Consider the following 284101-nt stretch of genomic DNA (forward strand, 5'->3'; position numbering starts at 1 on the left):
AGTTGTCAGCAATGGCTGTCACTATATGGAAAACAGTCAAAATGCTGGATAGCAGGAAGGGTCAAGCCTGTATCCCTCCTTCCACCCATTACCTATTAAAGCAGTAAAGTTAGTGAGTTTCTAAATTATTGAAAATAAAAAAAAAAAATCATTCGTGCTCCTCTAAATTAAACCTAATTTGCTGTGCAGATGTATTTGATATTGAATCCCAAAGTAAAGTAAGGACTGTCAAAGGCCTATTTTTTTCTAGACTAAATGAATAAGGAAAATGAATTATCCACTGACAAGATGTGTTTTGGGCAAGCACAAGGGGAACATCTTACCAACACTCTCCAGATATAGTAACTGAGACTGCTCACAACAGGCTTTAATTAGTTACAAAAATTCAGAGCAGCAATTGTAACTTCTCTTCCCCCACCCCAGTTTAGTAGGTCTAGGTGAAGCGCTTACCAACTGTCTTACAAATATTGGTTCCCAGTTGCTCCCGGCTCCTCATTTACACCCCTTTTCTTCTAGTTCCTTACCTACTTCCCCAGTTATTTTGACTACTACTGTAGGCTTTTTCCCTCCTTATTCTTTCACTTGATGCTTCATTTTTAGATTTCCTATCCCACTGTCATACACATGGAGAAGTTTCCTTCAATTTCTGCAGGAGTCAGGCATTCCTGCTAAACACCACAAATTTGTGGAAAAGCCTCCAGGTTAGGATGTCAGATTGCAGTACGAGACATGGGCGTTGCTTTCACGGGTGCTTAGGGAAATTACCACAGAATCAGTTAGATTGGGAAAGATGCCTATAAAATCATAGAGTCCAGTCTATGACCAAACACCACGATCTCAGCTAGACCAAGACACTAAGAGCCCTGTTCATTCTTTCCTTAAACACCTCCAGCGACGGTAACTCCTAAACCTCCCCGGGCAGCCCATTCTAGTATCTAATCACCCCTACTGTGAAGAAATTCTTCCAGTGTCTAACCCGACCCCCCCGGCGATGCTTAAGACCGTGTCCTCTGGTCCTGTTACTGGTTGCCCGGCTAGAAGAGACCGACCCCCCCGGCCGCCTACAGTTTCCTTTCAGGCGGCTGTAGAGAACGAACCCCGGGCTTCCTTCTCCCTGGGTTAAACAGCCCCAGCTCGCCCAGGCACTTCTCCCAGGACGTGGGCTGCAGTCCGTTCCTCAGCTCCTCTCCGGAACGCGTCGGGCCGCGGCAGGACAGAGCACGGGCGGCCGCGGCCGCCGGCGCTCCTGCGCCTTTAAGGGCGGCCGGGCCGCGCCCCCACGTGTGCGATCAGCTGACGGCGCGTCCCGCCCCTGCCCGCCCCTGCCCCGCTCCCTCCGCCGCGAGGTGCGGGCGGCAGCGCGGCTCTGACAGCGCCGCCGGGGCAGCACCCGCGCCCCCCGCCCGCCCCCGGCGCGCCCGCCCGGCCCCGCCGCGCCGAGAGCCCCGCGCCGCCGGCCCCGCCGCTGCTCCGCGCCGGCGCTGCCCCCTCTGGCCCAGCGCCGCTGTCAGCCGGGCGGGCGCCCGCGGCCCCTCCGGAGAGCTCGGCGGCGCGGCGCCCGGCGCCACTCCGGTACATGGATTACTTGGTAGGTTCCCGGCGGCAGCGGACCGTCGGACATCTTACTGAGCTGCTGGGGCGGCGTCCGAGGCGCGGCGGGGTGCGGGGGACGGCTCGGGGCCGGGGGCAGCCGGGTCCGCCCGCGCTGCCGAGCCCGGCCCGCCGGGCTGTTAACGGGAGATAAAGCGGCCGGGCCCCGCTCATTTGGCCGCTATTAGGTTGCTAAAGCCGTGACCTGAGTCGCTGTTTTTTTCCTAAATGCTGGAGCTTAGGGCACGCTTCAGTGAACTAAATTGCTACCGCGGGCGGGATCAGCCGAGCGCCCGGGCAGCTGGTATTCGAGGGTAGTGTTTATGGCTCTTTAATGAATATTGGCTCCATTCGTCTGTGAAAGATCGTATCGCGGGCGTGCACCTCAGCTGGGGTCGTGGCTGGTGTTTGCACTCACCCACGCACCCTCGGCAAGCAAAAACCCCGTGGCACCGCTGGCTAATGACCAGGTGGCTTTGTTTTAGTATTGTACCTGCTTACCTGGTCTTTTCAGCCTGGCAGTGGGGGGGGGGCGTAACGAGCACATCCCATCGCTCCAGTCCTGTTGGCATCCCATTGATCCAGTCATGTTGCTTCGAGCCCTCTGCTGTGAGCTGGTGCCCAGTCCTTCACCGTGAAGTGCTGCGAAGACCAGCTGGGGCAATGAAGAGCTGGCATCCTCTGGCCATCCCTGTTCGTTGTTGGTGTCAAGTGCAACCAGGAAGTATTTGGAGTCAGAATCTTGACTCTGTCATTCATACTTTTTCACACGGGATGCTCGTGGGTTTAGGTTTTCGAGACAGGCTCGTCAAATGCAACAGAATCTCTGGAGATGCTTTTTTTAATGAGCAGAATATTTGCCATGCTGAGATGAGAGCTGCACTCAGTGTCTGGCTTTTCCTTTTCTGGCAGTTCTCTAAAGCAGACATGCATTAAATTCATACTTCACTATTCTTGAGTCCAGGTAGCTAAAATTTATTTTGGCTTATTGAGCCTGACACCCCCCCAAAAAATGTTTTAGGCTTGCCTCTCTGAATTTGAGTACTACAGAGAGATGCTAGGAAATGAGTTCTGTGTGGCTGAAATGGTAGGCAGACTTCCCTTTAAGAACCTAGTTAATGAAATACTGATAATAAACTTGCTGGGTATCAAGTGCAGCCTCTTAGCTCCTTGAGAGCCTGGAGCTGTTTCTTAGATTTTTCTTTTCCTTAATAAACTAATGTCTAGATGAAACTGGCCATTCGGTATACTTTTTGAAATGCTTGCATTAACCTTTGTGACTGCTACAGGCTGTTGTGTGGAAGGCCAACCAGTCTGAGAACAATAAATTTAATAAGCCTTGTAAACAGAGCATATTTTTGTATTAACTAAAGGGGGAGGGGATTAAATAGCTCTGCCTTTTTTTTTCTTTTTTCCCCTGACTCTTGTTCTCCAGCTGGTCCTTTCCCTCTCTTTTGTTGTGTGGCCTTCTTTGGTGTCAGTTCATGAGATTCAGGCACCTCAGAAAGTCTGCTCTACCAGAAAAAAAAAAAGTGATGGTGAGTTAGGCAACTAGTTGTGTACACCTGTTTTCAGCTTGTTGTCACAGTCTGCCCTGGTGGAAAGATAGACCTACTCTTTATCTGTGCAAGACTTGAAGTTACAGTGTGAATGTTACCCTATGGCTGAAGAACAATTGTCTCATTATTTCCATAGCGAAAAGAGCTGTACATGTTTGCACATGTACAAATTTTGTGTTTTGTGCATTTATGTTGGGTTCTTGCACATACATGGGCATGAAAACACAAACAGAAGGTCCCTTTGCTAGTTCCTTATATTGGGCACCTGTGTTGAAGCCTGCAGGCAGTGAGGTTTTCTCCTGTGCTTGAAGTGTGAGGCAAGAGAGCAAAGGATGAGTTGTTTCTGCTTGCAGTAGTGCTGAGGCACAGAGTATTTGGCAGAATTTTGGTTATCAGTGGGCTGAGTGAGGGAGCTTAGTGGAAAGAGGTGAGGTCAGGTTTGCTGCAGCATGAACTCAGGGGTCAGTCCATCTCCACAAGGAGTCTATCCTCAGCCAGCTCTTCCCAAACTGGCATAGGAAGGTTCTTCCCCTGATTTTAGCTAGATGGGGCCTACACTGATGGAGATGTCTTTTCTCCATTAAGAAACAGATCCCAAGAAATACTGAAGATCTCATGCCCCTTCCAATATCATCAAGTTATTGAAAGCATTCAAAACTTCTCGGAGTGCAATCAGTTGGAACTGGCTTGGACTATGGCCTGAAACTTTTTTGGGCAGATACCCAGAACTTGAGTAGGGCCTCCCTGACTTAAGAGTGTGATCCTTGATTTATGACTAATGACATTTGGTAATAAATTGATACTAAAAGAGTATCTTTTGCAATGCTCTGGTTTGTTTTTGCAGTTTTACATTGTAACAAAAAAAAATATTACTGCCCTCTGTAGCTTTGATAGCTGGAAGATGCTTTTCAGCTGGTGCCTCTTTCATTTTTGTGTTGATATAATTATGATGTCAGGAGTGGTGTGGTTTTTTTGTTTTGTTTAGGTTTTTTTTTTTTTTAAAATCAACATGGCTAAATCAAGTTCAACCTCTAAAAAAGAATGCATCTTCAGTCAGAGGCACCTTTTACTTATACATGTTGCCCTCCTTGTTAACTGTCCTTTAGTTGACTCTGTTAAAACATACTATGTGAACACAACCTCGTTAGTGTTCATTTGTAGGTTTTTGTGACTCCCTAATCCAGGGTACTGTCTGCAACCTTCTTCGGCTTCATTCTTGCTACATTGTGTCTGGAAGGATTTCAGTGTATTCAGACTTGTGTTGGTTGGCCTCTGTTCAGCGGACTATGCTTAATTTAAGAAGTTATGCCATGATGCATCTTCTGAAAAGCATGGCACATGACCAGTCTTACAGTTTTTGCTTGGAGAACTTGTGGGTAAACAATAAAAATGCTATGCTTTGGTTTCTCTTTTATACTACAATTACAGTGCAGATTTTAAGCTCCTGAGTAGACTTTCACAATATACTTCTGCAGTGGCATCCTCTGCACTAGATGAAGTTCTTGCATGCTTCTGTTCAATGTATCAACCTCATCTAAGAATTTTTTAAAACTGCTTGAGAGAGTGATGTAGAAATTTGAATCTGCTTCTTCACAAAAGAAAGGTGTTGTATGGGTCTAAGAGGTTTATAAGAAAAAATTGATAACCTGTTTAATTTAGTATTTTAGCATATTTGTTATGATACCTTATCCCTAAATTATATCCCAAGATACTATGTACTGTCTTAGTTGTATATAAAAATATTTCTTGGGCAGGTACTGAAGAGAATATTCTGACCTGAAATGGAAGATAACTCTTCTTGAATGATCAACTGCTTCAGCTTTAGTATTTTTTTTTTCTTTGTTCATTTTTTTGGTCCCTTTTCTGAGAAGTTGAAGAGGAACCCGGGTTGTGCAACGTCAAGAGAGTTCACACTCTTAGTGATTCTAGTGTTCTAGAATCCTTGTTGCTTTGTTGGAGATTGACTTCTTTTAACTATAACAAGTTTTGGTGGATTTATTTTGTTCTTTGTACATGTGTTAGTGGACTATACAAACTCTTTTTGTCCTGTATGTGTGCATATGAAACCTAAAATTTGGTAAGTTTTTGAGTAAATTGAACTAAATTTTCAAATTTTAGATGTGAAGGCCTATGTGAACAGACCTAAAATGACTTAAGAGTTTCTGCTTGGTTTCTGAACAAGGTTTGACCTCACATCAGGATAGACAGTTCAGACAAAGTCTTGGTTGTGGAAAGATGCATATACCAAACTGGTGTTCTTAAAGTGTTAGGTAATATTTTAAAAAATTAAATGTTTCTGAGCAACTTTTCTTTCTTGGGCTGCTTACTTTTAAGACTTTTGTTTTAAATAGACTCTTTAATTTAATTGGACACGTTAGGTTCAGAAAGTGACAACATGGGATAGATGAAGATCACTTAGTGATTCTGGTATACTTCAGATCCTGTCTTTCCGTTGTTGTTGCCAGTTCCATGGTTTGGTACCTGCAGGTCATAGAAAGCATTTTTTCTTATACCACAAATGCTTTATGGAGACATATGCTTGAAAATAAGAGTTTTACTTCACTGAAACTTTGTAAACCTGTAGACCCTGTCCTTTGAATAAGGAAAAATGGGTAAAGGTCTATACTAGCAACTCTGTATTTTTCTTTTGAGATGCATATGTGATTCTGATATGTTGCCTGCAACATGTAGCCACTGTTCCAGTACATAGGGCCAGGTGCTCTTACTGTTTGCTTGACAACCCTCTCGAATGACTTCTGTCTTTCGTCATGTAGCAGTAAGTATTATTTGGATTCTGTGTTGAGTCATCTATCAGCTCTAATAGCCTTGAAAATTTATACCTTCTGTAGAGCACAAGGGCTTTTATTTTATTATCCTCTCTTCAGTTTGGGAAGTTGATTAGACACAAGGATGATTAGACACAAGATCTGGCATTTGTTTCAAAATAAAGATATAGCTGAATGCAGGAAAGAAAACAACAGCTGTAAGGATGCGTGCAACTGTATTAGTGTTTGGATCAGATGTGAATCTTCTGATTAAAGAAGGTAATGCTAACGGTCGTAGGTTTGCATTGCACAGTGATCACAGATGGCATGAACTTAATATTTTTCAAATGAAACCAGATGGAAAGATTTACTTCACTGATGAGTTTTACACCACAGGCCTACATGAAAAGGACTAGTGTCTGAAGCATGTAGTAAGAATACTAGGTCTTTAATGCCAGCTCTTGCTATGTACTGCCACACCATGTTGCTCTGAAATGTGGTGCTCCTGAATTCTTCAGTCAGACCTCCAAGCTTGAGGCAGCATGATAATGAATTTCACAAAAGGTTAGAAAGGCAAGCTTTTAATAAGTGAGAATATCTGCATTTAGTAAGGACAAAATATTCTTTCTAATACCATATACTGATTAACATTTTTGGCTTGTTGTCAGTATCATCAGCTCATGGTTTTTAATTTTACCAGCTTGTGATGTTTATTCTCTTAAACTGAGTTCTAAAGTTTTGTGACTGTGTGAGGATATTAGCCCTCCATTAATGAAAGAAGCATTTTTAGTTTAGTTTAAAACCACAAATGTTGGACCAAAGAGCTGTAAAGCCCTAGGAAGAAACCACAGCAGTATTTAAAATCTTGTGTTTCTTTGTATTTTGGCTCATGCTGCTCTGCAGTACGTTGGTTTTGCTGTTTTTCACTGTATGTGCAGCATAACTTTCTGAAGTGCAAACTGTTTGACTGTGACTATATAAAAGTCCTTGTGGACATGAGTAGGGTATTTGCAATCTAATAAAAGATGGCTCATCTCATGCCAGAGCTCTTCAGCATACAGAATTTATTTTTTCTCTCTGGCAACCTGGTAAGGTAGCTAAATTAATTGCCAACAAGTGTGTAAGTTCATTCCTTCTATCTGAGGAAGAGACACAAAGCAGGAAACGTAGCTGACAAGTACTCTTACGCTAGATGCAGTCCTGCCCTAGAGCTTTGTTGCTTGTAAGAACAAACAGTAGGAAGAACATGAATCTTTGATGCTCTGCTCTATGTTTTGGTGGAGCAACAGAAGAAAAATTTGTTCACAGGACCCACATTAGCTTTTGGCACTGGAGAGTCTGAGTAAGCAAGATGGCATCCAAGATCCACTAGGAGCTGTTGATATGGGAGAAGTAAGTTTGCAGATTTCTTCTTTTGTTATGACTTGGAGCTTTTGTATGGAAGAAACATCTGTTTTCCACATTTTATTAGCTTTTAAAACAACTGTTGCCTAGTCGTTCTTTATGATTTTGTCTCTAATAGAAGTGAAAAAAACAATTAAAAATGAAGTAATAATTTTGTAATCTGTAATAAAAATTTCATGAGAAATACAGATGAGCATTGAGAGCACAGCTGGGGCAGTGAGTAAGTGGGAGAAGCGAATGCAGAAATTAGAAGGAAATTTCATGTTTATGTTTAGTTGTATAAACTGCATATGCTTTTGATGGGCTGATGCAGAGACAAATATTAAGAATGCATTTTAAAAAATTGAGGAAGCTGAGGAAAAAACTGCAATACCTCTTTTGATATTCATAATAAAATGGCAGATGAAATTCAGTGTTGATACATGCAAAGTTGCATATATTTATAGAAGTCACATGGCAGTACAGATGCATGGATAGGCCCTAAAATACTGTCAGTGCTCAGGAAAGGGAAGGAGGATCCTTCTTCAAAATGTCATTTCAACCCAGATACCTGTCAACAAATTTAGCGTATTAAGAAGGAAAAAGAGGGAAAGATCTCATTTTTCCACTGCTTAAATGTAAGGTTTACTCTTGTCTTAGATTCTGCATTTCTGGTTGAATCATCTCAGGAAGGGTATTGAAAAACCAAAGAGAACACAAAGAATGTTGTGGTAATTGAACAAAAGCAATTGCTTCAGTACAAGCAGGGGTAAGTAGTTATACCCCTCCAGTCTGAAGAAGATACAGCTGACTGGTATGAAGAGGTAATATTCTAGATGTCTTTGAAATCAGAAAGAGGGGTAGCTAGGCAATAAGCATTTTTTTTTTCCTATAGAAGACCTCACTGACCATTAAAATTCAGGAGCTATGTTTTCATGTGAGTGTAGTTGAATTCTCACTTGTGCAGTAATGTTAGGGAGGTCAAAATGAATAGACCAGGAAATTGTACAGTGTCTTCAAAGACAGGTTCATTGTAGGTGGGTGTTAAACATGATGTTCAGATGTGATAGTAGGAAATCCTGAAGTTGTGATGACTGGAATATAAGGATAGGTCCATGAGGTATAATTCCCTGTATGACCTGATGCTTTGCTGTTTATCCATTATTCCTTGTCATTGAGAGAACAACTAGAATTAGTTCTGGAACAGGAAATTGCAGTTAGAAAATTGAGGTATTCTGAGTGTCCATGAGTGCCCTCCAGTGTAATCAGAATTGCATTGACTGCACAGCAGGTGAGACTTTTTAATTCAGAGGTATTTATGGAGATGCTTAATCTGCTCCAGGGGCATGTAACTAATGGTTTTCTTCTGCTTGGAGGTGCTGCCTTGATGTATGACGAAAGGCTATTGGCTTTCCAACATATGTGTTTTAACAAATTTATGACTTTTTATGTAAGGCCCACAACACTGAGTGAACCCAAAACTGTAAGCCAATGTAGAGAGATGATGCATTCTACAATGAGTGATCTCTTTTCTCGGTGCTTTCTTCTTGCCTAGAAACTTGCATAATTTCAGATTTCAGCAAGACTGGAGAAAAGGTCCAGAATTCTTGAGAAACATCCATGCTGTTCTTGCAGCTATTAATTTTCTGCTCGCTAATCTGCATCTTTTACTGCCTGAGCCACTGCAGTCCTGGAAACAGTCATGGAAAACTGTTCTACTGACAATATTGCCTAAAAGAGAGGAGAGCATTGTTCTCTGGTGCATCCACTTGATTACTTTTTATGATGACAAGAGAGTTCTTGGATCTAGTCCTATTTCCTGTTCACATATCATTGCTTTTCCATCATCATCAGGTTTCTTTTAGTCCCTAACCTAAGATGTATTTTTTTAATTATTATGTATACAAGAAGATTGGTATTTTAGAAATCTATTTATTCAGCATTAAAGGAGAACATGAAAATATTTTCTGTTTCTTTTATCTCTGAGAACAGTAGTAAAAAGATTTCAGGGAGTTTCAATTAGAAATGTCATTAATGGAATCTGATAAAGGGCTGTGATATCTTGTGCAGAAAGGGAAGCCTTGGAGTTACTAGTTGGAGTTGAGTACAGAAGGTTCGCAAAAAGTAGTTCAGGTCAAAGTTCCTGCTACCTTTACTGTAGTGTTGTTGTATGTGCTTTTGGGTACCCACATGTTCCTTAAAACACATAAACACTGAGAATTTGTTTCAGGCTCCATACATAATTACAAGTGTATTACACTTACAATTACGTACATAATACACAAGTGTATATTTTATACACTTGTACTGCTAATTTTTTCAATTTTATACTCTGAAAAAGATGCAGATAAGAATAGAGATGGAAAAACTTTTGCGTGGAGGATCCAGCAATTCCAAGCGATCACTTCATTATAAATGAGCAGAAGTGGGCCTTGATCTTAGGTGTATTAAAGAAACACATCATCAGAAAAAAAAGTCTGACATCTTCCTTTTCTCGTGTTGCTTTCCATTGCTATGTTCTCAGAGCTATATTCAGTGCTGTGGTTTATTTAGGATAGTCATAGTGAGTTGAGGTCGAGGTGTGTATCTCTGCTGGGTGGCAGAATTGACTGGCTCCTGCAGTCAGGTGTTGTTGAGCCTTTTGGTTCTTTTCTGAGGACTTGATTAGGATTGCCCTCCCCTTTTTGCCCACCAGGGTTCTTGATGCTAGTGCTTTCAATTTGGTGCTGGCTTTGAAGTCATCAGTTGCAGAACATGCTCTGATTAATACTTTCAAAATCTGGTCTCTTGTAAATATTATGAGTAGGGAATTAATCTTGTATTTGCTGACAAAACAGATATTATTTAAAATAATGTCTTTGTGAATTGCAGCCTGTGTACCTGTGTCAGAGCTGAATGAGATTTTGTTTTAAACACCAAATACTGAAATTTTTTTTTACTGGTATTTCTACTGATAGAGGAATACTTGAAAAAATGAACAGAATAGATGCTTGTTTTGAACTGAGTGCTGCACAGCTGCAGGGCAGATATCTAAGTTATTATAAACAGCCACAGTTTTACAAGGTATTGTTAAAATAACAAAGTCTTGGGTCAATAGGAAAATTAGCTATGAGTTTGATTTCCAGTGGGAGAAATTATTTCATGTTTGGGAGATAACCCTTTTCCTAGGCAGAAGGGTGCTTTTTGGGAAAGATGCATGCATATATTGTTTGACATATTTGATCTGATGACTCTGTTTTTTGCTTTAGACATGTGAAGCTGCTTCTGTGAAGAATTAGTCTTTGTAGAATTGTGTCAAACAAGGTATCATTTTCTTTTCATAGTATTTGTAGGTATATTTTTAAATTTTTTTCTTTTATTTTCATGCTTACCGTGTAAAATCCTTTCAGAAAGCAACAATAAACTGTAAGTAAATTACATGCAAATTTTCCAACAATTGTTTTGTTGCCCAATTGTATGGTCCCAAATGAGTTGCACAACCAGAGTAATGAAAGATTACAATTATCAAGAGTAAACTCCCCATTCCAGCAACAGATTATCATCTATATCTTAATTCATTGGTCAGAGTGATAGTCTGAAGGATAGTATCACTAAACTTCTAATTATTTAAATCAATTCCTCTCACTTTTTCAAGGATTAAACTGAAATACTACAGAGAAGGGAATCTAATTTTTCAGAAGGAAGGATAGGTGAATATAATAGATATTGTTATTAGTTTAGATTAATTAGATTAATAGTAGCATTTGGTTTAATGAACCTTTTACCATAATAGAATGTCACAATAGAATTTTGCTTTCAGCAAAGGGGAGGCTTGAAAGAGGAATTGATTATCTTAATATTTCACTGGGAAATGTTTAAGAGAAACATTCACTGGTACTGTATGTGACAGAATTCATGCCTTATAATAATGGCCTGTGGTTTCAGAACGTTGACAGTAGCAAACCCAACGACAGATGAGTAAGGTAACATGGGATATAGGTTATTTTATTCTACTGAAGCAAGGACCTACAGGGGCTTGCTGGAGAATTTGAACTGCAGCTTAGTTCTCCCACTAATGTATAGCCTGGAAGTACTGAACAAAACTTTAAAAAAGAAAACAATTTATAATGCTGGGCTTGTCTAGGGTAAAAGCAAACTATGTACATGGAGAAGCTGCAATGGATTCCTGCTGCTGCACACTTACTTCTCTTGGAAGCTGAAATAATCTTTTACTTTGTGTATAAAGTTGTGTCTACCAGCAACATAGATTCTGCCAGGATACTGAAAATGCAAATCAATCAATGTATCACCCAGTGTTTAAGTATGGGCTTAAATTGCCACAGACCAAGGTTAAGCATTAGGAAACTTTCTAGTAGAGAGGGTAATGAAGTACTAGACTAAATTGCTTGGGGAAGTCATCCATCCCTGGAACCTTTGGAACAAGGTCTGCAAATACTGTCAGGAGGGGTATGGCTTATGACCTTGCCCCACCACTTTGTGTAACTGTAGGATTTCTTGAAGGCAGTTCCTATTTCTCTGTCACTTTTTTCTGTCTGGGAGGAGCTCAGAGCACAAGAGCTTGACTTGGATGTTTTGTCTTAAAGCTGAAAAAAAAATTTCCTTAAATTGAAACAGTGTTTTGAATCAGCATTTTCTTGTCATTAATAGCATGCTAGATTACTTCCAGTAAGAAAAGAAAATCAGCTGCACTGCTGAAGTTTGCTTTCAGGTTTTTGTGCTGTGCTTTTTGACTTTCAGATAGTTCAGTGAAATACTGTTTGTTAAAAATTTAGACGTAACAGTTCACAGCAAAAGAAAAATGTTGCTACAGATTTTTTTTTTTATTACTTATAATTAATAAGGTTGTTATTTTTAGTTTTTATACATCCCAATTCTAATTAAATCGGTATTTTAATTAAAGGGTTTTCTTTTTTTTTTTTCTTGGAGGGAGGACAAAATTAGAAAGCAGATGCTGAAACGGTATTTTGACTGGTATGTTTGAAGTCTGTATCATCCAGCACTTTATCTTAGATAATGTGTGAACTTGTTAAACATGTGATAAAAATGTTCCACTTGAAGGCTTTATGTTTTGTCTTTCAAATACCTTATGTAAATTAATTCCTCAATTACTCCTCTGAATAAATCATTGTAAGCTTAGTTTATTTTACCTAGCTGTATAGGAAATATGGCAAACATACACTAGTTCTTATTTTGATGTTGGAGAGCTGCATTTATTTCCTGGCTTTGTTGTGCTAATTAAAGAAGGTGTTTTTCATCTGTTTCATCAGAAATTCGTAGTCCATCCTCAGCCACTCTGGGTGCCTGCAGAAGACATAGAATTGTGGCATCACAGCAGATTGGAAGTTGAGGGTAAAAACTTTCAATATGATTATTCCTGGCTGTAAGAACAGATTAAATAAAATGTTTTATTTTCATGTTCTAGTTTGAAGATGAAAATATCAAAAAACTAAAGCAAAAAGGCTCCAGAAATGTGCAAGCATTAAATTATATGCATTCTTCTGGTATATAGAGGAAGACAGTTTCAGTGGTGGTAAAGGGAGAGAAGAACTGTAACATATAAACACAAAAGCTCATTACACTCCACTAAGAGGCTGAAAAACCCTCCATTAAAATGATTCTTGCAGATTGTTTTTAAATCAGAGTAGATAAAAATAAATAAGACTGAAAGCTTACATGCAAATCATTAACGTTGTTTACAGGCATTTTGGGGATCATTAGGTAATTTGAGACCTATAATGAAATACTGAACTAGTAAGTGTGCAGGTGTTGACACCTTTACACTTACCCACTTCTGTATGAAGGGTAGTATGTATCTGTATAACCTGAATTTATGTGGCATTTTTTCTCAGGTTGTTTAATACAGCCTTGAAGAGGGTGTTTCTCTCAGGGGAGAGGGGAGAGATGGGAAGAAAAGTAGTTCTTAATAAATAGCATTCTTGATAATGTCTTTATTTTAATTCCTTTAGACTATGTCTGAATGTATCCAGCTCTCATTTGCTGTTTGTAGAATTGGCATTTACACGGTAAGGCAATGTTCTAACTAACTATTTTTTGTTAGTGTTAATGCCATTTGAGTGAAAAGAAGTTACTTAAGTTTTTTAGGATTGGATTTAAGTAATGCAGCTATCAAAAGGGATTTGTCATGCTAGTTTGCATAAACAGACTACAGTAGATTTTTGTCGTGTCAAAGATTTGCTAAAACCAGAAGAGAAGAAGTATCCTCCACTTAAGTTAAAAAAAGGTAAAGAAAAATCAACCTCTTGATGTGTAAGAAAATTTAGAATTGATTTGCATCAATTGCTGAGAATTCTTGTGTTATGTAATTGATGGAGGGTTTATGTATATTTGCCATTAACTACCTATGATGTTTGAGTAATGTCACATATTAAAACATGTTAGCTAAATATTTTCAGTTTTGTGTGGAGAGCCTTATCATTTTGGAAATGCTGTTAAGTTAAATTTACCAAACTTTATATAAAAGAAATAAGAAGTTTACTTCAAGTATGTGTCCCAAATATGCTAGCATTTTTTTCTGCTCCCAGTTGTTCTAATTAATGATGAGAACAGTTAGATGAATGGAATTTTGTAGAAATTAATTTTAATGAATACATTACAGTAATGTAGTGTAAATAGAGCTTACACACTGTATAAGACTCGGTTGCCCAAATGATGCTTCATATCTTGAAGCTTTTGGAGTGGGAATGCTGCTCCTTCTGTTAACGTTTTTCAGGAGGAAGCCTGGAACATACCACTTCATAGAGTCAAAAGTATAGGTGAGTTTTGAACAACAGTGATGAGGGTTATGTGCCATCAGTAAGTATTACTTGAGGACAGATTCTCAAAACTTAACATTTGCTTTTGTTCATAGAGTTTGGTTCCAGGTAGCATTTAATACATGCTTAACGTTTTTTCCTATGACATTTGCCTGCTTTCTGTTTTCAACATGTAAAAGTCTTTTAAATGGTAGAAAAGAAGAGACAAAGGCATATTTCCTTATGGTGTTTCTTAGGAGAACTTTGTCTAAAATTTCCTGTGTGATAAGAGTATGCTGTCTTAAGGATCATAGAAGGTTACAGTCTGAGGCTTCAACGGCTGCAAGGTACTTAAATGGTCTGCAAGTTCTTTAGAAGGCTAAAGTAAGCTGTTCAAATTAATTTGAGGCGATGCCCAAGTATAAATGTGTGTGCATTGCAGACCTGGATATAAGCAGGTAAAATGTACAGCAAAGTACATCTTCTGACAGCAATTGGTTCTGTTTTAGTTTAAAATAGGTCAAGTGTTACCTGTATACTAGAGTGCCCTGCTAAGTTGTGGTAGCTGCAGTTATAGTGATAGTCGTATAACTGGTATCTCACCCTGACCTTTTGGGCAGCAAAATACTTAATTTTATCAAATATTCTAAATTGCAAAATAAACAGACCTAGCTTCATTTATTAAAATGATGAAAGTAATTGATTTCATTGAGTGCTGGTACTTAAGGAAGGATAGTGAGGAGGATGATGACTAGGCATCATAGCATCTGGAGATGCAGTGTTGATGCAGTGGAGATGCAGTACAGGGCATGGGTCCCATGTAAAGTGCATTTGAAGACTAAAATAGTTGCTTTAGGAAAATACTAAGTGCAGATAGTACTTGCTTACATAACAATTCCTGTTATTGGAAAGGCGAGTTTCAGATCATCTGAGTGGAGGGTAGGTTTGCACAGCTTTGGTATCATAGTAAACACAGAGGCCTGCTGAAATGAGAGCTGTGCAGAAACACAGTGTGATAGTTTCTGCCTTGGCACCATACCCTGCTTATGCTTGTAACTCTGTCACTGGATTTGTTGCTCAAGTGTGTCAGCAGTCTGGCAGCTATCAGGTATTGTGTGGTCCATACTGATGTCAAGAAGCAAACCACAGAACTCCAGTTCATATTTGCCTTCTAATTAATTCCTGGGGTCTTGTGCTTTAGCTGCATGCTGTTTTGCTGATTCAGTTGATTTTCTGTTTGCTAGTTAATTGATTTTTATCCAAAATCTAAGCAGTGTCTCAGACGTCAGTCCTTAGCTGTACCATGTGTTCAGCTTGTACTGAGTTACTTGGACACTTCCTGTTCTACATGTCCTCATGGTACAATGCTGCAAGAAAGGCTCATCAAGCTGCTTATCAGTAACACTCTAAAGCATTCATTACATCAACTGTACTACGCCATTAAATAGGCTTCCTGTTTCTATGGCATGTACAGATTTATGAGATGGAGGAAGAGTTTATATAGTGATCTATGGCAAAACAGTATGTGCTGCCTTCAGCTAGGTGAAAACCTACATCTTTTCAAGAATACAGGAGGAGATGTAATGCCTATTTTTGGTAAATTAACTAGATGACTTTAAAGTGTATACCCTTGAAGGGAGGAGGAGCAAAGCAGAGATGGTTAATATAAAAACTGTATAAATATATGTAGGGTTCTGAAACTGATAGATGCATCCTTCTAAAAGGAAAACATTATCATAAACTCAAATGAAAACTTTTGGGATTAAGGAATCAACCAACCAGTGAAAACAAAACTCAACATGTTTCACATAGCTTGTAGCTTCTTTCAGAAGTACAAGTTTTTCAGGTGCATGTTTCTACTTCTTCCGCCATGCTAGTGTTTGCATCAGATGTGTAAATTGGATATAAGGGAACAGGTGGATAAATTTGTGAATCTACATGACTGTGGAGACTGTAAGCATATGGCAGCTTGCAAAAAAGGTTATAATTTATTTTCTTTCTGTTTCTGATTTAATTTTCTTAACCAGGCAAATGGTTAAGAAAACCATCATTAGAATAATGATGGAGAATTCTACCTATATGAACCTCAGTGGGAAAATAGTCCAAAATTTTTTTGTCTTGCAAAACATTTTTTATGATAGCATACTTGCCACATATATACGTATTTAGGGCTCCATCTTGATTGTATGCCTACACATGTACTCTGGAAGGATCTCTGATACTCTGTACTAGCCCTTGAGACTGTTTTCTTTTCATCCATTTGCATATAATTTTAAGCTTTTTTCAGTAGGGGTAATAAAGCATTCTTTCTGTATCTAACCTTAAATATGACTGCAGGAACATGTAAAATGTAATTTTCACATCACTTGTTGTTTTGGATAGAAAAACAAGGACAGAAGCCTCGACAGGAGTGAGAACCATGCAAAAATACCTAAGGTGGCCTAGTGGAAGCATGGTCTTTTACTGGTGTATATTAGAAGGAAAAATACGGGAAAATGCATTTTCCTGTTTCAGGAAATTGGAAAGTAAGTTTTTCTTGGTTTCAAAATATGGCATCAGTAGACAAATAATTTTGTTTCAAAGCAACACAAGGATAACAGTAAGTTCCCTGCAGCTCTTTTTGCTTTAAAATTCTGGTTGTGGCAAAAGTGATGAACCATGACAACATTGCAGCAATATTGGCATCTTCTTCCTGAAAAGCAGGAGCAACTGATATTTTAGTTTTAGTAGCCTCTTGGCTTGAATTTGCATAATGAGAAGTGGAAATAAATGCTGCGTTTTTACAGCTTTGCTTGCTATAGTTTGTATGTGGTAAGTAGAGTACACAATGCAAATTTGCTTTTAGTTTTCTGGTTTACTTTGGACTTACTTACATTTGTCTTTGTTTATAATGATAAATTTATGTCTTGAAATAGTTTGACTAGAATCAGCTGTTGTGCTAAGAAATTTGTCTGTGTTAGAACAGAACAGAAATAACATTACTCATTAAGTGGTGGAGAGGGCACTCTTAGAAGAGAAACCAATTGAACCAATAACTAAAGGCAGCCATGAAATAGAAGGTAATCATGGGAACATGCCTGGGATGTTCCTGGAGCCAGCCTGTGAGTGTGGAGAGCTTCCTATGAGACTCTTCCCCTCCCTGACATAGTTTCCCATTGGAAAATACTAAGTTAAAGTAATAACAGTGTTCATTTAGCATATCCTGTCTACTCCTCCCTTTCCCATGTCGTGTCCTTGACATGAGCAGCAAAACAAAAGCACAAAAGTGCAGCAGGAAAAAGTCCTTTTATGTGCTACCCTTGGGGAAATGTGGATAATTCCATTCACAGTCACTGCTGATATTCTGTGGATAGACTGTTGGAAAGGAAAGGTCTAAATGTTTTTAATTTCCAGCCTTAAATAAAAGGTTCTTGCTATCACCCCAATCTTGGCAGTGACTTGCATTGGGTGGGACTGTGCCTGCTTTGTGGTTTCAAAGCTGTACAAAACTGCTTGGACCATGCTAGTTGTCATTTGTGTGGCTACCAGCCTAAATAGGAGAAAGAGGGACAGACTGTCCTGATGCATATGTCACTCTGTGCATGTGAATGTTAGATACATCTTGGGTTTTGTGCTATGAGCCGAGACTTTCCTTCCTACTTTTCCCTGAAATGAAGGAACAGTTGTAACATTTTTTCAAATGAGGAAAAGCAAAGACAGGTGAAGGGGGAAAACATCAATGTTAGTCCAGGAGTGTGGCTCAGAATACAATTCTCTTCCCTGTCTCTCTGCAGAGTTTGCTGGTTAAAGTGATCTGTGCTGACATTGCTGAGAGTCTCTCCTTGTGCCAGAGCTCATGTTACCTGCTCAAGGAGCTCAGCAGCTTGGTGCAGCCAATGCTACTGTGACAGCACTGCATCCCTGGGCTGCTCGCTGATATACACTGGTTTTCCAGCTCTTTGAGAACCTCTGACAATTAGTAATTGATTTCACTGGGAAAAGTATAGTTTGCCAAATTTGCCTGTTAATTTTTGTCAGAATCTCTGTTGGACAAAGTTGCAAGTTAGAATAGAGCCTTGTCCTAGACTAGGGACTTTTTGAATACGGGTTTTGTTCCACCTGATTTGTCTCTGCTGTCTATGGCTCCTTCCTGCTGTTAAAAGGTTATAATTTATATCCTTTCTGTTTCTGATTTAATTTTCTTAACCAGGTAAATGGTTAAGAAATTCTCTGTAGAGAACAGCAGTGTTGTTCCACAGGCCATTTAGGGAGGACAAGAGGAAAAGCCCAGATCATCATTACAAAAGTCTCCAGTTTTTTCTGTTCAGAAAAGGAACTATTCAGTTTGCATTTATCAAAGCTCTTAGTTAGCCTGTATGTAAGTGCTGTTTTGCTTCTTCCCTTTGGAAGTCAGGATTCCTAATCCTCACTCTTGCTGCCTGTCCAGAAAACAGTTGTGTAATCTGTTATCAAAATGTTGTATTTTGCCTTCATGGTGCTCCACATGAAAAATAAACTACTCTTGTTAGGCTCAAGTGATGCAGGGGGTGATGGTATGAGCATGGAATTTTTCTGATGGCCTCTGCTTAGTATTTGTTTTTGGAGGCAGCCTCTTTAATTATATAAATTTAAAAAATATTTTAATTGACTATAATAAGTTTAAAATGTAATATGTAAGTACATTGCAAAGTAAAAATATTCAGAATTCTGATAGTCTCCTATAAAAAACTGAAATGACCTGTTTGAAATCCAAGGTGCCCTGAGATTATGGACTTTGAAAGATAGAATGGGAGCATGTTGAATTAGTGGGAAATTGCAAATCTGTTAGTTCATTGTATCATTTGAATTATTGAGAGGGTGAGAAAACTAGAAGTGGCTCTTCAGTGAAAGTGAATTTTTTTCTTTCACATTCTGTAATTCAGAAGTTGGGACCATGCATAGCAATGAGATGTGCAAAAAAAGCAAATTGATTTGCAAGGATTCCTGACTGGGCAATTCTGAGTTGTGATGAAAAGCAAGCTCACTGTGATTATAGTCAAAGTTGCTTGCCGTGATGTCTGTGTGCATGCAATCGCATCCTCTACCTTGTATAGTTGAATAAGAATCTAATAGGTGTTCTGCAAGGAGAAATAGGGAGCAACAGTAATATATATCACTCACAATATATTGCTTGTCGCTGCAGGGTTTTTTTATTGTTCTGGGTTTTCTTAGTCATAATCTTGCCAAAGACTGTGTTGCTTTTGAGTATGAGTTGTAAAGTATTCGCTGTTATTCTTTATTTGCCTTTGACAGCAATTGGACAACCACAGAGCACTAGAAATTATGCTTGCAGAATAATTGCATCTTTCACAATAGAAGTGGGAAAAGTTTGTTCTGCAGGTCCTAAACTTATGTTCTGTGAGCTCAAAAGTTTTCTGTTTGTCTTAAGAGTGAGAGAAGATTGCTTTTTCATGAGAACATGCCTGCACTGTGTCCTGAGGGCATCAGTGATAAGTTACTCTTATGATTGCTACTGTAAGTAGTTCAACTCTGTTTTCTGAAGACATCCTGTGTTTGTTCAAGAATACATATCTGATAAGGGAAGAAGTCATACAAGTGGATAGAAGATTTAAAAAAAGAAGGAAAAAAGGAAGTGCATCAAATGCCACAAAATTTAATCTGTTCATGACTTAGCTTTTTTTAAAATTTTTTAATTTTTTTTTTTGGGGGGGAAGACACTGGACACTTCTAATTCTTACCATCACTGTATGTATATCTAAGATATTTTTATTTGTTTCTTCTCATGTTAAAACTGTAAATGTTCTCCTAGGCATTGAAATTAGTTTTCAAAGTAGTTTGCTGAAAATCTGTTGGTACAGCTTCTTTATAATTATAGTCTGCTGTCTTCAAAGTAGTTTAAATTTGTTTCTATGTGCAATTAAATCCATAAATGCTTTTGGAAAGGCTGTTCTACAGCATCCTTTAGAGCCTTTTAAAGTAAATAGTGCTTTTAGATCTGCTTTCTATTATACTGTTTGTATTTTCATCAGTTTGATTGTACTGCACATAAATCATAAAGCTAGTTATATTTTGTAATATGAAAACCTTTGTGTGCCATTTCGTTTTTATGGCAAAGATTTATATAGAGCAAAACTATATTGAATTTTTACTGGGTTTATATTGCTGGGTTTATTGTTTATTGTTATTGTTGTTTCAGAGTAGAAAACAACAGTGTTTAATAGATGCCATAAATTCATGCTATTGTTCCACTGCTATGACTATACTTGAATTTCAAAAGGAAGCTTTTAAGTAAGTGTTACTAGGATCTTGAATGCCATTTTGGGCAATAGACTTCTAGGAAATAGTAAAAATGTGAGAAGTGGTGTAAGAATATCTTTTGTCAGGGAAAGCAAAGGCTACATAAAACTATGACACGGTGTGTTGTAACCAAGATTTTAAAATTTTGTTTCTGCTATTGTCACAATTGCCTGTATCAACAAAAATCTGGTACCTCTGCTGCAATGTTTTTCCCAAGACTTCCCAAACTTACAACTTGCTGGTTTTTTAGTTTTATTTAGTGCTACCAGTGAACGTTCTAGACCTACCTTGTTTCACTTAATCCTTTTGGTGTCCTGAGGACCTCACAAACACAAATTATTTGTCATACAATTATTTTATCATGGAATGTCTTGTGTTGAAAGGGACTCATAAAGATCATTGAGTCAAACTTCTGGCACTGCACAGGACAACCCAAAAAATCCCAGCATGCACATTGTCAAATTACTTCTTGATTCATATACTGGGACCTTTACACATTAAAGAAAAGCAAGGTTGGTGGATCTCCAATCCTGTAGAGCTTCTCATCTGAAAGAGGGCTATTTTTAAATTAGAGTAAGGAAAGCAGCAACAGCTAAGGGATGAAATGTCCCACTTTCTCCTCCTTTGCTCCAAATCAAAATGTCATTTAAGACAGGGACACACAAATCTGCTGTATGTTTCCTGGGCTTCCAACAGGATGCAGATTACAGAACAGAGTACCTGCTCAGCAGCATTTTCTAAACTTCGTTTTAGCCTTGGGCACATGCTGGCACCATGTTTAACAGATCCATAATCATTCAGTGGGTTTTTTTTGTTTGTTTGTTTGTTTGTTTGTTTGGGGTTTTTTTTGGTTTTTTTTTTTTCAAAACAGGGCAACGTGTTTCCATGCTGTAACTGGGACTTTTACAAGGGCATGCAGTAACAGGAGAAGGGGGAATGGCTTTAAACTGTAAGAGGACAAACTGAGGATAGATATTAGGGAGAAATTATTTGCTGTGAACATGGTGAGGCACCTGGTACAGGTTGCCCTGAGAAGCTGTGGATGCTTCATCCCTGGAAGTATTCAGGGTTGGATGGGGCTTTGAGCAACCTGGTCTAGTGAAAGATGTCCTCAATATTAATAAATGTTGCAACTCAGGCAAAAACCATGACCCACCTTTTTTTGCTTATCTTTGCCTCAAGTTCCATTAATCATCTTCACACTGTAATGTAGTCAGACAACACTGAACCAAATGGAAGATAATTATTTGTACCCCAATTCAAAAAGTGCACACATTTCCAAAATGTGAGGGTTTATTCCTTAACCAGGCCCATGTTGTGTCAGTGTTGTCTTGGAGATCTGCTTACTTCATTTTGTTGTCATCTTGGGTTGGGTGGAAGACATTCCAGTGCAATTCTCTGGAATACATATGTGTAAGTAATAGCCCTTCTGTACAGGGTCATACCTAGAGGCCTGACAGAGGTTGATACTCTGTTCCATGCTGGCTCAAGTCTCTGCTGTGACAAGCAAGCTACAACCAGACAGGGATTACCTCCAATACATCAGTGTATTTGGAAATCGTGCAAGATCTTGACAAGTGCACTTGTCTGTGTGTGGAAAAAGAGGTGGGGTTTGTTGTGAAGTTGAATCCTTATAGGCAAAAGATCTGGAGCCATAAGGGGAAAGGGAAGCAAACTTGTTGACTAAGACTTGACAAAGGCTTCTGGTTATTGATATCAAGATTTGTGTTTCAGATGCTTTTGCCTTTCTTTTCATAAGAGTTGTGTGCTGTTTATTTTTTTCTGCTTGGATTTATTTGCCATGGAAGAGAATGAATCTAGAGAGGCTCATGAGTAGATTGTGTTATATTGTGGGATTTTAGAACGAAGTAGATCTTAGTTTCAGTGGTTCTAAAATGCTTTTCACTGTGCTGTCTCACTTGACTTTGAGCAAGAGGATGACTCTGAAAGGGATCAAGTGCACAAATACGCACCTTGTCGTATCAGATTAAAAAGCAGTGGCCATAGTAGGCAAGAGCTCCAAATACTGGACCTCAGCTGTGCAGGAAAGAATAATATAGGGATCATAAAAGAGAGCTTTAAATCCAAATAACCCATAAATAAGAAGGTCAAAATGTATCTTGAAGAAGAAAAAAAGACCAATCAACCAACCAAAAACCCAACCCCAAACAACTAGAAAACCCAAAAAACAACTACTGTGGAGTAAACTATGCTGAACTGAGGGTCTAGGACTACTAGATAACATGCAAGAAAACCACAATAAAAGAAACTGTTGTTTTAGGTGTGTTTTGTGCTGATCCTGTAATGCAACATTAATCTTTTATAAGCTATCACTCTCCAATAATAGCTTAGTAGTTGATATTTCAGCTCTAGATGGAGAATATGAATAAAGCTCTTAGTAAGTACAAAGTCTGAATGTATTTGGAAATACCTGTGGAACTCTTACTCATGATGTATTTATTATTTGATATGTTTGTATTCCCAAATCACACAGATAGTGGCTCAACTTTGGCTTCCCAATGAGACACAAGCTATTTTGTTTTTCAGCAGGCTGAAGTGAGGTGTAAATTGTAAAGAATTCACTGATACTCCACAGCAAGTTCTAGGCAAGATGTTGTGGTTCTGAATGACAGTGCATGACTTAGGTGATTGATGTCTTGCTATTTGAATACTTATATAAGCCTTCTGCTCTTTTTATCATTGAAATTAGAACATAACTAGAAAGAATCTGTTGTGATTGAAAATTTGTTTTTGAATCCTAGCATGGGATTCAGAAAAGAGGGGGTTTGTGGCTTCTTTTGTGGGAGTTAAGGATTTTCTCTTTTAAAATTCTGTAGTGTGGGAAGCTCTTTCCTGAGGAAGGAAGATGTTAGTATTCTGCTCAAGTTCTTGAATAATATGGCAAAGAATGCCTCTTAATTTAATGTTGTTACTTCTCTGTCCTCCTCTGATTTCTTTCAAGCTTTCTTTACAAGGCTGCTTTATATGAGATACATGCATCAGGTAAGCTGGCTTATTTTTTTTCTCTTAGCATCTGATTCCAATGAAGAAACCATTTTTTCCCCATAGATGTTAACTATAATTAATATTGTTAATACTGTGTGTGACCAGGGTTCAAGATTTTCTGGTTTTGATTCCCTGTTCCCCTCATTGCTAGAATATTTTTAAGAAAAGCTGCTTATGTTATATTTCAGCATGTGTATTACCCACTCACTGTAACAACTGCCACAAGGAAAGACTTCTTTTTCTAAGGGAAAGGTATTCAGTGGAGGACTGAAAAGAAATTGTAAAAGTTGTATATAAATTTTTACTATTATATGCTCATTATGTTGAGCTATTCCAGGTGTCTGTGTTGCTGTTTAGGCACTGAGCACTGCTGCATTCCTTAGCTCTTAAACTGACTTAAGTAACTTTCTGCTAGCTTTGTCTGTGTTTGGTACTGAAAACAGACTCCTTATTTGAAGAATAGGTTTTGAATCTTGGTGGGACTTTGCAAGATTATTTTGGGATATCAAAAAAAGTCTTCCTTTAAAGGTCTTTTTAATAGGTGTTTTGGGTTTGACAAGGTTGAAAGGTACTTTAGAAAAAGGGTTTAATAGAGAGAAGTGTTTATTTATAGAGAGGTGACTTAATGGATTTATGTGTTGCTGATGCAAGACTTCATGGCACAGATTGGTGAAATATAAGAAGCCTCACAAACAGGGAGTCTCCCTTAATGCATAAATGTTTCTGTTTTTTCATGTTCACATGATAATATCATAACAAATAGAGTTGAAAAGAGTGAGACTCATCTAATTAATTCCTGGCTCAGAAGCAGGATGAACTATGACCAAACCAGTTCTGACCAGATTGCTTCTCTAAAAAAAAACACATCATGTTCCATAATCTCTTCTGACAAACTCTTCCTGAGCTCAACTAGCTGTGCTTTCTACACATTGTTTTTCTAAGATCTGGACTAAATTTCCTGTTAATCTTTCTTGCTTCAGTTTAAACCTTTTAGCAGAAGGTTGTATGGGGCTTTGAGCAACCTGGTCTACTGGAAGGTAGCCCTTCCCTTAAGAGGGAGGTTGGAACTAGATGATCTTAATGGTACCGTCCAACCCAAACCATTCTATCATTCTTTCTTACAGACAACAGAAAGGTGCACTCTTTGCTGGATTAAAAACTGCCTGGAAGGCCAGGCCCAGGGAGTGGTGTGAGTGCAGTTACATTCAGCTGGTGGCTGGTCATGGGTGGGGTTCCCCACAGCCCAGTACTGGGGGCACCTCCATTTAATATCTTTATCAGTCATCTGGGTGAGGGGATTGAGTGCACCCTCAGGCATGTTGCAGATCACTCTGAGTGTGAATGTTGATCTTCTGGAGGGCAGGAAGGCTCTGCAGAGGGATGTGGACAGGCTGGATCATGGCTGAGGCCAATGGTGTGAGGTTCAACAAGGCCCAGTGCCGGGTCCTGCCCTTGGGTCACAACAACCCCAGGCAGCGCCACAGGCTGGGACAGAGTGGCTGGAAAGGACCTGGGGGTGCTGGTGACAGCAGCTGAAGAGGAGCCAGGCTGTGCCCAGGTGGCCAAGAAGGACAATGGCATCCTGGGCTGGATCAGCAATAGTGTGGGCAGCAGGAGCAGGGCAGGGATTGTCCCCCTGTGCTGGGCACTGCTGAGGCCACAGCTCGAGTGCTGTGTCCAGTTCTGGGCCCTCAGTGCAAGAAAGACACTGAGGGGCTGGAGTGAGTCCAGAGAAGGGCAATGGAGCTGGGGCAGGCTCTGGAGCACCAGTGCTGTGAGGAGCAGCTGAGGGAGCTGGGGGTGTTTGTCCTGGGGAAAAGGAGGATCAGGGGTGACCTTATCACTCTACAGCTGCCTGGAAGGAGGGTGTGGCTGTGGGGGGGTCAGCCTCTTCTTTGCTAGCAACCAATGTGATAAGAAGAAATTACTTCAATCTGTGCCAAGGGTAAGTTTAGTCTGGCTACTAGGAAAATCTGTTCCTAATATCCACTATTTGTCCTTAATATCCACTAATACTCACTATCAAAATTCCATAATGGACAGGGAGGTCAAGCTTTGGAACAGGCTTCCCATGCAAGTGGCTGATTTGCTAACCCTTGTGGTATTTCAAAGTTGTAGATGTGACACTAAGGCACATGTTCTAGTGGTGGACTTGGCTGTATTGGGTTAATGCTTGGACTTAAAGATCATAAAACCTTCTCTAACCTAAATGGTTCTAAGATTCTTTCCTGTGCTTAATAGTAAACCTTGAACTAAAAAACACATTTCAAAATGCATCCATCATTGGATGGTATTTGGTTTACAGGTAATATGACTTGCTATGTAATCAGATTTCAGTCCTTAATTACTTACATTTCATAGAATCATAAAAAGGCTTGTGTTGGTGTCACTGAAACTGTAGGAGAAACAAAAACTTGCCAACATTTTTAATGTTAGAGAATTGAAGCATTACTTTATTCTGGCCAGGATGGCAACAGAAACAATTTCATCCCCACATTGCCTGGGTTGTGCAGAGAAAATCATTCAATCACAATATAATTTTTACTGGATTTTTCACATACTTACACAGTCAAAACCCAAAGAAGTTAATTGGCTCAATGTTCATTGGTCCCAAGTTAGAGAGTTCTTAGTATTTGGTTTTCTACTGGTTATTGATCCCTTTGCCTTCAGTGTGAATGAGGTTCTCATTCTTTGTTTTCTTACCCATCTTTTCTCAGACCAGGGGTCTCCAGCCATGCCAGGGGTGATGTTTGGAGCTCATGTTTGTTAACGGTCCTTTAGTGTAACTTCTGTGTTACTCCCAGTCTGCTGAGATGTTAAAGTCATCAGGCCTCAGCAGTGAAACGGTCCTTTGAAAAGAAACTTAAACTCCTTTACCCCAGGCAGAGGTGAACAAAACCTCTGACTGAAAAGTTATATAAAATAATTTAAGCTTGGTATAATTTCCAAGAGGATGTGGAAGGAGCATTAAAGATTATCCAGTTCCAACAGCCCTTCCATAGGCAGGGACACCTTCCAGTAGACCAGGTTGCTTGGAACCTCATCCAGCCTGGCCTTGAGCATTTCCAGGAATGGGGCATCCACAGATTCTCTGGCCAACCTGTGCCAGTGCCTCACCACCCTCACACTAAAGAATTTCTTCCTAACATCTAAACCCCTTCTCTTTTAGTTTAAAGCCATTGCCCCTCATCACTCTCTTATTTATGTATTTTTTAGTTAGTTTTTTTGGTTTAGTATTCGGTTTAATTATTTTTTTATTATTATTAGAGACCAAAGAACTCCAGTGAAGCTGTTTTCTATAATCTTTTGCAAAGACAACTCATTCGTTTTGTGATTTAACACTCAGGAAACTGCTAAAACTTGGAAATGTGTCTATAGGGCTGAGCCAATATATGTGATTTTTATGAAATGTAATATTATTTTTTCTTTATTTCTTTTTTACCGCTAAATATTTTAACAAATTGTAAGTTTGTTTCACATTCTGGTTGCATGTCACTGAAGGCCAATGATTGGCCGTCAGTATCAGGACTCTCTTCAACTTTATTTCAGACAGTTCTTGCTGTATTTTTTTACTTAATGTTTTGGTAACGTAGCATTAGGTTGCAAAATTATCAGTTTTCTAGGTTTCCTCCTAATTCGTACTTTAATTATATAGTCCTACTTACCTGAATTAGAAGTTAAAAATCAGTTAGAAGGGTTGTAATTTTTTATGGAGGACAGTTTCTTGATTTCTTCCCAGTTTTGGATTGCTTGTGTGAGCTGAAGGGTCAAATAACAGTCCTTACCAAATAATGTGGTTTTATTTTTCAGTGCTGTCTATCAAAATGGCAAAGCTGAGCTATGTCAAATTGAGCTGGTTCAGTATGTTTACAAGACAAAATACTATATAGCTGGTTTTAGACTGTCATATCTTTGAAATACCCATATACAGTTTCTGACCAGCAGGTCCTAACTGTCTTATGAGGTGAAATTAATGTTTAACTTCTCAATTTTGTAGGAAATTTAATGTTAATTCCCCTGTTGAAAACTGAAGTGGAATGAAGTTCACAAGCAAGGAGAAGAAGCTGTTTAGGGAGAAGTGAAAAAAATAAAACATATTTTTAATTACGTGGTGGAAATGAGGAATAAGTCCTCAAATGGAGTAAAAGCAATCCCAGAAAAATGAAAACCACAGGAATGAGATTAATTTTCAAACAATACATTTCTACTGGCATATTTTTGAGCAACATTTTAAAAAAAAATTGGTTTTGGGGTACTTCTTATTCTGTAAAATTTAAACAGAAGTAGATTATATTGCTAGATATTATAATACTGAATTTTGAACAGCATATTTAAAATAATGCCCAAGTATACAAGTCAGCCTGTTTTCAAAGAAGTTGCATGACACAAGTGTCTAATAATTTGAGCAGGAGGCTATATACAATTTCTGTCTAAGAAGTACCTTTCTAATGGTGAAAGAAGAATTTATATTTGTTGAACTCAGCATCATACATGCTTTTTTTTTTTCCAAAAAACCTGAAAGCAGAATGCTTTCATAATGGTGGTTAATTGTAAGTTATATATTTTACAGTGACTGTGACATTAAGATCATTTAAAGAAACAATCTCTGTATGTTGAGAACTTCAGCTATGATTCAATATTTTTGAGGGTTGATTTGTCTTGGTATGTTTTTTTGGAACTTGTTGGGGTTTTCTCCTCCTCCATGCCTCAGCAGATAAGGCTTCTCTTGGTCTTCTTTTATATAGCTTGAACTTCAAATTGGTTTTTTTTGTTTCATTTTTTTTTTGTTTGTCTGTTTGTTTTTGTGCTGAAATATAGTATTATTATAGTATATGACATTCTACTTGATGCCAACAATAGTATTAGGAGAAATTAAAAGCAGTTATGTGTGTGTCAAGAGGTGTTCTGTTCTAGCTTGTATCATCTGAGTGTCTGTGTCTGGAGCGCCTTGGGTCTTGTAGAAAAAGCTGAAGATGAGGAGTGCCTCAATGTAAGCTGTAACTTTTTGAGGTAATCTGTCACTTTAAGTAGGCAAGTGTCCAAAGTGCAGGCAGGCCTCAATTAAGTTTCAGTGCAGTGCTGCTATAATTAAGCCGGGAAAGGGTCCTTAAGAAGTGCCCAGTTCTGCCTTTTTCAAGGGCTGTGTGTCTTGGGAACATGCAGAAAGGTGCAGAAAAACAGCTATAGCTTGGCAAACAATAGCCTTCTCTGGCAAAACTTGGGTTTGTCTCAATCAAGTATTTTGATCAAGCCACATAGACCTATAAACAATAGCATGACTATTTTGTTCTATAGTTCAATATCCCCTTTATTTGTTTAAAGCTTAAAACGAACTGCTTCATGAGGAAACGATAAGCATGACTTTATTTTTGTTGGGGAATTCCAGGTTGAAAGTTCTGAGTTGCCACAGAGTGTGAATTGGAGGATATAAGTATGGGGGCCCTCCCTATTTTAGCAGAAGCCTTTTTAAAGCTTTACACAAAGGGATCTATGGAACATAAACTAAACTTTTTTTTTTCTAAATGGCTAAACAGGATGTAGATATAAATAATAATTCAATACAAACTTATTTTGGTGGAGCTTTCTCACACACAGCTTCTTGTATATTGAGAAATGCAATTTCCTTTCAGAAACAGTTCCTTCACTAGTTTCCGGATGGTGTTTAAGAAGAATTCATACCATTTAAAAAGTATTTAAAACCTCTTTTTCCAAGGTGTTGCAATTTCTTTTTGCTAACAGTATTTTTTTTTAAATCTATAATAATTCTGACTCTTCTCAACTGTGTGAAATATTCATGGTTGAGCAAGAAGGTGATTAGGTACTGGAGTAGACACTTCTTATACATACCCTGTTACCCCTTATACCCCCTGTATACATACCTTTCCTATTCTTGAATACAAGGTGAATACAAGTTCAATGAAACTTTCCTCAAAAAATTGCATGCCAATTTATTGTGACAATAATCACTGAATCACTTTAAGTCCCCTTATTGTTTTGTTTAAATGTGCCTGCTCAGTAGCTTATCTGTGGTTTGTTCCATATAGTCAAATCACTGTTGCTGACATGCACTTTCTACATAGCAACAGGGAAATCCTTTGTGAAGCTACCACAGACAGAGATTTAACAGACAGGCACTAGCAGGATGTGAAACCTCTTCTAATTCTGGCAGTATGCTTGACTGTTTAATCTTCATCTGGAGATACTGTCCTACCTTGAGGGCAGATATCATGGTTGATGTAACCTGAAGAGAATAGGAAAACCTTTGATTGGCTGTGATAGGAGAATTGGGCAATACCTTTGTATGAAGGCAGGAAAGAAATGCTTGTCAATCTTGTTGACATTTTATAACATCTTGTTCAGACAGGTTAGTTTTGAATCACGGAAGTGTCTTCAGATTTAAAACACAGTGGGAGTGAATTTAGGCACAGTTGGTGTTGGTTGGTTGGTTTCTTTGGCAGCACAGTTTGTATTAAGTTGCTTCTTACTTTGAGTGGTTTTGCCACTCAAAGGCTTTATATATTATATTCTTTTCTATTCTCCTATATTATTATAAAGTTAACTAGCGAAAATGGTTCTTTTTCCTCCCATTTGTCTTTGCTAGTTAAATTTGAGATAATTCTCACAGTAATACTACTCCAGGCTAACCTTATAGCTTTACTAATTTCTTGTATAATTCCTTTCAAGATGGGGCATCTTCTCTCAGCAGAGGTAGTTTCTCCTTCTAGTCAGGACTAATTTATAATGCTTAGTTCTTTCTTACGAGTATCTGAATTGTTGAGGGGAGCCAGGATCACGCTCTGTCAGTGCTGGTAAGAGCTTTGTGCTTTGCCTGCTACATTTGCCTTATGCTAGGCATTTATGTGCTTATTTTTGCATTTCTGTGGCTCAACTTCTGCTTCACTCAGTCACCTGCTTGGATGAAATAATGTACTTCTACTTCTTGAACTATGTTTAAATGGAAGGTCACTTGTGACACTTAAGCTAACCTGCTTTGTTTGTGGATCAAAATAATTTTGTATTACTGCTCCTGTTTGTATAGAAAGGAGATTTTGGGGAGATTCTGAGACCCAAGAGGTGTATGCATGCAATGTGCACTTATCCTTTCTCTGCCTTTTACATGGTGTTTTTTTCTAACTGTTACAAATTTAATGCTTACTGTCTCAAATGCTTGATCTGCAAGATGTTAGTAGGAATGTCTATAAAGTTTCTTTCTGTTCTCTTTCCATTCCTACCTTCCTTCTTTTTTTCTTTTTTTTCTTTTTAAAATTCTCTTCTTTTTTTTAGTGGTCCTTCTTTTAAGCCAGTTCCTTGTCTAAGCCCTGACTTGTTACTGTCTTATGTAAGCTGCTATTCTGTGTCTTCTATAAGCCGCTGACTGCTAAAAGTTCTCTGTGACTCTTTAGTTATTATCTGTTGGTTTGACTTTTTTTTTTCCTAAAACATTTTCTGACTGAGAAATTATTCCTCAAAGACTTTTTTGGTGTTGGCAAGCTCAACAAATTGGCAATTTATTATTTTTTTTCTGGAGAAATGCTAGTTTTCTCACTTTGGAATTTTTTTGGCAATCTTTAATCTGCTATGAGGAACTGAGAGATTACTTGAAGCTCACAATATGTCCAGGGGTTAGGAGAACAGAACAGATCTTCAAGATTGAGGTTGTCCATATCTTCTTTAAATGAATAAGTCTTTATTTGGATACCTGCACTTGTGGAAGATGGAAATTAGTGACTCAACAATGCTCCTATCTAGTACTCCTTTCTAGTGTTCCCACTGAAAATAGGAAGAGTCAACACAATGCTGAATGTTGAGTTTACCAAAAGTGGGTTTACAGTCCCTATAGTTGAGGGAATTTTTCTGCTTTAGCTAGCCAAAAACTAAGAGCAAAGGAGAGCTCTCTCCTGCTGTCCACTGCAGACAGCACAGTCTGTGTGTAGGATGTGGGGGAGCAAGTGCATTCTTTGATAATAAATTTTGCACCTTTTCTTTCCCCATTTACTCCTAGAACCAGTCTTAAAGCTGCAGAACTTAATATCCAACACAAACAGAACAGATGATTGGGGATACAAGCATTATAAAGTCACTCCAGGACAACCTTCTATGTAGTTTGTACCGAGTACCTCTTATGCCTCTCTGAAGCTGCTGTGAGTTCTTACTCCCAGCTCTTTGAATAAACACTGATGATTGGTTTTCTTCAGTCTGTGGTTAAAATGTCTCTAAATTAAGGGCTGTGGTTTTCAGAATCTGGTAATAGGTATTCTCAGAGAAATGTTTTTATGAAATCTGAAAATTATTCTAGCTCAAAACAAAAACTATCCTACCTACCTTACCCAAATGAAAACAAAAAAAAAAGGAGGGAGATGAGAAGCAGGAGGAAGAAAATTTGTGTTTCAGTGTTTTTTCTGGTCATCTCTGGGATTTGGGGAAGATGAATATTCTTGTGCCAAGCAATTTGTTAGTTTTATGAAAGCCTTTTCTAAGGCATCAGAAGGATTGTGGAGAATGGAGGACATGGATATCAGGGTTTTTAGTTGTTTGCCTGGTCTCTGGTTTGTGTGACTGAATTCAATTTGATTGGTGGATCTGCAATCAAGAATGTTTTTTTTTTTTTTTCTGAGATCAGACTCTCTGGCCTGTGTTGCTTCCTTCATTTCTACTGTGTTGGGAGGTGGTTTGCCTATGACCTGATAATTTTACCAGCTCTGCACCCTAAGTGTGGAGCTTAGGTGTTGATTGTCAATTTGTCAATTGATTGTTGATTTTCCTATTGTCAATTCTTTGGGGCATTTTACTGGGGCACTTGGTGGCTAAAGTAATTTAGCATAACTGATGTCTCAGGGTCTGTTTTATAGTAATATTTGAATAAAATTAATGACATACACGTTAATGATTTGATAACTCTGGTGATCATTTCCATCTTTAAACTATGCATAATTGCACTTTTTTAGAAAATTATTACCAGAAGCAGTGAGGATACTTGTTGTAAGCAAATAGCTCATGTAGACAGGGTCTTTTTTTCTTCCTGAGTCCCAGTCATTATTTTGGCTTATGCCTGTGCATTGTTAATTTGACTGTTTCATACCACATTCTGTAAAATGTGTCTGCTTCAGTTGTCTTGCTGCATGACTGGTCATAAGAAACATCCTACAGAACTATTTTGTAAAGACTGCATGCTTCTATACCATGTAGGTATTGCCTGAGGGCTTAGCACACTCTTGTTGCAAAGCAATATTTTTGCTTACTAAAACTCAGAAGAGTTTAACACTCACAGCGGGTATGGTTTCATGTAAAGTTACTGACAAAAATCCTGCTATGCTTTAAAGAGTGGTTATAAACCACTCAATTCCTATCAGAAGTCCTTGTGATTGCCCCCTCTTTTCCAGGACTGTGGGTTTAGATACTGCGAGACTGTATGGTTCTTCTCTGCCCTTATTTTTGAAGTGGACATTCAGCTATTAAACATGATGTTAGTTTATTTTTCCTAATGTCTCCAAGCCTTCTGCAGAAAATCATGGACTATTTAAAAGAAGCAAATATTACCAGGTTTCCTTAAATTTTACTGGTATTTCTCAAAAATATCTTACAAACTAGTCTCCATTCCCCAGAACTGTCTAGCAAGAGCCTACATTACCAATGGTTATTTATCTTAACTTCAGCTGCTAGCAGTAGCCTGTTTCTTCCAGGTCAGGAGAATGAGAAACAGCTGCAGTTCCTGGATGTAGGTGTCAAAGTTTACACCTTACCCTGAAGTAGCTGAGCTGTTGCCAGCTAAAGGTATATGATTGTTCCCTGGATAATGTAAGTGCTTCAGTAGCTACTGTGAGTTGTGTGGTTCAAATCTTAATTGATGTTATTGAATCTGTGGACTGGCAGACTCTGGGCATAAAAATAATATTAAAATATGATTTTGACTCTTGTCAGATGTCAAATAAGTTAGTGCACAGATGGTATCGTAAGTTTGTGATACTGATGCATTATTTGAAAGCTGTAATTCAGACAGCAAGTGGACTCTTGGGAATTGACTTTGAATTGAATGTTAAAGAAATATAGTCTGGCACAACCTTGGTGTGTAAGCCAATTTAATTGTAAACCAGTGTAGTTACCTAAATTGCACATGAAGAGATCTCCTAGATATCAGTTGAAAGGAGGAAGTTAATGAAACTAGAAACTGGGTACAGTGCAATTAAAAAGAGAACAGATTAGCTGGTTTGCAAAGGGCTGGTTTGTACCCACGTAACAATTAAGTGCTTCATATTTTAGTGAATTTGAAATAAATAACCAGTACAACATGAATGCATATTGAACAAAATAGCTACATGTGATGACTAGAGCAGAGAGATTGTATGAAACTCAGCAAAGTATTTTGTGTGTATTAGCTTGACATGCAAACTGAGAAGTGACAAAGCTATGACAATTAGTGAAGTGGACTACCATGACTGGATAAAGCTTACTGGTCCTTTCTTTGGAAAAGAAGCAAATGTGGGTGGTAGCAGGATAGTAATGCAGTTTGATAAACAGCTGTTTTTCCTTCACCTAAACCATGAGAGAGGTCTTTTTCCATCTCTCTGCTAAAAATGTGTGAAAATAAAATATCTGGAGCTCTGTTTAAAAACAAAAAATCTGACAGTTTTTAAATCTTTTCCATTCAGATTCCAGAGGCTACTGCAGAATTTGGGACTCTTTTCTTAGAATAATTACATGAAAGAGGAAAAATAATTTTTGTAGAGAATTGTACATTTTTTGTAATATGTAGGGGGGCTTGATGCTGTAAGATCATGTTGGAGTTTAATAGCATTTTAAGGGCTAAATGTTTATATGGGTAATTATATTTGCCTTGAACAGCAGACATTTTTATAGAAGACATTAAACCTCAGGTTTTCATGAGGTAGTCTACAAACAGTATTTCAAAGTATTACACATGAATACTTCAGTTCTCTTTTGCACATTTTGTGTCAGCAGCCACTGGCAGACAGAGAATCGCAGAATCAATTAGGCTGGAAAAGACCTTTGTCATCTAGACCATGGCACTAAGTGCCACATCCAGTCTTTCTTTAAACGCTTCCAGGGATGGTGACTCTGCACCTCCTTGGGCAGTCTGTTTCAATGCTTGACAACCCTTTTGTGAAGTAATTCCTCCTGATGTCCAACCTGAACTTTCCCTGGTGCAGCTTGAGACTATGTCCTCTTTTTCTGGAAATTAGTATGGAAATCTGTGTTTTACATTTCCTACTAAAACACAATCTGTAAATGTCTGTTCCTAAAAACAATCAGATTTTGTGAAGATGCAATCTCTTTATACTTAGCCCTGTTAGCATTTTCTACTCACTGCTGAAGGTTCTGTCCTAGGATTAAAAAAAAAAAAAAATCACCTTGCCTCCCCTTTGACAGATCTATCTCTTAGTAAAACTCAGCCCAATTTTTACACATAATCAGCCATAACCTTCTGGTTATGATCCAGTGCTGAAGATACAGAAGGACTTTTACAGCAGTATTTTTAGAACTGGCAGATACGTGTAGAATGTTCTGGTACTGATGACAAAAACCACTTCCCTGTCAGTGTGCTGGCATCTGATTTCTTCTTCATTATCATCTAAAGCTATGGTCAAATGCACCTTTGATCTGCCTGGAATGGATGGAGAGAAGTGTAGCTGCCTGTCTTAGCTACTAGAATGTAGTTAGAGTGCTCCTGTATCTGCTCAAGTCCAAGAAACCCAGTTTAGCATAAAGCACTGTCTTTAACAATTTATGCTTTCTTTCTTTCTTTCTTTCCATAAAAGCAAGTGGGGATTCTTCAGGTATTTCTTTAAATCTGACATATGAGTGACATTCTCCCTTAGAAGACCCATACATGAAACTCTTCCAGACCATTCAAAATTTAGGAGACTTTAGAATTGTCTGGTTGCAAGACCAGGCTATCACAGATTGGGAAATACGCAAGCAAGATAATCCTGCCTAATTTGCCTTCTGTATGTCGTGTGTATTTTGGTATAGGCTTTAATTACCTTTGTTTTCTTTCTTCCTTTCCCCACTGAACCTCTGAGTCATTCATTGCACAGGATGGGTGGTGGTAATTTAATTCGCTGCTGCTAACAATTGTGGAGAAAAACCGAGTTAGATGTTGTTGCCTCATTTTTTTTTCCCTGTCTGTTCTGAAGGTAGAATTGGAACACAAAGATGGCCATGTTAGATCAGTCCAAATACATTACTTGACCAGCAATGTGTCTTAGACTAGCCATAAGCAAATTCCTATGAAGTTGTCAGAACAGGAAGTGTGTATGCACTCATGTTACCTACACAAGTCTGCAACTCTTTTAAACTGAGGATATTTTGGAATTTCTTGTGGCTTGTGTTCTTTTATCATCAGTACCTTTGCATCTCTGAGTATGTCCAGCTTCTTGAAGAAGTCAGGAAGAATACATGGCCTCTTCTGCATATGAGTAGGTGGTTCTTTGAGTGAGCTACCAGTTCCACAATGAACCGCTCATGGCCCTCTGAAGTTGTGTCTAATGACCTGAACTCAATGGCTCTTAATCCATGTATGGGAAGACATGTTGGCATGTTACCTTTACCACCAACTTCAAGAACCTACCTAAACCTTCATATATGAGTGCCAGACCTCTCTAAAATTCTATTTTTCTTGAATAAAGAAATTAAGATTGCTTAGGTTGAAGATTGGGATAATTTTTCCTTCAAGCACATTTTGATCATCCTTTTTTTTCCTTTTAGAAGATTTTTTTCACATCTGTTAATATTTTTGATATAAATAGAATAAAAATACAGTCTTAGGTATAAATATGGTTACATTGAAACAGATTTACACAATGTCTTGATAATGTTCCTGTTGTTAATTCTAATGTTTTTTTAATGAGGGACTAAATGTTTTTAAAGGGATTGTCATAACCCCAGATCTCTTTTATGAGTGATAGACCATATCGATTTATTAGGACTGCTGTTTTATCCCCTACATGTAGATAACTTTATTTGTTGAACATCACCTTTCATTCTGTCTGTTTGGTTTTACGTTGTCCCTCCATGAAGCTTTACCCTGTACTGTTTTGAGTAACTGGATGTTTCTTGCTGCTTACTTTTGCTACAGCAGATCTATCACAGGTCCTTGAAGTTTTTCAAGTGGCCTCCCTGCACTGCAGAATTGTCCCTCTGTTTCCTGGCACTTGACCAATTATTTGTCCATACAGGGCTTTTATTTTTCTGTCATGATGACTTGGGTTTTTTCAGCTTTTGAAGAATTTTGCAAAAAGCTTACTGGAAATACATCTTGACTATGATTTTGTGGGTCTTTCTGTGACAGTCATGGCTACTGTCAGGGTACCTCACAAATGCTGAATTTTATTTATTTGTGTTGAAAAATGTCTTCAATTACAGAACAGAGCATAAAGTAGCCGAAGTCTAAACTGTGTAATAACTTACTGCCGAGTTTTGGACTCACTCATTTTCTTCTCTCAGTTTTTCCTCCAGAATTCTAATCCACCTGGAACATACCATCACTTCTGCTACATATCCATAATACTGACTGTAGCAATAACTAGTTCTTCTCTAAGTCATGCTCCAGCTAAATCATACTCCTGTTGGGTATCTAAAATAGCATCTATCTTTGAAATGCGTAAGTGTTCTAACAGAGCCATTCTGTGGCAGAAGTGATAGAATTTCATTTACCAAGCTGGCAGTCTTTTGCTTGTGATGAGAATCTTTTGCCTTGTTCAAATTTCTGCAACAATGTAGTATATTCTATAGATTTGTAAAACAGACTGAATATTCTCTAATGTGTCCTGTGCAGGTACAGGATTGTTGCAGTGCCTTTGTCTTCACTATCAAAAGACTTAAAAAGGACAAATGAAAATCATTACCAGAGACTTTGTCACCTCAAATCTGAGATTGGTTATGACACCACCTGATCCTCTGGCAGCATCCACCATTGTATGGTGTAAAGAGAGTACAAAGCAAAGGCCAGCTGTATCATATAATGATTGATTCACATAATGATATGTAGTAGCAAAGTGATAGCAAATTACTTTTCAATTTTAAACACTGTACTTGAATACTTTTTCCAGGATTTGTGTGCAAATGCTGTGTAAATGATTTGTTATCTTCCATTTTGAATGGCACATCTCCATTTTCTGAGAGAATTTTTAAAAACTCAAAAACCAAACAGGTTTCTGTGGAACAAAAAAGAAATGTGTAACAGGAAACAGCATGGAAAATTCCCATTACTGCACTGTTTTACTGGAGTGGAAAAGTTGAGCTTGGAAAGAGGTGGTTTATGCAAATAGATTTTTATTCCTCTCCAGCACAGAATTGGATTTGGTCACCATGTCCTGACATTGTGAAAAGAGGTCTTCTGTTCCCCAATGTTTTTTGGTAGACAACACATGCTGGGGTGTGCCCTAAAGGTACATGGGAGCCCAACCAGTCAAGAGGTTTATGTCTGCTGCAATTTTGCAGCTGCAGGGAAGTGATAAATTAAAACTGAATGTGAGAGTATATATTTGTTGGTAGATAATAACATTTGTTAATAGATAGTTGTCTGATCTACTGCTGTTGTCATGCAGGACATAGGAGGCATAGGGTAGGGGAACAACTAGGAGAAATGAAGTAGGAAAATGGGATTTCCTTCAGTCAATAGCTATCCCCTCATGCTTCTGCATTGCCCCAGGTTAAATCTAAAAGTGTTTTGAGGATTTTTAACACTGTATAGTGTTAAGATTTCTACTGTTCCAGTATTGCCATCTGTAAAGCTGTTTTTCTACATACACATGTAGTTCTTCACTAGTGTATATAGAGCACCTGAAATACTTACTGAAGTTAGCAAAGAAAACAGGAAAGGAAGAAAATCAGTGTGACAGGGGAAAAATAGATCAGTAGCTACAGAGAGTATATGTGATAGACTGATTTGTAGGAGTGATGTATGTATTTGTACACCTTTTTTTTTTTCTTTTTTTTCCTCCCCTGCAGTTGTTTGCATATCTCGGACATTTTTTCCATTGGCAAAACAGAACATTCAACAAAAGGTAGCTTTTAGGATCTTTTAGTATAGGCCACATGGCTACAGCACAAAAACCAGGTAATTGCCTAGACTTTGTGCAACTATGGAAGACAGCCTTTCTGCTGGGTCTGAACATGTTGACTTCTTGCAATGCTTTTTATGTAATTACTAATTGTAATTTGAATTGTATATTCATGTGTCAGTAGAGTCTAAGTGAAGAACAGGAAGATCAAATGCAGAATTTTATTTTTGATTTCATTCCCTAGTAGATCTCATTTTCCAGTGGCGCCTTTTTTCGCCCAGACCGTGATGGTTGTAGGTTATGTAGTGTACCTTAGTGTGGATGGAGCTCAAGATGATGATGCACAAGGGGGGCTATTACTATAGCTGTCCTTCTGGATGTTGGACCTGCAGAGTCTTGAGGTTAGTAACCAGATGAGATGGTGATTCTTCCAAGCTTTAGCAATCTGTGTAACCATTTCTAATGTGGGTTGATAATATAATGCCCAATAGCTGGAAAACCTGAGTTATCAGTAACTCAACTGGTTATGTGGTAGCCATTCCTCTTTGTGAGCCTTCCTTGAACTGTTGAGGATTTGTCTGTTGTGGAAATGATAGGTTGGGATTTTCAAACCTATTCTTAATAATGGTTGGTATTTATGCAGTCTTGTTTTTTCAAAATATGAGAGTCCTGTAATTTACAGCCATTTCAGAAACTCTTGACTGTTTTGCACAACCCCTTGTCTGACTGCTCTACAGCATGCTTGTTAGCTAAATTGTTCCCTCTTGAAGCCTTCCCACCTTTCTGTGGAGACTGGAGGAGTAATATATTTCATATGTCACTTCTCATGTGAAGAACTTAGTAGCATGTACAAAGTTTTAATCAGTTTAGTTTTATAAAAATCAGCTCCTCCATTCCGTAATCTCTGTCAGGAGGAGTACACACAGCAGACCTTTTGAAAAGCAAACATCAGAGTTTTGCTAATGACTGGTGGGTTTCGGGAAACTCATGTTCTGTGTTGTTTTTTTAAGAATTATGATGTACCTCTTGCTGCAGGATTGGAAATTTTGTTTGCTAACACACAGACTCTGTCATCACTCAGCATATGCCAGCAGCACATCTGCTTCCTGTTTCCTCTTGTACAGGTGAATGCACGTCTTCTTGTTTTTACTCTGCCTGTGAAAAGTTCTGGAACTGATTTTTTTCTCCCCATTTTAAAGAGGGAATTTAGTTTTGCTTCCAAAAAACCTGTATGCTTTGAGTCCAGTATTGATTTTCTTGAATGTGAGTTTAGCACTGGCTGCAGGTATACAGTAGCGCTGAGCTTTTTCACATGACTTAGTTTTGTTACTGTATTGTCTGCTTGAAGAGTCATGCTGTTCTTTTCATACTTCTGATGACAATATGTATTGGGCAGTGTAAGGTTTCTTATGAAAGCCCATCCTCCCTGATCTCCAAAAGCATGGAAGATGATACAATGAAGGCTTGGGGATACAAATTTTCTATGTCTTCCACGAAAGTAGGTTTGAAAAGGCGCTGCCAGCTTATAAATTGGGTTTGTAGGAATCTGGTCACCCACTAAATTAAAGATTAAATGAAAAGTTAAAGAGCTCACTAGACTTTGAGTTTTGTGTTGCAGCTGGTCAGCTCTGAAGAGGAGACAGTACAGCTACGGATGGAAAAGTCAGTCTCTAGTCTGACTTTCTGCTCAAAGTAAGGTCAGCAAAGATGCCCAACCACATTGCTCAGGGCTTTTTCCATTTTGTCTTTAAAACTTCCAAGAGCAGGGACCATACAGCACTTCTGTGCAACCTGCACCGTTGCTGTACTGTTCCTGTAGGAGAAAGGCTTCCCTTTGTCTCCAGTTTGAACTTGCTGTCTTTCAGCTTGTGCCTGATGAATGTCATTCAGCCACCATGACACAGCCTGACTCTTTATTGTCAGTAAACCTGTCTGTAGGCAGAAGAGGGCTGTTCTGAGGTGCTTTTGAAGCCTTCCCTTCTCCAAGCTGAGGCAGCCCTGTGCATCAGGGTCACCGCACTGTGCAGGTGCTTACTTGGGTCCCTGAGCATCCAGGTGGATCTGTGTTAGGCTCCCACCAGTTTGGCAAGTGAAAGTCCTGCAGTGGGGAGCCCAAACCAAGGACTCAGTATCTTATCTTGGTGTTGTCTAAGAAGTACTGAATCAAGGGAGAACCATCAGTTTCCTTCATCTGGTTGTGCCTGTACTACTGCAGTGACGGATACTGCTGCGCTTGGCTGCTTGGTTGCCCTGAGGCCTTTTTTGCAGAGCTGCTGTCCAGGCAGGCTGTGTCTAGGCTGCACTGCTACCAGAGGCTCTGACTTCCTGGGGGCACGGCTCTTCTCCATGCTGAGCTGCACAAGGCCTTCCCCACCTTCCTCCACCCTACCCAGGTCCCTCTGGATGGCAGCCCTTCCCTGCAGTGCATTGGCTTTTCCCCCCAGTTTGATGTCATCTGCAAACTTGACAAGTGTGACTTCTGCCATGCTGGTGAAGGATTGCTCCCTGATTTTTGCTTCTGTTGTTCTCCACTTAGTTACTGCAGTCCTGGTAGGGTACAAGACATTAACTGCTGCCTCTAAGCCAATCATCCAATTAGTTTTTACCCATCCTGAGTTGTCTGCTTAAGACTGTAATCCTTTTCCTTTTGTAGAGGTCTTGCTCTGTGACATTCCCAGGTACCAAATCTAGACTGATAACCCTGTAGGTCCCTGGACAGTTCTTCTGGGGTCTTTTGAAGATGGCATTGCTTGGGATCCTCCCCCCAATCTCAGTCACCACTGAGCACAGCCTTTATATGGCCCACAGTCTCTTACACAACCCCTTACTGTCCTCTCACACTGCTGGAAATTCTCCTTGTAACAGTTTATGGGTGATCTTTTCAGCACAGTAGTGAGGACAGCAGTTTTTCGGAAAGGCAAGGCAATGTAGCGTAGCAGAAGGAGCTAAAGCACAGCAAAGAGGCAAGCTTCAAGTAAGCTATTCTAAAACAAAGAGTTTTAGTTTATTTTCTAACCACTTCTTATACTCCCTCAGCATTGTTAAAATCTTTAAAGAATGCACCTGAACATGACGTAGGTGTGTAGCTAGTTCAGATTCACACAATACCTTGTTGTTAGTTTTAAGTGAAAGTCAAGGTAGTTATTTGAGTTTTCAGGTTTATTATGAGAAGAAATCCTTGCATCTTGACTTCTGTGGTTTTCTGATACTCACAGGTAAAACCCAGGAGACCGGGTAAGTATTTTGAGAAGATGTTAATAAAACTTGCCCACTTTCTTTCTCAGCTAATTGAATGAAAAGTGTTTTGTCTAGTATACAGTATACAGGTTTGCATGATTGTCTTGAATTTTCTGAACTTGGTTAAACTGTATTTCCGTAAGTTGGTTTTAGAATTCCTTGTGTGACAGATAGGGCTTTCAGTTACGTATCTGTTTTGTTAGTAAGAGCTAGGAGACAACAGCATCAGAAAATTACTTATGAACGGTACACTGACAAATGCACTCCAGTAAAGGAATAGAGGGAATGCAGCAAGTGTGTCTCCTACGCAGCCTTTGCCTCAGTACCAGCTGTGTCTTTCAGAAAAGTCGGCTGCAGTCTGGGAACAGACCACTGAAATTGCAGTTCACAAGTGTTATCAATTAAATGTATTTTATGGAGGTTTGTTTAAAAGTCTGTTATATGCCAACACACCCACCTCCCCCGTCAAAAAAAAAAAAACCAAAAAAACCCCAAACAACCCAAGCCCACAGAAAACAAATGAGGAAACCAAAGTATTTTTCCTTTCAACCTCAATTCCTGTGGCGTGTGTTGTCCGCGAGCCCTGCGCCCGGTTCCCTCCGATCTCTAGGGGATCCATCGCTTTCCTTATTAATAGTTAGGCTGCTGGGTTCTTTTGGAAGCTCGGCCCGGGTCTGGCAGGAGTGTGAAAGCCGCAGCAGCAGGAAAGAAGTGCCATGCGCGCCGGCGGTGGCCGTGTCCCGCCGTGTCCCGCCGTGTCCTCCTGGGAGGCGCGGGGCTGGCGGGGCGCGGCTCCCCCGGCGCCCACCGGGGGGCGCCCTGCGCGGAGGCGCGCGGCGGGCAGCGCCCTCTGGCGGGCGGCGCGGAGCGTCGCCGTCGCCGGCCGAGTCCCGTCCCCTCCCGTCACTCGGGGCTGTGTGTGAGTGCAGCCCAGGTGCGGCAGGACTGCTGCTGGAAAACCTAACGAGCTGCAGTTAAGAAGAGTTCTTTGCGTTCCAGCGAAGAGCTGGCCTGCCGCGTTCCTGTGAAAACACTGCTTGCAGTCTTAATTTTATTCTGTAGTTTAAGACATGGAGCCTTCATTCCTACTGGGGATGAGTAAATTTTAGGGTGAGACTGAGGGTTCTTTTATGAGGAGAAGGCTGAGAAGAGACTGGGACTAGTGCCGGAATTTTCCTGACGTCAAGCAGGTGGAGGAAAGTGAGTGCATAGGTGTGGTGCGAGGTGAGGTGAGAGAACTGATTTTGTTCAGGTTTTGTCTGCACCGTTTTCCCTACTATTATCATGCCTTCAGTGCAATACAGGACAGTCCTGGGACTTACAAGAATCTAAAGCAATTACTGGGGGACTGTGGTCTGAGGCATGGGATGGCTGGATGGAGCAATGAATAAAGCTTGGAGTAAGCATGCCTGTTTGTTGAGGGGAACAAGAATGGTCGGGCCCTGTGAGTCCAAGACTACAAGGCTGGCAATAGTAGCCAAGACTGCAGAAAAGGAGAGTAAAGAAGTATTTTGGAACAGTTTTCTTATGGTGTGTGAAATGGCACAGTGTAGCACCTCATGGAAAACAGACGCTTTCTGCACAGTGGAAGTTTTGGGTGAGTGAGTGCCTGAGCCTGGCACCTGAGAGACATAGTGATAGCAGGAAATTAGTAGTGTACAACTGTCAGGACAGAGGGATGTAAAATATAAGAACAGGCAACGTTTCTACCTTCAGTCCCCAACATTTCTAGAGTTTTGTCCTGTGGGAAGTCAAGCGACAACCACCTTCTGCACTACTGCTGCTCTACAGAAAGAGCGGCAATCCACAGCAATCTTCCCCCTTGGCTAAACTGGGGAGAAGAGAGAGGAAGGAGGATACTAGGGAGGATCCATAGTGGTCTGTTTTGTTTGCAGTCATCCTGCAAATCTGTAAATCTGTTAGGCTTTATGTGATTTACCTTAGGATTTTTGTGTTTGGGTTTTTAAAATTTAATTTTTGTAGAAACAAAGCACTTGTGGGCACATGAGTAATGCATAGTAGAACGGTTACTCCCTGTAGCATTTGCGTGGGAGATAAGAACATAAAAACTGTCATACTTTGTGTCTGTGATCTGTTTGGGGTCTCCAGCATTCAGTAAAAACAGAAAATTCCCCATGTGAACTTGTGGTAGTTTATGAGGATTTTTCACAGTGCCTAATTTGGTTAAATTTGGGCTTTAAACATTTTGTTTTCCCTACAATCTCTCTGTCGTTTATCTAGTATTGCAGCTCCCTAAATGGGTTTGCTGGTGGGTGAATGGGTAGAACCTATTCGGTTCATGTCAGTTACTGTACTCTGTAGTATCTTGTAACAGTGGGGTTTTGCTGTATTGTACATTTCTGGAGGGAGGAATTTTGTTTGTTTATTTTGAAGTCACTATTCATTTAGTATAGTTACTGTTTTTACAAGTACATCATCTCCAAATCATGCATTTTTCCCCAGAGAACGTTATCCCTCTTCTATTTCCAGTCATGGAGTATTTGCAGAAGAGAGAGAGCAAAACTGTCACTGTGACTATTCAAGGCAGGGTTATTTTTACATAGCTAATTATTGGAAATAGGTGCAAGATTTTTGAGGCAAACAGAAGTTTCCTGTGACTCCTTTACTCCTGTTTGCCATTCTGGCATTTCCATTATCTTGACTAAGCTATTAGGCACTCTGAAAACAGACGTTCCAGGAAGATAGATTTGTCTGGTTTGCAAGGAGAACCAGTGTAAATTCCTTCTGGTTAGGCAGTTATGTCATTGGCAAAGGCAGGTTCTGAATTGTCTCACTTTAGGTCTTGTATTGCAAAGCTCATGAAGAAAGCTGATGAATGCCAAGAACTAGAGGGGAGAGACTCCGGATATATTTGAGAACAAACAGAACCTAGAAGGAGACCTCAGGATGCAAACAAACAAGTCAGCACTTAAAAGTCAGCAGTGGCTCCAAATGTGAAAGAGCATGATGTTTATCTGGGGGAGGGGGATGGAGGAGGGGGATGGAGGATGAAAGGCAAATGAAGATCAAGAGTTCTTAACTCTTTTATTAAGATTCCACTGATCAACTAGGAGTAAGTTTTCAGACTCAAGGGAATGAGGGTGTTGAGGGTTAGTTCTCTCCCTTTTTCCCTCTGTGGAATTTTCCCCATTGTCATGCTAAGATACCTGTTGACTGGGCCCTGGTGACAAGGGGGAGGGGACGGGAGGGAAGAAGCAAGCCCCGCAAGATTCAAACAGCCAGAAGAGGAAGCGGAAGGCTGGGCCTCGCCCCATTTCCCCCACGGAGTTCAGACGAGAAGGACGATCGCCACCTCCTGCCTCTCTGTCCCATCCCAGCGTCGGGAAACCACTATCAGACCCTGCCCTGCTGTCTTCTCGCTGTGAACTACCACCATCCAGCACTCTGCTGAGCACCAGGACCCACACCGTGAGCAGAGGGCTCTCTCTCCATCTCTCTCTCCCCCTGGGACAGCTCTGCCATCACCCCCAGCCCTCCTGCGGCTCTGCAGGACCCGCCCGCCCCCAGCACCGGGAACTGCAGCTCAGGGAAAAGGTGCCTGCAGCCAAAAAACACTGGGACTGAGTTACTGTTCTGTTTGTGGGTAATTTCATAGCTGTTGTTGTTCTTGTTTGTCGTGTTAGATATACTAGTAAAGAACTGTTATTCCTACCCCCATATCTTTGCCTGAGAGCTCTCTTAATTCCAAAATTATAATAATAAGAAGAATCACGTTTTTATTTTCAGTCCAAAGGGAAGCTTCTGCTTTCCTTAGCAAACACCTGTCTTTCAAACCAGGACAGATTTTGGCCACCCAACGTGGGGCCTGAGGGCATTGAGAGAAAAGGGTGAAAAAGGAATAACAGTTCTTGTGTTCCCTCAGTTTTGTGTTAGGTGGCATCATGTTGTCCAGCTTACCGTGGTTTGGGCTCCATGTGGCCACAGCTTTATCTCTCCCATTTGCAATCCCTTACTTAACATGGGTCCTATAACTCAGGCTGCTGTAACTATTATCCAGTTCCTTTTGTGGGCTGATAACGTGAGAAATTCATGGATTTTTAACTTCCTCTGGAAGGTGGGCACATGGATTCGGAGCTATCACACTCTAACTGTATGTTTTTGGGGTTACTTTAATAATGGTACATACTGTGAGGATATGACACCAGGGAAAATTTTGTCCCAACCCCTTACACAGTTTTTTGGGTCTGCTCCACCAGCTTTTGAGGGGTTCAAATCTCTTCTAAGCAGTAATGATATCATACAGTGGCTGACATTGCTAATAGGCCTTGTAAACCTGTTCTATTTAACATTCCGAGATGAGGGGAGATTGACTTGGATGACAACCCTGATACGTCCCCCAAGGAATAGGGATCCTGCCCCAGAGCCTGGCTCTGCCCCAGAGACTAAGGACTCTGCCCCAGAGCCTGACCCTGCCCCTGCCCCAGAGACTAAGGATTCTCCCCCAGAGACTAAGGATTCTGTCCCAGAGCCTGACCCTGCCCCTGCCCCAGAGACTAAGGATTCTGCCCCAGAGACTAAGGATTCTGCCCCAGAGGTTAAGGATGTTGCCCCGAGCCTGATTCTGCCCCAGAGCTCACCTCAGAAAGGAACCATCCAGAGTGGGTGGGGTTTCTAGTGAAGGAGATGGGCCAAATTCTGTAGGAGTACCTTTCCCCAGCTCTTGAGAAACTCTCCCCCTGCCTTAAAGAGGGAGAACCTGATGGTGCAGCAGTGGAACCCACAAATGTTACATCTCTCCAGGCTCCAGCTGAACTGCAAGGGCACTCACAGCCAGCAGTAGTTGCCCCTGTGGAAACTAGAGAGTCTAAGGTGAAAACAAAGCACCTGGATAATAAGGATCAGAAAGCAGGGCCCTCACAACCAGCAGGGGAGCCAGAGGTTGAGATAGTCACGGAGTCCCTGTCATACGAGAGTCTCCGTAATCTGCGTAAAGATGTTGTATGAAGGGGCCGTGAGGCTTTTACAACGTGGTTACTGCGGGTCTGGGACCTTATGGGTACAGGTGTGCAACTGGATGGTACTGAGGCAAGGAATTTGGGACCCCTGACCCAGGACTCAGGTGTGGATCACATATTGGTAAGGGAACCAGGCCCCCTTTCCCTCTGGGAGCGGCTTTTAATGAGTGTAAGAGAGAGGTTTGTCCATAGAGAGAGAATGCAGGAGCACCACCATAGAATGCGCTGGAAGACCCTTGAGGAGGGGATCCAACAGCTGAGAGAAGTGGCAGTACTGGAGATACTCTTTGGGAGGGGTGGACAACATGACAATGACCCCAACAAGGTCAGGTGCACAGGGCAGATGTTGTGGAATCTGGCACACCTGGGGCCATCTCAATACACCACATTCATTGCAGCCATTAATGCTGACACCAACCACGAGACAGTGGGTTCTGTTGCCAATAAGCTCAGAAATGTTGAGAGTATAATGAATGGCCCAATGCAGGCTCAGGTCTCTGCTGTGATTAGGGAACTCAGAGAGGAGTTCAAGGAGGAGATAAGAGGGGTGAGGGAGGAGATGAGGAAGGTCAATGCAGCACCAGTGTGAGTCACAGATCCCAGAGTTAGAGCCCAACGTCCCCCAGCTAGGGATAGAGGGTACACCCCACGAGCTGACCTGTGGTTCTTTCTGCGTGACCATGGGGAAGACATGAAGAGGTGGGATGGGAAACCCACTTCTGCCCTGGCAGCGCGGGTGCGTCAACTCAGGGAGGGAAACACTAACCAAAGGAGCTCCACTAAAGTGAAGGTAGCCTCAACTTCCCATAACCAAGATGCAGGGTATTACAAAAGGGAAGATGATTTGTCAGATCCCCTTGAGGGAACCTCCAACATGTATGCCCAGGAAGGAAATAATAACCAGTGCTAGAGGGGCCCTGCCTCCAGCCAGGGAGAGGCACGGGAAAACCGGGTCTTTTGGACGGTGTGGATCCGATGGCCTGGCACATCAGAGCCACAAAAACATAGGGCATTAGTTGACACTGGTTCACAGTGCACCCTAATACCATCAGAACATGTGGGGGAAGAGCCTGTTCCTATTGCTGGGGTGACAGGGGGATCACAGGAATTGACTTTGCTGGAGGCTGAGGTGAGCCTGACTGGGAAGGAGTGGCAGAAACATCCAATTGTGACTGGCCCAGAGGCACCGTGTATTCTAGGCATTGACTTCCTCAGGAATGGCTATTTCAAAGACCCAAAAGGACTCAGGTGGGCTTTTGGAATAGCTGCTGTAGAGGCAGAAAACATTAAGCAATTGAACACCTTGCTTGGACTGTCAGAGAACCCATCTGTAGTGGGACTCCTGAAGGTGAAGGAGCAGCAAGTGCCAATTGCCACCTCGACAGTGCACCACAGGCAGTACAGGACAAATCGAGATGCCGTGATCCCCATCCACAAGATGATCCATGAGCTGGAGGGCCAAGGGGTGGTCAGCAAAACCCACTCACCCTTCAACAGCCCCATCTGGCCTGTGCGTAAGTCTGACGGAGAATGGAGATTGACTGTGGACTATCGTGCATTGAATGAAGTGACTCCACCGCTGAGCGCTGCCGTGCCGGACATGCTGGAACTCCAGTACGAGCTGGAGTCCAAGGCAGCAAAGTGGTACGCCACCATTGACATTGCCAATGCATTTTTCTCCATTCCTCTGGCAGCAGAGTGCAGGCCTCAGTTTGCTTTCACCTGGAGGGGCGTGCAGTACACCTGGAACCGACTGCCCCAGGGGTGGAAACACAGCCCCACCATCTGCCATGGACTGATCCAGGCTGCACTGGAAAAGGGTGAAGCTCCAGAACATCTGCAATACATTGATGACATCATTGTGTGGGGGAACACGGCAATGGAAGTATTTGAGAAAGGAGAAAAGATCATCCAGATTCTGCTGGGAGCTGGTTTTGCCATCAAGAGGAGCAAAGTCAAAGGTCCTGCCCGAGAGATCCAGTTCCTGGGAGTAAAGTGGCAAGACGGGCGGCGCCAAATCCCCACTGAGGTCATCAATAAGATCACCGCGATGTCTCCACCAACCAACAAGAAGGAAACACAAGCTTTCCTAGGTGCCATAGGCTTTTGGAGAATGCACATTCCTGAGTACAGCCAGATCGTGAGCCCTCTCTACCTGGTCACCCGGAAGAAGAACGAATTCCACTGGGGCCCTGAGCAGCAGCAAGCCTTTGCCCAGATCAAGCAGGAGATCGCTCATGCTGTAGCCCTCGGCCCAGTCAGGACAGAACCAGAGGTGAAGAATGTGCTCTACTCTGCAGCCGGGAACAAGGGCTTGTCCTGGAGCCTTTGGCAGAAGGTACCTGGTGAGACCCGAGGCCGACCTCTGGGATTCTGGAGCCGAAGTTACAGAGGGTCTGAAGCCAACTACACCCCAACAGAGAAGGAGATCTTGTCTGCTTATGAAGGAGTTCAAGCTGCCTCAGAGGTGATTGGCACAGAAGCACAGCTCCTCCTGGCACCCCGACTACCAGTGCTGGGGTGGATGTTTAAAGGGAAGGTCCCCTCTACCCACCACGCCACCGATGCCACATAGAGCAAGTGGATCGCCCTCATCACACAGTGCGCCTGTATCGGAAACCCAAATCGCCCTGGGATTTTGGAAATAATTACAAACTGGCCAAAAGGTGAAAATTTTGGTCTTGCCGATGAAGAGGAGCAAGAACAAGTGACCCGGGCTGATGAAGCCCCGCCATACAACCAACTGCCAGCAGATGAAACCCGCTACGCTCTTTTCACTGACGGTTCCTGTCGCATCGTGGGGATGAACCGGAAGTGGAAAGCAGCCGTATGGAGCCCCACACGACAGGTTGCACAAGCTACTGAAGGAGAAGGTGGATCAAGTCAACTGGCTGAACTCAAAGCCGTTCAGCTGGCCCTGGACATTGCTGAAAGAGAGAAGTGGCCAAAGCTTTACACTGATTCATGGATGGTAGCCAATGCTCTGTGGGGCTGGCTGGAAAGATGGAAAAAAGCTAACTGGCAACGTAGGGGAAAACCAATCTGGGCTGCTGATGAGTGGAAAGACATTGCCAGTCGGGTAGAGAAGCTACCCGTAAAGGTCCGTCATGTAGATGCCCATGTCCCCAAGAGTCGGGCTAATGAGGAGCACCAGCACAATGAGCAAGTAGATCAGGCTGCAAGGATAGAGGTGTCACAGATAGACTTAGACTGGCAACACAAGGGAGAGTTGTTCCTGGCTCGATGGGCCCACGATGCCTCAGGTCACCAAGGCAGAGATGCTACCTATAAGTGGGCACGAGACCGAGGGGTGGGTCTCACCATGGACAGTATTTCCCAGGTTATCCATGACTGTGAGATGTGTGCTGCCATCAAGCAAGCCAAGTGAGTGAAGCCACTCTGGTATGGGGGGCGGTGGTCCAAATATAAGTATGGGGAGGCCTGGCAGATTGACTACATCACACTGCCTCAGACACGCCAAGGCAAGCGCTACGTGCTGACCATGGTAGAAGCCACCACTGGATGGTTGGAGACCTACCCTGTGCCTCATGCCACTGCCCGCAACACCATCCTGGGCCTGGAAAAACAAGTCCTTTGGAGACATGGTACCCCTGAGAGAATTGAGTCAGACAATGGGACTAATTTCAAGAACAGCCTCATAAGCACCTGGGCCAGAGAACACGGCATCGAGTGGGTGTACCACATTCCTTATCACGCACCAGCGGCTGGGAAAGTGGAACGGTGCAATGGGCTGCTTAAAACCACCTTGAAGGCACTGGGTGGGGGGACTTTCAAAAACTGGGAGATTAATCTACCAAAGGCCACATGGTTAGTGAACACCCGAGGTTCCACTAATCGAGCAGGCCCTGCCCAGTCTGAGCCCTTGAGAACACCAGATGGGGACAAGGTTCCAGTGGTGCATATGAGAGGTATGCTAGGAAAAACTGTTTGGGTGAACCCTGCCTCCAGCAAAGACAATCCAATTCGTGGGGTGGTTTTTGCTCAAGGGCCAGGTTGTACCTGGTAGGTGATGCAAAGGGATGGAAAGACCCGATGCATACCCCAAGGAGACCTTGTTTTAGGGTGAACTACCTACAATACTGTGCCTGTATCTGTAACTGTATGGATGTCTGTAATTTGAGGATTTTAATTTAATTTGGCATGATGGTAGGGGAAAATTCGGGGTGGATAATGTTGAGGGTTAGTTCTCTCCCTTTTCCCTCTGTGGAATTTTCCCCATTGTCATGCTAAGATACCTGTTGACTGGGCCCTGGTGACAAGGGGGAGGGGAGGGGAGGGAAGAAGCAAGCCCCGTGAGATTCAAACAGCCAGAAGAGGAAGCGGAAGGCTGGGCCTCGGCCCATTTCCCCCGCGGAGTTCGGACGAGAAGGACGATCGCCACCTCCTGCCTCTCTGTCCCATCCCAGCGTCGGGAAACCACTATCAGACCCTGCCCTGCTGTCTTCTCGCTGTGAACTACCACCATCCAGCACTCTGCTGAGCACCAGGACCCACACCGTGAGCGGAGAGCTCTCTCTCCATCTCTCTCTCCCCCTGGGACAGCGCTGCCATCACCCCCAGCCCTCCTGCGGCTCTGCAGGACCCGCCCGCCCCCAGCACCGGGAACTGCAGCTCAGGGAAAAGGTGCCTGCAGCCAAAAAACACTGGGACTGAGTTACTGTTCTGTTTGTGGGTAATTTCATAGCTGTTGTTGTTCTTGTTTGTCGTGTTAGATATACTAGTAAAGAACTGTTATTCCTACCCCCATATCTTTGCCTGAGAGCTCTCTTAATTCCAAAATTATAATAATAAGAAGAATCATGTTTTTTTTTCAGTCCAAAGGGAAGCTTCTGCTTTCCTTAGCAAACACCTGTCTTTCAAACCACGACAGAGAGTTAGCATTAAGTGTCTAGGTAGTTGTGAGCTAGAGCCTGGACATCTTGTTTCATTGAAATACCAACTTAGTTCCTAATGTTATGGACTGCTGTCGTGATATTTTTGAAATTATTTTCTAGGTCAATATTCAAACCTATAAAATGAAGGCATCGTTAAAATGAGACTTTGGGGGACAGCTGAGCTCCCAGAACCTATGTGCTGCTGAAAAGGGCTCTGAGGTTTATGGTCCCCTCCAGCTTTCTACTTGGTTTGACATGGGAGATTAAGCATGTGCATGTGGTACTTGTATTATTGTTTACTTTTTCTGCCAGGTTTGCAAGCTGGTTTGTGGTTTTCATCCATATGGGGGGTTTCTGATAGTTCAGTGTATATGAATGGTCTATATGAGGGACCAAATTAGCACCAAGGGCTGATGACATGCGAGAGGCTGGAACATGCAGCGCAGAATGGACACAGAAAAGGGTGAGCCTACCCTTTTGATATGACTGAGAGCTAGATGTCTCATGGCATCTTTTGCTGCACCTCTCTGAGTTAATAGGGACTAAAAAGCATCCACTCCATGTGTGCTCTTGTTTCATACTATGGAGAAAAAGGCCATCAGCCTTTATGTTGACTGTATATGTTCTATATACCACCTCTTAGATAGTTTCACAGACCAATAACATGTTTGTAGCAGCACTGTAAGCATCTTATTTGCTGCAGGGTAATGAAATTTGTATTGGTGGTGTTCTCAAGATTTCAAGAAAGTTTTGCATTAAAAGTTTTAAAAGCTCTGTAGGAAATAGTGAAAGGACAGCTAATACAAGGGAAAATGATCAAGGGTGTTCTGTTCATATTATCCTGTTGCTAATGAATAGTGTGTCAAAAAACATGTTTCTGTCTTAATGCAAATATTTTAATTCCTTTGAAAGAGAATAGTGAAGTCTTGCTACTTATTTTGAGAGATTAGAACATTATCTATAGTAGAGACCTTAAAGAATTTGTTCAGCTGCTAAGTGAAAACTTAATTTGCCAACTTCAAGTTTCCACAAGCCTTATTCCTTTGTACTTTCTAGGCCTTCTGTGTTTTTCCCACCTGTTGCTTTATCATCTGTTTCTCTTAGCTCCTTTTAATGGCTGATGGCTGGAGAAACAAAGGAAGAGTACAACATTGGATACAGAATACTTTGAGATATCTTAATGCTAAACTGGACTGAAAATTTAAGCCCAGAAAATGGATCATTTTTTAAAATGGAGTTATTTTTTTCTGTGTTTTAGTTTAGTTTGTTGATTTCCTGGCCAATGCACCAAAAATGTTATAGTTTGGGTTTGCCAATTTTACATATATTTACCTTTTGTTGTGAAATAGGAGTAAAAGTAAAGCAGGTTCAAAATTTAAGAGGGGATAAAGAAAAACTTTATTAACAACACAAAGGAAAATAATAATAAATTCAGAATAGATTTTCAGACCACTTCCTCTTTCCCCTTTGTCACAGCTCAACAACATACAGAGAAACTTCAGTCAATTCTTTGCTTAAATAATCTTTTCAGTTCACTTTAGGGAGAATTTTTTTCTTTAGCTATAAGGATCTTTTATCAAGAGAGGAAATAAACAGCTCTCTCTTGACTCCACTTTTTCCATGAATAACAGCCGCCAGGTATGTTATCATAAATCTCCTCCCACTTCACAGCCTTTCTAAAGCTGAGTTGCAGGCCATGTTAAAAAGTCATGGGGTATTACTATTAAGGATGAGCTACTTAAAGGCAAAAGTTCTGTTCAGCTTACTTCTCTCTGTTCCTACTTTATTCCCAGGAACAGAGATCCCCTTTTTTCCCTCCTTTCCTCGGGCAAAGGATTCTTCAAACACTTCACACCTTACTCCACCCCCTCATGTGTCGGGTCTTTTTTCATGGTTTAAAGGAATTTTTTTTTTTTTTGTGTACTACAGTCCACCCCTATAACTTACAAAAAGATATTTCAGCCAGCCTTCATGAGGTCTCCTCATTCTCCTTCCATCTAGAAACTTAGCTTTCGCTTCATTGGCTTTGGTGCATCCTTTCTGTTCTTCTTCCTCTCACCCAAGGAAGGATGGAAAGTCTGTCAGTCTTATCTGAGCATTGGAAAAGTTAAAACCTCACTCACAGAAGTTGCATGGGCTGTGCCAGGCCATGCCGGAGCTGTGTGAGGATCTCAGGGTGCCCAGGCCGTGCTGGGGGGGCCGGATGGAAACTGCAAAGCGCACGCAGAGGAGAAATGGGTGCCAAGGCCGTGTGTCCATGGCTTTCCCCCGGCGCTGCCCGCCCCCAGCTCCAGCCGCAGCCCGGGGGTTCTCCCTCTGCCCTGCCCAGCACACAAAGCCCTGGGGGCTCTCCCGAACCGGGCCCGGCTGCCTCCCCCCAGCCCGTGAGGGTGGCCGGGCGGGCTCGGCCACCCCAGGGCTGCTCCGAGCCGGGGCAGGGCAGGGCAGGGCCCCCCGAGCCACGGACACACCGGGAAAAGGGCCAGGATCTCAGCAATGGGCTCGGCTTCTTTTGGTTATCGGGGCTCCTGGTTGGAAACGGGGCCCGGCAGCCTCCCGAGCCCAGCCCTGCCTGGCCCCACATGAGAGGGACCCGGGACAGGTCAGTGTTACCTTGTGAGAGGATGGAAATGAAAGACAGGTTTCTGGGGTTTACTTCAAATGTGATTCATGGAGTGAACCGACTTCTCCAATTGGTTTCTCAGGCTGTCAACAACTAAACCAACCTCCAACTGGTCCCATCAATTCACAGAGGAAGTTCTCATGGAAGAAAACTCCCTAGTGTGCCCTCCCCTCAGGGTAAAACCAGGGCGTTCTGCGTGCACAGTTCCTGTATTGATTATGTAAGCTGCAGTATTAGCAAGAAGAAAGTGTTGGTTCTTTGGCTGTTACAGATTTGTGATATTTCAGGTCTTGCAGTTCTTTCATACCGTGTTGGATGACTCAGTAATCTCTTCTGAATCCATCTTCGCCCTGTGTTTTTCTGATAACCTTTTTTTAGTTGCTCTAACTCCTGACAAAAGCCTTTTCTCATCAGATTACATTAAATATTGAGAAAGTACTATTGAAATTGCTTTCTTAGTCTTGAATGAGAGTGGGTTTTTCTTCATGAGGCTTCTGTGAATGCTCTTGCACTTCTGGCACTTACAAATAAGTCTTACCTGCACATTAAAAATCTTTTCCTTGTTCATGTGAAGCTGATGCTGTATTCATATTAGTCTTGTAAGTGTCTGGTCCAAATCAGGATGTTCACCAAAAGAGCATTCCAGTGCCATCTTTGCACTGCCTGTTCAGTATAAGTTGCTGGGAAATTCTCATAAGCTGTTCTTCCAGTTCTGCTTCATGCTCAAAGAAGGAGTATTGGCTTGAACTGTGTTGTTATGTCTAAGATACCTGTATCATCAGTCATCAAGACACAAATTTTATTAGAAATTTGTGCCAAATTTTGTTCACAGATGTCCTCTATCATACTTCTGGGCATTACTATTTGTGCTTTTCTAGATCATGAATTAGTCTTAGTCTTTTAATCTTTGACAAACGCCATGCTCTAGGTTTTGCTACGTGTGGGATGTGAAGGACATTCTGTGGCACTAATGTGTGCTAAATAATCTCTAAATAGTAATATAAAACTGTGCAAGGTAGGAGCATACTTCTTCGATCTGCAAAGTGTTAGCTGAAACAGAAACAATTTATTACTGGAAGTAATTTATCATATTTGAGGCTTACCATGGTAAAAGTGTGCCTCACATGATTTTTATATGCAAGTTACTAAATGTGAAATGATTTTCCAGGGAGAGCTTTCTTAGAATACTGTATTGTCTATTTAGCCATATCTGTTTCATTTTGCAGTTCTTTTGAGAAGGCTAATGTTTGTGTTGTGACTTACTGAGAGTTTCAGGTCAGGTAGAATTTGTTTGTTTTGTGTCTTTTTATCTATGTTGGCTCAATTTAAACTCAGATTTATCTCATATTTAAGGCTGTTTTTTGTTTATGCCTGTTTAGCTCATGAGAACATCTCCAAGACTCCTACAGACCGTATGTAGTTCAGAATCATTCCAGACTTTTCTAACTAATATGTTCTGAGTTTGACTTGAAAACATTGGAAGTTACTTTCTGCATTTTTTTGTCTCATTTTTTTTTAAGTTCCCACACTGTGCTTCGCACAAACTTGATATTAAATAACAAACTACAAAGCAGTTGACATCTTATGTTTTCATTGCTAGCAAGTATTGTTTGCCCAAGATTTATCTCCTGAGAGGAGAAGGGATTGCTTTAGAGATATATGCTTGCCTTCACTAGCCTAACAATTGGTAATCTGTTCTAGTGTGGGTGTGTATGCACACTCTTCTCTGAAATGTTTTCTCAGTTGTTAGGTTCCCTATACTATGTTCCCATATGGGAAAAGGAAATGTGGTTTCAGCAGAAACTGATCTTTTTCAGAATGACAATTTTGGTGTCTTTCTTTCAAGCTCACTGCACTTATGATGAATTTCCCCTACTGCATTGGTTCTAATAAAAGCTGTCTAAACTAAACCACGGTCATCTACAAGGAACCATTTCAATACTTGAGTCAGTGCAGACTTTACAAATCTGTTTGTATGGACACATTGAATAGTTTTGTATCTAAATAGAAAAAAAGACTGTTTTGCTACTTTTCACAATGGATTAAACAAAAGCTGTTTAAGTCAAACAGGTCTCTCTGTTATAAGCTGGTGTTGCTTGGTTTACTGACTAAATTGCTGCTGGTGTTCAGTTCACTGACCTCTAGTCAGATTAAAATTGTAGGGATTGCATACGTATGACCAGCAGCATAAGTTAGCCTGGAGAACCTTTTACCAGATGTGAGAAGTGAACAGCATATCTGAAGTTTTTTACCTGAAGTTCTCTGGAGTGATGCTTGCAAGAAAAACAGAATTTCTTCCATTGAAATCTGGATGCATTTTCTATAGAATATGGTGAAGTGCACAAAATGTGGAACAAGAATTTGAAGTTTACAAAAATCTGTCTGAAGCAACCAGCCAGATGAAATAACACTGAACTCAGTGTGTTCCATCTTTTGGTTCTGTCTTCCAGACTTACTCCATATGACACATGGGAGTGGATGAGTAAAATGCTTCCTCATTTGTGTCCAGTGGCAAAGGATCATGCTGTGGCCTCTCAGCTGTAGCAGGAGTAGTGACCATCTCACTTTCAACATCTGCAGGTCTCCTTCCTTTCCTCAACCAGTCTCTGTGGCTGGCTTCATATCTATAGCAGGGAGAGAAAGTAAGAATTACAAAAGGGTGGTGTTCCCCCTCTGCCTATGTTCTTTTTTTTTTTTTTTTTTTTTTTTTTTTTGTCTTGAAGAAGTGATTTCTGCTGCTGCATATTTCAAAGTCCCAGGCTAGGTAAGCAGGAAGCCTTTTCTGTTGCTCTGTCCCAGAGGACATCCTATGGAAAGGTTTGCTTTTCTTCTTGGGTTTGACATGCACCAGAGTCCTGAAAGAGGTATATTTCTCAGCATTGAAAAGAATGTACTGTTGTGTTTTAAATGGGGACTTATGCTGGTTTTGTACTTTATGCTGTTTGTTCTCTCTGAACTCCTTAAGATTAATAAGCTGAAATCAGCCTATAGCAGTTATAATTTAGTAAAGTCTGTTGTCTGTGTCAACTACTTCTCTGAATGGTAGCTATCTCCATGTCTGACATGCTTCAGCATAATATATGCTTCTGTCAGCTCTGTGAAATGTTGAACAGCCCATAGTGGCCCTGGTGGAACCAAGCATGGAACTACTTATCTCAAGGATGTGCACTGTCTTCTCTCTCTTTTAGTAAAGCTGTCGTTGCTGGTTGTCCAGAAAATATATGCTGGATGTCCAAATGAATAGATACAAACCCAGAAGAGTTTGTTCTGACCATGTTTATTCATAATAAATCTTCTGTTATCCTCTAAACTACGACACTATTTTGGGGTGAAGGTCAAAAGATATAATTCTGATTTTAGTATTTTCAGTAGTTAAAAATTCACTATACTCTGGGCAAGAAGTTCTAGTGTTTAACTGCCTCTCCTTTAATGAATGCCTATGGCATTTTTGATCCCCTTTTGTATCTTTTGAGGAAGATTGCTCTTACTCTTTATCTTGTAAATTGAATTTATGAGTTCCTCAATCCCTGCATTACCTGAGACTTTTTTTTCCTGCTCTTTCACCATTCCATTTTATTGACTCTTCCATGACCTGTTTGTCTCTGTTTTTCTCCATGTTGAACCTTGCTTTGCAGACATCACGACAAACAAGGGCGATGCTGTGGGATTGTTCTTGTCAACTGCAGACTTCATAGTTCCTTACTTTCCCAATTTAGTAATTTCTTAATCTCTAAAGCAGACATCAGTCCTTTGAGGCTATGACTGATCCTTATAGATGCGCTGTGCAAATTTAATTACCATGCCCCAAAACACTTTCAGAGGCTTTATTTCCCAGGGCAGAAAGCACTATCACCTTTTTAATGTTTAGATAGAAATGTGCACAACTTTGCTTGTTGTTTGGCCTGATGTTCATTGCCTGTGCTCAGAACCATCAGTGTGGCATGCCATTTACTTTCTGCAGTCTTCTCTCTAAGAAACCCAGTGCACATTCAGTCACTTTAAACAGAATTACCTTCCACAAATTCATTCAAGCAGTGTTTCTTTCAAGTTTTGCTGTGTTCCTGGATACCTAGTAATATATTGAAAAACTGTAGTTTTCATTTGTTTTTTTTCCAGTGTTCTTTCATTGTTTCTGATGATCTTGTGCTTCTTTGGGTTGGGTGCTCTTAAGTATCAGACAGTATGAGCTAGGTCCTGTGTGATCATGGTAGAAATGCATCACTCCATGAAGGTGCCTGGTTTAAAGCTACAGCCAGGAGCTCATAAATCAAAGCAATTTACATAGTTTTAAAAGTTTTTTGTTGATATTGGATTTTTCTAGTGGGTTAAGGAAAATACACTCAGGTTGGCACTGTAAGGTATTACAGAAGACTAAGAATATTACATAAAGGCATTCTTTTTTACACCCAGTTTAAGAACAGTAAGTCTATTGTCTGTAAACCTGTTGATTGGCATTCATTGTGTAATTTAATTTAATTGTTTATTATCAAAGCTTTCATCAGCTATTTCACTACATAAAAATTATGTTTCTTTACAAAATCTTCTCTAGGCTGACAGGCATAATTATTTAGTGCATCCAATTTGTCTTTTGTAAATACTGACATAGCAGTTCTGTTCATGCTGTTCTTGTGAACTTTTCCAATTCCAGTTTTTCAAACCTTAATGACAGCAAGCACCACCAGTCTAGCCAGTACCTATGCCGTCTCTCAGCATGCTTGAATCCAAGCTATCCGGCTTTGCTGATATAAAAGTGTCCAATTAATAGCCGCTGTTTAACATTGATTGGAATAGAAACTATCAAATCATCATCATAAATATGTTACTTGTTTTTTCTCAGACAGTTGTATGTATTAAGCTTATAGTTTTCTTTGTTATTTTCAGGAATGCTACAATTTCCATCAAATAATGCATTCCCCCCGAACTAGAGGACACCTTAAAGACTCTTTGTCTAACAATTCTAGCTATGCTCTTTCTGTTCTCTTTCAACTTACATAATTTTCTTTCAGTATTAGTTCCCAGAAATCATTTTGTGGGGAGGGAGAAGCTGATACCCTATTAATGAAGTGAGATGATTTTAGTCAGGCTGCCAAAGATAAATTAGTGTCTTTTGTGTAAGAAAAATAAAACAGCTGAAGTAATTTTCAGTGTAAGCATCCTGGACCCGTGACCTTAAATGTTCACTTTGGAAAGAGAAGATCTTTGCTTATGGAGAAACCTGTTTCCTTTTACTGGTGTAAAGAACAGAAAAGAATGTAAATCATTATTTGGCTTCAGATTTGTAAGTGACTTTTATGATAGATGTAAAGCTGATAATCTTTTTTCAGATATAAAAATGGGGAACTAGCAAAATAAATATCTAGATTTCAGTTAGAATTCTTTTCTATTATTAAGATTATAAGTGTCTCTACAGATAGTTTATCTTTATCCCTTTGTCATGGTTTAACCCCAGCCTGCATCTAAGCCCAGGCAGCTGCCTGCTCACTGCTACACCATCAGGATCTGGAAGAGAATAAACAGGGTAAAAGCTGGTGAACTCATGGATTGAGATAAAGACAGTTTAATAGGGAAAGCAAAAGACGCACACTCTGGCAGAACAAATCATTAATTCACTGTTTCCCATGGGCAGGCAGGTTTTCATCCATCTCTGGGAGAGCAGGACCCTGTCACACACAACAGTATCTTGGGAAGACAAGCACCGTCATTCCAAATGTCCCCCCATTCATTCTTCTTCCCCCCTTCTATATATGAGCATGATGTCTTTTCTGTTACCAAGGTATTAAGTGTCTCTTTACATGTAGTGTTTACCTTTATCCCTTTGTTGTGGTTTAACCCCAGCCATGGTCTGGAATGGTCAGCCGGGGTCACCTATCCTGTTTGTGTCTCCTCCCAATCTCCCAGGCACTCCCAGTCCCCTCACCTGTGTGGCAGTATGAGAAGCTCTGTGTGGCATCTGCTCAGCAATAGCAAAAATATATTATCAATCTTGTGTTCAGCACAAATCCAAAACACAGCCCCATGGCAGCCACTGGCAAGAAAATTAACTCTACCCCAGCAAAAGCCAGCTATACCCTTGCTCACCATTGACTTAAGTAAAAAAAAACAGCTTTTTTTTTTGTAACAAAAATGCAATAATTTGCATGTATAAAATCTGAAAGTTAATTTCTGTGTGTTCTAAATCAATTCTTCAGGTTGAATTTGACAGTCTACTAGCTTGTATCTTAAAATCTGTTTGCAGATCTGTTGGAGAGATAGAATGATTAATGTGGTCAACACTTCCTGATGGGAACTTTATGAAAATTAAGTCTCCTTAGCTTTCCGGTTCATATAGCCATAGGATGGTTTGGGTTAGAAGGGACCAATAAGATAATTTATTTCAATCCCCTTGGTATGGACAAGTATACCTTCCACTAAACAGATTGCTCATATCCCCACCTAGCCTTCTTTTGAAAGCTTCTAGGGATGGGTTGTCCCCAAGTTCTCTGGGCAGCCTGTTCCAGTACCTCACCAGCCTCACAGTAAAGAGTTTCCTACTAATATGTATTATAAATCTATTCTCTTTCAGTTTGAAGCCATTCCCCCTTGTCCTATCACTACATGCACTTGTCAGAAGTCCCTCTCCAGCTTTCCTGTAGGCCCCTTCAGGGTCTGGAAGGTGCTATAAGGCCTCCCTGAAGCCTTTTCTTCTCTGGACTGAACAAGCCCAGCTTTCTCAACCTATCTATTGGACAGGTGCTCCAGTCTTCTGAGCATTTTTGTGACCCTTCTAGGATCTGCTCTAATAGGTCTGTGTCCTTCTTATGTTGGGTGCCCCAGAGCTGCATGCAGTGCTCCAAGTGGGGTTTCATGAGGGCACAGCAGAGGACCAGAATCCTCTCCTGTGCCCTGCTGTCACTTCACTGGATGCAGTACAGGACATTACTGGCTTTTTGAGCTGTGAGTGTACATTGTTGGGTCATATTGAGCTTTTTGGCTACCAGATGTCCCAAGCTGCTCTCAGTCTATTCTGTGGTCAGCTTGTATTTGTGCTTGAGGTTGCCCCACCCCAAATCCAGCACTTTGTACTTTAACTTCATGTGGCTTGCACAGGTCCTCTTCTCAAGCCTGTCACGACCCTTCTGGATGGCATCCCTTCCCTCCTGCATATCACCTGCACCACACTGTTTGGTGGTGTTGGTAGACTTGCTGAAGGTGTACTCCATCTCACCATCCATGTTGCCAATAAAGATTTTCAGCCAAGCTGAAAATACTGCCTGTAAGGGATGGCACTTGTTACACTCCACTTGGACAATGGCGCCTGGTATGTGGCCATCCAGCCAATTCCTTGCTCACTGAATGGTCCACTTATCAAATCCATTCTCCCCAGTTTAGGGACAATGTTGTCATGTAGGACAGTGTCAAATGCTTTACACAAGTTCAGGTGGATGATGTAAGTTGCTCTTCCCTCATCCACCATCTATCTCTAACCCTGCAAGAGAAGGCCACCAGATTTGTCAGTCATGATTTATGCTTGAGGAAGCTGTGCTGGATATTACCAGTCACCTCCTTATTTTCCTTGTGCATTAGCATAGTTTTCAGGAGAATTTGCTCTGTGATCTTGCTGGGAACTGCGGTGGTACTCTCAGCTCTAGTTTCTGTGTCATCCTTATTTCCCTTTTAGAAATGGGGACTATTTCCCCTTTTCTAGGTAGTGGGAACTTTACTGAGCTGCCATGACATCTCCAATATGTTTCACACCAGTTTAGCTACTTCCTTGGCCAGCTCCCTCAGGATCTGTGGATGTACAATACCTGGTTCCATAAACTTGTGTATTTTCAGGTTCCTCAGATTGTGTTCAACCTGATCATCTTGTACTGTGGGTCAGTAATTCTATATTCCCCCAGTCTGTGACTTTTCCTTCTGCTACTTGGGCAGTATGGCTGGAACATTTTTCAGTGAAGATTGAAAGCAACAAAGTCATTGAATAATTTAGCCTTCTCCTTGTTCTTGTCCAGTTCTTTCCAGACAGATACTATATTTTCCCTAATCTTCCTTTTATCAGTCATCAGATGTCCCTGACCAGATTTAGTTATATGAGTTTTATAGCTTTCCTAATGTGATTCTTGGTTGCTTGGTATTCCTCCCAGGCTATCTGTCACTTGGAGAAGGAAGTTAACACCAACACATTCCAAGAACCTCCTGAATTGCTTATGCTCTACCATGTTGCTCCTCCAACAGATATTAGGGAGTTCCCCATGAGGACCAGAACATGTGGATGTTAAGCTGCTCCTGTATGTCTGTAGAGGACCTAATCAGCTTAGTCTTCCTGTTTGAATGGCCTGCTGCAAATCCCCAGTATAATGTCACCTGTGAAGAAATTAATCTGTGTATCTTTTTGTTTACTGTTACAAGAATGCTGAGACTCTTGTGGGTTGTGCAGAGCAACTATATTTGCACATTCTCTGAAGAATTGTTCTAAGAAGAAAGAGAGGAAGAGTGTCTGCAGAGGGTTTTGGGAGGATCTTTTAAGATCTTAAGATTCCTGAAATTTCTGAAAAGTCATTTACATTTTGATAGACTCTGCTATACAGAAACAAAGTCTCCGAATGCCACAAAGCAGCAGCAAATGAAAACTATCGGTGTAACTTCACAATATTCTAATTACAGATTTCACAATTATTCTCAGCTTTTTATTCTCACCTCAGTTGTTTTCCACCTCAGCAACTTGTCACTATCAAGTTCAAATTACCACATATAGTAACAGGTAACCTTTTGTTGTCATACAATCTGGGAGACTTGAGTAACTATGTACTGTAATTATATCACACTTGCCTTGTGATTGAAGTAATTACATGGCTATTTGTATTCTTCAAAACAGTCATAACTTCTTGGTTTTTTGGAATGAAGTGGTTCGATTTGTCTTCAATGTACTTGCAGATTATGTTTCAGTAATTTCATCATCACCATGTGAGATGTGCTCCATTAAGAAAATCCCTAGTCTCTTTTCTTCAAATTTGTGCCAAATTTGTTTTTACTGGGAATAGCGCTTCTGAGGACAGATTCTTCAAAACCTGTTAAGCCTACCAGGTCGACTTAATTTCTTTCAGTTAGAAAGGCAGTGGCACAAATATGTCCTTGTGTTTATATGCTACTAAATTCTTTGTTGTATCAAGATTGTGATTGAAATTATTTGAACATGTCAGTAATTTCCTAGGAACTCCTTTAAGCAGCTGAATGAAATACCTTTTTATTATTAGTTAGCCCATGGATTATCCACAAGCTTTATTTTAAAAAGAATTGGGTCTATAAGCATTTGGTAGAAATACATTTGTTGTGCTAAAATTGGAAAAATCAATTACTGTTTTACTTACAACACTGGATACGTAATTTGTGTAGCCTTGTAATGTTTGTGTGTGTGTGAAGAGGGATAGCTTCTCAGAATACAAACAAATTAATGTCTGTACTCTGAGAAGGACTGGAAAATGGGAAGAGGTCTCCGTGTTCAGGAAGCATACAGCTGCGTTGGTGGGAAAGCGGGAGAGGGCACTGCAAAGGTACCTGGTGACTCCCTCTGGGGAGCAGCTGCAGTTCTCTCTGTGCTCCAGTTCATTCTGTGCTCTGTAAGACATTTACATAAAGAAACACAGCCTTTTGTTTCACATAACGCAGAATTATAGAATCGCTAGAGGAGTTACTAGTGCGGTGTCTTCCCTGGGACTGGCTTCTCAAGGTTCTGTCTTTTGACTCTGCTTGTGAGAGATGGTTTGAAGCTGGTGGAGACTTTTTGGAGGTGGTGCTGCGGCAGTGAGCAGTAGATGGCAGTGCTGTCCCGTTGCACAGCATGAAGGGGAGTCCTCGGAAGTTTCAAGTCCTGTGAAACATGCCCTTCGCTATGTGTCTGCTGCTGAAACATTGGTAGTTAGGGCATATATTGTTCTGCCTAAACTTAGTTCTCTTAAGACGATGCTCAATGCAGAACTTTGGAGGAGACAGTAGATTCTGTGTATTTCTAAACAAATCCTAAGTGCATGTGTATTCTTCAGTTACCTGTTTTGTACGTGATTCAGATATAAAAGAGCCTAATCCTAATATGATGCCATTTAATCCCATTGCAAAGGTAATGAGAAGTTACTGTGATATATATGATATATATGCATTTTCAGCTTTTTTTTTTTTCCTCAAGGGGAGATACTTGCTTTCTGCAGAAACAAGTGTTGATTTGTGAAGCACACTTCATTCCTGTAGATCTCCCACTTCCCCATATTGAAATATCTCTATGGTCTGAAAACTTGGTGACTCATGGTGTATCAGTCTTTTGAGTCATAAATCAGGGCCAATCTCTTGGTTTTTCTAGTACCGGAAATATTTGTGGAGATTTTTTCTGTTTATCCATGAACACACTTTAAATGGAAAGACTACTTGATCACTTTTTTTTTTTGTCTTAAAGTGATCTGATTGCAACAATAATTTTTTTCTGTCCCCCACCCTATTTTTCTTTAAAAAAGAGAAATAGTTCTTGAAGAATTTTTTTTTTAATTCTAATATTTTAATCTGTGTCACTATAAAAGGTTATTATAATTTATTCTCTCATGGCATGGTAGCAGCAAGTTCCTCAGACTATTTAATCTCTGTAACAGTCTCAACTTGTTTCTCTTCTAAAGTTGTTCTTGAAAACTGTATATGTAGATATTTAAATGTTAGAGACAATTTTAATTTCCATGGAAATAATTAAAATATCTTGAGGACCGTAGTGTACTTTTTTTTTTTTAGTTTTATTTCAGCAATGGGCAACAATATAGCTGTTGTGACTTCACACCTACTCTTAAAATACATACTATTTCAAGTTAAAGCGAGAATTAAATTGTGTTTGGCAGTTTAGTTTGAGTGATTTTAGTGTGTGTGTGTGTGTGTGTGTGTGTGTGTGTGTGTGTGTGTGTGTGTGTGTGCAGATATACAGGATTTTTACAGGTTCTGTAAAGTAACTATGGAGTTTATTTTTCTGCAGTAATGTTATGAAACTTTTAGGGATGCAGTATTTTATGACAGGTCATTCATGCTAACATGCTAGTTCTGTATTTTGTCAACAAGGAAATTACCAATATCATCTTATGAAAGTTTAAAATGCAGATTTACTAGTTACTTAACTTCCATTGAGCTGCTTATGGTGGCAGAAGTAAATTTTGCTGCTTGTCCTTTTTTTTTTTAAATTTACAAAGAAAAGTATTTGAGGAGCTAGGATTGTAATCTTAAAATGTTTTCATTATGAAACACTGCCATAACAGTACAGAGTCACAGATTATGAGGTGAAAGTGACCCACAAGAATCATTGAAGTCCAACAGTATTCCGTTTGCTTTCAAAAGATTAGAGAAAAATACTTAAATGTTAGGATGTCAGCTTTTAAAGATAGGACTGGTATCAAAATGGTTGTTAAAACCTGCCTTTGCTTCCTGACTTGATACATCTTCAGGATGAGCAAACCAGCTTTATACATAGTTTTTCCAGAAAGACTAAGGACTTTTTGTTGTAAACTTATGCACCATTAAAAACCCCCCAGATTTAAATAAGAAATACAGTTTCAGTGGTCAAAAAGCTGGGAACAATATAATTGTTGGAAGCATAGTATTAGTGGATACTTAACAGAAAAAATAGGTGGATTTGATGACAAAGCCAAATGTTTTGTGTAGATTATGAAATTGGTTATATAATGCAGTATATTAAAAAAAGTTACAAGAAACATTTGAAGGGTGGTATTAAAAAAGTACCACAGAAAATATCAGTAGTGAGCTTTGCAGAAAAAACCCTTCCCCTAGTAATCGTTGGTTTTTATTTTCTTTTTGTAGTAGATGAAGCTTTGACAATTTAAAGTTTGTAGTGTGCTATGTCGTATGTTTACCTATTTAAGCTGTGTCATGGAAAGCAGTGATTTCTTTTTTAGGTAGCAGGAAAAAATGGGCTTTACTTCTAGTTTTTGCATAGCCAGACTTGCTCTTACGTTTGTAATATTTAGAGAAGTTCAATAGGGGGCCCTTGGTGCTTTGATCTAGTGCCATGGTGCAGTTTAATGAGAGAGGGGTTTTCAATATTGTCTGTGATATTGCAAATTCTGCCAGCTCTGTCTTAAATAAGAAAATGTAAGATTTACACCTCAGAAGCCTTCTCCTTTTTCTGGGCACTCTTTCTGTTTGAAACAGGTAATTACAAAAACCTCCGGATCAATTTTTGTAAAGGGGCACCCTGATGGGTGCCATGACTGAAGTGTGACATGAGCCTTTTCCAATACAATGGGTGGCCTAACATTCCTTGGGAAGGCCAAGCTCATTAAATATTCTCTTCTTTTTTTCCACCCTCTCCCCCTCTTCATGCACTTAGCTTGAGTTGTGCTAAGTCTGAGGTTTCTTCACTGAGGACTTAGGAAAATTGCATAGAGTTCTCAGATTGAATTTTTTATGTGTATGACTTCATGATGGCATTAGCATGTGCTTTGATCCATGTGTGAATGGCACTGGGTCGGCTCTTATTGCCATATCCAGATGGTGTTACAGGGAACAAACAGTTGTGTTTTAGGATTTCTCAATAGACTGTCTAGACTGGTCTTGCAGCAGACAGATACAGCCACCCATCAAATTAGCGTTTGTCAGATTTATGGTAATGGTTCACCAAAGCCTTCCTGTCATTGACATTAAGATTTACGCCTCCAAAGTTATTTTGTCTTCCGCAGTGTGTAAAGTCTGATCATATGTATGTGTGTGATTATCTATATGTAGATGTATATTTGCATATATATAAATTTTTAACTAAAGGGAAGGAAAGCAACTGAAGAGAAGTAATTGCTATGGTAAAAGGCAGAATTTTTGAAGTATTTTTTAAGAGACTGATTCCTACAGCTGGATTGATTAGGGAAGCTTTCCCTCGCCAATCCATCCCCTCCCTTCAAATGATAATACGGATGTTCTGTTCTAGCCAGTGTCTCCCATATGCCCTTTTTAGAAAGAAAAACATGTACGTGGATTACTACGGCTAGATTTTGCACTTTCATGTTACACTGCAGTAATATGAGCTGCTCCCTGTACGCAGTGGGAATAACCTTTTGACAGGCAGTATGTCCATTCTCAGTGGAAATGTTTTTCCAAGTCTGGCCAGCACTCCTTTGATCATGCCACCTCAAACGTAGGGGTCATAGCTACTATGCAATGTAAGAACCACTGATGGTTGACCAGGGGAGAGATGATTTTGAGGCATATTTAAAATAAGCCAAATGTTTTGAAGTACCTTTTTGTTTCTGTTTTTTTGGGGCATCAATAATTTATGTTGCAGTGGGAATGCTAAGCAGGAGAGTTGAGGAAATTTTAGGTTATCCTAAGACATGCTGGTACATTTGGTGGTGGAAACAGGAGGTGGTGTAAATTTAAAATATCTGAATTGCAGTGGCAAGCTTTGGGCTTTAACATGCCAGAGCATGTTTTGAAAGTGATTTCCTGTTACAAGGATATTTCAAGAATAGCAAAGGGAGTAATGGGATGATGAAAGGATCCAGATGTTATAATAAACTATATATTTGAGGAGCACTACCACTTAATGAAGAAACAATTTTACACAATACTTGAATTAATTTGCAAGTCTGTCTGTAGTATGTGCTTTGGAAAGTCTCTCCTCTCTCACAGATTATTACGTGTTTATAACTCTCTCTTATTCTCCCAGGAATAATTATTACTGGTCAGGAACAAGAATTCAGTTAAATATAAATCCATTTTACAGATAGCTTTATCCTCGTCTATTGCTATTTTTCTTGCTTTAATGAGCTTTGTGACATTAGAAAAAAAATGTGGTAAATATGCAAATAAAGTTAAGTATGTAAACACTAATTGACAAGAATCAGCTCCAGGAAAACAGTGTTCCCTGTGAACTGTTCTGGGGACTCATCACCTCTCTGCTACACAGCAGCAGTGTATTACTGAGTCTTGGAAAAACATACAGTTTATACTTTGCAAATTTGTGATCAGAGACTTTGATGGTATAATACTTGTTCATGTTTTTTGGTAGATTTCTGTGATGTATGTGTCCTGAGCATGTTTGACTGTTACACAACTTTCCTCCCTAAGTCCTTTAGTGAAAAGAATATTAAATATCAAAGAAACAAATCTATCAGGAGAATAGGAATACTTTTAATGCAGAGAAGACATAGGGCTGTTCTTTCTTTATTTTTTTTTCTCTTTCATATTTCTTAGGGATATTATCTATGGCTGTTGGGTCTAATAGTTTATCAAACTTTGTCTCTTGTTTTACCTTCTCTTGTCTCAGTGGCAGCATATTTTTCATTCTGCCTTTTAAGCAGAGTAAGATAAATATTCTTGGTTATGATTTTATTTCCTGTGCTCCAGTTTTTATCAAAGTAAGCATATGTTGCATTCAGATTTTTAATTAACCTGTTATTTTCCCATATTAACTTAAAATGTACTAGTATTAATACAGCATTTAAATAATTAAGTAAATGCTGCAACTTCACTATAGTTTTTTTCTGATTTTACCTGCATATTGTGAAAGATGTATCTACAAACAATAAATACAGTTTTTTGATGTTTAATTTTTTTTTTTTCCAAAGCCAGTAAATTATACTTGGTTACTTTTTTTATTTCTTGCTCATGGTGCACTGGAAAACTATATACAGCCTGGCAGGCTTTTGATGCAAAATTTTTCTTAGAAGTTGAAGGATAGAGATTTTTCTTCCAGCATACTTCTGGTTTTGTTTTGATGTATTGAAAATGTGGAATGAAAGATTACTTCATACTGCTTTAACTTGTATCAATCAGCTTAAAAATTTTACATAGTTTAAATTTTCAAGAATTTTTACTTCTACAGCTACTTCTACTTACTTATATACAAGATAATGAGACTAATTACATAAGCACTGCTTAATTAATATGGTTTAACATAACTTTGTTGTTCATTGCAAGTGAATTTGTCAGAGATAGGCTAAAATGTTCACGTCTTTGTGTATGTGTGTTTTGGTTTCTCTCAATCCCCTAAATTTCACTTTGAGGCAGTCTAAACTTAGAAAAAGTAAGAGGGACTGATAATCAATAGTGGGCTGGCCAGGTTCCTGGCAGGATTGTATTGTGCTGCCTGAGGTTGGTGCATTACAAACTCTTGTAAGTTCTGAGAGGCAAAGACCCCTGATACCACAGGGAAGGGTGGTTTGCTCTGTAAACATGTGGCTGGAGTGGAGAAGGAAAACTTAAGAGCTTCTGAATGGTGGAGCTGGGTACTGCCACCACAGCGGCCAGAGGTGCTTCCTCATTATATGCCTTTCTAGAAAGTGGTGGGCCACCCACATTGCCTAACTCAGATGTGCAAGCAACTAGATTTAGAACTTTTTGTTGGGTGAATCACTGTTTTCTTTTTTTGTTTGTTTTGTTTGTTTGTTTGTTTTTGTTTTTTTTTTAAGAGTTTTTTTTTGACAGGTGATGAACTTTGAAAGAAGGTGCTTCCATCTCCCCTCTCTTCTGACAATGTGAAGAGAGAAGTGGGAGTGGGGAGGAAACAAACTATGGCAACTGATGTGTGAGACATGAGGGCAGAGAAGTGGAGTAAGTGATGAAAAGCAAGTGAGCAGCTGAGAGGGGCATGATTTTTAAAATAAATGGAGACCAGCCTGTCTCTGCCAGCCCAAAGGCAGAAGCTTTCTGCAGCTTGCCTGCCTGAACAGAAGAACCAGGGCACTCTGCTGCTGGACTCTGCCTGGACTACCTCTCTGAATCCCAGGTCCATTACCTGCAGCTCAGAGGCAGTGTGGTCTCCAGTTCTTCCCCTCACTCCTCCATCTGTACAGATGTTGAGGAAGATTGGGTGAGGGGGAGTGCCGAGCTGCTTGTGCTAATCTTGCATCAGAAGAGAAATCCTGTAGAGCCATGGCCTAATTCCCTTGTCTACGCATCCCGCTCTCACACCCAAACTTCACGTGTTTTAAATCCTGGCTATCTGGCTTAGGTGGGAATATAAACTAGACCTCAGGTATTGTTTAACTGAGTCTGGCAACCTGCCTGTCATGCAAATGAGGATAATGAGTAAGTAGATCTGGCAGTCCTTCAGAGCTGTCGAGCAGCTCTCCCAGAAGCACAGGCAGATGCTTGATGATTCCTTTCCAGTTAATGTGTGATAGGATTCTCTTTTCCCCTGACTGTAAAAAAAAAAAAAAAATCAAAAAAACAACCTGGTCATTGTGATACACTTCTAGAGATGTTTTTCACTGGTAAAGAAACAATAAATTGGGTACTGACTAGTCACCCTCTGACTAAGCTGGTGTGGGTGCTTTGGTTTGAGCACCTGGGCAAAAGTGGTAGTGAATCAACATGCCTACATTGGATCAAGCAGTCTGTGGAAGTCTATTTAAATTAATAAACTGTTCAGGATTTTTGAGGGCCCTCCCCAGTAATGGTAGATTTTTAAGAGCACTGTTGACTTACAAACTGTGTTTTGTTGGAAAATGTTGTCACTTAAGATTTGTGTAGATGAAATATCAGAGAAGGGTGCTGTAGAATTTCTGTTGCTTTCACAGGACAATTGAGGTGGGAAGGGATCTTGCAAGGTCTGTAATCTAACTTTGTGGTCGAAGAAGGGTCAGCTTAAGGTCTGACTAGGTTGTTTGGCTTAGTTCTGGTCTTGAAACCAAGTGGAAGAAACCATCAAAGATAAGGGCTGTGGAGCCTGTCTGGGCAATGCTGGAGTGTTCCCGTGGGCAAAAAGTATTTTCTTCAATCCCGTCTGAAACTCTTCGGCTTCAATTTGTCCATTGTTTTTTGTCCTCACTCCATTTACAGCTGCATGCATCCCTTCAGAAAGTTCCCAGGACATTTGTCTGGATATCTCAATTGCTTTAGATTGTCTCAAAGATTATTATGTGTTTATAGTGCTGTGGCTTGCTTAGATTTTGAAATTTCCTTTAGAAGAGGGTGCAGCTCAAGACTGCACTGTGATTTTTGAGAGCTGGCACATTCAGTATGCCACATGTAGTATAAGTACAAAATAAATTTGAACAAATAGACATTTGTACTTTTGGCAATATTGTCATCTGAAACATAAGGAAAAATATGTGATGCCTTGATGCATTTGCATTAACAAATGCCTGTTTTGAAAGAGGGAAATTAATGTCTCTGCAAGTAACAAAGGGAAGTGGGTTTATTTATTTTTATACATGCCTTTACATTCAAGGCTCAGAGTTGAGAGACGGATTTTAATTTCATGTAGGAAACTTAGGGCATCCACAAAGACAGTAAAAAATAGAACCAAAAGGCATCAACATGTTAGTATGCTACTGTTTCTACATAGCAGGGTAGCCTGAAATTGATGTTAACATATCTAGCTCTATGAAAACAGATGTCTTCATTCTCTCTGCTCCACAGATAGATTTTTCTTTAATGGCTATCAAGTAGGTAAACAGTTCATATGTTTCTCTTTTGTTTCCTTATGACTTTTTGACAATCATAAGGAAATATGAGTTGAGCTACATGTTACATGACTACATGCTGAATGCCAGTCTAGCCTGTGCACAATTTTCAGTGCAATTAAAATGAATTTGAAAACAGTTGAGGTATGTAAGCACTAATGTATGCGTGAAAGTTCACTGAGTTAAGCTAACTTGCATGATGTATGTATGTTGGAAGTGCTACTATTATATGAAATATATTGGAAGTGCTAAGAATCCACTTCTTAATTCATGTTTGCTTTCTTTTTGTGCATTACCTGAAAGGGCTTAAGTATCATTTGTTTGTGTGTAGCTCCACACTGCCATTTGAGCTGTCTAGGGGCCTGTGTAGAGCACATTACTTGTTTTATTTTTAAATCAGTGAACCGCCACTTTTAAAAAGTGACTGTGCCATGTTCTCTTCCTCTGCCTGATCTTGAAGCACTGGAGCTTTTGTTGTCTTGCACAGTATCTACAATGATTGCTTTCTAAAGTGTATGCCTTAGGTAGTTAATTTTCTGGAGTTGTACAATAGCATTTTTGGTGTGCAGAGCTGCATGTGAATAGCCAGTATTAAAAATCTAGCCAAGGCCAGGAACTATTTTGTAATACAAGGTTTGACTTACAAAAAGTACTGTTTACTGAAGTGAGTAGCTTGTTTATTAGAGCACAAAACTTGGGAGTTGCTAGGACTGGGAAGACATGGGAAATCTGAACTTCAGAGTGGTCTCTGCCTTAATTGATATACTTATTAATGTTACCTCTGTTCCAGCTGAAAATAGAATTGAATAAAAGAAGGCTATTGAAAATGTTTTGTTCCACCCTACTGTTACTTCTATGTAAAGCAGCGTGGTTTTTTTTTTTTCATTTTTAAAAGCTTTCTGTGCAACTTCTTATATACTATTTTTTGTTAAGACAAAAATGTTGCTCAAATGTTCTGTTCAAAATGCATGGTAATGTGATACAAGTGCCTAGTGAAATTCAATGTGGTACTCTGAGATGGTTCTTTACTTTTCTATTTGTGGGCATTGAACCCATTCCTGTAATCACAATGCTATCGCAGAGGAAATTTTGCTGAACTAATAATTGTCTTGTGGTTGAGACACTACCACAAGTATTTCACTGCTGAAGTCAGCTGCAGTAGAAATGAGCCTCCCTCCCCTGATTTGGCCCATGGCAATGATCTCTCAACTGCCATCATCAGAGAAATTCATGGAGAAACGGATCCCCTCCCACACGTTAGCATGAAATCAAGCACCCAATCTTGGAAAGAATCTGGTAGCAGACCAGCGGGCCGCCTGGCGTGGGTGAGCAATCTCCACGTGCCGCTTCCCAGGGCAGGGTGCCTGTTGATTCAGTTGGAACGCCTCATCCCTGGGGTGTAGCACTCTGTGATATTCAGCCTGGGGGTGATGAATACATGGATAGCTATGCTTGAATTCACATTCCTAGAGAAGGGGTGCAGTCTCTTGGACAGCTAAAGATGGCTAGAGTTTTTAGCTACTGTTACTATGTAAGTATCTAGGACTACTACAAATAGTTCCCCCCAAAAAAAGCCTAATCAAATTCTTCCTACATTCTTTGGGATATATCAGTCCTTTCAGTAGTCAGGTTTCGAAGCCCTAGCCTCCTAGGGTTTAAAATTGGCAAATACAAAAGGAAAAAAATATTCCCCCCCTAAACAACAAATGAGCAAATATCCCTGAAGGAATGAGATCACACCGTTGGGAAGATTCTCTTGTTCTTCATATGTTCATTTTGATGGGCCCTACATATGCACAGTATATGTTGATACTAAAAATAAAAACTTGACTCTTACCATGCAGCACAGTTTAACGTGGGATGATTTGACTGTAGAATAACCACAACTAGGTAATAGCATCTCTTCAGTATTGAAATGTTTTCCTTTCATTGTTTGAATGGAAGCATGAACTGAAGTGAGTTAAGCACTGATATTATCAGGCTATAGAAAAGTACAGAAAAAGCAAATTGGAACTTGATGCCATATTCCAAAGTCCCTACCTACAGACCGATGAATATAAATGATATTTTAAAGAAATTACTTGAATATTGGGTCAGCTGGTGAAGAGAAAACTGTTTTTACTAGATGGGGTATAAAAATCCAGTGAAATAATTCAGGAGTCTTCCCTTCCATGATGTTGAATGCCTTTAGTACTTGTAGATCCTCAGATTTCTGAATGAAACTTTCCAGCCTGTTGCACGTGTTGGGAATGAACAAAGTTATGTGCCCATTCATTTACAACGTGAAGAATACCCAAGCTAATGAGCAGGAAATGCTGAAGGGTATGGCTAACATTTCTGCCACATGATCTGTAGTGTAAAGTGGTTGAAAACTGTGGGATCATTTTGTCAGTATTTTTTTTAACGGGAAAACATGTTTGTGAAACTGTAAACTGAGATTTTTTCCCTTTAACAGAATAGAAAAGCAAAGGTTTTGTTAGTTCTTTTTTTAGATAATGTTATGTCTGTATTGGAGGAGAAGTGTTTTGTAGTGTTGGAGCAATATTTTTCCCTATGGGTGGTTCAATGGAGAAATCCAGAAAGTATAGAATGTTTGCTTTCTTTGCCAATATTTGTTTTCAGTATCAATTTATAATGGCAAAAATGATGACATCAAAGTCTTTAAAAACAAATCCATGCAATCTGGTTTTTGTTTTCACTGTCCTAAGGTATCAGTGATGAAGTCTGTTTCTAATAACTAGCTAATGAGCCACTGAAATAGCTCTAGTTGCTGACATTCTTTCTGGGAAGATTGATTAAATTCTCCAATATGCTACAGTAAAAAAGTAGATCTAGAGTGCAACCAACACAGGAAGTGTTATGAGCAAATTGGTGTTCCACTTGTGATGGTTCTTACACTGAGACTAATGAATATTGCAGGAATTTGGAATGCAAAATAGAACCAGTATGACTTTTCACATATATTTGGAATTTGTGGAATGGCAGGCATGAGCAATCTTGCTTAATTTTTAACCCTAATGTGACTGGAAAAGTATTTATTTGAAATTTTATTCTAGAGTTTCTGACTCTGCTGGCCAGAGATACAAAGTACATGGTACAAGTATATGGAGATGATCTTACTCTACTTTCGAAGGATTAATAGTTTCAAATTAAGATTAAAAGAATGTCCAATGTATGTAGCATGTCATGCATCTTAATCTACCATAAGCACATAACATATACATAACACTGACCTTCATGTGGCATGTTAGAGATGCAAAGGAGTTAAGGGTTTAGATTTTGTCTGAGCCTCAAGGTAGTGTTAATTCTTGTTAAAATAAGTCATCCACAATGTGCACTTCAGGGAAATTCAAAGCTATTATAGCAAATGGCCTGCCAAAATCTTAAGTCATTTATGACAGTCTAATAATGTTAAATTCTTTGAACATATGTAAAAATGGGGAAACTTGCAGGTCTAATTCCTGAAAATGTAGGAAGCATAGAATTGTATGAGATCACATTAGTGATTGCGTTGCACTTCTAATTCACACCGTTCTTTGTCATGTGTAGTTTAATCTAATGGGGTATTTATTTGTTGATAGAATTTCAGCAATTTCTCCAGCAAATATGTTAATATGGTTTTGTGTACTGTCAATGAGATCCTGTGTGGCACCTGCAAGGTAACCATTTTTTGTCTTTTTTTTGTCACTGTTTTTTTCGAGCAAGGCAGCACCAAATTATTTTTAACCAGAAGATTATGAAGAGAACTTTGGTATGCTGAAATGCCACATATGAGCTGCTTTTGTTTCCCAAATAAAACATTCATGATAGTATACTAATGCAATACCATCATGCTGCTTCTCATATGTAGCCTTTTCAGTTTATTTTTTTCACAGTTGGTCTTTCCCACTGCATGGCGTTTTTCAGATGCTTCTGAACCCACACAGCTTTAAAATTATGGAATTAAGTCCAAACCACATGCTTGATATAGTTAAATTTTGCTAAAATATGAACTTCTACCACATTTTCTGTGCTGATAGGCTCACTAAGGAAATTCTTAATTTCTTCATTTGGTATTACTTCAACTGGCATCTGTGGTATATCAAGCTGTCCCTGAAGGATTTTCTTCTGTATTTATCTGACACACAAAAATTTTTCTAGGAAATACCACTGAATGGTATGGTTGATTGGAGGAGAAAATATATTGCTATTAGGCTGGAATGTTAGGCTTAGAAGAAGAGAAAAGCAGGAGACAGCAAAGAAGAATCATGATCCATTTGTCATTAAAATACTTCAGTGTGCCTGGAAGTCCAAGTAGGTTTTAATGTTTTTACAATGGACTTCATAAGTATGCTTAGTGCAGAAATATTTACCTGGTTTCATATTGTTGAATGGTGTGCTTTTTGCTGTCAATGTGATTTTTCTAATGTGAACATTTCCAAATCAATTTATGGTCTGTTGGAACTTTATCTTCATCTTATTTGTAGAAGATTATTTTTCCAAGGATTTTTATTGGGATAGGACTTAACTGTTTTTACCATTTAAGGCTGTATAATGTCCCCAGCTGAAAAAATCTTCAAACATTTAGACTGCAGCTTAATAGTTCATTTTGATTCTTGTTTCTGGACACAAATCAAATATGAGACTTCTCAGCTCAGTTGTGTCCTCTTACAATAAACTACTTTAAATTGCTCTAGTTCCCTTGTGCTTGATGGACATCACAGTCATGTTCTCATATTTTTGATGCCTTTAAAAACAAAATTAGCACTGAATTTTGCATTTTGTTGTTGCTTTAGACTGTTTCCATGCAGAAGGATGGTTTTCTTTTGAAGTACATGTAAGTTGAATCAGTGCCACAACTAAATTCCAATTCTGAACAAAATAATGAAAAAAAGGCTGTGTAATTATTGCTTTTCTTCTAGTGTCTGGAACTTAGACTCTTGGCTACTTTACACTGTGGCTTGGATTATGTTGAACTTCAGTGGTATTTCACTCGAAGTATTACATTAATAGCAATATATTCTTCCCCTTCCTGCTTGTTTTCATAGGGATTTTTCCCCTATTCTTTCTCTCAATTTTACATTAGCCTCAAGTTAGGGAACTTAGGTACATTTAAAAATTGGTTTAATAAGACTTGTTTCTAAGAATGAACTTAAAAATAAACTAATTTACTGCTAATGTCAATTTGAAAATTTTGGCAAAAGAGCATTAGTTTTGGAAATCACAGTGAGCCTCCTAATATCAAAGACCTTTGAGAGAGTTTTTAGGAATATGACTCAAGACAGCATATATTCACTAGAATTTCTAATTATTTACTTAATTTTGAACCTTAGGCCTAGATATTTTGTTGTTTTCCATCAAATTATTTCTGAGTTTGGAGAGAGAACACTTATTGCTTTAAAAAAGGTCTGAGATAGTTTAGTTTCCTGTGGTAAGGAACTTGGAAAATTCAATAGGAAAGACAGTAGCTGTTAGCAAATTTTCAGATTTGACTAGTATTGGTAATAGTGGCAGGAGAACTGCTTCATCATTCTGCCTAAATAGTGAGTCTTGAGGAATGGTTACTCTTATGCTTTTTTTGATATGTTGCTCCATATTTTTAATTTTGATTTTCTTGATTTCTCCTCAACATCAGTTGAGGAGAGTGACCTGATGCAATTTACTTCTTCTCTGTTGCTGGAGATCTAGGGGCTCATGCTATCCTTTGGGCTCCAGAAGTTTCAACTTACCAGAGAATGCAAACAGCAATTTTCATTCTCATTTATAGAGGCTTTATAAAATGCTTATATAAAAATGAGTAGAAAACATTGTTTTGCAGTAAGTACTTCAAAATCAGATCTGCTCTTGACCTGCAGAACTGGAGGTGATTGCAGTCTTGGAGGATCTCCTCTTTTAATTCCTTTGGTTCAATATCTATCCAGAAGGTCCCTGGTACTTCCTGCTCAACTGTACGTGTCCAGGCTAGGTTGTCCAAGGTCGTACGTAGAGCCGATGCCTCACTATCAGATCTTATTCTGTTGGGCTGTGGGATCTGGGAAGTTTTTGCTTCCTACTGGTCTACAGAGGTCATGTTTCTAATACAGAATAACACCAACACCCTGTTCTTTGCTCTATTCTGCAAACATCTCATGTAAAAATTCATCTGTGTGCATGATGATTCTACCTCCAGGCATCACATAAAGATTGTGTGCAGTGCACTAGGAAACCAAGGTTTAATGTCTCTTTCCTTGCTTTTATAGATTGCCATTTCTTCCTGATTAATCACTGATCTTTTTAAGACATAATTTGTGATTGTATGCTTTTCTGGCAATAACCTTGACAGCATAGTCTTAACAATTTCTCGCAAAGATGAGGAAACTTGATCAATTATACACATTTATTGAAATTAGGAGGCCTATATTATTATTTAAGAAGGTAGAATTCTTCCAGTGCTTTTTCAGTTACTGTGATTTTTGACATGTTTTAGAGCAGTTAGTTTCTTCTGACGTCCTACACTTTGTAACTTTATTCCCCAATAACATAATCAAAGTGTGCTGCACTCCTCAATCCTTGTATAAAATGGTATGATATATCTCACACCTTGTTTCTTTCAATTGTAAGAAATTACTTTGAAGAATTACTTGCGAGCTGTGAAAGCATCCTTTTCAGTGGATGCTTTCTCTGTGGCTTGAATAGAACTGTATGCATTTTTTCTCACACTATATGTTTTCCATGTTTCAAAAATACTGATTTAGTGATATGTAGGTAATTGGCAGTTGCTGAAGTGTTACTGTTAAATTTTGTTATGCCCTTATATTGCAAAACCACAGCTTCCAGTACTTTATTACAATTCTTTAGTAGACTGCCAGTCTTGAGGAAAGTGAATGTAAAAATTTATGATCCTTAAAATAAAAAGTTGAGTTAAAGCCAGTGTACTGCTTTTACAACTAATTATATGTCTTAGTCTCTAAAAGACAATTGTCTTCCTTTTCTTAAGCCTATTTTTATTCCTTGTCTCACTCTGAATTATGCTACCAGCTACATATTGCCTATGTTTCTCATAGACTCTCATCATTATGGCTATTCTCCCTGGTCTTCAGTGATTTTTTTCTCTCTAGCCAGCATAAAGGAGTTTCCTAGCTTGGCAAGATTTATGCTGATCTAGAATAAAAGATGAAGTTTTTGTTCCCGTAAGAAGCAGTGAGTCAGTTCTTACTGAAGTGTCTGCAGCCTCCTTAGAACATATATTAAATCTCCTACAGCTAAGGATTCAATCAGCTGAAGAACTAAGCATCCCAGAGCTGTACTCAGTTATCTGAACAACATGTTAAGTGTATTTCTGCTTGGATTTGTGATAGTGTTCATAAACATCAGGTGTATTCTTAAGTAACAATCTGTTTCTTTTTTAAATGAGAATAATTTTTATGGAATTGTTGCATAATAATTATCTGAGAAACACCACGATACTCATACACTTTCAAAGAAAGCAGTATCATTGGGAAACAGATTGCACAGGAAGGGTTCAGGCGGAGGGCTTTTTTAAAAGTGTTTGTTTCCTAGAATTGACTGGAGGCTGCACCTACTCATAGGAGAAAAATTTAATTCCCCTTAAAAGGCTTTCAGCAGTTGTGATACACTCTTGTGGATTGAAGTGTTTCATGCCCCTTAATTGATAAAAAATGGTGTTTTTTTCACCAGGAGAAATGTCTTGGTTTGGGCTGTCAGCACCACATAACAGGCACACTGAAATATCTGTGAGTCTGCATAACTGTATGGAAGCTATATGTTAAAATTCAGCTGTGGCTTTTCAAAGGCAACATAATCTGTGTGTCCAAAATTTGTCTACAGAATATTCTTTGCCATTTATTTGTTTGTTTTTTTTCCCACCTGACTCAAGAAGATGAATAGGCATTGGTCAATACTTAAAAAAACATAAAATCCTGTTTGTGTTGTTGGTGTGTGAGTTTTTGTGGTTTTTTTTTAAATTTGGTTTTGTTCAGGTTTTTTTTTAGCAATGCAAGATCATTACCTATAGTTGACACATTTCTCTGTAGGAGCTGTCCCCTTCCCTATCAGTTGAAAATTCCCATTTCAAACTGAGTTGTGTTCCCCAAACTTTCAGGCACTAGAAGTAGGGCATCTCTTGGCATTGTCTTTAAAACGGTTTAAAGGCCATGTAGTCTTTGATTTATGCATGCTCAGGAATAATACATTTGTGTTTTGATTTTGCAGTTCTAAGTGAACAAAATACCCAAAGGAAGCTTCATCAGGCAGGGTGTCAGCTGAGAAACTCCATGGTAGATATGCAGGCAGAAAAAAAAAATTAAGACTTGCAACTGGAGTCGGGAAGAATGTGAAATGCCTATATTGGAGCATGAGATGTTTTCAATGGCTGAAGCTTCTCAAACCTAACTCATTAAGAGTTTGATTGAGGCTAAACCGGTTCTGCATTCCAAGAGGCTCTCATTGATTAAAATTTGAAGAATATTTAATGGTACTTGAGATTCATATGCCTTCATCTAATTGTATATTTTGGATTAATGTTTTTGTGTGGGTTGGTCTGTTTCCTCCTATGGTAGTAATGTGCTGCACTAGCCAAGTAAAACTGTTATGCTCTGTAAGGGGGAGGGAATAGAGGTTCTGTATATGTTACTACATGTTTTATATTCCCTAGTGTCTTTTGGTCAAAAAAGGTATTCTCTTGAAGTTTCTCATTTTTTTCTTAATATAGTGTATAGGGAAAGTAAGAGAAAAATGCCACACGAGATTGAAATCATTCTTAGGGAGCCTGATGAATTAAGAGGAATTTATAACCTGTAATTACCTAGTGTTTCAAATTCAGTGCTGAAGACTGGTAACACCCTGAACTGGTAATAGTCTATTGGATCTCCCATTTGTGATTGTACCAGTACAGGTATAATTCTTACTCTATTTTCTGGTGTTGAAAAGCAGTCTTGTCTTTAGTGTTCCAAGCAGAAGAATTCTTTGGCCAGAAGACTTGCACGGTCTGCAAAATCAGGCTGTCCTTGTTCTGTCTTCCTCCTTCTATTTTATAAATCCTCTGATTACTTCCTGTTGGATTGTGTATACTGGTAATGCTATTTTGATGTTAAGTGTGTACATGGTTTCTGTTTTAGTAACTTTTGTTGCATCAGTTTCTACTTGTATCTTCTTTCCTTATCTCTTGAAAATTTTAGGGCAATCAAACATTTCTTGGTTTGGTAATGCCTAAATTTGCCATGGTGTGCTCTGTGTTCTGCATGAGCAGAGGGCAGCAGGGATTCCTGAGCAGGTTTAATAGTCACAGTTGAAACTACTTTGCTTCTTAATGTATTGTCACACTATCATGATTGTGTTTAATTTTGCTTCATGGTATTTTGTAAATTGATTCTAAAACTCTCCTGTTTGTGGCTTCCCCCCAACCACCAAATGTCAATGGGTCCTTTTCGTCTATTTTTGTTTGTTTGTTTGTGTTTGATTTGTTGGCTTTTTGGTTGGTTGTTTTGTTGGTTTAGTTTGGGTTGGTTTTTTTTGTTTTGGTTTTTGTGTTTTTTGTTTATTTTTTTTTTTACTTTGATACAGTCTTGTTTTACTTACTATTCTATGTCAGCTATGAACTTGTTCAGTAAGACTAGACTTTATAGAAAACAGTCTGGACTGCTGTCCTCAGAGATTTCTCCTCTTTTCTCTTAGATTTGATGTCAAATGTTAGTTTTGAAATCCTTCATAAGAAGGATCAAGATACGTCTTGGGGCTTAATCTCAGAGGAAACTTTGCCTCAAGTAAACATTAGTAATTTCTTCTTCTTCTTCCCTCAAAACATTTAGAGTTTCTCTAGGTTACTTTGCTTTTTGATACTCAAGAGAAACACAGGTCAGGAATTATTTTTTTATTTATGATTATGATGCCAAACAACTCTGGAAGCATTGGATGAAATTGGTTGGGAAAAATACACTGGAGTTTGCCTGTTTCTGTAATGTTACATATACAATGGATGGAAGAATTCAGCTTTTGTTACTTTTTTCAGGGATTTAATCACTGGTGTCACCTGAATCCCCCTTGAGATCTTCTGGCTTTTAGTGCATGGGGACACACTTCTCTTGTTTGCACTTGGCTATTCCCATGCTTTTTTCAACTGTGTTTCAAATGAATTTGTGTTTATTTTAACTTAACTAATTTCTGGAGACCCTTTTGTAAATTTCAGAAGTTTCATTTCACAGGGCATGATGGGTCTTACTTTCTTAGTGTACTTTGAATTTGCCCACAAATTTTAAGACTAGGACAGCAGCAGTAGCTTTTCTTGTTCTTTACTTTTTAAATATGTGAAATACAATGCAAGTCCTCATTTACCTCCATCTAGTGTACAGCTAGATTTCTCTTTGCGCCAGATATATTTCTCTGATTTTTTTCCCCTTGACTCATTCTGGCATGAGGCTTGAAGATGACGCTTTACTGTTTCGATTAAATCCTCTTTTTGATATTGTTGCCAAAGTAGTCCTATGTGTGCCATGTATGTTGAATACAAATGTCCAAGGTCTTGTGTACTTGTGAATGGTTTTTAAGGAGAAAAAAGAAACAAAACATGCTGTTGCATATAGTCAGCTCAGAAAAAAAAATGTAAGAACACCATGTAGTCTACTTTTGTGATCCCATGCAAATAGAACAGAATTATTCATTCTGTGCTGAAAAAAAAAAAAAATGTTTAGTAACCCACCTTATAGCACACATAAATCATGGAAAAGCTTTTTATGGTTTGGCTCAGAAACTGTACAGAAATTACTTCTAGCAAGCCTGAAAGTTCAGAGGTGTGATTTTGTTTTAGTTGTTGTTATTTGTGTGGTTTTTTTGAGGAGGGGTATTAAGAAAAAAAAATGTGTACATCTTTTATCCTTACCAGATATTAGAAGTCACAGGAGGTGTCACATTCTTAACTTTAGCACGTTTGGGTGGTGCTGCTGCTACTGCCTTTTTTGCTGGTATTTTCAATGATTCTTCAAGGTTTTTTTAGTGTGGCTGTGTTTCCTTAAGTTGTGAAACAAACTGTTTGCAAAGGCTTTCATTCATCTTTTTTGTTGCCTTTGTCTCTTGCTGTTAAATGTGAATGGATGGGTGGATTGAATGAATTACTCTTGTGCAATAAAACAAGTGGAAAGCAAACTGTCAGAGAGGAAACAACTTGAGCAATAATTCTACACTTGGTGGAACTTACAAGTGTCCAAAAGCCCCCTTGGAGCTTGAATTGACACTGCGGTGAAGTGAGTGATTATCTTCTGTTCAGAGTACCACCTGTGCATTTGCTTATAACTGTTTGCTGACTCAGCTTTGGTTTATCATAGCTGTCTGACATTTAATTTTATGTAGGCTTTTAAATCATTCTACTTCACTGAATATCTGAGTACATCTAGAACTTGATATTTATTATTTCATTCTTTCTAGTGTGAATGTAGGGGTGAATCATAACTTGATTTTGATTTTATAGGGAGTGTGGAAAAGATTAAGGTCAGAGAGGCTTATTTTCCATTTTGGATGTGATGTTTGTGGTTTATTTTGGCTGATGGTTGGGAAAGGACTCCTGTTGCTTTACAGCTTCTTCCAGGGAAGTTATGTCTTTGACTGCATTTATTGAATTTTTATGATTCCTGAACTTTGGGTCAAGCCTTCATCTAAGAGCAGTTCATCTGATATCATATAAAACAAATTATCTCCTGCAATTTGACCCACTGTAATTGTATTATCATGACCATGAAGTCCTTTGAAATTATATGCTCTGAACAGCAGTGTCATATCTGGCTTGTCAGAAGTCATCCGATTCTTTATTATTAACTGTATTTCCTGTAAGCCTTCTCTGTTGGTAGCAGAGTTATCAAATATGTTAAAACATTAATATATTGGTGTCATTTGTCCAGTTTTAGTGCTTGAGCCTTGTCTTATGTATTGTTCATCTGGGACTACAAGGGTTGTAGAATTTTTTTAAGGCTATTGCTTCTTTTGAAGTTCTAGAATCTGGCTTCTCTGAAGTACCAAGAAGCTTCTGATAGGGGATGGTAAACAATTTCAACCAATGAATCCAAATGTATTTCTTTACAGCCAGAAGGCAGAATTTGAGCTTCCTGCTCTAGACTGTATGTTACTGCTTTATCTCCTGTAGTAGAGAAGGATCTATGTGAACCACATGAAATTCAACAGGGTCAAGTGCAAGGTTCTGTACCTGGGGCAAGACAATCCAAGCACCTCAGACTGGCAGGGTTATAGGTTGTGAGCAGAGAACAGATTCTAAGCAGCCCTGGCCAGAAGAACTTGGGAGTGCTGGTTGATGAGAGGCTGGACTTGCCCCAGCCAGGGCACTCACAGCTCAGAGAGCCAAACGTGTGCTGGGCTGCATCCAGAGCAGTGTGGGCAGCATGACAGGGAAAGGGCTTTGTGACCTTCTCTGCTCTGGTGAGATCCCACTTGCTGATCCAGCCCTGAGGTCTGCAGGAAGGATATGGAGCTGTTGGAGTGGGTCCAGAGGAAGCCTGAGCAAGGAGGCCTGAGCACCTCTCCTATGAAGACAGGCTGAGAGAGCTGGGCTCACTCATCCTGAAGGATAAAGTGCTTCAGAAGACCTTATGGCACCTTCCAGCACCTGAAAGGAGCATCCAAGAAAGTTGGTGAGGAACTTTTGACAAGAGCATGAGGGAATAAAACAAGGGGAAGGCTTTTAAACTAAAAGAGTTTAGATTTATCCAAGGTGTTAGGAAGAAATTATTTACTCTGAGGGTCGTGAGACCCTGAAGCAATTTGTCCAGGGAGTTGTGGAGATTCATCCTAGGAAGTGCTGGGTAAGGCTTTGAACAACCTTGTCTGGTGGAAGTTGTCTTGGCCCCTTGCAGGGCAGCTGGACCTAGATTTTTATGGTCCTTTCCAACCCAGCCAATCATATAATCTATGATTCTATAATTTCTGTGAGGTAGAATACCACCAGGACTGTTTACTCATTAAAACTGCCTCACTTTCTTGAGAAATTGTTTTCTTCTGTCCTTTTTAATATTATCCTGTCTTTAATGCCTATACTTGTTGGTTTTTGTGCAGCACAGGCCGATATAACGTTGAAGAGGAATAGATGCATGTGAAGAAGGAGTGCTTTTGGTTCAATCTGTGGGCTGACCACTCACTCCCTAGCCAGGTTAAACTAGAGGATTGCTTTATCCTATGTAAGGAATGGTATAGCAGGTCAGGAGACCTTGAACCTTCCACTGGAGTTTGGATCATTACCCTATTTGGTAATAGGTATTTGGGTGGAGGATCTTGAGTATAGTAGTCACTGCTTAATGAGGTTGTGGACAGTCAGACAAGGTGTCTAGTCATGATGCTGTTTTTTTTTCTGTGGTGAACATCACTCAGACTGGTAGTGGGTACATGCATTTACATTCATCTCTTTTGGTAACCACAAAACGAACAGCAATCTTCAGTTTTGTCCTAATTACTGAAGTCATATAGATGAAGATGAACCCTGTTTTGTTTTGTTTTTTTTTTTTTTTTGTTTTTTTTTTTTTTTTTGTAGAGATGTAAGCACCTGTACAGTGGTATGGAAACTGAGGGACCTGCAACTTTAGCTCACACTGTGAAATACATGAAATTTTGTTGTACTAATTTAAAGTTAATATGTTCATAGTTAAAGTTAAGTTTGTATATATAAAGTTTATTTATTTATATATATATATATATGTATCCTTGACACCCCCACCCCTGCATCATGTATAATTTAATTCTGATGCCTTGTGTTTTATTACTTGCATTCAATTATCCCACTGCTGTTCCCAGTTGTTTCCTATTGTCAACAGTATAACCGTCTGTCTTGTGTCATTGTGCCCCCCCCCTCCCCCCCCCCCCTTCACATTATCTCTTCAAAGTTTGAGGTTTCTTTGTGGTTATCTGATCTCAGTCAACATCAGAGTTATAGAACCTACTGTGTGCAAATTTTTCATTTTAAAATAAACTCCTTTAATTTTATCAGCAGCTTCAGATGATTAACTAATCCTCTGGATATAAGTGTGTGCAAGTACTAGAAGTCTGTTTGTTCAAAGATACCTTAAATGAAAAACAAATTGTAAAAGGAGACCATATCCATAAGTATAACAAAGGGGGGGAAGGGAGCAGAGTTAGGGTTGAGCTTTCAACCTTAATTCTGCATTTCAGGAGTTCTGAATGCTTGGTTTGTTAGCATTAGTGCTGCACTAACTTGAGGTATTTTTCCATGAGTGTGTGTGTGTTTAACCAACTAAGCATGAAATCCCTTGCTTCTGTTTGTCCCTATTAAATAGTGGCAACAAAAGAAACAGACAGGAGATGGGTCCAGAACAAAGCAGAAATAATAGAGTATTTCACCCCAAAAAGGAGAGTGAAACGAGAAGTACAATGAGTAGGCAAAGACAGACTCAACAGCTGGAGGCAGTTTAATGTGTTGTAGAGAGTACTAATTCATGGGCATTTGCTGCCCAGAGCTTCAATCTGTGATCTCAGAGTTGCATATATATCAGAAGTGTTTGGCCATCCCTGCTATAAACACAATATGCTTTTCCCAGAAGAAATCTTCATAGGACTTTAAAGGGACACTGTCTAGGATATCAGCATAAATATTGATCTGACTAAAACCCAGAATCATCTGGTTGGGTTAGAAATCTGTAAGGAGAAGTAGAACTGGCTAGTTTCTTGTCTTAAATCTTATAAAATGATTATATATGCGCATGCAGCATTCATGCACACTGACAAGTAAAATGGAAGTAACAGTGCTGCTGAATATTGCAAAGATTTCTGCGGAGTGCGGCAATTACTCCTGGTTTCCTGTATAAATCCGTCCATTTTTTTCAAAAACTGATTAAATGCTTATGTTTTTTTAAAAGGTACCTTATTGTTTTATTTTCAGTACTTAAAAATATGTTCATCACAAAGAACACCTGACTTTCCCTGCCTGCCTCTCTTTGCATGCCTATTTTCCCCATCCAGTGGCTATAGTTTTAAGTGTGATATTCTCAAAAATTATGAAAGCTGACATTTGACATGTTATTTCCTTTATACTAAATTTGGTCGTATCCTGATAGGATGAGAAGGCTCAAAAAAATGTTCAATTTTTGTTGCTAGCAGTGGTCTCTGAATACATGACCATATCCCAAACAACTTTTCAGTGATTGTGCCAGCTAGCTCTGCTTTACCCTGTATTTGCAGTAGTCCAGTGTTTTCTTTTCTGTCTGCTCTGACACTTCCTCTAACAGGCACTATTTGGGTTTAGAGTTTGTTTTGTAATACCTAAAAGGCAGGATTTTATTGCCCATCGAGCAAGTCAGATTTGGGAATCAATGGAGGAGACTTACAGGTCCACATCTGGCAAGTTAATTCAAACTTCTCTTATGTCTTTTGGATTGACTGGAGTGGAAAGTATGCTGGTTTGGGAAAGAACTGACCACTAGTTGTAAATTGAGCAACTCTCTCAATGTTTTTGATATATTTATGTTTCGGAATTCTGGAATGCATCTTTAGTTATTGGTACAAATTTCTTTCAGTTCTGTGGTTTTCAGAGTCCACTGTAATATTTGATGACATCTTAATTAATGTGTAACTCTAGTCCATGATTATAAAATATTTCATGATGCATTTCCTGTCTATAATAAAATGCAGAATATAAGATACAATTTTATTTGCCTGGTGACTTCTGAATTTTCTACTCCCCACAGATACTGTGTAGCTACTAGATGCAGCTGCCACAGTTGCGACAATAAAGATTTAGTCTCTATAATGGATGCTTGACTTTGTTAGGGAGCAGGTAGCTTTAGGTTGCTGAGTGAACAGGAAGAGAGTGATCAGACTGTTTGTGTAGTGATATTTCCAACGGGAAAGATGTTCACTGAGCTTGAGTAAGGAGCATTGTGAAACAAGTTTGCATCCCCTACAATGTGCTCCAGAATTTCTCATCTCAGCTGCTGCTAGCTGCTCTACACAATAGCTTAAGTTTCAGCAGATTTTTGAAGCTGGAATATTAAAAAATTGTTTTCATTATAACTAAACCAATTTCCTGAAGGAATTAGCCTAGCAGAAGGACAAAGTTGTGAATATAGCAAAGATAGGGGAATCATATCAAGTAAAATACAGGAGTGGTCTGTAGGGAGCCATGTTCTTGTCTTCTAAGGATCTGTCTGGAATTTTCATGCCTAACTGTGCTTAATAGTGAGGATAAGTGAGAGGGTGGTGAGTCTGCATATGCTACTTAGGAAATGCAATCTGACTTGAATTTTTGATCATGTATTTCATCCACAGCATATAAAGATTCTCCAGACTAAGTTAGACTTAAGGAGTTTGCAATAGAGAGATCCTGAAGGTCACAAAACCTGCCTGTCACCCACAGAGCCTCCATATATGTTCTGCTGAAAGCAGAAATTATCTTTCACAGAACTATTTGTTATTAGATGTTAGGGCTTGAAAGTCGTGTCTGGTTGCATAAGAACCAGCACAGTGGCTGGACAGAGGAGCACAGAATTCCATCAGCTCATCTATTCCTATATGTTTTTCAATGTGACATCAAGAGATTATTCAAAGATGCCATGATGACAGGGACAAATTGAATCCTTTTAAAGAGTGGCTGTAGAGGGTCTGACACAGCCTCGAGAGCTCTAGCAAGCTCTGAAGGATTTTATGTGGCCTTCACCTTGATATCCATTAAGTGGAAGTTCTCTGTAAAGGAATTTATCTTGTTCAATGAACTCAGTTGACCTTTCTCACTTAAGTATCACAGTAGAATAGTGTGCTGTGGCTTTGTAGAACCTGTGAGATAACTATAAACCAGTAAATAAATAGAACATCAGTAAATAAAGATAGGAGGCAAGTTTATTCCTTTAACGTGTGGACACATACAAGAGCAAACCTTCTCAAAGAAATCAATTTTTTGAATCAAATCTTGATAGAGGCAAAGCTACTGTTTTTAAAATCTGCTGCCTTTATTCAGCTTAAATATTATTGTAGACATTCTTACTTCTTCTAAAGTATTTGCTTTCACTCTTCTATAAGGTGCTGAAGTAGTTTTGTGGCTTTCACCAAATTTATGTTTTGCTTCTTCAGAGCAATGAAAACTGTTTTGGCAGCATGTATAATAGCTTACCATCTACAATGAAAGAATCCAATTAAAGTTCTGCGTTGAGTGAGCCGTCCTTTTATAATCACATTCTCACTGGACGACTTCCTCACAGGGTCAGACCCCTCTGTTTGCATTAGAGCCTTACTGACATCAGTTCAGTTTCTCTGCTTCTCCAGCAGCCCTCAGTGAGAAAACCTGGGCAGTTGTCAAGACAAACTAGGTTAAGGTTGTAAAGGCTGGATTTCTTTTCCTGCAATCAGTGCAGTGCAGACTTGTGGTTAAGATGGAAATAAAGAGCTTAGGCTATGTAAAAACAGAATATGTGAGAAAGGGCTGATTGCACAGACATATTTTCCCTTCCCTATTAGAGCAGATGTCATCCTTTGATATAAAGGTGGCAGATACAGGGGAAAAGGTTATTTATTTATATATATATGTAAATGTGCTGGAAGTCTACCTTGCATCAGAGTAATTATGCTTTATACATAAAATACAAACTTCCTAGCTTTTCTTGGAATTAATTGTATGCTTTTATATTTTTGCATAAAAAGTTTCTAAATTGCATATAAACAAAGAACTGAAGAACTTAATGAGGGCCTAAGGAACCTTTTGGATGAACTTGGCCTACTTTGGCAAAACTGTTTAAGAGTAGTGAGCAGAAATCTGAAGTAGGCTTTGTGTAAGAGAAGCAAGCTTTGTTTACATTGTGATTAATTATATTTCTCCAGGGAAATTGATAGATGTATCTGTTTTTTACTAGATCTATGTCCAGGAAGATGTATTTGTTTATTTATTTATTTACAAGCTGTACCATTTAACAGCTGTTGTTGTGAGCTAAAATGTATGACAAAGCAAGCACAGAAAAGACATTAGTGGAGCAAAGGTCTCTGACAGGTGGAGCCTGGTCAGTAGCTACTCAGGATTGGCTCTGATACTCACACCAGGTATTGCATGAAATTGGTACAGGAAGGAAACTCAGGCATAATCAGCTGCAAACTGTATAGGGCACATGCCTGTCTTGTGGTGTGAGTGCTTTGTTCTACTTGGGAATTGGATGTCATATTTCTCACACCAACTTTTTGAGGTTTTAGGTGAAAATAACATGTATATTTGTTCTCTTATGAAGTTGTTCTAGATTTAGTTGAGGTGGTCTTAGTCTATTAATTGTTGACTTAGTCAAAATAATCAGTTGGAATCAAAATTTGCTTCTATCCAATGCCTTTAAGTTTGTAAACTTCCTTCTTAGAAGGTTAAATGAATAAATATTTGCCCAAAAAGAAAAATAACTTTTTGTTTTGTTTTGTTTTTTTGTTTTGTTTTGTTTTACTTGTTTTGCCTTACCCTGGCAGTGTTTTAGAGCACTTTGCTGCAAGGGACCGCCACCACCACGACCTGAGTATGACTTGGTTTGCATAGGCCTCTCTGGTTCAGGCAAGACAAGTCTTCTGTCTCAGCTCTGCAGTGAAAGCCCGGAGAATATCGTGTCTACCACAGGTAGGATTCTGCCTTTATTCCACGGTGTGCTGGAATATTGCCCAAAGATGACTCGTAAAACACATAGCAAAAGCTGTAGAGAGCTAAAGTCTACTTATCTTGCTCTTGAAAATACCTAATGGATCACTTTATGGATCACTTTTAATGGAGCTACCCCTACACTCTTTCAGTATTTGTTCATACATTTGGGAATATTCATGAAAACATACAATTTAGAATATGTTAGAAGTCTAATCAAGTGCAATCTAAGGAAGGAGAACCATAATGTAGCACTGTACTGTAGACACACATTAAAATGTTTCTTTCTTCTTTACTTCAATTTTTTAAACAGTCTCAGTATATATTGGAGAGAAAGGAGGAGAACATGCTGTAAAATAGAATAGGACAGTGATGCTCTGAAACTTAAATTGGGATTTATTTCTGTACATATTTGATCCTTGCTGTCTTGTGGTATATGCTAGCAACCAAAAGAATAAATGCAATGGAAATATGTTTTTTTGGTGATAATCCCAGATTTTTAGATGAGCAACAGGCATGTTTATATTGTAAGGACAGATTGTAATTGAAGAATCACTTTGCAGAAAGTTTCAGTGGTAATAAGAAGATACATAATACAGATAGTACAACCACAAATAAGAGGTATCTTAAGTCCAAAAAATTTGAATAGGCATCTTGATAATGGTGAACCAGAATGCCTAATACTGAAAAGCATGTTTTGATTGAAAAATCCCCAAAACAAAACCAAGCAACTAACAAAAATCAAACCAAGAACAAAACAGTACCAGAAAAAATAGAAACAAGCATGTGAAGTAAGAAGAGGGAATACCTGGCTTGCAAGTGCAGAAAGAGGACAGATTAGGTCATGGGGGTTGAATAAATCTAGTTCAGTGGCTGCAGCAATTGTTAAGGTTGATTTGCTGTTGAAACTGATACTAGGTGTTGTGCAAGTACCTTGTGTTTACAGTTACATGACTTTGTACTGTAGCTGTGGCTCATGGGCTTGAATTTCATGGTTGTACTTTAGCAACCCTAACTGGTTTTCAGTGTAGGTTTTCTTAATTTACGAGAACATAAGATCATTTAATACAAGTGTAAGTAAAATGTAGAACAGGTACAAGAAAATAGCGTTTTTATTAATCTGTGAATAATTAACCTGTGGCCCCTACAGTGGTGTTACTGGCAATGTTAGAGAGATCTGATAGTTCGTTGTGAGAAGGTGACTAATTCAAGAAGTTTAAAGGAAAGTGTACAATAATGAGCCTTTAAAAAAAATCCATCTCTTGAGCTTTATCTCTCATTAGAAATTAGAAAAAAATTATACTTTAACACTTTAGACCCTGAAAGGAATAGTAACAGCAATATAAATTGAAGCATATCAGAGGAATTAATGAAAATACCATTAATTAAAAATTAAATTGATTTTATTTTTCTATAGAAATGCAGTAAAATACCATTATATGATTAGACAACTTGAGGAAGGAAAAGCAACTAGATAGGCATACCAAAATGATGCACATCTAGAGTATTCAGCTTATAATAAATCTTCTTAAATGTGGCACATCAGACAATATTGTGGAGAATCTAAGAATACAATGTGACAACTTCTCCACTCAGCTTTCAAACATGTGTTTTGTTTTTTTCATCAATGCCACTCAGGTCCATTCCATTTTTTCCTTTTTCTATGAAGAGTTAGGATTTCTTTTAAGACAACAATCTTCAAAATATTTCATAATTGTTTCCTTGAGATTTTCTTGTACTTTCTTCTACTGCATCTAGCACTGACCTTAGTAGGAGTACTGTAACATCTTATTGGTCTAACCAGAGAGAAGAAACATCTTGTTTCTGTTAATGGTAGCTAATAAATGTGAAGTGGAACACATTTTCTCAAAACTTCTTTACTCAGTTCACAGATATGTAATTATGTTGAATCTGCTTGTGCTAGATGGAAATAAATTTAATATCTGTTGGGATATTTTTTGATGAAAGAGCAGACAATTTTTCCTTTGTAAGGCATTAAGTACACTTATATATATGTATGCAGTGAACATGCAAAATTTAGTGTATAATAATACATTAATATGGCTGGGAGCATTTCACATTCCCTTTCTCTTGTCTGCTTGCATTTTCAATTAAGGGCCACATTTTGGTGGTGTTTTTTTGTTTGGTTAGTTTTTTAATTTTTATTTCAGTTTTAAGTGAAAATCTGACAAATAGAGGATTCAGAGATGTTTCCAGTGTGCTTATGACCATTTTAATACATCCATCTAAAGTCTGTAGAAGGATCTTTCAGTCAATAACATTTATAGAAAGGATTAATAGCCCAGGTGCAACCAAAACCTGTGCAGTTTAAATAAATACATGAAGAATACAGTGATTTGAATTGCGTGTTGTCTTTAATGTCTCCTAAAACTTGCAGTATGATCACCTCGTATTATTGGTAGGCTGAATTATCCACTTTAGCTCCAGATGCAGTAAAAGATGATTTTCTAGAAGTATATTCTGGTAGATGGGTCTGGATGGAAGTTTTGTGCTAAATCTTGTGTGCCAGGTACTTATAATTGAAAATTGCATTGCTTATCCTGATTTATTCTTGTCCAACTCCATGGCACTCCTCCACCTCTTACCCCCTCCCCATCTCCTTATAACTGACTTTTTAAACACATTGAAATAGAAGTTGTCAGGCTAAATCCTGGTTCTTAATGGAAAAATTGGGTTTTTTTTAATATATGTAATTGATTTCAAATGGCTGCTTTAACAAATAGCTTACTAATGCTCTTTATTTCTTTCTTAGGTTTTAGTATAAAAGCAGTGCCATTCCAAAATGCAATTTTGAACGTAAAAGAACTTGGAGGTATGGTATTTATTCCTTTGTTCATAAAACATGCAGTGTCTAAATCTCATCATAACTGTCAGTTGTTTTAAATTGTTAGTTATTTTAAATTTAAAAATGACAAATTGGTACAGCTGTAGTTAAAAATCACAGCAGATAAAGCTGAGGAAAGCTGTACAAATCCTGATCTCAACAAACAATGGGTAAAAAGCAGGAGGAGTGTAAGGCATGTGGTGTATCTCCTTAATGTAATTTCTTGTATTGCAGTGGTTAAGTTATACAGAAATACAAACTGAATTGTAATTTTAGTATGGCTCATGTGGCAACTCAAGGAAGTGTATGTTCCTTGTGTTTATTTTATGTATAAACTTTCACTTAAGAGAACTGGCTCAGGTAACTATGTGAACATTTGTCAAAACCAATATATTTACTGCACCACTGAAAGTGTTGCAAATGCAGCCAACTTTTAATGAGTTATATTGTTTGAGAACTGTTCTCTTGTTGCATTTATTGGATTCTGGAGCAATGGCTGTTTTATGGTTATAGGACTTTAAAAAAGTTTTCTGTGTACAGACAACCTATTTGGCTCCCAGTTCTGACTCTTAGTCTCAAGTGAGGTTGTTTGTTATAAGCAAGAAAATGCTCTCCTGGTGAGAGTTCTTGTGGAGTGTTATGTTCTTCTGATTTAAAGCCTACTTAGATCTTAATATTCTAGATTTTCTGTATATCTTCTTTATTATTCATGTAAATATAGTATATTTAATATTGAGGATATTTATTATATTTTTTTCAGCAAGCTTGTAACCCCTCTTAAATGATCTGGGGTAGAATTTGACTTGGTTCTTGAGGAAAGTTTCAGGTGGTCTAGTTGCATGGTAGTTGCCTTACCTGAACTTGTTTCAAGAAAGAATGCTTTGAAATAAGCTCTGGTCCATGGATTTAAACATACATATTCCTGCTTGAGCATGCATTCTGTAAACAAAACCCAAACCCAGTATATTTTCTTTCATAAAGGGACCACTCCTCAGGGATTGCGTAGATACTGCTTGAATGTGTTATGTGCATTATGGGCACTTAGTTATAAGGTCACTTTTTGGATTTTTTTTTTTTTAAATAGGGTGAGTCATTTGCAGTCTAGTTTGTATGTTCTGCTACCTAAGCTATATGAAATACATAATTAATGTAGGTAGATACAGTTTTTTATCAAGAACTGAATCTGTGTATTCTGTAGCAGATCCTTCTTAAGGTCTCTTAACCTTTTCTGATCATACAGCTTTTATGCAGATATGTGTATTTTGAGAAATATTATCTTAGTGGAGAGTTCTGGCTTATAATGAGGAGTAATCCAGAATACTTGAATTGTTGTTTTCATCCATTTATCTCTTCTCAAAGATGGAAGGATTGTCAGAATTTTTTACTACACCTTTTACTTCCTTTTTCCTTTGACTATGGGTGTTTCCATGTCTGTGTTTAAAAATTATGTAATCTGATTTCTTATATGAAATATTGCAGAAAAATGCTAGTTCTGTTAACCTTTTAATTGTCTATGTAAGAGAGCAAAAGCTTCTAAAAGTTTGTTTTGTTCCAAAAGTTGGTAGTCACTAGCGTTGTTCCCCTGGATTTGTTATGGGTATTATGGATATAGTATGGGTACCAGTTTTGTTCAATAGCTTTATTAATGGTACAGACAAAGGGATCAAGTGCATTCTCAGTTTGCAGATGGCACTGAGTTGGGTGGGAGTGTTGATCTTCTGGAGGGCAGGAAGGCTCTGCAGAGGGATGTGGACAGGCTGGATCATGGCTGAGGCCAATGGTGTGAGGTTCAACAAGGCCCAGTGCCGGGTCCTGCCCTTGGGCCACAACAACCCCAGGCAGTGCCACAGGCTGGCACAGAGTGGCTGGAAAGGACCTGGGGGTGCTGGTGACAGCAGCTGAAGAGGAGCCAGGCTGTGCCCAGGTGGCCAAGAAGGCCAATGGCATCCTGGGCTGGATCAGCAATAGTGTGGGCAGCAGGAGCAGGGCAGGGATTGTCCCCCTGTGCTGGGCACTGCTGAGGCCACAGCTCGAGTGCTGTGTCCAGTTCTGGGCCCTCAGTGCAAGAAAGACACTGAGGGGCTGGAGTGAGTCCAGAGAAGGGCAATGGAGCTGGGGCAGGCTCTGGAGCACCAGTGCTGTGAGGAGCAGCTGAGGGAGCTGGGGGTGTTTGTCCTGGGGAAAAGGAGGATCAGGGGTGACCTTATCACTCTCTGCAGCTGCCTGGAAGGATGGTGTGGCCAGTGGGGATCATTCTCTTCTTCCTGTCAACCGGTAGCAGGATGAGAGGACATGGCTTCAAGATGCACCAACAAAGGTTCAGGTTGGACCTCAGGAAGAATTTCTTCATGAAAACAGTTGTTAAACATTGGAATGACCGCTGAGGGAGTTACCATCCCTGGATGTGTTCAACAAATGACTGGACATGGCCCTTAGTGCCATGATCTAGTTTACAAGGTGGTGATAGGTCAGAGGTTGCACTTGATGGTCTTAGAGGTCTTTTTCAACCTAAATCATTCTGTGATACTCTAGTCAGCATTTAACCTTTTAGCTGAGAAATGTGTTCCTGTTTGATGAGGGTAAAACCTGAAGTAGGCATAGTTTCTCTTGCCCCTATATGAAAAAAACCCAAAATATTTTACATTTGTCACAAGATATCACTGTTAAACTTTATTTTGGAATTTCTGCTTCTGATGTTGAAGAGAAGCCCATGTTTTGCCTGACTGGTGGAGTTTTTTTGTCTTACTCCTGTGTTTTGCCTTTTGTTGTTGTGCTGTTGTTATATAATTTCTCTTTACGGTACTGTGGAGGTCTTGTCCAGACATTTGATCTCGGAAACTTGAAGGAAGGCATCTTTTCTTAACAACCACTGCCTGTTGTTACATGTTATTTTCATAGAGAAGTTCTTCTATATGATTTTAATATGGTTCTATATGGTTTTGTTGCTTTGCTTTTTTAGGTAACAGAAATCTTCATATGTCATCATGCAGTAACATACTAACAGCCAGTATTTAAAACACAGCAGAAGTTACACTGCTGAAGTTTTTTATATTCAGCAGCCAAGCATTTATGTGAAACAGATGATGACTGTGTAGTATCCTTTCTGTTTCACTGAATTAGTAATCTTCCTTGAGGTCAAAGATGGTGCTAGTTTTTACTGTGCTGGTTGTCTCCAAAGCTGATAATGAAGCCAGGTTTTATTTCTTCATTTCTACAGATATAGTAAATTTTCAGGCAAAATATGCAGAACATAGTCTCTCTTCTTTAATCTATTCAAGGACTGATTTTCTCTTCATCCTCCTTTAATGTTTAGGGATAGGGAACAAAGTTTGTTGTGCTCTCTTTGCAGAAGTTTTTCTTTGAAATACATGATTCTAGAATATTAAAAATAGAACCCAATTTCTGTTGATTTTTTAAAATTGTTTTCATTTCCTAAGACAGGAACTTGCAGTCCTATCAGAAAACAAAGAGTTTATCCAATTTGATAAATGGTAAATGTTTTGTTTAAAAACTTTGAATTCGATCCTGAAAAAGTAAGAATATGTAGAGAGCTTTCAAATCTAACGTTAGACTTTCTTAAATTACTTGAAAAGTAAGTCTTGCTTCATTTGCTGACTGAGATGAACTGCCTGTTCTCTTAGTTGCTCTTTTGCTGTACCAATAATCTCTTCCTTATCCCCAAGAAGCTAAACAATTGCCATTTCCCCCCAAAAAATTGGTCTATGAAACAGTAGGTATAATTTAAGTTGTCATGGAGATGTGCCATGCCCTAGTCCATATTCTTTCAGAATGCACTATTACCAGGACAGTTGAAAACACCTGTCTTTATTATGTGTCTCAGTTGAGTAATGATATGGAAAGAAACTACAGTCGTGATGATTTAGTCTTATGGTGCAGTAATATTTTGTGGGAACTAAGGATGACATTGTGTATGATAAACACAGAGAAGAGTGGGAGAAGACTGTAAAAGTAAAGAGCATGTTAATGTTTGTTGTTCAGAAGATCCTTACAATGTTTTTCTGAAAAATGTTTGGTATGCTGAATGCTGAGGTTAGTTCTCAAGATAGATAATGGAGATGTAAAGGCAATAGGAAGCTTTTTCTTTGATTCTATCTGGAGATGCAGTGGCAGAAAGCACCATTTTTTATTATCTTCTTTTATTTTTGAAGTCATTTGCAATTGTAATGCTGTCGAAACAGAATATAAAGTTGTGGTTTAGATGTTTGTTGTGGTTTAGATATTTATTCACTCCTATATAAAGATTTAAGGTCCATCCTGGTAGTCAACTAAGAATCTCCAGTTGTCTTTTTAGAATAAGTTGTTTAATAATTAAGTTTGGTGTCTTGTAAAAGCAGGCTTAGAAACTACAAGTCAGATGCCAAATAATGAGCCATATCACATTTAAAATAATTATTCTGGATGTGAGCAGCTCTTCTTCTTGCAAAGTTTAAAAGTACTAACAGCATGATATAGGGTTTAATAATTATTTAGTACTCTTTATTTATTGTAATATATCTTCACATGTTTGTGTTAGGTTTTGTGATACACCCTAAAGCCATTTTCTCAAACATGGAAGTACATGTTGTATAGTCATATTAGAAAATTCAGTTAAGACAAAAATTTGTTAAGTGCTTAGCAAGAGTGGAGTGGTTAATATCAGGAATGCTCTTGTCTTCCGCTGGTTGAGCTTGCCCAGGATAAGAGATGAGAACTTCCCTCCCCAGTTCGGTTACTTCTTAAGCTTGATTACCGAAGCCATAAATTCACATTCTTAGGCCAGCTAAATTAATTATCTAGGTGACAGCTTGAGAACAAATAGCTTTAAATAGGTTTGGTTAAACAAAGCACGCACATTTTGCCTTAATTTGGAATTAAAGAGCATCAGAAAAGAAAGTAGGAGGAGAAGTCATATTGTTGTGCAGTCCAAGCTGAATGGAAAATAGGAAATTCTGTAGAAGACAGCAATAGTTGTCAAGTAGTATCTGCCTGGTGAAAAAAATGGTGGACATGGGAGAAAATAATGTTGCTCTATTCATTAGAATTTAAAGTTTAAATATTTTTGGGAAATTTCTCTCTTTCTTTGCTCTGTGGAGGTAGAGTACTGAACATCCTTCTAGCAACATAGAGCAGCTAACATTTCATCAAGTTAGTCATGAGAAAACTGATCCCACAAGTAAATGCCAGTCTAAGTCATCTACACAGGGATGAGCTAACACAAAGCAATAAAATCTCCATACTGTACTTGACTAAAAGGCACTTGACACCTCTACAAAATCTGGTTGTGGAGTACATGCAATGCCATCTGTGACATAGCTGCATGAAACAGTTTACAGAATGTCTTAGCAGATGAAATTTTTAGATGACCCTGTTGAGCTGTCCATGCTGTGAGTCTCCCAGAGCCATTCCACTTCCAAAAGCATTAAAGTTAGAGCTGTTTGCTATCAATCATGCTCAGTCTGCTGTTCAAATGGTGCCTAAACCCAGGCTCTGTCACATAGTTTCCTCTTTTCATAGATAAGAAAGATCATTTACACCTGCTTATGGATGTCTAATGTGAGTCTGAGAAATCTCTAATTCAGCATAGTGATCTTACCACTGTTACTTGGAAACATTGTGCTTTTGCTACAATTAGTTTTTACAGTGTGAAAACGTGCAGTTTTCTCGCTGTGAGTAGGAACCATGCAAGCAATGTCTGTCACAGCTGTGTAAATAGGATAAGCAAAATACAGAATTTCCTAGTTAAGCTTTTTGTGGGTGGGGGCTGGTTGTTTTTGTTTTTGAGATATTTCATGGAGAGAAAAGCAGAACATTTGGTTTCTTTAAAAGTCTGTCTCTCTTGGGCTTGCAATTTCGTTTTCTGCAAGCAGGATCAAAGGATGGAGTCTAGCAGCTTAGTTAAGCACCAGAAATGATACAAATCTTTTAGGAACATCCCCCCACCCAGAAAAAATGAAAGAAAAAAGTTTTATCTTTGATTCTACACAGCTAAACCTTTAAACTTCTGTGGGCCAATTAGGAAAAAGGCTAAACAGAAATACACAGCTGTGGTAGACTTGATGCTTCTTTTTGTATGCCTACTAGTTTGAGTGCCATAAAGATGTATTTTGAACTTTATTTGAGGTTAGCTGCACTGTTATCAAAGCAGTGACTGCAGCTCAGGGGAGGGTATATTTGAATTTTGCTGGGTGCTGGCAGTAGTCTTACTGTGGAGTTGTGCCTCTGCTTCTGAGACCCTGGCTGTCTTAGAGTCCTCTAGCAGATGTGGGGGATTGATACAGATACAGGTTATTTTGTTGCCAGCAAGTCTTTGCTAGCTCTAGAGGGCATACTGTGTGTGAATTAAAAAAAAAACAACAAAAAACAAAACAAAACAAAATTGTTTAAAAAAAATAGGTGAAGAATGGCTGTCTGTGCCACCTGCTGCAAACTATTAAATCTTTAGATATTGGGCCTAAATAGATATTAAAGCATATTGCAGGGCACACATACCCTTCTCTTTATTTTAAATTAATTTTTAATTTTTAAAATGAACTTTATAGTGAATTTTATATTCTTGAGTAGAACAGGAGATATTTGTTTCAAATTGCAAGTTTTATTTTGACATGGTAGTATAATACACCCATCCAGGTAGATAAAACTAACTTTCTACAGGCAAGTATAAGTATAATGTTTTTGAAACTTCGAAGTGCTTGAAACCTGAATGTTGTTCAGGGTTTGAATATCAGAGTAAGGTGGAGATTCAAAGTTGGAAACAGCACTTAAGTTAGCTAACGGGAAAATACTGAAGGCTTGACTACCAGATTAATCTCACTGGGAAAGCCTGGAAGGCAGACAAGAGATGACAGAGATGCTTTCTATAAACTTTAGTTTGATAAGAAAAATAAAGTACCATAAAATTATATGCGTTTCTGATTTTGTATGTTTTAAATAAAAAGGCAGAAATTTTTTTCAACATTTTTTATCTTCTTTTTTTTCCGTCTATGCTGTTTCTCATTCTGTATTTGAATTGCTGCAGTGAACTTAGCTGATTTAGCTATCTCAAAATATTCCTTTTTCTGGGGAAAAAGTGTCAATTTCATGCTGCTGTGTTTTGTGCATTGCAGGAGTGCACTGCCTGAAAACCTAGAGGAAGTAGGCTGTGATCACTTTGTCTTAGACCATAGTAAGCAGAAGTCCTGGGACTTTTGAAAATGGAGAAGGTTTTGGTTTAGCATCTGTGTTTTTGCAGTAGCCATGCAAAGTAGCTATAGAATGATAACGGACATTACACTCGTGAAAACATTTTGTATCTCTGTGTGGATGTCTCTTTCAGATGGGACACATTCCATGCACATTCATAGCAGGTTATCTTATACAGGATTTATAAATTTGCCTGTAATAATAGAGTACAAAAAACATGTAGAAAACCCAAAACCCACCACCACCAAAACCAAAAACTGTATATGGGATTTATTCAGGGGTGGAATACTGAGAAATCTGCCCAAGACAGATAAGGAGCAGCCACATCTCTTGAACAATTAAGATTTCTAAGGTTTCAGGCATCTTGACTACTCAGGAAAATACATCAGTTTTACTAGTGAGGATATGATTTGAAATGAAGGTATAAACCCTACATAAATTTAAAACATGTATTTCCAAAGGTTTTCTTGGGGTGAGAAACTGGGCTATATTTACAAATTTTGCAAGCATGGATAAAAATGGTCCCTTCCCTTCTTTCTTTCTCCCCCACTCAGAGGCCAGTATTGCAAACAAAAATATTTTGTGGCAGAGTCCTTGGCTTTTTTTACCTTTATGCTTTTTAGAAATGTTCTGTTTAATATCAGTAGAGGAATGATTTATATAATATTTTAATTAACTGTAAAACTTTCAGAGTAGGTAGGTGAGTGGGTGATATATTTGAAGTGGTAGAAAAGCTGTTTGCAGCCTGCATTCTCTTGTGTCCCCAAGTTAACTGTTTTTGATGAAGGGAAAGCAAAGTTTTCCCCTCTATTTGAGATTATAACTTCTTCAGATCTGTGATGTATTATGAGATTAACAAGAGCTTTCATTTGCAGACTAGTCAGTTTTGGAGCAAGGGCTCTGTGACATTCACTGTGCTCTTGACAGAGAGTTGCTGCAGGTCTGACAAGTAAAAACTTTGACGTGTAAATTTCTTTCAGTGATTTTTTTTTCTGTAATGCTATGTTCTGCTCTCCTGAAAGTACTGAAAAGGAGGGAATTTAAGGTAGCCTTAAATGGCCACTGTGAATGAAGATGTAAATAGAAGTATTCATAGCTGAAAGGAAGATTTGCAGCTCTGTGTTTTGCATAATATTTACAGGAGTGTGTACTATTGTGTACTGGTTCAGGTGCATTTTAAACTGCACATAACTCAAAATCTTCCTCCCAGCTCCACAGGGGTACTGTTAGCACTGATACAAATAATTAACAATGTTAATATGGGCACACTGTTCCTTTGACTGATGATAAAGAAAAAAATATTTATATGATATTTAAATGAAGGCAATTAAATTTACAGTTAGTTGAGTAAACCTGTCCTGTAGTAATGCTAAATGGTTGGGGTTTTTAATTGCAGCATCCTGTCATTTTTCTGTAAGGAGAGGTTTGGGCTTTTTTCCTGTTAAAAAGTAATTCAAGCCTATTATTTGATTGAATAATATTTTTTTCTTTTCAAATAAGGGGTGTGATTGTATTGCAGTTTGGATTTTGGTGGATTTTTTTCCCCCTTTAGTTTATTTGTAAATTGCATGTTTTAGACACATCACAGGACTCCACCCACTCCTATAAGTTCCTTCATTGCTGAGGGAAGCAAATCATAAGCTTAGCCATAAGTAGTGGTTCAGTGGTTCTTCTTGTGTTTGAGGAAGCTGCTACCCTGGATGTCACGTTTTAGTGAGCCTGTCACATAGCATGTTCCTTAGGTCTAATGTGAATTATGTTTTTTTCTGAGGTTTTAGAGATTTTTTTTCCCTTTTTTTTTTTTTTTTAAATCTTAGTTTAGTCAGGTAATTGGTTGGAGAGGCTGACAAACCAAAGTGCTTATTCTATGTGTTACTATTGTTTGATGGGATGTTTTGGGTACTTGTTAAGTTAAATTCCTGCTTTTATCACTTCAGTCTTCTGATAGCCTAAGCATGTCTAATAGGTACACATTATATTCTGGATTTCCAAAGACCTCAGACTTTGAAGCTTCCTGTCTTTGAAACCTTTGGAATAGATGAAAAAAATAGCAAGATAGTTTTGTTGAACTGCACCTAAAAACAACTGCTTGCTTTCTAAAGCTGTATTTGTCATGCCACAAAGTGTGAATGGCTGAAACACCATTCCTAGGCAAGTGTTTCCTGTCCAGGATAACTCCACTCCACTGCTCTGAGGGAAGAAGCTGAGAGCAGATTCTGTTCTGTGGATATGAAGAGTTAAGGCAAAAGAATATCAGGTTATTTGTCTTGTAGAAATTGTGACTTCCAGCTGCTGATAGCTTATTGATGCCAAGAATTATTTTTCAAGTGCATTGACAGAAAAATGGTTTGAAATGGCACCCTAAGGTGCATGTTTTCTCAGTCTTTTTTCTTGTCTGTTTAGTACAAATTATTTTTATTGTTAAACCTCAGGTGATTTCCTCAGGATTGAAATGTAAGCAATTTCAGGGCATGCCATTAGAGTAATGGAAGATCCCAAAGAAAATACCAAGTTTCATGGGATATTTTAAGTTGGTTCTTAGAACTATGCCGTGGTGGCAGACCAGGGCTGGAGAGAAAAGGACTGCTATACTTTGGTGGTGGTTCTTTTGGGACACCTGACATGGAGGAACAAAGTTGAGCTGCTAAAGAACCTGAACCAAAAAAGACGGGACCATAAGGTCAGGAAATCAGCATACTCCTTTTCTGGCTTCAATGTCCTGTGTAGGGATCCATGCACTGCTTTGTTCCAAGTGCCTGCATACAAGAGGTCAAATGCTTTGCAGTTCACCACAATTTTTCTTTTTAGAGTGAGTATGGTTACAAAGATAAGACTCATATTCTAGCAGTGAAATGTGATTGAAAAGTAGGTGACTGATACTTAGAGCAAATAAGACAGATGTTATGTTGCTAGGAAAAAAAAATGCCTTCAAAGAACTGATCTTGGTGTTTAAGATCATAGAAAATGATTCTCCAGTAGTTTTTAAAGTAATGTGATACTTCAGATGCCTGCAACACTGCTGTGTGTGGCTATGTAAATAGTGTCCCTCTTGCAGCTTGCTCTACTTGGTTCTGAAGTAGACAGATGTTCAGAAAGACTTGGGCATCTAACAGATGCTATGAAATTCTTTACAAGTACACTTGTCAGATATTTGTGTGCTACAGAAACATAGAATTAGCTTTCAATGTAGTCCCTCTTCTGTATATATAATATTAGTCTTCAGATCTTGATAATAAAACAAATTAAACATCCATCCTGTGCATTGTTATTTTGAGTCTGGTTAAATAAACAGAGAGATTAAACAAATCCCATGACCATTTGCCTTTAAGTAGTCAACTCTGTAGGTTTCTTGCAGAAAGAAAATTATTAGATATGACTTCAGTATTCTCTGTAGGAAAAAGTGTATATGTTTGTGTTGATAACTTGTGCTGGGTACAGATGCAGAAAAAAACACAAGTGTTCAGGATTCCAGTGTGACTAGTAAAAAGACAAGAGTAACTCCAGTAGGTGAGATTTGAATACTCTTGAGTTGCGTACCTAAATTTGATGGGGCAAAATGTTTATTTCTTCCTTCACTTTTGTTTAGTGACTGTCTTTTTTGTTGCACAATGTGTAAATTAAGTTAGTATTTTAAATATTGCATCGATGTTACGGTCATTATGTTTCATTAAAATCTCATTATGTTGCTCAGAAATTTTGAGCAATTTTGTTTCACTGAAAAGTGGAATTTTATTATTTTCAGCTCTTGTTTCTTGTACAGAAGTTCACTTTTCCCTTTCTCAAAATAAGACAAGTGTCTGTAAAAGGTACCTTCTGCACATTTCTGCAAGTCACTGTCTGGCAGACATGTCAAGTTTTGTACTAGACTATTGCTGCTGCTGTTCACTGTTTAGTTTGTCCCCATGAGTGTAGTGCCAGATCCAGACACACAATGAATAGCCCATATCCAAATCATAGTTTAGATAGTTTGACAGCTGTCAAATACAATTTTTTTTCCCTACCTCATTGCTACAGCATATGCTGCTCTCCAGGGGAGACAAAAGCTTTCTGTTGATAACCTTAGTGCTTGGCTTCTGTTGAGATGGCTGAGTGCTGCTGAACTGTGTCCTAAAAATTACTGTGGCATATAAGTCTATACAGTCACTCATGTGTCTACTGTTGGGCTCTTCCAGAATCCTTAGCGTGGTTGACAGAGCAAAAGTAGTTGAACTGAATGCCTTTGCATGTTGTCACCATAGCTCCTCATTCACTGTTCAACTCAGTATTGTATCATCATTCTCCTCATTAAGTATCTAATTACTTTAATAGGCTTTCCTGACACCTTTTTTCCCCAATTATGAAGTGGTTGTCTGATGGTTTGGAGATGAGATAGAAAGCCTCATCAGAAATGAGCAACTGCCATGACAGAAGCTGCAGGTTATGACAAGGAGCTGCAGGGCAAAGTGAAAAAGAATGGGTCAAGATTTAGGTATTAGTGCCAAGATATACGAGTGAGAAGGTAAAGGATTAGGCTGTGTGGTACTGTAAGCATGGAAATTCTGCTGGTACTCAATAGAGCAGAAGCTTTAATGGAAGAAAGCTGCATTGAGTCAGCTTCCTTTCTTATTTGAGCAATGTTGATTTGACATTGGGGTGTGGGTGTGTGTTGGATTTTTTTAGTGTTCTTTTTTTTTTTCATTTTATTCTTTTAATGATAATTAAGAGAAAAAATGTGGTTAATTCTAAGTTGAGGGTTTATTTTCATTTACAAGTGTTATATTTGTTAAACTATTCTTGTTTTAATTAGTTCTCATTATTGTCTTGAAAGGAGCTGACAATATCAGGAAATACTGGAGTCGTTACTACCAAGGATCCCAAGGGGTAATATTTGTACTAGACAGCGCCTCCTCTGAAGATGATCTAGAAACTGCTAGGAATGAGCTGCATTCTGCTCTCCAGCATCCACAGTTATGTACTTTGCCGTTTTTAATACTGGCCAATCACCAAGACAAGCCAGCAGCTCGCTCAGTACAAGAGGTATGTTAATGTGGCAGCTTCTTGCCTGTTTGTATTTACTTTCTGCACACCAATGATCCACGATCACTTATTATCCTGACATCCTGGTTAGGGACTGACCTCAGTTTCTTCTTGACTGTCAGTACACAGACCAGCAACAGTCGCGGTCCCTAAAAACTTAGTCCACTGCACTCTATACAGGCTTGGTTGTTCTGGAAAACAGACAAGTAATACTTGGATACAAACAGTTCTTCTGCTTTCACCATATTTTGCTTAAGGGAGAAAAGATGCTTTTAAAACTACTCTTATGAAAAGCTGCTGGGACAGAGATTTTTTTGTTTAGCTTGGGTTTTTATTTGCTATTAGTTTTAATTTTGTGCTGTTCCATTACTCCATTCTTTTCAGCTGCTTAAAGCAATATGTTATGGCCATACATTGTCTTTTTTATGTAAAAGCTTTTTCTGAAGTGCTGTGTACTGATGTGAAGTCAGAGTTGCAATTCCTGTTCTGAAGTCCTTAACTGGTTCTGATTTTCCTGTTCCAAGGAGTAATGTTTTTGTCTAATTTCTAGTTATCACACCGTAAATTATGTAATTGTTCTATTCAGTGTACCTTTTGCTCTTCAGTTTCTGAGAAATTTGTATTGTCTACATTCCTATCATGTCAGATACATTTGAGCAAATGCTGACAATTACTTCTGAAATTGTAGGAAGAAGTTAAAATCTGGTTGTGTCATTTTGTTCATAAATGTCATTTAAAGGACTCCTCCTCTTAAAGATTGTATGTGAAATCTGTTTGTTCTGTGAGTGCAACAGGGCAAAAACTGTTTCAGTATTTTACTCTATTGCTGCTTTGTATTTAAGTGGATTCTTTCTTAGATTTTCTTTTTCTGAAATTAAACTTTCTGTATGTTAGGAAGTGGTGTAAATACTATTGGAGTATAGCAGTGTTTATAAGAAGAGATTGTGACAGCTATATAGACTGCACAGTAAAGTATTTTTTTTAAATTGTTGTTACTTTTCTTTGAAAATTAATTCTTAGGAAAAAAATGGAATTTGGAATAAATATATTAAGTTACATAAAAAAGTAAACAAAAATTAAGCAGGGATAGAACCTACAAGTTCCAGATCTTGTTCATATAAAAAAGCAAACATATAAAGAAATAATGAATATTTAAAGGAAATGTAATATGGATTTTGGTATGTAGGTTTGTCCCTGTTTATTATACAGTATAAAAGCAAAGCATGCAGTCCTAAATCTCCCACTTAAAAAATGACAATATCATGAGAACAAAACTGATTTGGATTTTATCGTCCAAATATAGTCTGTGTGCCCTGGCTTTAACTTTTTCCTAGAGCAACACAGATCACATATTTCATCAGCAGAAGGGCTGTTTCTTACATGATTTAAGTATTTATTATTTTACTATATTTTTTATTTTTAAAGTTGCCAAATTTGGTTCAGTATTAAGTGACATTTTTGATAGCAAATAAAATTTAAGAAATGTTCTTTGTCCAATTCCATATTAATAATGAATGCAATGCCAGTTGGTTTGCTTTACAGCAAATTATACTTATAACTCTCTCATTTTGCAGCTGAGCCCATGTGGATAGACTTCTGGGCCTGAATTGAATTTTTTGCGTGTTTAGATTTAGCATTTCTTTTCTTTTATTGGCAGTACCCTCATTTTCACCTCATTCTTCATTACCAGTTGCTTGAAATCTCAGTAGGGTAATAGATCTCTGTATGCCTGTAATAGCACTTAAATGGGTTTCTACTGCATGCTTTAAAAAAATGGTTTATTATCATAGCAGATAAGTCTTGATTGCTGATGTGTGTAAGAAATACAGAATACAACAGTTTTGTTAAATGTGCACAGTACATGAATATTTTCAGGAAAAAAAAAACATACTGTATCCAAGAGCTCAGTGATTTTGAAGTTCTTTAATAAGGAGTAGTGAAAAGCAAAAATAAAATGAAAAAAAAAAAGGAAAAGAAAAAAGAGAAAGAGAAAATGTCACAAAGTTGTTATATTGTCCCTGAAAAAAATAATGATCTGTGTTTGCTGTGTATACAAAGCAGAAGCCTTATTCTGTCATTTTTACCATGTTAAAATGGTAATTTCTTACTTTCCAAATGGCTTTGTTATGCTACTGTCCTCATTGTTGAGATATGGAATAGAAGTAAAACTGTGAATCTTAAGACCATTGCTTATATGAAACTAACATACTAAAGTATGTAACAAATGTAGTATGTTGAGCATTGAGAGTTTTATTACACACTTTTTCACAACTAAGTCCATTAATTATAGGTATTTTCTTGATTTTTTTCATGTGTCAGAAGACAGATGAATCACAGTTGAAATTTAAAAATAAATGTGCATTTTTTAGGCAACAAATTGCCTTTCTTTAATGGATATGAAAGGACTCCTTTGGGTATAATTAAGGAAAATGTCTGAGTTGAGTGGTGCATAATAGGAAATGTAGAAAAATATTTATCTACAACAAAAACTCTTCACAAAACTGTAAAAAGTGCCAAGCAGTTTCTGCAACAGATGTTAGTTATATTTTTTGTTGAGAAGTGCAGTTGCTTTAGTTTTTCAAAATGTTGTACTTTGTTTAATGTGTTTTTTTCCATGCATTGCTTAGGTAGAAATGATACTGTAGAATTTACATGCTGTAAGTAATAAGCAATGTCATGAGTAGTTCAATTCACAGCTATAATAGATACTTGCAAGAATATCCAAATAACTAACTTAATTTATGAAATGCAATTTAACCTAATTAATTTTGCAGAATATACTTCATATTACTGAAGTAACCAGGGAAAATTACAAGAGAAGCCAAGCTGAAATACTTATCAGTAAATATAATCCTTTTTCCCCCTGAATTCTGTTACTGGTGAGCTGTTCCCTAGTTATATTTTGATTTTAAAATGAAATCTAGATAGTAAACTTTGGATGGCATTCCGTTGCTGAAACTATACATGAAAATGTCCCTAGTATTTCTCTTATGTAGACTTCTATGGTGGTTATTCTATCTTCTCATGTCAAACATATTTGTAAGTTGTTTAGGGTTGTTTTTTTTTTTTAATTTTTAGTTTGTTTTTTTTTTTTTTGAGTGACAATAGCATGTAGTAGATATTTGAAAACATCTAAATAAGTGATTTCAACTGAAGCATGCTGAAATAAAGTCTGCACATATTAACCACGCTGTAAAACTGATACAACAGTTCTTTCCATAGGTTTGCTCCAGAATAACCTTATTTTAGTTCAAAATTACAGTAATGAAAAGTTAATCATATGTAAGTTAGTTCTGACTGTAGTTTTGGCAACCTTATGAAATAGCAAATAAAAACTTTTACAAATGAAAAATAAACTTAGTTACTCAGCATATGAGGGAAGGTGGTGGCATATCAGTTTGGTCATGATTTCCAAAATACAGGGTGCAGTTCTAAAACAGTTTATCTAATTACATGTTTTTTTTTAAATAAGTACCTTCCTGACAGAATGTGCTTTTGCTTTTCCACACAAAAGTACTTTTGATTATTGAAACTGGTTTTGATAGTCAGATTTCTCTTACAGGTTTAAAGTATTGGAGGAGAGTAATGGTGATAAAAGTGCTTCAAATTGCTTTAAAAGGGAATAGGCATTACTGTGATTATCAACTTGTTAATTTTTATTTGGGAATGTCTGCTACTTTGTGTAGGAGTATCAGAAGCTGGATATTGCAGTGGATTCTTATGAGTTGAACCAGTGTGCAAAGAGAGCCACTTTTCTCTCAGGCCAAAGCAGCATTTAGAAGCTGCATGTGTTGGAAGTTGTCCATAGCCACTATATATTAGGAGCAGGCTATTCTGGATGCTCATCTGATTCTGTTCAGGGCTCTTGGAAGCCTTATAGGACTTGCCAAAGGACCAACCAAATCGAATCAGTTTTTTCAGTTCACTAGCAAAGCAGCTACTTGTTTGGCAGCATGTTGACTTTCAGGTGCTTCTGGTTTTGTGTTCAGGGCTCTTTTGAAGACTGTAAGTTCATTAAATGATAAGGGTAGGTCCACTCCATTTGAAGTAGTCTTTTCTAAGACCATATATGTGAAGACATTCACAGAGTATAACATGCTGGTGGGTTTTTCTTCAGTTATCCAGAAATTCAGGCAATTAATAAATTTCTTTCATATATTTAAATTGGTGACCACTAGTAGCAGGAGAAATCACTGAAGATGTGTTCTAAATTTCCATTTTTAAATATGCTAGAACTTTTTAATATAGACTTACTAGTTAACAGTAAATCAACTTATTCTCAGCCTATTTTAAGATTTTACTGTTGTTTTAAATGCAGTTGTCAGGAAAAGAATAGTGTTGAAACATTATTCTGATCACAGATGCTAGTTTTTTTTCCTTGTATACAAGACCTTAGTTTAAAGTTGAATTGATTGGTGTGTGAAACTGCTTAGGACAGTAATTTTGATTTTTCTTTTATTCTTTGGTAGACCAAGATTTAAAAAAAAAATCTTTGAAATGTGAAAGGTTTGTTGCATATTTACATAGATTGTGATGTATTTATCTACTTGAGAATATATGGATTTTGAATCATTGAGAGTATTGAATTGGGTTTTCTGCTAGCAGAATAGTGGAAAGTGATTCTCCTTATGGAAAGAGCCATCTTAGGGCTATGAGGGCTGTTATCTATTACTCTGCCAGTTTCTTCTCTGTTGTTTTGTGTCTAGAAACAATGTCTAGAAGTTATTATGTATAAACACATGAACAATGATTTCTTGAAGCCTTAAATATCTTAGAGCTGAATAACCATTGCAGGAGAATGTTCAGGTTTGCAAGCATCTGTGGAGGCCCTTACTGGTGGTGGGGATCTGAAGCATGCTGCAAACTGGGCTTTCTGGGCCTGGCAATGGTCTAAGCTGGCTATGAATCATAGGCTCAATTCCAGGATGTAATCACTTCTTTATATTCCAATGTCTTTGTACTGTTTTCCCATAATTCATGCTGTTTGTGGTTTCTGCTAGTTAGGGGAAAATGGTTTCTCTTTGGAAACCCTTTTGGTGTATGAACTGTAGATGTCATTACTAGCAATCTGAAAAACTGCACTGAACAGTGACACCTAAAGAGATTTAGCTTCAGAGAGTATGCATGTCTTAGCTAACAGTTTTGAGCAAATGTTTTCTCCAGGAGCATGTACTGCAAAAAATTCAGCCTACAACCATGAGTGAAAATGAAAGCTTTCTCTGCAGTCTGTCCCATCCTCACCCTGGTCAAGCCTCTCAAATCTGAGTTTTCAAAGACCAGCTGTTGCAAATCTGTGCTTTGTGACAGGGACATCCAGAGCAAAGTTAAATCAGGGACAGATTTTTCGTTCCTCAAGGAACTGTTTCTGAGATGATTTATCTTCAGATTACTGTAGTGAATAGCCAAAATATAGATTCCTACCCAGTTTTTGAGATCATAGTGACCTTAGTGACCTTAATATTTGCAATCCCCTCACTGCAAATACTTCTTTTCGTCCAAGGTGTATCCCCTGATATTTGAAGATTGTTTTGGAGCTGGACTCTGCTATTTTGAGTATTGGCTGCTTCCTTCGCAACTGTGGTCTTTGAGGGAATAGAAGAGTTATTTGTCAGACTTCAGTTATGAACACATTTGCAGAAGAAGAGAATGTTATTAAACTGGTGTTTAGACAATATTAGTTTTGCCTTGTTTAGAATGTAGAACTAACTCCTGTCTGCATTTCTCATATGAACTTTCATCCTGGTTAAAAATTTCTTAATACCTATTAGGAAAATTATTTAGATATAAAAAGGATCCTATAATAAAAATAATATATAAAAATGCAATATAAAAAGATAAGCCATTTAAATAAATGTGAGTAGATTAAAATCTTAGCTAAATGTGAAGAGCAAGGAATTCCATACAATTGCAGGACTTAATCCAAACACTAACCACACCTTTTCTTTACACAAATTTGTGTTTCAATGCTCTCCCATCTTCTAGGTATGACAGTCTGACTGTACAACCATGTGATGAACTGTTTTGGACCTAAAAATTACTTAATTACTGTTCTTCTTCAAGGTCTTATTTTTAAATAAGCTCAGATGAGAAGACAATTGGATAATTGTTGTACTGGCACAAACAAGAGGTGGGAGGAAGGTGTAAAACTAGGACTGATGCAGAAAGTTGGATGTGTGGAACTCTAAAACCCAGTGAGAGTTAGAGCCTTCTACCTACCACATTACTTCTCATGTTCTTTTGGCTTATCTCCCTACAGTGAATCACAGTAAAGGAAGATTATACAGAAAATACTGGAAAATAATTTTCCCCTCTTACTTAAAAATCAATGTTCTAGAGTAGGTGTGCAATTACTTTTACTTGGACTTGAGAGAGAGACAGGAATGAAGCATTTATTTTCACTATGTGCTTTGAAAATTTAGTGTCTTTGTTGACTTCCAGGCAAAGAAAGAAGAGGGAAGATGTTGCTCAAAGAGAAGGAGTTGGCTGCACTTGCAGAACTAAACACAATGACTGTAAAGACAGTCTCTACAGAGTCTCTATAGATAGTTTATAGTCTCTATAAATAAAAAGTAAATTTATGATAGAAAGTTTAAAATTCTTGCAGATACAAATCTATATGCATATTTCAGTAAATATTTTTAATAAATATTTGTATACTTACAAATGCTTATGTGGTATTCAGTAAAGACTGTTAGAGAAGAGCACGGAGTTTTTCAGTTCTTTCTGAAACCTTTTTTGCTTGGTAAAAAGTTGGTGTACTTTATTAGAGAATTAAATGAAATCTTGAGACCTGTTGGATACAAATCTGACCACACAATCATTATGACCCTCTTGAGCTTCTATGTCTGTGATATTGCTGTTCTGGGGAGTTCCTGAATGCTCCAAAATTTAATTACTTTTAGTGACATCTTACATGAACAAGAGAAGATGTATTTCTTTCAGAATTAATAACAATTACAAATGGAACACAATAGTGGCTATAGAGCTACTTTCCAAATACAAATCTACCATTTTAGCAAAAATGAACTCAGGATCAGTTGAAAAAGAATGGAAAAGTATTTAGTAATGCATTGGATCAAATTTTTGAAAACTCTTCTATTGTAAAAGTGATTTAGTATGTGTTTTTTCTTTCAAACACCCATCTTATATGGATATATGTATATGTATGTATTAGAATGAAATCTTGAGTTCAATAATACAAGCTCCTGCTTTTCTGAAAGAAGAGGACTTATCCTTCTAAATTTTTTTTTAGTGCTAATATAAGTTTGCTGATTAAAGGCAAGTTAAATATACTGTGAACCTTCTATTTTGCAAGAAAAAGATAATTATTTTTTGTAGTTGAAGTACATAATTTATTTTTGGCACTCAAAAGAATATAAGTAAATTTAAAAAGAAATGTTTTTTAAGTTGATTGTGATCACATAATGTTCATTCCATTAGAGTAGGTATGCAGTGCATGAAATTAATTTCTGGCCACAGTCCATTCTGCAGGAATTAGACACTCACACACATGGGAAATCATGATGAGCGTCTTTATTGGTCATGTCAGAGAAGTTCAACAATAACCAAAGCAGAAGAAAATCTATCCATTTTATATTTACATAAGTATTTAAATTTGGATTTTAATTATGTGCCACAAAAGTAGAACATTTTCAGCTGCATCAGTACTACCTGCACTGGGACACAGGGTAGGTTGTTATTGTCTGCAATTAGCCCTGAATACCTTGCTGGAAATGTGTATGCAGAGTTTTTTAAAACCTGCATCAAATAGAAGGTGATCAGAACTCACCCTGAGCATAGGAGGCTTTCTGTTCTTTATCAAGCTCAGCATTTCTGGAGATGCTTGAGGAGAATTTCTCTTGAATATGAACTGCAGCATGAGGGAAAGCAAACCTGAAAATTGGGGTGTCGTTGGCCCATGAGAGTCTGATTATTCTTTAGATGTTTGAAAGTGAAATTCCTATGAGTGAAAACAAACCATAAACCTCTGGAGATGGAGATGTTTGTATGTATGTAAGAATTTATGAAACAATGATGTGCTCCCAAGTGACAGGATGATGGGAAAAGGACCATCTTTGTATCAGTGTTATGGATGTTACTGAAAAAAATGCTACCCTTGTCAAAGGCCAGGTAGGAGACACTATTGTAAGGTGAGATTAAATTCCTTTCTATCTATTCTCAGTTCTGAATTAATTTTTTTTTACCCAGGAGTTCTTTCAATATGCTCCGGGAAAAATCTTGGATGTTCTCTGGGTGTGGTGGAAGACAAAAAATCAAAGATTTTTGTGATTTTGATTGGTGGAGGGGACACTGCTGTTTTTGCAAATGGAATGAGAATGAACAGGAGGAAGGGAAGGGGAGTGCTGACAAGTCCTGTGGTCCTCTTTACCACTTTACTGGCAGTGAAGCAGAAGAGATGAGTAGAGAGCATTCTGTGGTTCAAACGAAAATGAAGAATGGAATGGAGTTCTGCAAATTCAAAAGTAGTGAAGGGCCCCACAGTTCAGGGATGATGAGGATGCAGTACTATGAATTTTTGCTTAAATTAAATCGGAGCTACTGAAGGCCCTCTTCTATAGTGATATAGACTGAGAACAGTGTCCATTATTTCCTCAGAAACCACTTCTGTTCAGTGCATAATGACATTTGGTTCAAAAAGAAGAAGCCATTTTCCCATCCGCTTCTTGCCGTGATTCAGCAGCAGATGCAGACATGCTTCTGAGGAAACATGAATTATCCACTCTAACATCTGGGAACAATCGTTTTGATAAGACTAGAAGCAGGGTTTTGAATATAACTACATTATTCTAATGATGATTTGTTGATACTGCAGCATATCATTAGTCAAGCTGGAATCTTTACAAGTATAAATGTTTTCTCAAAATAATTTAAATGTTTAGAAAATCTATTACAGCAGTCTGACATGAAACAGTAACTTCTGTTAGAATCTGAGCAGCCTGAAATTTGAGTTAGTCTAGAAAATAACTTTGTGAAAGTTCATATAAATTAACTAGATAATATATTTTAAAAAGGCAAATTTAAGCAATTTTTTACTTGAAAATGTGTTCATTTATTATTCAGATTTGCACACATCATCCTTATATTTTTCGTACTTTTTTCAAAAACAAAGTATTGGAAGTGTATTGAATAGCTATATATAGCTATTATATATGTAGTCATAGCTGTGATTACATATTTTTCAATATCTTTGCTTTTTCTGATCTTTTCTGTTATATTTAGTTGTTCAGATTCTGATTAGATGCAAAGTTGCTAGGGTCTAAAAGCCTGTGCTATATTAATACTGTCTTAAAAGTAAAGACAGTATTAACGTGTGGGCATCTTTAAAGTTAATGCATGCTGAAGTTCCATTTCAAGTATTAATAGGCATCTATTGCCTATTAATAGATGTGTAAGGAATCTAGCAAGCTGATTAAACAAAAACAACAAAAAGCTCAACCTGCATTAGTGAATGAACTTTGCTTAAAACACTGTTCATTTCATCCACAGATATCTACAGAGATGGATAATTTGGATTATTGCATATATTGTTATATTATTGCATATATTATTATACATTTGCTACAGTTGCATTATTTTTCTAAAAATAAGTTGTTCCATCTTTTTCCCTGTCAATACAAGCTTTTTCTGTAAATGTTTTTCAATATTTTTTCCATAATGTATTATCACAGCATTTAGCACAGTTTTTTATGTTACTCTGGTAATAAATGCTAGGGAAATGTTTACTACATTATATGTAATATTTAAGTACGTTAAGGATTTATTTTCTTTGATTTCCTATAGCTTTGTTCTGTTGCAGTAATGCTTTTACAACAGACCATGTATTAACTACAAATCTACTATCTACTACAGATATTCTGTTCCGATTTGTTTACCTTTGTTCCTTGTTCCTAATTATGCCTTTACTTATGGCTGAGGATAAAGGGAGTAAGAAAGTGAAATTTGAGTCACTCTCTAGGGAGGAGAAGAAATCTTTTCAGAGCTGTAAACAAAAAGATGCACTGTCAACAGTATTTCAGGAAACAATCAGTTTCCTTTAGTTGCAACAGCATCTTCATTAGTGGCACAGGGTATATTTGTTGTTTTAGAAATACATAACTAATTTTGAATAAGCATTATTAATGCATGTGATAGCTATAATTTGTGTTTGCACAGTACTTTATTAAACAGTCAGTACTCGTCATTGAGTAATTTGATTTATTCTGTGACTAAAAATTTATTACTTCCACTTATTATTATATTTAAAATATTTTTTATTCAGTTTGGACTTTGTTTTTGTGGTTGTTGCTAAAAAATTGCCTTATGGACTTGAGATGAACAGAGACTACAGAAACGGTACTGCACATTCTTGAAGTATTGCACGTGCCTGCACATCTGTCATGTACCAGAAGAGTTCAGACAATGCAGTTTTACTTGACTACCTTATTTTGTGGATATGCTACCTGAATCATTTCTCATGAAGTTCAGAATGTATGATTTGTTTAAATTAAAGTCATAATTGGATGAAAATTGATGTTCACTCATTTTGGCATAGCTAAGTATTTGTGTGATGGAGAGAAAATCTCCATTATGTTCCATTATTATTCCTCTTGCTATTTTTTTTAAAATTAAATTTGAGTTTTATTGAAATCTCAATCTTAACACTTTAAAAATACTCTAATAAAATCTTCTGAAAAACAAGAAAAACATTTTAAAGCCAAAATGGACTGTTGTTAAAGGAGGGGGAAAGCTTAGTATTTTTCTATTCTGATTTATTATACAGAAGGCTGTTTTTTTACAAAAAAAAGGGCCTCCCCCCCCTTTTTTTTTTCTTTTTCCTTTTTTTCCCTCCACTATTCTCAGTCTCTTTTGATCATTGATCTGGGTGACCCCACGCTCAGGGGTTTTTTCTTCATTTGACATGGACAGATTTTTGAAGTATAGCTCTCCTTTGGGAACCTCGGGCAGTTCCACTTGACTAACCTGTGATCTAATGAGCAGTAATGCAGGGTTACAGTGACCATTTTGTTTGCTTTGAGGGAGGATGGCTAGACAGAGAGTGGGAGAGAGGCTGTGTCTGCTGAGAAAAAAGATGCAGGGTGATCGAACAGTGTGAAAAAGACTTGTTAGCCCACATTAGTGTGCCTGATTTACTTCACAACAGGTCAGGAAAGGCCAAAGGCAGGGTTGTCATTAAATTGCAAAGTTGAAAATCCCTGTATTCAAAAGCATTCAAATTTCTGAAAGTTGTAAATTAGAAAGTTTGTGGTTCATGTTGCATTTGGCAGAAAGATATACAGAAGTACCAGTTTCTATAAGACATGAATGGTACATTATAAAATCATGCTGTAAATAAAAAGAAAACCAGCTTTTTAAAGTACTTTCATGGTTGACTGTTTTACAATGAGACTGGGTGCGAAAGAAAGGCCAAACACTAACAAGGTCGTTGCACTTTCTTTATGAGCCCTGGGGACCCCTTAATTATGTGCCCGTGCTGCTTATTTTGAGATCTGTAGAGTGTATGTGCACACGTGTTTGTATAATATATAATTTTATTTGTATTTAATTAATCCATCCATACATGTATATACACACATGCATATGTATGTAAAAATAACATTTTAGCTCTACTTGCCCAGGAATGTGGATTTTGAATCTTCTGTAGCATGTTATGATGCTTTTGTCCTCATATCCTTGATTGTTTCTCTTGGAGTGAACATTAATCTTCATGCCTTTGGTCTTGAAATAAGCACAGATTTATCTTAAATTTACATTTACAAATGAAGACGCACATAAAAATTGTGTTTATATACTAAAAAGTTATTTTTCCTAATAATGAAGCTTGCTCCTGAACACTTGGACTTGATAGCCTGCTGCTTTGCAACTGCAAAAAAAAAAAATAGTCAAAAGTACCTATTCCTGAAATTACATTTACTCTTTCATTCATTTAGTAGTGGCCTGAATCTCCATGAGTTGATGAGTACAAGCAGTTGCATTGATAGCCTTTAACTCATAGCAGACTCTGATTATTGGTATTTCTGAATTGGCTGGCTTTATTGAAAATCCAAGTGCAGCCTTTTAGCTGCATTATCAAGGTGCATTGTAGCAGTAGGTAATAAAACAAATGGGTGGTCTTAGGGGTAAGGTACGTTTTTCTGTCTGCTACCAGAAGTTTCACTAATTGATTCTTACTTTTGTTGGCTGTCGAAAGGCAGGTTTTCACTATTGCCACACAGCTGTGTTAACTTTTAGATTGTACTGCATAGGCAGAAGTGGTTGTCTTGATCCTTGTGTCTTGTTGCAATTAGAAATACATTAAATTAAACATCTGAGAAGAGCTGACCCATAATTAAGACTATGTTTCTTGCCTGGCTTCAGGGGTTGTGCTCCCACTGATCATTCAAATATTTTCACTGACATTTAAGGGAGTGTTTCTTTTTGGTTGAAGGGAAGACAACAGGATGTCAGGCTTCAGTGTTCACACTGAGCATTAACTTTTGGTTTTAACTTGTATTGGATTATGTATTAATATATGGTGCCAGATTATTTTTGGTTTATCTTGGTCATCTTTTGTTTACAGTGAATATATGGTATAGTTTTACCTCCTGATAACCTGAGGTTTAAATGACAGTTGAATGTGGGTAACAAAGTACATTTTTTATATTCAGTGCTGCATTTCTCAGATAATTTCACAGTATGTCACTCCTGTTTTTAACACATCGTAAAATTCACTTATTATTAGAATTTGAAATAGGATTAGTTTATTTTGAAACAGCATGGTGTTCAAAGTGGCTTAGTTGTTACTATACCCAAAGACTAGTCTCAAAAAAATTTGCCATGGTATGTATGCTTCCATTTTCTTGATTATCTTAAATGATACTTAGCTGCAGCAATTTGGTGGAGATACGTTCTAGGAAACTGCATTGAACTAGCTCTCTCTGTAGCTTTAGGTTGAGTTGGTCAATGGAAACTTATTAGGGCATAAAATGATGGGAAAATGTTTAACAAATCAGAACACTGAATCAAGGCACATTTAAGCCTTACTAGTATTCACTTTCCATTTACTTTCTCCATTCCCTAAATAATGTTGTCTCTGCAGTCTCTATGCACTCTTTATTAGCTCTTCTATTTGATTTAATTATTCAGTTACTCAGTGTCTGAATTAAGTCATCTCTGCCAATCTGCTTATTTCAAAGCATTTGGTCAGTGAGAAGAGACTAATGTCATCTTGCTGAACTAATTTTTGTGGGAGTGTGTTTAGGAATCAAGACACTGGAGCAGTATTTCAAAATTAGCTTATAAAAAAAGGTCAGTCCAGGAGTATATTATTGATTCTGCCAGTCAAAGGCTCTGGAAGAGTAAATATTATTCCTCTGATGAAAAGGGAAATTTTCATATATTCTTCTTAGCTTTCCTTAAGATGTGAGTAGCTTTTGCAGGTTTGTGCTTGGAAATGCTTTTAAATAATACAAAAAGTTTGCTGCAACCTAAATTGCTTTCACAAAAACTTGCCAGGTATTATATGAAATGGTTAAGTTCTTTTTTGATGGTAATATTGTTGCTTGCTTCAGGAAGACAGCTGACAAAAGAAGAACGGATATAGCCAAATGCAGGCTTTTGGAAATTTTTTTTCCTCAGTTCATAGCTGCATTTTTAGAAAGCATTTCTTTTAAGATGGACATTTCTTTTAACTCTTGATATAGGTGCTATAATGCAACATGAAAAGTTTTTCCTTTTTATATGTTGTGATATAAAACCTCCAGCAAAACCTTGCTGCAGGTTAAGCTACATTTCCTGTGGGTTAGCCACTGTAAAATCCTTAATAGTGTGAAGTAGTTATTATTTAATCCGCATCATGGGTAGGGTGCAAACACTAAGTTTAGCAAAACAGAAGAAACAAAATATAAAACTAGTTGCAGGTGTTCTTTTTCTATAGAAAGTGGATGTGCCTTCTTTTCTCTGAAGCCATTAGTTGCATCTCAGGACTATGTTTGAGAAGTATTACTCTCAAACTGTTCTGAACTGGGAATGCAGTAGCTAATATGTTGCATAAAAGTGAAGTGTTATGTTCTGCCAATGGACTCTTACAATTCAGTTTTTAGTACCTGTAAAATGGGCATAAAATGTTCCCCAGATGTATTTGGCTACCTCTCCTTTTGGAAGTCGTTCCTTCTGTGCAATAGGAAAAAATTTGCTTAACTAAGAAAACAAATTCAATAATGCCACCCTTTCCCTGCATAAATAAGAAGGTGGGGGTGGTAATACTATGTCTGGGAAAGGAAGCAAAAATGCATGCTTGGATATCCATTGCTGGCTGTTGTAGGGAGTGTGCTTGCCAGCAGTTTCTGGCAAGCTTGTTCCTCCCAAACGCTCTCCAAACTTGCCAGACATTTAAAAAGTCTTTTGCCTGTTAGTCACCTTTCACTTACTTGTAGCATTAGAAGAAATGTTTATTGACTGAAGAACTGCCTGTTTTGAAATCAGGAACATTGAATTAAGTTTTTCTTTTTTTACATGTTGGTTTGTTGATATTTACTTGACAGCGGGGTTTAGTTAGGAATATACTTACAGGCTGTTAGTAACCAAATTGGGTCAAAGCTCAAAGGGTCTGCACTTGTGGGTAGTAAAGCTCAGTGTTTGGCTGATGTTATTTGTGCATGTAAAAGGCATCAGATCATCAATCCCTGACCTCTGTGCAGAGGGATGGATGCTGTAGGAGTGGACTGCATTCAAGCAGTGGCAAAGCACTTTGTCCACTTTTGGTAGAACCTAGCTGAGAGGGAGTTAAAAAATCTCCTGTGTCTGGCAGTAGGGCATGTAGGGCCTCTTTGTGTTAGCTTGGTTCAGTTGTGGCCTGGTGTTTAAATCCTCTTCTGTGTAATATTGGTCAGGATGTGCATGGGTCTGAATCTCCCTAAGGTATTTGAGGACAAAACAAGTAGCATATGTATCTGAGCCTTAAAACAGAGACCATTCTGACAGACAGTGGTTGGATGGAGGACTCAGATGAAATGAAACAGGAGAAACGTGACTATTGTCCTAGGAAGCAGCATGCCAGAAGGGAGACTAGAAATCTAGCTTATTGGATACAGAATGTTTTGCAAAACTGCCCTTCTCAGGAAGGTTCAGATTCATACTTGTGGTTGTTCTTTCTACTCCATTTTTCTCTCATTGTTGCAAAATCTGAATTGAAGAGAGACCTCAATTATAAGTCATATTGGAGATGACTGGAGTTACATCTATGACTGTACTGCACCTTCCTTCAGGGTTTTTAGATGGGAGGATGTCTGCGTCTTTTTCATGCATCTTTTCTCTGTATGTACATGTTAAACTGAAGTAATAGTGTAGTATTGGAGCATGTCAGTCTTTTAATGTAATTGCTTGTAATCTCTGAGAATGGAAGAAGTCTACCATTAATTTTACAGTAATTTAAACACTGGTATACTTATCGGATACATCCACAAAACTAATGGCCTTTTAATTTTTAGTGATTCCAATGAGAGTTTGTGTTTGCAGGAATAAAAAGCTTAAGAGAAAAGTTTGGACAAACAAAAGAAAACAACACTACTAGCAACAATGGTGCTATCATTCTAATAATTGAATACTTCTGATTTTCTCAATTTCTGATGTGGTTGTTATTCATGCTGTTTCACAGTGCTTTTATATGCATAGGACCTGATGCACACAAATTAAAGAAATGTCTTATCAGTCATAAGAACTGTGATCTCAGGGAGTCCCACACTTACACATATGTTGCTGTTGTGGTCACAATATTGTTTTCTCTCACTGTAAGAGTAATGCAAATTTTTTAAACAATAAACCACTAGGATGGTCTTCTGGTCCTGGTTTTGCAATCATTTCAACTTACGTTTTCTGAAACGCAGTTTCAAGTATTCTGAGAACCAGCAACAGCTAACTGGGAGTGCTTGAGAATACAGGGTGTATTATCAGAGTATTGTGATCAGCAATGAAAGAAGAGTTGACTTGCCCTGCTCATGGTAATCTGCCAGACACTCAGTGTTAGTTGACTAAAATATATCAAATGTTGGAACAATCTGCTGAAACTTGCTAGGTTATTTTTATGAATCTGAAAAATTATTTTTAAATTAAATTTGTGTTTAAATTTTGAATTTATATACAAAATACAGTTTTTCATGTACTTATATATGTCACTTTAACCTGCTGGAGAACATTATCTGCAAATTAATTGGAAGACTAGTGATGTTCTCTGACACTTCAACATTGTCATTCAAAATCTTTAAACTTTTCTTGATGCTTTGAAAAAGATTTTGGTTTCTTTGATATCAATTTGTATTCTCTTTTATTGTCATACCTGGAAATAAATATAGCACTTTCAAGTTCTGAAATTGCATTCTTGAGTATCCTGAGACATAGAAAATATAGAACATCTTCTAATTAGTTATCTGCTGTAAATAAAATACTCTGCATGCTTCATTCATTTCAGTGTGTATTAGTATTAGTGTTTTCCTATTAAAGATGTCTGTCCTAGAAACATTTGAGTCATTCTCTTGAGTTTAATGCTTTTTGAGAACTATGTTGATTAAATAGTCTCGATCTGTGTGATCATTTTCCTTCTTGTCAATTCAGCTATGATGTTAGAGAATGCAGAGATAATCCACGGTCACTTTGCTAATGTAAAAGTCAGAGGCCATAATTCTTCTTACCTTAGAGATTTAAAATTTCCTGTTACTGTTTAGATTATTTCAGTTGTTTCCATTTCCTTTGTTTGACTTTATGTTCTTAATAGAGTATTGATTCATCTTGTGTGCAAAAAGAAATTGTTTCTACTTGGAAGTATTTCAGAATTCCTAAGTCAGAGTGTTGGGGCAATTATTCAGACTATTAGCATGAATATACAGAATGTAATTGCTAATAGATAACAACCCTTTAATTTTTATTAATATGCAAAAAGTAGCGTCAGCTAGTTTGTTCAGTGGAGTTTGCAAGTTTTGATAAAATTTTGACTTTTTCTACCTATGAAGAGAAAGCGGTAAATCTGAATCCCGTGTCTTTTCTATGGAACTTAAATGTTCCTTTATCAGGTTCTTAGTTCTTAATTTAAACCAGTGATGCATTTCAGAAGGCAATGTGAGTTTTGTTAAAGACTGCTATAAAGTATTCCTACTTGAAATTTGTGGCAACCTTGTACCTATTAAAGGAATTTGCTCTTTGAGCTCCACAAAAGACTCACCCAGAAACTGATGTAGTTCTACTGAAATGCGGAAAAAAATCTGCCAGAATTCCACAGGATTCCACAAATACAACATTTTTCAGCTGACTGCACTCTGGACAACTACCCTCTGCCTATAACAGTGATAGGACTGATCAGGACCATCAGTCTAACAACCTCTATCACAGTTGTCTCACATGCATCTTCAGATTTCATTAGATGGGTGCTTTGTGCAGTGTTCAGAAGTAGTGAAATGCTTTCTTATCTGCAGCTTTTTTTTTTTTTGCTGGAACAGATGTGATTATTCATTACCAGGATGTTTATAACTATCTTACTCAAAACCACTCTGAAAATCTAAATTTCTGCTCATAAGAGAAAAATGGCAGTTTGTTCTTGTTGAGCAAATGTTTAGTTCTTGGCTATTGAAAGACTTTCAAAAAGAGTTTGGTTCTGTCACTTTATTATTTAAAACCTCTCTGATTTTTGTTTGGATTACTAGATATCATAGCAATGATATCTGGTTTGGAAATGGCCTGGTTTAGAAGGGACTGTAAAGATCACCCTTTCCCAACCCCCCTGATGTGGGCCGGTGTGCCAGCCACTAGCCCAAGTTGCTCAGGGCACCATCCAGCCTGGGCTTATCTACCTATTTTGTGGAATACTTGCAGTTCCTGCAAAGGAAGAATTCTGTCTATCACCACCATAAACTTTCTGTTCATGAGCTTTCAGGCACTGATGAAAATTTCCAAAATTAAACTTTGTTGTCATAGTTTTCTATGGCAAACATGAATCAATACAACCCTTCTAATCACTCAATTTAATTTCTTTAAATTGTGTGCTAGATCCCTTTAATTGTGTGCAAGGTTTTCCTGTACTATGACACAATATTTTAGGGTATATCAGCTTTTTTTTGTATTTCATAACACTAAGAAAATACTTACACATAGTATCCAAAGTTTTGCTTTAGAAGAGCCAATCTACATGTCTCTTGTAGACTGCTTCTGAGGCTGGCAGGCTATTGTTAGAAAATACAAGAGGGTCTTTTTTTGTCATGCAGTAGCAAGCTCCTGATTGTCTTTGCAGACCCGAGGTTTTCATCTTAAGTTTAAGAGGCAAATAACAGAGGAGAAGAGATGAAGAGGAGAAAAGCAAACTAGAAGCCTAGAAAATTCCTTTTCTTTCTTTTTTTTCCAACCCTTGAAACTACTTCTTCAAAAAAAAAAAAAGTATTGACAGACAGGGTGTGCTAGCTAATGTCACCAAGCATTGAGTGGAAAGAAGAATACTAAAAAGCAGAAAATTAGAGCTGTGCTTGCCTGTTCACCTCCCCAAAAGAATTGAAATTGTCAGCATTTGGGACTCCTTGTCAGTGGCTAGGATCCTCACCTGTCTGGTGCTCTGCAAATCTGCTCTGGTGACCATCATCCCTCAGAAGTGTGTGTTTGAGAGCAATTAGAATTTTACCAAAGAATACTGAAAAAAATTAAGCACATGTATGTCATGTAGTTCCTGAATTCTTTAAAGATAAAAACAAAGGCCACCACAGAAGCAAATTAAAGCCCCTGGGAGCTGACATGGTTATTGAAAGCTTTAACAGAGCTGCCCTGCCATAGAAACCTGCTTTCCTATTGTCATTCATTTTGGTCTCTGAAAAGAAATTTATGATCAAAGTTTTGTTTGAGCACAATGTAACCACTCAGATTAGATTTTGGCAAAGATAGACAGGGATTTAGAAATTTTATTTCAATTTTTTTCCCATTTTTTTGGAACTTGCCTCTGGTGAGAAAAATGTTTTGCACTTAAAATGTTTTGCCCTTAAAACAAGACAGTATTGTTTACAATATCTTCATGAATTACATTAGTTATCTGTTTCTTGTTTTATATCTCCTACTACTGTTTCATGATAACACCAATCTAGACCATCTTTTGTGGGTGATGTAAATAAAAATACATAAATGAAATAAAACCTGTGTATCCTTGAAATATTTTAATTCTTAACTCGCTTCTATATATAAAGCTTTCACCTTGAGGATTCTCTAGCAAATGCCCACTGTCCAATTTTTCTGTTGTTAATGGCTGAAAGAGGTTTTATTTTTAACAGAATACTGTAATATAATGCTTTCTGAGCATAAGAGCTAGTGGTCCATTGTTTTGTTGGATAACTAGTGCATTTTGCTTTAATCTGAGGTGTCTTTTGAGGGAAAGAAATTAAGGTGAGAATTAAGCATAATAGAAGAAGTCATTACAATTACTAAGATGCATGAAATACAGGTTCATTTCTTGTATTTTCTGTTGACTTGCTACATAAGACTTTGTGGGAGTAGGTTAGTTATTTCTGTTCTCCAGCTTATGTCCATGTAGGTAAGTACTCTAAATGTTAATGAAGATATGAAGTTTTGAATATCTTGGAAATTCAAGTACAAGAAGGACAATTAATTTCTGTGAAAGATGAAGTTTCTTCTCTATGAAAAAAAAGCACTAAAAGATCATGACAGTGAAATGAGTTACTCATATTGATAAGAGGTAATTTAAAACAAGGATCAAGAAAAATCTGAATGTATACAGTTCCCTTAGCCTACGGTCATGCTGGTATAGCCTAAAATTATAGAACTAGCTGTAGAAATGCTGTCTCATGATGTGATCAAAGCAACAAGCATAGTCAGCCAATTTGAGTCTTCTGTCTTTAATGCCCATGGGAAGTAGGAGTATTAACTTAGTCCTGTATGTGAGATTTGTAAAAAGAATGCACTAGAAGCTGAATATCTGATTTAGAAGTCTGCCTTTAAGATGCCTTTAAGATTGTGTTGAAAGAAAGAAATCTCAATAGAGGTTCCCCCTCTGCTGGTAGAGTTCAACTTCAAGACATTTCCCTGTGTCTAGACACAGGTAAATTCAGTTGAGTCTGGACATATGTATGCAAAGAAAGAGCCACTGTTACACAGTATAAATTGTTGCTGCTCTGTTAAAAGAATTTGAAAGTGAAATATAGTACAACTGAAGTTATCAAGTTCCACATCCATTTATTTTAGCTGGCATGTAATGATTCATGTCAAGTGCCCAATAGGGAGTCTAAACTATTGTGTTGTCAGTACCTAACCAGTGACTGTTCAGCTTGGTATTTTACTCATTTCAGTGCTGTTCAAGATTTTTGTCCTAGTAAATGAACCCTTTTCACTTACCCTTTTTAAGAGATTTTCAGTCTGATTTAATTAATCATCTGCTTAAAATATTGCCCTATGCATGCTTGTCAGGTGAATTTCTCAACTCCTTCTGTGGTGGGAAGGGCCTGTGCCAAATTTTGCATATTTACTTTGAGTACTTGTGAAGAAGAGTGAAAATTTTAGAGGTACTGGAGACAAGAGAAGTAGATTATGTATGGTGAGAAGCAGGTATTTTTATTCTCTAGAAGGTGAACTAGCAGGAAAGTACAAATGAAAAGACAAACAAAAATCCATCTAAGTGCAATTCTCAAAGACCTGGGTGAATTCATACTGCCTGGTGTGTTTGTCCCAAGGCTGGAATGAAATGTCCCACTAACCCTAATAGTGCAATATCTTTTCCTCTACCTCAGGAGTGATTTCTTACCAGGAAGGTGGATAATTCACTGTATCTTTACTGATTTCTTCCAGCTATGGTTTGCTAGGTTAAAACTCACTCAAAGCTGCAGATATGGTGCTCAGTAAGGTGGTGAAACTGTGAATTTTTTAACATTTTAAATATTGTGGCTACTCGTTTACCTTTGTGTGTGCGGGAAATAAAATTATACTACTTTTGTAGAAAATACACCAAGGTTTCAGGTTTTGGAATATATAATGATATTTTGATATCTTGGTATGGCAAATATTAATAAAACTTTGAGTAGGTATTTGGAATAAATGTTATGACCTATCTCAAATAATTTCGCTTTCTTGTGAATATAATTAAGTTCCCTTACAACTGTTAATCAGAACCCTTCTATTTTCCATCTAGTCATGTATTAATATGAACATAAAAGTTAAATTTATTTGTGCAGGCTCAGTGTTGTCTCTCCGTACATCTAGCCAGTGTATGACAGAATGAGGTTTAATTCCCTTCAGAGATGAAAATCGTAAGAGGGCCATGTATGAGTCTCCTGATCATTGAGCTAAACTTAAGTGGAATTTCTTATACCAAAGAAACGCTACCATCAAACTAAGGGGTGTTTACCTTCTTTTAAGAAACGAGTAGTCTTGAAATTCTTACGACATGTTTTTGTCGCTTTTTTTTTAATTAAAAATGAGAGACAGTGGTAATACTTCTTTCCCTTCTTCCTTTTGTTAGTATAAGTTGAACGATTTAATGTGTAAGAAAGCAACTAGGCATTTTGCCACAGAATTTGATCTTGATTTTCATATTTTTAAGGTACTTAAGGTTTTATAAAGGCCTTTTTGAGCATTCTTTCTGTTCTTTTGAGAAAAAAAATGCTCCGGCTTTCTGATAATTGTTTTATATGGAACTGTTTTTTTCTATGGCTTATGTTAATACATATCAATTGTACTTTCCTTTTTCAGTTACTTATCTTAGATTTGAATTAAGAACAAGCATAACTTCTCACCTTCAGTTTTACGCATGCCTTTCAGTATGGTGTAAAATCTCCCTACTGCTAAATCTATTACTTAGTTTTGAGCAATATATTTAGAAATTAGTGTATTTTCTCATTAAACTATCACTTACTATTAAAAATAATAAGTTACTACACAAACTAGGTGATAATTGAAACTTTTCAGATGGCTACATATTACTTCATTTTCTTTAAACTTATCAAAATGTCATCTAAGTTTTGAGCTGGGTATTCAGAACTTGACTATATACCCACTTTATATATTAAATACTGATATAAACTGGTTAAGAGTAGAATTGATTTGAAAATTTGGCTACTCCTATAAGCATGGTAAGTTAAAAATTTTCCCTGTTTATACAGCCTTTGGCAATTTAAGCAATGTGTTTTGTTACCTGTTTTGCTGTCTCGTGAAGAGCTGGAACTTTTATGAAGAAATAGAAAATATGACTTTGAATCCTTAACGTCTTTAAATAAATGCACATATTGATAGTGACAGATTGCTAAACTTGGCATTAGACACTTAGTTGTGTTTCTTGCCAAAAGTAATCCAGATGTGCATAATTTATCCGCCTGCCATATGTGCACTGACATGTCTTTCTGTAATCAACTGTCTGTTGAGTATTGTTAAACAGCTAAATGTTCTTTAACAACTATCTTTCTGAATAATGCTAATAATTCCTTTGAGGAGATAAAAAGCAGCAAGACCATAAAAACAGCTTTCTTAAACTGAAGAAGATAACTTCATTTTTTTGATTATCCAAAAAAGCAGTTTCAGGAGAGAACTGTTGGTAAAAGAAACGCATTTAAAGCCAATCTTAGGTGGTGTTATACAGCTAAGGTGGATGCATATTTTACGTAATCTCATTATGATGGGACAGATCTTTGTTGTGACCGTGTAAAGGAAGTTGCTATGGAATAATAACATTAATTAATAAGGATTTTTTTTGTATGAGGTGCTTGTTGAAAGGAGAAAATGAACTTGACAAGCAGTAACCAAACATGTCCTGGCATATAGTTCACAAAGATTTGTAGGAGGACATTTGTGTCATTTGGAACATTTCATCATCTTGTCGGAAGAAACAACTCCCATTTTATGGCGTGTTTTGCAATGTGTGTTTGTTCTTTGACTATCTTCAGAAAGTTACTTATTGATTAGTAGAAGTACATGACCCAAGTGGAAAAATTCCTATGTAAAAAGAGATTCTGTCCAGTGAGTTTACCCTAAAATTTTGTTTGCCAACAGAATTCTGTTTGAGCCATAGAAAGAACCCCCCTTTGCTTCCTGTAAACTTATCCTTTCACCTCATTGACATAATGTTATCAGAATATTAGCATGGATAGTCTCACATTCATCAATCTCTGAGTCAGATCCCAGTGTTCACCTTGGAGGTATATAGGAATGTATATGGTGGTCATGTAGAGCAAAATGCACAATGTCTCATGGTTTCTGAGTTTTCCCTGAGGAGAAGGGTGTCTGGCGCTGTCTGATGTTCCTGTGCATACAGGTAAGTATTTATCCCTACAGTTATATAGATATCTATCTGTTGTACATAGGCCTGTCTTTGTAGCTATCTTCTTTGGTTTTTTTAACTCCCCCCCAGCAGTTGCATAATTTGTGGCATGATTAGCTGCTCTTCTTCATCATCCTGGGAGGTCTCAGTCATGACCTTTCCAACTGCTGATCTTTGTCATTAAGATGAGAATAGGTGTACATAAGCTGTTGAGAGCACCAGCTGTGTGATTCTTATTTCCATAAGGCCATCTACATTTAAGCAGCTCATCTTAGTTTGTACTAGGAAGAAACAGAATGCCTACGTAATGTCTTGAAATTGGGTTGTCATGCTAGATAAGGTAATGCAGCTATATAAGACCATGTTAGAAGGCATCTTTGCTGAAATGGTCTGAAGACACTCCCTAGTCTGTAGAAGCATGCTACTTATTTGTAAACTTTGCTGTTTAAGATTTCAGCTTAATGGTCTGACCAATTCCCATGGTCTAAATTGAAATACTGATTCAGTGCTCTGAGGTATTACACTGCTGAAGTTCAGAAAGATACAGGCTGCGTGGATATGGTGTGGAAGAGTACTGCAATGCAAGTGCCAGCAGTAAGCAGGAAGGTTAGGAAGCTTCTTCAGCCAAATTTGTTGGGTGTTGGTTAATATTTCAAAATCATCTGAAGTTGCTAGGGCCTTACATAAGTTGACTGTTGATTAACATTGGTCCACTGCCGCTTGAAACCCTACGCTCATTATGCTGTGCTATAGCTACTCTGTTAGAAACTCCTTTCAAAACAAACACCAAAATCAAAGCTGCGTGATGTGTTCTTTTTTGCTTCTGAGAACAGATAATCATATGGAGCTGTTTTCTAGAGAATGCAATTTGTGACCAATTTTTTAAGTTATGTAATGTTTACTTGTCTGATGAAAGATGCATGCAAAATACGGGGAAGCACGTTTTCTGAAGATATCATTGTTTCTTATGAAGGCACAGCTTTTTGCACTTAAGAAATACTGTGGAATCTATGTATCCTATAGCAAACCAGCAGTTTGCACCTGAAAGGAAGCCTAACTTATTTCAACAGTTATTCTTTGCTTGTAAGCTTTTGTCAAAAGTGCAAATGACGTGTTTTGAAATTTATATATATATACTTTGGGATTGAGAAACTATTGATGCTTTATTCTCTCATTGTTTCTTGGTGTTTTGTCCTTTGTTATAAACTATAGCAAGATGATGTGAAATTCATGTAGACATACACACATTCATTAAATAAACAAAACAAAAACAAAACCCAAAACCTCACATGTTACCAAAATTATTGTAATTTGTGATATTCCTTCAGGCAGTGTAGTTCAGGGATTCACTCCTTCATTAATGCACATTTATTATGGTACTTTACCTCAATTTTATAATTATTTACCAAAATATACTCTTTCTTATTTGATCACTTCAGATTGAAGAGAACTGTTTCTCTTTCAAGAGAATTCCAGGTGAGAAAAGATGTGTTTTATTTTCAGAAAATGCTGTTGTGAATTCTCAGATGCATATTGATGCTTGCACTTTATGAAATACTGTGATATTTTCCACTGTTTGTATCTTAGCTAGTTTCCTAAACCTCTGAGAATCCTTTAGCCTCCACAAGCCACAGACATACGTCTTAAATGAAAAAAATCTCTTCTGTTCTGATTAGTTATGTCCTCAGTATGATAGAGCTGCCATTGTTATCCGAAGAATTATGCTCTGGAATCTTAACTAATTTTCTTTTTTTAAGCTCTTTCTGTCTTAATTCTGTGATCAGAAAGTCTTTTGGAAAAAAGCAGTTTAATAAATGTTACTACAGTATTACATTACATGACCATCTGAAAATTAATAACTGCAGCATTTTGAAATTCTTATTGCTGATCATTTGGTCAATATCGGTGACACTCTGGCCACTTTTAATGTGACAGTTTTATCAGTTTTGATGTTTTTGGGGAGTCTGGGGTGGAAAGGGGGAGTATGGAGGAAAGGTAATTCAAAATTAATCTGGATGCGTGTGTGTATTTACATACCTCTTCCAGACAGTGCTGCAGTGAATATAATCTGAAATAGTGTATATCTGCACCATAATTCTGCCTCCCAGCAGCATTTAGTCACTTTAGTTTGTCTGCATTTACATTTACCCAAAGACTGATTAAAGTACTAGAAAAGTGGTTTTGGTCTACGAAGAGCTAGCCTGCAACTGAACTCTCATTACATTTCCATCTATCTGTCTTGCTACAGTAGGCAGGATCCTGGATTGACTCTAGTTTGAAAGGTTAGTTGAAAAGATTAAAGGTGACTTGTAAATGGAAAATGGCAACTTTGCACTTTTGAATTCTAAACACATCTGTTCTAGTGTTCTTCTTGCTGAGTGGTAGGTCTGCCAAGACTTGCTGCAGACTTTGTAGAGCAGTAATAATAAACCTGTTCAGAGGTTTAAAAGAACTTGGCATGCCATATGACAGGTTCTTGAGTAGCTTGTCAGGAGCCAAGTGTACTGTAATAGACCCTTTTAAAATTGTTGGCTTACACGAAAACTAGAGATGTCTGCATTTTCTCCTTCTTTCCCCCCTTCCCCCGAACTACAAAAGGCAGATGAATTTATTAAAAGGCTTCTTTAGTGCATGTTATTGAGCTGTGAAAGAGACCAATAGATAACCATGATTGTAAGTTTGCAGATGCAGTCTCATTTATGCCTGTAGGCAAGATAAATTTATATACTTATGTTAGAGGAGCTTTAATCAGATAATCTGTTATTGCAAGCAGTTTAGATCATGAAGTAAGTAGTTTTTCAACAGGCCTTTACAATGTGTGTAGACTTTGCTGGTCCTGTTCTTCATCATGAGAAACAGAAGACATAGTCAGGTGTAAGGAAAATAAGCAGTATGCTTTTCACTCTTCCCTTCATAAAGTATATGTAACTGCAGACATATACAGTACTTCTAGAGGAAAACATTCTTCTAAAGAAGTAGGAAAATGCCAGGAGAACTGAAATATGTACAAATAACATCACATAAAGAATTTTGACCCTTTTTCCTAACAGTAAAGGAGATTGAGATTATAACAGAGGCCTAAACCTGTAACACCCAGCATGATGTGTGCTTTCATGAAAAATGAGTTTTCGTCCTGTAAGGTATAAGTCTGTACTGGTCTTTTTTCTAGTCTTACAGAACTTGCACTTTACACAAGAAAATCTGTGGTTTAGTATATGGAAACCTTAATCCCTTTGACATCCTCTACTGCTATTCTGGAAAGGTTAAGCTTTTCTGGGAGCATCTTCATTTTATTCAAGATGAAGCAAGACGTGAGTGCCACACATAGATGCTTTAAGTGGTTGGATGGAAATTTTCTCTGAGAAGAAATCCTATATTCATGCTTCTTTCTTACATACAGATCAAAGGAGGGGATAACTTCGAAGAAATCAGGGAAATCCTAGACCTTATTTATCACTCAGAATCAGTCTTTTAAAATTTGTATTTTATTTTAAATTTTTTTTATTTGCAAAGTATGTATGTGTTGTGCACGGTTGATTTAACAGTCTTACTTTCCCTAATATTTTCAAATCCTATTTCTTTCAACATAGAGTATCTCCTTAATAGCACTAAGAAAGTTTTTTGCAAGTTTTTGTTGTTGCTGTTTCAGTTGTTGGGTGGGGCCGGGGCAGGGGGTTGGGTTTGGGTGTTGGGAGGTTGTTGGGTTGATTATTGTTTTCAATTCTTCTAAGCCATTGAAACTCCACTAGTGACAGGAAAAATCACATTATCATGCCAGTAATAACTGTTTGACATTATAGCATCCTGAAGAAAGATACTTTCCAGCTTAATATAAAGTGGGACAAGAAGCGAGGAAAGGATAGAGGAACTCGAGAAGCACAGGAGATTTTAGAGGATTAAGGGAAAACTTGAGGACTTATCAACTAATCTGCTCCTCCCAGATAATATAAAAAGGAAAACAGGATACTCCCAGCAGGAGTAGTAATCTATAGTAACTGCAATTAAGACCAAAGTATTAATGTGTCTCCTCTCAGAGATTTCTAATGCTTTGGTAATATATAGTAATTATTACTTTTATAATACAGGAACAAAAATTCCATTATCCATTTTCCTTTGATCACCTAAGAAAAATATTCAGAAATATAAAAAATACCAAAATACTCAGGAAAATAAAGACTGGCTACCAGGCCTCTATTCTTCATCTCTTTATCTCCCAAACCTCCCAAGCCCTTCTTTTCTCAGTAAAATGCAGACTACTGTAAACTTTGAGCAAATTGGGCAAGATTTTGCACTCAGGCAGAAATGGCAGACATGAACAGTGGAAGCTGAACTATGAATTTGACTTTGGAATGTAATCTGATTCATTCAAGAAGATTAAATGTATCTTTCAGTATGAATTTTGATTGAATTTTAATAGTATTAGCTTATCTTAAAATCACTTGTAATGGAAATCTGCTCTTCTTTGCATGAACATACTTAAGGGTTCTGAAAATGAAGCAAAATGCACAAGACTTGGGCTCAGATTTTAGAAAATAATTGGGGGAAATTTTTTCGAAGGGATCAGTGAATTGCATTTATTCCAGTTGTGCAGCTGCTTGGCTGCTCTTCCCCTCTCTGCCCAGTTCCAACATAGAGAAGAGAAACAGCATGTCACTGGGTGTGAGAAACCATCTCTGCTTAGGTTCCTTTGGAAGGATAAGGATGGAATACAGAACTGGGCTGAGATTTTTGGGTCCATTGATCAAAGCCCAGAGTAAATGCTCTAAGGAACTGTAGTTAATTTAATTGCTGTGTTACCTAAACTGAGTGGGGGGGAAGGGGGCTGGCAAGGGCAAGGTTTGATAAATAAATAATCACCAAGCCCCAACTTTTGCTCATTATATAGTTGTAGAATGTCCTGAGTTGGAAGACACCCACAATAGTCATCGAAGTCCCGTTCCTGGCCCTGTACGGGACAGCCCCAAGAAACACTCCATGTGCCTGAGAGCACTGTCTAAACATTTCTTGAACTCTGGCAGGCTTTGTGTTTTTAAAATAGTTTGTCTCTTGGCTCTTCTCTAGGAAGAATTCACAGAAAGGCTGATTAGATGCTGGAATGGGCTGCCTAGTGGGGGTGGTGGAGTCACTGTTCCTGGAAGTGTTTAAGGGAACAACTGGACATTGCACTTAATACTGTGGTCTAGTTGACATAGTAATGTTTGGTCATAAGTTGGGCTCAGTGATCTCAGAGGGCTTTTCCAACCTAATTGATTCTTTGATTCTGACTGTCATTTGGTTTTATTTGTATGATGGAAAATAGACAGGACTGGATTTTTATGGTGGTGTTTCTGACATGGCTGTTCTTTCCCTGGGTTCCTATGTCCCTTCTTTTACCCCTAAGCCTTTCTAGCATATTTTAATCTCATTGATTTTTTTACTGTATTTTCTTTATTTGCAGAAAGAGTATTTTGTGGTCAGTATCAATACCAAAGTAGTACTACTATCCCAAGGAAAAGTTCCACTTACATTGTAGTCTAGTTTTTTTCTGGTTGTCTCTTATTTTAGAACCTGCTACAGTGCTTTGGTGGATTTTTGTGTGTCAAAGCTTGGTTAGCAAAGCAAAAATAGAAATGTTTGCATATAAGTGTTTCCTAAGGGTCTTCAAGTAATGAATGTACAATCATGGTCAAGGTCAATCATAATCTCAGGTCAACAGATCAAACCGTTTTTCAAGATGTAGTTTGATCAATTTTCCAAGTGTGAATATGGATTGTTATTACCTGCAGGAGAGAAGGAATGCACTTGGTTGTCCTGGCTGGCTTGACGCAGTCATCAGCTCCTGCCCTAGCTGCAAAGCTGGTGGGCAGTTTAGAGCTCAGTAAAATATATGCGTATTTGATCTCAATCTTTTCAGAAGCCATTGATGTGGATTTCTTGTGACTGGAGGCATCTCACCTTACATAGCCCTCCATTTGCTTTGGCTAGATCTCTTTGATTCCTTTCTCAATCTGAATAATGATCAATAATGTTTAATTTTTAATTTATATCTATATTAGAATACATAAAGTAATATCAATATTTATAATTATTATTGAAATAGGCAAGTATATTCATATCAGCAGAATATTCTTGAGCTCATTGTTATCTATTTATTAAAAACATACACAAGTGATTTTTTGCACCTGTGTCATATTGCATAATAGTTCTGTAAACTCAGTCTCATTACTTAAAGCAGTGGCTTTGTGGCATCTCAGTGATTTCCTGATGTATGAGATGTATGAGAATTTCACTGGACCCCACAAGAGAACTTGATATGGCATATATTATGCAGAATATGAACCAGCTTAATTTCCATATGATATAAAGCTAAGAAAAGAAAAAGCACTCAGAAGTTTTTCCTGCTACAACCAGTTTTCAGTGTTCCACCAGAAAAAAAAGATATCTTATAATATTTAAGATCCAATAAGAAATAATGTGTAAAATCATCCAAAGATGAAAAGCATGCCTGCACAGTGTTTTCTAGCTGCAGGATTGTGAGCAGACAAGGTGTCATGCAGCCATGTTGCTGTGCCACTGGGCTCAGGATGTCCTGGCACATCTCACGCACACAGGGCAGATACACAGTGCAGGCACTCCTCTCTTGGTCTGAAGTCATGACTTGGCTATACATGGTTAAAGCTCAGGCCAGCCTTCAATATAGATTTTGGATACTTAAATAATGGTCATTGCAAGGTACTAGTACAAAATACGTATAACAATCTGTGCATATTCTAATGGAAGCAAAATGAAGATCACAGTTATTTAGGCATGTCTTGTCTCAGCTGAAAGTTGGAGTCATTGTGTTAATTGATGTCATTACTTCATGCATACTGTGAAGAGACTTTTCTACTACTGGTCTCTGAGCCTGTAATTAATGGAGAACAGAAGGTTATACTGCATTCAAAGAAACAAATGTTTTGCAAAGCTCAGGACTGACAGATGAGTGTCTGTGCTGCCTCAGCAGCGCAGCCATTTGTGAGGGGAAATCTCCATGGTCTGAGTGCAGGGCTTGGTGATGTGTGTGCTATTGCTGTCCAGCACAGCTCCAGGGAAAGGAGCATTTTACAGAGATTGAAGGATGTCTGCAGTATCAAAAAGTTAATTATTTACTTCTCCAGAATGTCTTCTGAAGTTAAAAATGTATTTGTGTAGGAAGCTTGATCCTTCATGTTAAAAGGACACTGATAGATTGTTTTCTCTTTTTTATTACTGTTTTTCTTGTGCTTTTTTGGAAGTTCTTGTGACAGCTAAAACCCCCAGTAATTCCTATTTATAAAGAATTTTAACTTTAATGTTACTTAGTTTTTGCTGGGTTTAGCAGCCTTGACAACATTTGCACAGAGGCATCCAAAATCTGGAGATGCACATTTGGGGAAGAAAACAAGTATTGTGTTACATTAATTGATCTAGTTTCCTGTCATGCAGCATCACTGCAAACATAGGTGCCTTGTGATGTGATGTGCAGCCTGCAGATAGTTAATTGACTCTGATCTCTGTTAATTAGTGCAATTAAATCTTATAATGAAGCTTTGAAGAGGTCATCTGAATTAGATGAAAGCTGAGGCTTTACTCAGTGTCAGAGCCTTGATGTTAATTATTGAGTCCTGTGACCCAGCAAAAGGAAGACTTAGTGATAATGTGGTCTTAATACAGGAATTTCTGTTGTTGTAGTATTTTAAAAATTGTGTGATTGGACCACCAGCTCTGTTTCACTATAACTGTACTTCAGCACATGATGTAAAATAATTAGACCAAAACCTGAGGGTGACTCTGTATTATGCTTAAGACATAGTTTAAATTCTGAAATAGCCATTGTAATATAAATAAAAAAATGAAATCTTATAATAGTGTATTTATATTAAAATAGCAGTTTTGGGACACAGAAATGAATCTTCTGTGACTGAAAAGCCCTTGACATTTTTTTTCCCTCCCTGAAATTAGAAATTAATCTCTAAAAATGTCACACACTAGACTGTTCATATTTCTATTTTATCAACCTAACCTTCTAGGTGTAGAGAGTAATACTTTGTAAGCTACCGTCTCATATAGTTGGGTTTTTTTTGATGCTGTATAATTTGTTCATTCTATAAAAATGCACTTAACCTAGTTTTATAAATGAGCTACATGATGTTAAAAAATTGCCTGTTCAAGTGTCAAATTTCAATAATTAGAAAGACTGAAATACAAAAAAAACCCAAAACAAACCCCAGATCAGCCCTGGTGGGGCCTCAGCTGGAGAGCTGTGTCCAGTTCTAGACTCCTCAGGACATGAGAGACACAGAGGTCCTGGAGCAGGTCCAGCTCAGGACAATTAAGAGACTGGAATTTTTCTGTTATGGGGAAAGGCTGGCGCTAGGCCTCTTCAGTCTCAAGAAGAGATGATAGAGGACACCCCATCAGTGTCTGTCAGTGTCTGCAGGGAGAGGTCAGAGCATGGGCCAGGCTCTGCTTGGTGGCGCTGAGCAACAGGACAAGAGACAAGGGGCAGAAAGTGATGCACAGGAAATTCCATCTGAACATGGGGAAGAAATGCTTTACTGTGTGTGGGTGAACCATAGACTGGAAAGGATTGTCCAGAGAGGTTTTTGAGTCTTCCTCCCTGGAGATATTCCAGGACCATCTGGACACAATCCTGTGCCGTGTACTTCAGGATGACCCTGCTTGAGCAGGAAGGTTGGACCAGATGACCCACTGTGGGCCCTTCCAGCCTGACCCATTCTGTGAAAACTGAGACTGTCAATCCCAAATAAACATTTTGATGAGAGATATTTATAGACTTTGATATATTTAAAAGGTTTAGGTATTTCTCAGAGTACAACCTAATAAAGACTGAGTGTTACATGAACATGATTGAACACGATTGTAGGTCTTCCTTTCTGGAAATTCCTGATGATTGTGTTTGCTCTCTGAGACCTACTAAGTTGAAATCAAAATCTACTGTGAATCAAGTTGTGCCTTCTTTATAGGGGCTTAACTAGTGCATGCTAGACAGCAAAAGATTAGGCTTGTTTCTCTGAGTTAAATAATGTCTGTCTGATCAAGCTTGTTGCATTCTTTCACTCAGGCTGACTTGGTTAAATTAGAGATGGCCATGTGAGATATTTCTGTAGTTTTAGTATTATTTTTCAAGGATTTTATGTTCACTGCAGATGTCAAGGAAAAAAAGTTATTCCAGAAGATTTAGAGAATTAAGGCAGTTTCAATGGACTGATTTTTTGACTGCATTTATATTTAAAACTGTTTAAAGAATTGCCACTATATAATTTTTGAAGTTGCTTTAGAGTGTAAAAGTTATCTTTCAGCCTAAGTTCCCAATATGTATTGATACAGGCTTAAAGGACCAATTGCTAGCTGTGGAAATTACCCTAATTTCCATTATAATGAAAGATGTTTGCACATCTTGTTTGTTTGGGCATTGGAATTGTGCCATAAAACCAGTGCTTGTTTCAAGAACACTTGAATGCACAGAAGATGTGAATTTATTTTCAACATAACTATATAAAATTAATCTTTATAGCAATAGTTAAAGAATATATATTTTTATTTTGTTTAATACTAGGAGGCAGTGCTCATTAAGCTGGCTAGCTGGAAAAGCACTTGTGTGGAATACTTGTAGATAAGTGTTGTTGATTAAAACGATATTTGTACGTGTATAATTTCTGTCAGTTATTACAGATCAAGGGTTTTATGGTACAATTTTAGTTGTTGAAAAATGACACAGATTTTTGGCTTCCAAGCATGTAAAATTTGCTAGAGAAAACAGTTTATATAAGTTAATTAAACTACTTTGTGTAAAATAGAATATAACTACTGGCAAAACAGAGATCTGCCAAAGGATAGTGGTGGAGTTTCCTAATATAGTGAATAATATTGTACAATGCAGATATGTGGAAACTTCCACTTTTATCTGCTGCATCATAAAATTTATTTTAATATAAATACTATAGCCTTAAGGAATTTCATAGAATATGGCTCAAGTTACATACCTGAACTGTTAATAGAAGGACAGTGAAATGTGCCCAACAAAATTACAGTTTTGTGAAATGCATTCTTTATGTGACTCAGCCACAGCCGGGAGTGTTTCCTTTTGTACCGTGATGTGAGATGCATCTTTCACTGAGCCTGGGGCATCATCAGATCTTTAGAATTTGCAGTGTGAAGGTAATGATTATTTCCTAATTGTTCCTGGATGGTGATTCAGTTATTGTTTGTCCCTATCTTGTTGCTGAGACCTGACTGCCAGACTGAGGAAACAGGGTAGGATAGGACAAGTCCCTCAAAGTAGCATGACCATGTCATCTCATGTGGGAGCATGAAGTAACCATAGTAAGTCAGGTAGCTGTGTAGTTTATGAATACAGGGCTAGGGTTTTTTCCTGTCTGCATTGTGTATGTGGACATTTTTAACCAGACTTCCTCCTCAGAGATAAAAACAGCTGCCTTCTCACTGCAGTAACAAAGTAATATATGTTTCCTCTGCTTTGAGCTCCAATTTTGCCTGGTTTTAATTAAAATTATGTTGAACTGTATTCCCTTTACCAGCTGAAGATGGGTTGCAGTTCTCTTTAGCTGCAGACTGGACCTGGGGACATTTTGAATTTCCTTGGCTATGTCCATAGTAAAAGTTTTACAGAAAAATGTCCTGATTAACTTGATGCCAAAACCACTGAGCTAATTTCTGGACACTGTTTGGTAGTCAGTGTTCCAAGGATCATTCCCTATAGGCCATTTCTGTGAGGCCACTCTGTTTTGCAGACTAAGGGAGTTTACCACCCTAGACACATCTCGTTTTGTACCAGTTGGCCTCAGTTCCCTGGAAGTTACTCATGGACATGTTTAATTTACAGTTGCAGATGTTTCTGAAAGGTTTGTTGTATATGAACCATTTTGGCTAAATAAATACAGTGTGGGACTGTTCCATGTTGGATGACAGTCAACAGGTAGCGTCTTCATTTGGTTATGCAACAAACACCTTCATGAGCAACAGGAGGAACTCTTCACGTGTGCTGAATTATGTAGCCAGCAGTTCATATAGAATGCTGTGCTTCTAACCTGCACGACTTTTGTGTGAATGCTTTTGCCCTCTCAACTCTCTGCTAATATCTTGCAGATGTGTATGAAATATGTGAAGCTAATAATTTTACTTTTTTGCTCTTTAGGAGGTCACAGTTTATTGCTGATTTTCATTTGCTCATTTTAGTTGAAGTTTTCTCCCTTTGATTCTCATGTGATTATCAGAATCATGGATCCTGATTCAGATAAGCATGCCTATTTCCAAGTACCTGTCATAAAAGTATTAGATTTTAATTAAACTGTGAAAGATCTGTTTCAAATACATTGGAATTTAAGTATAAAAACTGTTTTTAAAACTCTTGAAAATAATTTAAGATTATTCTAAGCAGTTTCAAAACATAAAAGAGTAAATGTGTGTAGACACTGCTTTTTTATTTCTTATGTATAGGACTACAAGTAGCAGTAGGGCTTGAACTCCTCTGTTCTTTTGCATGAGAACCAGGGTTCTGTCCAACTACTGTCACTGCCTTGGCTGTGAAATATATGGCTGGCTTGGACTAAAAACTAAATACAACCATTGTGAGTAAATTGGTCTTTCTGCAAGTTTTATGTAAGCAAGAGTTAAGTCTTTGGTGTAATATACATGAGTTAGAAGTAAACAGGCTTTGATTTCAATGCTAGACACTGCCTTAAGGCAGAAGAAATTACAGTGTCATACAAAGGATATGTAGCTGTTGCTATTTTGGTATTTGATTTCTTTATTGTCACATAGTTGAAAGCTGTCCAGGAGAGGATGAAGTGTAAACTGACAAGGGAAGAAAACGACCAGCTTATGGAGAATATAGGAGTGAGGAATAGTATATATATAAAAGAGTCATTTGTACTACTTGCAGCTTTTCTCCTATATATCTGTTTATTCTCAGAGAAAGTACTGACTCTCAGGGATAAAATGCTTCAAAAATTGTTGAGTAGCAAAGACTTAAATATTTTAGTAATCATTCATGAAGTTGGTTATCATCTGACTGATGGTAGTGCACTTTGCCATGAGAAAAACATGCATTTTAGTAACTGGTATGGCTTTTAATACACAACAGTGGCTGTCTTGAGTTTTGAAGAAAATTCCTGGAAGTATCCAGTGCTGGAAGAGGGCTTGTCTGTAACAGCTTGTGAAAATATGTAGTAATTATGCTTGTCATTGTGTGTTTCTTCAAAAGACTCGGGGTATTTTAGATCCAAGTTTAGAAGTTGGAGGTAGGCAATTTATTAACAGGTTCTTTTAAATATATATGCTACTGCTAATGAATGAGCAAAGAGATAATGAACTTAGGGAAATGTATCCAAAACAACTTCTAAAAAAATGGTAGGAGTAAATACTAGGCATAAGCAATTGAAGCCATCAGCAAATATTAAGAAATCCTGGTAGTAGCTGCCAATAAATCTCACTCGGGAAGTGAAATATATCTGACTTACCCAAAAATGAAGTATGTGACAGTATTCAAGATCACCTTGCATGTCCCAAAGAGATTCTTTCAAACATCTCAGTAGCAGGGCAATAATTGCCTGCATTCTTGCATGCAAATTGACTCCACGTAAAAGAGGATGCTGGGACTGGTTTGGAAGGGATCGGTAACAGGGCTTTATATGTACAGCCCAGTGGGGCACACGTAGGCTAGGAAAGAACTGTTGATGAATTACTGAAGACTAACAAGGAAGGGAGAGTCTGTTTTGATTTGTATAGTAATTGAAATTAGTATTGATGACATTAAAATATGTCTCATTTTATGGGATTCTTTTCTGAAATGATACTGAAGGTGTTGAAGGAGAAATGGTGTAAAGCACAAGAATTACAATCTTTAAAACCAGAGCAGGAACTAATTCAAGAATCTTATTGTAAGAAATTATGTTGCATTGGGAAGGTTAAGCAAAATATGTGTCCTTAAAGATACTTTGACCTAGCTGTTTTGACACACTTCTATTGCATTTTCTTCAGTGTTTCCAAAATACAGTGAAAAATTACTCCCAGCAGTTCTGCAAGGGAACTGAACATTCTTCCTTTCAAACTGGGGTGAAGAGCCAAGTAGTAGGCTAGGGTAAGGGAAAGAAGAGGTGTAATGACAAACTTACAGACGTGCCTAAAGAAAGGTTGTCTAAGATTTCTGTTAAGTGCTAGCTGAAGTGCCACACTGGCTGAAGGTCCCTGTTCCCTTGTAACTGTGGTAAAATCACACTGGCAACACCTCTGCTCCTTTCATTAGGAGCAATATAGGGAAGTAAATATTTAAATTACCATATTTATTCCATTAGCCTGAAGTCCTTTTTTTTTTTTTTTTCTGTTACCAGAGAACCTTACTTGCAACAATAATATTTTCTTAAGAAGTAGATTTTGGGCTCTGAATTCCTCAGGCAAATAGATTTTTTTTAAAAACAAGAAAACAGAAAAACCTAAACAAACAAGGTTTTGTTGAATTCAAGGGAACTGACCAAATTAATTCTGTTTGGAGAACTGATACTAGAATGAAAACAAAAGGAAAATCTGCAGAAAAGAAAATATTCCTTGGACAAAGACAGCTAAACATATTAATAACCTACCAACATCTCCTTCAAGCACTTTTTAGTTGTAATTGTAGTATCATATAAAATTACATCTTTTATAATGAAGGAAATCATAGAGTATGCATTTTGAAGTCTTTCAAAATTATGAGAGGGAGCAAAACTTAATGGCAAGGGATGTGCTGAGTACATAGAATAGCACTTTTTTTAATGTGAATTAACTAGTTAATCACTGTACTTTAGTTTTGGAATGTATTTGCTGGTTGTCTTAGTGTATACTCAGGTTTCCATCACTGAAAATATTTAAGGACAAAGGCAGTTGAATCTATTTTTATATGGAGACTTAAATTCTTTCCTTAGGTGCTGGGAACAATTAGTTGCAGGAAACATTAAGAAAGATGCCTGTCCTCCAAATCTCTCTCATCAGTTGTTGCCAGTAATTAGTTTATAAGCAAATAAATAAATAAACAAACAAACCCTAAATCAAACAAAAAAACTCCCTCAAAAACCCAAAGAGTTTCCTATTATATAACTTGATCGTCACCTTTTTGGTCACAATTTCTTTCTTAAGTATCCAGATACCCCATATAAACCAAAAGTGTTTAGTCAGCGTGAATGAGTCCTGTCCCATTCTCTCCCCCCCACAAAACATTGTACTTCTTCAATTTATCCAATTCAGAGTTCCGTATTTTTACTTTAAATCTCATAGTAATTTGACGTATAGTGAAGATTTCACTGCTAGTGAAGATTTCACATTCTCTGTTTTATTAATGGCAGACACATACTAAATCATTCTGATAGTTTTACAAGACTGAAGACCTTTCACTGCAGATAAGAAGATATTTTGGAGCAAACTCATGTGACTCCTATCTGCTATTATATGATTACTGTTTTTAAGCCATAAAAGGAAAGAGTTCTATCTTCCAACCATGTTACTGTTTTCTTTGACACCTCAGGTCTCTGGAAGAAGGAAAAACAGAACAACTTTCTTACCCTGTCAGATTTGGACCATCTTTTTTTTCTCACTTTTGCATCTCATGCTGTCTGATGAACTGTGAAAATACTTTCATCTACAGATTGACCACAATTTAGTAAAGAAGTAAACACTTCACTGGATGACTGTTTGTTTTCCAGTCTGAGAATACTAGCTTGCTTATATACACTTAGAAATTACTATTTTCTGTGTAGTTAGTATTTCTACCTAGCTAAATTTTCTAATGAAGTTGTACATTTCTGTTATAGAACGTTAACTCTTAAATATTCATTAACTTAGCTGGAAAAAATGTGTATATATTATAGATACATAAATAAAATGTATGTTATTTATAGTTTAAAAAAATTATAGTTTTAAGGCCATCAGCATTAGTATGCAATGAAATAACTTATGTCTGTCTGCTTTATTAGCCCTGTCAAACAGTGTCTGCCATAATAATTTAACTCATTTTCAAGATGCTGGTGATGTGTCCAAGCTAATTCCTTTTACGTGTTTTCCATAATTACTCTGTCATTTAAATGAGGTCATAATCTAATATTTAACTAGGTGCTAAAAAATCCAAACTTCAAGCTTTATCTTGAAGCAAAGATTAATAAATACTTCAATATGAAATTACAAGTTTCTTACTGAATATTATCAAGATGTCACCAAACCGCATTCAGTTCTGCTTAATAAAGAAAAGAAAAGCAAAGAGAATATGGCAGACCAATTTTGTAATGGCAAAAAGAATAGGCACATATTGTTATGGTATATATAAGTTATGTCAGGCTCTGTAAAGTAGATTGGATAGTCTGTTGTCTTTCTAAAACAAGAAAAATGCATCTAAAAATTGTATGGAAACTCATTTTAATAACCTTGTGTGCTCACAAATGGTGATACCCTCTTCTAAATGCACATAAGTTTGTTCCTGTAGCTGTCTTCTTAGAAGCAGAGCTGCTAAGATGAAGTCTTAGTTACCGACCTCTTTTCCAACGTGTTTAATGTTTTAGGCTATGATGTAAGTAAGAAAAGCAATTCCAGAAGCTACTGCTTCTCATACTAGTTCATACTATACAATAGTATGCAATAACATTTCAGAAATTCTTCAGTTTATAGAGAACCCATTACAAAAAATCCCATGCCTTCTATCTTCCTCATTTTTAAAGCAACTTGAAAGTATTTTTCACTTGTCTTAATTAAGAGGATAGAATCCTTTTAAAATCGTGGTGAAATACATTCAGCAGTTGTTCTGGGAATTTGGGAATTTGATCAGTCCTTAGCATCCAGAAACAGAACCATCAATATAGTGACTGAAATTAGTTCTTCTGTGGCATTGAGGTAAGGTCGCAGTACTCAATTTCAATTATTAATATGTATTTGTATACATTGCAAAAACTGTAAAGTGCATTTTAAAAATGTTAAATGTAAAATGAAAAAATCCTGCTTGCTTCAGAAAAATTGTCAGTAGAAAGAAATATCTCAAAAATAATTTTAATAAGAACAAGTTGATTTAAATAAATTCCAGGACAAGTTAAACTACAATGGTCCATGTTCAGGACTCAGTCCTTCTGAGAATGGAGGATTACGGTTTAAAATTCCATACGGGTATTATACCATAGAGCTCTTACACAGAATAAGTTGTAGTTCATAGATTTCAGGGTCCTAGGATGGGGAGTATATTTAATCCAGAATATGTGATCTACAGTGATCACACTTAGGTAAAATTCTAGGTGTTATTAAAATACAACTTCCTGAATAGTACTGAAGGATCACAGTTATCATTTCACTATTATTCATTACTAGTTTAGAGGCTTTGATGTCCTTCCTGCTGTGTTGTCCTGGAGTGGTGTGAGGATTTTTTATATTGTAGAACCAAATGTGTGATGATCTGGCTGAAGCACCACAACTTACAGCTCTACCCTACGCCACACAGTGGGAGCAAGGCCTTTCTGAGCATACAGATAAACAGTAAATTTTAAAGAAGTATAACTGTGATTACATTTAGGTTTTCAGGTCTGCCTTAGAAATGCCCAGCAGCAATATTCTAGGATCATGTCTGCAATTCCTAGAAGGAACTACCATGTTTTTCCATAATTTTCAGTTATTTTTACGGGAAGAAGTATTGGTATTGGATGAACATACAGCCGCCCCCCCACCTCCCCCCCCTTGCTCCCTGTTTTTAATTTTCTTTTGTGAAAGATACACTAGATGACAGCCAGCATCTTTAAGGCCAAGAATTGTGTCTAACATAAGATAATGTCAAAGTGTCAAGAAGGGGGAAAATCGTAGAAAACCAGAGATAACAGATCTTAGATTTTTTTTGCTTTTCTTTAGTCTGAGAGTAGCATTTTGTCTGCAGGATGTTTGTGTGAGAAGACAATGTAGAATCAGGGTACAGATAACACAATACAATGGTGTAGTTATCCAGGTGAAAACAAATGGATGAGCAAGAGGTTTGGGTAGTCTGTGCACAGGCTACTGTTGCTGTGGAGCATGACCAGTTATTATTGTGCGTCCCTTTTACCTGTGGTTAGTTTGAAACTGGATTTCTAAAATTATTTGGCTGGTTTAGTCCTGCACATGTTGAAATAGGCAACTGGGTGAATAAGAGTCAATCCCACTGGTATCTTTGACAGTGGAGGGCTGCAGCATCAGATGCTGATAGACAGAGCTGTGTGTAAAGCTTTCATATATGAATATGGGAAATTCACACATCACTAAAAAAATGAATTTGGATAGGTTTGTTTGGTTGGCTGGCTATTTTTTTTGGTGTGTGTTTTTTTGTTTTTGGTTTTTTTAAAATAAACTTAAAGATATCCTATTAACATGTTTGTTTAAGGAAGAAGATCTTCTTTTCTCCCTAGTCTTCCTCTAAAAAGTATCTTGTTCCAGTTTGTTCTCCTGCCTTTATTCTCCCATCAAACATGCTGGGCTTTTGGTTAAAAACGTAAAAACAGGGTTGTCTCTGTTAAAGCCTTGAGTGTTGCTCTTATTGACCTTGGCAAAAAGAAGATGCTTTGAAACTCAGTAAGAGGATGAGTTTTTTCATTAGCCTTTTATTGCTCACTACATGTGTTTCCAGACGCAGCCCATAAGGAAGTTCCCAGGGAGGTAGGAAAGAAGACAAGGTGACAATCTCCCTAACAAGAGGAGGATGCCACATTCTCTAGATGCCCCATTTGGGCAAGGGGGGGTAGGTCATCTCTACTTCTCATTTTCTCATTTCAGACTTTTTAAAAAAAGTCTGCTTTGATTTCTTCACAGTTTTTATAAACTATGGCATGCTTCAGGAATTAATCTCAAATACTCCTTGTTTACTGCTGTACAAGAGTGCATCACAAGCACCTTGTGAAAATCCAAGCTTACTCCTGGCAAATGTGGGTAGGTTTCTTCAGGAAAAAAACCCAAAGAAATAAAAACTTAAATACTTTAATTAAAGTGAAGTAGTTAAAGGATGTGGTCTATGAAAACCTCTTAGTCTTGCCATATAAAGAGTAATAAAATACATTGTTCTTTTAAATAAATAACAATATTACTTCCTTAATATTAATACCTCTTACTCTTATAGTCCTTGTATAAGACTCCGTATAAAATCTTTCTTCTTTTTGCAGGTTACTTTTAGAAGTTTGAAGACCATCCAATGAAAACTAGTTGGTTTTGGGTTTAACATATTACATTATTGTGTAATTGCTTTTACTGGCTGTACTGCTTGAACTGGGTTTGTTAGGTGGTGTCTGTTGCCTCCATTCCTTTTTGCCACAATGTTTCTTAGGTATTTTTACAAGCTGGGACATACTGTAGCTGTCAGAGTAAGAATAAATGCAAAATTTAAGGGTATTTGATAAAATAATTGGGTGCCAAAAATTTCCTCTGTGTGTAGATAAAAATCAAAAATGGCATGTTCTAATATTCTTTTGACAATTTGATTAATTACTAGTTTATGAGTTCTAAAAGGGTTCATAAATTAGAATAATGTATGAATACTTTTTTTTTTGTTATGTCATCCTGAAGAGTTTGACATTTAGATATGTACATAAATTAGGTTAGCTATTCCTGGACCTTAAGTTTGAGAAGCACAGAGATGAGATCTTTTTCTTCACCTGGTCATTTCCTTGATCATCAGGAGTACATCTCTCTGTAGTATGGTGCTTAAGCAAAGCACCCTTCTGATCACCCTTGCAGTTCCCTTCCCAGTGTGGAATAGTTCTTTTTTCAGTGAGTAGGGTATTTCTGTCTAATCTGTATTGAGCTTCTCCTCCTAGAGCTTGACAAGATACACAATTAACAAATGAACTGGGAAAAACACTTCTCTTAACAGGACAGTTTGGATATTCATATAAAAATGAGAGACAAGAGATCTCCATAAGTAATAGCTACTACTGTTTTTTTCTTGTTTTCCTGCTGGCTTCTTATCTGTTTGCTTTTCTGCAATTTTGTATTACAGGGTGTGGGAATACATTATCCCACTATGAAAGAGCATGAATTGCTTTATTCTTCTTGGTTTTAAAGTCCAAATCAATTCTGAGTGACCTACTGTTCCATTATACACAAAAGTAATTATTATCAGAGATCACTGTGAGTCTTCACAAAGTTCTGTAAGAAGGAAAGTGTTATGGTGAGGGATCAGCTGTTGAAACTGTAAAAGTAGGTGGGCCATGAATATAGAGTCTTTTCTCCATGTTAACAATACTGAAGATTTTAAAGTACATAAATTACCTCTTCAGTCAGACTTACCTGCCTTGGTAACTTCTGTAATAGAAAATATTCAAAATATGAAATTGTAATACAATTATAAATGTAGTTGCAGTGTACAATTTGCAGCTTAGCTTTTTGAAGGACTTGCGTCCAAAGCTTGTTTAAATTACATTTCAATGTTAAGTTCATTTTCCTGTGTCTAGATAAGTATTTGTACTGCACTATTCCTTTGAGGCTCTTTCTGCTCTATTAGTTTGAGAGCTGTCCCCACACAGCCACGCCATTCACGAGTGTGCATCAGTACAATCAGGCAAGAGGATCAATTCTGAAGTATTTAGAGAAGAAAAATAAGCACACTAAGGTGATAAAGGGAGTGAAGATATTGTTTAATTTTGTCAGTAAATAAAGGTTTTAATAATTAATAGTTTATGCTAAGATAATCAAGGACTGTCAGCATTGATTCTTCTATGGTTTTTTTCTTCCCCTATGATTTTAAACTGTTTAAAATCTGGACGCAGGGCTAGAGTATCGGACTACAGTTAGTGTATCACTAATTGGGTTTAGACACTTGCTTTAGTTTATGCAGTGCCTGTGTAAGTAAACAGAAAGTTGACTGAAATATCTGGCATTTCTAGATGATGTACTTTTTTTTTATGGACACTAAGTTTCCATGCAAATGCACATATATTAACTGACTCTATAAATGCCTCATTTGCCCTTTTTGTCAATGGGTTGATAGCTTTCTTTCTGCAGAATGACTGTTTTGTTCCGTATCTGCCTATTTTCTGGATTTTGGAAACCTTAAGTTGAGATATTGACTGGTTTTGAGGAAATTTGAATGTGCAGTACAATCTAAACATCATCTCCCTTATCTTCCTGATTCAAATGAAGGGAAGGTCTGTGGTTTAGCATATGTCCATTCACAGTTTTATATTTAGAAATATTCTTCTGCTTTCCTTTAGTCCATATTTTTACTTATCTTTTTCATGTGCTCTGTCTGGCAACAAAAAGTAGTCTCAGACTCTGCAGACTACTGGAAAGCTCTGAGTACATTATGGTCCCAGGTTGAGAGAGGGTGGATTGACAGCTGAAAGTATTAATAGAATAACAATTTTTAAAAATCTAAAGGCTGAAGCTTCTGGAAAAGACGTTTGCTCGAAAGAGATGTAAGGCTTGACTCTGCTTGTAATCTAGACTGCATGAAAACTAGAAAGAGACATAAAACATTACCAGAACAGTATTGAGGGATAAAACTTGCTCTTTAGGAAAAGCATGAGAGGGAACAAATTAAAAGGCACATGTTTTTTGGGCCCCGTATTGTGCTGGTGGAAAACCTTTGTGGATTACACCAGAGATTGCATTGTGGCAATCTGGGAGTAGAACTCAACATTTTGCTAGCTGTAAGTATTTCCTATGGGGTCATATTGTCACTGACTTTATTAGAATTAAAACTAATGGAAACTTAAATCTTTATAGATTTGATTTCCCAGTGTATTTTATAAATTACTTATATTTTGTTCACTACTGAATTTTCATTTCAATGAATTTTGACATGTATTTTAAAGAGACTTGTTGGTATTCATAGTAGACACATCTAAATATAATTAATCTCCTTTTGGCAAATACTGTATATTGCAGTTGAGTTAAAGATACTCTTTGCTACAGAGCCTTAGGGATTACACCTGAATTTCATTAAGGAAGTCTAAATAATATCCAGAGGAATCTCCCCATGTAGAATTGCTCTGGACTGGTTAGGACAAGATGGGATGCATCTCTCCCCCCAGCCCCCAAACCAGTTGTATTGTTTGCTTTTTGTAAGAATAAAATTGTATTGAGATTAACAGGATATTGTCTGTGAATAATTCAGAGAGTGAAGACAGATCTATTGTGCTGGAGTTTCATTTTCAAGGCACGATATGTTTCATAAGCTTTTTTTTTTTTAAATAAAATTGTCAGATTTTAACTGAATACAAAGAGTTGATGTATGATACATGATGTTGAGAAATAATTTAGTTATAAAAACACCACTTAAAGCCTAGCCTGCCCAGGTGACTGAAAATTCATGGGCTTTATTCACTGTTTATATTATGTCCATTTATCTTCTGGAGAACTTTCATACTGTAGGTTCATCCACGCAGATTATTGGTTTATGAATAGGATAAAGATTTGAAAATGCTTAAGGCTTGTATTCCATACTAGTTTTCAGTTTTGTTTTCTTTTTATTTAGGGGCAGAATCATGATCATCTTAGTTTTTTCTTTTCCTCCTAAATCTACTGCTATACATTCAGAGCCCACTTTAAGAACTGAGTTATGTATGACAGGTGGTAAGAGTATTACGTGTGCTTTATGTACTGACAAATTGGGAACATAAAAAATTTCTTTCTTATCTGAAACAAATGCTTGACACAGATTTTAAGGTATTTGTTATTAATCTTAAGTCCTGCATTTTTGCTTTGTGCCATATACAGATATACAGTGTCTGTCATGGCATTTTACATTTTGAATTTAGAGAGTTGTCAAAATTCAATAGATTAGTCTATAGGACCCTTTTGGCAATCAGTGCAATGCTTGAGTTGTCTTAATGCTTTCCTTCTCACAACTCATTTCTGCACAGTATAGAACAATTTTTGTCTTTGTCAGTTTCCTCCTGAGAACTGATAATGAAACTGCTCAAGTTCACTCACCAGGCAGTAAAGTACCTGGATTTGAAACTTCTAAACAAATTTCTGGGAACACTTATGGTGTTTGTCAATTTGTTAAAGTTTGGACTAGACACAACTTTGGGATGACAGTTGTGCAAATGTATTCCTGCAGGCGAGACCTTTAAAAGTTTACAGAATAATTCCGTTTCTGTTTGAGGTTCTAACTAGGTCAGTTTAAGGCTTATATAGAGAAAACATTTCTTAAAAATCATAGCTTTCCAATGGCTTGGCCAACTGTTTCAGATTAATGTGCAGTAATGTATTTCCTATCATTAAACTGATTGCTTTTGTAACTAAATGGATTTTTTTTTTCTCCCTCTGAATTTAAATGCCTTGCAAAAGTATGGCACATAGTGAAAGTTTGTGATTAAGGGCTGTCTATATAAAGTGAGATAGTGATAGTCTGCTGAAGGTTCAGGTGAACCCTGTTTATGTCTAGTACTGTACATGATGTTTCAGAGTCATGAGGATCTCTATACAGTTAGTTATTCTAAGTAGTAATCTTGATAGATTTATTACCAGTGGAACAAGTTCACGTTAGGAGGTCCTCACATTTAAAACAGCTTCTGGCATTTTCAAAAATGTCTCAGAACTATAGAACTGGGATTTTACTTGATGAAGGCTCATAAGGGTTTTGCAGGCTGATATTATTAGGGAGTTTTGCTGCTGTTTTATCATGCAGATGGTGTCTGAATTTTTCAGGGGAAGTGCAAATTTGTTGCGCTATTGGTACTTTTTTTCAATATTAATGCTTCCTGGTTTGAAAGGACCTCTTTTTTTACTTGCAGCTACTTCCTTTCCTGAAAAAGAGAGGGTAGAAAGTGGGGGGAGTTTTTTGCTAACTCCTTGAAAAGTTTTGGAGAGTTGAGCAAGTTATAAACCGTTGAAAATTGTCATAGTCTGTCTAGCTTTTCCTTTGTACAGGGTGTTCCTGGGTTCCTGCCAAAATCACTAAGCATTATTAGCACAACACTTGAACCATCTTAGTGTCTTGCGTCAGTATGACACACGCAATTTAAACTCCAGACAGGACGCAGATAAAATAGTGGTGGCTATGGCTGCAGCTGCTTTCCTCCCTCTAAATACCCTTTGGCCCAGACAAAGGTGTCCTGGGGCAGGTAATCAGAAAAGCATGAGATCAGGTGTCATGTCTGCTGTCTGATGTTAATAATTTGTGTTTTCCTAATCAGTCCTTACCAAGGAAAAAATTCTGACCTACCCAAGCCAATTTACTGTGAATCCTTAGCAGCATCCTTCTTCTGAAAGTACAGCCTAAACATGCTGGCCCTTAAACTGGGACTAAAACCCCAAAACAAGGGGTTCTCAGTCTGTTTTGCCCCATGCATTGTTCCCGCTGTAATTAACTGCCTTATGGCAATGGTGGATACCAGTGCAAAAAAATTAAACTAAAATTGAGATCTCTCTAACTGGAAGATACAAACGCAGATCTCTGCTTTTGTCACTGAGTGTCACACAAATTGCATGGGTTATGTTTTCTTCATTAGGTCTAACCTGCACATAGAGATGAAGAACTCATTCTCCAAAGGCTTCCTGGAATGAAGGAAACATCTTTACAGAAAACAGGGCCTACTGATGAATGTAATTATTTTTTGTATTTTAATAGCAGTTGAGAGGACAAAATTCAGTCTGTATAAGCAGGTCAACCCTCCCCCCCTCCCCCCCCCCCCTCCATTTTACTTGCTTCTGCATACTTGGTTTTATAACATTACTGAAATTTCAGGAGCAAAATATGTTTATTGGTGTGGAGTTGCCTTGTTCACATGTGAAGGAACTTCACTGCTAAGATTTGGGTTTTAGAGGAAGAGCTCTAATCTTGTTTTAAATAGTGAGACAGAGAATATTCTGGCAACTAGTTTAGTGCACAATCCATTGATATGGACTACAAAGGAGAGATGTTCAAGTCAGCTTGGACACAGAGTCTTGGAAATATTTTTTTTTATTAGGGGAAGAATAAGCCAATAAGCAGTGCCACTGCTGACTAATGCGAGTGTGTTCTTTCACAGGGGACATGCTAGTTGGCTAGTTTGGGTTTGTATTCTTGAACTGTGTATGTTTCTCTCACCTACAAATACATCAGAATCCTATAGGCCAGATGAAAAGGTTTAGTGGAATGATGTGTCAGGGAGGCTGGATGCAAGAAGAGAAAGCTTCAGTTATTAGATTTGAGAGTTAGAACTGCTGTGGTAATCTTCTGCACTTTAGCAACCAGGTTGACAGTGTAGGAAAAAAAACCCTGTTAGAAAACTCGAGAAGCCTGTAAGAGTTTGGATGGGAAAGAGGGAAGCAAGAGAACAAAGCTGGACTGTAAAACAGCTAGACATAAAATGTGTCTATTTCTAACAAAATGTAAATGAGTGGATGAGGGCGAAGAGAACGGATAAACAGCAGATGGAAATCATGCAGACTGTAGAGTCCAAAAAATAATCACTTTGTCATGGCGTATGACTGCATGTATCTTTTTTCAAGGCTTCCCACGTCATGCCTTTGAGTACCTTCTCTAACCAGGTCATGAACAGCCTTGTGATGATGTCCAGAAGAGTTTTGTTTTCTGCAGTGCCCTGTTTGTTGTCATGTTGAGGACATTATTTTAATAAATGGTTTTACATATTTTGGCCTTACCATCCTCTGAGACTGAATAATTGATTTCCAGCAGACCTGCTTTTTGTGTGCTCAAACTTAGTTTAGGATGTCCTAAAATAGCAACGTTTTGCCAATGTCTCTTGAAATTGTTTATGGAGATAGGAGAACAGTGATTGTGTTGCATCTTTAGTGTATGTTGGGATGTGTTTCACATATATAATTTAATATAAGTAATTACTGCAATTCCATATTAAGGGTTTCAAACTTTCAGGTGAAATGAAATAATCTTTTAATGCAGTGTTGATAATTCTGGCAGATGAGAGTGTTACTACATGGGAAATGAAGGCTACCTAGTGATATGTTCTGTTACTTTGACTGGAGTGGGCTGGCAGGCAAAGTTGGCTGCTTTTGAAAAGAGAGAGACATCTTACTTACCTATTTTGTAGTTTCTTATTTGACAAAGTGTGAAATTACATTTTATTTCTTTTGTTTTCCCTTCGGAGTCTAGAGTTTGCTGTTTTCTGCCTTAAAGTTACTGGAAGCCTTTCTCTTGATGGATGTATCTATACATCTGCACATGTTTTTGATCATCACAGAACAGGTTTAATACACCCTGTTATATTTTGGATTAGCAGTACAACTACTATATCAGAATAGGTAATTTTCTATTATAAAGGTGGGGGAAAAGAACAATTTCAAGTTAAGTCTTAAAGATTATATGTTTCTGGAGTTCTAAATGCATAATTTCCTTGATTGAAGGAGCAAGTTTCATTGCTTGATGTTTAAAAATAATACAGCCAGGGAACTTTAATTTGGATGCAAAATTTCCTTGTACAAAGGAAGAATATTAGTAGTGATCTTCAGGGTGTGACAAAGGAATGTTCAGAGTTCACATTTTCTACACAAATGCTTGATGAAAAGCTGTTTATATACACAAAGCCTTCTATGGATGAGAAGTATGTAAGAGTTTAGAGGACTTGGGATAAAGAATACCTGTGTCTACCCACAAAATCGTTTACAAAAGACTGAAGCATTGTGGTGGATGATGTAACATTAGGAACTATGCCAAGAAGGGTATAACATAAGGCTTGTCTACATGAAGAATTAGCCCAAAATATCTATCAAGAAATAGCCCTTCTACATTAGCTCTCTGAGAGGATGTTAAGAGTGTCTTTTATAGTCCACTTTGTAAGTGGATTTAGCTAATAACAGGAAAACTTTTACTAAAAGTCTGTGGGGGAGTTGAACAGAATAGGTGTAGTACTTCTGTTTTCAGAATACCCTCCCCGCATAGATTTGTCTTTGCAGCAGTTTTGACCATCTCTAGGAGAATTTTCCTTTTGGGTTCATGATAGCATACAGCTTCAGAAAATCTTTTATGTATATTTATGGAATAATAAGCATACAAATGAAGGCTCTTAAAAATTATATGAATATAGCAGTGCTGGTCATGAGCAGTTAAATATGCTATATAAACATTGATTATAAATTTCTGCCTCATACTTGATAGCAGAAATCAATTCAACCTGTACAACTTTCAGGATCATAAAACTCCTGTGTTTTTGGCACAGAAAAGGCCAGAACTTTTCCAAACAAGCCAGATGGAAAGTCAGGGTCTGGAATCCTTCAGCTTTTAAGGCTGGATGTGAATAACAAAGCAAAACACATATCATGGACATGGTCAGAAAGTCTAATATATTTTAGCAGCAGCCTAGGAAAAAATTTGTTGCATGTTTAATGCTCTCATAGGTGGTGCTTAGCAATGTTTCACCAGAAGAACTGAAACGGAACAGGATGTAATTCAAGTTATCATCCTTGTCACAATGATCTCAGCAGATTCTTGTAATGTTAGAAGATTTAATTTTGTAAGTGCTTCCAAAATGATATTTGTCACTCTCATCACTGGCCTTGTTCTTTAGATGTATTACTCCAATATATAATTTTGCGTTTTCACAATAAGAATAAGTAACTTTATAGTAAAATTCCCATGTTTAAATATTTTATACTAAAGTTTAAAATATGATTCACAAACAGTATAATTCATTATGAATCCTTTAAGAGAAGGTGGGCTAAATGTATTCTCCATGTGACGGAACTTTTTTTTTTAATCCACTGGGTCTTTCACACTTTGTTCTCATGCATTGCTCTGCTTCTAATGGGGTATTGCTGCCTCTTCCACTGGAGACAGCACATGTGCTGTAAGAGTTCAGTGCAGAGTACTGTGGAGTTTCTCAGTGGAATGATGTGCCTTTTTAAAGTTGTTTAGGTTCTCACCTCCTTGGGAGGCATACAGAACCTTGCCTGTATGTATATACTGTGTGAAAAGTTTTGTTGTGCCAGAAATGGGGAAAACTTGGCAGGTTTTGGTCTTTGCAGTGTGTCACCTGCCCTGGCTGAAGCACCCAGCGGCTCCTAGAAGGGCCCTGCAGCTGCTTGTGACAAGCACAGGCAGCTAGGTCTGTCGGGCTTCATCTCTGTGGAAACCTCTCTGCTGCAGAGAGCCAAGCATTGGCCTTGCTTGCCTTTTACACGGTAAAATATTTAGCCTCTGTTTTTTGTTTGCGAAATTGTTTTGGTAAATGTATCACTTGTATCTAAGAGCAAGTCTTAGCAGTAGGACAGGAATAGCTATTCATGACTGGGAAATTGTCAAAGAGCAAAGCTTAGAAAGAGCCAAAATAATAAAGAAATTGATCCCATTCCTCCACCAGTTCAGTCTGCACATATTATCTGAATGTGGTGTCAAAACAGCATGGGTAGCTATAATAGGTTAAAACCGCTTTTTGTCTTTTTTTTTCTTGAAAGACCAAACTTTTCTGTTACTGTGTTTGTGACTTTGCATCAAGGACATAGGGCTAGACTTTACGGTTTGTTTAGCTATGAAGGGATGACAGACTAGGGGGGTGGTAAGGGGAGCTTAGTTTTGGAATGTAAATACATGTAGAGCTCTTCTCCTTTTGTTTAGCATCTCTTTAAACTAAGACAAAAAAAATCAGTGAATGAATGAATAGCAGCATGGCGAAATACCTAAATGTTTGAGTTAAAATTTTTGGATGTTTGAAATCCTATTTGGATCCTTTTCCCAGATCGCAGTGCATTCATATGCACTCAGCAGGAAACTTCATGGAGATGCACATTTGGGCAGAAGGTCTTTGGCGGTGCCTTTTTCTTAACTTGCGTCTTTTCTTCTTTTGAAGAAAGTAATGGCTTAAGTCTGACTGAAGAACAATCTTTTTTGTATGTTCCTTATAAGAATTTACTTATGGTTCACAGATTTTACCCACCATCTATGTCTGCAGTCCTTTGGATTTAAAACAGCATATATCCCTCTGCAGACAACAGGAAACGCCAAATTAAAGACTTAATGACATACTGCTGAAAGAAGACAAAAGGTGACAAATTATAAAACAGCCAGCTAAACTTTTAAAGAAATAGCTGGAAAAAATCCCACATTCAAACAGCTTTAAAGGATGCGGATATTGTTACACTTGCAGACATATTCATAGAAATTAGACTGAATCATGCTGGATATAAACATTTAAAAAGAACAGGTTTCAAAAAGTAATATTTTCCTAGAACAATGAAAACAGCTTCTGAGTTATTTTTAAAAAGTGAATAATATGTTTTAACCTTGTTATTTGATGTCTAAACCATAGACTCCATTTTTGTAATTGTGAAACTAGTGAAAATGGGGCTTCTGTCCTTTTAAAATTATTAACCCCTGTTGTTGATGTAAGTGCAGTTGTGTTCATTTCCCCTGCAGTTGTGGCTTGGCTGTGTTCTCCAGACTGGCAGCCTCTGGCTTGATTTACTATGGGTGGAACATCCTTTGATCTCCCATTGAGTTCTGGATGATGGTGGAAAAGGAGCAAGATAAGCAAAAAAGAGAAGGGAGGGAGAAATATACAGATGAAAAGCAAAGTTACAGTCTTTTCCACTCTGATCCTAGGGACCTTAATCTTCTAATTTATTCAATAATTTTAATATTTACATTCTTTGATGGTAAACATTTAAATGTTTTAGTATCCTTGATGCCATGAACATAATTTTGGAGTGTAGCACTTAGTAAATTAACAGGAGGTGCTGCTTTTGGTCAAAAAATGGCAAAAATATGAAAAAATTTCAACTGATAGTTTTGAGAACAGTTGTGTTTTATTTACATTAAAGCTGCTAGTTTACCTTAAAGATTTATACTTAAAGGATTACCAACTCAGTAGCTTACTCATACAAACCTGAAATCAGACCAGAGGGAATCTGTCAGTAGCTTTCCTGTAAAGAATCATCATGATAAGACTCTTGTGAATCTTTTTATTCATATGCTCTTAAAATGATGTATTGATATTCCTGCCTCTGCCACTGTAATATTTAGAAATACACAGTTGAAATGCACAGGACCCATACGTGGTACCCATTTGACTGATAAATGCTCTTGATACTTTGAGGGGTTTTGTTCAGTGGGTGGTTGGTTTTTGTGGGGTGGGGGGCATTTGGTTGGTTTGGTTGCAGGGGGTTTTTGTTGGGTCTTTTTTAGAGGTTGAAAAAAAGAGGAGGACTGATTGGTTGGGGATTCCGTGTGGAATCCAATTGCATATTAAGAGAGAGAGGTCTTTATTCACTACTTCAGTTCTCATGAAAAGAAACATTTAAATAGGAATGTTTGCAGGTCTATGTGAAGTGTTCTAATTGTTTACAATAAAGTTCATTGCTGGCCTAACAGTTAAACAAGTATCTTCATCCTATGTATATGCCTGAAAAGAAATTTGCCATATATTTTTTTTTTATATAGACAGATATAGAAGATGCAGTTATCTGCCACTGTGCTGAGAGTATTCTGACCAGCTTTATCTCATTCTTGGAATTTGTCCGCATCTATCTGCTGTTTTTGTTGTTACACATGCATTTTAAGCTGTGGGGCTGAACCTCTGTTCTGTATGTGCAGTATCTATTGCAATGAGTACAAGTCAACAGCTATGCATCATGCAATGCAGTAAAACTGAATAATTAATGAGTGTGTGTGTGTCAGATGAGCTGTTGTCATTGTCAATGTGCAACACTAAAAACACTGTGAGATGGGTGAAACAGAGAAGACCTACCAAGTTCTTTTTTATCCTTGATAGTGTGAGAGGCTGATTTAATTTCCTTTGCTTAAACTGAAACGTTTGCCCCGCCTCTTTCCATGTGGGAAAAAAAGTTTGCCATTGCAACAGCATTCCTTTTTTGACTGCTTCAGTAGTTAAGAACTTGATTGATTTTTAGTTGGGCTTTCTTTTATAAAAATGTTAAAAGTCTGTTTGATCTTTGTCTTTTAATACACTACTCAAAATGTTTTAAAGCTAAACTGCTGCTTAATCTTTAAAAAAAGAATACATGAATAGTCCGACTCAAATCATAGTAATTTCTTGATAGTCTGTGCTCTCAAGGGTATTATTTAGGCTAGTTTTGAAGAACTGAACAGCCACACTGTATTTATGTGTATCATAGGAGAAATACACATTTGTAAACTCTCTTGGGCTGTAACTGAGTTCTAATAGATGTCTGTCTGTACAGCACATCATGCAGTGGGGCCCCAGTCTCTAGTGGGGTTTGTAGGTTCTATCATGATAAAAAATAATAAAGGAGAATCTTCTTGTAGAGATAATTTAACCTCAGGGTGTTGCCTTTTTGTTCATGCATGTGTGTATACATATATATATATATATGTATATATACACATATAAACTCAACTTTTCAGTTATTAGCAGTTCAGCCAAAATTTTGGTTTAATACCTATAAAATTATTAGTTTCTCATTTGAAATAGAGGAGTGTTAAAATTTATAAAAATATTCCAAATCTAATTTACAAAAAATGAAAAGTAACAATGAAGTACACAAAATAATTGTCTTTAAAATTATTTGTTTCTCTTATTCATATGATGGAAAATACTAATTCATATAGTCCCAAGTGATTTTCAGTATCTGGTAGAGTTGGAGCAGTGCTTGAAATATGATAATCTTGCAGAATGAGTAATCACGATCAGTATTTAGCGAATGAATTTTAAGTTTTAAAATATTGTAAAGTTCTGCCAGAAAACAAAAACAAAGAAGCAAAAAACCAGTAATCTCAGATAAATCTGACACTAGCTAAAGTGAAGGCAGTTTCCTGATGGGAGTACTACCTTCTGACAACAAGGAAAGGGCTATTAATCCCGCAAGAGGGAGACAGTGATTGTGACTGCGATTGAGGTGCTTGGCTGGCATGGTGTGGATACAGCAAAAGAGTAATAGGATTAGGGTTGTTCCTTCTTTAGGACTTTCCACCTTTCCGTTTGTGGTTGGAGGAAGATGAGAGCCAGCTCTTAGCTCACCTGGGTCTTTCAGAAGCCTCTGACTCCTAAAATTAAACTTCATGGGTGTGGAGGACATCTTTTTGTTGCATTTGTGGGCAAGCAAATAGAAGTCATTTGTAGGTTTTGCTGAAAAACAAATAATAGTTACACCCAAAGCTAATTTTGTGTTATAGGAAAGTACATACTTTCTGAGCAAGTTCAGGTATAATATGCCAACCATACTAGCACAAAATTAGCTCTCTTTACAGCTATAGTTTCTCTTGATGCAAATATTATTTTAATCTTGGTTCAGGCTCTGTGGAGAGAGCATGGTGGTTAGTCCTAAAAACTGTCCTGTGTTTATGCCCAGAAGCTGTCTTCCCAGTCTGTTACAGCCATGACTTCAAAAGCCAGTTTGCAGGAGCAGGAAACAGTGGTTTTACTCCTGTGCCACTTCAGCCTTGGGTCTGAACTCCAGAGCTGCCAAAATTGCTAGTCATCATGGTAGTATGAATCAAGGGGTTTGTTTCTTTATTACTGAGAATGCCAGCAATTCTAGAAACTAAGCAAGACAGTCAACCAAGTTTGCACAGGCTATCAAACTATCAACCTGATGCCATCAAAGGGCATCAACTTTTAGTAAGATATGGTCAAAATTATCTTCTGCAGAAAATCCCCAGAGACATCGAAGGAATGATGCCGTGAAGAACAGACCTGCCACTGGCAGTGCTCCAGCCCTGCAGATGTGAGGCGGAGGAGGTTCTGCACGATTAGGGGAGTGGAGAATATGCTGCATTCAGCCTGAAAACTCTGCCCTCGTTTACAATCCTAGGTTGCTTAATATGGGTAGAAGGTGGCCGAAACTAAGAATATTTCATAAAATTGTTTAGGCAAAAAGTGAAAGCAAAAGATGAAAACAACAAAAGTTGAACTGTGTTTGCAGTAACTTAGAAAGCGATCATAGTTCAAGCTATGTACAAAAGGGCTTGTCACTTCACAAAAATGCTTAAATAAATAAAAATCCATAATCTTAAACTGGCCCCATGAAAACTGTCAAACTGTGTTTTGAATGAATGATTTTATAATGGTTGGTTTGCCATGTATTTTTGATGTCATTGAAACACAGCTCTCTTGTGGTGCACCAGACATTTTAAAGTGGTTTACCACTGTTATCTTGGCTACCACCACTATTCTGTATTGAGCCAATGGGACTCTTCACCACTCCAGTGAAGATTTCTAACCACTGAAATGCAACATAACATAAACCACTGTAGCTTACCTTACACATTTCTTGAAATGGATAACCCAGTTCCTTACTGCCTTGTCTCATTTCTTGAAGGAGGTGGGGTGGCTGTGAGTAGTTTTTGTTGGGCTTTTTCCTCTTGGTGTTGGTCTCCCTCTATAAAAAGCCCTTGGACTCATATTTCTCAAATAGAAAATATTTATTTTAAACTTAAGAGTATTGTTTTTTAACTAGAATGCACCCATCTAGGTTTTTTCTAGTTTACTTGTTCTCCAATATGAGCCTTTTCAACTTTCCTTACAGTACCTTTTCCTTGTGATGGCCTGCTCATAAGGATGTTCCATTTAGCTGCCCTTCTTCTGGAAGTTCATACCCTGCTCCCAGGCTCATTCTTCTTGAAATTTGCTGATTACACAGCTCGAGACATGAAGTAGCCATTTGCTATTTGGCTGGTGTCTCCTTCTTTTTTTTCCTTCCAGATGATATGTGTTCCTCTTGTGTTTTCACTCTTACTGTGTTTGTGTAGCACTTAGCAAAACAGACCTAAACAATGTAATGGATGTTCTGTGTCAATGATAATCAAAGTCACAGTGTTTAAACTGCTTTGTAAAGGTTTGGGTTTCCTCAGTGCTCTGAGGTGTGTTTGGAAACAATTAGATCTGTTTTTTTGGAAAGAGATCCTTCGGAGTAGGAAAAGTTTTTCTTAGTCCACGCTGAAAAATTCCAAAGGGAAGTTTTCTGTTGAGTGGTTTAAATAGTTTTCTGGGAAATGACAATCTAAATTAATTTTTCTACATTCCAACTTTGCATCTTAAAGATACTGTTACTGAAACACAAGTTAAATAGCTAATGTAATGGCCCTCAGACATATGCTGAGTTTAATAGATATGCCTGTATTGTAATCATGTCTCTACTGGGACACAAGTTTCAACCAGGGTCTGTCATATGTAGCATGTATGTTTTGCTGAAACCATTTGCAAATAACTGCATCTGTTAGCTATTGGTGTCCTTGCTTAATTGTCAAGTTCAAAATAGCTGCTTATACTTATGTGCTTCTGATTCTTTCTTTTGCAAAACAGATGAACCTCTGTATTCCAATAATTGTTCCAAGTCATATTTTCTGGCAGTGCTCCTACCTTTAGCCATTGTATGAATTAAAATATGTGTTCCAGCTCTTGCGTAAGTTGTCGGAAAAGTCTCTATAGAATTGACATGCAAACAGTTTTTGCAATATTTTTTATTGTTGTTGTCGTTTTTGTTTTTTTTAAGCAATGTTAAATTTGCTTGAGCAACATCTCTTGTTTTGACTAGTGTAAGATCTAAAAATACACTACTGTATTGACTGAACTAATTACATTTCAGATCTAGTCACTACCATCTGGATCTCTCTCTTTCTGGTTGCATTTTCATTGCACAGATTGCACATGAGTGATTAGTACCATGAATGAGTTGTCCAAATTTTGTTCTGGGTGTTAGCAGCAGCTCTGCTGAGCTGCACAGAAGTTGCTGTGCCCTCTGTCTTCCTCTGTGGATACTGCATTTCAGTCAGGGAGTCCTCAAGTCAGAAACTTTGTGGAGAAAGTGAGGAAGGTCCAGTGGCAAGCTGCCATGGTAACCAGGACCCACATTCTAATCGAGAGGCTTCAAGGAAGCTGTGCTTCTCTGGTCTGGCAAAGAGAAGGCTAAAATGCAGTAAGAATACTTGAGAAGCAGTTAGAAAGATAATGAAATCAAACTCTTAGTAAAGCCAGGTGACATAAGGAGTAATAGCCAGAAGTTGTGTTTTGGGTGGCTCAGTCTGGACACTGGGAGAGGATCTTCCCCAGGAGAAGAGAGGATCTTCCCCAGGAGAACATGGTTTTACTCAGACAGAGGAGTTATGGAGTCACCCTGCAGGGATTTTCAAGACTCATGAAGATGAAGGCATAACTAACCTGCCGGGTTATGGTGGTGTTCCTGGCTTCTGCCTGAAGTCACACTGAGTGAGCAACAGAGGTCCTGTTACTCTTTGCTGGGATTTCCTCATGCCCATGAACAGAGCCTGAGTGAGATCTTGGTTCTTACCACTGAATCATGGACTAAACTTTCTGCTCAAGGCAAATGGCTCTGCCAGGTCAGGTTTCACCCTTGGTAAGTAGCTATTATGTCACTGAAACTGCCTCAACATTTTGAACCCACATGTCAGTTAAACTGGGAGTTCTTCATTCTTGGCTGTAGTGTATAGCAAGTACCTGAGGAATACAGTTTAGTTGTGATAGATTGCAGGCAAATGGGCATGCTGCCTGAAGGAAGCCTTGCTGAAGCTATCAAGTTCAGGCTGAAGCTCTCCTGCACTTGAGTGAAATGTTCTGAACCACACGTACATATACATACTAGGCAGCAATACTTGCATGAAGTCCTAATGTAACTCTTGACAATACTGTGCACTCCTCTGTTCTTTCTGCTATTTCCAAGATAATTTCAAAAGAGTCTATTCTGTCTGATTCTTGTAACAAATCTTTTTGCTGTCAGCAGAATGTCACAGGTGATAGCCTGTAGATAAAACACTGAAACTAGAGAGAAACCTGGATGGCACGACTGCCCTCATCCATGAAAAGCAAAGGTCTTATTTACATACACGTCTTATTACATACTAATAAAGAGTGAGCTAGCATTGCTTCTGAAAGATCTGTGGTAAGTTTTCAAAACATAGGAGGGTTTAAATTCTGCCAGTCCAAGCCACATGACTTGTTGTAGAAAGTGTTCAAAAAGCAGCAATCCTAAGCCATGCAGTCCACCAGTATTAGCAGAAATTATGACTTTTTTTTCTGCTCAAATGAGCCAATAATTTAAGAAGAAACAGATTTTAGGGGAGGCTGTGAACAACAAATAAAGTATGAAACAGTGATGATCAGCTGGGAGCTATGTACTGTAGAGAGGTATGAAAAATTCTCAAAGAAATCCAGTGATGCATGGGTTCAAAAGATGGAGAAAGTTTAAGTTAGGTACTAGATTTAACAAACCATCTTGATTTTTTTTTCTGCCAGCCATGTCCTTGCCCAATTTTTTTTTTCTCATTTCTAAGCTGCTGATTTTTGTTCCCAGTGGTGATACTTCACACTGCTGTTGGAGCTGGAGGATAAAGATATCTTTGCTGTAAACAGAAGTGGTGGAATTCTGCATCTTTCAATGTACCTTCCTTTCAGAGAGATGTTTGTTCTAGGATGTTTCCATGGTCTTTTACATTGCACTGTAATATGGGAAGGCTGTAAACTTTTTCAAATCATTCTGTTGCAGAATGAGGCAAACAGGATGCTTCCTAAGAAGTGAAAACTTGAACTAGCTCTGCTTCCTCACTGCTAGCTGTTTTCTGTCCCATTATATTGTGTGTCAGTCAATGCTACGTTAACATCTAATACCATTTTCTTCTCCAATTATTTTCCTTATGTTTACAAAGCAAGTCTAAAACATTTTTTATTTTTTGTATACGTCTGTTTTTTGTGTTTAGTCATTGGGCCAAAGCAGCTTCTCTTCAAGAGGGATCAAAAACAGTTTGTCAGTGATAGCATGAGGTTTATGACCTGCTCCATGGGGCATAATTAAATGTGGAATTCAGCCCCTTCTTGCAGAATAACTTTGACACATCTGGTTTAAACAGTTTTAGTGCAGTGAGGAGATAAGTAGAAGTTTCTTTGCACAGTAGATTAGTTTCAGATGAGGTATAGGATCCTCTGAAATTCAGGTTCACGGAAGTACACCAATGGGACAGCCACCCAAGGAAAGTACATAGTCACCCACTGAATATGTTAAAATAAATGGTAGGCCTGCAGTGCAATAAAATAAAAAAGAAAAAAAAAATAAATGTATTGTCACAGTCCCAGAAGGACATGTAGGGTAATTGCCCAGAAAAAGGGAAGGACCAGTGCTGAATTCTTTTACAAAATCCCTGTTCTTTCCCTGCTTTCTTTGCCAGAGAACCTCTGATCCAGTTTTATTCCATGTTCCCCTTCAGTATATTCATGTTTTTACAGATATAGCACATTTTATGGCACCCACTAAAGTTATCTGCTGTGAAATTCAATTATTTAAATACTTTGTCCTTTTGTTACCCTTTTCTAATGGATTGCCAATACATATTGCTTTCTCATCAGATACTGATAGTCCCCTTAGTAGACTTTACTATTCTGTAAAATGGTGATGAACACACAATATGGCTTAAAGGTAGTGAAGTACAAAGTAGTTGTTTCAGCACTTTGCTCTCAAATAGAAAATACAGTTTGGTTAATATTCACTAGGCTGTCCAGTGTTTAAGGCATGTTTCTATTAGGTAACTATGACCATTCAGACATATCATTGCTGCATACATTTTCCGAACATATTTTTCCTCATTTTGAGGACAATTAAGATATAAAGGAGAGATTTAGTAATATTTGTGTGTATTAAGGGAATATTTGTGAAGACCTTATGAAGTCTGAATATGAACTGTGTGCTTATTTGTGTTAAAAATACCTGGTGTGAATTGCTGACTGCTGGAAGTTATCAAACTGGCATAAATAAAACATGACACATCAACATGCAGATTAATTTTTATGTTAATTATTTCTAGTTCACCTTTTATTGCTTAAGCAGTCTTAGCTGAATGTTTTGTCAAAGACTAGTTGAGAATCTGAAAAATATGATATTTAGGTGGTAGGCTGTAAAATCTGTGAAGTAACTGAAGAAATATCTCACTTTTGCTCAGACAGCAAAAATACAGTAGTTCTTGACCAAAAGTTGAAGTGATATAAAATATATCGAATGAATGGAAGTGTCCTAGCAAAGTCCTTTGATCTCCTCTCTCAGTGGAGGTAGAGAATGGAGATATATGTGGTAGCAAAGGCACAAGGTTTATTGATGTGTTAGAAGCCATGGACCTTAGGAATGATTGCAAAGGACTTGGGCCTTCTTTCCCCCAGAAGGCAGTGGGGTCAATAGTTCAATGTACACTAATGCACACAGCATGAGCAACAAAGAGAAGGAGCTGGAAGCCTTTGCACAGCACAAAAACCATGACCAGAGTTGCCATCATGGAAACACGGTGGGAAGACTTGCACAGCTAGAGTGCTGTAGTAGAGGGCTATAAACTCTTCATAACAGATTGCCAAGGAATGAGAGGCAGTGAGGTAGCCCTATATTTTAGGGCATGTTTTGATTGTCTAGGTCTTAAGAATAGTGACAAGAGGATTGACTGTTAATGAGTAAGGATCAGGAAAAGATGACAAAGCAGATATCCTGCAGGGAATCTGTTAGAGACTGCCCAACCATGATGGGAAAGCACATGAGATATTCTATAAACAGCTCAAAGAAGTCTCATGATCACTGGCCCTTGTTCTTATAAGGGGCTTTGACTTAACACGTCTGTTGGAAATTCAATACAGTGGAGAGGAAACAGCCTGGGAAGTTCCTGGAGTGTGTGGCAAGATGGACTGCTGGACCTGCTGTTTGTGAGAAGAGAAGGCATGGTGGGTGATGTGGTGGTCAGAGGTCATCTTAGGCACAGCTGTAATGAAATTAAAGAGTTTTCAGTTCTTGGAGTGGTAAGGAGGGGGTTCAGCAGAACTGCCACTCTGGACTTGCAGAGGGCAGTCTTTGGCTTTTCAAAGGGCCAGGCTGACAGAGCCCTTGGGAGGCAGCCCTGAGGGGCAAAGGAGTCCAGGACCACTGTTCAAGGAGGAAATCCTGAAGGTTTTTGCTGAGGGCCAGCAGGTCCTCCAGTATGCTGAAACACAAGCCAGTGGTGGAGGAGACAAAACTAACTGAACAGAAAGCTTTGGCTGGAACTCAGGGGGAAAAAAAAGAGAGTTTATGACCTTTGGAGAAAGGGGCAGGCAGCTGAGGGGTGCCTACAAGGATGTTGTGATGTTATGCAGGGAGAAAATTAGAAAACCCAACTAGAACTTAATCTGACTACTGACATAAAAGGCACTTAGAATGTTTCTACAAATACCTTAGCAACAAAGGTAGGACTAAGGAGAATCACTATTCTCTGGAAAAGTCATGGAGCAGATCATTTGGCTGCCATCATGCAGAATATGCCAGGTGTTGGTCCCAGGCAGAATGGGTTTAGGAAACCCTAAGGATTTATCTGCTTAGCCAGAGGTCCTTGCTGATCTCCTTCTATGACCAGCCTACCTGTCTGGTGAATGAGGGAAAGATGTGGGTATTATCTACCTGGACTTCAGTAAAGCCTTTGACACCATTTTACACAGCCCAGCGGGTGGTGATGAATGGGGTTATATCCAGTTGGTCACTAGTGGGGTTTCCCAGGGCTCAGTGTCAAGACCAGTCCTGTTTAACCTCTTTTTCAATGATCTGGATGATGGGATCAAGTGCATCCTCAGTCACTGTGTAGCAGACACCAAGCTGGGTGGGAGTGTTGATCTTCTGGAGGGTGGGAAGGCTCTGCAGAGGGATGTGGACAGGCTGGATCATGGCTGAGGCCAATGGTGTGAGGTTCAACAAGGCCCAGTGCCGGGTCCTGCCCTTGGGTCACAACAACCCCAGGCAGTGCCACAGGCTGGCACAGAGTGGCTGGAAAGGACCTGGGGGTGCTGGTGACAGCAGCTGAAGAGGAGCCAGGCTGTGCCCAGGTGGCCAAGAAGGCCAATGGCATCCTGGGCTGGATCAGCAATAGTGTGGGCAGCAGGAGCAGGGCAGGGATTGTCCCCCTGTGCTGGGCACTGCTGAGGCCACAGCTCGAGTGCTGTGTCCAGTTCTGGGCCCTCAGTGCAAGAAAGACACTGAGGGGCTGGAGTGAGTCCAGAGAAGGCCAATGGAGCTGGGGCAGGCTCTGGAGCACCAGTGCTGTGAGGAGCAGCTGAGGGAGCTGGGGGTGTTTGTCCTGGGGAAAAGGAGGATCAGGGGTGACCTTATCACTCTCTGCAGCTGCCTGGAAGGAGGTTGACATGATGTGGGGGTTGGCCTTTTCTCCCAGATAACAGGTGACAGGATGCTAGGAAATGCCCTCAAAGTTGTGCCAGGGGAGGTTTAGATTGGATACTAGGAAAAATTTCTTTGCCTAAGTGGTTTTCAAGCACTGGAGAAGTGTTCCATAAGTGGTGGACTTGACAATGCTAGGTTAGTTGTTGGACTCAATGATCTTAAAGGTCCTTTCCAACCTAAACAAGTCTATGATTCCATGATTTTTAAATTTATTTGAGAGTATGTACAGTTTAAGTCAGTGTAGGTGGTCTAAGTAAAGCCATTTCAGATGCGGAAAAGGGGTAGTGTTTTCATTCCCTTGTGCTGTATGTTCAGTATCATGGTTCAAGCTAAACTATTTCCAAAGTAATTGGAACATGAGGAAATTGGTTACTACCAAATTAATTCAACCCGCCTCCTGTTGTAAATATTTTACTCTCTAGAGAGGATACATTTTGTTAAAAAAAAAAGAATTAAAAATGTAAAATAGAGAAGTAAAGTTGAAATGTGTCATTCTATTATGTAATTAAGTAACTGACTTCTTTTTATGATAATACATTTGGGTGGTCTGTTCTTGAAACACTTGATTTGTTAGGAAACATTACCATTTCCGCAAGTAATCTCTAAGTCCTAAATATTTTGAAAAAAATTTGCATTGCGGTATTTCATCAGTGTATTACTCACCAGTTAAACACTCTAAACTGCTGTCGCTTGGCATTGGAGAGGGCTTCCAGGTTTTTTTCTATCAGCAAAACCTTCTGTAAATTATAATATTGCTTGGCAGAGTGTAAAGAATAAATACTAGAAAACTGGATGATTTAAGAGAAAATAAATGGGAAGATTTGAATCTCAATTTACTTTTCCCTGGAAAAAGAAGTCTCCCTAGTTTACAAAATATATAAAGTTTGAAATTGCCTTCAGCTACAGTGTTTGTTTAGGTGTGGTGACCCTTTTGTATCCTTGTTGTAGATTCCTCTCAATCAGCACAATTCTGATTGTCCCCACTGGACACTGAGGAGATTTTGTGGCTTGCTTGCTGTAATGAACCTCAATGATTTTGAGGTTAGGCATGCTGCCACTGAGCCTAGCATCATTTTAACTGACAGTGGTAGTAAGCTGCTGACTTCTTGGAGTAAAAAAGAAGCAGTTCAAATATACTAAATATTGTGCTAATGTTCATAAAAACTAATAGGTTTAATAGCATTGCTACAACCAAAGCAATCTACCCCGAACCCATTTTTGTAGTCAGCTGACTGTCAAGTTCTCATTTGTGCGCAAATGTTTAAACTTTAGGTACCAGCAGGAAGCAGCTAATGCACTGGATACTTCCTATAGTTTATAGTTGGTGAAGGGTTAGTATTAAAGTGTTTCTGTGTTGCAGTTGATGAAAGCAGTCTGTGATGATTTTTCCCAACCCTGATTTGCAACACCCTTGCTTTACTTTTCTAAATTCATAAACATCTCTATAATCAATTTTTGCAAAAGAAATATACTCATGGAAACCAAACTGGACTTTTGAAAAAATTACAAAGGAAAAGAGAAACAAAAATAAAACCCAAATCAAATTATACTTCTTTGCTTATTGTTTTTTTAAATATCAACATTCTTCTCAGTTTATTTTCCATGTGGTTCCACTGCTCTTAAGTTACAATTTTGGTTATAAAATAGAAATGGTAATTAGAATTGAAGTAATCTGATGCTTGAGTTATTAGGAAATTTAGAACACTGTTACATTTCCTTCTTTAAGACATTCGGGAATCATTATGCTATCATCCCTTTCTTCCAAAGAAAAGTGAAGGCGGGATGTGAAATGAGAGCCCTTTGCTTCCCTCACTTTCACTCCATGCCTGCTGCTATAGCAGCAGCCAAGCTGTGTGGTGTGAGTAGTAAAATGCTGTGGCTGTGTCCTCAAAATAAAGATTTGGTCTCTTGCTCGTCCGGTCTGAACTCACACAGTAGAAATTACCTGACAAGCACTTAGAAACCTATGAAGAGATTATACATTTTTTTCACAGGTGGGAACTGTGCTCAAGAGGGAAGTCTCTCTAGAGAAAAAGCAAAATCCTCCCTTGTCATGGCTCAGAGACGTGCTGATGCCTCCTGCTAATGCTGAAGTTGCTGCTGACTGTCTAGACGGTTTCCATTCAGTAACTCTGCTTTTGTTTCTTATGACGCACTATGTCTGCAAAGACCGTGCTGATCGCTGACAAGAACATTCTCTGTGGCTTGATTAAGTCAAAGTGATCAAAAACTGTAGAGGCAGGTTTTCCCTATAAGGTTTGTCTCGAGTCTGTATTCATATGACTTCAACAAGTTGTTCATCATCCTTGAAGTTAGGAATAAAGGTTTTGATTTAAATAGGAAGATTTGCAAGTGCAGAGCTCCTACTGTTCACAATAATTTCGCCTGTTCTCAGGGGGGAAAATGCCAATGCTAGGATCTTGGTAACTCTTTAACTATATTATTTTTCAAGCCAGTACAACTTGAGTGTGTACACTAAGGATCTACTGTTGTAGATTCTTTTTTAAGTGAAACATCCACTCCCATTCCAAAAATCCGCTCAGACTATGAATGGCTCTTGACCAATATCTCTGGGAGTGGTAATAAAGCAGATACTTGAAGTCCAAGAAAATGTAATTCTGTATTTGAGATACGGGAAAAGGGAGAAATGTTGATGCCCTGTGAAAAAAAAGGTTTTACTTTAACTGCTTCAGACACTTAACTTCATTTTTCTAAAATCCTGGACTTGTAGGTCACCTGATTATAACTCCGTTTGGGAATTATACTATTATTTTTTCTTTTAAAATTATTTTTTATGATAATAGATATATATCCTCATAACTTTGTTCCCTGATACCAAGAGAAGATAGTGTGTTTATTATAGCAAAAAGAAAGACCATCAATCTTACTGTCTTCAACTTGAAAATATAATTTCAACCACCAAAATGAAAATGCAGTCAAGTCAGGTTTTGTGGGGAGCATCTATACACTGTTTGAGAAGTTAACTGACAAAACACTGATTGCTGGTCCTGAACTGCAATGACATATCGAACACTGAAAGTACTCCTCTTTGTTTTTGAAGCAAAGTAAAATGTGCTGGTGTAATCTACTGATGAAGACAATTTAAGATAACCTTTTCTTTAGGCTGACATGTACTAAAGCATATACAATTAACTTTTATCTTACTCAAATGAGTGTGGGTAATGACAGTAGAAACATCTGCAGCACAGTTAAGTGTCTACAGATACAACTGTTGAGCAAGAAGGTATCTCATTTTCCTGGGTTCTGTTTATATCTGAAGTGCAAAAAAGAAAAGTACTTGGTACCTACATCAAAAGCTGTGCAAGAGTTGGGATATATCATGCTAATCATTATAAACCAGCATCCTTAAATATTTTGTTAATCTTCCTGTGATATCTTGGACCTAGATAAAATAGTGTCACTAATACAAATGTAAGGTCCTTGGTCCTGTTTTGATCATTCACAATAATTTTATTTCTTTTATTTCTAAAATATATGTTATCAGTATTTTTGCCTGCATTAATTCCTTCATTTTTAAAAATAATAATCCATGTAATTGCACATTAACTGCTCCAAATATATGCATCTTTTTTTCTTCATGTTTGCCATGATTATATAATTAAGATAATTTTAGAAACTTAATCAGTCTCCTCTTGGGGTCATTTACATTAGTGATGCATAGAAATATTTCTGTTTGGATCAGATAACTTTTTATATTGCCATAGAAATGTCTAAATGTGAATAGATGTGGAACAGCGCTGCGCCCTATGTCTTTAAACTGTACAGGCAGTAGTGGTTCCAAAGCAGCTGGCGACAAGATTTTGTGACATGCTGAGCTGAAGCAGTGGCCACTTTGGCAACCTAAACATGTGAAATAATGCCTATCAGAGAGTTGCAAGACTGATACAAGAAGATCAATCTCTCATTTTCACTTGGTGCTTCTGTGGCTCTATCAAAGTCACTTGCTTGAGCTAGGACACCAGCCCTCCAACTGAGCTCTGCTCATCCTGGGAGTGTGTCTCTTAGATGAAGAGTCTGTAGAGATGCACCTGGGGAGAGAGGGTTCACTGGTGAGTAGAAATATATTGCAGCTGCAGTGCCGCAGTCTTCCTCTCTTACCACCTTTTGAAGCTGTATACTGAACACAGAGGAGTAAACTGAGGAGCTTCTTGGGTCCTTAAACCAGAATGGCTTCATGTCTGTGAGCTCACTGGCATGGTGCTCAGAAATTAGTTTGAGCTGTGCAATGTGTAGCACCTGGGTTAATCAGCAAGAAGGCAAATGTGTCAAATGGATGAGTAGCAATGGGTTTAGCCAAAGCAGTAAAGCGAAATGTGACTTCAGACAAAACTTGTTAACTTAGTTGGATCTCAGCTGTTGGGCAGTAAGCACTATTCTGTTATCTGCTTCTCTTCTTCATGGACAGACTTCTCTTAAGGCTTCATCAGATAGTTCAGTAGATGCTTGCCTTTGCAGTTTAACAAATTGTGGAAAAATTAGTTTTATTTAGGGAAAATATGTTCTGATCAATTATAAAACTCCAGCTGCAGACTGGTGCCTGGATACTGTTAAACACCATGTATGAAACAGCACTGGACCTCTCTAAAGGATCATTTGTATACCCAGGCATGCAGCAAAGCATTAAGCAGACATGCAAGTAAATCTCTACCATAAAAAAAGATATTGTGTTGTATTGTATATCACCTGTAGCCCAAGACACTTTTATGAACTGCTTATCCACTGCCATCCCAAGCCTACTCCCCTGTCTGGTACCAGTACTCATTATAAATCATCAGTGTTTCTCTCTCTTAATATTTTCCTGCTCTAGTTAAGTTCTATTTTTTAAATAATACTTAATTTAATATTAAGAAAGGTATTTTTTAAGAATACTCTTTTTTTTTTTTTAAACTGGGTGATTTGCCTGATTTTAAGGATAGTTAGGGTAAGAGAACTGCTGCAAGCTGTCTGTCTGGAGTTAGTAAATGGCCAAGAGGGTGTCTGTCTGGGTGATCTGTATTCAAATTGTGTCATCTTATCCTCATAATCTTTTTGTGTAATTGTCTGGCAATTTTTCTGAAAGATTCCTTTAGGATAAATCATAAAGTCTCTTAAACCATATATTAAATTTGGTCCTAGAAGTCCTCTTGAATTAAACCCTTTTCTCCATCTCTCTCTTTTTTTTTTTTTTTTTTTTTAATCCCTGGATTATTTGTTCACTGGAAAGAGCTGATGCCTGAAACTTAAAGGGGAGGGGGGGTGTGTTCCCCAGGCTTTTGAAGTGTATTTGTGTTAACATTTTATTGTGGGTTTTTTTCTCACATAATCTAATGATGGTGGCATTTTTAATGAGTTTTGAAGGACCATTCTGAAACAGCCTGTGAAATTTGAAAAATACTCCAAAAGGAGCTGTCTGACTAGGTCTGAGATACTCATTAACAAACATCCATAAATTCATAATTGCAGACTGGCTTCTTTGTTTACCATTTTTCTTTCATAAGGACAATGAGACATGACAGCTAGTCCCAGGGGATTACTGCACTTCTCGGCTGGTTGATGTCACTATGCCTTTAGACCTGCATCTTACAGAGCAACCAAGGGAATCACTGATCTCCCACAAATGTGCTACCTGTCATGTCTTATTGTCTTAAAACAGACCCATCTGATTACTGAAATGGAGAAATATTTGCGCATGAGCTTTTAAGCACATCTTAAAAAGACTGTCTCTGCTTCTGTAACAGATTCAACATTGAGATACAGTTTATATTAAAAACACAGGAAAAACATATTCTTTTGAAAGATTTCATTTGTGAATCTGCATTTCTTTATTTGAGTGCTGGAAGAAACCACCAAACTGTGATTTGTAAGTAGATTTGTTCCACTATAGCAGAACACTTCTCATTTAATGTTTTTTATTCCATATCTACTGAAAATTAAAATACTGCTGCTTGATCGATAATTTTTGAAGGTGAATTGAAAACCCAGTTTCAGACTTTCTCAAATGTAATGGGTTTGAATTAGAATTTGGTTAGAATTTTGCATCTGGGTAAATGCAATTACTTTTTTGGCCTTTATAATAATGTATTTTGGTGCATTTATTATCATTATTAAATAAATGCTGGGTTTGTGTTATAAATTCTTTAGTCTGTTCAGGATGTCCCCAGATGCTTCTCAGTTGGCTGCTATGTTCTGGATTCTGGATTGAATTTTAAACTGGTGTTTGGATCTGCTCAACTGTGCCGCTTAAAATCTAATTGTCATTTTTGGACTAAAAGAGCAAGTTGGATTTTTCCCTGAAGGTTTGGATGTGTTCATCATTCAGCCTTAAAACTGTTAAGCTTGCAAACAGTTTGAACTTGATTATTCTTCTGCAGAGCTGTGTCCTCCAAACAAAAAATTAAAGGCAGAAACACTTTTGAATTTTTCTGGGAACAGAATTGGATTCTTACAGCCTCCTTCCATGTGCTCAATTTTTTGAATTTTGTTCAGGATTGGTATTGCTCATTTATTTCCAATAATGCTTTGGTCTTCACACCACATGTCTGCTTAGTCCACCAGTATGATTCTACCCATGAAGGGTGGGTTTAGCCACTTACACACAAGAATCTCTCCTTTGCTAGGAAGCTCCAGTGTTGAACTGCCAACATGGACCACCCCCCAGCAGCCCATCTCAGGAGGTGCAGCTGAAGGCTTCCCATAGCAGAAGGGGATCAAATCTATTGTGCTCAAAGCTGGCTTCAGTTTGGTTGGTAATTCAATGAACACATTACTTGCCTGACTCAGAAATAATTTGCATCTTGCTCTGGCATACTGAGATTCATCAAGTTTCTTGTGCTGAGAGTCGTGAAATTGCATATTAATCACTCCAACTGCATTCTTAGTTCTGCTTGCCACTTCCACGTCACAGTCTCACTCTCTGTGGCTTCCATCAGCCTGGACACAATTGTTTTGGAAATTTTGGGTGTATTTTAATTGTCAGCTCCATTGAAGTGTGAGGCTGTGATACCTGTCCAGCTCGAGGAGATGTGTGTCAGCACCCCCAGGGCCCTGTATCTGGGGATCCTGTTGGGACATGGTGTCCCATGTAGAGCCCTGAGTGCCCATCACATCTGTCCCCACCTGTCATTGATCAGGTGCACTACACACACCCTTTTACACAGAGACTTATCTGCCACTGGCCCCTGTCAATGGAGTTCTTTTGCAAGATTTGCAAATTCTGCATTATTCTTCCACAAGTACCTAGTACCCCTCTCAAATATTAAATGCTGGGTCACTGAATTAGAAATAAAAAACCCTAAACCTTGTAACCAAAACAAGAAGCAGTTATTTGTAGTAGTTAATAAATTATTACTAATTAGTAAGATGACATACACTAGTTGTCTGGGTTTGACAGATTTCAGGGAAGATAGCAACCTTTGTCTGGAAAAGTGACATGGTAAGCCATTCCAGCTCCATCTTTAATTACATGAAACTGGCTTCTAACATAAGAAGATGTAATCGTGCAAAGACATAAAATATCTCCATAATTACCAGTTTTATGAAGTACTTGAAAATGGTGAGAGGAAGCATATTGCAAATCTCTAAAAATAAATGGTTTGTAAAGTCATAATCATTATAAAACAGATTTACTTGAGGAGGCAGTATTACACATGTTAAGGGTAGTCTGTCACTTACAGAGTGTAGTACATATGTGACTTGAAAAAGCAAGCCAGTAATAGTTGTATTAATGATGAATTTATTTCTGTTCTGTTATTTTAAGGGATGAAAAAAATTGCAAAAATTAGAAAGGAGTTAATGCTATTTAAAAAAAATAATCCTGAGAACATGTCTTTTAAAGAAAGCTTACTTTTTGGAAACATAAACCTATTTGTATTTTGTGAAAACAAAGCAGAAGAATCCCCTTCATCAATAGGTAATCACTCATTTTGACCCCCCTACCAATTGTTGTTTTACTTTTTCTTTCATTATTTTTAAACCTTAATTTCTATTCCTGGCTATGTTGGAAAAATACTAAAATACTATCATTTTCCAGATAATGTTTGTAACTTTTTGGCATATGTTCCTTCTTTCAAACCCCTTAGGATAATCCACAGTTCCACAAAAACATGAGTCAAATACATTACAAATTTCCCTCAGAGAATCTACATCTTTTCCAGCTGTTTGGATAGTCTGTCTAAAACCTGACCAGACCTCTCATCTCCCAGTATTGTTTTGGGCTTTTATTTTTTTGACCTTGATTTGTTCAATGTCATAATTTCTAAATTGAGCCAATAATTTCAGTCTCTTTGGTTTTCTTTAAAATACTTATACTGGACAATAGAATCATCTTTTATCCAAAGAAAATTTGTTTTCAAATTTTGTTTTCAACCATTGTTTTCAACCATTTCTATTTACAAGTGCAAAATTTGTTACCCATGTAAATGAATGCCCTTTTCAAATCCCCCCTAGGCTGTTTCATATATTATTTATGGGTTATAATATATCTCAGTCATATTCCTAAACAGACTACTACTTGTTCTGATTGGTTTCAGATAGGTGAACAGAAATTATGAGGGTTATATAGAGCTCTTGGTAGATGTTCCTTTTTAAATGTGGTTCTGGCAACTGGGTAACTTGTTTTTTAAAAACAAAAAAAGGGGAAAAAGTATCCCTTTGTAATCATTCCAGTTAATTCCTTGTGTATTTTGTCTGGCAAGTTAGTATAAATCTAACTGTATTAGGGTTAAAAGATTGGCAAGCTGCACAGAAAGCAGCCTAAGTGGGAATTGGGCCTCAGAAGTTTTCTATCTCAATTAGCAAAAATAAGCTTATCCCCCAGTATATGTGCCCATGATCATTTGTATTCTTCTAACCCTTAATAAACCTTCATTGATGATGGAGAAAGAGAATTATGTTAACATAGTCCAGAGTTGGACCAGTTAATATCTATGAACAATAATATTTCCTGCTATACTTTTAATTTGTTGCCTTCAATTTGTTGCTTTCCCCCTGCAAGGGGAAGAAAGCAAAGGAGGTTATAACCATAGTAACACTATGTCCCAAATCTCACACTATATTAGATCATACTTGTAAAGTGTTGTATTAAATACAATAGCCAGCAAACAGGAAAGTGTTTGTTACTTGAGTTGCCCAGGTCTCTCTCTGTGGAGGCACTAACTGTGTGTTTTTGTGCTTGATGATGGATGTCAGCTGCTGGTTCCTCATGAGCATGGGGACTAACGCAATAATGGTGTTAAGTAAACTGCATGGTTTGTAGTTGTAGGACATGGTGGTGATCTGCTGGCAGCCCTTCCAAGGATCCCAGCTCTATGCCTGGACCAACTCTGAAAGCCTTGAGCTGTCCTATCAGTGATGGGTTGCTGCTTGTACATGCCAGTAGTCTTCAGCTTTTACCTTCCTTCCCCTTCCTCTTCCCTGTCTGGCTGCTGATCCTCTTCTACAGATGAGCAGAGAGAATTTAGCCAGTTACCCCATCTCACTCTGCTCACTCTACTTGCCTCTCTGCTCCAGGAATCCCTGACGCTGTCCCTGCTGCAGGCTAGCATCCATCACATAACCCATGTGGCTGCTCATTACTCCCATATCATCTCTAGGCTTAAAATTTTGCAAAAAACTATTTTTAAAACTACACTATAGACATCAAAGCTAGCCCAAGTAATTCTAACCAAACTATTTAAGCAAATAGTTGCTCAAGCAGTTATGTGAGCATATTGTAGGGAGAGAAAAGCTCTAACAGGCCAGGGAACGAGATGGCAGGTGGCGGTGACAGCCAAGTTAACATGTCAGTCTTCTTGTGGAGGTCACCTACAGGCCGTAGTGTCAGCACAGGCACTGCCCAGCACAAGCACTGGATTTCCTTCTGCAGTCCCCAGCACCACAGTGTGCTCTGTAGCTGTGTGCTGCTATGTTCAACCACAGTCTGCTATGCTTGGAACATCAGCAGTTTCTAGTTTTTGGCCATTGTCTTTTAGATATGTTTAAAGAGTTGGTACCTGTGGACTGGCCTCCCAAACAAACAAATCTACAAAAAAACCCAAACAAACAAACAAACAAAAAAATCAAACAACAGCAACAACAAAAAAAAAAAAAAAAAAAAAAAAAAAAAAACCAAAAAAAACAACCGAAAACTTCTGTGGAAAAATGGTCTGGCAAACTGCAATGAATCCTTTCCCTTGTCTCCCTCATCTACACATAATGCACTTCCTTTTGCATTATCTATAGGTAACTCAGCAAAACTTGGGAGTCAGTTTAAGAACTGCCTAGGTCATTCTCTGTAGTACCCATGTTCTCTGAGCTTCCCTATATGCCATAATTTAAATGTGCTGCGCATTGACCTGTGTGTGTTCGTAGCTCGAGTTGGAGATTAAATAAAGGTAATTTTTTGAAAGAAAAACTGTTTTTATTTAAAGAGAGCTTTTCTGCATTGCTATGGAGCCTGAGATAAGTATGGTCAGCAAGCCTGGACAGAGTGAACATTACTACTTCTGATAAAAAAAAGTTGCATGCAGATATCTTTATGATACTCTTTGCATGTGTACAGAATTATGTGTAGATCTTATATAGGGGATATTCTGTTTCTAAACTGAAATGTAGAATTAGTTTTGTGCACAGTGAAAATTTGAACCTACTTCTCAACCTGCAAATTATGCTAGTGACTATGCTGTGAATTTAGGATGTCTAATACATTTTTATTTAGTACTATTCCTGAGGAATAGGTCAGAGTATGGACATCTCAGCACTTCTAAGAAAGTGAGTGTTTACTATTGGGTAAGACTTTGTGCTCAAAAAAAGTACTGTGTTAACTGTTTTTCAGAAGAGGTGTTCTCTGGCTCTTTGAGCTGTGAGATGTTATTTGCTAGTCTTCAGCATTTTCAGTACTGCTGGTGAAAACGTTCTTATTTTGTGAATCTAACTGATTTACTGGGACATAACTTATTATTAATCTTTCTTATTATAAAGACTGCATTTAGCTTCTGGCAGTATGTAGAAGTTGTTATTGTCACATGTTTCTAATTTCTGAAAATTAATGTTTTTAAGATAAACATGGAAAAAAAGCCCACTCTGGACACTTCATTAACAGGAAAGTAGTTGAAGTTCTGCCATAAACACTTATGAAAAACTGTATAATACTGTTTGGCCCCACATAATTTCCCAGGGAATTCAAATCCTTGAATAAGTAATACTAGTTTTATAATATTCTGTGACAGAGAATGCTTGTTATGTAAACATAGTTACTAAAGATACTAGAACAGATGTGTTTAATACTATAAATTGATCTTACTTGAGCATAAAAGTGACTGAAGTCCCTTTGAATACTTTTTAATACACCTAATGCTTATGCCAAAAGGCAGAATTTATCGGAACCTTTGACCTTAATTAAGTCTTTTTGTTTTGATTATTTATTCCTGAGCTTTGTCTAAAGTTGCAAGCTGCTTGCTTTAGAAAATCAGCCCATGAGCTTTTCTTAACATATAACTGAATCTCATTGCCAGTAAGAAGTACAATAATGCTAGGTGAGCAAGATACTGAACACTTGAGGTGGTATGTTCCTTATGACATCTTGAAAGAAACCTGGATTCTCGTATTTTCAGTGTGTCATGCTCTGTTCTGCAAAACACATTCTTAAAGAAATTGCTGGTATTATGGTACTTGCCATGAGGAGCAGGAAAAATTGTTAGTGTTACTCTTGTTAATGAGTCGTTGCCTCCCCTCCTGTTACAAGAATGATGATGCAGTCTAAGGAGCAGTACAGGACTTTGTTCTCCCCTAATCCCACAGGGTCTTCACATTGTAACTACTGGATAGTTCCTTATCTTTGTTTCTCTGTTTTGGTGGGGTTATTGTTACTACTGTAGGGTTTTGAGCTTGCCTGTGTTTACATAGCCACATCCTCTTGGTTAATGGCTGTTATCTTTGACAACAGCATCTGACTGATTTTAAGGATGAAATATAATCTGTATTTGTAGCAGAAACTTATTTTGGTTCCTATGATCTAGAAAAAAAATTGATTAAAGCTTAAAAATATTAAATATATTTTGGATTAATAATATTAAAACCAATAGCAGTCTACATTTTACCAGTCTTAATATTTTTATAGGTGTTATAAGACAACACTGTCAACTATTTTATTAATGAGACTTTTTAATGGAATTATTAGGCAACTAGGAAACCTTTTCTACCCATGCCAGTGTGTGCTCTAACAATGGCATGTTTGTGGCTTCTGGGTTAATAGTAACTGTTAACATGCTAGTGGCAATGTCATTTTGGTTGGGTTATTGCAGCTGTTGCATACTAGTTCTTCATCCAGCTTGACTGCTGTATTTGGGTAGAGTGGTCAGAAAGCTTGAGTGGCTTCAGTCTTGAAAAAAACTTGAGAAAGTCCACCAAATTATTAAGTTTAAAAGTTTTTGTTTACAATAGAAAGAAATCTTTTGCTGAAACTGAAATATGTTGTGTGAAATGGTGGGTTTAATGGTACAGCTCTAAAAAAATCCAGTACTTTGCTTTATTTTATGTTGAAAAGATTGTTCTCTGCAGTAAAGTAACACAGAAGATGAAATAAAAGTATTCAAATAACAGCTGAAATGTTGTACTTACAAACAAACAAACAAACAAAAATAAAACCTAGCAACTTTCTTCAGCCAGTAGGGAATGATTGTCTTTTGTAGCCAAGACTCCCACAATCTTGGTTTTTGAAATTATTGCTGTAAAGTTTCCAGATATTGTAACCAAGTAAAAAGCTTCTGACAATACAATTGTAAGGGTTTTTTTCTATTTTCCTACTGTTGTATGCTAAATAAGACATGATCTTTATAGACTAAAATCTATTGAGTGATAAGGTACAATTTTGTTTTCTTCTCTGAACCCAAATGTGACTGAAGATTCAATACAGGAGATAGATTGTGAAGTTCTCAGGTTCCACACAGGAGCTCATGGCAATCAGTTTGGGTCATAGAGGAACCACTTTTTGTTTGAACACCTTATTTTTTTTTCTGCACAATCTTCTTTGACATAGTACTGGGAGGACAGTATGAGTTTCAGATGAATTAATTTAAGAGACTTGAGTTCTGGGATACCAAACCAGTGAATCTCAGTGCTCTATCTAGTACCAGTATTTAATTCTGAATTAGAAATTAATTCAGCTTTAGAAATGCCTCAGTGCCTTTGAAAATTGCAGCAAGATGACTTTTTTCCTTCAAATATTCTACTCCCTGGTACAGAATTTTAGGACTTTTGTCCCAGGAATGTGGTGTGAACTCTCATTATTGAAGTATGTGATTCTTTATTATTGTCATGTCACAAGTGAGGTTTTGCTTTAAAATAAATATCCTTTGAGGAATTGTTTTTGAATGTGGTTTCCCAAGAAAACAAAGTTCATGTGATGGTGTTTTCTGCATGTGACAGCCTGCTTGTGTGCCCTACTAGCAATAACTTTTGACTCTTGTCCAACTTAAACATCTCTGCAGTCTTCTGAAAAACAAGTTCACCTCAATAACAAAGAATCAGTGCAGGACACAGAAACCCAAATTTTACTCTTTCAGCTGCTTATAGAAATGCTTGATTCATATGTAACATACGGGTTTAATTAGCTTATTTTCCAGTTTGGGAAAGGTGCTTTTTAAACTTAGGTTTGCATGCCTTTGTCTTGGTCCAGACTGGTTTATTTGGATGGGAAGTTGTGAGATGACAGATTTAATTGTCTTACAGGTGAGCAAACCAGGAGATCTGGCCCTGTTTGACAAAGACTGTATGGCTGCTGTTTCCAGTTTCTTTGTATGATGTGGCTTGAAAGGGTGAACCCTTGCCTGATTTACTGACTATATCAGCTCTTCTTTTTATTTCAAAATGGTATTTTAGATTTTCTGTAATTTGTTTGAGGATGTGTTAGATGGTGTTGTGAGCATGACTGTACACTGTCCAGCATGAGTAGCAAACCATCGATGTTTCCATCCTTGCCAGCCCAGTTATCCACAGAATCATAGGATTAGAAGGGACCCGTCAGGATTATCTAGTCCAACTCCTGGCCCTACACAGGACCATCCCTAAGAATGGTGCCATATGCCTGAGAGCATCATCTAAATGCTTCTTGAACTCTTTCAGGCTGGTGCTGTGACCACTTCCCTGGGAAGCCTGATCCAGAGCCCAAACAATTCCTGGGTGAAGAATTTTTTCCTATTATCCAGCCGAAACCCATCTATCCCCTGACACAGTTTCATGTCATTCCCTTGAATGCTATTGCTGGTCACCACAGAGCAGAGATCAGTGCCTGCCCCTCCTCTTCCCTTCCCAAGAAAGGTGTAACTGCAGTGAGGTCTCCCCTCAGTCTCCTCTTCTCTAGGCTGAACAGACCAAGTGGATTCAGTCACTCCTCATACAGTTTTCGCTCAAGGCTCTTCACCATCTTTGTTGCCCTCCTTTGGACATTGTTTATAGCCTAAAGTGTTTTTTATATTGTGGTGCCTGAAACTGCACACAGGACTCAAGGTGAGGATGAACCAGGTTAGAGCTGAGCAGGCCATACCTATCTCCAAGCATTAACTACAAGCTGAGCCGAGAAGAGATGCACTTCTTTGAACTATGCTTCCTTCTGCTTTCAATTCAGTGTATCCCCTGCATTGGTCCTAGGGAAGCTGGGGGAGCTCTGCTGCTCTTATATAATCGTTACTTGCCAGTTTTTGTCTTGTTTTTGTAACAGTTTTATCCCAGACATCCTGGTCTTCCACCTTTACAAGTGTAATATTTCCCATGTGCCTCTGCCCTCCCCAGGGGCAAGTGCAGAGCTTGCAGGGGTCTCGCCAGTGGCTGCCAGGCAGTTACAATGCACTCCCTCTCCTGTGCTCCTCCTCTTTACATGTATTTGCTCACTTACCTATGCCTCAGTCCATGGACTTTCCTTAAAAATGAACCACTTGTATGGTTATGTGGGTGCTATTGTAATCTGCTACTTAAAACAAAGGAATGATCATTCTGGGTTAGATTTTTAGCCTTCCCAAAAATGAATTGTCTGTCTTTGAAAATCAAAGAACATTCCTTTTACAAGAAATATATAGCTTTGCTGAACTGTCAGAAAAAATAGGAGTAGGATTTTCAGACTTATTAATATCCTGAAACTTCTATGTGCTAAATTATCAAATAATATTTGTTCAGTCATTTATTTTGATTTTTTACACTGAACAAGTATAGAGCCATTACTACTAGTATCTGTGATGAGAGCTTAGGGGAAATCTCTTCTTTATTATTCAAATCTGCAGTACAGCAAAGAGTTGATAAGGTCCTGGTGTCCCCAGGCACATCATCTTTTTTTCTGCTCCTTTCATTTGTAACTACTTGACATGAATGATAAGGAGGTTGGTAAAAGCTTTCTGATAAAATTTTGTTGTTGACTCTTATTTTGAGGATGCGTTTCCAAGATACTGCTGTTCAGCATAAAGTAGTCGTTTTCTTTCAAACATATGCTGTAGGACAGACTCTGAATCCAGGTTGCACTTAGCACCTTGATGTCAGGCTTGTTATGTTTGGCTTAGTTTTGTTAATTTTCTAACACAGTTAAAACACTAATGTTTTGTCTAGTAAGAAATGTGCTATGAGCTTCTGCAGGAATAAGTATGTCTTGTTTTGCTTTTGCAGATAGGTTTTATGTATTGTTTCCTCCTTTATCTACCATCTGTTGTTGACTCCTATTTTCTGGTAGGTTCTTCCCACCCAACTCTCCCAAATATTCCTTTTTTTAGCAGATATATCACATAGCTCTTTTTCTGTGTGACCCTGAAGAATTCAGTCAGTTGTTTAGTGTTTTTGCCACTTGGATAAAATAATGCCCGAAATTCAGTGATTAGGGTTTTAAAAAGAAATATATTGCTTCAGACCCCTGACCAATACCCTCTGACTGCCTAATATCTTCTCCTGCAACTGAAAGTGATTTTTGTTCTTCAAGAATCAAAATAATATATCCATAGAGGAAAGTGGGAAGAGTATGTTCGTTAACAAAAGGAAAATTGCTAATATCTGAACTAATTTCTGAGTCAGAACTAAATATAAAGTAAGTTCTTAGTGCATCTGGCTTTGCTCATTTAACTTAGAACATGGGCTATGTATTTTGAAGGCAGACATATAAATTTTAAAAAATAAGTGCTTGTACATGGCATGAAGTAATTGAGAATTTTATTTCCCTAATTTTTGTATTCTGTAGTTTAAAAAGGTCAATTTTTTATGTAACATAGTATTAAGTATAGATTGGCAGGTATTTCACATTACTGGAAACAAAAAAAAAAAAAAATTTGAGAAAGCTGTAGTTACAAAACCCAAACAGAACATTTCAATGTCATTTCATTCATTCCAGGTTGTCCTGGTTTGAAAGACAGGTGTTTGCTAAGGAAAGCAGAAGCTTCCCTTTGGACTGAAAAAAATGTGATTCTTCTTATTATTATAATTTTGGAATTAAGAGAGCTCTCAGGCAAAGATATGGGGGTAGGAATAACAGTTCTTTACTAGTGTATCTAACACGACAAACAAGAACAGTTATGAAATTACCCACAAACAGAACAGTAACTCAGTCCCAGTGTTTTTGGCTGCAGGCACCTTTTCCCTGAGCTGCAGTTCCCGGTGCTGGGGGCGGGCGGGTCCCGCAGAGCTGCAGGAGGGCTGGGGGTGATGGCAGCGCTGTCCCAGGGGGAGAGAGAGATGAAGAGAGAGCCCTCTGCTCACAGTGTGGCTCCTGGTGCTCAGCAGAGTGCTGGATGGTGGCAGGTTACAGCGAGAAGACAGCAGGGCAGGGTCCAATAGTGGTTTCCCGATGCTGAGATGGCGGAGATGGAGGAGAGGCGGCGATCGTCCTTCTCGTCCGAACTCCGCGGGGGAAATGGGCCGAGGCCCAGCCTTCCGCTTCCTCTTCTGGCTGTTTGAATCTCACGGGGCTTGCTTCTTCCCTCCCCTCCCCTCCCCCTTGTCACCAGGGCCCAGTCAACAGGTATCTTAGCATGACAATGGGGAAAATTCCACAGAGGGAAAAAGGGAAAGAACCAACCCCCAACATTATCCACCCCGAATTTTCCCCTACCATCATGCCAAATCAAATTAAAATCTTCAAATTATAGACATCTGTACAGTTACAGATACAGGCACAGTATTGTAGGTAGTTCACCCTAAAACAAGGTCTCCTTGGGGTATGCATCTGGTCTCTCCATCCCTTTGCATCACCCACCAGGTACAACCTGGCCCTTGAGCAAAAACCACCCCACAAATTGGATTGTCTTTGCTGGAGGCAGGGTTGGTTCACCCAAACACTTTTTCCTAGCATACCTCTCATATGCACCACTGGAACCTTGTCCCCATCTGGTGTTCTCAAGGGCTCAGACTGGGCAGGGCCTGCTCGATTAGTGGAACCTCGGGTGTTCACTAACCATGTGGCCTTTGGTAGATTAATCTCCCAGTTTTTGAAAGTCCCCCCACCCAGTGCCTTCAAGGTGGTTTTAAGCAGCCCATTGCACCGTTCCACTTTCCCAGCCGCTGGTGCGTGATAAGGAATGTGGTACACCCACTCGATGCCGTGTTCTCTGGCCCAGGTGCTTATGAGGCTGTTCTTGAAATGAGTCCCATTGTCTGACTCAATTCTCTCAGGGGTACCATGTCTCCAAAGGACTTGTTTTTCCAGGCCCAGGATGGTGTTGCGGGCAGTGGCATGAGGCACAGAGTAGGTCTCCAACCATCCAGTGGTGGCTTCTACCATGGTCAGCACGTAGCGCTTGCCTTGGCGTGTCTGAGGCAGTGTGATGTAGTCAATCTGCCAGGCCTCCCCATACTTATATTTGGACCACCGCCCCCCATACCAGAGGGGCTTCACTCGCTTGGCTTGCTTGATGGCAGCACACGTCTCACAGTCATGGATAACCTGGGAAATACTGTCCATGGTGAGATCCACCCCTCGGTCTCGTGCCCACTTATAGGTAGCATCTCTGCCTTGGTGACCTGAGGCATCGTGGGCCCATCGAGCCAGAAGCAACACTCACTTGTGTTGCCAGTCTAAGTCTATCTGTGACACCTCTATCCTTGCAGCCTGATCTACTTGCTCATTGTGTTGGTGCTCCTCATTAGCCCGACTCTTGGGGACATGGGCATCTACATGATGGACCTTTACGGGTAGCTTCTCTACCCGACTGGCAATGTCTTTCCACTCATCAGCAGCCCAGATTGGTTTTCCCCTACGTTGCCAGTTAGCTTTTTTCCATCTTTCCAGCCAGCCCCACAGAGCATTGGCTACCATCCATGAATCAGTGTAAAGGTAAAGCTTTGGCCACTTCTCTCTTTCAGCAATGTCCAGGGCCAGCTGAACGGCTTTGAGTTCAGCCAGTTGACTTGATCCACCTTCTCCTTCAGTAGCTTGTGCAACTTGTCGTGTGGGGCTCCATACGGCTGCTTTCCACTTCCGGTTCATCCCCACGATGCGACAGGAACGTCAGTGAAAAGAGCGTAGCGGGTTTCATCTGCTGGCAGTTGGTTGTATGGCGGGGCTTCATCAGCCCGGGTCACTTGTTCTTGCTCCTCTTCATCGGCAAGACCGAAATTTTCACCTTCTGGCCAGTTTGTAATTATTTCCAAAATCCCAGGGCGATTTGGGTTTCCGATACAGGCGCACTGTGTGATGAGGGCGATCCACTTGCTCTATGTGGCATCGGTGGCGTGGTGGGTAGAGGGGACCTTCCCTTTAAACATCCACCCCAGCACTGGTAGTCGGGGTGCCAGGAGGAGCTGTGCTTCTGTGCCAATCACCTCTGAGGCAGCTTGAACTCCTTCATAAGCAGCCAAGATCTCCTTCTCTGTTGGGGTGTAGTTGGCTTCAGACCCTCTGTAACTTTGGCTCCAGAATCCCAGAGGTCGGCCTCGGGTCTCACCAGGTACCTTCTGCCAAAGGCTCCAGGACAAGCCCTTGTTCCCAGATGCAGAGTAGAGCACATTCTTCACCTCTGGTTCTGTCCGGACAGGGCCGAGGGCTACAGCATGAGCGATCTCCTGCTTGGTTTGGGCAAAGGCTTGCTGCTGCTCAGGGCCCCAGTGGAATTCGTTCTTCTTCCGGGTGACCAGGTAGAGAGGGCTGACGATCTGGCTGTACTCAGGAATGTGCATTCTCCAAAAGCCTATGGCACCTAGGAAAGCTTGTGTTTCCTTCTTGTTGGTTGGTGGAGACATCGCGGTGATCTCATTGATGACCTCAGTGGGGTTTTGGCGCCGCCCGTCTTGCCACTTTACTCCCAGGAACTGGATCTCTCGGTCAGGACCTTTGACTTTGCTCCTCTTGATGGCAAAACCGGCTCCCAGCAGAATCTGGATGATCTTCTCTCCTTTCTCAAATACTTCCATTGCTGTGTTCCCCCACACAATGATGTCATCAATGTATTGCAGATGTTCTGGAGCTTCACCCTTTTCCAGTGCAGCCTGGATCAGTCCATGGCAGATGGTGGGGCTGTGTTTCCACCCCTGGGGCAGTCGGTTTCAGGTGCACTGCACGCCCTTCCAGGTGAAAGCAAACTGAGGCCTGCACTCTGCTGCCAGAGGAATGGAGAAAAATGCATTGGCAATGTCAATGGTGGCGTACCACTTTGCTGCCTTGGACTCCAGCTCGTACTGGAGTTCCAGCATGTCCGGCACGGCAGCGCTCAGCGGTGGAGTCACTTCATTCAATGCACCATAGTCCACAGTCAATCTCCATTCTCCGTCAGACTTGCGCACAGGCCAGATGGGGCTGTTGAAGGGTGAGTGGGTTTTGCTGACCACCCCTTGGCCCTCCAGCTCACGGATCATCTTGTGGATGGGGATCACGGCATCTCGATTTGTCCTGTACTGCCGGTGGTGCACTGTCGAGGTGGCAATTGGCACTTGCTGCTCCTTCACCTTCAGGAGTCCCACTACAGATGGGTTCTCTGACAGTCCAAGCAAGGTGTTCAATTGCTTAATGTTTTCTGCCTCTACAGCAGCTATTCCAAAAGCCCACCTGAGTCCCTTTGGGTCTTTGAAATAGCCATTCCTGAGGAAGTCAATGCCTAGAATACACGGTGCCTCTGGGCCAGTCACAATTGGATGCTTCTGCCACTCCTTCCCAGTCAGGCTCACCTCAGCCTCCAGCAAAGTCAATTCCTGTGATCCCCCTATCACCCCAGCAATAGAAACAGGCTCTTCCCCAACATGTTCTGATGGTATTAGGGTGCACTGTGAACCAGTGTCAACTAATGCCCTATGTTTTTGTGGCTCTGATGTGCCAGGCCATCGGATCCACACCGTCCAAAAGACCCGGTTTTCCTGTGCCTCTCCCTGGCTAGAGGCAGGGCCCCTCTAGCACTGGTTATTATTTCCTTCCTGGGCATACATGTTGGAGGTTCCCTCAAGGGGATTTGACAAATCATCCTCCCTTTTGTAGTACCCTGCATCTTGGTTATGGGAAGTTGAGGCTACCTTCACTTTAGTGGAGCTTCCTTGGTTAGTGTTTCCCTCCCTGAGTTGACGCACCCGCGCTGCCAGGGCAGAAGTGGGTTTCCCATCCCACCTCCTCATGTCTTCCCCATGGTCACGCAGAAAGAACCACAGGTCAGCTCGTGGGGTGTATCCTCTCTCCCTAGCTGGGGGGCATTGGGCTCTAACTCTGGGATCTGTGACTCGCACTGGTGCTGCATTGACCTTCCTCATCTCCTCCCTCACCCCTCTTATCTCCTCCTTGAACTCCTCTCTGAGTTCCCTAATCACGGCAGAGACCTGAGCCTGCATTGGGCCATTCATTATACTCTCAAAATTTCTGAGCTTATTGGCAACAGAACCCACTGTCTCGTGGTTGGTGTCAGCATTAATGGCTGCAATGAATGTGGTGTATTGAGATGGCCCCAGGTGTGCCAGATTCCACAACATCTGCCCTGTGCACCTGACCTTGTCGGGGTCATTGTCATGTTGTCCACCCCTCCCAAAGAGTATCTCCAGTACTGCCACTTCTCTCAGCTGTTGGATCCCCTCCTCAAGGGTCTTCCAGTGCATTCTATGGTGGTGCTCCTGCATTCTCTCTCTATGGACAAACCTCTCTCTTACACTCATTAAAAGCCGCTCCCAGAGGGAAAGGGGGCCTGGTTCCCTTACGAATATGTGATCCACACCTGAGTCCTGGGTCAGGGGTCCCAAATTCCTTGCCTCAGTACCATCCAGCTGCACACCTGTACCCATAAGGTCCCAGACCCGCAGTAACCACGTTGTAAAAGCCTCACGGCCCCTTCGTACAACATCTTTACGCAGATTACGGAGACTCTCGTATGACAGGGACTCCGTGACTATCTCAACCTCTGGCTCCCCTGCTGGTTGTGAGGGCCCTGCTTTCTGATCAATATTATCTAGGTGCTTTGTTTTCACCTTAGACTTTCTAGTTTCCACAGGGGCAACTACTGCTGGCTGTGAGTGTCCTTGCAGTTCAGCTGGAACCTGGAGAGATGTAACATCTGTGGGTTCCACTGCTGCACCATCAGGTTCTCCCTCTTTAAGGCAGAGGGAGAGTTTCTCAAGAGCTGGGGAAAGGTACTCCTTCAGCATCTGGGCCATCTCCTTCACTAGAAACCCCACCCACTCTGGATGGTTCCTTTCTGAGGTGAGCTCTGGGGCAGAATCAGGCTCAGGGGCAACATCCTTAACCTCTGGGGCAGAATCCTTAGTCTCTGTGGCAGGGGCAGGGTCAGGCTCTGGGGCAGGATCCTTAGTCTCTGGGGCAGACCCAGGCTCTGGGGCAGAATCCCTATTTCTTGGGGGATGTATCAGGGTTGTCATCCAAGTCAATCTCCCCTCATCTCGGAATGTTAAATAGAACAGGTTTACAAGGCCTATTAGCAATGTCAGCCACTGTATGATAACATTACTGCTTAGAAGAGATTTGAACCCCTCAAAAGCTGGTGGAGCAGACCCAAAAAACTGTGTAAGGGGTTGGGACAAAATTTTTCCTGGTGTCATATCCTCACAGTATGTGCCATTATTAATGTAACCCCAAAAACATACAGTTAGAGTGTGATAGCTCTGAATCCATGTGCCCACCTTCCAGAGGAAGTTAAAAATCCATGAATTTCTCACGTTATCAGCCCACAAAAGGAACTGGATAATAGTTACAGCAGCCTGAGTTATAGGACCCATGTTCAAGTAAGGGATTGCAAATGGGAGAGATAAAGCTGTGGCCACATGGAGCCCAAACCACGGTAAGCTGGACAACATGATGCCACCTAACACAAAACTGAGGGAACTCAAGAACTGTTATTCCTTTTTCACCCTTTTCTCTCAATGCCCTCGGGCCCCACGTTGGGCGCCAAAATCTGTCCTGGTTTGAAAGACAGGTGTTTGCTAAGGAAAGCAGAAGCTTCCCTTTGGACTGAAAAAAAATATGATTCTTCTTATTATTATAATTTTGGAATTAAGAGAGCTCTCAGGCAAAGATATGGGGGTAGGAATAACAGTTCTTTACTAGTGTATCTAACACGACAAACAAGAACAACAACAGCTATGAAATTACCCACAAACAGAACAGTAACTCAGTCCCAGTGTTTTTTGGCTGCAGGCACCTTTTCCCTGAGCTGCAGTTCCCGGTGCTGGGGGCGGGCGGGTCCCGCAGAGCTGCAGGAGGGCTGGGGGTGATGGCAGCGCTGTCCCAGGGGGAGAGAGAGATGGAGAGAGAGAGCTCTCCGCTCACGGTGTGGGTCCTGGTACTCAGCAGAGTGCTGGATGGTGGCAGTTCACAGCGAGAAGACAGCAGGGCAGGGTCCGATGGTGGTTTCCCGACGCTGGGATGGCGGAGATGGAGGAGAGGCAGCGATCGTCCTTCTCGTCCGAACTCCGCGGGGGAAATGGGCCGAGGCCCAGCCTTCCGCTTCCTCTTCTGGCTGTTTGAATCTCGCGGGGCTTGCTTCTTCCCTCCCCTCCCCCTTGTCACCAGGGCCCAGTCAACAGGTATCTTAGCATGACAATGGGGAAAATTCCACAGAGGGAAAAAGGGAAAGAACCAATCCCCAACACAGGTCATTGTACTAAACCATAGGAAAAAAAGTTTCTTTTGATTGACATCTTTACATGTTGATAGCTGGGATAACTCTGACATAAATTTAACTCTGGTATTAACAGGAGTGAAAAATATATTAAACCTCCCAGCCTTTTATATCAAACATGCTTTTTGATTCTTACATCTGGGCTATACTTTTTTCATTATAGATGTATCCTTTACAGAAATACTGATTAAATAGTCATATCTAAGTACTGGTTTGGACAAGGAATAGATACAAATTTTGAAAGAAATTATTTAGGAACTGCACATGATACTGTCTTTCAACTGCATGGAGATTGAGCATAGATTCATTTACTCTTGGCACAGGTGAGTGATTACGTTACTTGTCAAAGAAGCATAGTTATGAGAGGAATAAGTCTTAAATTGGAATGGTGAAGTATTTTTGATCTAATTCCAAAGAATTAATGTAAAGAAGGATTGTTTTGTGAAATGGCAGTGGTATCCTCTAATATGTCTGTCAGTACATCTTAACTAAAACCATTTTAGTGTTAATCTGCTGTGCTTACTAGAAGAGAATGGTTTAAATTTAAATTTAATCTAATTACAACTGTATGGGGAAGTTATTTGTTTGAATGGTTTTACCTAGATGGTTGTGTCCCCTTGCCTTCTGGAATGGTACAAAAAACATTCTGCTCAAGATCTTGAGATTCAAGTAAGCAAATTGGCATGAAAATTTTGAATATTGAACAAAAGTCATGGTGAGATTTAGCTACCACCACAGTACAAAGTTGAATTTATGAGTCTGGTTTTTGTCCCATGGTTAATGGACACCTGGCAATCCCTCTCTGTGGAGTGTGCTGGCAGGCTGGTGCCTGATGAGTTGGTCTTGCAGGTGGTACAAGATCTGCCATGTAAAAGCTGGGGGTTATGCAGCCATAGTCATCAAATATAGATGAAGTTTACCAAAGACATATAAACAGACCAGTGAAAGATCAACCCTGCATCAATAAAGACAAAATGTCAAAGAATGCATGCAATCTGATTAGGTGTATAATATTGCAGGAATTACTCTTATTTTTAAGCTATACTATAGTTTTTGAGTATTCAGGTGTTCAAAAATAACAGTCCATAGAGCCTTACAGCTCTAACAGATGAGCATAGACAACTTTTTATGACTAACACTTCATTTGTTAGCAAATTATCTTTCCAACTTGCTAGGTCAGCGTCTGCAATCACTGAGGACTGTTTGAGGGAATTTTCTATTTTTTTTTACAAGAAGGAATGTATGTAAACACAAAGGGACAATCTGGGCCAGCTACTAGTTGGTTTACATCTCTTGAGACCTTCCTATGAACTCCATGTGGCAGGAACTTCTGCTGAAATAGTGCAGGAGTAAAATCTCAAGTTACTACTCTTGGATCCACTGTTGGGTGAATGACAGCACAAGGTAAACAATGCCAACAAGAGTAAAGTAAAAAAAAATCCACTGACTACCATTTTCTTTTGTCCATGTGTCTTCAATCAGGTTTAGACAAGCTTCAGCATCATTTTTTCCTCACAAATTCACTTGTAGTGAGGCAGGTAGAGGCAAGCAGAATTAGTGAGTTGGGAGGACTCCTAAAATGTCTTTGATGCAAGATACCTCCTACTTACTGAGAAAGTTTGATTAAAGCAAATTAATTCCCCTCACATAATGGAAAAAAATCAAGTAGTGATTAAAAAAGCAGGACCCTGCTGCTCTTGACACCCTCACAAAATCATTAGCAGCTCAAGTAAGTAAAGCCAGTGATGATTTTCCAAAAGTCAGGACCAGGCAGGTGATGTGGGTGGCTTTGGTTGTTCACTTTTCTTGTGAAAACTACAGCAATATACTTAATGGAACAACAAAAGAATATTCTTTGAAACAGCTGGTATAGATGAAAAATGGAGAAATCAGAGGCATTAAAGAAGATCAAAAGAGTATGACCATGCTTCAGACATGGTGAAAATATTTAGATGACAGAGATATGGCAAAACAGAGACCTGGAAGGAAGTTTTTTTCTGAACAGTTCTTTTTATATGAGGGTGGAAAAACTCTTGTTGTACTTCCACTTCCTTTAGCAAACAAGCTCGTTACTATGCTAGCAGAATAGAAGTCACACCTAAGCACAAGGTAGGAGTTGCACAAATAGCTGCTCTTCATCAAAGTTATGCTGATCATCCAAGTATTTTGAAGTGACTGTTAGAGCTGTAAAATCTCGCAAGTTTCCCCCAAAACCTCCCATTAACTCTACTCTCTCTCTCCCAATATGACCAAGAAGAATCTGACATTTTATTTGACAAAAATGAATCCAGTTGAGAATTAAGGACTTCAGAAGCAACACCTTTGAGCAGTGTGATCTAGTTGAAGGTATTCTGCCTATGGTGGGGGTTGGAGCAAGATGATTTTTAAGGTCCCTTCTGACCCATGCCTTTCTATTATTCTGTGATTTATTATTTAATATTTCATCAAAACAGTACAAAATAGTTTGTATCATAAATGTGAAATTTATAGTTAGCGTGATTACCCAGGGTTAGGTGGAAGTGTGGACTGTTGAGAGCTTGTATCTCTGACTAGGTTTATGCATCTATTCTCATCCAATCATTTTTCTAAGTTACAAACATAAAGGTCAGACAATGCAACAGAAATTTCCTAAGGAATTTCTAATTGGTGCTTAGGACAGCTTGGAGATCTGAGTCTGAAACAGGCAAGCTTTTGTGCCTCAAGCTGACTTAATAAGGAAATCTTAATGCTTTTCCAGATCAGGATGCAGCTTTGATTTCATTAACAATATATCCCCACCTGACATCCTGGTTTTATTGTTTTGCTTGATTACTCTCATGTCATCAGCACTTTATTAAACAATTTTTCTGGAAAGAACATCTCTTTAGTGCACAATCCAATATATATAATCATCAAATATATTACATTGCATAATTTTATTACATATTATGATATCTGAGAATGAAAAGTTTTGCAAATCTAACCCCTTCCATTAAATAATAACATGGCTTGTGATATTCCATTAGGTTTGCAGTTCAAAAAATAAACCACAGCTATATTAAATGAACACAGCACTTCCACTTCCACAGTACTTCCTGTGCAAGTTAGGTGGTTGTTTGCATAAGGTGTTTTGATATATAAAGAGGTGTCTTCACTGTTTGGCCTTCATGCTTAATTTTTTTACTTTTATAGGCTTAAACCAGACCCTTTATATTGCTTTAATGCATTTTTAGATGCATTATAAGCACACCCACACATGCACCAGTTCAACATTCCAACAAGGCAGCTGATTTAAAAAAAATGTTGTTAAACAAGTTGAACTGGTTGGCACATATCTGAAGAAAGAAATCAAATAAAACTGGCAACTAAAGAGAAAGGGAAGTTGATATTGGCACATCATCACAGAGGTCTCTAGGTAAAACATATGCAAAAGTCCTTAAAATGTAGTTCTGCTTGGAGAAGTGGCTATGTAAAATGTCACCTTACTCAACAGATCTATTCCTTGTATGTACTCAGTGTTGCATCCACTTGCCTTATAGTAAAATACATATTTTAATTTTGATTTCTTTTACTGTTAACTCCACAGTATCAATACAAATCTAGCTTGACATTTGTTCTACCAAAGGTTAGTCAATTTGCAAAGGACTCTACAAAGTATAGGTTCTGTATTGGATGAGCACCAATAAAAGATCACACTTAAGCTGTCAATTTCCAGGCTGAGTTGGAATTAGTGGTACCTTAAATTTCATGTATCCCATTTTATATTTTTTAATTTAAATTATCCTAGTCCCTTTGACAGAAATTCATGGATTGAATTTTCAGTTTAATTGGGCTAGTGTTTCATGAAAGAGCAGAGAAAATGAATTCTTGGAATTTAAGCTTATGATTGCAAATGGAGTCAATCTGGTCTGAAGAGAATGGCATAGGAAGAAGGAGCCATTCAGCTCTTTCTGAACTTACTTTCTACATCGGAAAAGTACTTTCAGATACAACTGGTAGTGCCCATATTATAGCCTTACTGTTCTTTAAGTTTGTTTTTTTTTAAGGTAAAATTTCATAGTATTGAAAGTAAGTTTTCAGTTGTGCCTTATTCTTTTAAGTGTAAAGTTGCTTAGATAGTATTTTTCTTCCTAACTATCATTTTGCGGGATTTGTTTTGTCAAGGCAAGGGTTTTTTTCTATACTTTTATCACGACAGACCCTTCGTTAGGCATGCTGAAAATAGAATTATGCTTGATCGCATACTTCTTCAACCCCTGAACATAGTGAAGATATTAATTTGTGTATCTCCTCGTCTGTGTGCTTACTTAAGTTTCTTGCCCTTACTAGATGTAAAGTAGCACTGAAATATGCAAATAAATGAGAAGTATCTAAGTATGTGTTAGTCAGAACTCTTAAAATCTGATTATCAGTGTCATTTGTAAATATGATTACCTGTCCTCTAGTCAACCTGAGCTTCTTTTGCAGCTTCAATTTTTTTTTTGTCTGCCCTTGTCTGATAGTACTTTCCTTTTTAACTATATGAAGGAAGAGAAAAAACACATCCAGAACTGACAGAGACGTGAAGAATTTCAAACTGGAGAACAAAAAGTGTTATTACACTGACAAAAGTGTTATTACAGGTGTTTGAGAGGCTCAGAGATTAAAACTTGAGGGTACAATACTGCCTGAGTATCTGTGTCACTGTTTTCTTTTCTGATCAGGAAATGGGATGTTGCAAGAATATTGAGTTGCTTGATGTGGATAAAAAAGATTTGGGAATTTTATCACAAATAAATTTTTCTGATTAGTCTTACAGTATGTGGACATTGACATACTGGCTGGCACAATGCAAATACACTTAGCTCATGTCAGAGCCTCGGTTAGGGTCACAAAGGTGTTCAAAATTCTGTGGAGAGTGTTAGAAAGGCTGAAAAATTCATTTTGTGGTATTCTAAAACAAGCTAAAACTTAACCAGGATTGCTGGGGATTTTTTTTGGTGGTGTGAATCTGTATGTTGTGGTGGTATGACAAACACTGTTAGCATATTTCTGGTTTTTATTGTTGGGACCCTGGAAGCGTGCTTCATATTTTGCTCTGGGGGTGATTGTGTGAACGGATGAACTAAAAGCCACATACTTCCACCAAGCCTGAGATGCACTGCAGTGAAGGAATTGTGTGCTCAGCAGAGGACATCAGCTGATCTCCCTGCTAGCAATTTGCTGGTGATCCAAGACTGCATTTCAGCAATGGAAGGAGCCCATGCATGCACAACACTGTTCTCAGAAATGCCTTTTATCCTATCTGGCCTGTCAGCTCAAAGGTCTTCTAGTCCATGTGTGTATGTTGAAAGAGGCTCCACGTGTTCGTCTCTCCCTTTCCTGTTCTTGTGATCGTTTGGGAAACTATATGGATCAAGTTAAGTACTTTGGGATAAAGGTACGAGTTATTCATATACACAGGGCATACTCTAAACGTGTTTTCTGACCCGGGTTTCTGCTTATGTAGAGATTACTTCAGGGTATTCACAACAGTCATGGAGTTTTTCTACTCCTTTCAAACAAAAAAAGCAAATCTGGTGAACATTTTCTAATCTGGTGGTTGTTAACCATGGCAGCCTGAAATATGGTTTTCTGTGTTTGTACTATAAGCTGACTTGAGATGCTATCATTAGCTAAAGTACTTCGCTTCCATTTTCTTTTCAGTTTCTCTTCCACCATTCCCATGTCTAACACTTCTGGATGGTATCTTATTGTGCTTCTGAGAAACTGGAGTGCAGCACATTGCCTTTATCTCCAATTGTTTTAATCATCAGGAATGTGGTCCATGAGTTATAAGTCATACAAGTCATTGTAGTGATTACATGAAATATCACCTGAAATGCCATGTGTGTGTTACACAGATTGTAAAATAGACTGCTCTGATGGTCCCTCTGAACCTTAAATCTGTGGACTGCATTCTTACTCTGCACGTCAGCATTTTAGGAGTTTTATGTATTCAATTGAGTAATATTGAAAGTCTGGCATGTCATGTTTTGATAATGCTGGACTTTCATTGGTCTCAAAGAGAAAATGTCGCACATGGTTTTTGGGGGAATTTTTTTTCATTGTAATGTGGGATCTGTCATGTCTGTGCCAAAAATCTGTTGATGTAATTTCTCTTGCCAGTGCTTTGAATCAGGGATGGGGGGGAAAACTCAAAATAAAAACATATGTCATAGAATTTAGGATTTAGATCTAAATGCCAGTTTCTCATGTTGGCCATAAGCATTATTTGTCTGTAGAAAAAAATTTACACCCACTACCTTGAGTTACTGTGATGTGTATTTTTCAATCAAGATACCATATTAGAAGATAAAGGGTTATTCTTTTATTTTCATGTCCATTTTGGAGCCCTAGAAAGTGATTTGGCAAAGCACTCCCCTATAACAATTCAGGGGTGATGACTAGGTTCTTCCTGTTCATTATAAATTGGTCATACTGATTTTCTAGCTACTTCCCTCTCTTCCCTAAAAAAATAACCAAAACTGATAGCAGTAAATTATTCTGAGCTACACTAAAGTAAGCAGTTCTTTTAATACTCACTGCAGACTTTTTTCTTCCAATCTGATACTGGAAACTGAAAAACAGTGTTTCTGATTTATACTTTTGCTTTGACTAGAAAATGGCTTCAGCAGAAAGAGAGAGAGGTACTGTGTTGGGTCCAAGTATGTAGTAGCTTACGGTCTAAAGCATTTGTCAGGTATTTAAATTGGAAAATACCCATTGAATGTAACAATTAAAAAAATAAATTGTACTCTGCAGCTCCTGAAAATATGCACAATTCTAAGATTTCTACTAGTGCTAGACTTGAACATATAATCTTTAGTTCTTTTTGATTTAATTCTGTCTGTTCCATTCAGCATCATAATCAGGAATAGTTAGTTACCATCCAGGATTGACTCCAGAAGTGTCTGAAGAAAGTCAGCTCTCTATTTTGATTTGATTTGTATTTCCATATGGTAGAGAGCCCAGATGATGTTCTTGATACAAAACTTGGCAATTTTTCCAACAGGAATGGGGGATACCTTAAAAATATATGTTATCATTATCAAAACTAAATAAAGCTTTGAATCGTAAAAAGCAGCTGCTGTGAGTCAGCCCCTAATTTGAAGGAAATTCAAAGTGTGATAGTAATATTCAAAGCTGTGAGTCCTTTCATGTCATCCATGTTTTATGTCCTGAAACTGTTTTTGCTTTGATATTATGGGCAGAGAAGCTCTTTCAGTTTGTGCGTACTCTTGTGTATATTAACTTTAACTTCTGCAGTTTCTTTCACTCTGTTATCCCTTTAGTCCCTTGACACTTTGGGAAGTTCCTATCTCATTCCCAGCTGTATTATTTAAATGCCAGGCCCCTTTCTCCATTCTTGCTTAAGTGCCCCAGGAGGTCTGGAAACTACTGATCTTGCTTCTTTCCCACTTAAGTAATCTCAAGGTAAATCTATCCCACCACTATTTTTAATTCAATAGAATCAAGCAATATGTTTTGAATCTGTTATGTATTAAATGACTTAACTTTTAAACGTTGATTAGGACTACTATTATAGTTTCAAAATGAAACTTCAGCCTCTTCCTTTGCAAGATACAATACCTGGGAAGAATTATGCTGTTGCAGTTATATTTAATGAGTACTCTAAGCACTGTGGATAGAATCACTATTGCATAAAGGCAATTTTTATTAATCATAAACTGGTATATCTTTCTGTTTTAATTGAAATGATAATTCATTGTAGTCTGAGATAAGTACTGTGGCTGACTGCTACTTTCACTTCTATTTCAATATTCCTGATTATCACAAATAGTAGCAATTTATATGGAGTTTTATAATCTGTATTTTATTGACTATTTTGCCATGACATCTTCAGACTTTTAACTTTTTACCAGTTTTATTTCTTATGGGATTCCTTACCATTCAAAAACATTTCTATTTTTCTAAAATCTAGTGTTTTTATACAAAGGTGAAGACTTATATTTTTGGATGCTGCTACTTTGTCCCCATCATCTTTGTGTTGACTGGAGGCATTTTAGGTTTTTCAGTCTGTTTTCAACTCATTTTTTAACCGATTATACCTTAAGACTGGAACTCTAAAGTAAGTGGTAATCATCTGGAAATTTTTGTAAAAATGCTCAGATGTTATTAATGCTCAGGTATAAATTTTCTGGGTTTTTTTATGCATTTTAGCTGATCTTATTCAGAATTGTGCTTAGATTTGCATCTTTATCTTCAGTATTTTTGGCCATGTTTGGAGTCACTTTCTTCTTGAAATAGTTTTCCACCCTGTTCACCTCACTACAGTAATTTATACAGAGATACAGTATTAGATTAAGGTTGACCTTTTTTTTCCTGAGCAGACTTGAGGTATCTCTTGTTAGTTGTATTTACTGGTTGTCTGAATTTTGTTGCTGAAAAAATTAATCAGGAGAACATGTAAAATGTGAAGAGGAAATAACTGTCTGGAGAGGCCCAAGAAAAAAGAAAGATGTGAATAAAATTGAAGGGAGGGGGGATTGCACCACTGATATTTAGTAAGCCTGTACTTTTAAGTAAGTACAAATAACAATATCATGAAAGTGAGTAATCCCTTTTACAGTCTGTCCAAAAGATTTTGACAATGTATGGAGATAATGGAAGAGTATGAAAGATCAAATAGAAAAAATAATCTGGAAGAAAATAGGATGGGCTTTCTGGGACATGTAAAGGTAGATTTTAAATTTAGTAAATACAATGGAGAATTATTAAAATACAGATAAGACAGAAGTCCTAACCTGTGGAGAGTTGTGCTGAAAGGGAGTATGAAGAGATTCAGCAGATATCATCAAAAGGAATGAAATCAAGCTGAAGGAAAATTTATTGAAAACTTCATTGAGGATTTACTGCTTAGTAATGGAGGGAGAGTCATACAGAAGGGTGACTTTTCATGGATATAGAAATTGAAGAAAATAAAATTTCAAATTATTAAACAGTATAGATAAGCAGACAAAAACAAGAAAGGAGACAAGAAAGGAGATGCACAATCTTCAGATGTTACATTAAAAATGTGAAGATGATAAAAACCTTGGAAGGTGTCTAAGGTAACAGTCTTCTGATGGACTTGAGTCTTAAAATTGATTTGAGGATTATCTCTGGCTTTTCTGTAGTTAAAGTATGTATGCTGTTCCATCCCTCTGTGGCGTCTTCAGTTTCTAATGAGGTTTGGATCTGGGCTTCATCCTTTAAGAGAGTGGGTCAGTTAATGTGATTACAGTGGTCTGCACACTTGTTGATCTTCATGAGACTTGGAGGTTTAATATACTGGTGGTACACATCATCTGCCAAATAACTGGGTGGATAGAGTCAGTTAAGTGAAGTCTCTTAGTGTATCAAGTCTCTTTTCTACTGGAAAGAGAGAGAGGTAGACAACTAATTTGACTTAGATCCTTATCAAAGAACCTTTTTCAAGTGTTCAGGGATTGGCATTTCAAAGGGATGATTTGTTGATGTAAGTGGTGAATTGAAGCTGTGAGAATGTTGGTGTGTCATCCCAAGACACAGGTACAGAGCCCAATTGTATCTTGTATGTAGAAAATAGAAAAATGAATTAAACTCTTTAGGACCTAGGGTAAGTTGTGTTTTGGTTGGAAAAAATCATATTATATGAGTGCTTTAAAATCACATTTTTCTGAGACAAAATATTTAAATAAATATTGAAGTGCTGCAGAAAACTGACTCTAAAAAATAGATGTAACATATAACATTTCCAGCAGAGCTAGTTTATGGGAAAGTTAAGATGAAACATGCAGAAATCTTCTCCTCCTAAGACATAGGGGCATGCACCCATAATAAAGAAAAAGATTAAAGAAAGAGAAAGATATTTCATTGTACTGAAGCAAACATACACAATAATGTAATGTATGTCATGGAAGGACAAAAAAAACCCCTTATAAATGAAAGAGCAGAATGATGGAAAATCTACACTAAGAAAACTTGTAGTTGTTTGCAAAACAATTGTATATTTATGGAAAATACACTGAAAGTCAGGTAATGCTTTGGTAGAATTACAGGTAGGCAATTAAAACAAGTAGAACAGGAAGTACCTTGCAAAGATAAACTAGAAAGCAGTGTGAATAACTGCTCCCGTAAATCTCCAGGAGAAAACCTTGAGGCACTGTACTTTGAGCTAGTGCAGCGTTGCATTCTTAGTTCTATGGTCTAGACAGCTGGAGGCCATTCTAGACTTCAGCCAATTAAACAAATTAAGAATGAGACGTAGGATGCAAAGATTAAAGTTAATTATGAAAAGAAATTGTTGAAGCAGATTGTATAGACAGAATTTCTTCATTGCATCTCATCTGTTGAGCCTCATAGTGTGGTTGTTAGTTCCAGCAAGCTATTCTATGGTTATTTTGCTTAAATGGCACATAGAGTTTGATCTGCTCTCTGAAAGATAACAGGCTGCCCTTCTCAAGTGTCTGGAAAGCAGCCACTACACTGAAGGTGTGAAGCAGATGCGTGAATATTAGTTAGAGGTGTGAAGACTAGAATCCAACCTTGCACGGCTACTTTGTGTGTTATTCTATGAAAGTACAGGTTTGTTCTCCTTCAGAAGAACTCTCAGAAAATCTGCAAGGTATCTTTTCAGCAGTTTTGTTAATAACATAGGTGAGGAATCTATGGCAGAAACTGAGACAGCAAATTAACTTCTACCTCTAAGAAGCACAAGATACTGAGATGGAGGCTAGTTTAAGAAAGAAGGGTTACAAAAGAATATCCTAAAGCAATTCCTCTAAATATTCTAAAATGGTACATATTAACTTTCTTGATCAGATGTGGTGGTGTTTTAAGATCTGATTCTATAATACAGTACTTTCTGTATAGACTTGAGTAAAAAGTATCTTCATTTCTCCCATGATTATTTGCCACATTAATAACTTTTGTTTTAAGTCTGAACAGTCTATTTTAATTGACAGTTTAATTGAAAATATAATGTGGTATTGTTATTTAAATGAAATGCTACAATTGGGGATTAATATTAGATGAAAGAGAGTTGAAATTAATCCATCTAATTAACTATTCCATCTAACTGAAAGTAATTCAAACATTTTTAAAAGAAATGGGGACAACCAACATGAATTTGTGAGAAGGCCAGCCAGCTTAGGATGTTGAGATGGCAGACGAAGACAACTGAGTGGATGTTTATTTGGACTTCCAAAAAGAATGTTAGAAATTAATCACATCCAATACTATTGGCTAAGGTCAGAAATCTTGTTGCCAATGTAATATAGTTTGTGAAATAGAAAACTCACCTTACAATGTTAAGCAAAATGTAGCAATAGAATATAACCATTATTTTAATAGTCAGAAATTACTAGTGCTTACTGTAGGGAATGATTGTAGGTCATCTGACTTATAAACATGCAAAAGTTTCCATTATTGCATCACTGTGGTTATGAATTCAGGAAATGAGAACGATATGATTTATAAAGTAAAGTTACTTGGCTGTGCTGTACTTAATGTATTTGCTTTAGCATTCAAACAGGCTTTTAGTGCTGTTCATTCAGTGGACAAATCAAATATCAAGTGTTCCTTTCCTGCAAAACATTCCCCCAGGGAGTTGAAGAAGTTCTTCTCTCTTAGGGGAACTCTCCTGGCATCAAAATCCAACAGGAATAGAGAGCTACAGGCTTGTTGCTGTCATAATCCTATCAACATGAGCTTTATGCTTTTAAGATGGTCTCGGCAGTCTGTCACTGTATTTTGGAGGACTGGTTGATGCACAAAAGTAAGTTGGTTGGCAGAAGCTCAATCAAAAGAAAAGAAAGAAAATACTGGTTCTAGTTTAAGGGAAACTACCAGAAAATTTGGTGGAAGTATTCATGAGCTACAAATCCTGCTGGATTTCTAGATGTTGGCAATGATCAAGTAGATCAATGGCCAAAAAAAACATTTTTCCATCTGTATTTTTATAGAAGACTGAGCGTGGAGCACTGTAGTGCAGACTTCTGTCTGCTTGTGATTAGATGTTTGCAACATGAATTTTATTGAACTGCATTTTAACCCACCTTCATTACCCAAAGCTGGTAAGGAACATGGTAGGCTGCTTATTTAAGTGCATATATCTCCAACAACTCTTTTCGTTTAATTCAGCAAGTGGGGTTTTCTTGTCACTATGTGGCTTGGGAAACTGGGATGTTGAAAAAAATTATCAACAAATATCCTGAGACTCTTGATAAAATCATCAGTTAATAATGCTGGTGGTGTTCTTGGAGTGGTATTTAAAATATTGACTTTGGCCTATGGAACACCTGAAGTATTGGAACTTATCTAGGCAGTTTGTTCTAGCAGTGAGCAACAGGGGAGCTCAAACAAAAGATCCCCATTTAAATGAGAGCAGCAGCTGGCAGTGCTCCACCAATATTGCAATGCATTTTTCTCATTGACCTTATTTTTATCTTGCTAAGTTTATTGCAGGAATTAGAAGAGCTTGTAGAGATTTTGTGGACTTTGGACTTATTTTCCTATGTCCACACTAAGACTTGTACACCATTAGTAATGCTGAATCTGCCTTCATTCTGGATATGCAGAAAATTTATACAGATTGAAAAATACTGATAACCCATTTGCTCATATTCGTATTTTTTCATGTATTTATTTTGCAAATAAAATTTAAAATATTAGCTTCAGACCAGGAACTTTTAAAAACAGCTTGTATTTAATGTCTCATTGTGACCTTTAGAGCATGCACCGTGGTTAAATGGAACCTCAGCTCAGGAAATTTGTTCTTATTACCAAATTGAACATTTAGTATGACATAGATACCTAACAAAAAGTGTTTGAACATTCAGATAAATGTCACTTGGGCTCATAGCAAAAATAACATGCATTACCTCATACAACCTTTGGAAAACATGAAAAAATGGCAGTTTAAAAACGTAAATTTTTGCTTATGACTTTCAAAGAAAATATAAAGAAATAATTACTTGTCACTGTAAATCCTCTTAGCTTATGAGGATAGTTGACATTGCTCTCTTCCCTCACACATTGAAAGAGATACATAACAGTAAGTCCTTTCAAAATCCATAATATGTGTCCTTTGAGTCCTGTTACAGCACATCTGGGGAATGTTCTGCAAGTACTCTTAGACCTGGAAAGTCTCTTCACCTTTGTGCTTGAGATTCGGACTGCAGGCCCCCAAAAAATGTGTGCTAGAGGAAAGCATGCATGTGTGCTGCCTTGCATAGCCTCAGTCACAGTGTGACAACAGATTTGCTAATAATTAAAAGAATTATAGGTATAGCAAGCAAGAAACAGTTTGATTGCATTATGTCAAGGACTAGATATCCAGGATAGTGTAGAGACTCTCCAGCTTCATTGGACATTCATTATGTACTTGCTGCATAAAGGAGAAGAGCTGTATAGGTGTGGTTAAGTTACACTTAAAGGATACAGGCTTGTTTGTGGTGATATTTAGTTTGCTGACTGCTTGTAGTCAAACAGATTTTTGCTTATTGCTTCTAGTCTTGGCAATAAATTAAATATTGAAATCAACAACTTGTTACTACTTATAACTTTCATGAGCAGCTATCTAAGTGACAAGCAGGCATTGCTTCTGGGTGAGAGTGGGAGGACAGAAAATAGCTCACTGTTACAGTGTGTAGAAAAGGAATCCAAAAGACCTTTAAAGGTCTACGCTATCTAGCCTCTCTTTTTTTTATTTTAATTAGAGAGGTTAGTTAGAAAATGAACTATTCCACTTAAGAATATTATTTAACTTCATATGCAATAATGATAAGATGAAACATTGCACCGACAAAGGGATATATGGTTTGTAACATCGGCATTTCTGTGTTCTCCCTGATGCTTCAGCTTTGCCTTAAGACAACAGGACTTTCTTGGGCAATGGTAGCAGTAAAGTTGTCTTTGAATACCAAAGACTGAAACTGCAATTCCTCGTTCAGCTAAGGAAAGCATTGTCTTTATAGGTCCAAATACTTCCTGATGGTTTTTGTCCCCATTTCTAACAGACATGGAGCCTGTTTTTCAGAGTCAAGTGTTAAGAATAACTGATTTGAGATACAGCAAAATCACTTACTATTAATTAAAATAAGAAGCTGTGTCTCAGGTTAACAAATTAATTAACCAGAAATTACTGTAATTTGTAAGTGAACACGTGGAAGATTTTGAATAGAAGGGATCTTAAATGTGAGGGAGTTACATACAGAAATAATTTTGCATTCTGCAGGAAGTGCTTGGTTGGGAGGAAAGACAGTGCAATATGAACTTGCTACAGGTCAGCTTGTTCACGATTATAGTCCATGCCCACTTAGCCTTCAGCAAGCACAAAATAAACTAAATGAAGGTAGTTCTCAGAGGATGTAAACTGTCTTGAATTTTTCTTAGTCCAGGGCAAACTGTCAGTATGATGCTTGGAAACATAATTCTTTGTTCCACAGTGGATTTTTCCTATGTCAAAGCTTCTTCAATTTTTAAAACTAGATCAGATATCTTGCTTTAAAGTTTGGTTCTATTTCAAACAATAATAGCTGTGATCTGTACAGAAACTCTGTGGATTGTCTGGAAGACCAGAAATTGTCATAACTGATGTAACTGTCAGTCTGTCAAATCAGTGATTGGCATAACTGTTCTTTCTATCTCAGTTACTTTTCCTGCAGAAAGAATTTTAAGGCCAAGTCTAGTTAACATTCTACACTGAAATTTTTAAGATTATTTTACTGTTGACTATGCAAGACTTAGTTTTACAGCACATATGTTTACATTATAAAACTTCTTTCTCAGAGTATTAATGAGTAAATGTGACCCTTCTCAAACATAGAGCTAGATACCAGAAAAAGCAACCAATTTGCTTGTAAGAAGTCGATTTCTTCATGATTACGTGTTCTAGTATTTTTAACCCTGAAGCAATACAAAATATTAAATTTAAATTGAAGCAGTAAATCTTTCCTTAGAAAGATGTACACTGTACTGTCTGCCTCATACTGAAACCATTTTGCTTTGAAGCACAGAAGGAACAATTAATTTTTATTTACTATTATGAAGGAAACTCTTTCATTAGAGGGGAAAAAAGGCTGACAAATATGAAAATACGGCTGTGATTTGGGCAGAGTTCCAGAGATGGGAGAGAGTGATGCTTTTATCTTCAGAGGGTCTTTGACTGCTGCATTTCTTCCATTAATAACTTCGGTATGGCTAATGTCATACTTTGTGCATTTTTCCCTGTGTCTGGCCTTTGTATAAACTGCAAAGGAAGGTATTTTGATGTTTAACTCTGTTGGGAAAAATGGTGCAGTAACATGCTGTGTGTAATTTCCCTGGATTGCATGGGACATCATGCTGAAGTTCCATTTTCACAAATGTGGTTTGTCATACTTTTATTCTTCCCAGTTTGACTTTTAAACCCATTCTATTAAATATCTAATTGAATAAAAATAATTGCTAGTTGTGTATACTTATGAATAGTTTGTTCTATAGTTTCAGAAGGAGGCTGCAGTAAAATTATTTGACCAGACAAACTTAAAACTGCTGGGCAATCTATAGGAAAGGTCAGATTCTACCCATGTATAAAAGAAACTGAGTAATGAAAGCACTTTGCTGTGACCTTCAGTAAAGCTTTTGTGCTTTGTGATAAAATTTATCATCTGCACCGATGCACTCATTCTTATTCAGTATTTATTATTCGATGTAGGTTTACCTGCTGAATGCAGGGATGTAATACACAAGTGCACTGTAAGACTTACTTAGTTGTTTCTTGTCTCAATTTCTGCCAAATGGATGAGTGGAGGATATCTGTGAATGTACATATATGCTGAACAAAATCATAATGACTTGTAAAATAATTTTTAAAAAATAAGTGAATAAAAAAATCTGTCAGTTAAAATTATTTTGCATTATCTACTGTAGTTGAAGTGAAAGGATTCAATCTACACGCATTAATTTATGTGTACTAGAAGATAATAAATCAAAGGACCTGAAATTTCCATGTCGTTGGCCATGCCAGGATTTTGGAGGGCTCTGTAGTTGTTAATGTGAAAACACATCCTACCTAGCTCTGCCTTCCAAAAACAAAATTAATGGGATCTCTGTGTAACTCAATGAACAGTCTGATCTATTTGTGTTGATCTTTAGCCATATGCTTTCTGGTGATACTAAGTCTTTAGAAAGGAGATTGCTGAAATATGCCACTATCTTCTAATATGTGAAAAGCTGTTCTGGTCAGCTGAAGACTATGCATTTAAGAGTTTATTATATTGTACCACTGTTCTTCTTAGGTTCTAATGATAAGTTTCTTTGTAAGGCTCCAAGTTTTCAAATAATTTGATGAATGTAATTTTGCCTTCTGAAAGGTTGATCAAAGTATTACCTACATGGTACAGACAAAAAAATACAGGTTCTAGTTGCCTCTGCTGAAAATAGGATAACCATGCAAACTTTACTTATCCAAAACATTCAACAGTGGTACAGGAATGGTTAGATCTACAGAACTAATAGCAAGTATTTTAAAATATGGAGTACTCAGTAATTCCATTCCCTAAGGAATGCTCTTGAAAAACTAAGGTGGTAATTTCTAATGGTTTGTAACTGAACTTTTTATTTCAAAAGTATATTTTCTAATATAAATAAGGTCTTATTTTGTGCAGGTATCTATGTATGGTGTGATTTGGAAAAGTCCTGCTGAAAGGAAAAATGCATGTGAATCACAAAATCTGTGATTTGAAGCTGTGCTGAAAAAGCCACATGAAAATTTTGGGGACAGTTTTGAGGGCATGTAGATATGTGAAGGAAAATGTATGACTTCTTAACATAATTTTAAGACTGTATAATAATAGGAATTTTGCTCAAGCACTTATTTTAATGGGACTTTTTGGTTTGTTCTATTGCTGTATAAAATTAGTGCAAAAAATCAATACTTGCCCTCATACTGCTGGGCATAAGATTTTATGCCCATACACCAAATAAAGCTAGAAAAAACTAGAACCCGGGGGACATGGAAAAAGAACATGGTGAGCAGTCCTGTACTTCCTCTTGGCTCACACTGACTCCCTACTGAGATCTTACATAAAATAATATGGCTTTACTGTTTTTTTTTAATTCATAGTAATTATAATCTGTTTAAGTCCCAAGCTTCTTGTTGGTGATAACAAGATAAGATTTAGTCTAGATTCTCACATAATGCTTTTCAAAAAATCAGTTTACTTCTGTTACCCATCATGTGAAAATAATCTTCCCATAACTGACCCAGGGCTGACTGCTAAGAAACTTAATAGGAGTCTGTAAATTTTAAAGGGTTGTGTTTTCCTCTTTTTTTTATATATACCCAAAGTAAGTGGAAAAACAACCAGGAAGTTTGGGAGGTCTAAGCTTTGCTGACTGCCAAGATTGTATTGTCTGCATGAGTTCCTCCATTTTAGTTTGTAGCTCATCTGTGGGTATATTTTGGTACTTTTGAGTGATGTTAAAACTATTTATGGCCTTTTACACAATGTCAAATATCCTGCATGCAAAAAGCCTCTGAAAGCCAAGGCCCAGGCAACTATCCAGAGTTGGATACCAGATACCAGGTTAAAGCATGTATTACTATTGGTTTTTACTGAAGTAATGTTAATAATATAAACTAGAATGCTGTGTGATACACACCTAAAAGCCGCCATGTGCATCATATAGTAGACCAATTACGAGTGACCAATTATGACCTGAGGAATGTTCCCTCCTTCTCTGCCAAAGTACTCATAAATGAGCTGCACCCTATTGGCTCAAGCTTGCAATCCTCCCATGAAGTGCAGGGATTTTTACACTTTTGATGGTTCAGCATCACACTCCTTTTGAAATGTTTATAGCTATTTTATATTGGTAGAAATCTGCAATTGGTGTTCAATAGTAAGTATTTTTGCTAATGATTTTCCATCTCTTTTTAACTTTCATTTCATTACATTCAGTTGATTGGCTCTCTTGTTTAAAAAAACCCCGCAGCAGACAGACCTTACTACCATTCCCTTCTTTCATTTTTTAAAATTTATTTTTCCTCAACAAATTTGGAAAAACAAAGTCATCAACTCTTGACTTCCAGCTGTCTTTTCTTAAACTCATGATTATCCTTATTTACATTAGATTGTGAGATGAGTGTAGCCCCACAAGACCATTTGCTATATGATATTGCTTTGGCATTGCTCTTTGGCTGAGTTTTTCCTCTTTTAAAGGAATTATATTTTGTTTTTAATCAAAACTGTGCTTCTCATCTACCTTCTGAGTATAATGTTCTTACACAAAATTCATTGGGATTTTTGAATCTGATTTTGTAAAGGTTGCTTTTTATTTGCATTCAAATATTACATAGGGAATTCTGTTGTATTTTCTTGCTTAAGGAAACTGATGTATGATGCCATTGAGTAAGAGAAATTTTCCAGTCTCTGGGGTCTTTTGCTCTTGAAATGAGTGGTTTTTTGTGCTGTCACATCCAAAAACTTCTGTAGCTGTCTTAGATATTTCAGCATAATTTTATGTTTTAGAAATTATGGGGCATTCATTTTTTAAAAAAGAAACATCTCATCTTGGACTTAAATTATGGCAGGGATGCCTTCTGATAATTGAAATTATTTTTAAATTATTCCAAATAATTTCTTGTTTTAAACTGTTATTAACACTTTTCATAATATAGATTCAATATGGGTGTTTTGATTTGCAAGACAATGTAAAGACAGGTACGGAGTTCTTCTTAGTGAAGTACAAGTGTACAGACTGCATGAATAACAGGTTTATGCAGTTCTCTGTGCATTGGCTTCACTAGAAAATTCATCACTCTGATGTTTGTTTCAGTTTATATATAAAAGATCTAGGTATGATACAAAGAATGGAAGTAGATTATGTTTCAAATAAAAGCTTTGGTATGGAACTGCAAGACACAAACTGCTCCAAAGGATCATTTTTCCCAGCGCCCCTTTCTGACCATAGTTGCCTTGCTGTATCATTTACCAGTGTAGGTACACATTGATGCTTCGCCCATCATCCTATCCTGTTTTCAAGTGATCTTTAGGTACTTCCTAATTGAGCATCCTTTCCACCTGAAAGAATGCTGCTTCTGTGAATTTCTAAAATTAATTACTGAATGTATTTATGCTACTGACATCCACAACATTCTGTTGCAGCGAGTTTCACAGTTTGGTTGTATTTTGTGTGTGGGAAATCCTTTTAAAGGACCCATGTTCATGAGTAGGTAGATTGTTGCATTGATGGAAAGTTAGACACCAAAAATGCTATATGGGGAGACAAAATCTGCAACCTGCAGTCTTGTTTAACTACAGGAGTCTGATCAGTCAGGTTGTATATGGTTTTGAATGTCTAATTTCCCTTCTCTGAGCTTCATCCATTTGTTACATGTTGTGTATAGCTAGTGTAAGAGTAAACAGATACAGAGAAAATGCTGAAGTTGCATGTCCATAAGTTATGTTTTAAAATACATATTCTCCTAATTGTTTTTTAATTCCAGTTACAAATAACAACCAAAAAATAGTACTAAGCATCCAACACTCATCTGATTACATTTTTTGGCAGATGAAAGTGAAGCAAATGCTCAAGTATGTGGGCCATCCTAAAAATGGTATTTTATTAGGACTACTACAAACATTCCATGTGTCTTCTGATACAACAGTGTATGAAGTCATCTATTACTCTATATATGTGTGTAACTTGCTGTTATATATAATATGACATTTGAGGGTGAAAAAGGAAATTGTAGGAGGGAGAGAATTTTCCCTCTCAGCTCCATGGGAAGTAGTTTTTGTGTAGATAGATGCGCTTTTGCATGTGAAGGAGAAAAACATTCTCTTTCCTAAAGGAGTGTGTGGGGTTTCTAATATATAGATAAAAGTAAAGAAAAAATATCTGAGAGCATGCCTACTGCAGCTGCATTATTATTGTTGTTTTTAAGGGGGAAGTATTGCCACCTCTATATCATCTTTCATCCTGCTGAAATTTCATCAGATTACAGAATCATACTTTGTCAGACATAGATGATTATTGGTAGGTGATTTTAGTGGCCAGTGATGCTACGTTGAACAGAATTTCTTGCTTTCATAGAAATTACTTCTCTCTCTTCCGTTTGTTCAATTACTTATTTTAAGAAACAGTTAGTTAATTTGTTTTTTTGGAACCTGTACTAAGGTTCTGCCCTGTGTGCGTGGCTTCCAGTAAGTACATGAGATAGGATCTTGTTGGTATGTGGGAGAGAGTCTTATGCTTCAGGCACATTTCCCTCTGTAAGTTTCTGTTTCTCTGCTAATCTTTTTCATCAACTACAAGTGACAGTGACCAGATAAACTGAAATCTGTGTGGAACCATGTCTAGGTAACTTTCATGTAATAATTTTTTTAAGTTGTAATTGATTTTACATATTCAGTTGGTAGCATGTAAGATAGCATGGTCTTCTTTTTGAGCATGCTATGGTTTCTGTTCAATGTGAGCTGCATTCTTTTTGCACTTTGTTAATAGATAACTTATTAGTTTGATGCTTAATTCTGTTTTATTTTTAGTTTTTGCATAGTGGATGCATTTCAGCTGTGGCCATCTATGGAAATGTTTTCTCTGCCCAAATGATTTACAATCATCTTCCCAAAAAATGGTTCAAAATTGGGTACAACAAAGATCATCAGTACTGTTTTTTTCTGTTTCCATGTTAAAAACTAGCTGTAGAGAATAGTTTTGAAAGTGGCTTTCTAGCTGCCATGATTTGGTTTCATGTAGCTACAGTAGTTGCAGTTCCATACTGCTATAAACCACAGTCACCACATGATTTTGGGTGTTTCTCTTGGTTGGTTCACTGGAATAAAGTAGTGACAAATTTTAATTTTCTCATCAACAAAATTTTGAAGCAGTCAGCCTAACCTCCAGTTATGTTACATAATTTATATTTAGGTACTTCAGTAAATGGTGTGATGTTCAATGTCTGAAACCCTGAGCTTTACAAGTTCTCAACACATATGAAAATTAAGTCAGCATTCAAAGTCAGCATTCAAATTTGAGAAACTGAGCCTAAATTAATCGAGCCTAATTATTTTTGGCATTCCATATTGGTGAAATATTAATGTCAGTCATGTGATACTGTGCTCTTAACATTGCTGGCTGTTAAACTTCCTTCTGCAGATTCTTCTGCAGTGTCTTTGTGAAAGATGTGCTTCACAGAGCTTAGTACCAAGTGTGAATAGCCAAAAATGGGCCATCAGGCAGTTTCAAGCACATGCAGATACCTTGATGGCAAGGAAAAAGAGTAAGATTCAGCAAGGGTTCTTTTAGGAATCAGCCATTAAAAATATTTATTACTGCTTAAGCCTTGATTCAGTAAAGCTCTTAAACAAGGACTTATTTTTAAAGCTGATAAGAGTCCTAACTCTGATCCTTAAATATCTTCAATTCTTTTTATGGATTAATGGTACATTTTAAATATTTGAAGTTCAGCATGTGCTTAAAATCTAACCTGAATATGAAAATTTTACTTAGTGTTCTATTTAATCCTTGTTCTGTTTAATTTGCTGGAGATCCTTTAAGGAATGAATGGGATCCAGTTGGGAAGATGTGCAAGGCAATGCACAAAGAATTATGTGGTTTAGTAATTGAAGGCTTCTCTATCTGACTGCCTTTATCATAATTTTTTTTGTTTTGTGTAATGCCAAATAGGTCACTGAAACCTAGTGGTTTTTAGTGGTTCCTTATTGTGTTTTCTCTCAGTTCTCTTCTTCTGATACCCAGCTTGAGAGAACTTTTCTATGGTAAATGCTGACCATGAAAGACTTGGTAGGCACTTTGACTTTGGAAAGTGCTGTATTTGTTCGACAAATCAAACAGCGAATGTCTGGGTCTTGAAATCAATAAAAATGCTTGTCTTTGTTTCTGTAGATCAGTTTTTTGCAATAGTTGATTTGTTCATTCACAGCTAGTATTATTTTAATGAACTTTCTATGTATGTTCATCTGTTTTGTTAGGGTTTATTTTTCTGGGCGGATAATTTAAATGAGCTTCCTGAACTCTTAGTTAAAAACAGTGTAGTCTTGCATGTTAGATTTGGAGGAATTTCCATGGGGATATTCCCATTAGAAAAAAAAAAAAGTCTCCTCAGTTTGACATTTCTCTCTTTTTACTTAAGAGCTCTATTCTCACAGGAGATTTTTGCACTCAGTCATACTGCTGTTACATGAACAATCTGTAAGCAAGCATAACCTTGCAGAGCTTCACATGTGAACGGTTGCAGTTGAACTTGTAGTTGCCCTCAGAGGGAGCTGGAGAACACAGGGTTTATAGTGTTTATGAACAGTTCTTCCTTCCTTGTCACTGCATTAGTGCTAGTTACTGAGACTCAGCAGTTGTTTTTCACAGTATCTCTTGGAGCATCGGGGCTTTTGAAACAGAGAATGAGCTCCTTTGAGCTTGAGATTCCTACCTGGAGATACAGAAAGCCAGTATCTTGAAATAATTGCTTGGGTAGCACAGTAGCTGTCTGTTTTCACTCTGCTGGCTGAATTGTGCTCTACCTTTCTGCATGCTTCAGTAGTCCTGGTGTGGACAAAGTATCATCCTGATTCTCCATTAGGAGAAGAAGAAAGAGGCACCAGCTGCAGCTCCTTCTGGCTTTCAGCCCATTGCCTACAAATCTCTTTCTTTGTGATCCATGGTATCTGGTTGGTTTCTAAGTACATTACACTTTTTTCATTAGCACCAGATTAGTTTTACCTTTGAAAGGAGAAGGCTGCTGTCAGGAAAGAGCCATGTAACTTGTAGTGTTTAAGAACCACAGATCTTTGGATGGGTAAAAGAACATCATTGTCTGAAGGTACAACTTACATTGTGCTTTTCTCCTCAGAAAGGAGGATTTGTCCCAGATGAAGAGCTTTTCCCACCTTTCCTGAAAATTGCGTACAGATAATCTAGGGAAACATCAAGTCTTCATCTTTCCTACAAATCACCTTTGCTATAGCTATTAATGAAACATCTGTCAACAGCAAAAGGCCCTGGCAAGAAGCCAGCAAAGTTGTGACTGGTTTTTAAGTACTTTTCTGTTTGAAACTGCAGGAACACCTTTCAGAGTAAAAAAGCACTACTGAAAGTAATTTGCAATTTACAGTGGAAGAGTGCAGAGCATGGTGACTTCACAGTTTAGATTACTTGTCTTGATGCTACCAATCACTTTCCTTCTGTCCTTTTGCAGACATTACAGTTGCTTGGGGAAATAATTTCCTCAGGGTTCTTTTCTTGCCTCCTCTTACTGATCCTTAAGCTGTCATTATTACTATACTGTATTGAAATCAGTCTTGCTGTGATGTTCCAGAATTTTATATTGGCTTTTAAAATATTTTTCAAAGTAGGGAAATAAGGCATTTCACTTGTCCCGTACTTCAATCTGTATATCTCAAACTTGGTTTATAATATAATACAGAAGTTTTATGGAACTAATGTTTATATTTTTAATTGGAAAAATATGTAATATTTATGGTACTAATTAGGTAGTCACGATTTTGCTTTATATCAGAGGGTCTCAATGCATTTTTCATACTGCTATCAGTATTTTTATCAGAGTAAGTCTGTGGTGAATGGTGAAGAATTACAGCAAGGAAAGACAATGCTATTTATCTTGCTTGATATAGCTGTCTTTCTGTATGAAGATTTCACGTTTCAGTTGCTTCCATATAAAGTACCAATAGGAAAGTTCCTCTGTTGACTTCAGGTGGTACTTGAATCTTTTTCAAGCAAATGGTTTTGTGTCTGTTTTAAGAGTTGTTTGGACTTTTTGCAGTTTGGTTAATTTCTGTTCTTAGTTTGTGTGTTTAGGAAGAGCATGAGGAGAATATAAGGGAAGCTCAGTATATAACCTTCTATCTTACTATGTTTTAATGGCCAAAATAAGTTCTACTACATAGTAATCAGGAAACAAAAAAAGAAGCATACATTATAATTCATACACTGAATTCTTCTCCTATGGAGTATATTAATTTGTATTATTTAAAGTTCTTCTCTCTCTGGCAGTAACCTCCTCTCTTTCTCTGTATCATTTTTACAGTCAACTTGTGAAGTCAACTAACAGGAATTTGTACATGCTTTACTGATGTAGAATGGATTAATCAAATCACTAAAATAAACTCTGTTTGTGCATAGCAAGGTGTTAGGACCCCAGGTATTGTTCTATGAGGTCCTCAAGAAACGTAGAGAAAATGTGATTCCACTACAGCACTTGCTGTAGTTTGGTGAAGCATCATTTAGAAAAAAGCATGCTAAGAAAAACCAGTTGTCCAGTGTTAAACTGAATTGCACGTTTGTTTTTATTGAATGTCCCAAAGCTTCATTTCAGTCTGCTGCTAAAAGGCATTTATTTCTCATAGCTGTCTGCCAGAACCCATTTAAATGATTTGAAAATAGGCTTGGTGGAGTGGCTGTAAGAGGGTGAATTAGTTCTGTGTACAGCAGCAGCAGGTTGGCCCAGAGGACTTCTGACCCAGAAGGATTCTGAGTCACTGCAATCTGTTCTGTGGGAGATGGAAGGCAGTATGACCTGGCTGTTGGACATGTTTTCAGCAGTCGTGAGAAAACAGCCTGTGGGCTAAGTGATGCTATGGTGCTCCATGCTATTCCTGGCCTTGTGGGCTGTGGTGCTGCAGCAGATGGTTCTTGTCCAGTTGGGTGGATTTGAAAGATCAGAACAAGGTAAGCAGAGGAAAGGCACTTGACTGGGGGGGAGAGGGGAAAGAATGAAGAAGGATAAACAAGCCGTGTTTATTTTCTCTTTTTTCTTTGAAGTTTTTGCTTTCTATCTTTAAATTCTGTATAAATATATATAAATATCTTAACAAGTAAACAGTAAGACCATTTTAGTGGGCGAGAAGGACAACAAAAACCTACCGTTAATGTTTCCATAATCAGCTAAAGTTCTGACTTTCTGTTTGTATTTACTTTGTGAATCTTCAGTTGTGTTCATTAACTCTACATCCACAAACTTCTCAAACGTGTTGGTAGATAAAATGAATTAATATTAGGTTTGTAGTTCCTCTAAACTTAAATGGGAAAGCCAAAAAAGGATCCTGGAACTTCTTAAACACCCTTGGTTTTCTAAATATAGTCCTTTTGGTATTTAAACACAGGACTTCGCAACCAAGAAGTCTGCCTTCTCAGGACTTGAGTGTTTTAGTAAACAAAGAAATCTAACTTAAATATTGCTCTATATTCATTTTATATTCTGTTATTAAGAAAGTAGTATTTTATTCCTGAGTCTTGCTATAAAATTCTTGACTAATGGGCCAGCTGTACTTCAGAATGCTTTCTGCAGCCACTGACAGGGAGGTAGCACTACCTTGAAGCATTCATCTTCTGGACTGTGCAACATTTCTGTACATTGAACAGCTGTTTTTACCTTACTGAAACAGAGTTTGGTGGGGTAGTTACGTTTTGAGTGTTTTAGATTGGGTTTTTAATGTGGGAATTCTAGTCTCCTGGCAGTGCTTGCCATGTAATTATTGACATTGATAGCCTGGAAACATTTGGTTTTGATTCCTTTAGAAAATCTCCACATTCTGGAGAATATCAGCTAGATAAATAGAGATAAGAGCTGTGTGAAGTGTGTGAAATCTAGTCAGGTTTTAGGGGGTTAATGTTTTGGTGGGTTTTTTTGTTTGTTTGCTTGGGGGGGTTTGGGGGGTTTTTTATAGTTTTTTTTGCTTGGTTGGTTGGCTGATCAGGTTGCTTCTTCTTCTTCTTAATATTATTATTATTATTATTATTATTATTATTATTATTATTATTACTACTACTGTACTGTCTAGAGTAGGAATATTCTACTGTCTGCCAACTTTTTCAGCACTGTGCATTTGATACAAGACAGTTATATTGCTGTGCACATTTAAATGGTCTATTACTAGTCTGCTGCCAGGCACTAATAAAAATATATAAACCCTCTTATCCAATTTTATTATTTTTCTCATTTTCTTTCTAGACAGTTTATGTTTCCAAAAGACTGTTTAATTCCCAGTCATGATGCACTGTTAATGGGCTTTATAATCTTGGCTTCATGCCAAGCAGAAGTCTCAGCTATCTTTTGAACAACTGTACATGTGACATACATGTAGCACTGGAACTTCTAATATAGCTGTTAATGTGAGGAAATGTCAAAAGGTTGTTCAATATACTGAAATTCTTTATGCATAAATTTACCCATAAAAATAAGAGATAGATTTCCTAACAAAATATTATTTATATGAACTGAGTTTTACTCTATTTTAAACCACTGAACTTGTGGATTCAAACTTACATGAAAGGGGAAAAAAATTAACCATTTCCATTAATATGGACATAACATAATCATGCAAAAAAGTTGAGACCTGTAGATGAGAAGGCTTACTGTGTTTATAATATAAAATTCATTTTACTAGTAAATACTGGGAAAGAACGTAGTAAAAAATCCTATTTTTTTTCATAATTCTAGATTACTATAATTTTCTGCTTCCCAACATTTGATCTGGACAAGCTCAAGAAGCTGGCATGTGGGAATCTGGTGAGATTTAACAAGACCAGGTGCTGGTGTTGCACCAGTGTCACAACAGTCCCAGGTATCAGCACAGGGGAGGCATGAACAGACCCAGAGCAGCCCTGCCCAGAAGGACTTGGGGGTGCTGTGGGTGAGAGGCTGGACATGCCCCAGCCATGGCACTCACAGCCCAGAGAGCCAAACGTGTCCTGGGCTGCATCCAGAGCCCCGTGGGCAGCAGGGCAGGGAGGGGATTCTGTCCCTCTGCTCTGCTCTGCTGAGACCCACCTGGAATGCTGGATCCATCTCTGAGATTCTCAACAGAAGGACGTCAGCTTGTTAGAGAGAGTCCAGAGGAGGCCACCAAGATGATTGGAGGGCTTGAACATGTCTATTATGTGGAAAGTCAAAAGAATTGGGATTTTTCAGCCAGGAAATGAGAAATCTTTGAGGTCACCAAATTGTGTCCTTTCAGTCTGTGAAGGGAGCCTAAAGAAAAATGGAGAGGGACATTTTACAAGGTCATATAGTGACAGGACAAGAGGGAATGACTTCAAACTAAGAAGAAAGTACGTTTAGATTAGGTGTTAGGAGTAAATTGCTAAGGATGTGAGAATGGTGGCACACTGAAACTGGTTGATCAGATAATGTTCAAAGCCAGGTTGGATGGAGCTGTGAGCAACCTGGGCTAGTGGGTGGCATCCCTCCCCATGGCAGGGTGGCTGTAACTACATGATCTTTAAGTTGTCTTCCAGCCCAGGCTATTCTATGCATCTAAAGAGATGATCTAAAGACAGATAGAACCTCCTTTGTCCTCCTAGCAAAACAATCCTCTATACCTTTTTCTGTTGTTCCCTCTCTGGTAGTCTAACTTCTGCTAGGTAATTGACTGAGAATTTGCATGCATTCACTCCTCTGTAAGGAATTTATCGAATAGTTAGATGATATACAGTAATAGTGCCCCATGTTTTCCCAAAAGACAAGGAGTTCTAAGGAAAACCTAAAAACATGTCACAGCTCCTCACCAACTCACCTGTGTCATTATTCCCCTTCTGGGTGCATAAGATGTGCCAGATCCAGGTGCTGCCAGAGCCTGTTTGTAACTGAGTGTATTTTAGGAGACACTTTCTGTGTAGAAATGACAAGTTTCCTGAACTTCTCCAAGGCACAGACTCAGAAAAGAACAAGTCTGAGCTGGTGTCAGTTCCTAAAAAGAAGTATTGTTTTTCTTCTGGCTTGCTATTACCTGGCTGAGCTTATAACAACATACTTGGGACGGGGGTGGCTGGGAAAAATTGGAAAAAATTGCTTGCAAGTCAGAAGTGAAGTATTTACCCATCAGAGTGCTCAAAACTGGTAATCAAACACTTGGTGAAGTAACTTGCCATTTCAGGATTATAATATTTCCTTTCCGCTTTCCATCTGCAAAACTGGGAAAACAGTACTTATTTCTCACCAGGAATAGATGACATTTCCTTCATTAATGTTTTGGGCATGGGAAAGTATTCTTCACAAAAGTCTTCAAGAATTCAAGACAGCTGGTATCCCTATTGTAATTTGTGTTAATTTTAAAGCTTATTTAAAATAGGTGTGCCCTTAGAATGAAACCAAATGATATACAAGTAGAGAAACCAAATTTGCTGACCTCATAGTGCTCAACAGTTATATTTACATTTAAAGAAAATATTCCAAGATCTGAATTTTAACTTATTGAAAACATGGTTCAAATATTTTACCATCCCTCTATTTATGTTATATATGATTATCTGTAGGATTTTAAGTGTTCCATTAGCTGAGTATTAGATACTCTAACTGGGTATGAGGATGGTAGATGTTATCATATTGTTTTATTATCCATTCTTTAAATGTATATCATTATGATGGTTTGCATTTGGTAGTGGTATTGTTGAACTAGAGGGGATAATAACGTGGTTTGCAGTTGGTACTTGCATTAATGGGTAAGCATGAATTATAAAAACTCTACTCACATTGAAGCTTTTCCAGATGCAGGTGCGTCTGAAAGACAGGGAGTGGTGTGGTATTCCATTAATATCTCAGAACTATTTAAAAAAATAATATTTTTAAACTCAGTATTATGACCCAAAATACAAACTTTATGGAATGAGAGATTTCAGCTGAAATGAATGGGAAACATGGGAGAAAAATTAGAAGCTGCAATGAAGATGGAGTTCTTTTACAATAATGGGTTATATAGAGCTCTTGCAATTTCTAGTAAACAAAATTAATCTGAAACTAATCATGATCTGAACTTTCTGCTTTGAGTTCTCTATATTTTTCTCTGTTTCTAATGGAACATATCTTTCTTTTGCTGTCTATCTCCTTCACCATTTCTTCATCTATCACTACCTTCCTGCATTCTCTTTTGAGCTGAATTATGGAAACAAGAAAATGAAAAAAACCTCAATCAACCAACCAAAAAACCCAACAAAGTAAAAAGCAAAAAACCCCACCCCCAAATAAATAACCCACCTGCACTTAAAACTCCTAAACAAAATTAAAACAAAGAAACAAAAAAATGCACAACTGTAGAGTCCACCTAACTCTCTTCCATTTCCATTGGGCATACTTGACTTGATTTTAGTGTAAGCCCACAACTGGTGCTCTAGTCACCCTTTGTTACTCAGCATTTGTATAGGGCTTCAGTCCTGCTGCATTCATCTTTGTCCCTGACTAAGATGGACCATTCTACTACTACAGTTAAATTTGAATAGGAAATGAAGCAGACTTTGCTCATGGCTGTTGAAGGCTTGAGAAAACTTGCCTCCTTTATTCCAGGTGGCCAGTCAAAGCTAAAATGGTGATGATTTAGCTATGGAGCCTGAGAGTAAACTTTTTCCTATTTGGCTGCTGTTTCTCATCCTTGAACCTAACTGGAGCTTGATAGCTGCTTGTCACTGGGAGCCAAAGGTGGACTGACAGCTCTCCAAGTGAAAACTCTACTTTGCCGCATGTAGTCAGAAATTTGCTATGGCTTTTACTTTGAGCTTAAATGCAGAAGTTAGAGGGCTTTCTGGGAAAGTTTCTTCAAGAGGTTGGGCATAACTCAGTTTCTTGAAGGGTTCCAACAGCAGTACAGTGCTGCTCTGTATGCAAGTTTTAATTATCATAATCTGTTATAATAACCTTTAGGTTAGTGCTTTTTTGTTTGTTTGAAAGCTAATGTCAAAAAATAATTCCTCAGTTACTAGAAAAGGGCAAAACAGGCTTTCCAAGACAGAGAATATAAGGGAAAAAAATGAAAATTGTCACACAATTGCATGTGGGGTACTTTTGCAGTCCAGCTTTGAAAAGTGAAAAACTCCTAAAGGTGAAGAAGAGCAGTCACACTTAGGCTGCCAAACATCTCAGCTGTATGTGGCCATAGGAAGTTTTGAAAGCACAGGTGTGTTTCTGCATCCAGTTGCTGGTTGGCAGTAATTAGCAACTGGCTTAACTGATTACTTGCCATTAAAATTCATGCCTTTGCTGTCAATTCTAAGCAGGATCAATAAATTGTTTTGGTTTGTCAGACCAAGCTCTGCTCTTAGCTGTGATATTGATGAGCTGTAGCTTTGTAAATCTCATGGGAGAATGCTGTTGTCCAGACTCCTGCCCCTCTGCTAATTCACAGGTCAGTCCTAGGAAACAACCCACTGTCAGAGAATGTTTTTTTTTTTTTGTCTACAGTTCCACAGTTCCAAAAACTGTATTTGTACTTGTCTAATGGATTTGTTAAAGTGTCTCCTTATCATGGACCTGTAATAGCAAATGGTCTCTAATACATTTTTGATTAGTTGATTAAAATTAAATTATTAATTAGAGATTATCTTCTGTGAGGCAGAAGACAGGAGTAATCAAACATTAATTACTCAAGATTTTGCTGATCAGTTGTCTGCTGAAAATGCTATACTGCAGGTGTGTGATAGGAATGATGTCTTTTTGGGCTTAGCTAAAAACAGAGGCCAGACTAAAGAGAATGAAAGAATGAAAAGTAGTTATATGTATTGAAGGGCCTTCGGATACATTTAGTGCACACGGGCCACCCAGGGGCTACACACAAAAATGGATGATGGGTTATGGATTTCCAGACATTTTTAAGTTTGGTCCATTTGCATATTGGGGGTTAATCTTGCAATTACAGCTTCAGATAATGAAGTCATTTACCCAAGTTTGCTCCCCCAACTCACTTTTGTTTACATTTCTCAGGGCCTCAGACAGTAAGGTGTCCTTCATTCCCAGGATTAGAGAGGAATTGTTTTGTCTGACCAAAATGTGAAGACAGTAACTAACACTGTATATGGAGTTTGGAGTTATATGCCAAAGAATTACAGGATGACAAATATATGAAAAATACAAAAGCCAAGATCCTAAGGCATCAGGAAGAGTAAAACTTTTCCATAACTTCAGCTCCAAAATAGGTAAAGTGTACGTCAGTGTCTTGGTGATGGAAAATGCTTTTTTCACATAATTTTTTAGTCATATTGTTTTAAGGAGCATATTAACCTTTAACTGCCTCACAGGTGTACTGCTCATAATAGTTCAAGATTTGTTTAATATGCATCTGGCATTACGAAACTATAAAACTGAGTAATTTATAGAGGGTGATATTCTCTTTCATGGTACAAGACTGGTGGCAAATCTCCTTTTATGACAAGAAGAGACAATAGGTTTTACTTTTAGGGTTACCACCCTGAAAGAGACTGTTGATTCCCTTTGCTTTCACCCCAGCTTTCCTGGTTTTGATAGTTGGCTGTCAGTGCAGCTCTACATTGTTGGTTTTTAAAAATCATGTGGGGAAAAATGATGTGTTTTGCCTGTTTTGTACATGAGGTATCATAGAACACATACACTGGCAAAAGATTCAAGAAGTTAGAGTTTAAATTTAAAATATGAAGTTTTTGGGGGGTTTTTTCAGCAAAAAAATCACCTGTAGTCTGGTAGGACAGCCACATGAAAAGCATTCAAGTATGAGCAGTCTGACTATAGCAGTGACAAATAACTTGAAGTGTTTTCTGAACTAAGAACTGTTGTGCTGGATGGCCAGAGAGCTGAGCTATTCCCAGGTGGACTTAGAAGCATCCAACCCAAATATGAACAAGAGAGTTAGCCTCCAAAATAAATTATTAGGAGTAGACATTTGTAGTAGACAAAGCCAAATATGTTTTCCCTCTTCTGCTTTTATATCAACAGATGATGGAAGTTATTTAGTTTATACTGAAAATGTTGGAATGTGATAGTCAAGCAGAGTTGTCACACCTGTGTTATGCTTTCCTGGTTGTCTAGACATTCCAGCCTCCGTTCATTCCTGTGGATCTGAATCCATCACCTGTGCTTAATACTTTGTCTGTTGAAAAAAACCTAAATACTCCTCCAAATGGTGTGTCAAGAACATGCTCTTCTAACTTCAAACAGGCCTTTAATTCTCTTGGGTTATGTGAAGTATATTGGTGTCAAGATAGAAAGATTACTTTAAAGAAACCAGGTGTTCATTCTCGGAGATTTTTTTTTTAATAGACTTACCCATATATCTCCTGCTGTTTTCAGCTACATCAGTATGAGGAAGCATGCATTTTTGACTATGGTGCTGCAAGTTTTTCAAACATATCTATGAAAGAGGTCATCCAGTTTGCTGTAGTGGTTGTACATTTGTGTGTCATCCTTTGTTGCAATATGCCTTGCATTACCTAACACAGTCTCCTACTCTTGAAAATTAATCTTATTCCATCTTCAAAAAGTTAAATTTATTCTTTGAGTTTGAGACACTGATACCACAGTTCACTCCTTACCTCTGTCAACTGTCATCTTTCCAAAGCTTCAAAACTCTCAAGAGAGTACAATAAATGTCAAATGTGAGAAGAGTGCTGTCTCAGTAAGTTTGGCCTGATCAAGAAAATTTTCTTCTTTTCTTCTCCTTCCTTTTCACCCAGAATGACTTCTTCAGGAAATGTCCAATCTTTCTGTAACTCAGTGGATCAAAGTGCTGTATTGTTGGATCTTAATCACATATGAATGGCTCCAGAAGGGATCAGAGCTCTCTTTGTTCATTATAGGCTTCTAAGCCAAAACCAGTGCCAGCAGCCATAAAGGAAATATGTAAACCTCTGTTTGGTCATTCAGTGAACCATATCACTCTAGGTTTGACCCCCACTTCTTTGCACTAGCTTCCTTCTGCAGGAGGTGGCCTAGATCATGGCTGTAAAATATATTGATGCTAGTAATTGTAAGCAAAGGGATTGTTTTTGTCTTTCTTTTTGATGTCTCTGCTAATTTTACTCCTTGCTGTTTCCTGCCTCTTAATGTTCTCAGCTTTAAGCACAAAGTTCAAAATGTTCCAGATTTGCCCGTATCAAACAGAGAATCAGACAGAACTACATCACTGTGGTGTCACATAGTCTTGCAAAATACAAGAGCTGAGTAAATGCTAATTTCAAAGTATAAGACCATAAATGGTCTTGTTGTTTTCTGGTAAAATGGATTTCTGTGTGCCTGGTGTTTTGCATATTGGTACTGGTTATAGGTAGATGGACTGCTCTATTAATATTTTTTTTCTGAGTGATTTTACTCCTTTATAGCCCATCAAGATATTAGAGGAGCTTAATGAGACATAACAGTATTGGATAGGACATTAACAAGACATATTTCTCTAAAGTGCCATTCAGTATCTTTCTTACACTGCTGTATCAAGCATGAATTAACTGCATAACTGATAATAAACTTAATATCTCAGAATTTTTGTAGTGGAAGGAAAATAGAGAATGAGAAGTTGCACGTTATTCGGAGTATTTGTGTACAAACATGAGTGTTGTTGTTTATTGGGTTTTCTGTCTGTTACTGACATGCTTTAAAATGTCATACAGGGAAGAAGTCAAACCAAACAATTTAGCTGATCAATCATGCACTATGGATACTGAAAAGCAAATAATTGAACTGTTCATGTTTGCCCTTTAGGTTAAAAAATTCATTGTGCAAAGTAAATGACTGTATTCACAGAAATAAGAATTTGTGAGTGTCCAGGCTATGTTACTAGAACAGTATAACTTCAAATACAGTTTCATTGGCTTTTTGTCTTCATATACTAGATCCATAAAAACAGACAAGGCTAAAAGGGAAAGAACTTTGTGTTTTGTCTAACAGTTATGGTAAAATTCAGAAAAGTCAGATATATCAACCTTTAATTAAAAATAGAGTTTTCAAATCCTGCCAGAAGCATTATGGTCTTGCATATGTTTTGTATAAAATGAGCAGAGTTGTTCTCTCTCCTCCCACAAGAACAGCTGAATATCTAATCAGACCACTGGCCAGTGATTTTTTTTTATAGGATCCAGTTGTACTTGCTTGCCCATGCTTTAATCTAAGCCCAGGTGATTGAATTTACACTTTATTTTTATTGATAGATCCTGTTAATACACTTAAACTCTTGTCAAGGAAACAAAGGAAACATTTTTTGATTTTTGTGACAGATGTCACTGTTCAGTGTTGATTTTTCTAAGCATTGTTCACTTTTCAGTATACTCTTCTTCAAATGTTGTCAACTCCTTTTGCAGATTTGTGCTTGCTAGCTGGCAAACATCAAGCTGATACACTACCAGCTGGACTGGAATTTTTTTAATATTAAGTCATTTCTGCTGTCATGGATTAGACATCTTTAGAAGCAGGATATTTTATTGCTTGTAAGTCATCTGAAGCCATTTTATATGGCTGATCTCTACTTACCCTCTCCAATTCCTGCTGCACTGCCTGTGGCCTGACTGACATGATGATGACACTGTCCTTTCTATTAATCTGTCTACAACTGGTCTTATAAAACAGTGTGATTGGTGGCACTCTTCACTGGATGTTGAATAAATTGCTGTACAACATGCAAATACTTATTTATTTGAAGCCTTGGGAATTTGATCCATCTCCAAAACAGTTTTGCAGTCAGCAGCATAGCATCTTTTCCCGCTTTTCTGGAAGCAATGTATAAAGCACTTTGTAATGTTAATTTTTAAAAAATTGTTGTTAGTGCTTCATCTTGTAAGGAGGTGATTTCTTTAGTGAGAGGACAGCTGGAAACATGAAATTACTAATATTTCAAATTCTATCTCTTTACCAAGTAGACCTTTTTTGTTATAAGTCACTAAAGCATCTGAATTATTAGCAGCATGCCATTAGTACACTGATTCATTATAAAACAATTGAACCATTTTCCAGTTATGGAAGCAAACAGAAAACATTAGTTTGCCATGTCTAGTCTTTTCAGTAAAACTGGCATGATCTATTATCTGTTTAAATAGAACTATACTAAACATTCAAATCTAAAATGTTATTGAAGAACTTACTTTTAGTGGTGAGGGTTATTTAATATATAAATTTAAATCCATGACTTCTTTGTAATTGTTTCTTTTTCTTTGAAATCTGGACCACTGTAAAGCTGAAAACTCTGATCTGGAAATTGAAGAATATTCAGTACCCTGTTGCTAGTTATCCCCTTCTCATGCCACCTGCTGAATAATAGGTATAACAGGATAGTAATACTAAATCTAACTGGAAGTGCCAAGAAAAAAGCTATGATATAGTGTTATTTTCAAACTATAGAAAAAAATCACAACTCAGATTTATTTTTGATGTTTATGGTTGAAAGATGTTCTATTTGTTGTTTTATTACCTTTATAATACTTTGGAATTGCACAGGCAGTGGTGATACAACAATAGATAATATACTACACATCTTGGCATAGACATAGCAGAATAATTTAATCGTATTAAACCTTTCAATTACTGCCTCACAAATGGCTGTTTGTTTTTGATGTGTTTCTTATTCAAGTAACCCTCGACCTCATAAAATACTAAACTCGTACTGCAACCTACGCTTTATAATGCCAGATTTTTAGCCTATTTTCAGGTTACGCAGTTAACTTGTTTCATGTTTTAAAATACTGCTTTAAAAGAATCAATTTCATGGTGAATGCATCTAGTCAAACAACTCATTTAAGCAACATCTTAGTCGTGTGTAGTAGACCGTTTTACAAGTAACTGAGAGTTTTACAAGCCTGTGTTTCAGACAGAATAATTGGTTGTTTCTCATATGTGAGCTTGAAACTTCAACTTCTTAGCTTCAATATACAGAACCTTTCCTGGCTTGATAAGGAAAGGATTTTAGCTATAGACATATATAACAGTTTAGTATCAAGAGCTATTATCAAGTGGTAAAATGGTACAAATTTGAATATGTTTTGTAAAAGCTAGTGGTCATAATCTTTTAGTTCATCACCAGTGGTCAGCAAACTTAGCCTATGATTTCTAATGTAAAGTAAACGCAATTAGCAATACAAATGTGCAGGTTTCTGACTTATGTTGAGCACTGGAACCTCAGAATTTAAAGACCTGATTTTACCTCTCTTAGACCCCAATTTTGAATAGATGGGTTGCTCTCTAAGGTGAGTGGAGAATGCTAAGAAAAATATGTTGCATTAAGATCTTTTAGTCAACTGATAATAATCTTCTCACCCTCATAAAAAGTTAGTGTCAGCTGTCTGTTTGCTATATTTGATTTCATTTTCAGTGCAGTGCTTACCGCAGGTGTAACACTAGGGCCTGTTAGCAAAATTGCAAGTCGCACCGAGAGGAAGAGGGAAGGAACTGTCTGTCAACTTGCAAAAGCCAGATTTCCCTTTCTGCTAGAATCCCTTGACAAGTACCTGCTTTTGTTTTTCATTGGTACAGTCATGATAATTTGGGCATTACTGGGGCATAGCACCTGTCTCCAGCTGCCTTTCCTCAGAAATAATCTGGCTTTTCAATTACTTTAAAGGTATTTCACTGTTAGTGTGTACAAAGGAAAGCCTAATTCACTTAAAGTAACAATAGCTTTATTAGAAAACCTGTTTTATGCTTCTTCAATATTATTTTCAACAGCTCTCCTTTAAGGAGACCATAAATTTTACAAATGCTGTCAGTCAGTTTGTCCATTCTTTGGAGAGATAAGAGGGACATTTTATAACAGCATGTGGTGATAGGACAAGGAGAAATGGCTTTCAAGTGAAAGAGAACAGGTTTAGACTAGGTATTGAGAAGAAATACTTTACTGTGGGGGAGGTAAACACTGAAACAAGTTGCCCAGAGAAGCTGTGGGTGCCCCATCCCCAGAAGTGTTCAAGGTGGGATGGGGCTTTGAGCAACCTGGTCTAGTGGAAGGTGTCTCAGTCCATGGCAGTGGAGTTGGAATAGGATGATCTTTAAGGTTCCTTCTAACCCAAGCCGTTTTATAGTACTTTGGGGTTGGTTTGGATTTTTTTTATGTAAAGGTTGATACCCTTCCTGAGGTATCTCTGTATCTTTTCTCTCCGGTATGTGCAACTCTTAATCAACTGCCTATTATTTAATCTCTTTCCTTGAAGTGTGGTTCAATATAATACAGGGAAGTGATATCTCGATGCAATAAGAGAAAAATATTCATTACTCATTCTCTTATCCCTTCCCATGGAATATTTTTACTAAAAGACTTTTCAGAGAGGTAGAATTCCCTGCTGCAACCTATTGTAACAGAATAACTCTGGCACTTAAAAAAAAGAGGTTCTAGCCTTTTACCTTTGCATTCTAGGGTCAAAAGAACAATACACTTCTTCAGGAAATCCGGTCACCCATGTCTTTCCCAACACCTCTGCTGCAAATCTCTGCATTAGTTTATTAATATTACTTCCCATTTACTTGCCCTAAAATATCCTCTCTTGCTCTAAAGTGCTCACTTTCTTTTCCTGTATCTGTTTGCTCATGCATTTCTTATCATTTTAGGGTGAGTGACAGATCTGCTTTGCACATGGATGTTCTCCTGTGTACAGGACTGTGTGTGAATTGAGCTGTGTAATTTTCCTCTTGGTATCCTTGTGCATTATGAATAAATCGGAAGGTAGGGAGAGGGCCTTACTCCAGCAGGCCCTGGTGAGAGAGCCTGGAGGGATTCTTCTGTAATTGTAGGTGGAGAGTTAAAAAGTATGAAGAAATAGATGACTTTGGAGCTGCCTGGAATAGTAGTTTTAAGTGGTGGCTTCCTGTGAGTTTGGAGGCATTAATCTTCTCAGAGTCATGGACCTAGAAAACACAAAGTACAGACTTACATCCTCTAACCATAGGGCAGAAAGAAATCCTCAGAAAGAGGTCCCACAAAAGTTCCTGGTGCTGGAGAAGCTGGGAGGGTCATAGAGCCTGGGACATTCTGACAGCCAGAAATGGAACCTGGCAGTGGCATGGCCTCTGGGAACAATTTTTACTTAGCAAGTATTTTATGTTAACTTTTTCAAATAGCTTTATTATACAGTTTCTGCTTTTGAACAAGAAACAGTTAATTGTAGTTAGTTCAGGGCTTCCATTGCCTCTACACAGACTTTTTATAACAAATAACTTTTCCATTGGCAAAGGACCTGAAGAGAGGTTGGAACCATCCTATACTAACATGCTGTGCTCTGTACATGGTAAGGAGCAAGTGGAATAGGCACAACTGCTGTCTGTATCTGCTTGTGGGAGCACACACCTCACAGAACCACAGCTGTTGAGTGGCTTTTCTTTTGTGCTCAATCTGACTGTTAACTTGGAACAGTGTTAGCAGTGTGAATGTAGGGAGCCAACCACAAAGCCGTTAGAAATCCTATTCTTTGCTGCTGATACAAGGATACATGTCCATAGAGTGTTCTGGTGCTTTGCAGATGTGGGCACAGTATACAGATTTTATTTGTTCAAGTTCTAGATTTATGTGCATGTTCAGGGAAATGCAGGTGAATCATCACATACGCACTTCTCCAGAAAATGCTGTTTGACCGTTATCTGAACAGAAGACATGCCATTTGCAGAAAGGATGTCATAATTGGGGTTTATATTTGGATTTCCCTTACTCTAAAGGTTATTTTGACATTCAACATGCAGGTAAACATTTTTGGGTTGGGGAGGGTGACATCTCAGCACCTGTGTACTTGTGTTTCAGACTTTGTTCCTTTGTTCAAACCACAATCTGTAGATAAAACTAGCATATTTTGCTGCTGAAATCAGCATATTCTGTCAGTAATCTTGTATTCTGAAGTGAACCATGAATACCTGCAGTCTATTAGGAAAAAAATAAAAAAAGGATGCTACAAAAACTCTGGAAGTCTCTGAAAGATGCTTTTTCCTAAAGGTCTTGAGTGGTGAGTCTCTACTAGTTATTTGTGTTCCTTAGCTATTAAACTTAAGTTATAACAAAAACAAACCTGAGTGAGGAATGGTGGAGAGGAGATGACTGCTGCTATAGTAAAATCTTTCAGTAGATTTCCTGTAAAATTATCTTTGGATATGTTCCATTAACAGATCTGTTAACAGATTAGGGCAAGGACAACAATTTAAATGAGTTATCCTAAGTTTAAATTGATCTTATATTCAATCAGTCATTTTTGGTACAGCATAATATACAGGGATGTGCTAATAATACACTAAAATAGAAAATTATCCTTATATACTGTAAGTTGGCATTTTTGTGTCTGTGCTCTATGTGGAAGAAAGAAGATGTGAATTTTAGATGTCCTCCAAATAGCCTTCTTTAACCAGTGCTAATTTTCATCATTACTCTTTGGGATTTTATACTCTTAACACTTTACCTGTAAGTGCATAACTGTCAGACAGTATCTGTGGCAACCCAAAGTACTTAATAAAATACAGTAGGTAAGAGAGAAAGCAAAGGGAGCAGTAACTAAAACTGATGCTTGATTTTCACTCCTGAATAATTCTTTGAAGTGAAATAAGGAATTAAAGCGGCGTTAAAGAAAAATACTATGCTTTCATTGTATGCATATCTGTACAGTATCCCCTTCTCTGTTCTTGTTGTTGCCCTTATCATCTGAGATGCTGTTTCACTCACTCTAATGTTGGATAACTGTAAGCCCTTGTCTTGTTTTTCCTATTATATGGTTATATGAACCTTCATCTGGAAGTCTGGTTTTCTCTATACAGGTATGTTGCTGCTCTTCTCATGTTATTTCTATTTCTTCCAGTTGCAAGAAAAGCATATGCTTATATGAAAGGAATATCCTGGGTGAATAAGGCATGGAAGCCAAAGTATGGGTGTATGTTTTTGGCAGCTACATGATTTACTATTTTCTTTGTACAAAATAACAGAATCTAACAAAAAAAAAATCTAATGCACTGTAGTTCACTCTTGTGTGGCAACACAAAGAGTGTGTGCAAAGAGTTAATGGATCCTAGTAACTTCTCGAAGCCTATCTTTGCTACAATATAGAAATCTCAGTGGTACTTCTGCAACCTCTGCAATTTTCTGTCCTCACTCTCATCCATCTTGTAACATGACAGTGTCCCTCTATAAGAAAAACACCCCAACTTTTCTCTTTTAAAAACCTTCCAAGTCTTTAGCTCATTGCCTCTTTTCTTGTCTCATGCTGCATTTGCCAATACTCTGTGCTCTCTGGAACTCCATGGCTCTGCAGATTTGTCAGGCATCCTATTTCATAATTCTGAATAGTTAGTTATCTTCTTCAAAATACATTTCTTTCTGCTATCACTTGAAATCTGAGAAGTGTTGTGACTTGTCACTGGAGATAACAAGGATGGAAACATGCACAAGGCACTGTGTACATTACTTTAAGTGACTGTATTCCTCTTTGTAAAGACTTAGAAGCCAAAAGTACCATCCAGCTCTCTTACAGAGCTCAGTTGGATGTGTTTCATTTAGTCTTTTATAAAAGGCAAATTTGAAAAAAAAAATAAAGAAATTGGAAAGCTGTACATACTACAATTTGTAAAGCATTCACCACTATTTGTGAGATGTACTAAAGGGCCTCTGATGGTTTTGTAATCCTGTCTAGAAAAATTGCTTACCCTGCTATCACACAGAAATGCTGAAGAAGACAGATTTTTTTTTTCCCTTTTGATTTTACTTCAGGAGGTTATATTTAGAAGTTTAAAAAAAAAAAGCTCAATTAAATAAATCTGATTATCATAATATGTGCTTAATGGACGCGTTGCAAAATTTTAACATTGTACATACAGACTTTGGATTTCTTGGCACATTAAAGTTGGTGAGCAGTGAAATATGTATCCTCAAAGAGCTAGAATATAAAAGCATTTCTGTGGCTGATAGTGTTGTTGGACTTCAGTTGCCATTCCTGGGAGTAGCCCTGTGCATAGGTTGCTCCAGACCACAGCACATCACCATCCCTTCTCATCAGCGGAGGCACTTTCATTCCCCTCCCTGTTGTGTAAGAGATAATGCATATGGAATCAATAAACATGAGGTACAGGTGCTTTAGGAGGAGTGCTTATGATGCATAGGTGCATTACAAGGATCCCTCTAGACAAGGATGAGATCACTGTTAAGAAGCATACAAGCAGGCACACGTGAAGTATTTTTTCAGGAGAAAGAAGTGAAGTGTCTCTGTAGGATGAATAAATATTACAAAACTTTGGCTGAGAGTTGTGCACATTACAGCTGCTCTGCTCAGACAGGAGGTCCTCTTTAGCCAAGTGGACTGTCAGATAAGGAGCTTTCTAGCAGATTTTTCAGGAAAAGCATGGATGTGTTAACTCCTGTGTGGCAGTGGATTGAACTAGTTGATTTAAGATTAAGCGGCTATCAGCCCACTCCACACTATCCTATAAATCACTGTACTCAGAAAAGAACCAGCAGAAAAGTACATGTAGCAGCTCAGGAGGCTGTGAAGTTTGCAGCAGAGCACATCAACATAAGCTAGAGTGGATTTCAGTTTACTTTTTAGCATCAGTGGTGGCTTATGTAATGAGTTCTACTCTATGGTTAGTAGGTCAACATTTGTGGTTTCTATTTAATATGCCAGAAATTCCTTTCTTTTGTTTTGTCTTCTCTTTTTTTAGACATGAGTTCTTCTACCTCTAGTACCATCCTTTTCCTTACTGCAGTTGGTGAAAACTTTTTTGTTTATTTTAAAGTCTTCTGAAGCAGTATAAATATACTCTGAGCCTCTAATTATGGTATTTTTTCTGTGCCACCTGCAAGCATTTTACTTTTTTAGTTGCACAGTTCATTTTCTTTGAGTTCCAAATTTTATGTAGTTTCCCTTTTTAAAACTTAATGCTATGTAAAGTAAAAAACTCTTGGCTTTTTCTCTTCTCCAAATAGATTGAATTTACACATGAATTGTTAAAGGCAGCTTGTCTGTTTTCATAGAGCCAGCAAGCAAAACTCCCTCTCCTTCCTGCATCTTCTAAACGGTTTCTCTAAAAAGCAGATTTTTATGATGTGTGAGAAGTTATTATCAGCATCACAACTCGGTGAAACTTTCACAGTGTTAATATGGGCTACTCCAGTCTCCCATTATTACTTTGTTTCTTGTCCATGCAGATTTGGAATGGATGATTGTCTTATGATTAATACATGGATTCAGCAAATTAGACTATTTTAGTTTAATTCATACCTTCATCAGTCACCCTTTTGCAGTAATACTTGGAAATTCTGTGAAAGTCTTTCAATAATTTAGTGTAGTGGGAACACTGACAAGACCAGGCAGCCTGTGATTTAATATAATATACGTGTTTTGTTACCATTCTTTTGTCCCGGTGAAATTTTTCAATAAAACATCAATGAATGAAAAAAATATTTAATTCATTAAGTTCCTCATTTACCAGCCTGGTAACGTAAGTGACTATCTGAATTTTGTATCTGTTTACAACAGATTAGTCACAGTGGGCTGGAAGCTTTCCTGTATTGATGAAATTTGGTAGTATAATTTTGAATTTGAATGAAAAATAATGCTTTCAGTTTTTTTCATGTTGAATAATAGAGATTACTCTTCTCATATATTAAAACATTTAAGTTTTCCTATAGATCTTATGTTCACATGGGTGGTGAACTGACTAGAGGATGAGGTTCAGTAATAGAACATAGAAAAGCTTTCAGCAGGGCCTGCTTACTCAGCTTACGTATATCAATTTAGAAACATCAGTTCCACACTGCTATGATAATTTACACCAGCTGAGGTTCTGGGCACTGATCCTTTTTATTGCATCTTGACTTCTCTAGCACGTAGGTTAAGCAACATTTGATAACCATATGTTTAGTGTATTGTGCCAGTAGAATAGGACTTAGAAGGTGGAGTGTGGGAAGAGTGGGAATTGCAAACATGTATTGTTAGATTTTATTGACTTCAGAATGTGGCATAAATACAATGTCAGGTTCTCTATAAAACAAGGCCCCCATGTGGAGTCAAGACATACAGTGAGATTCTGTAAAAATTAGTGAAGTAGTCTTAAAATTAGATTTAACTGGTTGTATTTTCTTCTAAATTATATCTTAAAAAAATTAGTAATCTCAAAGTAAACTCTTGAAATTGCAGGTATGTAAATGCTCATATCATGCATCATACTTCTGAAACGTGTTTGAGTCTTTATATTTCACTTCAGCTTCCATGAGCAGTCAGAAGGCTTTTCACTGTGCAGCTGAGGGGAAGACAGGAGAGCTTCTCTTAGGAACTCGCCCCTTTGTGCTAGTGTGACTGAAGGGTGCTGTGAAATAGTAACTGCTGATTATGCAAGAGCTACTAGGTGTGTGAATAGTCAGTGAATTTCAGCTTTCTTTGGAGACTTTGGTGATCAATGTACATCCTCTTAGGAAATCTGGAGGAAATGAGTCTGGATGATGGTCAGTGGGGCAGAAAGGAACTACAAAAGCAAACATGGATGGAGAGCTGAGTGCATTCCAGTGGAAAACTCAACTATATAAAAAGAGTTTGGCATCTGATTGGTCAATCTTTGCATGTTTCATCTGTTGCATGTAAAAAATGGTTCTTTTTTCAAGTCTAGAAAAAGTACTTGGTTTTAGAACAGAATAAAAACTTCTGAATTAAAGGGAGGAGGAGTTATAGTAAATTGGAAAATATTTGTGTCTGCAAACCTCTTTCTAGAAGTTTCAAAATTGAGAGAGCCTGCTTGCAAGACCTTGAGGTTTAGCGAACTCCATTGTGGTGTGAAGTTTAAATGAGGAAATACAGTAACTCACCACAAAGTGTCCCTTGGCTTGTGAAAAATCACTTCTGTGCTACTTCTGGTTTAGTTATTTATTATTTGTAAGCCAGTTAGTGTTATTTTTCTAGATTTGTATTAGGCATGAGTCATCTAACATAATCTCTTTTTTTTTTTCTGCAGAAAATATGGATGAAATAGCTCTTAATTCTGAATATAAGTAGTTGTGCTTTCATACCATTATCAAATCCTTGCATTTTAAAAACAACTGCCTAACACTTTCATTTCAGCATTCATCTAGGACCTATTAATGCAGATACTCTGAACTGTTCCTAACTGTGGAAAATGATAACAGCTCATCACTAATTCAGTCACATTTTTGATTACACAGCTATAAATAGAAAAAAATACATTTTGATCAACCTTGGGTATCCAATAATTCATCTGCAAAATTTGTTTCACTAAATCAGTTGATACTGTTGGCATCTGCAGTCACTCAAATATAGCTTAAAGGCATTGTGTTTGTCTTGGCTAGAGGCTACCTTGGTAACTTGTGTTGTATTTGCCCACAAATACAAAAGTCTCAGTGCTAGTCTGCTCACTGCTATCATTTCCTTGAGCATATGTTTCTACTTTTAAACCCAAGTCCTGTCCTTACAATGTAATGACCTTCCTTCATATGGCAGAGCCCTAATTCAAGTGGCTGTGTTAAGGAGAGCGTGGACTGACTTCAGTGAGCTCCAGGGTCTGATGGCAATAGTCTTCCAGTAGAGGGGGTATGGTGGACATCTTCTGGGTCTCAGACATCTTAGGTTACTCAGCCATATTTGTTGGCTTAACATCAGTGGGCCGCTCTATCTGCTAGCTGCACTGGCACCTTGCATTGTTATCTTTTTGTGCAGCTTTTACTTCCTGCCCTCATGTGACAGTCAAGGAGGCTGCTTGAATAGAGCTTCCTTACCCTGCTTTTTCAATACTGTGATCAGTGCCATTAACTCAGTATATAAATGAGGGTAAATTCAAGATGCTGGAAAAGTTGCCATACATCCCTTATAGATATTAGTATTTTGGTTTTTATGACATAAAACTGTGCTAACATATCAGATACTGGGGTGGCACTAAGACAGCAATGCTAAAAAGCAGGTATGTTGATATTAAAATACTTGTTTGTTGAAGCCCCATTTATTTCAACTTGTATGTTTTCTAAAATTTGTTTGAGAGGAAGTGTATGTCAAGTACCACACTTCATTTTCAAATGTTATTGGTACAAATCTACTTTGATGAAAAGAGATTTTAAAAATTTTCACAGTGTCATTTCTGCGTAAGCAGAAGTTCTTATCTCAAAACCACCATTCTTTTTCCCTGAAATTTGTAACTAAACATTCTGGTTGAAATTCCTTTCTAATCTATAAGAAAGCTTGCCTGACACATGATCAAGGTTGATTTCTGAATTATGTGAGTTGATATAACTCAACTTGGTTTCTTCTATTAGAATACATTAATAGATAAACAAAATTGTTGTTTATGTACCAGCAGACACTGTAAAAGCTATACAGAGATGCTGCAGTTTGTACGGACTTTGAAAACCTTTTTATTTTCCCTTCCTCTTTTTATTCCTTCTGCACATGGAGCCTTACACAGCGTGGCTCTAGTTTCCTGTCTAGGGCCTGTATTGCCAACCATGTTGTGAGTAACCATTCCTGTAATTGTGCTGCATATTTACAGTGCACTCTGTGCTAAAAGAAAATTATGAGTATTTGGCAATAATTACAATGAACAAAAATGTGCAAACTAAGCATCAGGACTAAGTATTTCCGTTGATACATAGACAATAGCAAGAACTGAGAGATATAGTTTTGGATGTAAAACCTAAAAGTCTATTGGACAAGTCAAACATGTGTAGACTTTCGGGTCAAATTTCTTCAAAGACTAAAATTTTAATGAAAACAGTAAACTGTGGACCAGTATAACCTGCAGGCTACTGTTCTCTTCTAAGAGACTTCAAAAACATGTTTTGATATTGTACTTTCTATTTTGAAAAGTGATTGGAGTATACTACTGAATTAAAATCTTTCTCAGTCTTTCTGGGTCTGTATTTGTACTTTGACAGTTGCTGCAATGTCAATAATGATTGTTGTTTCCAAGAAACTGCATCATGTTTTATGTGTAATACTTATTACTGTCCTACTAGCATTAGTGTGTTAATGTTTTCTTAATTTTAGAAAAAATAAGTAATTTTGGAAGAACTTTTATTTTTGTAGGCTTTTCATGGTCACAAAGAGATGCTGTGCTTGAGAGATAGCTGATGTTTGACTAGAGTGTTTAGGGTCTGTAAATTTTTTTATGCTTAATTTGCGAAGTACAGTAGTATGGTGACAAATTCTATATCTCAAGTGATTACCAGTGAGAATATAATGACACATATGTTTTTAATATTGAAATACAAATACAACCTAAAATTTCTTATTTACTTTTGCTGTTTTGGATATGTTTTTGAGCACATATTTCATGTGCTTTGCTGTTTGCCTCAAGTCAGTGCAGTTCTTCCTCAGTCCTCCCATCCTGTTAAATGTATGAGTAGAATGGTAGCTTCCAAGCAGGTCACTCATCCCTAAAGAAAACACTTTGAGGTCTTGTCATATAACCTGTATTGTAAGAGCAGCTATGGATTAGATTCTAAAAATTAATATCCCGATTTTTTTTACATGTTTTTGTTTGGTTTGGTTTGGGTTGGGTTTTTTAGATGTGAGACAGAGAGTTGTCATAATGTAATGCATTGGTCTCTCTTTTTTTTCTTAATAGATAAAAAAGTATTTTGAACTTGAGCCACTTGCACGTGGAAAGCGCTGGATCCTTAAGCCCTGCTCCTTGGATGATATGGAGGCAGTAAAAGACAGCTTCTCCCTTCTAATAAACTTGCTAGAAGAGAGAGACTTCGAACCTTCAAGAATGTGAAAGCCAAGAGAAAGAAGAGGTTCCCATGCATTGCTGTACCTGCTCACTCTGTCACAGCGTAATTACAGTGTAGTATCAAGGCTGAGCTGTGATATGTTGTTCATACAGAATTAATGCAGAATGTCCTTTGGTTAAAAGAAGTGTTCTGTGAATCAGGTACACAGCTATTTCTAGTAACGTTGTCTACACTACTGAAGTAGGAAGTTCCTCTTTGTTTACCACTATTTCTGCACACTGCATGTTGCTTTCTTGCATTGCGATCATCCTTGGTAGAAAACTTTACACGCACAAAAATAACAGTCTGTAAAGGAGGAATTCCATGTGTTTCCTTGAATTTTAAAAAATAACTAATGTCTAAAGAATTTATGAGTCTAATTTGGCTTGTTTATTGACCTCACATAATGGAAAAGCACAGTCACTGAGAACCTTAATAGGATACCTAAAAGGCAAGCAGTTTCATGTTAAATGCAAAGGTTATTCCTGAGGTTTTACTAAGTGTAAACTACCTCCCAGAGTTGAGGTAGTTGACTCAACAAGGTAGTTGAGTCTCTCTTGAAGTCACTGCGTAACCCTGCCAGAGGCAGTATGGTATTTTGCTGGAAGTTTTCTGAAAAGTAAATTTGCAAACAGATGTGCACAGATAACAGTACTTGGGGAAAATAGCTGACATGAATAGGTGATCGGTAAAAAGATTTTTAGACGTATATGAAAGATTTTAGAAATATACAGAAGTTGGATAAAGTAATAATTTTCATTGAAGGTAGTTTTCCATGAGAAAAGCAGGGCAAATATCTATTAGTTCATCTGTGGAGGCTTTATTACTTTTTAGAAGTATAAGTGATTTTAAATACTTCCTTTATCACTCATTCATAGACTACTACTGTTATTGTAACATTGCCAAGGCATCTATCCCATAATTAAGGGTCTTCCAGTGTTTGTACTATAAGCTTCTCTTTTCAAGGGGATTATATCTTGTTCTTTCAAACTTCCTCTGGGCTAAGTGTTACTTAGAAGACAAAAAAGTAGTCATTGGAAACAACATTTGTAATGCATTTAGCAAAAGTTGGTTTGTGTAACACAGTCCACTTTCCCTCTTTCCGTGTTTTCCCCATTGTAGATTTGCAGTATTCTGGCTGCCTTTTGTTGATTTTTAAAAACCTCATAAACCTGTTTTGTTCATTAAAGAAATGTGCCAGGCCACTGGTTCACAGTGACAACAGGGTATGTGCAGATCAGTCACTGAACTGGTGCACACCTTGAATGCTGTGCCTTGAGCATTCAGCTACCCTGCATGAGTGTCTGCAAACACAAACTCGAGTGAGGTGTCATTAGATCCTCATCAACTCTGCTTCTGTCTTGAAACAAACAGCGCCTTGTTGTCAGGGCTTTAAGCAACATATCTTTCCATTCTCAGCATTTAGCTTCTGTTTGAAGTTTATTGTAGTTTCTCACTAGTTTATTTGGGGATAAGAAAATAGTGAAGATCAGCTTTTAAAGGCTTATAAAAGCCATTTCTCTATTAATTGTAATTTTGCTCTTTGTGAAACAAAATATTTCTCATAGGTATTTTAGTTTACTTTTCAATTTCCATAAATTTCTTGCATTGCACCCACTGTTTTAACTGCTTCCTATTATCAAAAAGAAGTTGGGAAAACTGGTAAACTCCCTGTTTAATTCTGAGTTGGAATAGGCAGGAAGCCTGAAGGGCATGTCATTGCTTTTTTTTATATTCTCTTCCTGCCAGGTCAATCGTCTCACTGCTAATACTCTTGGAAACAACCAAGAACTGGAATTGTTCATTTTAAAGCACAGAGGAGCCCTGCTTTGATTCAGTTCTCTCTGCATTCTCTCTGCACACTTTAGTTGGGACCCAGCTACCCATCTTGTGGGGGCTAAGGAGGTTCCTTTCCCTGGATTTAAAGAGGAACTGGATCTAATTTACATTTCCAATCTCTCTCTTTGCTGACATGAGTTTAAAGGCTACAGAGTCCCCAGATTTCCACAAGGTCCCCAGTTTTCTGTTCTATTTAGGGACAATGAAAAATAAGTGGGGAGGAGGAGTAGGAGCATTATTTCCCAGAGAAGACAGGCAGTTTGGGACGGTAAAATGAGGGATTCCAAGATTTTACTGCTTTTTCATTGGCCATTAGTTAGAAGATGTGAAATAACATTTTTTCACTATTTTCCCCTGCTTTCATGTAGTTATGGACCAAAAGGTACAGGAAATGAAAACAAGCCAAACTATATTGCATTCTTGAAACTGTAATTATTTCTATCATCAGTGAGTTTGTCTGGTCCAAAAACTTTAGTATCTCCAAGTTACCTTTTGGTCGTGATCTCCTGGCTATGCACTGTTTGAAGGTGCTATGTGGAAAGACCCAAGAAGTCCATGATAATGTGGTTTTGGAGTATGCTAGTGGCCACTTAGACTAGGACCTTTTGATACTTCAGTCTTTTTTCTTTTGGCAAATGTCAACTGCACAGAAGCAATTTTTGATTTCAATTTTCAAAAATTTTTTGAGCAAACTTTTTCTTACTAATACAGTGATCATTCCTCATCACAGGTTGAAACAATACCTCATAACTGCTGAAGGCTAAGACCAACACTTAACTTTACTTTGAATGTAGTACTTCTGTGGTTTTGTGTTGTAGATGGACTTAATGGATATGTACCTTTTTAATGTCTATAAACAACTTCACCTTTTTATGAGGGGATAATAATGTTCATAGCAGCTCATGTCACACTTCTTTGTCTACAGTGTTGTTGAATGCTTTGGCTATGGTAGAATATGTAAGCGCCATGCAGTTTTCATTCAGATAACAAATCTGAGCTGCTTTGTTTTTTGTTTGTTTATTTGTTAGCTTTAATCTTTTCAAAAGTGTTTGTCATTTAGGTGGAATAAACTTGGGCACTAGGCTTTACTTTCCATGCAAGTTCATTAGGGAGTGAACATTGTCTTTAAAAAAAAAAAAAAGAGATATTGTGCTTTAATGTTCTTTAGCCATCTGTTAAATTACTTTGTGTGTGTATGTGTGTGTGCCCACACTGGGCTTCTTCTCAGACTTGTGGCTGTCTGCAGTGTCTCAGCCGTCAGAATGAAAACATTATCAATCAGTATCCAACAACAGCTGGTTTTGACAACCTTCTGTCTGCTGCCTAATGCTTTACAACTCATCAGTAAGGCTTCTTTGTCTGCCCACTCTGAGCTGGTAATCTTAACTTAACTGCTTCATGTTGTGTCCTGTACTTGTACTTCTAGCATTTGTATGGCTTAAAAGTTAAGTCTTAGTGGGTTTTGATATTCTTTCTTGCTGTATAATGCTCTATGTGTATCTTAGCTTGCCTATTCAAATGCGCTATACAAAAATCTGTGATGTATTATTTTGTTTAACTTCTTGCATTTCATTATATTTATAGAAGTTGCAGATTTTTGTACCGTATTACTTAATACAGTTGCCTTTTTGTAATGGCAATTAATTTATATTACAAAAGTTTGTATCTTTACTGTAGTCAAAAGTATTAGTTAACTGCCATATTATCTTGACTTTATACTAAAAACACAGTATCGAAAGAAGTTGACCCAATCAAGTGGTCAATTGCTGACATGGGGAACTTGTACTGTTTGTGATTTTTACATGATTTCCACTATCAAAAAAGAAAAAAAATAAACACTGTGTAGAATTGACTTGATAAGTTTTTTTTTCTTAAGTAAGTAGCCAGCATTGGGAGCATGGTACGTTACCTTGTATTGGATTCTTTAAGGTAAATTATTTACTCATAATTGAAAACAAATACAGCTTTATAATCATTGGTAGATCATGCATATTTTCACATTCACATACATACATATGAAATAAAAACTTCCAACAAATCAGCTGATTTCTTTCCACAGCAAGATGTTGTTACTGTGGAATTGCAGGTTTACTGGTGAAACAGACTGGAATAATCCCTGCACAATTATTCCATAATATTAAACTGAGGGATATGTCTGTGTGACTAGAAATTCCTTCTAAATAAATGATATGGCAAAGTACAAGCAAAGCTGAGCAAAGGAATATATTCTGGGAAAAATAGAAGCTTCCTGAAACAGCTCAATGTTATCCTATCAAACACTGTTTGAATAGAAGGTGCTCTCACAATGCAAGTTGTAACAGTTGATGAAGAATACCACTCCTAAACCAGACTGGAGTTGCTAATGCAGTTGCTGAGGTATGCTTTTTTCATGCCACTGTTTTTTAAATCTGCCTCTTAACCAAGACTAGGAATTAAATTAAAAATTTGTAAACTGAAAATTCTTTTTAATTCTTTTCTTTCATACAAATAGGAACTGAAAACCAGCTAATCATGCCTCATTTGATAGCTCTTAAAAGAATTTTCATTAGCTCATTAGCCCTTTGACCTAATAGTTTAAACAAATAAAAACATCTGTTTGTGTCAGCTGTAGGGTTAGTCATCCAGGGTCCAGGTTAACATGAGGATAAGAGGGAGTCCATGTCCTACATGAAAAGAAAAACCATACATTTTTCAGCATCTGTAGTTAAAAAGGACCCCTGAAATCCAGTAGGCTGTACTGAATTCTGTTAGGTGAAGAAACTGAAGGAGATCATTACCCTTTTCAGTCCTCTGCCCTCAAGAGTGAACTGACTAATTTCATTGTGTGGGTTTGACTGAAGATTAAGTTTAATTTAAATAGTTCTGATACATTTATTCTTAATTCTAACTGCTTATAATGTATTTTAGCTTTTATCAGAGCTATGTTTAGAGAAGCAAACACATAGGCTATATCAGCTATATATAATGCTTGTTCATTCACTGAATTTCATAGGAAAATGTAATATGTGGTATTCTGGTGGGTTTTAATGGGTTATATTCAGGACAACCTTACTTGTGGAGGATGTGTTTGTGCATCAAGCATGTTTAGCATTTCCATTTATAATGTCTTAAACATACCTTAACTTTTTAATCACTGATTCTCTCTAGGAAAGGCAGATGTGTGAATGTTGGTAAGGGTACTAAGAGTAGTCTGTGGAGCTCCAGCTACCTGTGGCAATAAACTGGAAGAGAACAGAAGTATTTTAATCTTGACTGTCTGGTTTACAGGAAACACAAGTAATCAGCAAAAGGCCCAGTACTGGTTTGGGATGATTATAGCAGAAGAGACATTCTTTGCCTGAAAATAGCCTAAATCACAGAATATTCTGAATTGGAAGGAACCCACAAGGATCATTGAGTCCAACTCCTGGCCCTGCACAGCACCATTCCAAGAATGGTAACACAGGTGTGAGAACATTGTCTAGAGGCTTCTTGAGCTCTGTCAGCTGGTGCTGTGACCCTGGGGACCCTACTCCAGTGTTCAACCACTCTCTCGGTGAAGAACCTTTCCCTAATATCCAACCTAAACCTCCCCTGACACAGCTCCAGGCCATTCCCTTGGATCCTGTCACTGGTCACTCAGAGCAGAGATCAGTACCTGCCCCTCTGCTTCCCCTCATGAGGAAGTTGTAGGCTGTGATAAAATCTTCCCTTAGTCTCCTCTTCTCCAGGCTGGTAAAGACCATATTTGTAATTAAAAGCAATTAATTTCTAAGCACTGAAACATTTTCTCACACATGAAAAAACTATATATATAACTGTGTATATGTGTATACATATATTTGAATACCTGCCCACTTGCTAAGAAGCAAGAGTCATGAATTGTACCTAAAAATGACAACAAATAAAACCAGCCACCACAGTACTTCTTTTTTCACCTATCACCTTGCAAAAGTAAAATGTTGTTCATTTTATTACCATGCCATGTAATTATAATTTATTGCATTTCCGTGTGCACATGAAAGCATTTGCATGTAATAAGTAAAAGACAAAAAATCCTTTTGCACTTTTTGCAACTTCCATGTATGAAGAGCTGCCATCTTTCTGAGGAAGCACTGAAGTACAGGAGCCTTTTAACTTTGTTATGAAACACTGTGAGCTGAAATGCTAAATAATGGAAATTCCAAACAAAAAGCCTTGGTGCTGTTCAAATGCATTATCCCAGAGATGGTATGCAGGAAAGAGGAAATCATGACTTACATACGAATGTTACAAAATCAAAACAAGTTTAATCACACAGCAAAATATTTGGTGTTTTCACAATATGACAGTCTTTAATTAGAACGCTGATGGATATTGCAGGATCAAAAGGCTTTCTGTAAAGAAATGTGAAGAGTCTAATTTTATATTAGGTTACATTTTGGGCTTGTCAATTTTGACATAGTCCCTTTAAAACAATAATTCCTGCTATGCATTAAAGTTGGCACTTTAAAAATCTCATCTATAAAAATGAATCCATTTTGTGCTCTGTTAACATACACTAAAGTAGCTTTTTCTCTCTTTTGTCACCTTCTCATTTATTTGAAAGCACATACCCTAGCATTTCCTCAGAGAAACTTATACCCAAATTGCTGTATTATGGTAACATTGAAAGATCCCTGCCACTATCTGCCACTATCAAGTTTTAATGCTTGCAAAAACAAATATCTGTTTGCAAAACTACGTCAGGATTATTTTATTATAGGATTGCCATGTATGGTGTTTTTGTAGGACCTGGAGATTCAAGATGTGAATGGGATTGGCACCATTTTAATGCTGATTAACTGCAGTATCTAGAAAACTTTTTTTCCCCCCTAACCGTGGAATGAAAAATGCAATATCATCATTTTCTCAATAGTTATCTTGCTGCAGAGAAGAAATTAGCACACATTTTCAGTAGTATGAGTTATAACAGCATTAGTCAATTTTTAATAAATTAGTTTGCCAACTAGCTGTAATCCTCTCTGGTTTACACGTGGGTGTCAGAATTAAAAAAATTAAACTCCCTTCAAGTATTAGAAACTAAGGTTGATTTTAAGAAATACTAATTTCTTTGTCTAAAATATTTCTTGCATGATTTGCAGGAGTGTGATGCATGAAAGTTCACTTTTGCCTTTAAGATATAGAGCATGACCTTTTGGTTACAGTAAATACAGTACTGCAAGTCTGTGAAAGTCATCACATATACTAAAGGTATTGAGACCATTTACCTCACATTCCTTCCTATTAGCTTCCACAATTAACATGATCCACAGCTGAAAAAATAATTCTGGTTGTCAGTGATAAATGGGGTGAAATCGTCAATCACTGAAGTTGACAGTATTATTTTTAAACTATATTGCAAACAAATGTTTACCCAAAGATAGCGGAATGTTGCTGAGGTTTATTTCTTTGGGGTTCTCTCATTTAATTCACATGGCAAGCTGACTTCAGGACTCACTCAGACTAAAGAAAGCACCTTTTCTTTTTCTTGATTTTTTTTTAATTTTTAATATTTTTATTTATTTTTTTAGTTTCTGGAACATTAAGAACAATAAACATCCATGCACCAAAATCTTTAACAGAACAAGGACCATTCCTGGTAACTCTATGAGATATAACATCAGCTCTTTGTTTTCTTTTCTTGGTATGATGTGCAGACCTGAGATTTCGGTTCAGGCTTATGTCCACTGAGAGATGCCAGTAATATAGGATTATGGGCTATATAAATATCTTGCCTATTTTTAGCACCCAATTTGATCTCTGAAGAATTTTGGTATCAATGTCAAATATGGTGGTTTTATGTGTAGATATATTGGTGATGTAAGAAAATGCATACAGTGTTTGTAGATTAGGAATAGCTTGTTTTCTAGGCTCTCAATAATGAGGACAAATCTTCTGTAAAACTGCTGAGGCATGGTGAATCTTGTTCTGTCTGCTTATGAGAGATTCAGAAGGCAGTTTTGCTTTCAGGTTTTGGTTCAAAAAAAATTGAACAGAAGCTGTTTCTTTTCTTTCAAGTGTGGTACTTTATGCTGTGTGGATGCCAGTGATAAGCATGTTCTCAAGCAGTTGGTCTATGAGAACCAATTCTCATTCAACCTGATTAAGGCCTGAGGGAGTGTTCACCACAAGTCAATGTTTCCAGTTAGTGAGTGGATCCTTTTAATTTCTGCCTGCATATAACATTTTAAAATCCCTTGATGTTCACACCTGTTTGCACATCTCTCCCATGTCATGCAAGTGTGCCCTTAGAGCCATTGTTAATGCAGGTCTGGAGTTCCCCTGGCACTCGAGGACCTGTTCATTCATGGTTGTCATGAGACACTTTCTTCATCAGTGTATGCACAAAGGCTCGTTTTCTCATCATTTTTTTGTGTTTCTGTATCTGCTTATTTTGGGTGGGAACTCTGGTTCATGCAATAATTGATCTTTGATATTGGATTTGACTTTCATCAAAGCAGGTACTATTACAGGAGGATAGTCCTGAGACTCTATGATCAAAATTACAGGTTACAATAGAAATATCTAAAAAATGTAACTGTTAGTGGATGGCTTTGAGTATTACTAAAAGCCAAGATCAGCTGTGCCTTTCTCCAACTAACTATGCTGGAAGTTGATTCTCATTTACTAATGTCAAAATTAAACCCCAAAAATCTGCCAAAATTAAATAATGTCAGGTTCAGCATGAGGAATGCAGAAGGTGAGCCTGGTGACATGTGGGTCATCGTTCTGAGTGGCACTGAGGCCTCCTCAGGGATGGTCACCTGCCTGAGCCTGTGACCTACTAGCCATAAGGTATTTGTTTGTTGCAGAGCTGAGGGGACACACCAGTTTGAGGAGGCCTTGATAGTGGCTCTACCTCACCAGGTAATGCCAACCCACGTCCTCCACAGCCAGGTGCTGCTGACCTGTAGTCACTGCTTCAGTGGTGCCTCCACCATGGGAACCCCACCTGGCTTGTCAGGAATGGTGTGGAGTTTAGGGCCAGGGACCAGCCATGCCTGGCTTACTGAGACAAGCATTTTTCAAGGTGACGAAAGAAATACTGAAATGGAAAAAATCACTTCTGGTGGCATGCCTTCACACCTGTCATGCTGTATTACAGTCTCAGTCTTTGATTATTGGTCCCATAAAGGTGTCATTTTCTTCATGTTATTAAAGCAATTACAGTTATTATACTTAATTTGTCCTTTCCGAAGGGAGCAAGAATAAATGAGGGAGGATTTGCATACAAATTGAGCATGATGTGGGGGGAAATTGTAGCAGGTGATGAGGCTGTGAGGAGATGTTATAGAGGAGCATGGCCGGAGCTGCCCTCCTCCACAGCTCTTTGCTGGTGACCCTTTGAGGAATGTCTCACAACTGTCTGGTGGATTCATTTGAATGAGGGACAGTTTGGCTCACTGTCATCCTGGGCAGATCAAAGCCTGTGCCTTGGCTGGCTGCACAGACGAGGAAGCATGTGAAAGGTCTCACCTCCCCCAGGCGAGTCCTTTTGCCTGGCACTGCTCAACTCTCCCCACCATTTCTGTCAGAGATGTGCCCCATTCCCATGCATCCTGTCACAGGCTACCATGGATCACTACCATAAATAACAAAGATGCTGATTTTTGGAGTGCAATTCCACAAACTTCTTCAAAAAGCATTTTCTGTTGTAATCGGTTCCATCAGAAACCTGTTTCTTCATCTACTTCTGTTGCTCTGTACTAATCCTCATATTATACCCTCTCAAGCATTCCCTTTGCATACAAGGTTCTCAAAAGCAAACTTGCAAATATGTTTCTGCATTCTTAGTGAAAACAAACAAACTAACAAATAAACCTAGATGTCAGGATGTTCAGATAACATCCAATGTGTTTTTATTTAATGTGAAGAGATACTATAAAAAAAGACATGTTGACCTTCCTCCAGTAAGTTTTCTCAAGAATATTGCAAAATATATGTAGACTCCTTTGGCCTACTCAACCTTTCCAGATGCATCACTCTCCTGGGTAGTTAGACAGATGCAGAGTCAAGTGGGAGTGCAGATAAGCGTGTTGGATACTGCCACTGTACTGAAATATATAGACCTCCATATGGTAAGGTAAATGCCCTATTTTTTCCCCCATTTTAAAGTTTCCTATGAGGAAACTATAATTGTATCTGTGGTTACAGAACAAAGGAAACATCTTGTCTACATGCATTTTATAAAATAACTCTTTCATGTAATCATTTATGGGCTGTGATAGCTGGAGTACATAAATTGTTTCAATATTTATTTCTCCTTCAAAATTGCTTGGATTTTTCTTCACCTGTCAAAATTACTTGCTACTGTTGAGCAGTGTCTGTTCTGCATGTCTATATTCTGTGGTTACTTAAAGCCTATAGTATAGCAGATTCAGTTTCTTGTACGAAAACTTACAGAAAATTCAGAGAGAAAAATATTACCAAAGTAACTCAGTTAAAGAGTCTTGTAGGAAAGATGCTTGTATATGCTCAAAATGCACTCAAATACAACATGTTGAAAAACAATAAAAAATATTACACTGATGTTCCAAAGGATGTAAGTATTAGATTCCATTACCAGAACTACTTTAGTGTCAGATAAGCATACCTATAATTAACTTAATTTATAAACTTTGTTATCTATCCTCATTTCTCTCTATGTCTTTGTTACTCACCTTTCCAACCAGTGCATGGTCTAGTTTTGATGCTCAGTAAAAGTCCTTGTCCTCCTGCACTCACCCCAAATGTCAAAATTAGGTCATGACTGGCCTACCTCCATGCTAAAGCAGTTTATCACCACTTTTATGGGGACTTAGAGCTCCCTGTGGTGCTGATGGTCTCACAAACCATTGGGATTATATTTTTCTCCCTCCATCTGTGAATTCATTGCATATCTGCAGCATTTGTATTGCATGGAATGAGTGTCTAGTGGATTAAAAGTCTTCAATGAATGAAAAGACAGGACAAAAAAATCCAAATATTTTGCAAGAAAGCATTTCCTTAGCAGAGAATGAGTGCAGGGTGAATTTAGCAAATCTATGTAACCTGACTAGAGGGGATGGAGAGTATCACCTTCCCTCACACAAGACAAATGCAGTTCAGAAACATTAGTTTATTGATCCATCACCTTCAAAACAACCCCCTAATCCTTAGTCATGGTATCATGGATGTGGGTCTTGAGGATCAGGTAGAAGAGGTGAATTTTTTTCTCTCTGACTGGTCTTTTCACTCTGCTTGCCTTTTTTACCCCAGGACAGGCAGGTTTACTTTATTTTTTTTCCATCTCAAGGCCATTGTGCTGTTCCCTGAATAGGTAGGTCTGATGCCTGCCCAGAAACTGACTGCTTCAGAACACTGATCCTCACCTTACCTATTCAGCTAAAAGCATAGAAACCAACTCAACTTTTATGTATTTGCTGCTTCATTTCTTGATCTTCAGGATCCTGAATAAAGCCCCAACATCCAAAGGATGTGATACCTCCTTGTTATAGAGCCATAGTGACTATGAAGCCTGGGAATGCCTTGAGCAGTGACTTGGCTGCAGACAACATCTTCTCCATGGAAGGTGGTGTCTGTGGCACAGTTCAGCACAAAGGCTGCCTAACAGCACAATTTAGCTCCCTTAACAACATGGCACGATGCCAGTAGCTCTGCTCACACCATTGCCGGACAACATCTCAAAATCATTCAGAGAAATATTTTCTTAATTGAAAATCTGTTTATCTCAGATTCCCTCACCCCTTCTCAAGAAATTGAAATCTTGCTGGGAGAAAGGACAGTTTTTAGAATTTTGCATACTTAGTGTGAAGAGTATTAAGGATGTACTGCTGTCTTTCAAGGATGCCAGTTTTGTCTGGAGCCTTCCACAGGATCTCCATTGTTTGTTGGATATGAGCTGAGACCCATTGTGCTGCTGACATTCAGACTGTCATCACATGAACAGTTGTTTACAGGTGTAGGTAATAGTTTGAAGCATGCATATTTTCAGACAGCAACTGCTGCATGACCTGTAGCTATTTTGCAATCCAGACAGGACAATAGTTAAAACAGATGAAGTTGTGTCAGTATTTCCCTGTTTTTATCTAGGTTTCATGGAGTGCCTTTGAATGCCTGTCTGGGCAGTACTAGTTTTTAGCTCTCTAGGGAAGATGCTTTGTCTGATATAGTAATCTATTTCTACCAGTTCTCTTTCTCACATCAATATCTAATCAGTGGCATAGTTTTGTGTTGTTGGAACATCCTGATTTAGCATCATTATTCTACTATTGCTCTGTTTCCTTTGTTATTCAAATAGCTTTACAAGACCACAGCATTAGGACTCACTCCATTCTTTACAAAAGTGAGGAGTTTTTTTTCTTCCATTTGGCAGAGAGAGAGATCAAATGCAGAATGATTTTGACCTAAAGATCATCCGAACTCTGAAGCAGTGCTGGTGCTTGAGCATAGGCTCTCACTGCAGTGCTTTCCCTATGCAACTAAGGCCTCCCACAGATGAGACCAGCAAAGCAAGTTTGTAATCCTTTCATGTTAAGCTTCCCAAGGCACTTTCACTTTGGCAACTCAAAGAAATTTGTCTGGTAACAAGTGGCTCAATTTCACTAATCACAGCTAACATGCAGTCCTCTTGCACCTTGCAAACAGCTATGAGTCTCTTCTGCAGGGGAGACAAGGCTGTGTCCCCAGCATGGCTTGACTTTTTGTCTGAGAGTCCTTTGGGAAAAATCTGTGTTTTGCATTGCAGTACTACGATTTTAGGTAGGCAATGTGTACAACAGTGTAATTTCACCTGGTACAGGCATTGTATATTTACATCTTGGGTCACATTAATACGATGATTGAATGGTGGTTTTCACAAAAGAGTAATTTTAAAGAGTCTTTTGTCTAAACATTTCATAGATTTATCTTTTAATGTGGTCTGTACAAGAAAGGATCTGTTGGATGCAGTTAACTTCTTTCAGCTGTAGCTAGAACATTTTCATATATCTTTTAGGCCATGTGAAGTCAAACCCAGTTAGCCATAAAGAAGGGATATCTGTTCACAGTTTGGAATCTGTTCTATTGCCTGTTTCAAACCCTTGCTATTGGATTGATGGATAATTATTTAAATGTATTATTTGTTTTTTGCTATAATTCAAATCAACAATTTTCTGATTTTGAGGCAAAGTTCAAACTGATTCTGAATATAAACTGAATTGTGCTACGTGGCTACCTCAGCCTCAAATATTTTGATCTATGTTAATAATTGTAAATAATTTACAATTTTATTGGAAAAATAGAGAAAGAAATTAAAATTTTCTTTAAACTGAAGTTATTCATGATTAAATAACTTTTTTTCAAATGAAAATATACTTGGAAATTAAATGCGCCATGATATTACATCTCTTCTGAACATGATATATCCATCTGTACAGTTATCCCTGACTCACCAGAGCTGAATGGCAATTGAACACTGTTCAACAGTGACTCACTAGTGCCACTGCTTGGAACCCATACTTGATTTTTCAATAGGTCTGTTCCTACCTACTGCTCTTCACGATCTGAAAGGACTGCATGCAGATATATTGCCCAGATGCTTTTTTTAGGTACATGTGGACAGAGTATATGCCTTGTTTCTTTCTGGTTTCTCTCTGGAGTTGTTTTCTCCATATTACTTCATACAAGATTAAGTTCCATCCATATTATTTTCACTAATGCTTTCCATTGAAATGCTTTGGGATGACTAATACTCAGGTGAGCCTGCAGTCTCCATCTGGTTTCTTTGGTGGTGAGTTTATGAGGAGTTTATTTCTGCCCTTACTCTTATCTTCTTCCCCTGGTGTTAGCACAAATGTCACAGCCTCAGTTTCCATTATGGCAACGTAGAGCAGCAGCACTGGGAAACAAAAGTTCACACTGACCAGGGTATCCCTTTCTCAGAAAAAAAACAGTCTAAATAATCTACCACACTCTGAAGGGGTATAAACTTTCATCTTACTTCTCATTTTTCAAGATACAGTAAACTGGTTACCTGCTTAATTTTAGCTTTCTTGTAAATCTTCTAACAGTCATCAATCTTCTACAGCTTGCACATACTAGGTCAGCAAGCACAGTAAGAGAGGCTCACCAAAATGAGATAAGTTTACTGCAGATTCTAAACATGTGGCACAGTTTTTGTGCTGTATCGTTTCAATTTTGTGATGTTATCTTTTCAATTAAAAGCTTGCTCTTTCCTTTGTTCATGGAGACAAAAGCAAAAAATCAAACACATAACAGGCAGTCCCTGGTTTGCAGTATTGAAATAGGTGAAATACATGAAACGTTTCACTATCTTGACTGTATCTGTGCACTCAAGCTGGATGAATTAAGAGTCTTCTGACCCTAAATAATGGTGTATGAAATGCCTTCTTCAATTGTATTGAATATGAACCAATTCTATTTTTAAGAGGTTGTATCTAGTATGTCTGTATTCAGTCCTGTTTCTTCCCCCACCTCCCCCTGCTGCCTTTCCTAGTTAATTCATTTAAACAGGGTTTCTGCTCAATTTGCATTCAAATGGCTGTCAGGGGAATTTATGGAAATAATATAAGTGCTTTTATCATTGTGTATTTAGTCACATGTGCTAATTTTCCAAAGATGAACTTGTCTAGCATCTTAGCAAGAGAAAGAGTAAAGCACCAGCTTTTACATGGCTACAAAGCCATGAACTCCCAGACCAGCATCCCAATTAATGATTTTTTGGCTCAGCTGATATATCTTTGTCTCTTGTCTTAGATGGCCCATCTTATCCTATTTCTGGCAGATATTTTCTGCTTCATCTTCCTCCTTTGCAAAGGAGGTAACACAAACCATCTCTAGATCCAGCACACACTGGAATCTCTTTCTTCTTTGTCTTTAGCAGTGAAACACAGGTTTATTGAGTTTTGGAAATTTCACTTTTTGTGCTGTTTCTTTTCCTTTATTCATGTTAGAGCAATAGTGGGGCACATCTCACAATGGCAGTAGCTCTGCGAAAGCCACCATGAAACACCAGTAGGTATCTCTGTGGATTGATTCTCTGAAAGCTGAGTCTGCCCCCTCTTTTCCTCAAAGTTGCAATCAGCAGATTCCCCAACCCTCAGTGTATTTAGTAACATCTTCAATATAATTCACAGCCAAGACAAACTTAATTTTTACTAAATCTGACACTACTGTCTTATAAAATTAAGCATGTAGTTATAGCTTAGGCAACATAAGATACTTTTTAGTTGGGCTCATTTAAGACCCAAGTAACTTGTTCTTTTTGGCCCTTGATGACAAATGCTTCCTCCTCTGGTTTCTTGAAAATTGGAGTAATCACTATAGAGAAAGATTTCCCTAAAGCATGTAAGCTGTTAATGAAAATAGTAGGTGACAGAAGTATGGTAGCTTTTCAGGCAAAATGGTAGACGTTTATATTTTAGATCTACCATTAAGCTGTCTCAGTGGCAGATTATCCACTTTCACACATTTTCTAGAAGAAAGAGAGGAATTGTGTAAACATGAAAATTATGTATTTCAAGCCTTTCAATCTAGTGAGTTTTAGATAATTTTTGTTACTCTGCCCTTCTTATTTGAAAAGTATATAAATTATATAACACCCAAAAGGAGAAGCCCCATTCATTATGTGAGTGTGAGTTACTGATTAAATCATAAAATTCCTGAACTGGTGGAGAGTCAAAGGGGAGTCACAGAAGTTTTCAAATCTGTAGCTCAATAAAAGTAATGTCATGTCCAAGTATATTTAGTGAATGATAATGCAAACCACAGACAAATACAGAGGAGAGGAGAAAATAAATTCCCTGGCTCAAGCTGGGAATGTATTGAATGCTTAGAGCCAGAGAAACAATAATTTGGAGGGGAGTATTTCCCTGGATTCTGCACTACTAATAAATCATTGCTGGTCATGCAATTTTTAGTGGTCCCAACAATGATTACATTTTACAAACACTGGTCACACATCAAGCCTACATATTGTCCTTTGTTCTATGCTCTGCATTACTAATGCTCCAGGTGCTTTCAGGTGCTGAGGAACAACATTTTTATACAACAAGGAAGAGGTGTGAATCTGTCTTTATGCAACACACTCACACATATACATATGCCAGATCTCAGGTCCAAGGAAAATACTATTTTATGATACAAGTTTTTTCAGAATTGCCATTAGAAATGAGAAAAAGATTTTGTAAAATAGGTAAAAATCTTTAAATTAGATTCTATTTCTGAGCATATTTTCCTTGTAGAGAGGACAAGAAGCTGCAAAACCTGCCAGTCTATCTCAGATGGTGTGAGTATGATTTGCCTTGTGTTCATAAATGACTTAACATTTTTTGAAGAAAGGCAGATACTAAGGGGAAAGCATAATCTATTGGACTTGCAGTATACAATGTCTTCATCTTAAGGAATTGTGACTCCTTGGGGTATGAGCTGAGGTATGGAGTATGCTGGAGTAAACTGGGGGAACAGACTCTGAAGGTAGGTGCTGGGCCATGAATAGCACAAAGCCTGCAAATCAATGGAGGAAGGAATGAGTACCACTCACTCATTTTTTTTTTCACAGGGAAAGAGTATGTATGCATCTTCCAAGCCATTGGAAGGGCATTCACTAATGCATGTATGAAAGTTTGCAAAGACTGTTGGGTTTGAAAACCCTTCTTCCAGGAAGGACAAAAAGTCAACATACCCAATGCCTATCAGGTGAAGAAGTTACCCAAGATAATTGGTGGGGAGTTTCAAAAACATCCCCGTGAACATCTGTGAAGGACACAGAGTACTTTCTGGAAGGCAGAGTTGTTCCTCCATCCCTGCAGAGCTGGTGGAAGGACAGCCCAGAGACTGCAGATGAAAATCCTGGCACCAAGCAGTAAGAGCTTGCTGAGAGGAACAGTGAACCAGCTGCCAAACCCCAGCAGTGATGGAGAAAACTTTCTGCAGGCTACAGAAGACTCTGCCAGGTATGCTGCTACTAGGGAAGCCACTGGGTTGACTGGACCAAAGCCTGGGAGCAAGGTTTGATCTCTGAAAATCCACCAAAATAAAATGTCAAGACAAATCTATTGCAGAGCTGTGCTTACTTAGGTGTTGTTACAGTATTGAAGAACTATTACTAACTTAAGCATTAGCAGAGAAAATCATAAATCAAAGCTGGGATTTAAATTCATCTTTTAAGCAATTCACTAATGTGAACTGGCTGAGTGAACTAGAGATTCTTCAAGGCTGAAGATAACATAGCAACAGAAAGAGCAACAGAAAGAGCAACAGGGCTACTGACAGTGGAAAACAAAAAATGGGGATAGTAAAAATGCAGAACAATGTTTCCAAGCTGAATTGGCTAGGCACAAATCTATAAGGAACTTGGGGGAGGATAGGAAGTGATCTTTTATGTTAGAAATGCGTGCATATAGAGCAATTTCTGTGCCTTTGAGTGAAATGTCCAGCCTCTGGGTTTCTGCAATACAGATAAAACTGGACTGAAGATTAGACCAGCCCACAGTCATGTTGCTTGTACCACTCCCCCATCATGTGCAGCAGCAACCTGGTCATACACTAGGATCCAATTTTGTTCCAGCTGCCAGCCTGATGTTTAAATAAACTAAAAAAGAATATCTTAGATGAAGTTCATAATGCTTTTCATTACAGAAGAAAACCTCAGCTAAACCAAGTAATAAAGGCAAGTGAAAGATACAACCTATTTGGACACATCAGTGTTAACTTTCTCCCTTGACAACACCCATCTCAGAAACATTGAACTATTTACTGTCTCTGAAACATCTGGACTTTCTACTTGTTTCATAAGTCTCTAACAAAAAATATCTACACATCATCCATCAATCCACAGCCACATTCTTTTCTCACCCTATCATGATTAGATTCTTTGGGAGGTTTTAGGTTTGGTTTTTTTTTTCCTGATGCTTTTCTCCCAGTTTTTCTTGGACATCCTTGTATTATTAATGGGCTCGATATATGCTCACTTTGCACCATCAGAAATTAAACTAGTTTGTTATATAAACTGGAGAAATGGGGACTTCTGGGGAGCTAGCCTCTTTTGTTAGCCACAACTACCCCATTCTGGCAAAACTGAGACGGACCTCAATCACTGTTTGGAAAAAGTCCACCACCGGTTAAGACATGAAGAGCAGTGGTGCAGTGTTTTGTCCATAATAACTTTTTGGTAGGAAGATACAGGTCGGTAGTATTATTGCTAGGACTGTCCTGCTCTAAGTGAATGGAAACACGTAAATCATGCCTCTGTGAAGAAGGAGAGAGGTGCTTTCTCCACACTGAACTGTCACTTTGTGGAAGAAGAGCTGTGTGGCCTCTGTGGGAGGCCCTCTCAAAGAACTGTGCCAGTAGCGTAAGCAGTCATTGCTTACCTGAGCTACATCTATTGTGATGTTAAAGAATAATTGCATATCCTGATGTGGAAGTGCCATTTGTCTTCCACTTTAAAAGCTCATGGATGAGTAATCTTCCCACCCTGGGCTGGCACTGGTTTCTTGCAGAAGGATGAGGACAGCCTGCCATCAGTGACTTTAAGCAGAGGCTGAGCCCCTCTGACCAGCACATGTTCCTCCACAGTTTACACTGCTGAGTGCTTTGCCTTTCTCCCTTTTTGCACCAGTGTCCTTTTTCCACATTACTTTTCAGCCAGATGAGTCCCCTGACCCAACTCAGTGTGCAATTGCATATGTGCAATCAGTGCAAGACACTTGTAAAATTAGTTAGCTGTAAAAGTGCTGAGCTGAGACCAGCAGGGAAGTCAGGAATCTGGCCTGAGCCCATCTGGGGCTGCCAGGGTGGAGTTTCTCCAAGGCGAGCAGCCTCTCAGGGGCGGCCAGTTTGCTGCCAGGTAATGAGAGGAGCCGGCTGATAGCGGAGTCTTGTGTGGGGATTGTTTCATCTGTCAGGCTGCCAGGGGATACACAACAATTGCAATCTCCACTGCTCCTCCCTGCCGTGAAGATTAGGGGAGTTAGACATGTGGAGCTATGAGAATGATAGGAGAGATGATAACAATGCACAAACATTAGACTGGTGTAACTATTAAGGAAAAAAAAGGATGTGTGTAATTAAGAATAATGGCTTGAAGAAAAAACATCTTATTATATGTGTTGCTATTTTTATATGACCTCTGTCTGGAATTCAGATAATAAAACTGAGGAGGAATCACAATCCTCTCAAGAAATATTACAAAGTGAGACCTTGCTCTTGAAAATAAATCAGCATATCAGATTTAAATTTATTAATTTAATTTGTTTGAATACCAGATTAACTAAGAAAAAACAGTTCAAAGAGCAGACCCTTCTTTCTGATCAGCCTGTGAAATAGTCTTGTAGTGGGAGATTGAGACTTTTTTAGGGTCAACAATCCTAGAAACCCTGCTGTGATTACCAGATAATTCTTCCACTAGCAGTAATAATCTTGTTAATAAAAGTGGTATGAAACAGAATATGCCTGAAAGAAGGAGTGAAGAAAGCATGTAAGATGACTTTATTTTCTATTCTAATAATTTTTTTAACTAGGCATTAAAAAAAAATCAGAAAAACACTGGCAAAAATACCTGGGAAAAATAACTTTTTATCAAACAATAAATCAAAGGTGCCCTCTAAAATCCCATGGGAACCGTGGGAAGGGAGGACGGCAGTTCCTCTGTCCCAGGCTGAAAGGTAAAAGAATGTGCCCTGTCTATGTGACGTGAGTAGTGAAGAGGGGAGGCGTGGTGAGCTGGGGAGGGCAGAGGTTTCCCAGGTGCTGCTGCCAAGCCCCAGTCAAACACCCAGCAGTTCTTAGCCCATCGTGTAGCACTCACCAGCCCAAAGCCAGACCAGCATTTTTACCAGACATTTGCTTTGGCACCAGATGCTTGGCATGAGGGACTGCACATGAAATCCAAATACTGGCTGCTCCTCACACAGGGTAACTCTAGAAGAGGCAGAAAAAGAACAAGGAGGATACAGGTGAGGGAAGAGGGTGTGGAAAAGAGCAGAAGATGGTAGTGAGGAGAGGAGGAAGAAAGGAAACATAGGAGGGCATCAAGAGCAGGGGAAGCAAATCATTAAGACAAGTGGACAAAGCGAGGAGCACTTTTACACCAAACCAGACTTCAGGCATATGAGAAACTCCCTCTATTTTATCCCAGTGCTCATCAGAGCTTTCTGTACCATGCTGCGGCTCCTCTTTGCCTTTGCCCAGCAAATTCTGTCAAACAGCCAGTGAGTGTGCACTGTGCCTCTAATACACCAAGGCAGAGCCAGCTGCTCTTCCAGGCTGTGCTGGAAACTTGGGAAAAAGAGAAAGAAAAGAAATTCTGTTCTGCAAGGCCTGGTGGTATTCCAAGTACTTGAGACAGAATTTAGGTTAATGTAATGGGGATTTAACATCTCACCATCACTAATCAAAGTTATGAGTTTGCCAGCAAAGCCATCACACACCACCTTCTCAGGCACTGAGAATTTAGCTGTGATTATATGTTCTGAGAGTAACAAATTTTCTCTGTTTATAAAATAAAGTCATTGTGTGGCTGCTAAAACAGTGGAAGCTGAGGGAGACAAAATGTGAGCATCAGTGAGGAACAGTTGGAAGGTATGAGAGCAGGAATAGTGTCTTATCACAATACCTTTAATATATTGCACAGTAATGGGAACAGAGATAAACACTGGAGTCTAACTCAGGCAACTACCTTAAATTAGTAAACTTTAGAGGTTGCTGTACATTTAATTAAAGGCTGATATAAACAGCCATGATTTTCACTCTCTTCTGAAACTGGATAACCACAAAGTCTGGCAGATGACCAGAAGAACCAGTCTCATCAGAGACTGTGTATCCCAGAGCTGCCTTATTTCAGCTCCTGGAAGATAAAACATGATGAATCATGAAAAAAAAAAAAAAAAAAAGTGAATTAACCTGATTGTGAAAACTCTGCAATGAGATAAAGGTAAAAAGGCACTTCATCAGGTGGGTATCTCTAACATTACTCATGGAATGAGAAAAGAATAACCAACATCTTTTCTAAAACTGCAAAACTAACAGAAAAGTGTTGTGCAATGGGCTTCTCCCTGCCTCAGATTAAAAATTTTCCAACCAAATGAAAACAGGGAAAATGATCCTTCCAGAGGTGTTAAATCTCAGGTATTAAACACAAATGCCATAAAGTTTATTCTGTCCTTCATGTCCCCTTGGGTGTGGCTGCAGCTCACATGCTTTCACAGTACACGGTAAGAAAAAAAGCTTCATTATAAAACCTGATGTTGATGTCCAGTCTCTATCATGACACTACTTCCTACTTTGGGGAAGATACCCTTGAGCAGTAGGAAGCTCTTTTCCCTCTAGATAAGACAGGTAAATGACTTTTCACAGAACATCTTAGAAGCAGTTGCAGAAGTTTGTCTCAGCAGTTTGTCTCTGAGGTAAGAACGAGAACACTCCTGGCTCATTCACCTAATCTGATGTGCATCAGAACATTTCTATCACACTGATCACAACACAGGTGTGAAATACATGCTGGCTTCACACTGGTTGCAGAAGGGACAAAGACTGTAGTTGCAGCATTAACCAGCAACACTTCAGAAAGGTAGACCCAGCATTGGGACTTTTCACTTCATCACAGCTTTGCAGTGTGGGGGATTTTTGAACCAGTATGGGTTGAACCAGCACTGCAGATGGCTCCCACTGAACCATGGGCTGATGTATAAAATTCATCTAATGTGAAAAAGATACATAACTGTAGCAAATAAATACATACATACATACATATATATATTTAAAATACTGATATATATATAGATATATATATAATACAGATGCAAAGTAAGAGAGGACAAGAGAGGAGGTTAATGAGTTAAGAATTTTAAAATTAGACAAGATATGATTCAATGAAAGTTGGTCTCAGTAATGTGGCCAGCCTAATTAAAATATCATCAATAATCCGTTAAACTACTGGCAATAGTTTATGTGCAGCAATGATTTGTTAAAATAGCTCCATGTATTTCATAGCAATGGAATTTACAATTGCAGGGGAAAATAAACAAACAACCTTTTAGTTTTGAAGAAGAACTTAAAAATATATGGTGTAATCCATTGCAATGTCACGTGCGTGACTCCAATGAGAATCTGAAACAATGCCTCTAACTTGTGTGAATTGATCCAATTTATCTTAATCCTGTTCCCCAAGGCTCAGGGCCCCTGTTCTCAGCAAAGCAATGGCTACATGATTTGGCATTTCATCAGGATGCCACCAAATTCAGCATTCCCTCTTGGAATTCCCTATTTTGCTGCAGGCAGTTGCTCAACCTTTTGTTTTTTTTCTCTGACTTGCCTCTTACCTCCTCTCCTTTCCCTGTGGGGAGGACGTAATTGAATTCCAAGGCATGCTCCCTCTACTCCTCCATGGAGTCAGGCAGCGGGGGGTTGGAAAGCGACCATCTGAGTGCAGCCTGTGTCCAGGAGCAGAGTAAAGTGTATTGGATCACATGCTGGGCCTCAAAAGGATCACAGCAGCTACAGGACCTGGGCAAGGGCTCCTGAAACTGGCTGCAAGAGCCCTGCTTCCCTGGCAGTCATGAGAGAGGAGGTTAAATTTATATTTCCAAAACAACACTATGGGAGTGAAGACCTTTGGTATAGGCAGGGGCCCTTTGAAAAGATGAGAGAAAAAATCCCAGCCTTAGGAGTTATGGGGGGAGAAATTGCAAAAATAAACAAGTTTTGCCAAGTCCTGGTCATCTTCCCACTTTATTCAAATCTTAACAAAAATATTATATCTTAGGACAATTGCATATAGTTTATTTCATTTTTAAAATATCTGCATAAATGCTTGTGTATGGAAACCTGTTAATTGTCTCAGTACTCTCACATACATGGAACTAAGTGATATTTTGGCTTGTATCACAAAATCTAAAGGGGTGCTTGGTGATGCACACACTTTCTGCTTGACCCCCCTTCCTACCCTTCCAAAGTTTTTACTCTTTCCTCTGGCATACCCACACCTACCCATCCTCCATCTGAGCAATTACACAAATGGGCCACAGCAACTGTTTTCCCCCAAACCCAGCACCTTCATGCTGCCCCACTCCAGCAGGCTGGACCTCCCACAAGGACTGTCAGTCCCCTGCTTGGAAGATGAGAGATGTTGCCTTAGTGCTGCTTTCTTTCCTGCTGAATGAGGGTCAAATGTGCCCACACCTTTCCCTCAGCCCCGGTTCAGTTCCAGTGTTTGTGAGGTGCTGCCTTCTGTCACACAGGGAGCATGAGGAGGGCTGGAGGGCACCACTTGGGGTTTCCTCAGCTCCAGGACCTGTCTGGGACCCTGCAGCCCATCTGGGCTTATGTGATGCTCTGTCTCAGCTTCATTCCCCCTACACTTGTAATGCTACGTTTCATTATTTTTTTTTTTAATATTAGGGAACAATATTGCTTTGGAACTCCTGGAAAAAGTGAACACATTTTAAACTGTTTAGTTAACTCAATATTAGCAATCTTTTCAGGATGAAGCACAGGGAAAAATAATATTTTGGAGTAATGGAAAATGTCTAGAGAATGGTAAAATGGAATTTCAGCCCATTTTGCAAAGGGAAGGATTTTCTTGTGGAATTCTTGCAATGAAGCAGTTTTGAGAAAAATTTTATTGACTACAATATTGTCCTATCTCTGTAAAGCACCACACTATGAGTGTGCCCTTTGTCTTCATAACTGCACATTCCTATTAAGAAAAAGAGATAGTTCTTGCACCATGGTCACTTTGCACCCTTCTCATCTCACTTACACATAATGATATTGGAACTGGGGGGATAGGACAGGATCCTGAGGTCATGTCACTCTGGCAGCTTCCAGCTCAGAATAATAGCCAAAGATGTTTGCAAAAGTACAAGCTCTACCTTTATCAACCTTCAGGAGTTTGCAATTAGCTTTTAACACATGGGTTTCAATATAGAGCAGTGGGGCTGAAAAAAAAATTATGTTGTGTTTTCTTTACACGAAACAACAATTGCCAGGATGTCATATCTGTGATGGGCAGTGGAGTGAGGCTGCACAGGGGCTGTGAGGTGCATGTGGAGGCCTCCTTCCATTTGACAGTACAACTCCAGAAAACATCTCTCTTGCCCTTGGTTGTGTCACTGTGAAGCCTAACTCGACCTTGGAAGTCTCTAGTTTTTCTGTAGTTGTACAAAAGTCTAAACATATCAGACTTTGTTTTGTCTGCCATTTAAGCTTACCACCAGTGTAAGCTGGTGAAAATGCTTACATCCAGGCATTCCTGGTTTGTGATTGTATCTTCATGTGGAATAGCAGCAGAAGGAAAACAAAGCTCTTTCTGGTTTTTGGTTTTTGTTCTATGCACCTGTGTGTGTGTGTATCTGCACATATCAGTGGCTTATAAGACACTGCGCCTGGATCCTGCTAGGAAGTAGGAACAAACACTGCACCAAAATAGTAAGGAAGAGGACTTATAGGGAATGCAGTGGTGTATTGTGTTAGTGACCCATGACTTCAAGTAGATTGAACTAGGCTGCATATCAAAGCACAGCTGCAACATGTTGCACTAAGAATCTTTAGGTAAGAAATTCCATTTTGTGGCCAAATGTGACAATAAACTGCAAAGATGTTCTGTATGAATTAGCTAAGGTTTGACTGCATCCCCTACTCTTACTTTGTTAAAACATTGGTGTGATGTTAACTAGTGCTAATTTTACACATAAAGAATACACACGTAATTAACAGAGATTGTACTGTCTTAATCCTTAAATATAATAGAATAGCTTGTTTCAGGTTGTTTTACTTGTGAGATCTGGGTCCTGTAAGTAGTTGTGCACATGCTTACCTTCATTTCTGCCAGGTCTCATGAGCTTAACTGGTGAAGTTATATGCGCATGTAGAATTTGAAGAGTGCTCTTAAAAATCTTATAGAAGTTTCGTAAACAGTGCCAAATATAGAAGGATTAATATTTATTCTGACAAATAGGATATAAATTTTGCTGGAGTACTTTTAAAGAATTTTGTTTAAGACCCTTCAACAAAATTTATTAAATGTCTTTAAAGTCCAGTGTATTTTTTAACAATACAAATTCCTCTGGGGGAGGGGGAAGGGAAATGATGTGAAGACCCTTTAGTTTCTAGGATGTCATGTTGCTTGTTTTTCACAATATTGCCAAAAGGTTCTAATAGCCTCTTTTTAATTAGCATTTCTTTGTTCATTCCTGAATCTATATAAAGTGAACATATACTTGATATGGGATCCATTTTCTATCATAAGTATCTATCATATTTCTATCATAAATATCATAAGTCAGTTTGGTTGCTCCTCTTACCTTTTTTCCAAAGTTTGTTAGAGGTTTAACGCTGAGAAATGTATGCAACAAACTTAAAGTAGAGAATTAATCTGAACTTTGAAAGTCAATATGAGAAAACAGATACTGATAATGATTTTTACTCTTAATGTGTAATTATGCTTCATTTATTAAAACACAAACATTAGCCCAACATTTAAAAAGTCAACAGCTGGATTTTATGAAGTTTTTACTAATTTAAATTTCTCAAACAACTTTTAAAAATTATGAAGATTGTTCAAATTAGATCTTATACTGTTAGTAGTCCTATGAAGCTGAAACAGAAAAAAAACCCAGAAAATAACAGCTGCTCATTTAAAAACAGTAAAGTGTCTGCAGACTCCCTTATTAAAAAAAACAGTAGTAAATAAATATAATACAGAGTTTAGTGACATTTTCCCTTTAGTGATTCATTATTCACTTTATGCCTCTTATCTTCCTATGAAAGGCATAGAAATTTAGATGGGTGAAAAAAACCCACCGAAATGGCTGCTGTTCCTCCACCTTGTTATAAGCGTATGTGTAAAATCACATTTTCTTCTTATAAAGGGCCACTTAGGTCCGAGTAAAAATATTGTAAAAAACTGCACAGAACAGAGCAGGTCTGCTAACTGAGCAGGTCTATGTAATTGCTGAAGGCACATTCATCTCCTATTAACTGGTTTTTGGTTCCAGTTGAAATACGGTGCTGGTGCTGATGTTTAATCTGTGATATCTTTCCTTACTTAGAAGGTGGTGTGACATGATCCACAGTTTTAAGACTAAACTGTGATTATTTCTTTTGTTTGAAAAGAAAAAAAAAAATAGAATTTTATGACAGATACATCCTGTGTCAAATTGGCTCAGTGCATCTATTTCAAACAATTATCTGTCAAAGGGCAGAAGCCAATTTGTGTGGCAACAAAGCACTCCTAAGTATTTGGATGCCTAAAAAGTTAACATGTTAACTTTCAGTTCACACAGTGCTGGAGTTTTGCCTGTGTTGCAGACTGCGGACTTGAACAGCAATGTCAGCTTTGTGCTATACCACCAATATAGCTCCAAATGAAGTTTTAGTAACAAATAGGGACAAATTCAGATTTATGGCATGAGAATCAGTTTGGGACATGAAGCAAATTTTACAAACTATCAGAGGCTGGTTTTTAAATTTTGATACTATTTCTAGGTTGCTGTAAATGGTATGACACGGGTGAAAGACATAGAAGAACCTGACTTGAAATTCTGGGATTAAAAAAAGAATCAAATGTCTCTTGCAAGACAGTCGCCATCTGATTTCACCGCAGATGGAGAGAAAAAAAGAACCCTTACGTTTCAGTCTCCCATGCCTTCTTTTATATACTACAAGGGAAAATGTATCATGTTCACTGAGTGGGAGATGCATTACATTTTTAAAGAATACTTAAGGGTTTTCTGCTCTGCAGTGAAAGAATGTAACACATAAATTATTAACTCTGCAGTGATATTGTGCAAACAGAAATAATAAATCAGGAAAAAAATCAATGCAAGCATTCCACAGATAGTGAGGTGATACTAAATTACAATATTAGCTACAGATGTTTTCATTTGAATATAAACACATCTTGGTTTGATGGTAGCTCTAGGAAGGAACTGGAGGAGAGTAAGCAATACTTTCTCCTCCTCACTTTTGGTGTTTAACAAGCACCCTAACTACGATGGGTTTCGTTGGATGAAGCTACTAATTATTTTGTAGTCAGAAAGTGCCCTATAAAAGGCATAAGAGAGTAATTCAATGCAGTTTCCTTTTATCTGCCTTGCCAATTGATGTCTATACAGAGCAAGCAGGGCTCCCCAAACACATCAGTCTGTTTCAGATACACAAGATTAAGTAGCAAGTGACATTCAAGAGCAATCGGCCCACCCAGGAGGAGTGAAACCAGCGGAAAAGCTGTCAGATTCCGCCTTTTCTCCATTAATCTTGAAGCTTTTCAATGCTGCCAGGTCGCATCTCCATCAAACAAGCTGAGAAGAGTGTCGGGCTATTTTCTTTAGTCTCACCCTCCCCTCCCCATCACCCCATTAACCCCTGCCATGCCAGGTTGTTCTGGTTTGGGAGCAGCCCTTATGTTAACACCAGTAGGTGGGGCAGCACAAAGGGCTGGATGGACCCCAGTGTGGACCTTTTTTTAGGGGCAGACCAACATTTAGGTGGTTGGGAAAGAATGTGGCAGGGGTTTCTTCCATGATGGAACTGTTCAGAGTACTTATGCAAGGTAGGAAGTAGCAGGTGTGTTTGTTTTCTGTAGCCAGATCATATAAAAAAGTACTGTCTTCCAGGCTGGTCTGGTTTGGAATAAGATGTGTTTTCCTCAGTGTAGATTAGAAGTGTAAATTAGATGTGTATATGCATGCTTTCCTTCATTTGCAGGTGATTTTTTTGCCAATTTTAATTGAGTTGTCTGTGTTACGCAAGACTCAAGAGTTGACTATGGTATAAATATGAACCTCAATCTTCCCTGGGTAGTTCCTATACTGTGTTGGACACACTGTGTAGCTGTCACGGGGAAGGCGTTCAGGCTGGCGGCAACCTTCAGAAGTTGAATCATAGAAGCAGAGGGTGGCTGAGTGGCCGGAAAGTGGTGCAGATTGTGAAGTGTTCATGTCAGGAATAAGTGATAATATATGTTGGAACTGGAGCCAAGTGACTGTGTCCCTCTGATATGAAGGGATGGGCCTGGCTGGAAGGAAATAGGCCTCTTTACTTGAGTTCCTAGGGATTGCATCCTGAGGATCATATTGGGGAAGGTGTGGTTTTCAGAGGGAGGTAATTATTGTGAAGGCAAAATTTAGATCTGAGAAACAAAATCTCTGAGTATAAAGAATAGATGCAGCATGTAAAAGCAACAGTGCATCTCAACTGTCTCTGACAGCAAATGTCTTGGGAAAATTATATGAAACATACAGGCATCATATAGTGATAGCTCCTTGGATAGTCTTCTAGTCTGCAGTAACTTGTAGATAAGGAATTTCCCTCTACTGAGGTGCCATCTCTCTCCCACCACCTCTCCCTTTGTGCTATAATAATATAATTGTAGTGTTTGCTTTTCTATGTTCTATAAATCTCGTATGTTCCTTTGCTACAAGTGATATTTGATTATCTAACAATCAGAGACATAGGGACAGTAGATTTGCTTCTACCATAAATCAGAGCATGAGAATCAGGAAAGATGTGTGCCCCTACCCAAATCACATACCACTACCTTCTTTCTCGCTTTCAAGCAGAGTCGAAGCCAAGCAGAAATGGTCAGGGAGGAGCTGCAAAGTAAAATTATTTCAAATCCTAAACATATGAGGTTACTGTTCTGTCCCCAGGAGGAATGAATACCAGGAGGATGTGGTGATGGTCAGTCTTCAGGGAATGTTTATTTGTATCCTAACCTGGTAGATGCATCGTAGAAACACCTACCAGATCTCATCTTGAATGCTAGAGACAGGGACATACTTCCTCTAAGCTATCTACTCCCAAACACTGCTTGTAATTCTCTCCCTGTGCTGTTACAGCAAAAATAAGTGATATGATTTAGTTTTTAGGGTTTTTCTTTTAAAGGAATTTAAGAGGACTTTTTTACTAATGTAATCTAGGTTACTCCTTGTTTCTCCCTACTAGCTACTGTTAAACCAGATGTATTTTACTTAAACATGGAGAAACTACATTAGAAAATATAACTGCTTTTCAGTTGCTGCTGTAAGTGTGCTGCTAGTTTTTATATGTTCGGGTTCTTAAAGCTATGTTTGTAGATAATAGACCTTCATACTTTTTTACAGAATTCTGCCTTCAGCTACTTGTGTGTAGTTCATTCTCCAACTGCTCTTTATAAGTCTCCTGTCTGAGTAGGCCAGTTGTTTCAACTGGTCATTCTTCTCATAAGGCACAACTCATGGTAGCCTTTGTAAACGAAATATTAAGGCAGTGTAATCTGCAGCAAATGGGGTATTAACACATTTAATGGTTATGACAGAAGAATCAGGTTCCTGGAAAAGTGGCTGTGTCATTCTCAAACATACATGCAGAAGGACAAACAGTGTGTGATTAAAGAATAGTGTGAGGGAGAAACAGGCAAAAGTGAGAACAGGCTGAAAATGGTACTTGGAAAGTTACAGCTGTATAGCAGAGGCAAAGAGGGAGAAACACCTCCTCTATGACTTTGTTCAGACTACTGGCAAGTAAACATTCATATATGCAAAAATAATGCATTTTAAGTAAAGAAAATTTTGTATGTCAGAAAAGAGACAGAGACTTTAATACTTAATCTGAATTGTAATCTCAGAATGACTGGTTTGGGCTGGCTAGCATGTTGTGTATTGTGACCCAGTGCAATATCATGTCAGGTGTGATTACGCAGGCCTTTATGAACAATCACCACATTAAAGGTGAGTCATTTCCCCTCTGCCACTGCACTGAACATGCAAGCAGAAACATATGGACATGCTCAGATAGTCACTGAGGTACTTAGTGTTTACTATTCTTTGGTTTGTACTCAGCAGACAGAGCAGGAAAAAAATAATGACATTACAGTGCTGGTGTAAGAACTGAATAGACCACTTGAATAAGACACCCTTTCCCAATGCTCACAACTCACCCACACACCTGGCATTCACCAAGCCCACACAGCCAGTATATCCCACTCCTAATTTCACACAATGGCGAGACATGAAGTTTTTTCCATTATGTTCATCTATAATTCAATGACATTTATCTTTACTAACAACTACAGTAGCTGTCTGTTCTCCACAATGGATTACTGCCAATATAGAGAAATGAATGACCTTAAAATGACTTCCCTGAATATCTCTCTAGTTTCTTTTCCCATGTACATGCCTCACCACACTCCCCACCTTTCCAACTCCCTCCCCACCCCAGACTGAAAAATAAACTGTTATTAGTTGCCTCATTGTAAAACAAGATTTCTCTCCTACCTTTCTTTTTCTCTTCATTCTCCACCTTTATCACCTTTTATGCCTTTTTCCTTTTCTTTTTTTCTGCCTGTTGATCTACATTTTTTGTTTTCCTGTCTGGTTTGTGTTCCCAGTTAAGGATAACTGATCTGTTTATAGCCCTTATGGCATCTACTCACATTATGTCACACCTTTCCACAGTTGTAACTAGTTTAGTACTGCTAATTGCTCTGGTCTTCTTGCATCTATATTTCCATTCAAACCTTTCATCATCAACCAAGGGACTTAAGTTCCAGTACTTTTCCTTTCAGTTATTTGAGTTGTATTTCTTCACAGCTTAATCTTTTTTATAGGCATAAGTTAAATATGAGGTTTGGAACATGTTGTTTGTGCCTGGTAGACTATGCTACTTAAGGTCACAAGACCTTTCTGATGTGCAGCCTTAAAGTGGTATTTCTGTGAAATCCTATGGGATTGTGGTATAGAACTAATTTTGGAACTAATATTCTTTCTAAATTTCCAGGCAAATTCCTGCCTCAATATAAAGGTGGTGACCCATCCCCCCACATCATCTTCACATAGTGGTGATGATTCCAACTGTTAATCCAATGCTGCCAAGTCTACCACTAAACCATGTTCCAAGTGCCACATCTACATACCTTTTAAGTACCTCCAGGTAGGATAACTCTACCACTTCCCTAAGCAACCTGGTCCAATGCTTGAAAATTCTCTCAGTGAAGGAATTTTTCCTAAATTTACATTTAAAACTCCCCTGGCACAGCTTGAGGCCACTTCCTCTCATCGTATCACCTATTACTTGTGCGAGGGGGCTGATCCTTACATGGGCACAGCCTCCTATGAGGGCAGCTGTAGAGTGATAAGGTCACCCCTGACCCTCCTTTTCTCCAGGACAAACACCCCCAGCTCCCTCAGCTGCTCCTCACAGCACTGGTGCTCCAGAGCCTGCCCCAGCTCCATTGCCCTTCTCTGGACTCACTCCAGCCCCTCAGTGTCTTTCTTGCACTGAGGGCCCAGAACTGGACACAGCACTCGAGCTGTGGCCTCAGCAGTGCCCAGCACAGGGGGACAATCCCTGCCCTGCTCCTGCTGCCCACACTATTGCTGATCCAGCCCAGGATGCCATTGGCCTTCTTGGCCACCTGGGCACAGCCTGGCTCCTCTTCAGCTGCTGTCACCAGCACCTCCAGGTCCTTTTTCACTGGGCAATTTTCCAGGCACTCTTCCCCTCAACAGTAGTCTTCTGGGGTTGTTGTGACCATTGTGATCCATTTCCAACAGTTTATCCTTCCTGGATCTCTGTTGCATTAATAAAAGCCAACGAGGAATTCCAAAGGTTGAGAAAAAAGCTAATTACATTCCTGCCACTGCCTTCCTTTCTTCAACTCCTTCTAATTTAATATTTCTACATATGCAGAGTTCAGACATGTGTCTTAAAAAAAAATTAATTAACCTAAAGCTGCAATCTGTGACTAAAAGGATCTTGCTTTAATCAAAATGACCTGTTGAAACCTGCACTACTTTTCCAGAAGCACAAAAATAGCTTGGAAAGAATTAAATTACTAGTTTATTCCCAGTCTTCTTCTAGTGTTTCCTAAAATAATTCCAAATATCATCCTTCAGCAGATCAATAGATTCAGAAATATGTTTTCCCTATCAGGTTAAGTGATTATCTAAGGTATAGTATTGGAATAATTGATGTACTAAAACAACTGCCAGCAATCATTCCTTGGAACAGACCAACTCAGAGATGAGTAAGTGAAAATGACGGTAAGTTTAACATCTAATCTAGGTATGTATTAAATTCAGCAATGTTTTCCATGTCAGTACCAGGAAAACATAAGTAAACTTTGGGCAGAAAATAATATTTAGAAACACTGCAACACTGTTAATACTCATTTCTATGGGGGACCATTATGTTCTAGCAATGATTCTTAGGGCAATATGTTCCAATAACATTTAATTCTTTGTTGAAAAGCTCAAAGGAAGTTTGGTTCCTGACATTCATATACACACATTATAAAGAAAAGGAAACTGAATTTTCCTAAGAACCTCAGAGTCCAACAGAAAAATGGAAGTCATGAGTCTGCCAATGAAAAGAATAAATTATTCATGTGGTGTTTCTCTGAAAGGCTTGCTTGTAATGCTTGAAGGTTGAAAAAAATTAGGATACCTATCACTCTATGTTGCATGAGGTTACATAATGAGTAACTGATCTAGAGGAGCTCTTACCTTTGCTTGGGTATAAAAGAACTCTGGGAAAGAGAGTGTAATTTTGCTGGAAAAATCTAGATCGTCTTAGAAACAGATTTGGCATTTTGAAATCAAATATTAGACCATTTTGATATGCTGTGAAGCATTTTGGGGTGTGTGGAATAGAGTGGGGTGGTTTCTTTTATCTTTACGAACCTTATGGACTTCCTGTGATTCACAGAGACACATACAGTAAAGTATGACTATTGTTTCAAAGCCAGCAAGACAAGCAAACAAAAGAGGCAAGAAGGCATTACACAGAGTATCTGATAGAGTTCTAAACTTCTGCAATCATATACTCAGCTGGACTTTAACATCCTTTTACTATTAGATTTTAAAAAAATATTTGTGATTTTTCATAAACTGTTTTATTTTATGGGGTCATTGGTATTAGCTCTAGTCCAATTTTGGTGGTAATACTTTTTATTTATTTATTTACTTGTTTTATAATTCTTCTATTAGAGATCTAAAATAGTCTTTCTTAGCCAATATAGGAATAATTCCATTTTCTGTTATTCCACTGCAATGGTGACACAAACAGGAGCTGTGGACTACAACATGCACAAAACCCAGCAGAGTCTGGCAGGTGTCTAACACTGAGAGTCAAAATTGAAATCTGGACTTGAAAATGAATGTATTTGTATAGGTATCCTTGACCACTTCATTTTTTGTTTACATTTATAACCCCTCCTCTCCTCACAGTTCTAGAAGAGAACTTGTGCAAAATAATAAAAGAAAGACAACTCAGAGCTACAACCACTGGGGTTACAAAGCAACTGCTGTATATTGCATTACAGGAGCCAGGAGCTACAACAAAACTTCAATTTTCATGCTGGGCGTATTTTCTAATAGAAGAGTACATTGATATTATTCTCTTGGTGAAGTGGAATTCTCTGTGTCTCCGTAGTGGATACATATGATGTGTTCAAGAATCCACACAGGATTCATATTATACACTCAAGTTTCAATTACTGACTGATTTGGAAATCACAACTTAGCTGCAGTACACCAGTAAAGCAGTAGTATAGTAGCATAGCAGCTAAAATTATAGACCTGAATTATATGTCACCTTTTTTTCAGAATATATCAAAGAAATATGCTTCTCCATGTCCAAAGGTACTTTATTTTGTGAGCATTGTACATTTTCCTACTGAGTAATCATGCTTGCTTTAACTGTTACTCGTATATTGCCAGTCCAAAGACTAAAAGTATTTGTTGAGACTTCTTTAGCAACACTTTGATTCATTTCTGAGGCAGTGGATTTCAATACTGGTAACCATGACAAGCTCTTCCCTGGTGCTGTACAGTGGTAGGGCATTCAACAGGAAATTCTGTAGCAGACTTTTAAGTATGTCAGGCAATGTAGGCTTAAAAAACAGTATTGAGGAAAACAAGAAGAGAATGCAAAACAAGAAGAGAATGCACTATTCATTATACAGATAATACTATCAGGATAAGGATAATTTGTTGTTATACATTGGAATGTAAAAAATACCCATTACCTTGTGACTCTCTAATGTGAAATACACATTGCTTAATGTTCCTCTCTGCAAGCTCTGGGACAGCTACTGAAATCCCCAGAGATGGCTATTGCACAGGTACACTAATGCACAGCAACTGGCTGAAACATTTATGCCTTAAAAAGACCCCAAGTGTACAGAAATGTGTATGTTGCCTCAGTTCTTGCAGAGGTGTGCCATTTGAGGCAAGTGACAAAGACAGAGCAAGGTTTATATAGTGCGGTTGGGAACAGTCTCCTGGGTAAGAGGCACCCTATGTTCCGAGTTTGCTCAGCCTACAGGAATTTTGTTCAGCCTGTAGCTATTGATGAATTATTCCTTTTATGGGAATAATCTTTGGCATGGACCTTTTCTTAATCTTGTGCACCTGACAGGTATTTTACAACAATGATGCTAACTGGCACATACATACTTTCACATTAAGAATTAAATACATTTAGACTGATCCTTGCCTGGTTAATTTAAGTGACTTTATCTTGCCATAAGCTTCTGCCATGCCTCCCACTAAAGGAATCAGATACACCCAACAATAAAAAAAAATGGTGGAAATGAACACAAGTGACAGGAGTGCTCAGCTGAGTTAACACTGCTTTTTTTATTAACTGGTTTACCATGCTGAATTGAAAGGATGGGTCTTGCTCCCTGCCATGGAGAAAGCACTCACAAGGCCTGTTTTTCAATACAGTGTCATTCTATCTTCTTCTGTTATGGGGTTTGCTAAGAAGTTATCATGGGCAATAGTACCAATAACTCAGTTTTCATCACACATGAAATGCATAAAGAAAAGAATGCTTGCTGGTGTTTTGAAAGGCAGGACTGTCTTGATGGCTTAGGCCAGATGCTTTCTTGGCAGACTGTAAGGGCAACAAGATGAATACACTTTCTCCTTCTAGTCTACCAGCTCTGAATGCGCTTTAAGATACCATGTTCAGAAACACAGCAGCAACTTCATCATTCAGCAGTGAACAGTCATGGTCTCTTCTGGGGATTTCATCTGCACAGCTTTGTCTCACTTCTGTAATCCTTCAGTTTGCCTTTAACAACAATGGGGACTCTGGCAGAGCTAACTGATTGGTTAGCTAACACACTGCATTTTCTTATCTTTCTATTTTCATTGTTTGTATGCTGCTATTTCATGTGATAGTCAAGGGTTATTTCTGACAACTCAGATAATTAATCTCCCTCAACAGCTCTTCCTGTGCAAGGAGCAATAGTTTCCTCTTCACTGAAACACTCTAACCCAGCATTGTATGGCAAAAAATAGCCCCTTACAGTTCAGTTAAAAGATAAATAATTTTTCTGTGCATTCCTACTTCATCATGCATTTCTTTCTCATTGTCTTCCAAAGTGGCCAGTGTCAGTACCATGAAACTTTCAAACATGCAGGTTTAATACCTTACATCTGTGACAAGCAACCATTTGGTTTCTTGATACAATTTTGAAAACATGGACACACAAAACAAAAGTGTTGCAAATGCCATCTGATCAATATGAAGTTTCTAAACCCACTTCAGTGCCAGAACAGAATGGAATGTCTTGTAAACATAGCCACTTCTCAGCAATTCATAGAATTGTTTACATTGGAAAAGACTTCCAAGATTATCGAGTCTAGTAATTCATCCATGTTCCTTGTCCCTTCCCTTGTCCAAGCCAGAATACATACCTATGTGTATCTCACCTGGCATCTCCTTCTGTAAAAAAGCTACCTTAAGAAATTATATGGCAGTGTATTTAACGTTTCTAGAAACTGTAAAGTAAAACAGCTAACTAAAATAGCTATGTGCTACATAGTAACTTGTTCAGTATATTACCACTGTTAGTTTTTGAAAATGAGGAAGTTCAAAGAATACATTTTGTCACAGAACTTTAGAATTTCAAGCTAAAGCTCAGGTACTGTTTGCCAGTTTGACAAAAACAGAACTTTGCCTGGATTTAGATGAAAATTTGATGAAAATTTACTTTGCTTACATACTTGGCTTCTTTTAGAAAAAAGTGTTGTTGCTACTGTTGTGGAGGAAGGAAAAGCCTTTTATCCACTGGAAACAGGCAGCTTGATGCTTTAACTGAGTTGTTAATTTTATTGAAACCTACATATTTAGTTACAGTGGTGTTCTTAGCTCTAAGGTTAAGTTGCAGTTAAGTGATTAAGGAAGTATGCTTTCAAGTAAAGTTTACACTTTTTATAATCAACAGTTCTTTCTTCAGCCCTTAAATAAGGACCAGAACAGTAAAGATATCAAAGGAATATCTTAACACTTTGCCTTTCCTAAACAATTTGGGCTTAGCAAATCAGCATTTGTGTCAACAACTGCAATCCTGATATATATTGTCCACTGTCACATTGCAGTTTGCAGTCATGATGAATAACTTCCCTTTCTCCTTCATCTGTCTTATTTGTGACTACACACAAATAATCATCAAGTTGGCAAACTGTGTTGCAAATGGAAAGAAAATACTAGTAGACCAATCACCACCACTGGCACTGTTGTTCTAGTAAGAAAACAACTCCCATTTGCTATTTATTGACTATATTCAGTTGACTCTACTAGCTGTTTTGAAGCTTATATGACAAAGTTAGTAGAAAGAGGTGACAACATTTTCAGGCCAACTGATGACAGAATTTTATTGGGTAAAAATACCAACTCAATAAAGAAATTGAAAATGGAGATCTACCCTCAGTACTCTCAGTGCTCTAAATGGCTATGTGCTTTAAGATTTATTTATGTAGCCTAGGTCTCTGGACATGTCTCACACATTGAAATAGAACTGCTAAATGAAAAGTATTTCAGTGACATCAGAAGGCAGTTAAAAACTACTCAATCAATTCCACGTTTGATTGCAACTTCTTAATGAGTTACAAATTCCTTCCTTGAGAACAACAATAAAAATCAGAGCAACAGTTCAATTTTCCCAGTTTTTAGCTGAAAATTTTCAGTGTCTTTATTTGATAGATTGATTAGACTGGTATTCCAGACTCCTCATTTCAGAATCTGATTTGCAAGTCACTGCCAATTTATGACATTTTCTACTTCTGAGAAAATTCTTAGGCTACAATTTTTCATATGTAATCAAATGCTGGTTAGGGTTAACTGCACTTTGTGGCAGAAACACATTTCATCAGCTCAATGACAACAACCAATTACAGCTCCCGTTCTGAGTAATGTTTTGGCTCTGCATTGGGCATGACTAATGGATAAAAAAAATTAAAGCAACGGCTACCAAAATAATTTTGCAAATGGCAAGCCACTGGCCTGTGAAGAGATTGAAGAAAGAGTCTGATGTGCTTAGTTTGTAATCAAGGCCTAGAAAAGAATCTAATTAGGTATTTTAATTCAGAAAGCCCTTACTAGACAGGGAATATTAGTTACAGAACCTGAGTGGGAAGGTGTATGAACTGGTTATAAAGAAAAATAGTCTGGAAATTAAGAGTTTTGAAGATAAGCCATTCTGGAGTATTATTTGAAATAATGTCCACAAAGAATAAAATGTTTCCTGCTAGCAACTCACAAGCGTAAGTGGGACTTGATGACAGGATAGAAGTGATCCTGTTGTTCAAAGTTAAAACTTGTGATTTATATCTTTGGGTGGTTAACTTCTTGTATCTGTAATAGAGCCTTGAAAGGAGACTGCATTTCCATGTAACTTTTTTGCACCATGTTTTAAATACTTTAATGCTGCCAGCTGTTTACCTGCAGGGCCCAGATTTACATTTGCCTTCAGTGTATAATTTGGCTTTTAGGGAATGAAGATAGACAGGGTTACTTTCTTTTGAAGCATCAGAAAATGGTCACAGAAAGTGATGTGATATTTGGGCAGAATTCACTAGAATTTTAATGATACTGAGTAACAACCCTTTGCCTACTTCTGTTCAAAGAGGGCCAAAGAGGACATTGATTGTCATATATTTAGTCCAAGAGGTTTCTGTTCTGTTTTCATAATGGAGTTAACAGTCTTGTCTGTTTTCTGCCTTTATACATGGGGTTAGGCAGTGCTTACTTTCTAAGATCCACTAGGCAGTTTCTCTTCAAAAATGTCCTATTGCTAAGGCCATGGTTGGGACACTGGTGACATGCTTAATTTTTCCAATTCTACTCTCACATATTATCCTCCATGCTGGTTGGTGTGGTTTTTTTATTTAATTTCTTTTTTTTTTCTTTTATACTGAATTCTGCATGTACAGGTATTTTTGTAGACAACAGCAGAAGATATATCCATGGTTGTCTGTGACTGATTCCTAGTCCCTCAAGACCTGTGCTACTTTAACTATTTAAGTTCACCAAAGAGTTGTTGAACCTCTGTGACTGTAATCAACTGGAAAATGTTTGATACCCTAAGGAATGTTAAGTATAGTGAATTGCTCCATATGTCCTTTGCCTGAACATTCTGAGAATGTGGAGATTGCAGACAAGATACATTTTGGTTTTTTGTAATGTAGGCACTCCTAATTCTCTTGCACTACAATCTCCTACTCTATTTCACCAGTTCATCAGCTAGGAGAATAAGTTCTAACTTTTGGGGATGCAGGTTTTTAATAATCACTTAATCTAGGTTTCCATTCTAACTCCAACACGTAGGCATGTTGGCAATACATCCAGATTTGGTCTTTGGAGAATGATTCTGAAGATGTAAGGTCAGAGTCACAGCCTTCTATGCCAGATGGCATAAAAAACATCTCGGCAACTTACTTATCACTGATATTTTTTGGTACCATTCTAAAAGCAATGTAAGAGATTGGACAACATGCAGAGGGGACCCTGCTCAGCTTTCGAAGATGTCATTCATCACCTCCTATCCTCCACCTTGACCACTTGGAGAGTATAGGCCACTTCTCTTATTGCTTCCAGATGTATAAAATCAACCTTTAGTTCTTCAATTAGATTTATGGTGAGTGAGACATTTTTTGGAGGAAGAACAGTCACTTCTAGTAACCCAGCTCATTCTATGTGTTCATCAGCACCTTGATGATGCTGCCACACACAGAGCAACGGGAAACCCTATTTTCCCTTGAACATAAGAAATTCCAGAGCTAAAACTGCTTTGCAATATATAATGAATTTTCTGACATTAAAACATATTAACCAGAACAGTTATTGAAGAAATGACCCATCTTTGGAAAACCACTCTAAACCACCCTGCTGGAGCTAATATGATGTTCTTTCACTGAGCAGAATAGTCAATATCCCAGAAAAGAATAATGTATGTATCCTTAGTTGTTACTGAGTAGTATCTACTTGGAATTGCAGCTCAGCTGTGGATAAAATGGGATGGGATGTAGAGAGAATACCAAGAGCTGCACACCAACAGTGTGCAGACATCAAACCAGTTGGGACACCCTTAGGGAAAAGTTTGAACATAAGCTGATTTGTTTAAAGAGCATTTCAATCTTTAGCTGGATGGGAAGCATCACTTCCTATCACTGGATTAGCATCTGCAGGTACCAACAGTGAAGTACATAAGCACTCACTCAAGAGACTCCACTGTTGCTCCTCTGATGATCACTGTTTTATAAGACCAATTTGTGCAGTGACTCTTCACCTGCTGCATATAGGCCATAAATGCAGTGAGAATACTTCATCCTGAGTTGTTAGATGGTCTTCAACAGAGTCCCAGATATCTCCTTCATTTAAAAATCTGTTAAAAGCTTTGAAATAGCAGAGCACTTGCCTACATGTATGCAATCCAACAAGCAGTTAATTTGGGGAAATTTAAATGAGAGAGAAAAGGTATAATATATTTTACTTCTGGACATAACTTCATTGGCAGGAGGTAATTACTTAGTGTCTGAAGATTAAAGTACTGCTTTATCAAAATAAGCATACAACCCAGACTTGTCCTGCAGGGAGCAGCGTTTCATAAATACATAAACAGGTGGCATAGTGCATACTCCAAAGATGGGAATATTTCCAAAAGAAGTTGCAGAAGCTTTTATGAAGTAAATCTTTATCTGACTGGGGAGAAGGTTCTCATTTAGGTATCTGTTAACATAGAGTATTTGAGTTAGCAATCCATATGGGTTCATTTTGGGAGAAAATCTGCAGTACTGTTTGCAAAATGTTCTTTCTCTTTTAACAAAGACAGTCACCTCAGTCAAGGTTGGGAATGTTTTAGTAAGATCCAAGTAACTGTACAGTGCTCTAACCATAGAATGATTTGGGTTGGAACAGACTTTAAAGACCATCTAGCTCCAACCCTGCCAGTACACATTCCGCTAGATCAGGTTGCTTGAAGTCCCATCCAGTCTGTTATTTAACACCTCCAGTAATGGTGCATCCACAGCCTCTCTGGGCAACCCTCATGGTAAAGAATTTCTTCCTAATATTCAATCTAAGCCTACTCTTTGTTTGAAGTTTTTCCCCTTTGCCCTATCATTACACACCCACCTGAAAAGTCCCTCACCAGCTTTCCAGTAGGCCCCTTTAGGTACTGAAAGGCTGTTCCAAGGTCTCCCCAAAGTCTTCACTTCTCCAAGCTATGCAGTCCTGACTCTCTCATCTTATCTTCAGAGGAGCGATTTTCTTAATAGTAATTAAGGTACTGACATGGAAAGCTACAACTACTTTAAGGAGAAATTTTGCTTTGGAATTAAGGTAAGATGGACTTCCACTGGCTTACAAGAAGCAGAATCAAAATGCTCATAAATAATCCTATATTCACACAAAGACTTAAGAAACAGAGTTAAAAAACAGTCCTTGTACATTTCACCTATAATGCTAAGAATGAAGAACGCAGACTGTAGACACAGTAATGCTATTGACACTACAAGAAGCTGGACTAATTGCTGCTAAATTAAGTACAAAGAAAACCTGAAACTTGCTCAGACTACCCAGGTCTCAGGGAAACAGCAGGAGATCTTATTTGGATGAACACTGCAAATCTTTTTATCAGCATCACTGCAGGTGAAGGTTGTGAGAACAGCCTTATATATACTGCAAGAGGATTGTTCCACCTGATATTCTAGAATGTTTTAGTCTCTGAACCAGGATACCAGGCCAGGAACACTTGCATATAACAAAGACAAAACCTGGCTTCAAGAGAAACAAATGCACCCCATGTCACATGACTAAGTATTCTCAGATTCAGGAACTAGGAACTCCTTTAAAATTGAAGCAAGTTTTACTGATTCCTATTGATTTCCTATTCTGAAAGCCAAAATTTGCAAATTCCCTTCAGTAAGATGGCATTAAAAATTGGATTTATTTTTCTTTCTAAGCCAAGATTTAGGCAGAGAATTGTGAGACAGCATATTCTGTCTGTAATCTGGCAAAGAAGATACTCTAAATTAATTAGAAGTGGGTGGGGAAATATTATCCCTGAGGACCTTGCCTGGAAATCAAAACTGGAGCTTTTAAAGTTCCTTGTAAAGAACAGAAAAATAGTAAGACAGAAATAAACTACAGCAATTAACAGTCACAGAAGCTTCCTAGGAGACATAAGATCCAGAACTGAAGTTCTGGCTTCAAATCAGACCTGGTTCATTCTTACACAAGATGAGTATACTATCAGTATCCATTGTCCTTGCTTCAGTCACTTCTCAAGAAGAGTCCTATCTTCTGTAAATAACAGGATATTAACTGCATTAGCAAAAAAGAATAATTCCTTAGCCTAACAGTTCAGGGAATTCACCTGGGTTGTAGCAGCCGCATGTGCCACACCCTTAACTGCACCTTCCCAGATGTTGTACTTTTCTATTACTGGCTACTCTCATGCAAGCCTAGTGGTTTTGATCTGAAATCATTCCCAGTCTGCAAAATATTTCAAAACTAATGTTACTTCAGCCAGATTTTTTCCACAAATCACAATGATTTCAACAACTCAACATTTCCCAATATTACCTAATTTTTTACAGAATATTTCCAAGGTGCCAAGACTCAGAGAACTTTTTATATTGCTAACAACTCAAACAGCAGGGCTGTAATAGGTAAGGAAAAAAAAATCAAAATTAAGCTTAAAAAATGCAACTTTTTTGATTTAGCCTGCTACTAGATTAGTGATTAGATTATGCTACAGAGAAAAAGCACCTAGACACAACTAGCAATTCTAACCACAGATGAGACAGTTCGCTACACTCTGCCATTATGCCCTCAGGAGATGGTGAAGGTCATTTAAGTGCACCAATGTGGGATGCTAAGCCTACTGGCCAAAAAAGAAATTCCAAACACCAGAAAACACAGCAGCAGAATAGAGCACATGCAACCACATCACTCAAAGACTGACTGAATCTTTAAGGCAATACATATGCAAAAGAATAATAGGCCCAAGAGGTGCCAGTAAGAACTGGATTTTTGTTTCTGTGACACAATTTGTTTTCTGTTACGGGTATTTGCGTCCTAGGTTAACATTCCTCTGAGATAAGACCTCCTACTTGATAACATTAATCCTCAGCCCAGGCCATGGATCTGTGTCCCTGGCACCACACAACTGTTTCTGTATGAAACCCAAAATACTTCCAAGAACCACATCGCTTTGAGTAGTTTTTTGTATAGAGAACTGGTCAGAAAAATGGTCCAGTGAGAGAAAAATAAATCATGATCCTGGAAAGAGACCCTGAGCACGTATGAAAGACCATATGGTAATGATCAAAGCTGAGGAAAAACAAAAAGCTGCTTTCCACCTGCAAAACAGAATTGTCTGAAGATAGTGAAATGGGAATGCTTTGAAGATAAGCCATCATATAGTGTGGGAAAAGGAGGCAAGAAGTGAACCCTGGTATTGAGACAATTTCCAAAGGTGCATTCTGTGATTGGTGGGTGGTGGAGCCAGGTGCTGATTATTTTCTACCTTGTTCTAACACGTAAAAATCAGCAAAAGAAGTGGTAATTGTGTATGTTTCCTGCTTTTCCTCATAACCTGCTTTCCAGTGTATAGAAAGCAGGCATGGGTAGATCTAAAAATTATCTTGGCTCTTTCTTACAAATAATTTCAGGTTGTAAAGTAAATCATCTGCCCTTCTGAAATGAAATTCCTGTATTATCTTCCTTCTGGTCTTCTGGCCCTCTTCAGGAAAATAAAGACTTAATTTAAAATATTTGGCCTGCAATTTCTCTCTCTTGTTCTTCTTAATCAGCCTGAAATCTGAAGATGGGCACTGATGTGAAGTGAGGATGCTATTTTTGAGGGCACAGCAAGAGAACTAAGTACATCCAACTTTTTCCATACCTCTGTTGCATTGACTGGTAGTATCTATGCCTCATTCAGAAAGCACATGGAATTTTGAGACATAGGTAAGACTGACACCAAACAAAACTACTAGTCTGGAGGAAAAAAAGAATAAGCAAAAAACTTTCTCAGCCATTCTTAGTAACAGCAGAGGATGCTTCAGCCATAATTTTTAAAGCAGGCAGGATAAAAAACTGAAGGAACTAGAGATATTACAAAAAAATAAGTATGTAATTCAACCCTAAGCTGTGCAAAGCAAGGAGTTTCAGACATAGAGATATAAATCCAAGTTTCATCATCACTCACATGATATTTAATTGAACAGACATTAATTATCTCTCTGACATGAAGAGTGGTACTGATGACTGAACTTCAGGTGTTTACATCTGAGATGGCAGTCATTAAACTGGTCTCTGTTTACAGTCATGTAAGTGGTTGTAAGAACAAAAGGTGCTTATGGTGCATCCGTCTAGCCCAGGTCTTGCTTCTAAAGGGGAGCAAATGTAGACAGCTGTCTAGCTTTGCAGGCATGCCTGCTGAGTTGTGTTCCTTTTCTTATTCTGACAGCCTTCAGCCATTTGTGCTTTAGAGAATTCTATGCTGAAGGTGGCTGTTATGTGTTTAAAAACCCTTTAGGGCTTCCACCCCCCCCCCCCCCCCCCCAAAATAACTTGTTTAGTCTCTCTTTTGAGACATGCACTTTTAACATATATTCACATCACACCCTCGGCAAACAGACAAAAAGGTATTTCTAAAGCTCTGTGCATCTCACCTCTTCAGATTTCTGCAGCAGCTAAATTAATCTAAATCCACCAGCTACTAAAGGAACCCAGCTTAAGTGCAAATATCCACATACTGTGAATAGATGGCAAATTCTCACTTCATTTTAAAACACATACTGTAAAATTCTGGATTTGAAATTTTACACCAAGTTACTGTGATGGACTGCAGCAAAGTTGTTTCCAATTTACTCTTATTTTAAAAATTTGGATTATATTAAAAGTGGCAAGTTTTACTTTTTAATAGCCTAGTTATTTTGAGTAATTTTTTAAAAATCCATTTATTTAGATAGTTATTACACCTGTGCAAGTGCAGCCTGTGGAATTCAGTCACTGTGCATTCTCAGTGCTGTGGTTCAGTATTCTGGGTTGAGGCAAACATATCTTTTGCTCCAAAGTTTTATTTTATGTATAACTGCAAATAGCAGTTGCAAACTGAGGACATTCAGAAATTGGAAATTATCCCCCCTTCCACCCCTCCCCATTTAGTAGATTATTTTGTAATGTCTCTGTGAAGCTCCTACAATTGTGATGAGATTTTTATGTCTGTTGTAGAAATTGGGTATTTCACATGTCTTAATGCTATATTTTGGGGTGTTGACTAGTAAAGGAACTTTGCTACCATATCCCAATAATAAATGGGAAAGACAGAAAATGCACCATCGAAAAGCTAAAACCTGAATCTTCCATTACAACAGAATAATGAATAAGACACTCTGAAATGTAAAGGGCACTGTAACTCTAGCATTTCCCCAGTCATACTCAAAAAATATTTTCTCAAGCACTGTGTAGACATCATAAGTGAAGCAATAAAAGTGGTCAGGTGGGGGAAAGGGTAAGAAAGCAAAAACAAATTTCATTTATAAGCCGATTGTAATTTTGACAAAACTATTTGGCAGCAACACTGGATCATGTAAACAAAAATAGTGAAGCATCCAAGAACTGATCAAAAAAGGGGCTGGAATATGCACACAATTTATTAGGGACTGTTTGTAATAAGCAGTGTGTCATCGTTTTAAATTTACAGTACTTCTCAGTTTGATGTTTGACTTCCCTTAGCTGGTTAAGGAAGTCAAGGAAGAAGGCAGCAATGACAAGCTTGCATTCAATTACAGAAATCTCAGTAGACTGACTACAACTTTGCATACATTTTCCTGTAACAGACAACCAAGGCATGCCAGAAGACAACTGCTTTACTTGATAGACATGATAAGAATTTTCTCATTTCTCTACCTAATAACAGAGGAATTAAAATATCTTCCAGTATTTATAGGCACAGTACCAGAATAAACAGTCTTCCTCACTTCTTCTTAGTGATATATTTTTAAGAATAATTGTAGTTGTTTATCAAGATTAGCTATTGTTTTACCAGAATGTTTTAGGAGGAAAACTGTACATGTACCTTCATTTAAGTATTTCTGAAGTCCTAGAGAATACTCTTGAAACAGTGGAATTTGATCATATGTAAGTATCTGACTATGATAACCCGTTTCAAGACACCTGATGATCACAGAAGATCATGATGGTCAATAGTGAATGTCCTTCAGGCTGAAAGTGGAAACTGTGGTTACTTCTTCTCTATAAAGGATATATTTAAATATCACAAAACACTGAAAAAACACAATAGCATACAATGTTGGAATGCCATACTGGCAAATAGCACAAAGATCAGCCATTCTGAACCAGATCAGGATAGACACCTGAACAAACCCAGCTTTGCCAGTGGCTGATTAAAACAGGGATACTCCAAGGATACCTTTCCTAGCTGTCAACAGCATTTAGCTCAGGGATTTTACTCAATAGGAAACTATTTTATATTTAATGCAGATTTTTGTTACATGCATTTCTTTATTGAATCTAGTGTAAAGCTAGTTTTGGTAGTCAAAAAATTGCCAATGAATTTCACTATCTGCTATGTGAAAACTTACTTATTCTCATGAGTTTGTTAATATGCCTGTTTAAAAGCCAGTAAATTATACCGTTTTCCCCAGACTACTTGTGATTTTAGAAGCCACCCATACTAATCCTCAATTGTCTCTCCTCCATGCTACAGATTTGATTCTCAAAAGAAAAAGATACTTACATCTTCAGCTGTGCTGTTGCCTTTCCCTGTAACTTTTTAAGAAACCTTTTTAAAGCCCTCTGTAAATCCAAATTAACTACTCGAATCACCCTGTCCCCATATTCATGAACTACAACAAAGAATGTGAAAATAAGTAATATCTAAAATAGCCAAATTTTAGACAATTGTCATGCCATTTTTATACTGTACTTGTTCACAGCATTATTTACAGGTGTTCAAGGTGTAGGGAGGAATGAAAGAAAACCCAATAAACAAAAAAACCCAAAACCTGTCACCTATTACTCAGATGACAGTTGTAAGAAAAATGTTTGAACCACAAGTAATAGGTACACAGTTTCAAATTTCAGTTACTTCAAGACTATGTTCCTATTCTAATCAACTTATTTGCACTTACTCCAGTCACCTTGTGCTAAAATGTGTTAAATACACTTTTTCTGTGCAGGAGGTATTAATGATAGGAACCATTTTACCTTCCCTCATGATGAACATGAATGTGAAGAACCAGTATTTTACATCCTCTGAAATCAACATTTTAATACCAATTCAAAATTTTTTTGCACCCCTTTTTAAAAAGTTGCTGTAAGCACAGTCTTGTGAAGTTGGTGATATACTCCAGCATTAAAGAAGTACCAACTAGATGTAAATCCCTCTCAGAACACAGAAATGAGAAAAAGGAATTATCAAAGCCAGTTGCCTTACAAGACATGCCATAACTTACTATACAACTGTCTAAAATTATTTTCTTAGGTTATTTCAGGTTTCTCTATTTGCACATTTTTTCTTTTTGGAATAACAAAATATGTTGACCTCTCCAGTAACTAGACAGTCAGATAACTGTATTTAACAAAACCAAACTACACAACTGTGAAAATACAAAAGTTGGTAATTGTCCAAATTAGCTTCTCCTTTTCTATCACATGATAAAACTTTGCATATATGGGTAAATAATTTTTTTCATTTCACAGTATCCATTAATAGTCTGATTTGTTTTAAATTATGCATCAAATGGCATAATTAAGGAATGTGCTAGAAATCTGAAACTGTGCTTCTACTTTCCTGACACTCTTTACACTCCATTATAACATCATGATTTTAAGAACTGCAAAGCCTTTATTACTGATTTTAAAAAAGGTTAATTTGAATTATGAATAATGCCAATATTCCTGGTACCTGCAGGATGCACACTTGGTATCAGCTGTCAGGAAGGTGGAAACACAAATATGTGGTAAAATAAAGAAACTGTAGTTTATTAGAGAAGCTAAAATTTCACCAATTTCTAACATTCCAGCAAAACATTCCTAATTTTATACAACCTTTCAAAACTCATGTGTGAAAATTTCAACTGAACAAGAGACACTAGA

General features: G+C 38.0%; 1 protein-coding gene across 1 annotated transcript; it reads left to right on the forward strand.

Annotated features, from left to right (window-relative positions):
• The first annotated feature begins 13266 nt into the window (after positions 1–13266).
• On the forward strand, positions 13267–236949 carry ARL15 (ADP ribosylation factor like GTPase 15). Its single transcript, XM_062513250.1, has 5 exons — positions 13267–13320; positions 89911–90055; positions 92847–92906; positions 104905–105113; positions 236731–236949. The coding sequence occupies exons 1-5, from the start codon at positions 13267–13269 to the stop codon at positions 236881–236883; spliced, it is 621 nt and encodes a 206-aa protein (XP_062369234.1). The 3' UTR covers positions 236884–236949.
• The last annotated feature ends 47152 nt before the right edge of the window (positions 236950–284101 follow it).

The sequence above is a fragment of the Cinclus cinclus genome, chromosome Z, assembly GCF_963662255.1.
Source record: "Cinclus cinclus chromosome Z, bCinCin1.1, whole genome shotgun sequence".
Classification (NCBI taxonomy): Eukaryota; Metazoa; Chordata; class Aves; order Passeriformes; family Cinclidae; genus Cinclus; species Cinclus cinclus.

Coding starts and splice junctions, on each gene's coding strand:
- ARL15 (XM_062513250.1), top strand. CDS start 13,267: ATGTCTGAATGTATCCAGCTCTCATTTGCTGTTTGTAGAATTGGCATT. Junction 90,056..92,846: donor GAATATCGTGTCTACCACAG/GTAGGATTCTGC, acceptor TTTCTTTCTTAG/GTTTTAGTATAAAAGCAGTG. Junction 92,907..104,904: donor GAACGTAAAAGAACTTGGAG/GTATGGTATTTA, acceptor TTGTCTTGAAAG/GAGCTGACAATATCAGGAAA.